The sequence below is a fragment of the Schistocerca gregaria genome, unplaced genomic scaffold (assembly GCF_023897955.1).
Source record: "Schistocerca gregaria isolate iqSchGreg1 unplaced genomic scaffold, iqSchGreg1.2 ptg000304l, whole genome shotgun sequence".
Taxonomy (NCBI): Eukaryota; Metazoa; Arthropoda; class Insecta; order Orthoptera; family Acrididae; genus Schistocerca; species Schistocerca gregaria.
Window position 1 is genome coordinate 1,250,021 of NW_026061786.1, and position 288,358 is coordinate 1,538,378.

The window sequence follows — 288,358 nt, forward strand, 5'->3', positions numbered from 1 at the left end:
TCTTTAAGCCCTCAGGTTTTGAAATCTAGTTCGTTGCAGTTCCCAACAATCAGTGTTTCCTTCCCATCCCATGCAGTAAGCCTCCAGTGACCCACAGTTCTGGGTGACTTTCCCAAAATGCACCTCTTTTTCTAGATCTCTCCTCTTCCTTCATTCCTCTTCCTCCCCCTTCAATCCTTCTGCCTGAACGAGGAGCCACTGGTCCAAAAGCTTGCCTAATTACAACCTTCTTGTAAGAGTGTGTTCTGCCGCCGCCTGGTCAGTAGGTTTATTGTTATGGCGTAAAGTCAGCGCCGACATGCCAGTCGGAAACTAAAGAGAAGAGGTGGCTCTGGGAAAAGATCAGCGAACAGTGTGCTGACAGGACCTCCCTCCAGGATGACAACGCGACAGCAACAGCCCCTGTGTGAAGAGGACGTAAGTGTCGTCGCGACCGACTGATGATGGGCCAGTTCAGTAGCAGCTTCAAGGTTAGCCACTTCAATACCAGTGTCAAGGTTAGGCACTCTGATAGCTGTTCAGCACGGACTTGTGTCAGTTAGAGATCAGCAGTCACTGCACAGACTGATTATTTTGTTTGTTTAGTGAACCGAGTATGCAGGCTTCCTAGACACAAAAAGATTGACGATGAGGGTGGATAGAAGACTGTCATCGAAGTGAACGAAAAGAAACATGACAACCTGTTCACGTTTTGCACCCAGAGCTGCTAGCTGCCACAATTTTGTTTTGTCATGGGCTTTGGTGTTTCCTGGCACCTTAATTCTACCTTGTCTTTCGTTAGCAGGTGAGTATTTACACGTGTTAACAGTTTCTTATAGTGTTTTTGCTATTCAGATTTCTCAAGTTGGCGTTGCAGATATTTTCTTTACTTGTGTGCTTATTTTTATTGCTTACAATGTCTATTTATTGCATTTGCCTATTCAGGAGCCTCGTTTGCAAGCGACAGATGCGACACAGCTGACACACGTGTTTCACTTTCGGACGCAGCAGACTGCAGCCCTTCTCAATACGGAACATCAGTTACTCGCAAACCAAACGAATGCAGCACAACATGCAATAACTGTAGCTCCGAGTGCCATACCGCATTTGCATCAGTTTAACAAAAAAAGAAGAGGACTGGCTCGAACGGTTGCAACCGTATGAAGCCCACATCATTGCTCTCAAAGTGTCTGCGACTGTGACACTACATTACTTTTCGTCAACGATAGAGAGTGCAGCCTTTTGCCTCATTCAATAATTGTTCCCTAACACCACTCTGAGTGAACTTTCCTATGCTCAGGTTGCAGATTCGCTAACTAACTATTATAACCAACAAGTGAATGTGGTGCCAGCTACGTGCCAATTTGTTTATTGCAAAAAAACGGTCAGAACAAACTTATTACAAGTGGGTAATAGATTTGCAGGGTATGACGAGGAAATGCAAATTCAAATGTGCTCGAGGTTCTTTATATTCAGATGTTATGTTGTGTGACGCGATCGTGTGAAATGTAACTGGTGTCAAACTCAGATTTTGAACCAGTCAGATCCATCATTCCGGCATGTACTGTAACTTCTGGGTCAGTACGATTCGTGTGCCGTAGCGGCCGATGAATGTGAGCAGCCACAAGTTTGTCGGCTTGAGCCGTCCCTCACTCACGGCCGGCCAGTGCGTAGCAGCGGCACGCGCGCGCCAGTTCTCTGAACAGGCGAATAGAATTAAGTCGTGCCCTCGCTGATATCCATGGCACAAACTCCAAGACTGCCCATCCAGACGAGCACAGTGTTACGCTTGTGGCAAGAAAGGTCACTAACAATGCGTATGTTTGCAACGGAACAAATGTAAGAATTCTGCTCACTCAAAAAAATCTAGTCACAAAGTCAACGTAATCAATGCAGTGTATTCAAAGCCTGCTACAGGCATTAGCACAACTATCAAACAAGCAGTTTTTCAGTGCTACGTCAGTCCAACAAACTTTTTGTTTGTTTGCTTATTAGTGGAAAATTTGTGAAATTTCAGTTGGACACAGGTACCTCTGTTACATTGCTGAATTGTAACACATATGAACTGTTAGGCTCCTCACGCCTGTCTAAAAGTAGCACACACCTGACGGCTTATAGTGGACAAGACATTCCCATTCTCAGAAAATGCATTTTGCCTGGCATTTATCACTTGCATACACGTACTGTAACCTACACTGTGCTACAATCACGTGATTGTACGTATTTGGCCTTGATTCGTTTGATTTATTTCTCTTTCAAATTCAGGACAATGTGTTGTCAGCGACTACATTCAATGCCAAAGACAGCTGAAAGAATTCCCTGAACTCTTTCGTGAAGGTTTAGGTTAGGCTAACAGTTTTGTTGCACATATTACCATGAAAGACAATGCTCTGCCCAAGTTTTGCCGGCCACAACTGTTCCCCTTGCATTATAGGACAAGGTGGCTGTTGAACTTAAAGAATTACAAATAACGGAGTTATTGCCGGCGTACAAAAGCTAGTCAATGGGCAAGTCCACTGGTTTTGCTCCGCAGACCTTCAGGTTGCATTTGCCTCTCTGTTGATTTCAAGTCTACAGTCAACCTACAAACTGTGATTGATAATTATCCATCGCCATGCCCAGAGGATCTCACGGACAGATTAGGCGCTGGTTCCTACTTTTCAAAAAGTGACTTGCGCAGCACATATCTTCAAATACCACCAGATGAAGAATGTCAAACTACGTGCCTTGTGAACAGTCATTTGGGCTTGTTTAAGTATTTGCGTTTGCCTTTTGACAGTGCTTCCGCACCCGCCATTTTCCAATGGAATTTAGAACAGCTGACTGTTCAAGAACCAAACTGTTCAAATTATTTGGACCATGTTGTCTTAGCAGGTTGTACACCTGAAGAATACATTGCAGATTTGCGTGCTTTGTTTCGAGTGTTTTCTGATGCCGGACATAAGTGTAGATTGGACAATATGTGATTTTTTAAAACCTGAATTGCAATATCTTGATCATATCATAAACAGTCAAGATGTACAGCTTCTCCAGTCACATTTGTTAGCCATACGTGACCTGCCAGTTTCTCGCAATGTCACAGAATTGGAGACAGTCTTAGGGAAAATTAACCATTATATTCGGTTCACACCGAATGCTGCACAAATTGCAGCTCCACTGCATCACTTGCGTCGCAAGAACATTTCATTTTCTTCGTACAGATGAGTACTAAGAAGCTTTCCAAAAACTTAAAGATGCATTGCTCAGTGATCGATGCTTGGTTCACTCTGGTTATGACAAACCAGTTGTGTTGCAAGTTGACGCTTCCTCTTACGGAATCGGTGGAATACTTTCACACAGATTTGGTGATAGACAGGCCCATTGCTTTCGCATCAAAAGTGTTGTCCAAAGCTCAGTGTAACTATTTGCAAATAGAGAAAGAGGAATTGGTTAATGTGTATGGTGTCACTCAGTTCCACCAATATTTGTATTGCAGAAAACTCTACTTACTAACAGACCACAAGCCACTGCACTCATTGTTTCATGCGATGAGGTCGGTTCCCGTACGAACTGCCCAAAAACTGCAAAGATGGGCTTTGTTGTTGTCTCAATACCAGTATGAGATTGTGTGTCGTCCGACAACTCAACATGGTAATGCTCTGATACAGATTCAAATGGTTAAAATGGCTCTGAGCACTATGGGACTTAACACCTGTAGTCATCAGTCCCCTAGAACTTAGAACTATCTAATCCTAACGAACCTAAGGACATCACACACAGCCATACCCGAGGCAGGATTCGAACCTGCGACCGTAGCAGTCGAGCGGTTCCGGACTCTGATACAGACTTTGACGCTTCTACTGCATATTGTTGTCACATCGATGCTCAGGATTCTGAATTGCTTCAATCATTTCCTCTGAACTATATGAAAATTTCACAGTCCGTGGAAACTGTTTCAGATTTGAAAATTTTTCTAAAGTACATTCGCACATCTTTGCCTAGCTCATTGCATAGCTTAAAGAACTCTGCCCTAATTCTTTGCACGTCACGTCAGCACAGCCTAGCTATACAGCAATGTGTAATTATTGTTCAAAATGACAGTGGACAGTCACATGTGTTGATCCCCAAAGCTTTGCAAAAAGTAGTGTTGCAGTTACTTCACCAAGGACACTGGGGGATTATTTGTACATAAGAGTTGAATGTAGTCAATTACAGTCATTGGAAAAGGAATTGACAAGGTACAGGGACACAGTACTAGAAGTGGCTAATGAATGTCTTTGGAACAGTAGTGTGTAAAAGTAGGATGAAGCAAACAGTTTGGTGGAATGACACAGTCAAGGCAGCCTGTAAAAGGAAAAAGAAGGCGTATCAAAAATGGCTACATACTAGAACTCAGGTAGACAGAGAAAGTTATGTTGAAGAAAGAAACAAAGCCAAACAGATAATTGCAGCATCCAAGAAGAAATCTTGGGAAGACTTTGGAAACAGGTTGGAGACTATGGGTCAAGCTGCTGGAAAACCATTCTGGAGTGTAATTAGCAGTATTCGAAAGGGAGGTAAGAAGGAAATGACAAGTATTTTGGACAGGTCAGGAAAACTGCTGGTGAATCCTGTGGATGCCTTGGGCAGATGGAGGGAATATTTTGAAGAGTTGCTCAATGTAGGTGAAAATACGATCAGTAATGTTTCAGATTTCGAGGTAGAATGGGATAGAAATGATGGTGGAACTAGGATCACATTTGAGGAAGTGGAGAAAATGGTCAATAGATTACAGTGCAATAAAGCAGCTGGGGTGGATTAAATTAAGTCGGAACTCATCAAATACAGTGGAATGTCAGGTCTTAAATGGCTACACAGGATAACTGAATTGGCCTGGGAGTCGGGACAGATTCCATCAGACTGGACAAAAGCAGTAATCACACCAATCTTTAAACATGGAAACAGAAAAGATTGTAACAACTACAGAGGTATCTCTTTAATCAGCGTTGTGGGTAAAATCTTCTCAGGTATTGTTGAAAGAGAAGTGCGAGTATTAGTTGAGGACCAATTGGATGAAAATCAGTGTGGGTTTAGGCCTTTTAGAGGTTGTCAGGACCAGATTTTAGCTTACGGCAAATAATGGAGAAGTGTTACGAGTGGAACAGGGAATTATATCTATTCTTTATGGATCTAGAAAAGGCATATGACCGGGTTCCTAGGAGGAAGTTATTGTCTGTTCTACGAGATTATGGAATAGGAAGCAAACTTTTGCAAGAAATTAAAGGACTTTACATGGATAGTCAGGCAGCAGTGAGAGTTGACGGTAAATTGAGTTCATGGTTCAGAGTAGTTTCAGGGATAAGACAAGGCTGCAACCTGTCTCCAGTGTTGTTCATATTATTTATGGATCATATGTTGAAAAAATAGACTGGCTGGGTGAGATTAGGACATGTGAACACAAAATAAGCAGTCTTGCATATCCGGATGACTTAGTTGTGATGGCAGATTCGATTGAAAGTTTGCAAAGTAATATTTCAGAGCTAGATCAGAAATGTAAGGACTATGATATGAAGATTAGCATCTCCAAAACGAAAGTAATGTCAGTGGGAAAGAAATATAAACGGATTGAGTGCCAAATAGGAGGAACAGGTGGACGGTTTCAAGTACTTAGGATGCATATTCTCACAGGATGGCAGCATAGTGAAAGAACTGGAAGCGAGGTGTAGCAAAACTAATGCAGTGAGCGCTCAGCTACGATCTACTCTCTTCTGCAAGAAGGAAGTCAGTACCAAGACTAAGTTATCTGTGCACCGTTCAATCTTTTGACCAACTTTGTTGTATGGGAGCGAAAGCTGGTTGGATTCAGGTTACCTTATCAACAAGGTTGAGGTTACGGATATGAAAGTAGCTAGGATGATTGCAGGTACTAGTAGATGGGAACAATGGCAGGAGGGTGTCGACAATGAAAAAATCAAAGAAAAACTGGGAATGAACTCTATAGATGCAGCAGTCAGGGCGAACAGGCTTAGATGGTGGGGTCATGTTACACGCATGGGACAAGCAAGGTTACCCAAGAGACTCATGGGTTCAGCAGTAGCGGGTAGGAGGAGTCGGGGCAGACCAAGGAGAAGGTACCTGGATTCGGTTAAGAATGATTTTGAAGTAATAGGCTTAACAGCAGAAGAGGCACCAATGTTAGCACTGAATAGGGGATCATGGAGGAATTTTATAAGGGGGGCTATGCTCCAGACTGAACACTGAAAGGCATAATTAGTCTTAAATGATGATGATGATGATGATGAAGAGTTGTTGCAGGGACACTGTACTTGTCGAAGTATGGATGCCCAAACAGAGACAGATGACGTCACAGTGTCATGCATGTGCAAAAAATCAGACCGCTCTGCTTGGACTAAGTCGCAATCACCGTGGCAATGTCTGCACATAGAGTTTGTGGGACCTTTTTGGAACTGTCATTGGTTGATTATGGTAGACTGGTGTAGCAAGTTTCCTTCTGCTGTCCCAATGAACTCGACAACATCACATAGGACAGTTCAGGCGTTGTCCTCTATTTTTTGCCTCGAAAGTTTGCCTGGAGCCATGGTGTCGGACAACAGCCCTCAGTTCACGTCAAATGAATTTTAAACATTCTGTAAACCCAATGGAATACAGCATCTAACTAGTGCACCATTCCATCCACAGTCAAACAGCGAAGCGGAATGTTTTGTCAGAACCTTCAAGTAGCAGATGGTCCAACTTTGCACCCCACACACCAGGTATCAAGCATTGCAACTGTTTCTCGCCTCATATCGTTCGCTTCCACGAGATGGACCATCGCCGGTGGAATTGCCATTGTCACGTGCGTGGTGATCCTTCTGTATCTCTTCCCCCGGATTCACGGATCCCGAGGGCAGCGTGGCCACAGCAGCTGCCACGGGGTGTCACCACGACGCCACAGGACGACCTCATGGAGACGGAGCCTTCACATCCTCCGCCTCCTCTCGTTCTACCGATAGAGCTGGACCCATCCATGCCACACCGGATGACACCTTCTACATCTTATGGGGCTCCAGGTGGACACGTACCCTTCTGGGCCTTTTCTGGGGGACGTCTCCACCAGAGCGAAGGTCAGATGATGGGGTACCCCTCTCCCTGCCTCATTGCCTCATTGTCTTATTTTGGAGGGGGGGGGGGGGGTAAAGGAACGTTATCACGTAAAGTCAGCACCGACACGTCAGTTGGGAACGAAAGAGAAGAAACGGCTGTGTGAAAAGATCAGCCAATCACTCGCTGATCGAACCACTCTCCAGGAACACAACACAACATCAGCAGCCTCTATGTGAAGAGGACGTAAGTGCTGCGATTGACTGGTGGTGGCCCAGTTCATTAGCATATTCAAGATTAACACTTAGATAGCAGTGTCAACGTTAGGCACTTCGGTAGCAGTTAAGACAGACTTACTTGTGTCAGTTAGAGATCAGCAGTCACTGTGAAGACTGATTATTTCGTATGTCGCACTTTGCTTGTGACAAATCTGTGTAGTTGCCAAAGTTAAGTATTGTATTTGATTTATTGAAGTAAAACTCATTAATACGAGTTGTTTGATTGTTTGCCTAGTGAACCGAGTGTGTAGGCTTCCTACACATGAGATTGACGATAAGGCTGGACAAAAGATCTACTATCTATCGAATTAAATTATTTTATCAAAAATTGATTGTTTTCATCGTTAAATTTTCATGGTATATTTGAGAAGTGGGTAGTTATAATTTAATTAGAAAATTAATAGTTCTGGGAAATGCAGAGGATGCACAACAAGACTCGAAACTGATAATGTTCGTCTTCTTACTCTACTTACCTTGTGTATAGCATGCCAGGAAACGGATTCATATTTATCATACGTAGGGATTTTGGAAAGGATGTGAGGCCAATGTAGGTAAATGAGAGAGTGTGTGTTGCACATGCAGTTTGATTTATCATTTTGTAAGTACTTGAGTAAAACAAAGAAAGACAGGAAAATGCATGTTGCATGTTGCAGAAATAGATGAGATTTTGGGCTATGACAAGGGATAATAGCAATTAAGTGCCAAAACTTCTTTTCTTTAGACAAAAGTATGATTGACGTGTTGGATAGCTGGACAAGAGAAAAAGACAGTGTCTGAATTTCTAGTATGTACTTGACTGACTTCATACATATAGACTTTTAATCTATTTAGATAAATTTGTCTTTCCTCATCACCTTGGCTTTGCCACTCTGTTACATATCTGTTTAGTCGTAAAGTATTTTCTCTTTGATGGTAATTTATTTCTTCATTGTAATTTACTCCACACCTCTTTCTTTTCCTCGCTGGTCTGTAGCTGTCCTTCACCTTAGCTTTATTTAGTTAGGTAGAACATTTGTTATGGCACTGACATGTCATTTGGGTGTAGTGGTTTTCAAATAACCTTCTGGCCATTACTTAAGACAAATGCTGAAGCTATTTCTTCGAAGAAAATACTCTTAACGCATCGGTCTGTTCTCTCTGCTGTGTGTCAGGATGGGTGGAGAAATGCTGAGGCTGGGAGCAGATTTATGATTGAGTGTATAGCAAAACAGTGATAGCATTTCTAGTAGCCTTATGCAGTGTGCCAACTGTCCCCTGGGACCACCCGTGCGCGTGCAAATGCAGCTGGTTGCAGAATGTGCTGAATCCCAATGGCACCTGTGATCTCTGTCGTCCTGATTCAAGGGGGGGGGGGGGGGGCAGCTGCTGCGGCGGTGCGTGAGCCACCAGTGGGTGGAGAACAAATGCTGTTCACCCAGGCCCTCTGGAGTTTTTCCAGCTACGCAGCCCCCCTCGTACTCGTGGTACCCATGTCGTGTTGACACTGGATGTTCAGTGCCGAGAAGCAATGGCCCGGTCACCCACCAGGGGTAGACAACACAGAGGCTGATGACATCTAAGAGGCTGCAAGGGCACGGCTCCTCCAGCCCGATCATTGACAGCTTGCAGTCCATCGGCAGAAGTTCCTCAGAGTTCCTGGCCACACACCAGCTAGCTGCATTCGTGAAGTTTCCCAAGTCCCACAGTCGCTATGCTACAGGTAAGGAACGTGTCATGCCAGAACTTGTTGAGTTAATCAGGCAGCCAGCAGACCTTCACCACCAAGGATTCGTTGTAGTTTCTCTGGAACTCGAAAGTCCACGGTTCTCTATGTTTTAAGAGGCATACAGACTGGCTGTGCAACTGAATGCCTCGAGACTCTGAGCTCTATTATTTATAACCTTATAGCTGTACTTCTGGTGAATGTATTCTCCAGAGCGAGTGTGGCGGTGGGAGTGGGCAGGGAGGAGCGGACAAGTGGGTTCGCTCTCAGTCACCAGTCCTGTCAACTTCTCCCAGCTCAGTCTGCACTAGGCCTAGCTAAATCTGCAGCGTGTGAGTTTATTTGTAGCATGCAAGAAGTCCCAAGTTACAAAATGTTTTTTCAGTCTTGATCAAACTGTGTTATGGTGTTAGTTGTTTGATATGCTTTCGCCGTGAATGGTGTCGGAAACCCTGTCTGGCTATGATGGTTTTGATGTGATGCCAACAGTATTGCCCAGTGGCTTACTTAATTAGCATTAATTGGCCCCTCTCGCTTGGCCATGGCTGGAATAATTCCTTAAAAAATTACAATTTGTGTTACTAACTTTTTGGAGTGCAGAAATACAGTCACCTTTCCTATATTTCTCCAGTCGAAGCTTATGATCAGTCTCTAATCTACATCTACATACGTATGCTGCAAACCACCAAATGGTACATGATGGATGGTACCTTGTATCGTTACACCATTCCCTATCCCATTCCACTCTCAAACAGAATGATGGAAAAATTGTCTTCACGCCACAGTACAAGCTCTAACTTCTCTTAACTTGTTTTGTGGTCACTAAACAAAATGTGTGCTGGCAAGAACGGTACTGCAGTCAGGTGAAAATGACGGCTTCCTAAAATTTCTCTATAGTTTTTCGTGAAAAGAACATTGTCTTCCCTCTAGGGATTTTTATTTGAGTTCACAAAAGGTATCACAGTACTGTCATGTCGACTGAACCAGTCGATTAAAAATCTGCCAGCATGCATTTGAATGCTCAAGTTTCTTCCTTTGATCTGATCTGGCTGGGACCACAACGTTTGAGCAGTACTCAAGAATGCAACATACCAATGTTGTACACATGGTCTCCTTTACAGATGAACTACATTTTCCTAGAAGACTCCCTGAGAGAGAGAGAGAGAGAGAGAGAGAGAGAGAGAGAGAGAGAGAGAGAGAGAGTCTTACCGTAAGTTTGTCTTACATCCGGTCTGCAGTGGCACTGTGTCAAACACTTTTTGCAGATCTGGGAATATGGAATCTTCCTGTTGCCATTCATTCATGGTTCGCAGGATATCATGTGAGAAAAGGGCAGCTTAATTTCACATGAGCGATTCTTTCTAAAACTGTGCAGATTTTCAGACAGAATATTTTCTCTCTCTATTGTATGTGAACTTAGAATATGCTCAAAAATTCTGCAGCAAACCAATATCAAGGATATTTGCCTCTAATTTTGTGGATACCTTCTTTTATGCAGGAGTTACTTGTGCTTTTTCCAGTCACTTGACACTTTGCACTGGGCAAGAAATTTGTGATGAATGCAAGCTAAGTAAGGAACCACTGTCGAAGAAGGGGTTCTTATCTAGGTCATTTGCCAAGGTGTGACAGAGAGTAGTTGTTGTTTGCTTCGTCCATCGTTATATTTATAGACCCACAAATTTCTACTAACTTTTGCCTACTGACATTTCCTTGTTCTTTTTTGAGCTGAGGGTTCAATAATCTCTGCTTTCTCAGCATTTTCTGAATTCTGTTATCACCTCACAAGTTGGATATTTGGGTTTAATCTTCACCTTCGCCTGTCCAGCAAAATTAAGAAACGATGTGTTCTCTTCTGTATTTGGTGCTGTGAACTGTCTGTCAATGGGAAAATAGGGCAGTGTACCTGCTTTTTGTTGTATTGTATTATATAAAAGTACTTTTAAAATCTCCATGGCACTTACATTTTTCTATCACCACTTTTACTTGTCTTTCATCTTCTATCAACGAGGAAGGTTCTCCTTCCTCCCTCACTTTCCTGTTTCGTTATGTTTGTATATTATTTCCTGATCAGTGGACTGTTATATATTATGTATATATAAATATCTTTGGAAACGTATCAAAGTTTAAAATTTCATCCAGTGTTTTATAATTCATTCTTCTTATATACGTAATGTCACGAACCATCTACACTCTTGTAATCCCCGGCCTGTCTCTCTCTCCCTTCAGAAAATTTCGTTCTTACTTGCATATGAATCATGCGATATGGTCTTGCAGATTAATAAATACCAACCTTTGGGTCCATTTCAATGCAGCTCAGTTGGTTTCTTCGTGTTTAGGTCACCAAACTCTCAGCTAATTGACTGGAACTGAAATTGGAAATTTTGTGACACAAAAATCACCTGTCTCTACTTAAAATGAACAGTTTGCCATCTTTGTAAAAATTAGATAATTAGAAACAGGTATTAATCCTTGTATGACTACTTTGTTCCAATGTATTAGCATGTGGCTTTAATTCGCACTATCAACTAGTACTTTTTTGTGGGTGGGCAGAAAACTATTTTAGCGTGGTATCTTGTTAGAATCTATCTAAGTTTTCCAGATAATGCGCCAGTATGTGGTACACAATGACTACAGTATTTAAAGGTTCATCTTCTGTTTCCCATGGCTGCACTAATGCTGTTAGGTGCAGTGTTCAATGAATTTGTTGTTGTGCATAGCTGTTCCTATGAAAAATGGTCTCAGAGTGTTCTAGTTCATTGCCAAGACACTCTGGCTCAGAAAGGTTGTATGCCTTGTTATACTAATGTTCAGAGCACTCCATTTCTCTGCATCAGTTGGTGAAAGCTGATGTCATGTTAATACAAGTCAGTGTGCTTTCTCAGTACCTTCCGTGACCCAGGGTGCCATCTGCTTTCCTTTTAACTAGGTCATCAAGAAAGGGGAGTCCTCCATCCGCTGCAACTTTTATGGTAAAGTTAATCCTGGAATGTATTGAGTTCGGTATGAAGAGCAACTGCAATTTTTCTCTTACAGCATATGTAACAAAAGAAACACATAATTAGAATTATATGTTAATACCTTCGGCTGTTGACGGGCGTTGATATATGTATCAACGGGGACGGGTGAAAATGTGTGCCCCGAGCGGGACTCGAACCCAGGATCTCCTGATTACATGGTAGACGCTCTATCCATCTTTTTTTTATTCCACAAAACAGTAACAAAATGGCTACAATGAAATAACATAAATAAGGTGACAGATAATTGCAGTAAAAAATTACAGCATTCTGAGCCATCAGGGTACAGAGGATAGTGTGACTGCAGGGACTATCCCGCGAGACCCACATTCTCACCTTGTATGTCCACACATTACATTCGTAGTATCCCTACGCAACACTCTCACTACTCGTCGAAGACATTCTTACCAAGTCCCATAAGAGTTCGGGTAATATGTGTGCATCTTCACAGAAGAAGAAGTTCATGGCCGGTACTGCCAGAATTATATACTTATATAGATATGGTCTCTCAGAAATTTATGCCTGTCATAGATTTAATTAGTGGAATATCAACAGCCAAAGAAGTACATCACTAAATCTGTTGCACTATTACTTGAAGAGAAAAGGCAGCCATTTACGAGTTAAGATCAGAAATCATCGTTCAGCCATCGAAAAAGACAATGGAATGGTGATGCTGGATGTACTTGAGACAACACTGAAGTCTCTGGCAACTCCTAACCACAGATTAAAAGTTATCTTATAAATGACTTGAGTACAGATCCAAGTTTACTGGAACATTTTCGCTTCTGTTATCATATACTTTCACACGTGTCAGTTTTAGTGATAGTAATCCACCCTATACATGTAACAACAAAATTTTTATTATAATGGGTTTAGATGGATAAACTGTCATGAGGCACATAGCTTGGTGCAAATATTTTTTATAATGACATTTTAGTGATTGGTGTGTCTGTTTACGTTGGTACTGTCTTTAGGAATCGAAACCAAGGCTAACGTATGAACACTACCATTCAGCTGCAGCTGTGGTAACACTGAAATTTTTCTGATTGAATATCATTAACATCAGAACATTATGAATGATAAGTTGCAGCTGCTCTGTGCAGCAGAATACTGTGTGTTTCATCAATGCTTAGGGATGAGCTTAATGTTTACAAACACAGAATGACGCTCCTCTCCTTTCCTACTGCATAGCCAGCAGTGATAGGAAGCTGTTAAGGTGTACAGCAAGTATTTAAAAAATGTTATAGCTACTCATTTTTCTGCAGGGAGAGCAGCTTACAACGGCGCGATAGACGAATAAGCAGACGCAGCTATGTCATAGGAAAGTAGCACCGCGTAGCGCGAACACTTTTTTGAAAAGGTAAAAAAAAATTAAACTCCCCTTTGACCGGCCAATTCTCAAAATTCCACAGGCCACTTCTGTGTAGATTCAACATCAACAGTGTACCTCTAGGGATACACCGCAAGCTACACGTCTGCTTTTGGTTCCTCAAAATGTCATCAAATTGAAAGCTGTGAAAATGGACGCACTAGTTCCTTGAAAAATCTTTTCCATAAATCCTCAGGTCAACAGCTTTCTCAGTATCCTGTCACACTTCTAACAGAAACACGCTCGTGTGAAACTTCTACGCACTCTTCAACATCATGACTTCCTTTACTTGATCTTAAACCCAGAACCACCAGCTCGAATGGTCCCTATGCCTCAAAAGTTGCAGAGCCGATATATCGTATATCTGCCCAGTGTGGTCGACAACCACTTCCCATCTTCTTCACCGACGACGGCGAATCTCGACGTGTGTCCCTCCATTGACACACCGCAGACTCACTGTTGCCACCTGCACAGAGTCCAAACTGTGTCTCGTTTCGTATACCTGATCTGCAGGCCCACTCCAGACACTTCTGGTGTTGAGTGCACGATAGTACTCACCATAGCTGATCAGAGGTCACTTCTCCCTCAACACTAACTGACATCTCTCCTCGATGGAACCTCAGTTTGGTGATTATATCCCACATATCACAGTGAATGCCTTTGGGAGAATGTCGTTGCAAACATCACAGATACACTATACGATCAAAAGTATCCCGACACTTGCTTAAAAATAACTTAGAAATTCGTGGCGCCCTCCATTGGTAATTCTGGAATTCAGTATGGTGTTGGCCCACCCTCAGCCTTGATGACACCTTCCACTCTCGCAGGCATACGTTCAACGAGGTGCTGGAAGATTCCTTGGGGAGTGGCAGCCAATCTTCACGGTGTGTTGCACTAAGGAGACGTATAGATGTCTGTCGGTGAGACCTGGCACGAAGTCGGCGTTCCACAAATTCCCAGAGGTGTTCTATAGGATTCATGTGAGGGCTCTGTGCAGGTCAGACCATTACAAAATGTTACTGTCGTGTAACCACTCCGCCCCAGGCCGTGCATTATGAACTGGTGCTCGATTGTGTTGAAAGATGCAATCGCCATCCCCGAATTGCCCTTCAACAGTGGAAAGCAAGAAGGTGCTTAAAGCATCAATGTCGACCTGTGCTGTGATAGTGAAACGCAAAACAAGGATTGTGCAAGCCCCCTCCATGAAAAACACGACCACAGCAAAACACCACTGTCTGCAGATTTTACTGTTGGCACTGCACACGCTGGCAGATGAAGTTCACCCGGCAGTCGCCATACCCACACCCTGCCATCGGATCGCCAAATTGTGTGCCGTGATTCGTCAATCCACATAACGTTTTTCCACTTGTTCAATTGTCCAATGTCTACGCTCCTTACACCATGCGAGGCTTCGTTTGCCATTTACTGCCGTGTTGTGTCTCTTATGAGCAGCCGCTCGACCATGAAATCCAAGTTTTCTCACCTCCTGCCTAACTGTCATAGTACTTCCACTGGATCCTGATGCAGTTTGAAATTCCTGTGCGATGGTCTGGATAGCTGTCTGCCTATTACACATTACGACCCTCTTCAACTGTCGGCGGTCTCTGTCAGTCAACAGATGAGGTCGGCTTGTACGCTTTTGTGCTGTACGTGTCCCTTCACGTTTCCACTTCACTATCACATCGGAAACAGTGGACCTAGAGGTAATTAGGGGCGTGGAAATATCGCGTACAGACGTATGACACAAGTGACACCCAATCACATGAGCACGTTCGAAGGTCAGTACCTGGCAGTAGGTGGCATAACAATGCAACTAATATGAAAAACGTACGTTTTTGGCAGTGCCCGGATACTTTACAAAACATAGTGTAGAAATCCCTGGGATTAGGTTGTGGAAAGGGGCCAAAATGTTCCTGTCAGTTGCACTCAACATACAAACTTTATTTATCGACACACAATATTGCAACAAGTATGCAAAACACTGAAAGCTTTATTCGACCTCCTTTGATTAACTTTGGATCGGCTGAAGGCCACATTCAAAATCCAAGACTACGGTTCCCGACAAAAGCTCCTAGAACCGCTCGGCCACAGCGGCCGCTGAAGGCCCCATTTAAAAGCATACCTATCTAATGCCTTAAGGGTAAGAGAAGAAGATTAATAGATATTAAAACTCGGCTGAAGGCCGCTCACCAACAAATGTTTAACGGCTTAAGGCCTAGAAAGAGTTTCAATCTAAAAGGCAGAAGGCCTTGTCTCAAAACCTCTCCAGTAAATTTCGACTGTAGGCCCCATATACAAATATAACAATCTCATGACTTAAGGGCAAGACAAGAACATTAATTTAAGAGATATTGATACTCGACTGAAAGACACACGTCAACCAAATAACTAAAATCCAAACAGGGAAATTACTTCATAACACACAAGGAACGGCGTTCAGAAGTTTCCAAGGGTCGGCCTGGTACTGTAACACTAACGCCCGTTTACGTGAGACAGGCAGCCAGGCTGTAGGCAACCCAACCGACAGACAGCCGACCGACCAATCAACCAAATCAGTTCCGCTCCACGCAACCAGCAAAACGACCATGAGATTTCAATAGACGACACACAGAATATTGGCGCCCACAATAACCACCAACACCTCAGCTGTCGGAACTACACGCCGCGTTGGACAGCAACAAGACGACGAGGAAAATACACTGCCTAAAATTACGTCAACGACCAGGGCAGGTAACCGGAACGTCAATGGCCACAAGGCAGAAGATACCGCTGGTGAACTTCCATAACAGGGAATAAACTAAGTTAACATTCACAGGAAGATGGCTGGAATTTTAGCCGACTTAAACAGACACACGTTATTGTTCGTGGGAATGTCTCAAAACCGACAACCAGGACCAAACGAAGAAATGTAAACAGTTGAGGCTCGATAGTAAGTTACGTGAGGACTCAACTTTCCTGTCCAAGATCGGTGGGCGACGAACCTCATAGCACTCACAAGCAGCACCTCACACTCCAAAGCTAGAAAAAATGTTCCTTAAGGCCATTGTACTAACATCTGTCGTCAAATGCTGAGTGCAAACTACTCACACAAACCTTGAAAATTTAGCTATCACTACAAATAGGTACTTATGACCTTCCCTAGATTATAGTAACAGACCCAGATAGTCTATAAACAATTTATTCATTAGAGCCTCTTCTCTGTTCGATGCTAGCAACACTGTGATCTATTATTAATTGCCTCACTGATTTAAAAACCTGGCACTGTCCCACTAACTTTCGTATATGCACGTCCATTCCTTTCCATTAAAGCGCTTCTTGATTTTCATCCAGGTATCGTACATACCTAAGTGGCCAACCACGATACAATGATGATAACACTCAAATTCTGGTGCCAATAACTTCTTAGGTAACACTATTTTCCTCCTGTCATCATTATGTGTTCGATAATACAACACATGATTCTTAAGAAAATATCCCTTTCCGTTTTGTTTTTTCCCAATTGCCTTTTGATAGCACTTAACTCATTATCATTATTCTGGAAAGCACATGAGTCTTGAAGAGTTCCGGTAAGTTCACGAATGATCATTTATCCTTCTAGCTCTTTCGTTCTCCTGTGATTCTGCCGTTTTCTCTTCTTCCTGATTGTCTACAGATTTCTCCTGGCACATTCGACTTAAGCTGACGACAATAATATTGTAACTTGCTCGTATGTGTTCAAGATCTAATTTAAGCGCAGACGAACGAACCACTCAGTGGGCAATTCTTCCAGTCTTACAAAAATGCACCAGCACCAAACTCATTGTCTAATGTCAGTTTCCAGCGTATAACTTTCGTGCTACAGATGAAAGTGGAACCCCTCTACTGCAAATAATACAGATAAAGCATCCAATTCGTACACTGAATAACGGGCTTCTGATTCAGAGAGGCGTATGCTAGCCATCTAGGTCACAGAAGCATCAGTCTTAGAGATAAAATGTTTTTCAAAATCCGGAACTGCCAGTATTGGAACAGTCGTAAGTGCCTTCTTTAATTCTTCACAGGTTGCTTGTGAATTCATTCAACGAAATTTCTGGCCGTTTCTCTGCATATCACTGAAGAGTGACGCTAACTGACCTAAATTTGGAATAAATTTCCTAAAAAAAATAATCATTTCTATGAATGTAGTGACATCTACAGAGAGATGCAGCTCTCCATGCTGCTCTGTCCTGTGCAAGCTTCTTCATCTCCCAGTACCTACTGCAACTACATCCTTCTCAATCTGCTTACTGTATTCATCTCTTGGTCTCCCTCTACGATTTTTACCCTCCACACTGCCCTCCAGTACTAAATTGGTGATCCCTTGATGCCTCAGATGTCCTACCAACCGATCCCTTCTTCTTGTCAAGTTCTGCCACAAGCTCCTCTTCTCCTCAATCCTATTCAATACCTCCTCATTAGTTATGTGATCTACCCATCTAATCTTCAGCATTCTTCTGTAGCACCACATTTCGAAAGCTTCTATTCTCTTCTTGTCTAAGCTATTTATCGTCCATGTTTCACTTCCATACATGGCTGCACTGCATACAAATATTTTCAGAAACGTCTTCCTGACACTTAAATCTATACTCGCTGTTAACAAATTTCTCTTCTTCAGAAACACTTTCCTTGCCATTGCCAGTCTACATTTTATATCCTCTCTACTTCGACCATCCGTTATTTTGCTCCCCAGGGAGCAAAACTCCTTTACTACTTTCTCATTTCCTCATCTAATTCCCTCAGCATCAACCGACTTAATTCGACTGCATTCCACTATCCTCGTTTTACTATTGTTGATGTTCATCTTATATCCTCCTTTCAAGACACTGTCCATTGCGTTCAACTGTTCTTCCAAGTCCTTTGCTGTCTCTGACAGAATTACAATGTCATCGGCGAACCTCAAAGTTTTTATTTCTTCTCCGTGGACTTTAATACCTACTCCGAATTTTTCTTTTGTTTCCTTTATTGCTTGCTCAATATACATATTGAATAACATCGAGGAGAGGCTACAACCCTGTCTCACTCCCTTCCCAACCACTGCTTCCCTTTCATGCCCCTCGAATCCTATAACTGCCATCTGGTTTCTGTACAAATTGTAAATAGCCTTTCCCTCCCTGTATTTTACCCCTGCCATCTTCAGAATTTGAAAGAGAGTATTCCAGTCAAGATTGTCAAAAGCTTTCTCTAAGTCTACAAATGCTAGAAACGTAGGTTTGCCTTTCCTTAATCTTTCTTCTAAGATAAGTCGTAGGGTCAGTATTGCCTCACGTGTTCCAATATTTCTATGGAATCCAAACTGATCTTCCCCAAGATCGGCTTCTACCAGTTTTTCCATTCGTCTGTAAAGAATTCGCGTTAGTATTTTGCAGCTGTGACTTACTAAACTGATAGTTTGGTAATTTTCCCATTTGTCAACACCTGCTTTCTTTGATATTGGAATTATTATATTCTTCTTGAAGACTGAGGGTGTTTCGCCTGTCTCACACATCTTTCTCACCAGTTATTAAAATTTTGTCAGAACTGGCTCTCCCAAGGCTATCAGTAGTTCTAATGGAATGTTGTCTACTCCTGGGGCCTTGTTTCGACTTCGATCTTTCAGTGCTCAGTCAAACTCTTTACGCAGTATCGTATCTCCCATTTCATCTTCATCTACATCCTCTTCAATTTCCATAATATTGTCCTCAAGTACATCGCCTTTGTATAGTCCCTCTATATACTCCTTCCACCTTTCTGCTTTCCATTCTTTGCTTAGAACTGGATTTCCATCTGAGCTCTTGATATTCATACTAGTGGTTCTCTTTTCTCCATGGGTCTCTTTAACTTTCCTGTAGGCAGTATCTATCTTACCCCTAGTGAGATAAGGCTCTACATCCTTACTTTGTCCTCTAGCCATCCCAACTTAGCTAATTTGCACTTCCTGTCGATATCATTTTTGAGACTTTGTTCTTCCTTTTTGCCTGCTTCATCAATTAAATTCAATGTTGCTTCTGTTATCCAAGGATTTCTACTAGACCTCATCTACCCCTCCATGAACCATGGTTGCTGTGGAGGCTTGCGTGACTGAGCGATACAGATAGCCGTACCGTAGGTGCAACCACAACGGAGGGGTATCTGCTGAGAGGCCAGACAAACATGTGGTTCCTGAAGGGGGCAGCAACCTTTTCTGTAGTTGCAGGGGCAGCAGTCTAGATGATTGACTGATCTGGCCTTGTAACACTAACCAAAATGGCCTTGCTGTTCTGGTACTGCGAACGGCTGAAAGCAAGGGGAAGCTACAGCCGTTATTTTTCCCGATGGCATGCAGCTTTACTGTATGATTAAATGATGATGGCGTCCTCTTGGGTAAAATATTCCGGAGGTAAAATAGTCCCCCAGTCGGATCTCCCGGCGGGGACTACTCAAGAGGACGTCGTTATCAGGAGAAAGAAAACTGGCGTTCTACTGATCGGAGCATGGAATGTCAGATCCCTTAATCGGGCAGGTAGGTTAGAAAATTTACAAAGGGGAATGGATAGGTTAAAGATAGATATAGTGGGAATTAGTGAAGTTCGGTGGTAGGAGGAACAAGACTTTTGGTCAGGTGGATTCAGGGTTATAAATACAAAATGAAATAGGGGTAATGCAGGAGTAGGTTTAATAATGAATAAAAATAGGAGTGCGGGTAAGCTATTACAAACAGCATAGTGAGTGCATTATTGTGTCCAAGATAGACACGAAGCCCACGCCTGCTACAATAGTACAAGTTTATATGCCAACTATCTCTGCAGATGATGAAGACATTGATGAAATGTATGATGAGATAAAAGAAATTATTCAGGTAGTGAAGGGAGACGAAAATATAATAGTCATGGGTGACTGGAATTCGACAGTAGGAAAAGGGAGAGAAGGAAACATAGTAGGTGAATATGGATTGGGGGTAAGAAATGAAGAAGGAAGCCACTTGGTAGAATTTTGCACAGAGCATAATTTAATCATAGCTAACACTTGGTTCATGAATCATAAAAGAAGGTTGTATACGTGGAAGAAGCCTGGAGATACTAGAAGGTATCAGATAGGTTATATAATGATAAGACAGAGATTCAGGAATCAGGTTTTAAATTGTAAGACATTTCCAGGGGCAGATGTGGACACTGACCACAATCTATTGGTTATGAACTGTAGATTAAAACTGAAGAAACTGCAAAAAGGTGGGAATTTAAGGAGATGGGACCTGGATAAACAGTATTTCATAAACATACTTTAAAAAACTTTTAAATTCAATAATTAAGCTCAACACTCTTTGACAATTTTTCAGAGATACAAATATGAAGCCTTCCTCTATCAGTGTAATGGTATTAATATTCAATCATAATGTCTGTTAACAACTTGTTTGCTGAGATTTTCCAAAAGTACAAAAATGTTAACCTTTTAAAATTACAAAAGAATTTAAACTGGCAGATTATAATTTAAGGAAAAATAGTCAAATAAGACATGTTTCATAGATAGAAAGACAAGTTAATGCTTGACAATTGTTCAACTGTGAGCTCTCGATAAACCTAATGAGTGGTCTCAAACTTTAGTTCCAAAAATACCTGCAAAGCGTCACGAAACCATCTTCTGACTGACACCATCCAAACACTGTGGGTTAAACCCCCCCATTAAGCCATAGGTGAACTCAGAGCGTTGCATCATTTGAAAAGAGGCAAAAGTGTGACTCTTTGGAGCACATTACATGCCTCCGGTTAGGTAATGTCCAGGTTCTGTACTGTTTGCCACAGTGCAGTCGTGCAGCATTATGCACTCCTGTGAGGAGTAGCCTTTTGTGAGGCACCCCATTCTAGCTGTCAGCTACACGCAATTCCTTTCGCACTGTTTGCTTGGAAACTGATTGAGAGGAACTTACATTGACTGACTGCAGGAATTCCAATTGGGTTTAGGGTTGTCACTGACAAGACGTGACACATGTATCCGGTCACCGTTGGTTATTACGACACGTTACATGGGCGCGAGTGGTGCGCTGTTCCTTATAGACACACTGGACAGCCCACACCAATAAACCAATAAAAACAACCAAATTCATCCATGGTGTGATCATGGGAGCATCCAAGTATGCCAGCGCTTTTCTGCCATTCTGTCATGACTCTACCTTCATCCACGTTACTGTGCTGATACGGTACAGCTAACGGCAAACATACACTATGAAATCAAAAGTATCGAGACACCTCCAAAAATATACGATTTTCATTTTAGGTGCATTGTGCTACCACCAACTGCCAGATACTCCATATCAGCGACCTCACTACTCATTAGACAATGTGAGAGAGCAGAATGGGGCGCTCCGCGTAACTCACGGACTTCGAATGTGGTCAGGTGATTGGGTGTCACTTGTGTCATACGTCTGCACGCGAGATTTCCACACTCCTAAACATCCCTAGGTCTACTGTCTCCAATGTGATAGTGAAGTGGAAACGTGAAGGGACACGTACAGCACAAAAGCTTACAGGCCGACCTCGTCTGTTGACTGACAGAGACCTCAGTCAGTTGAAGAGGGTCGTAATGTATAATAAGCAGACATCTATCCAGACCATCGGACAGGAATTCCAAACTACAACAGGATCCACTGCAAGTACTATGACAGCTAGGCAGGAGGTGAGAAAATTTGGATTTCATGGTAGAGCGGCATCTCATAAGCCACACATCACGCCGGTAAATGCCAAAGGAGGCCTCGCTTGGTATAAGGAGCGTAAACATTGGGCGATTGAACAGAGACGAGTCACAGTACACAATGTGGTGATCCGATAGCAGGGTGTGGGCATGGCGAATGCCCGGTGTGTAGTGCCAACCGTGAAATTCGGAGGGGGTGGTGTTATTGTGTGGAGTGGTCGTGTTTTTCCTGGACGTGGCTTGCACTCTTCGTTGTTTTGCTTGGCACTACCAAAGCACAGGCCTACATTGATGTTTTAAGCACCTTCTTGCTTCCCTCTGTTGAAGAGCAATTCGGGGATGGCGATTGCATCTTGCGACACGATGGAGCACCTGTTCCTAATGAACGGCCTGTGGCGCAGTGGTTACACGACAATAACATCCCTGTAATGGACTGGCCTGCACAGAGTACTGACATGAATCCTATAGAACACCTCTGGGAATTTTTGGAACGCCGACTTCATGCCAGGCCTCACCGACCTACATCGATACCTCTCCTGAGTGCAGCACTCCGTGAAGAATGGGCTGCCATTCCCCAAGAAACCTTCCAGCACCTGATCGAACTTACGCCTGCGAGAGTGGAAGCTGTCATCAAGGCTAACGGTGGACGAACCCCACATTGAATTCCAGCATTACTGCTGGAGTGTGCCAAGAACATGTAGTCATTTTTAGGCAGGTGTCCGGATACTTTTGATCACATAGTGTACATCACTTCACTGCCATGAAGTGTGGCAGCAGCGAAGGGTGACATGAGCACTTGGTACAACACCTAAAGCGCTCGAAACTGATCAGTGTGCTCATTTAAAGCGGTGTCCAATATTTTGTCCGGAGGGCTTACACAATACGCAGAACAGAAGAGGTCGGTGGAAGTTCATGGCGAACCTTCTCTAGAACCTTACCGAGAATATCAATGTGTAACGAGTAATTCCTATATCATTTCCTGTAGTTGAGGCTGAGTTTCCTTTGAAGTTTATTAAAAATAGCTAAAACTTAAAATCAGAGAATTGGCTGTAAGACTGTACGTGAATGTCAGTAGGGCGAGTTGGGCGCTGTGGCCCTGCTCTGCCCGATCGACCGATTGCTGTGTCATTCTCTGGCATTAGCGTTGCTGGACGCGGTATGGTGAGGCATGCGGCCAGGACGTCTCTATCCAAATCGTCGGCAAGTTTTTTGGCCTTGGAAGAGCTAATAATTGTCGAGGACCTCCTCAGTTGGCCTCAAGGGATTGAATGTAGCCCGTGCCAGAGTTCTCAGAAAGGAATAATCCTCGGCAGTACCGTGAATCGAACCCGGGTCTTCCGAATGGCAGACAGCCACACAGCCCATTCAGTCATGGAGGCAGACATTAATATGCAACAATCGCCGAGAAATACAGGAAGGCACCTGAGCAGAATGCCACGCGCGCACCCCGGAATGCATTTCGTATTCTCACAGTACTTGGTAACTCGCTTAATCACAAAGGATCGCCTAATACCGGCTTGAGAAATAGACAACGAAAAACTCCACCTCCGTCCCAAATGGCACAGCTTCTACACCAAACGAGGGCCGCCAGCCAACTATATGACTTCGCGAGCTCTTGACCGCTCCACGACACTGACTTGATGTTAGCCTTTTCAGCTAATGAGAATCAGCGGCTGCTTGCAGGCAGCTGTATTGGTCGTTCCCCTAACTCTTCTGCGAGGCGTTGCTTCCTACGTGGACTTTGGATCTGGCCGTTGCGGGAATTACTCGCCCTTGAGATGAGCGTATTTGTTTGCGATCTCCACTTGTCTAGGAGAGTAAGGGAAGTTCCGGGGCTCAACTTGAGGCCGAACAAAAACCGCCTTACCCTGCAAGCAGTAACTAGCTGATGCGACTACGAAGTGCGCAGGGCCAGCACACAGGAAATGATATGCTACGGACTGAACAAAAAGTGAATCGTACAAATTTGTGCTGTTTTTTAAGGACACATTGCCTGTTGTTGCTGAGGCAGAGGTCTGTCGGGGGAAGAAGGCGCTATGTCGTGGACAGTGTATTCTCTGTTTGTATACGCCTGATAGGCGAGATTTTGTGAGCTAATTGAGTTCATTGATTGTTATTCGTTGAGGACTGTGGGTTTAAGTTGAACATTTACGGTGCTACTAGGGGAGATAGCAAGAGTCCGATGCGTATTCATCAATTCCAGGGTTTTAAGTCAAATTTTTGCAATACGAGGGTAATTTAAGTATATTGAATCATATTCATTTATTTGATTTTGGACCTAGTACAAAGGCTGCGAATTAGAGGCTTCAGAATACCTATCTAATGGTAATGAAATAAAAATACTCCAAATACTACATGGGTGTCAACGAAAGCTGGCGAAATGTGAACGTATGGCGTTGTATCCTGAAATGAAGAAAAATCTGAGAGGTAAAGCTAAAGAGCCTCGAGAAACTTCTTATTGACGAACTATGTGTATAGAACGCTTTACGTATGAATTTGATGTTGATGTTGATGTTTTAGCGGATTCCTGATATACGCGGTACACATGTGAAATGGTCGTACGGGAAAATACCCACTTCATCACTAACTCGGAGATGCTCGTGCGCCGACTATAACAGCACGTTCAAACTCATTTAAATCTTGATCTAACAACTGCGCCAGACCGTTGTTGTCTTACATAGGCGTTGCCGACCGCAGCTCCATATACTGCCTGTTTATATATCTCAGTATTTGAATACGCATGCCTATACCAGTTTCTCTGGCGCTTCAGTGTACATCCAACGTGATGCCGAAATATCGAGTTGCGCGATCTGATCAAAAGTATCTGGCCCCTCCTGTTTGATGAGGTATTGGCCAGTATAAACCAAAAGAGTCGGCAGCGTAAAAGGAGGCAGAGAGTATTGTGTTGTGCGTACGAAATCAGTAACAGCAGAATGGCAGAATTAGCTGGTCAGGAGAGTTGAGTGACTTAGAATGTGGAGTGGTCACTGGATGTCACGCGCGTAAAAAATTGTTGAGGGTCATTTCGACGCTTCTGAAGCTCCTCGAGTCGAGTGTTGGTGGCAGGGTTGTGAAGTGGAAATGCGGAGGAACAGCCACGGCTGAATCCAGAGCAGGCAGGCCTCACGTACCGACAGACAGCGACCGTTAAGCGTTGCGGAGGATGAGTCTAGAAAATCGCACGAAATTAGCAGAGGAAATCAGCGACTGTGTGTTGGGAGTACAGTGGTGGAGCAGCTCCTAGTGAGCCACGAACTTCCGTAGTCAGTCGAGTTACGCTCGAGGCGGTGCAGAACGCGACGTCACTGAACAGTGGATGACTGGAAACGAGTGATGTGGAACGATGAACCAACATTATGCCGTATGGCAATTCAACGGAAGGATTTGTTGCATTTGGTAAATCCCTTGATTACTACCACCATTCTGTGTAATGCCAACAGAGAAATAGCGAGGAGGTGGCGTAATGGTACGAGGGTGTTTTTCGTGGTTAGGTTGTGGTCCCTTTATTACACTTAAGAAAACGCTAAAATGTGGAAGAATATGCACGTATGTTACAGAATTTTATGCTGTATACAGTAGAGAAACGGTCTGGAGACAGTGACTGTCTGTACCCTGATGTCAGTGCGACCGGTAATAAAGTAGCATCCGTGAGGCAATGGTTCTTCCCTACCTCAACACAGCGGAATGTCGACTTCCCTCCAGACACCAGCGCCCAACATCACTACCTTCTCTGGTTTCAGCTCTCGAGGAATAATAGGCTACCATTCCTCCATAGACATTCTGACACAAGTCTCCCCAAAAGAGATCAAGCCGTAATTAAGGCTTAGGTTGGACACACGTCCATTTTAACATCCACATACTTTTGATCAGACAGTGAATCTTGCCACACTGAATGATGTTGCCACGAATGACGACTGGTGCCGGTACAGCATGACGGGAACACTGTTCTGATAAGCTCGCTACTGCAGCTGCCTCTGGTGCCTATACCTATCCTGAGTCTTGAAACTGATCATAGATTTCCCATTTTGGGCTTTCCAGAGACAGAATAAATGGCATCTTTTTCTCAATAAAGCCGAGTAAAAGTATCATCCTGCTTTGTAAGGTAAAACGAAATTCTTAAAGACGTGAGACAGATGCCAGTGTGCTCTCAAAGAACCGTTAAACTGTGGACTGTAGCTGAAATATTTATCATAAAATAATTAAAAGCCACACCAAATCATCAGATTCTGGACTCTGTAACATATGAAAATATCCAAACCTTAATTCAAATGCCAGAGTTATATGCGTCTACTGATTCTACTAAAATTTATATTAATTATTTATTGGACTAACCCTTTTGAAGGACAGACAAATCAGTTTGGGGTTTGCTTCTCCTCTGTGTTTAATTTTCGTTGTTTCTAGACTTGCTTCATTCTTTTCTTTCTAGATCCACTTCCTTCCATTGGCAGACTTCTTTCTTTTTCTGAGCTCCTGCATTTTGAGCTGCTTCTTGGGACATATTCTGTTATCTATTATGTTTATTCTAGTTCCAGTGTGTGCTGTCGTGAAGCATCGACTGCACGCCGACCGGCGCGGCGTCACGAAATGGCATCAGAAGGCACAGTTCAGCGTGCACTGCCAGCACTGGCTCAACCGGCCGCCCACCGCTGCTAGGGTCGAGTTCGGCCGCAGACTTTGAGGACATCTCTCCTGACGAGTAGGAACATCACACTCAGCCTGCGTTTTGCGAGTAGTAAATGTAACTGCGCGCAGGGGGCGCAGCAAGGACATCACACCACCTCCCATCGACAACTTCAGTTATTCTTTCCTTTTTAGAAATAAAGTGTACTATTAATTTGAAGTGTTATGTACAGATGATTTTGGATTCCTGTCACTGGCGATTGCAGCTTCTCTTCTTCGTTGTTTGTGTCAGTGCTGACCTCACAGTAGCTGACAAAACAGTGTATATCACTTCTTTATCAATTTCAGTGAACCATATTGGCTTGAATTTGTAGCTCTTTAGTAAGTTGAAGATCTGTTTGGTTGGTCTGTATTGGTCGTATTGCTCTTTCGTATTGTTCGTTATCCATTCTCCTAGCTATTTACAACACGTTTTTCAGACATTGCGTTTTTATATTAGTTTTTAGCAAAATTACTCTATAATTATCTTGGATGGATCCAGAATGAGATTTTCACTCTGCAGCGGAGTGTGCGCTGATATGAAACTTCCTGGCAGATTAAAACTGTGTGCCCGACCGAGACTCGAACTCGGGACCTTTGCCTTTCGCGGACAAGTGCTCTACCAACTGAGCTACCGAAGCACGATTCACGCCCGGTATTCACAGCTGTACTTCTGCCAGTATCCGTCTCCTACCTTCCAAACTTCACAGAAGCTCTCCTGCGACCCTTGCAGAACTAGCACTCTTGAAAGAAAGGATACTGCGGAGACATGGCTTAGCCACAGCCTAGGGGATGTGTCCAGATTGAGATTTTCACTCTGCAGCGGAGTGGAAACGTCCCCTAGGCTGTGGCTAAGCCATGTCTCCGCAGTATCCTTTCTTTCAAGAGTGCTAGTTCTGCAAGTTTCGCAGGAGAGCTTCTGTAAAGTTTGGAAGGTAGGAGACGGATACTGGCAGAAGTAAAGCTGTGAATACCGGGCGTGAGTCGTGCTTCGGTAGGTCAGTTGGTAGAGCACTTTCCCGCGAAAGGCAAAGGTCGCGAGTTCGAGTCTCGGTCGGCCACACAGTTTTAATCTGCCAGGAAGTTTCATCTTGGATGGAGTCATCAGCTGGGCCCCAGGGAAGTTTGTTGAGATGATCGCTGTTCTTGCTGTATATTAATGACTTTGCAGACGATATTAACAGTAGTAACGTCACAATTTCTGGAGATGAGGCACTTATCTGTAAGAAAGTGCTGTCTGAAAAAAATTTGCACAAATATGAAGTCCAATCTTGATCCGATTGCGAAGTGGCGTACAGATTACCAACTTGTTTAAAATCTTTAGCAGTTTTGTTCTTTACGAAACGGAAAAAATGTAGTATCCTACCTATTACTAGAGTGTGAGTGAAGCAGGCCTGGTAGTCCAGCGGCGCCGGCACGGTGGCTCATCGTGTTCGATCGAAGGGCTGACTGCCCTGTGTAACTGAGTCAACTTGAAGGGGTGTCATGTGACGTCCTCACACACCTAAAGATGGGAACAATGACGAACAAAATGAATAAAGAAAAGCTGCAAAGCGCAGTTCTTAAAACCGACAGGTCGCGTTATCGAATCTCGGTCGCATCACGAATTTGTCAGTTTTAACTTAGCCTTCACTTCTCAACGATGTGAGCAGTTGCCGGAAACGACACCCCAATTACGGTTGGTTAGGGACACGCAATTCGCCGAAGTGGCGTCGAATTGGAAGATTTGCACCAGGCCATTTACACACAGGAGGTCGTTATTATTATTGTAATGAGTCACAATTGGAATCGGTTAACTTGTACTGAGAGAAACGTTTTGTACGGATATGAAATAGAACGATCACATAAACTCTGTCGGTAGTAAAGTAGGTGGCGGAATTGGATTTAGCGATAAAATACCAGGGAAATGCAATCAGTTTACAAAAGAGTTTGCTTAAAAACACTTCGGCCAACCCATCCTAGAATATTGCTCAAGTATGTTGGACCTGCGCCAGATAATGCTAACACTGGATGTTGAACATGTACAAAATAGGGCAGTACAAGTAGTTAAAGGTTTGTCTGACCCATGAGAGAGCATCACAGAGATGCTGAAAGAAGTGATCCGGCAGACGCTTGAAGACAGACGCCAGCCATACCGTGAAAGCGTATGTAGTAAGTTTCAAGAACCAACTGTAGGTGATGAATCCAGGAATATATTACAACATATCTCTCCCAGGGATAGTGAAGACAGTATTAGGGAAGTTTAAGCAATTATTCTTCCCGCGCTCCATATGTGAATGGAATGGGAAAAACTTAAGAATTGCCTTATGGGAAATACCCTCTGCCGTACGCTACACAATTGTTTGCAGAGAATGGATGTAGATCAGATACTGAAAGCAATGAAATATGAACCCAACGAAAACGTATTGTGCTTTGAATTAAAATTTTTTTGTCAAATTTGGATTTTTCAATCTTTATTTACTGCCACTTGGAAAAAAACTTCGAAAACCAAATAATAATTCCAAATTCTTCACGTCATTTTCTTAAAATTTTGCCATAAGTTACCGCTTTTTGCCCACCACAACTCAATGATGATGTTACAGTTAAACAATGATCGTTGGTGTCAAATTGTTGCATGAGGAACATGACGTTATGCAGCTATGATAGGGGTGGACGGCAACGGCACGAGGGAGCGCTTGCTCTCTTATTCGAGACCGAATACAGAGAGCCTTATAAATATCAGAGGGTTAGCCAGGGTTACCACATACTTGCTTCCCAACAACCGTAATTTTTTCTTGTTTTCGCAACTAAAATCAATGCCGAAAATATGCCGTTTTGACACTATATAAGACACTGATGAAAATTCGTCACCCACTCTGAAGAAATTTTCGAAAGAATCTTTCCAGAAGTGCATGGCGAAGTGAAAACACCATTTATGGTAATGTTCTTGAGCCACATCAATTCACAAGAGCAGTCACACAAAGAAATCTATATCTGTAGAAGTGAAATCATGAGTTCCTAATGAAATATTTGTAACAGCATGGATCAAATGCAATGACAGACAAATTAAATGAAGAACTACGGATGGATAAAAAATTGTGATACAGTTATCATCCTAGTCACATGCTTCGTTAGTCGCAGTACGAGCTTCTGTGAAATATAGCACGCAGATTTTCTTTTCCTGCAGCCCCGATCTTGTGCGGTGTGGTCTTGCACAGTGCTCAAAAAAATTAGGGGAACATGACTTTGGGCTTATGCCATAATGTTATTGAGCAATATGGTTCAAATGGCTCTAAACAGTATCGGACTTAACATATGAGGTTATCAGTCCCCTAGACTTAGAACTACAGTACTTAAACCTAACTAACCTAAGGACATCACACACATCCACGCGCGTGGCAGGATTCGAACCTGCGACCGCAGCAGCAGCGGAGTTCCGGACTGAGGCGCCGAGAATTGCTCGGCTACAGCGTACGGCTATTGAGCAATATTTGAGGACTGAGTATATTACCAAATTATACCTTTATCTTTCTCAATTTAAGTACACAATAAAATATCGTTATATCCTTAATCATTTACATCAAAAGAATTAAAATGTCTGACATTTGTCGAAAATAAAATGGAAACTACGATTCGTGCCGCCATCCTGACTGCTTTTCTCTAGACTTTGAGAGCTTCAATATAATGTATGCACTACGTGAGCATTTACACCTATGTAAATCCTTTCTGGTATCCGCTCCCATTCTTCAATGAAAGCCTATGAGAATTCTGGAGGGTCATGGTGGAACAAGACTACCATGAACACGCATGTGAAGCATGTCCCACATGTGCGCGATGGGGTTTAGGTCGGGATGCAGTGCCTCCCATTCCATTACTTCAGCATCCAGGCTTCGCAAGAAAGCCGTGCTGACGCCCGGAAATAAAAGGAATTTAGGAACATCACCACATGTAGCAGCCACCAAGTAGGCCAGCAGGATGTATTCGATGCACTGCATGGCGGTAGGTCGACCATGGACAACTTCGAGATCCATATGGCTCTCGACAATGAAGCTTTCCCGCAACATCACTCAATCCTAGAATTCTGTCGATTTTCTGGACAACGTCACGTGTCTCCACAGATGACCGCGGCCAGCATCTTGCGTTAGAGGATAATCTGGACTCGTCTGTGAATAACACGTTTCACCAATGACGAAGTTGGCAGTTGACATACGAATGGCAGAACTGGAAACGAGCTGCAACATGTCGTGTCAATCGGGGTACACGACAAGGACGTCTGGATCTTACAGTCCTCTTTGGTAAGCCGTTCATTCCAGTGTGATCGGACACGGCGGCTCCAGCGACTCTTCTGAGGTCGTCTTGCTGTACTCTGGCCGTAGCCTCAGGACGCTGCAACGCAAAGATGGCCGAGTGCTGGTCTACACGTGGGTTGTAACGCGTCGGCGTCCATGTACAACACGCCTTGTGTACTAACTGTCTCCCTGGAGTGTGTTTACTATCTACGGATGACGGATGGAGAGACATCAGCATCCGCAGCAACAAGAAGGAAAGTCCACCCTCTTGAATGACGACCCTTGCAACTTTCGCTGCACTGAGATGTCGCATCGCATGTGTTGAATACAACTTCCACAAATGACATCTGCGACCTGTATACGTCATTAGAAAACACTGGGATACCGGAACTCACTCCCTTCAGAGGGATCACCTGACACTGTAACGCACAGCACAGCCGGTACCTGGCGAATGATTTTAAGTGTTGCACACACTGAAAGCGAAGACCTCAGGCATGCAATAAGAGCACAGGTACCACTTGTATCAAAATAGATTTAACATACCGGACGTTGATACACGTGGTTGCATTATTATTTTGGACAGTGTATACAGGGGAAGGGAAAGGGGGGAGGGGTAGGGTGATAAAGAATTAGAATTGGCCACATCATTCTAAATGCTCTTTGGACGAAGTGTATGTACAGAACAAACAGGCTGGCAGCTAACACGAGATGATATATAAAAAGATCTGTCAAACAACATGTAATATAAATGCACACACCAGTATCACCTTCTATGCATTAAATAATCGTTTCATTTTTTCTTGTTTGTAATAATATGATTGTAATTAATTTTAAATATTTGTAAAAAAATATTTCATATTGTGAAGTTGTTTACTTTGAAAAATGTAATTGTGAATATTCTTCTTCAGGTTAGGCTGCATTACAAGACTGCCCTCATGTCACCAACGCTTTTGAAAATATAGACAGGTATTTGTCCCAGGAAATGTAAGAGAATGAGGTCAGAGGTTACATTTTGTAATTAATCTCTGAGATAGTAAACAGGCAGCGGAAGCACGTGTCTGAGGCGAAGATGACAAGATGCGACGAGCAGGTAGGTTGTGCAGAGGTTGTCAGACGGCAGCTACTGAACTGAGCAGATGTTTGTTGACGATACCACAGTTTTTATGGTGACACTGGTGGAATAACTAATTATTTAACCTCCTCAGATGCGCCTTAGTTATTAATATGTTGTCACTATAAAATCTCACGAATGTCAGCAACTATATCCGTGTGAACCAGTGTCAAATGCTATAAATACACCTCAGCGTTTGAGAAAAATTGCACCTGCCTGCCGTACATCATCGCACCAGTGTTACTGCGACTTCATTAGTATGGTAAGGGAACAGCGACAATTCATCAGTGCTAATATTAGTAATTTTAATAAATTTCAATAAATTCTTAACCTGAATTTTAGTACCTGTATGAGGTTTACCAATAACTGAGTTACACAATTGCAATTATTACTGTTATCAAATTGTTTGAAATACGTGTCTTTCTTCAGAAACGTTAGTAGGATTGATTCTTAGAGCATTTAAGAAATATATAAGAAACCTAACTAACTGAAGTTTCTTACCCGATACTTAAATGATCGGAGAATCAACCATATTAATGTTACCGATGGAAGATACACATTTCGAAACAATCTATTAACACGAAGTACTCCATCTCTAACAAATTGACACTCTGAGATACTGTTAGTATGTATTAACTAAGGGCTACTAGAAGGCTACCCCATGTTACCAGTGCTATTATATATTTATATATATATATATATATATATATATATATATATATATATATATATATATATATATATATATATATGTGTGTGTGTGTGTGTGTGTGTGTGTGTGTGTGTGTGTGTGTGTTTGCCTCAGAAAACGGTCTCATAAATGTGAGAGAAGGATCAGAGATTGCAGATGGAACATGTCTGCACTAGTGACTATTTTGTGAGAACAGGGCCATCACAGCAGAAGAGAGGGAGAATGCAAATTATATGTATAAAATGAGCTGGGAACGGAATATAAAACTTGGGGTTTTCAGATTGATTGTTAAAATACAGAATATCTTAGTAATGATCTGCACGAAATGTTATGGCGGAAACCGAAAAGGTGAACAACTTTTCTACCTGGGGTCCAATTAAGAAAAAAAGAGGGAAGTTCAAATATAGAAGTTGTATCATCGAGATTCTCAGTTCAATGTCATGGGGGAAGAATGAGATGAATAAAATTAAAATACTGATATTCCATTCGGTATAACAGAGAGAATTTCTGTATCGAGCAAGAATCTACATCTACATCTACGTGATTACTCTGCAATTCATATTTAAGTGCTTGGCAGAGGGTTCATCGAACCACAATCATACTATCTCTCTACCATTCCACTCCCTAACAGCGCGCGGGTAAAACGAACACCTAAACCTTTCGAGCTCTTTCTCTTATTTTATTTTGATGATCATTCCTACCTATGTAGATTGGGCTCAAAAAAATGTTTTCGCATTCGGAAGAGAAAGTTGGTGACTGAAATTTCGTAAATAGATCTCGCCGCGGCGAAAAACGTCTTTGCTTTAATGACTTCCATCCCAACTCGCCTATAATATCTGGCACACTCTCTCCCATATTACGTAATAATACAAAACGAGCTGCCCTTTTTGCACCCTTTCGATGTCCTCCGTCAATCCCACCTGGTAAGGATCCCACACCGCGCAGCAATATTCTAACAGAAGACGAACGAGTGTAGTGTAAGCTGTCTCTTAAGTGGACTTGTTGCATCTTCTAAGTGTCCTGCCCATGAAACGCAGCCTTTGGCTCGCCTTCCCCACAATATTATCTATGTGGTCTTTCCAACTGAAGTTGTTCGTAATTTTAACACCCAGGTACTTAGTTGAATTGACAGCCTTGAGAATTGCACTATTTATCGAGTAATCGCATTCCAACGGATTTCTTTTGGAACTCATGTGGATCACCTCACACTTTTCGTAATTTAGTGTCAACTGCCACCTGCCACACCATACATCAATCTTTTCTAAATCGCTTTGCAACTGATACTGGTCTTCGGATGACCTTACTAGACGGTAAATTACAGCATCATCTGCGAACAACCTAAGAGAATTGCTCATATTGTCATCCAGGTCATTTATATAGATCAAGAACAGCAGAGGTCCCAGGACGCTTCCCTGGGGAATACCTGATATCCAGTTTTACTCGATGATTTGCCGTCTATTACTACGAACTGCGACCTTCCTGACAGGAAATCACGAATCCAGTCGCACAACTGAGACGATACCCCAAAGGCCCGCAGCATGATTAGAAGCCGCTTGTGAGGAATGGTGTCAAAAGCTTTCTGGAAATCTGTCGATAGCCGCCATTACTTTGTGCGAATAAAGAGCTAGCTGCGTTGCACAACAACGATGTTTTCTGAAACCATGCTGATTACGTATCAATAGATCGTTCCCTTCGAGGTGATTCATAATGTTTGAACACAGCATATGCTCCAGAACCCTACTGCAAACCGACGCCAATGATATAGGTCTGTAGTTCGATGGATTACTCCTACTACCCTTCTTAAACACTGGATCTCGCCAACTAACCAAAGACATAAACACAAATTGAAAGTAGTATGAAATGGATTTCTAGAAAAGATCAACAGTAATTTTTAGTGTAAAGACGATGTAACAAGAACTGAAATAATCAAGATAATGGAAGTCGAAGAAGGAATATGTGATGTGATGGACTGGAGAAAATGGCAGTGGTATTGACATGTAAGAAGAACGGAAGAAACAAGAATACCAAAACTGATCTGTGGTAGGAAACTGAGGGTAAAAGAAGAAGAGGAGGACGATCAGTGAGTACCCAGTTCCTGACAATACAGATGACGATGAGATCTTGTGCGCAAGAAGAGGAGACACAGAATCGAAGAACATGAACTAACATGTTGTAAGAGTGGTGCGTACTTGTGTAATACTCATTATAATAAGTTCTGAGTGTGTTGTTATATTGAGAGAAACCTTTTTTTTTAGTGAAGTCCCAATATATCCTTATATATGTAAAACAGGACGTACATATGCCTTTATGTATGTACGAGGGCGTGCAGAAAATTAAAGCCTCCGACTCTTAAAGACTCTTAAAGATCTCTAAATAAAATAAACGTTATTAACGTTTTACATCTTTATTTTTTAAGGCTGTCAACCTTCTGTCAAGTGCTCCAAACTGCAGTGTGAAATACTGTGCACAAAATGTAATTTTGTTGGTGGGTGACAAACAGCACGCTGTAATCGAGTTTCTTATTCGAAGAGTTCGTCCACCTGTGGTGCACTCTTTCCTTTAGCATGTAAATGCTGGACCACACATGTACACTGCGACCTATGAAATAGTTCACCACCTTGGATTCACAGTCATTGATCATTTTCCATACAGTCCCAACTTGGTCCCATCCGATTTTAATCTGTTTCCAAAACATTTGTGGACAAGGCTCTGTCAACAGTCGGATATTATACAGTCAGAATATCAACAAACTGGTCTCTTGTTGGGAGAAACGCATTTGTCGCCAGATTGACTATGTTGAGAAATTAATATATAGACATGAAGAATGAGTATGTACAATGCTAATAAAGTTTATTTAATTTAAAAAGACTTATGAATTTTCTCACAAAATGTTTGGAGGCATTACTTCTCAGTACGCCCTTTTATGTATTTATGTATGTCCAGTATCTCCTCATAAACCACTGGATCAAATTCAGTCAAATTTGATACACATACTCCTTGTTATATGAGTATTAGCAATGTGAGGTTAGAACCTTATAGCTCAAATGTGAGCCGATAGGCAGGCAAAGAGGTGTTTCTACTCCTGCATGTGAGCTGCCATCTATGACAGGTGTGATGTTTGGATAGTACTGGGATGCCTAGCAGGAGCTACATGTGCAGTTGGGGGCAGCTGAACAGTGAGAGGACAGGAGGAGTTATGTAGTGAGAAGGGAAAGAGGAGGTGGACAGTTCAAATTGTTCAAATGGCTCTGAGCTCTATGGGATTTAACATCTGAGGTCATCAGTCCCCTAGAACTTAGAACTACTTAAACCAAACTCACTTAAGGACATCACACATATCCATGCCCGAGGCAGGATTCTAACCTGTGACCGTAGCAGCTGCGCGGTTCCGGACTGAAGCGCCTATAACCACTCGGCCACAATGGCCGGCTTGATGGAGGAGCAGGACATACAGAGAGGAGGAGAAGGAGATGCAGAGGCAGAGAGAGTTGGAGATGAGTAGATAGAGATGGCATGGTGAGATGGACAGACGGAGAGAGGGAGGAGAAGATCGATACAGAGGGAGTGGAAGGGGGAGAGGGACAGAAAGGAGGAGATGGGAGGAGGAGACTGGTGGATAGAATGGGGGAGAGGAGATGGGCACATAGTGGGGAAGGAGGAATTGTCAGAAAGAGGGGAAGGGGAAGGAGTAGCCAGACAGACAGTGAGAAGGAGACAGACAGGGAGGAGGACGAGTTGGACTGATAAAGAGTGGTGAGGAGGAGATGGACTGATAGGATAGGGAAGACGAAATAGGGGAAGAGAGGAATGACATGGTCTTAGAGAGTGGGATAATGAGATGGACAACAGAGACAGGGAAGATCGACACAGAGAGGAGCAGCACATAGAGAATGGAGGAGGGGGAGATGGAGTGAGAGATGACGGACAGATATGCTTTACATGTATTAAATGGACCATGGATGGATATACTATGGCAAGAAGATGCTTCAATTGTCGATACAGTGTAAGGGATGTTCTCATGATATGGAATGCTTCAGACAGCTTTGAACTGAAAGCCCTACTAACTTCAAAATTAAAACAATATCCGTCAACATGGAACCAGCAGCACCAGGGCGTTTCCATAGAAATGTCAACATAGCACGAGCTACACTGAGGGATACTACTTTCCTCAATGCGGATGATGTACCCATAGATGTGTTCTGCAGCTTGTGACATTGTGTCTGCAAATAGTCTGTAATTTCTCTGCTGCCGTCTTGAGTACACGAGAATAGTATTTTCTCCATGTGACGGAAGCCAAACACTAGTCTATCTGTATGGATGGCACCTTCCCTCAGACCACTATATTCACATCAAACAAAAATTGACAAGAATGAGCATTGTGAGGTTTATTATCTTCTAGCTCCAATAGGAGTATGGGCAGACTAGGGGTTTCTCAGCCCCTGCTTTATATACTGCGCTGCACAGCACACATTTTGTGTACATTGGGTTCAAATGTCTCTAAGCACTGTGTGACTTAACATCTGAGGTCATCAGTCACCTTGAACTTAGAACTACTTAAACCTAACTAACCTAAGGACATCACACACATCCATGCCCGAGGCAGGATTCGAACCTGCGACCGTAGCAGCAGCGCGGTTCTGAAGAGAAGCGCCTAGAACCGCTCGGCCACAGTGGCCGGCTGTACAGTGGGTATGATGTGTTGGGTTGAAATACTATCATCCTGCAGTCTACATGTCGGTAGATAAAAACAGTATTCAAGCTCTTGCCTGCACGACAATCATGTTGTGTGAGTAGCACTGGCCTGGTATATCAGAGTGTTTTTTAGGGGCCAATAGACACAACTGGAGAATGATCGGCAGAGAAGAGAGGGGGAAGGAGGAATGGAAGGGCAGAGCGAGGAGGAGGAGGAGGACATGAACAAGCAGAGGGGAGAGGAGGACATGGAGAGTAGGAGGAAGCAGACGAGATAAGCAGGAAGGGGGTGAGGGGGTTGAGTAAGGAGATGGGCAGAGAGGGAATTGAAGAGGAGGTGGCTAGAAAGGGGCAAGGAGCAGACGGACAGTGAAAAGGTGAGAAGTGTATGGACAGGAAGAGAAGGAGGAGAGGATGGTCCGGGAGAGGGGAACAGGAGATGGTCAAAGAGAAGAGAAGGAGGAGGCAGAGAGAGAGAGAAGATGGAGGAGGAGAGAGGGGAGAGAGGGAGATGGATAAAGAGAGCCACGCTAGAAGAGATGGTTTGGGAGTGGGTGCAGGAGCAGATGGATTGGGAGCAGAGGTCAGCATTATCTCCGATTCTGACCGGCGAGTCCCGCTCGCCCCTTTGGCTGTGGGCAGCCGATCGCCAGCGCTCGGGGAGGGCGCCAAACGCTCGTCCGGTCGCCACTAACCGGTGGACTCAGAGCTAGCGAGCGGCGCTCCGTCACACTCCTCGAGATCAGAGGCCACCGATTCACATTAACCACTCATTTCTTTTACGAACGTCTTTCGTCGTTCACTACCAGTTCTATGACCCAAATAATACACTTGTATTTGTTACAATTTGTTGTTTGTTAATATGTTGCAGACTACTGGAGTTTCGCCTCTGAGGTTATCATGTATTACAGTTATTGTAACGTTAAAAACTGTAATGTCTGTATTTAGTATTTTGTTCCGTTCGGTGGACAAACGGGAACACAGTAGTCTAATCACGGACTATGTGTAGCCTATCTCCAAACTCGGCTACTTATACGTTGTACTAATATTTAATGCAGGATCGGGAAGGAATGACGGAGTTAAAAGTAATACTCACGAAATTTTGTAGCACAAACGTTAATTTCTGAACAAATTATGACCTGTAAATAACGTTACAAGTGAATCGTCACTATGCAATTCGTTTTTCGCAATTGGTGCTCCCTGATACACGGGCGTCATTTGTGTTCCTGGAGCTATTACTACAGCTAGTGGTTTGAACTTCTTCCTGTGAAGTCAATGAAAGTAGAATCATACATTTATAGAGTTTGAGGAATGTTTCCTTCCTTGTGATTACGTGGTATGTTGTGAATACTTACGTAATTGTGATAGATCAATAAGAAGAGATCATGCACCTTGTCTGATTCCAGACAGGATCTTTTGCTGGAGAGCAGGTGACCGACCTGGCTAAAATTTCTCTCGATGGCAGCACTAGTGGCAGGAATATAGAGAACTCTTCTGGCTACTACCGACAGCCTTCGAAATAACCCCGCGTGCGTTTTCCACCACTGCAAAATTTGTCCTTCGGCACAGCTACAGTCGGATTTGGAGAGCGAAAGGTACCTCGCGAGTTTATTGGTAGTAACTGTGTCTCCATCTTAGTAGATATGTTTTGATCGTTCTGCATCAGCGGCTCCTTACCACAGTTTTCTATAAAATTCTAACGATACCAGCACCACTTAAGAAAAGAAAAAAGTATAACCTGAATCAAAAACATACAAGCCCAGCGAACCACGACCAATAACAAACGTACAGAAGCAGGCACTAAAGATGGCATGAAAAAGTGCACTATAATGAAATGAAGTTGCGTAAATATAACTACCACGAACAAGCAATTATATTACATGATGACAAAGAACAATTAAGTCCAGCTTTTATGGAATCACCCGTAAAAACATCAAACTACGTAATTACAACTTACATATAAAACTTTTCAGTTACCTTTTCATTCTCCAAGTCATAAATCAATGTTTTGTCGCCAAATAGGTTAATGTAACAGAACGTATTAGCAGGTATATTACTCGACAGTGTTTCGCAAAGTTTGATATAGTTTCTGAAGCTTTTCTCTTTATCTTTTACTTGCGTTGATCACAAAAATGGGACTTTTGTGAATAAATGTTTCAGGATCCAACATCATCTTCGTCCTTTGACGCACAATTCTCTGAAAAGCTGTATAGGCTTCATATGCAGTTAAATACATTTTCTTACTAATACCTAGATTCCAAAATTCAAGAGGAAAAACCTTACTGTTTTTCAAATACAAGCTTTCCAGGTTACAGTGATCAATAGACTAGAATCAGAGTTTTGATTTTCCTTTTGATTGGTTTGAAATACAACTAAAACAAAGTCAGACATGTCGAATTCTTTGGAGTTGAATTGTATAGTTAAATCCAGTTCAAATCCTGTATACTCAAAATATTAATTTATTCCAAATGTAATCGATGTTTTACGTTTATTTAACAACGTTCCTCTTATTTTATCTGCATAATTCGGTTGATAAACAACAATAGGCAATCTAACTGAAATGCTTTTTGTTGTGTTGCCAGAAGTACCAACACCGTGTTACTAGAGGAGGCCGAAATGCACGCGTTTAGCTCACGGAGGCTGGCGTGAGGAGGGAAGGGCTACAACGACGTGAGGTCTGGAACATGAGAAGGAATTAGAATTCAGAAAGCGGACGTAATTAGTTTGATTCTTAACTTTAATCCATTAATGATGAACGTCGATCTTGACATGAGTCACAATATTATCTGTTCAGAAGACATAGTTACTGAATATGTCGCCTTGCTAGGTCGTAGCAAATGACGTAACTGAAGGCTATGCTAAACTGTCGTCTCTGCAAATGAGAGCGGACCGCGGCCGATTTAAAGGCTACCACCTAGCAAGTGTGGTGTCTGGCGGTGACGCCACACTTTTAATTACAATTTTTCCTTCTTTAGGCGTTGTTGTGTTATCACCCCACCTGTATAAACAATTATCATCATTTGCGTTTCGTCTAAAGGAAATCTGTAAACCTCCTTTCCACATTATTGCTTAGTAATCCTGAATGAAACCAAATAACAATTTAAGTGGAAAGAGACTTTCATTTTCCTTTCTTTGAACTTTCTCACTAGTAAAGAAACTCATTTTTAGCTCTTTTTCGTCCTCTGTTGAATAATAGGATCTAACCATAACAGTTGAAACAATTCCAGGGTGATCAATTCTTTCAACAATTGTACGGTGGTTCCTAATCGTTATATCTTAAAACATGTGAGGAAAAAAGTTTTCAACAAGTTTAATGTTTGATGTATGAGTAGCAAAATCTGTTCACTCGTCTTTGTGAACAACTTCGAAGCGCATATAGCAATAACTGTGATGTGGATAACAAAAACCATCTCCAATATTTATGTCGAAATCAATGTTCTAGTTGTAAGAGTTAATATTTCCTTTTGTTCGGTCATTTGGTGGGAATGACTGGTATTCATAACTTTCTACTTTCTCCATTTATTATATGTCTTTTTTTAGTTTTTCATCATTCACTCTTCGGAATTAACAATAACAGTAGCATGAGGAATTAACTTGTATCCCGCTTTATAGCTTTTACCTTCCTTCACAGCAATATACAACTGATCATTTTCCTGGACATAAAATTTAGAAGGCGATAAATGATAAATATGTCTTTCCAATGTCTCAGGAGGTCTTTTTACATAAATGTATAAATCGTTTCTAGGAATATTTACCAATGTGCTTGTAATCCAACCGTTATACATTATTTCAAAAAACGGTAAACCAAGGATTTCAAATGTTCCATCATCTTTTAAAGTACCAATAAGTCCAAGACTACTTGTTATGTTCTTTTCAAAGTATTCTAAAGGAATTGGATCCTTTAAAGCCATTGCTTCAGGAAGTTCTGTCAATGGTGGTTTCTTCTCTATCATCTCTTTCAATTTATTTATTTCTCCATCTAGTTGCATCTTAATAAACACATCATCACTTAATTCACCTGTTCCTACTTTCCTTGACAATTTACATCTACATCTACATCTACATCTACATGACTACTCCGCAATTCACATTTAAGTGCTTGGCAGATGGTTCATCGAACCACAATTATACTATCTCTCTACCATTCCACTCCCTAACAGCGCGAGGGAAAAACGAACACCTAAACCTTTCTGTTCGAGCTCTGATTTCTCTTATTTTATTTTGACAATCATTCCTACCTATGTAGATTGGGCTCAAAAAAATATTTTCGCATTCGGAAGAGAAAGTTTATGACTGAAATTTCGTAAAAAGATCTCGCCGCGACGGAAAACGTCTTTGTTGTAATGACTTTCATCCCAATTCGCGTATCATATCTGCCACACTCTCTCCCCTATTACGTGATAATGCAAAACGAGCTGCCCTTTTTTGCACCCTTTCGATGTTCTCCGTCAATCCCACTTGGTAAGGATCCCACACTGCGCAGCAATATTCTAACAGGGGACGAACGAGTGTAGTGTAAGCTGTCTCTTTAGTGGACTTGTTGCATCTCCTAAGTGTCCTGCCAATGAAACGCAACCTTTGGCTCGCCTTCCCCACAATATTATTTATGTGATCTTTCCAGCTGAAGTTGTTCTTAAATTTTCCCTCAGGTACTTAGTTGAATTGACAGCCTTGAGAATTGTACTATTTATCGAGTAATCGAATTCCAACGGATTTCTTTTGGAACTCATGTGGATCACCTCACACTTTTCGTTATTTAGCGTCAACTGCCACCTGACACACCATACAGCAATCTTTTCTAAATCGCTTTGCAGCTGATACTGGTCTACGGATGACCTTATTAGACGGTAAATTACAGCATCATCTGCGAACAGTCTAAGAGAACTGCTCAGATTGTCACCCAGGTCATTTATATAGATCAGGAACAGTAGAGGTCCCAGGACGCCTCCCTGGGGAACTCCTGATATACAGTTTTACTCGATGATTTGCCGTCTATTACTACGAACTGCGACCTTCCTGACAGGAAATCACAAATCCAGTCGCACAACTGAGACGATACCCCATAGGCCCGCAGCTTTACTAGAAGTCGCTTGTGAGGAACGGTGTCAAAAGCTTTCCGGAAATCTAGAAATACGGAATCAACTTGAGATCCCCTGTCGATAGCAGCCATTACTTTGTCCGAATAAAGAGCTAGCTGCGTTGCACAAGAACGATGCTGATTACGTATCAACAGATCGTTCTCTTAGAGGTGATTCATAATGTTTTAATACAATATATGCTCCAAAACCCTACTGCAAACCGACGTCAATGATATAGGTCTGTAGGTCGATGGATTACTCCTACTACCCTTCTTAAACACTGGTTCGACCAGCGCAATTTTCCAATCTGTAGGTACAGATCTATCGGTGAGCGAGCGGTTGTATATGAGTGCTAAGTAGGCAGCTATTGTATCAGCGTAATCTGAAAGGAACCTAATCGGTATACAATCTGGACCTGAAGACTTGCCCGTATATCAAGCGATTTGAGTTGCTTCGCAACCCCTAAGGTATCTACTTCTAAGAAACTAATGCTAGCAGCTGTTCGTGTTTCAAATTCTTGAATATTCCATTCGTCTTCCCTGGTGAAGGAATTTCGTAAAACTGCATTCAATAACTCCGCTTTAGCGATACAGTCGTCGGTAACAGTACCATCGGCACTGCGCAGCGAAGGTATTGACTGCGTCTTGCTGCTTGTACACTTTACATACGACCAGAAAGTCATAATTTCCTGCTGATTCAAACTTTCTATGTCTTTTATGTGAGCATTCATTACATTTTCCATTTGTCTTTTAGTAACAGCGTCATATGGATCAGTACCATCACTTAAGTTAGTTAATCTGCATGCTATTACACTACTTTTTGTGGGTTAAAATTTAAATATGCATTCAATGTCCTACTCATTTTCGAAATTATATTGATCTTTTTAGTTAAATCACTTGACAGATTTTCTATATTTTTCTTCCACCTGTGAACTAAAGAATCTACATTTGATAAGTCAATTTTCTCAGAACATTCTTCTTCAGACTCATGCCCAAAAACACTTATATTCATTTATTACTAATTTTTATGATATATGACCATAAAAGATTCCATTCAAATCGACATATTTAACACTTCTTCAAAATCCTTACCATCAGAAAGCTCCTTCAAAATGAATAAACAGAAATGACCGCAAATAATTGTATTAAAACCTTGAGTCCATTTGTCATTGTAACATATTCTTGTATTCTTCAAATATGTAACTATCTCCAGAATGAGATTTTCACTCTGCAGCGGAGTGTGCGCTGATATGAAACTTCCTGGCAGATTAAAACTGTGTGCCTGACCGAGACACGAACTCGGGACCTTTGCCTTTCGCGGGCAAGTGCTCTACCATCTGAGCTACCGAAGCACGACTCACGCCCGGTAATTATAGCTTTACTTCTGCCAGTATCTCGTCTCCTACCTTCCAAACTGGCTTCGGTAACTCAGATGGTAGAGCACTTGCCCGCGAAAGGCATAGGTCCCGAGTTCGATTCTCGGTCGGGCACACAGTTTTAATCTGCCAGGAAGTTTCATATCAGCGCACACTCCGCTGCAGAGTGAAAATCTCATCCTGGAAACATCCCCCAGGCTGTGGCTAAGCCATGTCTCCGCTATATCCTTTCTTTCAGGAGTGCTAGTTCTGCAAGGTTCGCAGAAGAGCTTCTGTAAAGTTTGGAAGGTAGGAGACGAGATACTGGTAGAAGTAAAGTTGTGAGTACCGGGCGTGAGTCGTGCTTCGGTAGCTCAGATGGTAGAGCACTTGCCCGCGAAAGGCAAAGGTCCTGAGTTCGAGTCTCGGTCGGGCACACAGTTTTAATCTGCCAGGAAGTTTCATGTAACTATCTCTTTCGAAGGTCTTCCTCCATAAGAATCAAATATATATGAAACGTTTCCGTCTTTCCAATAACATACTCAGTGTGTTCCTTCGTTTCGCGATTCGTCCAAATTAACAACAGCACACTCCTTTGTTAGCGGATTATTAGGAAGTTCATCAGATATTAATACGCCTCTAAAATTCTTTATCTTAATTTTCTTAGCAATTTCTCCAATATCAAAATTTGACAACGGATTTAGTTTTTTGCTTTCAAGTTTTTGACTTCTTAACCCCTCTCTCTTTTTTCTCCACAGCCAAGTCGCGTCTTTTCATTTCTTCGAGTTCGTCTTTGTTTTTGTGAACGTCTGCAACTGTTTTGGCAATTGCAGCAGCTTCTCCAGCAAGACTTCCAATAGCACCAATAGCAGCAAGAATCGCAGAAACTGTAAAAATAAAACCACCAACATGTTTCTTTTCCTTCACAATTTTTTTCATTTGTGCAACACTTGAAGTTAAAGTCATACCCTAACCCTTTGATAAACACTTCTCTTTATCTCTTATTTGTTTCTTGGTTAAAATGTGATCAATATTCAACCCTCTCAACTCTTGCTCACTCAGCTTAAATGTAGCACCATTAACAGACATTTATATAAAGAAAAAATGTTTATGAACCATTATCCATAAAAGCGTTAACTTAATTTAACAACTAACTATTTACAATCCTCAAACCATTTTCCTTTCTGTGTACATAACACCAGCAACACCAGCCGATGCTAATTTTTCCATCCAGTCAGAATATTTGCTAAAAACATTAGAAAATTCTTTATCTTGTAGAGCTTTATCTGCTTCATGTCTTTTACTTAATTCTTTGTTCTCGTGATAAGCTAAATCACGTTCTTTACAAGCTTCATCCAATTGATTAATTCCTTTATCTCCTCTTTGTAATCGTTCTTCGAGCTATGTAAATGGTCCACAATAGTTATAACCAGGAATGTGAAGCTCAGGCGTTTTAAGATTATTTAAAGCCCATTTAACTATTCCTTTACCATATTTCTTATTTTCCCAGAGCGATGGTGGTAACATGTTTATGAATTTTATTATGTACGATGTGCCTTTATGATTATGAATCACAAAATCATTAAACTTCGACGCTAACATTTTCATTATAGAAACTTTCTCATTCCGAAAATTATAGTTCCCTGCTTTCTCTTCACCATCGATAACAGCCAGACGATCAATTAACTTTCTAACATCGTTCATCCAAATGTATCCGATTGGTAATTCATTATATTCTTTTACAAAACCTTCACCACTTTTTGATATTTGTGTTTTTTTGGGTGGTGTACTAGTTTCCAAACTTGATTCTTCTTCGATTGTTGAGCTGCTAACGTTTCTACAGTGCTTTCCTAGGACGTGTTTAATTATTGTTTTGTATTTTGCTCCTCTACTCGATCTTGGTTTCCTAATGCAAAAATTTTTCGTTTGATTCAAGTAAGATATCTGCATAATTTTGTAAATCAGTCAAGATCATCCAGAGTAATACCCTTTTGAGTAAGAAGATTCATTAATCCGTCAGTGGCTTCATACTCTTTTCATTGTATGCTTAACTGATCGTAGTGTCTTACACCAATCGATAATGTGTTAAATTTTACAAGTTCATCACCAATATATTTTTCAGCACCAATTGATTTTAGACCAAACATTTTGTCATTGCAGTTGTTCAGGTATCTCAGTATACGTGGTCCAAGAAAAGCTGGTTTTCGTTTTGGAGTTTCTAGTCCTTGTGATTCGTCATCTTGTTGATAATCATAAGCCATTTGTTTTGCTGTATATTTAATTTCTCTTTTCTTAGTTTCTTCATCATAATCACGAAGCACACCATCTATTTCCGATTCATGTAATATTCTTTTACTCCCAAATTTTCACTTGTATTAAATCAAAATGGAATAAGGTCTTTACTTTTATTTTCAAGAGATTTATCTAGTTATTTTTCAAGTCGTTCACCAAGGTTACCAATTGCGTCAATCATCGGTTGTTCTTGTTTTTTGTGTTTGTCATATTCATCAACTCTTTTGTTTGGAAAACCGCTAAATCTGTCCCTTAAATATTATCTCATTTTAATTGCTTCTCGCGCTTTATTCACATCATAAGGAGTCTTTATTTTACTCGCCATTTATTGTATACAAAATAACAAAAAACATCAACACAACGTAAACATAACAAGAAAAAACGTAACCATAACGTAAACGCAACGTAAACATGACGTGAAAAAACGTAAATATAACGTAAACGCAACATAAATGTAAAGTAAACATAACATAAACGTAAAATAAACGCAACATAAACCCATCTATGTGAAAAGAAAGTCTTTAATTTCGTTACGATATATCCCATCGTTTAATTTTCTCGTCATATCGATTGTTATAAAACCATAATCTTCAGCCCAACACTTACTACACATACTTCTAATTCACCGAAAGTAAAATCTCCACAAACAAAGTCATCATGAATGTGTTTTAAATTCGTGTTGTCTTGACGGATTACGCAAAGGAAGTCCACATTATCTCTTACATACTGTTTTGGTACTTTGGTGTATGTTTGAGCTATTAAACACGATTAATATTCTTATGCCTTCCACGTGTAAAGAAATCGCGAACATTATTTTGATTCACTAACATATAATCATCGTAAATTACTACAGAATTATTTTTACAGTCTTCAAGAGGAATGTCATCTCTCGAAAACGTTGCAATTGGTTATCCTATTTCTTTTTCAATAGAATTGTAATAGCCTTGTAATTGACAGTACTTTGGTTGATTTAAACTTGTTGAGATTATGTATAAATATTTGTTCTTCCAATCCAACCACCAAGGAGAAAGAAAAAAATTGTCAATCATTAAAGTGGATTTACCGCACCTGGACGGACCTTACGTTTTGTTGTATGTTTTTCAGGCAACCCAACATTAATATTCCAATGAACTTTCTTTCTTCTAGTCATTTATTATATACGAACTTTTATGGCAAACCACCCATAATAGGATTTTCATCAGTCAAGTCTTCTTCTTACAAACTCATGCAGAAAAGCACATATCAAGTGTCTAAAAGAAAAGAAACAATATTTACAATCACTGTCTCGTTCTCCCTCTTCTTTATCCATTTATTTTAAAACCGAACATTCAAAACAACAGTGACATTTGCTCCATCAAAATCAATAGGTCGTCTATTTTAATCAGTGAACCAAACACGCATTCTTTCTATTCTTTGGTTGAGAGGAAAGTATAAAAGATGCTTTGGCTGAAACGATAATAAACGACCCAATGGAACGTTTGAAATGTTGAAAATTGAAATTATGTTGGAAGTTGATTGTCTATACTCATAGTATTTACATATCATACCATCTGCCAAACCACAGTGAAAATTAATTGTGTTGAAAGGTAAAATCTTTGCAACTCGTTTTCCGATGCTTTTATTTTCGGTTTATAACGTCTAAAAACCTAGGATTTTTATTGTTATTTGTCATCATGTAATATTATTGCTGGTTCGTGGTAGTTATATTTACGCAACTTCATTTCATTATCGTGCACTTGTTCATGTGATCTTTAGTGCCTGCTTCTGTACGTTTGTTATTGGTCATGGTTCGCTGGGCTTGTAAGTTTTTGATTTAGGTTACGTATTTTTCTTTTCTTAAGTGGTGCTGCCCCCCCCTCCCCCCCCCCCCCCCCCCCCTCTCATGAAATACGGACCTTGCCGTTGGTGGGGAGGCTTGCGTGCCTCAACGATACAGACAGCCGTACCGTAGGTGCAACCAAAACGGAGGGGTATCTGTTGAGCGACCAGACAAACGTGTGGTTCCTGAAGAGGGGCAGCAGCCTTTTCAGTAGTTGCAGGGGCAACAGTCTGGATGATTGACTGATCTGGCCTTGTAACATTAACCAAAATGGCCTTGCTGTTCTGGTACCGCGAACGGCTGAAAGCAAGTGGAAACTATAGCCGTATATTTCCCGAGGGCATTCAGCTTTACTGTATGATTAAATTATGATGGCGTCCTCTTGGGTAAAATATTCCGGACGTAAAATAGTCCCCATTCGGATCTCCGGGTGGGGACTACTCAAGAGGACGTCGTTATCATGAGAAAGAAAACTGGCGTTCTACGGATCGGAGCGTGGAATGTCAGATCTGTAGGTCAGAAAATTTAAAAATGGAAATGGATAGGTTACAGTTGGATATAGTGGGAATTAGTGAAGTTCGGTGGCAGGAGGAACAAGACTTTTGGTCAGGTGAATACAGGGTTATAAATACAAAATCAAATAGGGGTAATGCAGGAGTCGGTTTAATAATGAATAAAAATATAGAAGTGGGGGTAAGCTACTACAAACAGCGTAGTGAACGCATTATTGTGGCCAAGATAGGCACGAATCGCACGCCTACTATAGTAGTACAAGTTTATATGCCAACTAGCTCTGCAGATGACGAAGAAATTGATGAAATGTATCATGAGATAAAAGAAATTATTCAGGCAGTGAAGCGAGACGAAAATTTAATAGTCATGGGTGACTGGAATTCAAGAGTAGGCAAAGGGAGATATGGAAACGTAGTAGGTGAATATGGATTGGGGCTAAGAAATAAAAGAGGAAGCCGCCTGGTAGAATTTTGCGCAGAGCATAACTTAATCATAGCTAACACTTTGTTTAAGAATCATGAAAGAAGGTTGTATACATGGAAGAACGTTGGAGATACTAAAAGGTATCAGATAGATTATATAATGGTAAGACAGATTTAGGAACCAGGTTTTAAATTGTAAGACATTTCCAGGGGCAGATGTGTACTCTGACCACAATCTATTGGTTATGAACTGTAGATTAAAACTGAAGAAACTGCAAAAAGGTGGGAAATTAAGGAGATGGGACCTGGATAAACTGAAAGAACAAGGTGTTGTACAGAGTTTCAGGGAGAGCATAAGGAAACAATTGACAGGAATGGGGGAAAGAAATACAGTAGAAGAAGAATGGGTATCTTTGAGGGACGAAATAGTGAAGGCAGCAGAGGATCAAGTAGGTAAAAAGACGAGGGCTAGTAGAAATCCTTGGGTAACAGAAGAAATATTGAATTTGATTGATGAAAAGAGAAATTATAAAAATGCAGTATATGAAGCAGGCAAAAATGAATACAAACGCCTCAAAAATGATATCGACAGGAAGTGCAAAATGGCTAAGCAGGGATGGCTAGAGGACAAATGTAAGGATGTAGAGGGTTAGCTCACTAGGAGTAAGATAGATACTGCCTACAGGAAAATTAAAGAGACCTTTGGAGAAAGGAGAACCACTTGCATGAATATCAAGAGCTCAGATGGAAACTCATTTCTAAGTAAAGAAGGGAAAGAGCACATGTGGAAGGAGTATATTGAGGGTCTATACAAGGGCGATGTACTTGAGGACAATATTATGGAAATGAAAGAGGATGTAGATGAAGATGAAATGAGAGATACGATACAGCGTGCAGAGTGTGACAGAGCACTGAAAGACCTGAGTCGAAACAAGGCCCCCGGAGTAGACAACATTCTAGTAGAACTACTGATAGCCTTGGGAGAGCCAGTCCTGACAAAACTCTACCATCTGGTGAGCAAGATGTATGAGACAGGCGAAGTACACTCAGACTTAAGGAAGATTATAATAATCCCAATCCCAAAGAAACCAGGTGTTGACAGATGTGAAAATTACCGAACTATCAGTTTAATATGTCACAGTTGCAAAATACTAACGCGAATTCTTTACCGACAAATGGAAAAACTGGTAGAAGCCAACCTCGGGGAAGATGAGTTTGGATTCCGTAGAAATGTTGGAACACGAGATGCAGTACTGACCTGACGAGTTATCTTAGAAGAAAGATTAAGTAAAGGCAAACCTACGTTTCTAGCATTTGTAGACTTAGAGAAAGCTTTTGATAATATTCACTGGAATACTCTATTTCAAATTCTGAAGACGGCAGGGGTAAAATACAGGAAGCGAAAAGCTATTTACATTTTGTACAGAAAGCAGATGGCAGTCATACGAGTCGAGGGGTATGATAGGGAAGCAGTGGTTGGGAAGGGGGTGAGAGAGGGTTGTAGCCTATTCCCGATGTTAGTCAATCTGTATATTGAGCAAGTAATAAAGGAAACAAAAGAAATTTCGGAGTATGTATTAAAATACATGGAGAAGAAATAAAAACATTATGGTTCGCCGATGACATTGTAATTTTGTCAGAGACAGCAAAGGACTTGGAAGAGCAGTTGAACGGAATGGATAGTGTCTTGAAAGGAGGGTATAAGATGAACATCAACAAAACCAAAACGAAGATAATGGAATGTAGTCGAATTAAGTTGGGTGATGCTGAGGGAATTAGATTAGGAAATGAGACACCTAAAGTAGTAGATGAGTTTTGCTATCTGGGGAGCAAAATAACTGATGATGGTCGAAATATAGAGGATATAAAATGTAGGTTGGCAATGGCAAGGAAAGCGTTTCTGAAGAAGAGAAATTTGTTAACATCGAGTATAGATTTAAATGTCAGGAAGTCGTTTCTGAAAGTATTTGTATGGAGTGTAGCCATGTATGGAAGCGAAACGTGGACGATAAATAGCTTAAACAAGAAGAGAATAGAATCTTTCGAAATGTGGTGCTACAGAAGAATGCTGAAGATTAGATGGGTAGATCACATAACTAATGTGGAGGTATTGAATAGAATTGGGGAGAAGAGGAGCTTGTGGCACAACTTGACTAGAAGAAGGGATCGGTTGGTAGGACATGTTCTGAGGCATCTAGGGATCACAAATTTAGCATTGGAGGGCAGCGTGGATGGTAAAAATCGTAGAGGGGGACCAAGAGATAAATACACTAAACAGATTGAGAAGGATGTAGGCTGAAGTAGGTTTTGGGAGATGAAGAAGCTTGCACAGTATAGAGTAGCATGGAGTGCTGCATCAAACCAGTATCGGGACTGAAGACCGCAACAACAACAAGTGGTGCTGGTATCGTTAGGTTTTTATAGGAAACTGTGGTAAGGAGCCGCTGGTGCAGAACCCCCAAAACATATCTACTCATCTTCGTCGTCCTCATTCTAACACCAGTCCATCCTGGACTTTTTCATGGGAAGAACTTGTTCACTGTTTGCTTGAATGGACTCTAAATATGAATGAAAATATCCGTAAGATATTCCTGTCACCTTCAAATATGTATACACTGTAGTTAGAATTACTGGTTACTAAACGATTATATTTACGGTGACATTTTATATATATATCGCCCAAATTACATCAAAACGCATTGTGGAACGTTTAAGCTGCGAAACCTTTGCCAAATATCACATTGTAGACGTAATAAATGTTGATCTAACGAAACATGGCAGATTAGACAAACAAACAGTCGTTTACTAATTAGTTTCAGTGAATGAACCTTACCATTTACGGGCACAATCGTCGAACTTCACGTCTGCTGTGACTTTCTTCAAATGACGCCGTGATGGCCACAGAACCGTGCCAACCTAATGGATAGCCTGAATTTTGCACTTCTCTGTGATGAAGAATGCTGCTCTCCTTCTGAAAAGGAAACGCAATAGAGCTTAGAACTACTTAAACCTAACTAACCTAAGGACATCACACACAACCATGCCCGAGGCAGGATTCGAACCTGCGACCGTAGCAGTCTCACGGTTCCGGACTGCGCGCCTAGAACCGCGAGACCACCGCGGCCGGCAAGCGTTTATAGCTGCCACTCATCAATCACATAATGCGACCTCACAGTCAAAAAATTTCTCTTCTTGTAGTTATCAGACCACAGATCAGCGTCTAAAGCGCACATTTTGTTCTTGGGCAGCATTGTCACTCGTATTTTGCCTGCCTTTTCTTTAATATGCCGCGATACAGTGGTAGGGTGCGGAAGAACACCTTCTATACTGACTTTGCCGTAAGTGGCGCCAACATTGATGAGCTCCTGCGAATTATTCTTGGAGCCAATCTTACTACAAGTATTTAACGGTAGCAAATCTATTCCACTCGTATCGACCAACCTATCCACAACAACTTTCTTTATGCTACTTGGTACTGCAAGTGGCCGGCGGACTTTTGCTCTGCACTCTGCATTTACCTTTGTAGTGCCGAATCACACCTGTTATGCTTGACTGGTACGAAAGTATGGTATCATATGTGGCATATTGCACGAAACTAGCAGAAGACTGCGTGACAGGATCCACTACAAGTGCAAACGATTTCCAAGCTTCACTTTTCGCCCCCTCTTCCGGCATGTCTTTCTTCTTCAGGACTAATGAGCCGCTCCTAATTCTCTCCATAATACTTCTCTCATTTTCATGAATGGAACGTTTACGACCTATACTTGGCTTATGCATAACGCTGTCTGCGCTGCTCAAAGCCAGGTCGTCAATTGCGTTTACCCCCGGTTTCTAATGCGATTCTGCACTGTAGAGATCGCGGCGGTTGTACTGCCACCGGCCGAGGTTGTGAGTACCCGCGAGCGCCCGGCAGTACTCGACAGTCCAACCGATAACCGACAGGTGGAGGACAACCGGCCACGTGGCGCATTAGGCGGCCACAGCCGTATCGCAGCGTGGCCCATCCCCACCCGTCGCGCAGCGGCACGAAATGGGAAATGCTCGAGCGGTTGTTTTCATCGAAATGCAGAGCTCTAATTGGGTGAGGGGGCAGGAGATATTCAGGAAGGAGGAGGAGAAATTGGCAGAGTGGGAAGGAAGAGATTGTATGTGATGTACACACACACACACACACACACACACACACACACACACACACACACACATACTCACAGTATGTATATACTAGGCCATATGTACATGCAGTGTGGTCCATTGACCATATTATTACATATTCGTGTAGTACGTAAAGAAATATAAATGTTTTTGGTCGCTTTGTGATAGATGGCGCTGTAATAGTCACAAACATATGGCTCACAATTTTAGACGAATAATTGGTAACAGGTAGATTCCCAGAAGAGATTTCCACTCTGCAGTGAAGTGTGCGCTGATATGAAACTTCCTGGCAGATTAAAACTGTGTGCCGGACCGAGACTCGAACACGGGACCTTTGCCGTTCGCGGGCAAGTGCTCTCCCAACTGAACTACCCAAGCACGACTCACGTCCCGTCCTCACAGCTTTACTTCTGCCAGTACCTCGTCTCCTACCTTCCGAACTTCACAGAAGCTCTCCTGCGAACCTTGCAGAACTAGCACTCCTGAAACAAAGGATACTGCGGAGACATAGCTTAGCTACAGCCTGGGGGATGTTTCCAGAATGAGATTTTCACTGTGCAGCGGAGTGTGCGGTCCGGCACACAGTTTTAATCTGCCAGGAAGTTTCAACAGGTAGGTTTTTTAAATTAAAATACAGAACGTAGGTACGTTTGAACATCTTATTTCGGTTGTTCCAATGTGATACTTGTACATTTGTGAACTTATCATTTCTGAGAACGCATGCTGTTACAGCGTGATTACCTGTAAATACCACATTAACGCAATAAATGCTCAAAATGATGTCCGGCAAGCTCAGTGCATTTGACATTCCTCTCAACAGTGAGTAGTTCGCCTTCCGTAATGTTCGCACATGAATTGGCAATGCGCTGATGGATGTTATCAGGTGTTGTCGCTGGATCACGATAGAAAATATCCTTCAACTTTCCCCACAGAAAGAAATCCGGGGACGTCATATCCGGTGAACGTGCGAGCCATGGTATGGTACTTCGACGACTAATCCACCTGTCATGAAATATGCTATTCAATACCGATTCAACCACACGCGAGCTATGTGGCGGACATCCATCACGTCGGGAGTACATCGCCATTCTGTCAGCAGTGAAACATCTTGTAGTAACATCTTTAGAACATTACGTAGGAAATCAGCATATATTGCACCATTTAGATGGCCATCGATAAAATGGGGGCCAATTATCCTTCGTCCCATAATGCCGCACCATACATTAATCCGCCAAGGTCCCTGATGTTCCACTTGTTGCAGCCATCGTGGATCTTTCGTTGCCCAGTAGTGCATATTACGTCGGTTTACGTTACCGCTGTTGGTGAATGACGCTTCGTCGCTAACTAGAACTAGTTCAAAAAATCTGTCATCGTCCCGTAACTTCTCTTGTGCCCAGTGGCAGAACTGTACACGACGTTCAAAGTCGTCGCCATGCAATTCCTGGTGCATAGAAATGTGGTAGGGGTGCAATCGATGTTGATGTAGAATTCTCAACATCGACGTTTTTGAGATGCCCAATTCTCGCGCATTTTTGTCTGCTACTGATGTGCGGAATAGCCGAGACAGTAGCTAAAACACCTAGTTGGGCATCATCATTTGTTACAGGTCGTGGTTACGTTTCACATGTGGCTGAACACTTCCTGTTTCCTTAAAAAACGTAAATATCAGGCGAACGGTCCGGACACTTGGATGATGTCGTCCAGGATACGGAGCAGCATACATATCACACGCCCGTTGGGCATAGCCATACATCAACAAGATATCTACCTTTTCCGCAATTGGTAAACGGTCCATTTAACACGGGTAATGTATCACGAACAAATACCGTCCGCACTGGCGGAACGTTACGTGATACCACGTACTTATACGTTTGTGACTATTAATGCGCCATCTATCAAAAACCGAAAAAAGTGGTCCAACTAAAACATTCATATTTTTCTACGTAGTACACGAATGTGTAATAAAAATGGGGGTTCCTATTTAAAAAGACGCAGTTGATATCCGATTGACCTATGGCAGCGCCATCTAGCGGGCCAATCATAGCGCCATCTGGTTTCCCCCTTAAAGCTAGACGAGTTTCGTTCTTTGTAGTTCTTTCGTTTGATGCTTATTTCGTGCGATATTTGGCCCAGTCACTATCAATGGACCACCCTGTATATGTATAAGGCTGAGCAAATGTATATTCATATATCTAGGATCTCCTCCCAAATGCCTGAAACAATTTCAACCAAAATTCACACGCAAACATCAAACTTTGTATCAGTATCATGGGCTTTATAACATCCTAGTTTCAGTGGGGGAGGAGATAAGGGAAAAATAGTTTTAATAACTCCCTGCTATATAGGCAGACATGCCCAATAGGCAGTGGGAATAATATTGGACTGCGTATTAACCTGGTTTGCCTATGCCTACACATCAGGTGCAAGAACTGCCCTGAGATGTAGGCTGCCCTGCCTGACAGGTATGTTAGTGTTGGAGTAGTGTTGGCCTTCTTTATCGACCTATTCTGCAGGGTATATATGTGTGGATGGGAAAGAATGAGATGGATATAGAAGGGGATGGAAAAAGAGAGAAGGAGTGGATAGAGAAAGAGGGGATGGATAGTGAGAGGGGCGGAAGGGCATGGTTCAAATGGCTCTGAGCACTATGGGACTCAACATCTTAGGTCATAAGTCCCCTAGAACTTAGAACTACTTAAACCTAACTAACCTAAGGACATCACACACACCCATGCCCGAGGCAGGATTCCAACCTGTGACCGTAGCAGCCCCGCGGTTCCGGACTGCAGCGCCAGAACCGCACGGCCACCGCGGCCGGCCAGAAGGGCATGGGTAGAGAGAGAGTGGGGAGGAGGGAATGCGCAGTGAGAAGGGGTGGAAGGTGTGAGGAGTTGGTGCATAGAGAATGCAGAGAGCGATCTTAATAGGGAGATGGAGGAGATGAAGAGGTGGGGAGGCAGAGATAAATAGGAAAAAGTGGGAGGGACGAATGGAGACGTGTCGTCTTCAGCGGTGAGAGTCGCTTCTGCCTTGGTGCCAATGATGGTCGTATGCGTGTTTGGCGCCGTGCAGGTGAGCGCCACAATCAGGACTGCATACGACCGAGGCACACAGGGTCAACACCCGGCATCATGGTGTGGGGAGCGATCTCCTACACTGGCCGTACACCTCTGGTGATCGTCGAGGGGACACTGAATAGTGCACGGTACATCCAAACCGTCATCGAACCCATCGTTCTACCATTCCTAGACCGGCAAGGGAACTTGCTGTTCCAACAGGACAATGCACGTCCGCATGTATCCCGTGCCACCCAACGTGCTCTAGAAGGTGAAAGTCAACTACCCAGGCCAGCAAGATCTCCGGATCTGTCCCCCATTGAGCATGTTTGGGACTGGATGAAGCGTCGTCTCACGCGGTCTGTACGTCCAGCACGAACGCTGGTCCAACTGAGGCGCCAGGTGGAAATGGCATGGCAAGCCGTTCCACAGGACTACATCCAGCATTTCTACGATCGTCTCCATGGGAGAATAGCAGCCTGCATTGCTGCGAAAGGTGGATATACACTGTACTAGTGCCGACATTGTGCATGCTCCGTTGCCTGTGTCTATGTGCCTGTGGTTCTGTCAGAGTGATCATGTGATGTATCTGACCCCAGGAATGTGTCAATAAAGCTTCCCCTTCCTGGGACAATGAATTCACGGTGTTCTTATTTCAATTTCCAGGAGTGTATTAACTACAGCAAAAAATATGTCGGCAGGAAACAAAAGTGGGATTATGAAATCGGCAGAACCGTAAGGTTTTCGCTCTGACATTAAGGGTTACTGTAAGTAGCAAGACGAATTTTGCTCGAGCTTTATCTTACGATTCCGTATTGAGTTCGTATCTACCTACTTGTAGCTCTACTACAAAAGAATTAAAAATCTGGCTTTCAGCGAGTCTAGAAAGGCGAACGACAGCAGCTTGCACCTGGTAGCCAAGCATGTTACCTGAGAAATGGTATTTTCCCAAAGTGGGAAGACATTCTTTTGTGGTTGAATTGTTGGCAAATATCAGTCAGACATGTACCGTTGGTCTAAGCGTTTCGGTGTGTCGTATTTGTACCAATGATTTTTCTACAGGTTTTTCTGTCCCAAATAGAGAGTTGAAGTCGCCCATTAGTATTTTCACGTCATTTCGGTGAATTTTGCTCATAGTATTTTCGGGTGTGTTCCAGAATCTTTCGACATTTTCTGTGTTTTTCTTATTTTCGATGTTGGTGGGGGCATGTGCATTGATGGGTGTATATTTTTTACTGGGGCCCTGAATGAGCATAGTCCTAAGTCGATTGTTGATGGCTGTGATTTCTTTGACAGAGTTGACGATAGATCTGTGTTCGAGAAAAGCAATGCCGAAGATTGGTATGCCTTTCGCTACATTTTGTTGTATTTTGCTCTTGAAGATGAAACGGTTTCCGAAATGCATGGTTTCACTGTCAGTTAGTCGTGGTTCGTGAAGACCAAGGATGAGAATTTTTCGTTGGTTGATTTCTTTTGTGAGATTATTTAGTTTTCGTGCTTGGATCAATGTATCGATGTTTAGTTATAAAAAAAAGTTCTTATGTGTGTGAATTCTTATGGGACTTAGCTGCGAAGGTCATCAGTCCCTATGCTTACACACTACTTAACCTAAATTATCCTAAGGACAAACACACACACACCCATGCCCGAGGGGAGACTCGAACCTCCGCCGGGACCAGCCCAACAGTCCATGACTGCTGCGCCCCAGACCGCTCGGCTAATCCAGCGCGGCGTGTAGTTTTCCAATGCATGTTTTCTGCTTGTAGGGAAATTTACATGAGATTTCCAATATTCTCTGCCGTGCTAGCCTGGACTCCCCAGAATCCGAAATTCCAACTGCCGCCTGTCGACAGCCGGACTGTGTACCACCTGGGGTAAAGTTGACTTTGCTTGCACAGTTCATGTTTGCTTGTGTTTCATTGGTTTGGCCTGAGTGATTCCAGCACCGGAAAGGACCAGAGGGTGTTGAAGCCATTGGAAGCAAATATTTTCAGCCGAGCTCATTCAGCTAACAGACGGTGACCAGAGTACCGGTGGTTTTCACTCAGATGTGTCTGGATTTTGAGTTCAACGGATTGAGCAGCCGTTCAGGATTGTGTTAGTATTTGGTTCACCCCAAGTATTTGATTTCCCCGGAACCACCCATATGGGGGACGGTTTCCCCTATCGGCCGCACGGGATTTTTATTATTATTATTATTATTATTGTCATTATGTCATGAGCAAATCCGATATGGTGCATCTTCCCACCACTGAAATAGATGTGCATTGTTCGATTCAGTATTTCCGTCACATAAATGTGGGTTATAATTATGTGACATTGCTGCTGGTAGACATATTTCTCACTTTTTCTTAGGCAGTTGCCACCTGTTACTCCATCATAGGAATTTATGTGCTCAGCATTGTTGCAATACAGACGTTCTAATCGGATGCAGCCAGTCAGGCTTAATGTGGATATCCGAATACGACGCTCATCATTTGATAGACTGGGTAAACCACATTCTTAATCGGACGGTTGAATCTAGATCACTAATTTATGACAGGGCCTGAATTCTTAAACACTGTGGAAAATAATAATACAAAGTGCTTATTACTAATATGTTATTTAAATATAAATATATGAACGAACGAGATAACAGTTTATTTACAGGAGCAGAGCCCCATCCATCATAGCAAAGCAGTGCGAGATAGGTTTCAGGGCCAAGAGAGGATAAAGCTGTTGCCGTTTGTTCCACGAACACTAACCAGATAGAGAATATGTGGGCAGAGGTAACAAGGTCATTGCCATGTGGACCCACAAATGCAAAAAAAACTTATGTTGGGAAGTAAACCATCACGCTACACTGTCGACGTCTTGATGAAATCAATGCCCCTACGCCTTCGAGAAATCTTACGTAAAGACCGTGGGTGGGTTGGTTACTAAAAGTATACTCGTTCACAAGACCCATGTGGACAATTATCTGATAGTCGGTCAAGCTTTGCTTTGTCGCAGTTCTTTAGATACAAGTCCATTTGCTCTGAGCCTCTTCCTTACAATTCTTGCAATGCAAGGTAATTGAAAAATCCCACCCAATCGACGCCAACTGAGTAATTGACTGGTGCATGTATTATTCTGTAGTAAGCTGAATTTAATCTGTATTAGTAAAATGAATATTTTATTTGCATTTTCCATTAGGTTTCTAAACGCAACAGTAATGATCAAAGAGAAAAAAATCAGCAGCTGAATTTTATTTCGATATATGTAAAACAATCGGACAATCTGACAATGCTACAGTTGTTTACAAATTCTACGCCCGTAGAAACCTATTTGTTTTAACGAGGTCGTTAAACCATAGTAGTTTTAAGGGTATTTTCGTCTAGAAACGAAATGCCTTGACGTTTGATCAATCAAGAGCGGGAAAGGTAATATTTTACGAATACATGACGAGAGGGACAAGTGCTTGAGAGAGGACTGCCCTAACAATACAATGTCTGAGAGTCGACTTTCCTATCAATCTTCTGGATAGTTTTGTTTCTCAAATCAACAGAGTGAGTTATCATGCAGTAGCAAAGGTGATGTAGCGACCTGACGATGTTCAATAACAGTCACTCCGTTGATTTTTGTTGTTTAGAATTAGAGCATGCAGTACTCCTACACCACACTTCTGAACTTTGCCTGTTGAATGCAGATGTCGCATGATGGTAAAATGGTAATCTGTCACATATATCAGTAGTCGAGACTTCCTTACAGTGGAAAATCATTCATGCCAGAACGATCTTTGTTGAAACAAGAATATCTTTTTCTGAGGTATTTTCCCCAAAAGCACTCGCTCCAAACACAGTTCAAATCTTTCCAGCTGCCTCCTCTACATTCAACCCTCTGTTATACCAAAGTAAATACTGTGTTGCAGATGTTACACCTTTTTCCACTTGCGACCCAATTTTACAATGCTTAGGCGTAGTTCATGATTTTCAGGTATGAAAAATCCAATGCTTAACTGCAAGATACTAACTAGAACTTCAAATTCGAAAATGGCATTGATACATACACTGACAGCGTGGCGCCGCTTTCAGATGGGTGGCGCCGTATTTCAGGCGGCGGGTGGCGTCTGGCCGGTGGCCGGTAGCCGCTGCAGCGCGAGGAAACGCCCGAGCGTAAGCTGTTGTGATCGCAACGCAGCCACGAGCTGTCCTGTGGAATTGTTTCTGGAATACTTGTTATTGCGGATGGGTAGAATGTTAAGCGAATTGTCTTCGATGTTCAATCAGACCGAAATGTGGTTAAAAAAAAATTGTTGGACGCGAACACGCGACTCTGAGTTTAGAATGCACTACGATTACCGCAAGACCACGGGCTCACTCCAACCGTATCATCTTGGAAGTAGAGAACACTTCCTCCTGGACGCTTCCTCCTGGACCTTTCCTCCGCATCTACCAGTGTTGCCAAATTGTGCATATGGCCGGACTTAGAGTTGTCAGGGGTGGTCAGTTTTTTGTCTAAGACTGTACATGCACCTGTTTTCATTATGTTATTACACATGTTGGGTATCTTTTACCGAAGTTAGAAATATATATATATATATATATATATATATATATATATATATATATATATATATATATATGGTGTTACAAAAAGTTACAGCCAAACTATCAGGAAACATTCCTCACACACAAATAAAGATGTTATGTAGACATGTGGCCGGAAACGCTTAATTTCCATGTTAGAGCTTATTGTAGTTTCGTCCATTTACGCTCAATGGAGCACGTTATCATGATTTCATACGGAATACTCTACCTGTGCTGCTAGAACATGTGCCTTTACGACACAACATGTGGTTCATGCACGATGGAGCTCCTGTACATTTCAGTCCAAGCGTACGTACGCTTCTCAACAACAGATTCGGTGACCGGTGGATTGGTAGAGGCAGACCAATCCCATGGCCTCCACGCTCTCCTGACCTCAACCCACTTTTATTTATGGGGGCTCTTGTCTACGCAACCCCAGTACCAAATGTAGAGACTTTTCGTGCGTGTATTGTGGACGGCTGTGATTCAATACCCCATTCTCCAGGGCTGCATCAGCCCATCAGGTATTCCATGTGACGGAGGGTGAATGCATTAATCCTCGCTAAAGGACATTTTGAACATTTCCTGTAACAAAATGTTTGAAGTCACGCTGGTACGTTCTGTTGCTGTGTGTTCCCATTCCACGAGTAATTTGATTTTAAGAGAACTAATAAAATTAGCTCTGACATGGAAAGTAAGCGTTTGCTGGACACATGTCCACATAACATATTTTCTTTCTTCGTGTGTGAGGAATTTTCCTGAAAGTTTGGCCGTACCTTTCTGTAACACCATATATATGATTTTGAGGTAAAATTTCAATTCTCGCAAGTACAAAAAATGAATCTCACAAAGACAGCATGTTCCGGAGAGTTTGTGTGGGGCACAAATCACAGTGCACTACTGAAGTGGGGGATGGGAGGAGGCCATTTGCGCTGCCCTACCCGCAAGAGGTTGGAGTCCTCCCTCGGGCCTGGGTGTGTGTGTGTTGTTCTTAGCACTGGGTAGTTCAAGTTAGTTTCAGAGTGTGTAAGTCTAGGCACCGATGACCTAAGCAGTTTGGTTCCTCAGGAATTCTCACGCATTTGAACTTTTTGAAGCAGGCCATTTAGGATCATAAATTATAACTGAGATTAGACTTGTATAAACGTTGGTGACCATTTTTGATCACAAATTATGGTAATTAAGACCATAGTTATGGGTTAGAAATTAGATCAGGCTAAAAGCATTTAGCTATAAAGTAACAATTGTGTAAACAGAATTAAAGAGCGTAAGAGAGAATTTTTCTTACATTGGGGTCACATGTTAAAACAGTTTGCTAGGCCAATTGGCTTCTTTGTATACATAATGAGAAAGATTCCCCCTTTGAATCAGGATTGGCACAGGCCTTCTATTACGGACGAACACTTATGATTTTCTCTTCGAGGAACTACCTTTTCTAGAATGCATCTCCCTGTTACCTACCATATATGTATGTGTCCTTTCATTTATGCTTACAAGTCTTCTAGTTCCTACACTGCCTTCCTTACTAACATTCCAAGTGCACGATAATTAGTTTTCTCTATTTTTGCCTGATAACTGGTCCATGTAGTCCTCACATTGATATCTGTAATGAAAGACAGTGAAAACAAGTACAACTGTTGTTTTTTACACCGTGGACTGGATGCGAACTTGACATTTATGGGTGAATGGTAAGTGTAATAATGGTCGTTGGAAGCAGTTGCATTGTGGTAACCATTATTTTCAGTATTACATGCCACTGTTAATATCACACTAATGCCACATGCACGAACTACGCCATTATTGGGCGCTGTGTTCTATTGGGAGGTTATTACCACTGGCAGTGCTTAAACTGAACTTAGAGTTAGTATTGATTCAAAGTACTCGCATGCAGTCCAACCATATTAACCGAGAGTAGGTCTCCTTAGTATGTAATTACTCGACAGTTTTAAGTGTCCTAAGTGAAATCTAGAGATACATAACCATGGTTACCGAAGTACCTTGCGCAGCAAAGTGCTGAAATTCCGAATTCTACTTCAGCGTCGTCTGTTCGACTAATGCACCGATGTTAAGGAGTATGGTGGTGTAGAAATACCCAAACGTTTACTCGTTAAACAGCTAAGGTGGACTGATGAAAGCAAAGTACAAAGGCGCAATGAATTTTGTTTTAAATTCAATAACGATTCTTCAATGGAGCCGCCGTTTATAGCCGTCAATTGTAGCAGATCATTCCAACACCGATACCTCCCATTTCATCGGAAACAGTCAAAGTTACTTCCGCTAACAAGAAGAGTACTGAGACTGCTTGAAAGAATCATATTCTAGTTTCAGATTTTGTAACATCGTTATGATTGATACGATTAATCTCATTGAGTGTAACTAATTACACTTTCTGAGTATTTTGGAAGCAACGATTCCACAAACCCCAATTAGCTCTCTTTGTGCGCGAGAACCAGAATACAGATCAGGTTAAACGCTATCCGTCGTTTTCGGAGGGCTGTTCATACACAGTAAGATCTCAACTGCCCGAGTTAACGCGGACCCTTGATCGCATGTATAAACGAAAAACACGAAAAATCCAAAATACACTAGTTTTTGCGGGAAACTACTATTGATAGTTTGTTTACAAAATTACATTTGAAACACACTGTATTTTGTTTTACTTGCCTTCAGTCACTTCAGCAATTTTTTTTGGTTTTGCATTTTTTTCTTCCTGACGACGTTATCGTTTTCCAGAGAGCCAAAACGTCGATACGGTCGAACTGATTTTGTCCTGCCACCCTGATAACAGATAAACGCATTACGCTGCCTCAGTGGGATTCGTGATGGCCTCCTCGGTCGCCTCGTCTTCGTTCTCTTCCGCTACATTTCTGACCACATCTGGATCACTTGACTGCCGAAATCTCGTTCCATTAGCGTCAGTATTTTAACCGTCCATGGATGTTTCCGTCATCTGCATCTTCATAGCAGAAATTTGTGCCGTAGAGAATATTTGTTCTAATTATAACAGAATATTTCAGGTTCCATTTTGTTTTTGAATTCCAGGAACTACTGATCTACGTACAATAGATCGAGAAGTTCTTACCAGGTAATGCTGACTGTTTTGTTCTGGACGGAGCTGCATGATCCAAGGCAAACGAAGCTACAAAGCCGCTATGAACACTTACGTAGTTGGCAAATCTCTCTCAGAAGCACAGGTTCCGGTGCTGCAGTGGGCTGTTCAGAGGTAATTTCTCGTAGGAACTGTCAATTATATGTGAGCAAGAGGCGATAGACTAGTGCTCGATGCGTCCACTGGCAGCTTTCTTAAATCACGGGGACTGAGTTAATCGTTCACTAACAGAAGACTCCGAGCGTGGAGGCTGACGGGAGTAGCTGTTTCGAGGAGGAGAGTTCAACGTCCCGATGACAACGAGGTCATTAGAGGCGGAGCACAAGCTCGGGTGAGGGAAGGATGGGTGGAAAGTCAGCTGCGCACTTTCAAAGGAACCACCTCGGCATTTGCCTGAAGCGATTTAGGGAAATCACGGAAAACCTAAATCAGGATTGCTGGACGTGGGTTTGAACCGTCGTCTTCACGAATGCGAGTCCAGCGTGCTAACCAATGCGCCGCCTCGCTCGGTCAGCAGTATCGAAAGGAAGTTGGAAGACGGTGCACAATTTCACCAGATATTCGCTTGTCTCCTGGCGCTACCAATCTGAGCTTTCAGTATTATCCACAAATATCTTTACTGTAAATATAAACAAATTTAACTAATAGGAAACTTTTCAGATTCAATTACATGCAACATTTCTGTGATCTTTTCTTCTACATGTTACATCTGTTTCCGCTTATAATTATGGAGACGCAGTGAGGGCAGCATGGTTTGCTAATGTTGAGCGAGTGATTAGTAAAAGTTTATCGTGAGTAACGTAAATCGCACAATTAATCGCGATGTCTCCGCACTTCTCATTAATTCGAGTGGTAAAAATGAGTTTTTAGAATGAACGACAAACGCCTTACTGCTACTTATTTGGATGGTGTTTGTGTAGGAAGTCGGTGACAAGAAACATTTTTAACGTTTTCCTTTAGTTTTCCTTTAGTTTTCCTTTAGTTTTTCTGACTGGTTTGACGCTGCCCGCCGCCACTTTGTCTCATGTAGCCACCTCTTCATCTCAGAGAAGCACTTACACCAAGCAGCCTCTCTCGTTTACTGAATATATTCGAATCTTTGTCTTCCCCCTCTGTGTTTACCCTCTACAACTGAACGTACTCCTCAATGTACTAAAACGTGTCCTACCATCCTATCCTTTCTTCTTGTCAGTGTTCTCCACATGTTCTGTTCGTTTCCCATTCTGCGAAAAACCTCATTTCTCATCTTATCAGTCCACCTAACTTTTAGCATTCTTCTACGCCACTGCCTCTCAGACGATTCGATCCTCTTCTTTTCCGGTTTTCCAGCAGTACACGATTCATGTCCATACAATGCTGTGGTTCAAAGGTAATTTCTTAGAAATTTCTTCCTCAGATTAAGGCCAGTGTTTGATACTATCTGACTTCTTTTGGCCCTCAATGCCCTCTTTACCTGTGCTAGTCTGGTTTTTATGATCTTACAGGTTCATCCGCCAAGGGTTGGTTCAAATGGCTCTGAGCACTATGGGACTTAACTGCTGTGGTCATCAGTCCCCTAGAACTTAGAACTACTTAAACCTAACTAACCTAAGGACATCACACACATCCATGCCCGAAGCATTATTCGAACCTGCGACCGAAGCGGTCACGCGGTTCCAGGCCGAAGCGCCTTTAACCGCACGGCCACTCCGGCCTGCGCCAAGGGTTATTTTGCTTCCAAGGTAGCAGAATTCCTTCACTTCATTTAATTCTTGGTTCCTTACCTGATGTTAAGTTTATCGCTGATCTCATTTCTGCTGCTCCTTATTATTTTCATCTTTCTTCAGTGTAGTCTTGTGTCAACAAATCTTATGAATGTGTCTTAATTTTTCCCATGTTTTAGTACCATTATAAAGTGCAACGACGGAAATGGCTCTCTCGTGCCTTTACATTTCTTGAAGCCAAACTAATCGTCATCTAACAGATGATCAGTTTTATTTTTCGTTTTTCTGCACATTATTCTCGTTAGGAGCTTTGGTGCAGTATATGTTAAGCTGATAGTACGATAGTTTTCGCACTTTCCTGCCCTTGCTATCTCCGAGATTGTGTGGATGATATTACTCCGAAGGACTGACGGTATATCCCTAGACACTCATAGGTTCTATAAGTAATGTGAAAAGGCGTTTATTTGCCATTTCCCCCATTGGTTTTAGAAATACCGAAGGATTGCCTTCCGCCAAATTTTATCTCACGTTTACCAAAGCTCTGTTGAACTCAGATTGTAATTGTGGGTGTCCTATAGATTACATATCGACTCCCAAATCTTCTTGTATGATGTCATCAGATGATTCCTCGCCCTCGTAGAGGCCTTTAATGTCCTCTTTCCATCCATCCGCTCTTTCCTCTGGACATAACAGTGAAATTTTCATTGCACTCTCCATGATGAAGCTCTTGCTTTAAGCTTCATAGAAGACTGTTTTGGCTTTTTTATGTGCCGAATCTGTTCTTCCGACGAAAATTTATTTTCGACTAATTATAGATGCATAATTGCGATTCATATTGTGTCGAACTGACCAAAAAAATTGTGACGTTACGTGCATTCACACCGCCTCCTATGAAGACAGATCTCTTTCCGCTTTGTTCGTGGCAATTTTTATGCGTTATTTTGCAACACTAGCGATTACGTTCGTTTGCGGGCTCTGTAATTAAGTGATATAATCGTAGAGCAGGAAACTCTGTGTAGTGGGCATAGAGAGCTGCGCATGTCGCTGACGTCAAACTGAGTCACCTGACGCTGGTGTGACGTTTACGTTTACCTCTAGTACCAAGACGGAAACTTTAGTATTGTGTGTATGTATTAAACCGGGGATCTAGAAACGACCCAGAGGCTCCGTCCCGCTGTAGTCCTCAGTGGTTCACAACCCCACAGCAGGCCACAGCAGTCCACCCACCCTACCGCCGCCCCACACCGAACCCACTGTTATGGTGCGGTTCGGCCCCCTTTAGACCTTCCTCCCTCCCCCCCTCCTGCGGAGACGTCTCATACCAAATGAGTGTAACCCCAAATGTTTGCGTGGTAGAGTAATTATGGTGTATGCGTACGTGGAGACAATGTTTGCGCAGCAATCGCCGACGTAACTGAGGCGGAATAAGGGCAACCAGCCCGCATTCGCCGAGGCAGATGGAAAACTTCTTTCAAAAAACTAGTATTACTTGTATTTGCACTTTTTTCGCACACTTATTTATTGGTAACAGCAATGGCGATGGGTTAATGCTACTACGTAAGCAAATTGAAATTCGTCAGCAAGGAGAAGCTTATTTTCGTGCCCCAGAGGTCTAATAATAATACTAGTAAAAGTTGCTTCACGTGTTGCTTTACATGTTGGTTTACGTGTTGGTTTACGTGTTGGTTTACGTGTTGTTTTACGTGTTGGTTTACGTGTTGGTTTACGTGTTGGTTTTCGTGTTGCTTTACGTGTTGCTTTACGTGTTGGTTTACGTGTTGCTTTACGTGTTGCTGTACGTGTTGCTTTACGTGTTGCTTTACATGTTGGTTTACATGTTGGTTTACGTGTTAGTTTACATGTTGGTTTATGTGTTGGTTTACGTGTTGCTTTACGTGTTGCTTTATGTGTTGCTTTACGTGTTGGTTTACGTGTTGGTTTACGTGTTGGTTTACGTGTTGCTTTACATGTTGCTTTACGTGTTGGTTTACGTGTTGGTTTACGTGTTGGTTTACAACGAGACATAGTGTAATGCAAGCACAAAGTTGTCGGAAAATTTATGTGATCGCATGGCCACATACTGTAGGTGCTGACTAAATTTGGTAAGTATGCCAGTAGATTGATAGCAAATACATGTCGAGCAATATTCGTCTACAGATGACAGTTTGAGTCATTTTGTCTATGTTGTATAGTTTTTCAAAGTGTAATAAATTGGTAATTCGCTGTCAGCCGTAATTCCAAACTCTTTGTTTTTCGTGACACTTGCACTTTGGTGTACTGGGAATCTGTTTCGAGATACCACCGTGGTGTAATTTATTTAAAATATAGATTCGAAAATGCTGTCAAACGTCTTACAAAACGTAAAAATTGTACGTGGCTGTACATTCTCTATCTATAAAAGAATAATATCGTGCATGCTGTGATACTTGTCGCAAACAAGCGAAATACTGTTTCTTTTATCTTTTCACAGCTTTAAACCAACTTTATTTCAGACTTGGACTAAAAGTTATTAAGATGACTCTGAAATGCGTGTACAATGGCTACTTAACTTTTGAGGGGAATCTGTCTTTATGAGCCATGAAACGAAATTCTAAATCTGCAGAGAGCTTACGCACAGAACTTGAATCTCGTAATAGTAATTTTTGAGAACTCTTTTCCTGCCTTGTGCTCGGCGTGTTAGTAGGAATGCAACCACTGCACTTCAACAGGAGCAATGATGTACTTAATCACAATACCAGAAGAAAAAAATTACATTCATCATGCCACATTAAGGCTGTATATGGCACAGCCAAGGGTTCTCAATGCTACAACCAGCACTTCTGATCACTTACCCACTGACATAAAATGCATGACACACAGCAAAGTGAAACTTGAAACTAAACTGAAAACTTTTCTCTCTGATAACTTCTCCTATTCCGTGGAAGATTATCTGCTAGTGTAATGTCTAAATGGTAATGTATAGGAATTACCGACTAACATCTTTCGGTTTCTGATTCAAACATGTAAAAAATGATCAGCACGCAAGCATATTTACAAAAAAATGTCAGTATATCATATGACTAATTCCATATAATTACGATTTATCGCGCAAATGGTGCATGGAACATGAAATTAAGTAACTAACTACAGGTATATCGCAAAGCATGGTATAGATATACTGAAGCGCCAAAGAAACTGGTATGGGCATCCATATTCAAATACAGAGATATGTAAGCAGGCAGATTACGGTGCTGCGGTCGGCAACAGCTATGTAAGATTAGTGTCTGGCACAGTTGTTAGACTGGTTACTGCTGCTACAATGTCAAGTTATCAAGACTGAAGTGAGTTTCAACGTGGTGTTATAGTCGGCGCACGAGCGATGGAACACAGCAACTCCGACGTAGCGATGAAATGGGGAATTTCCCGCACGACCACTTCGTGAGTATACCAGTGGAGACCACAAATCCGCTAAAACATCAAATCTCCGACATCGATGCTGCCGAAGAAATAATCTGGAAGAACGGAACCAACGACGACTTAAGAGAATCGTTCAAAGTGAGAGAAGTGCAACACTTTCACAGATTTCATCACTGAGCCATTAACCAGTGTCAGCGTGTGAATCATTCGACGAAACATCATGGACTTTCGGAGCCAAAGGCCCACGCGTGTACCCTTGATGACTTCACGACACAAAGCCTTTCGTCTCGCCTAGGCCCGTCAGCACCGACATTGGACGGTTGATAACTGGAGACATGTTGCCTCATCGGACGGGCCGCGTTTGAAATTGTATCGAGTGGATGGACATGTACGGGTATGAAGACAACCTCACGAATTCATGGACCCCGCGTGTCAGCAAGGGACTTTTTAAGCTGGTGGGAGGTCTATAATGGTGTGGGGCATACGCAGTTGGAGTGATATGGGACCCCTGATACGTCTAGGTAGTAATCTGACGGGTGACACGTACGTAAGCATCCTGTCTTATAACCTGCATCCATTCATGTCCAACCGACTAGGGCGATTCCAGCACGACAATGCGACACGCCACACATCCAGAACTGCTACAGAGTGGCTCTTCTGAGTTTAAACACGTCCGCTGGCCAGTAAACTCCCCAGACATGAGCATACCTGGGATGCCTTGCAACGTGCTGCTCAGAAGAGATCTCCACTCGCTTGCACTCTAATGGAGGATTCATGTTGTCAGTTCCCTTCAGACGTTTGTTGAGTCCATGTGACGTCGCGTTGCGGCACTTCTACATTCTCGCGGGGCCCTACACGATATTACGCATGAGTACCAGTTTCTTTGGCTCTTCAGTGTATATACTCCGAAAAACCTCAAGATGAAATTCAAAAGTAAAATCAAACAGATCAAATTAGACGTACATTCCAACTGTACTATGTTTGGTTATTCCTGAAAAACTGACAAACTTACTGCGAGAAATGTTCCGGGAAAAGAAGCAAACGGGATACTGTTGGAAAGGTAGGTCCACATCTTACACAGGTTAGGCTATCATAAACAAACATTGACTCACATACATCTCAAAGTAAAATATCCATTTTAAGGCGTCTTAAGCGTTTGAGACCACTGCCTTAGTCTCATTTATATCATTCCACAATCTGAAAGATGTTTAAAAAATTATATGGTTTTTTTTACTCTGCAAGTCACTATTATTGGCCACACACTGAATGTCGCACCATAGGTAAGATTTCAAAGTGAGAAGACGGGTAAATTACAGTGAGACTAATGCAGTGACAATCTAATAAAACAAGAAGTAAAACAAATAAGACATACGTTTGATCTTACATAAGGATCTGAAACAGACGTATAGTAAACATAAAAGTGTACACGATACACATATATGCGAACAAACCTGTTAGATTTACGTGCTGAATGAAGCCTCCATAAGTCAGTAACGTACGTACAGTACAGTGTCAAGAGTTATGAAGGAGTGTGGCGAAGTGTGAAAGGAGGTGTCACCCTTTGTGTGTGGTACATCAGATTGATAAAGGCACTGTACTGAAACAAAACAGTTACAGAGACAAAATAAAATCATGGCAGGTGTATGAAGGTATATCTAGAATGGAACAGAATCTCGTAGTTCGCACCTAATATTCTCTTCAGTATTGCATATGAGCGTGCCTCTTTTCCTGCGAGTATTCCACCAGAGGCTGTTGTTTTCAGTGGTTTGGGAATACATTAACAACCAGGACACGGCAAGTACTATAACCCGATTTTCCAGAAGCTTTGCTCAGTGGAAAAGGAACCAAAATAAGGGAACACGTGACTCGGCTTATCCGTAGATATTCGGTCGTTTCTGAGAAAACAACAATTTTCGAGGTACTTTTTGAGCTTTTTACAGACAGAAAATTTCAGGTGGTTACTGTCGCAGCTTCATGCTTTTGCTCCCCGTTTTCGAAAACCGATGACTTTCTTTTAATTTATCTACCCATGTCCGTACGAGATTACTTCACGATATATATTGAAACAACGTTGTACTTATTCGTCTACTAATTGTATTTCTGGTGAAAGAATTAAAAAAAGAAAACAATAAACGAAAGAGAAAATTGATCGACATGGTTTTTGGTGAAATTCATGTAGTGTGTCTTGACTCGTAATCAATTTCTGCGACAATTTCCAGTAAAGCGATCCGTTAGGTGTGGGCTGCCGCGAAGGCATTGCCTACACGTGAAATCTTCAGCAACATTCACAACATTTCTTTCCCGAGTAAGGTTCATACAAAGAAATGTCGCAGTGACGAACCTGCCTCTGTATGGTGCACGTGGTGTTCGGAATTTGTATGTTTCGAATGTTTCTGCTATCAGTCGTATCCAAGAAAATGCACTAAATCTTCCTGGGAATAAGCGTAAGAATAAAACATAAGAGTTAATATAATAATTGATGTAAGAATGAAATATAAGATATTCGAATTTTTAATGTATCTGTGACACTTTCTGTGAACCCCAGTTGTAATTGTACGATTAAATTAACGCCCTTGTATCCCCTAAGTTTATAAGAAACTTTCGTGCAGAGATCGGTAGATCAATGGAAAAAATAACAATAATCGGTTTCGAACTCGGGACAAAAAACGGACAGATAGCGATGCTAGCCAGCATTACAGCTCACATTATTGCACGATAAAAGGCATCTAAAGTACGTCTAAAAGTTTGGCCGTCGTTTTCTCAGAAAGGGTCGTGTATCGATGGATTAGCCAAAACACGTCTTCGTTTACTTTGGCTCCTCTTCCGCTGAGAGTAGTTTCTGGGAAATCTGGTTACGGCACTCGCCGTGTTCTCTGCGCGCGCCGCTCAGCTGCGCTGCGGGGCTCATCTCGTCTTCATTGTGCTGCTCGCATCGGCCGGTGAAAACGTCGTAGCAGAGTGACTGTTTCAGCGTGTATATGGCGGTGTGTCTGTACAAAGTTCAGGAGAACTGTGCATATATAAATCGTTTTGTAAGTTGAGTGATTCGGCTTGCTCCTAAGTTCCTCCAATATATCAAGGAAACGGCTCTTTGTGAATGTATGCAGTACTTCCATGTGCTGTATTTTATGCTTCATGCTTCGCACGGTTTGTGTACGTAGCGAATACAGTTTTATTATTGGCACCTGCGTGTTCGGGGAAATTGCACTCTGTCTATCCTGTGTAAATCTGGTCACATTGTGCACATTTTATTTTCTTTGTTTGCACCCATCATACACTGTACTCTCATTTTAATGGAATATTGTGCTACTATGACGATTTTAGGGAAACGTGTAGCTTTTTACTGTTCCGTACCTAAATCGGTGAAAACGAAACTCTTACAGGATCACTTTGTCTGTCTGTCTGTCTGTCTGTCCGTCCGTCTATCCGATTGTTAGAAACTTCGCTCCTCTGAACTGGGTGGGCTTGTGAAGCCGTTGGAAAGTTGTTAGTTTGTAGTCACATCACTAAAAATATTTTTTGTCATGCGTTATCCGACTGTTCGTCTGTCCTGTTAAAAAGCCTTTTCTCTCACGAATGAGACGTATCTTGCCTGTACCGAAATCGATAACAGGCAAAAGTCGTCGGGATTTTCGGTTCCCGTAATGGAAAAACTATCTATGTACGTAATTAAGTTTCTCCATCATTCATGTCTTCAGCTACCCTAAACACAAAAACCCATCAAATGGTTCTGTTATTACATTTGAAAAAATTGTAATTTCACGGTGGAAAAGACAGTTACCAGCATAGTCCGGTCTAGTACGCCGTAGTCTGATGAAATTTGTTAAAAGTCTACGCCTACTTCCCATCTGCGGATGACATCTTCAGACAATTACACTATGGTCGAATGAATTTCTTGTTCAAACCCTTTTTCGAGATGTTCTTTGCAGTGGGGATGAAGCGTTGGGTTTAAACAAGAAATCCATCCGACCACGACATAATGGCATGGTTACTGTATTGTTAAGTTTCACATTTTGTATTTAATATGTTCCTATACATTATTTCATATTTATTATAACTGATATGCAGACCCCTTTCACACCAGCTCCATATTATTACAGCTGTCTGGCCAAAGATCTTCTGCGGTAGATGCAAACAGTACAATGTCATTAGTAAACCGAAGCTGGTGTAAATTTGATGCTTTATAAAGATGTAGAAGCGTTGTTGACACGAAAAATATTGGTAGACTTGTTAAGTGACCCTCACACAATCAAGATTACTGACGCAGTAATATTGTGTCAATGGTAAGTGGAAGGCAAAGGACGGCAGAATATTAATGCTCAATATTTGCTTGGGACGCGCCTGTCAGAACTCCGCTTTGATAAGGAACAGGACGGCGCACGACGATGTGGATCTCGCATGTATTGCGGCTGAGTTGCTTGCCTTGCAAAACACAAGCACAAGCTGAGCCAGATCGCTGGTCGGTCATCAGCGATCGGCTTGTTACCTGTGGCGCGTCCCCGAGCCATGCATATGCCCGGGGACGCGCGGGATGGCGAGAGGCAGTCGGTGTGGGGAGGCCGGTGGGACTGGCGGAGCTGTGGCACACGTGGGACGTCTGTCACGCTGGGGCTGTTTGCTCATCGTGACTCCTGCGGCGGCATTTCATATAAACTGCGCCAAGCCCCGCTCTGATTGGGGAGTCCGGAGTTGGTGTTGGCCTAGGTGTTTCTACAAACTGAGCTGCCTGTGTGAGAAGCACGGAGTGGGCCCGTTGGGTGCTTCGTCCTTCTGGGAGCCACCGCAAGCGGATGTTAGGCCGGAATGTCTACAGTTTGTGGTGAGCATAGTGTGAACAAGTCCTCGTAGGATGTGCTCCTAGCCTGACTCTTAGTCTGTGTTATTTGTGGGTGCCGACCCCCTTGTCTGTTACTGCTTCCGGGTGTCCTGTAAGATTTCACAGCAAAATTGTGTTTTTATGGCATTTTGTGTTTCTCGCTCAGCCTTCGCCTAGAAAGCAGAAAGATTTGTGCCTCAAATGAAAGGGCGTGGGTGGGGGGTGTCGATTGTACGTCTTTTGGAGTTCCTTAATGGTGTAATTTAAACATATAAAAAATTCTTTCAGACTAAGCTCCTGTTTCTTTCGGACACTGCAGTTCAAACAGGAGTGGCGTAATGTTAATGAGTATTTGTTACTCGTCAAATGAAGTGTATTTAATGTCTTGGAGTTTTCTGGGGCACGCAGCTGTGCTATTCAACTCATTTTGAAGTGTTCTGTTGGGTGAATAACTGCGCCCCACTTAAGTGTATTCTTTTGAACAGTATTGTAAGGTTTTTTGGATATTTGTCAGTGGGGTGTATTGATTCAATTTTGTTTTTCCTCTTTTTTTTTGAATTAGGGAGAACTGTTTAGTTTGTGGTTATTGCCTTAACTCGCGCTACATGCACTGAATCAGCTGATATTGAAATTGTTTTTTTAATTCCTGTTTAATGTCAGACAGATTCAAATGTAACTTCATTTGTTATTTGAAATAAATGTGTTGGATTGACCTTAATGAATTATGTGCAATCGAAGTAAGGGACCCAGTCCTTCATTAGTGCTTAACAGCGGCCTGTGGTTCGGGTTGTGAGCCCCGTGCTCGGACCACAAATTATGCAGAGCGGGAAAAAACTTCAAGAAGCTATCTGAGAATTTTTCAGTGGTCCAGGAACTCTCTCATGGCAGCACATTTTTAAACCAAAACAACAAAGAATTACGAATTATGCAAGTGACTTGTGCTATTTGTCAAGTACACGTGCTGTTTTCTCTGCATTTCTTCACTGCAGCAACTGCTGCTAAGAAAATAACACCGTAATTCCGACTGAAAGGTTACATGGTGCTACATCTGTGCTATGCTGTGATAACTGTTGCAAGAAAAATAAACATGGACGCTTATTGGACAGCTAACATGATTTTATATGCCAGTTCAGACAACTGCTACTAGTAAAATAAACATTTATCTTTATTGTCTTGATTTTAGTTTCCTTCGTTATTGTGGAAACAATCAGGAACTTCATTTCTTCAAAATACCAAATGGCACCTTCGTTGCATTTGCCAGCCCACTTCCTGATCTTTCGTTATTTAATTTTTTCATCTCCTTGATGAAATTTGTTCGGATCGAATAGAATTTCTCTCGGCTTCGGCGTTAAACTGAGTATATTGCGCAATACCATCCTTACGTGAAACAATACACTGAACGACCATCAATATTTTAAGCACTGCAGTCTTCCTCAATATATTGCACAAACCGTCAATACTGATGTCAGTATTACTGCTCAATACTGATTACTGCGCAGTAAATGTTGAGCGTGCGAGGGTCCCTCGAGGTGGCGTTTGTTTGCGGCTGCAACTATGCGTCCTACAGTTTTAAATCTTATGTGTAATTTGCATGTGGTATTTAAAACTGTGTTGTTCTTCGTGTTATACTTTTGCTTCTGATAGTTGAGCAATGAGGGTTCATGGCGGAATGCATCTCAGATATGCAGAGTATTATTGTGTTTTGCTTTAATTCCTTTTAGCAATGTTATGTTAAGACACATTCACTTCTTTTGAGCTTCTTGATAGCAACTACCGGTACATACACTATGTGATCAAAAGTATACCGTCACCTGGCGTCCTCCAGTTGTAATGTTGAAATTCAGTATGGTGTTGCCCCACCCTTAGCCTTGATCACACTCTCGCAGGCATACGTTCAATCAGGTGCTGGAACGTTTCTTGAGGAATGGGAGCCCAGAGTGCTGCGTTGAGGAGAGGTATCGATGTCGGTCGGTGAGGCCTGGCACGAGTCGGGTTCTAAGACATCCAAAAGGTGTTTTATAGGATTCAGGTCAGGACTCTGTGCAGACCAGTCCTTTACAGGGCTCTTATTGTCGTGTAACCACTTCCCACACGCTGTACATTACCAACAGGTGCTCGATCGTGTTGAAAGATGAAACTGACATCCCCGAATTGCTCCTTCAACAGTGGGAAGTAGGTGCTTAAAACATCAGTGTAGGCCTGTGCTGTGATAGTGCCACGGAAAACAAGGGGTGCAAACCCACTTCACGAAAAACCTGACCACACCATAGCACCACCGCTTCCGAATTTTACTGTTGGCACTACACACACAGGCAGATGATGTTCACAGGACATTCACCATACCCACACCCTGCCATCGTATGACAACATCGTGTACCGTAATTGGCCACTCCACACTTACCACGGTTCAATCACCCAATGTTTACTCTCCTTATACAAAGCGAGGCGTCGTTTGACATTTACCGGCGTGATGTGTGGCTTATGAGCAGCCGCTCGTCCTTGAAATCAGTTTCCTCAACTCCTGCCTAACTGTCATAGTACTTGCAGTGGATCCTGATACAGTTTGGAATTCCTGTGTGATGGTCTGGATAGATGTCTGCCTATTACACATTACGACCCTGTTGAACTGTAGCGGTCTGTCAGTCAACAGACGAGGTCGGCATGTACGCTTTTGTGCTATACGTGTCCCTTCACGTTTCCACTTCACTACCAAATCGGAAACAGTGGACCTATGAATGTTTAGGAGTGTGGAAATCTCGCGTACAGACGTATGATACAAGTGACACCCAATCACCCGAGCACATTCGAAGTCAGTGAGTTCGGCGAAGCGCCCCATCCTGCTCTCTCACGATGTTTAATGACTAGTGAGGTCGCTGATATGGAGTACCTGGCGATGCGTGGCAGCATAATGCACCTAATACGAAAAACGTATGTTTTTGGGGTGTCATACTGTAGTTACAGAAGTGTTGCTTTTTCTTCACAGCTTTCCCCAAATTGAGTGAAGATCTGTACCATTCAAATCGAATACTATCACTTGGTTATCTCGTGAAATGGTGAGGTGTCCTTGAAAAACTGGACCTCTGCGCTGCGTGTGTAGCCTTTGATCGCTATACACGTAATACTGAGACAACCTGGCATCGATTAGACGTAACCTCTGTCGTTACGGAAAGCATCGTGCAACATCGAAAGGTGCTTTCCAAGTTTCGTAAGCATGTCTTCAAGGGAGAATCTTTTGTTACTAGCCTGCCAGCACCAGCTTTTCCTATGGACTTGATGACATAAAGATTTTTGGTTTGGTCATGAGGTCTATGGTAAGGTTCAGATCCCTCTCCATTCTCGTTGCATGGCAGCTATGTCCCTTTCAGCGTTACTATGGCAGCTTGCATCAGCAACCGTCTGCCTTATGCAATCATATCTGGGCAAGCCCCTGCCCTGTGATTCTTTCTTTCCACCATGCCTTCGACTCTACTTTTCACCCCCCCCCCCCCCGCCCCACGAGGTCCACAATTCTTTTGTGGATACGTGCGTAGCGAGCACGGGACCCCAAGCTAATATGGCCTTCCTTCCTTTCCAGGCTGCATACCTTCTCTTTCCCCATCCTTCCCCATCCCTCATCTTCGCCCCACCCCCTCACCTGCGCCTCTTTCCTTCCCTTTCTCCCCCTCTGGGAGTATGTTTTGTGCCTACGTGGACGCTCGAAACGGTAACGACTTCTTTGCTTTCTCCGCTTGCAAGTCTTCGTCCTTCCTTTGTCCTTCTCTTTTTCTTTTCTCTTTGCCCTTTTCTCCGCAGCGGCGCTTGAGACCTCTCTTCTTTCCTTTCCCTTTCCCTTTTTTTCTCCCTGTGCGTGTCTGAAGGCCGACCCACGCATTTCCATGCGTAGCCAGTGAGGGGGTAACGCGTAATTCCCCACCCCGGGTAGACAGGTAGGACACGTACATATCCCCCGGTAATGGCCAGGCCCAGGGAGGGGTGATTACCCGAGCTGATACCTTCCGAAAGTGCCGATTGGTCCCTGCGTCCGTTCGTCGGGAGGTGTGCTCTGAGGTGTGAACGATCACCTAAGGCGGGAGTGCCCTCAGAGAGGGCCCCCACAAGGAAGGAGCGCGCCATCGAAGACGCCGGTAATCATCTTCTACTGTGTCAGCTACCAAGCGTAAGTTCAATGAGTCTCAGCCACAGACAGTCCTTCCATCGTTGCCACAATTCCTTGTTGTTTCTCAGTCTGACAAAGGTCACGACTTGTCCACGGTGAACCCTTTCATTATTCAGAAAGGTGTCGACGCAATAGCAGGTCCTGTAAAGTCTTGTTCCAGATTACGAAATGGCACCTTGTTGTTAGAAACAGTGACCTCCAGGCACAAAAATTTCTGATTTCTACGCTGCTACACACCTTCCCTGACCGGGTGGAACCACACCGAACTATAAATTCATCACGTGGAGTCGTTTATACACGCTCCATCGGCGGATTGTCCGACGAGGAAATTCAGCACTACCTGTCTGACCAGGGTGTAACGGCTGTTCATAGTCATGAAAAGGGTTGCCACGAACATCATTCCAACCCGTACTGTCTTCTTGACATTTGACAAATTTCAACTCCCATCGAAAATCAAAGCAGGCTATGAGATAATTTCCGTTTGCTCTTACCTCCCAAACCCTACACGTTGCTATCGGTGTCAGCGGTGCAATCACACCAGCCAGTCCTATTCCAATCCTGCCAAATGTGTTACATGTGGCAAGGATGCCCATGAGGGTGCTTGTCCACCTCCATCCCCTAGTTGCATCAACTGTATGGGTGACCACGCTGCTTCCTCTCGGGATTGCCCCATTTTTAAAGACGAAAAGCTCATTCAGGAAATCAGAGTGAAGGAAAAGGTGTCGACCTCTGCTGCTCGAAAATTATTCGCCAGTCGACAGCCCACCGTGCCTCCGACAGGAAAATACAGCCCTGTCCTTGCCTCTCCTCGGCCAACAAAAGAATCGGCCACGCAGACTTGTGACCTCACATTTAGTGCCACGGTCGTCAGATCGGCCAGCGCAAAGATCGCCCGTTCAGCCTCCCCACTTTCGCCTGCCCACTCTATGGCTCATCCTTCATCGGGTTCTGCTAAATCTCGAGCCCACAAGTCAGACACCAAGACTTTTCAAAAAGAGCATACTAGTGGAGATTTTTTACGTACCCCAACTTCACAACCATCGGTTCCTCCTTCATCTAAACACCATGTTTCCAAGAACGCTAATAAGAAACCCAGTTCATCTCCATCTCCGCCAAGGCGTGTCTCATCTACAGCACCATCTGGCGGTAACCGCCCTCGGCCGTCTTCTGTGTCACCGAGGCGCACTGCTGGTGGCCGATCAACCGGCCGATCGCTGGTGGCAGGAGCTGCTCCTGAACAACTTATGGACCAGGATCTTTCTGCCTTCGGCTGAATGCCATTCCGTGCTGTCGGTCGCAAGCTCTGAGCAGTCGTTGAGTTGACAGCAACCTTGGTCACATTCCTCCATTTTCTGTTCTCCCTATGTCCATTATCCACTGGAACATCCGCAGCATTCGAGCCAGTCGGGATGAATTGTCGATCCTCTTAAGATCCTACTCGCCGGTCATCTTCTGTCTTCAGGAAACAAAGCTGCATCCTCAAGACCACTTTGTTCTCCCCTATTTTCAGTCTGTCCGATTTGATCTCCCCTCTGTTGAAGGCACTCCAGCACATGGAGGACTCATGATTCTTCTTCATGATACTCTCCATTATCACCCAATCCCCTTAAACACTTCCTTCCAAGGTATATCCCTTTCTGGATATACCTTTTCTCTTTGTACTGTATACATTCCATCGTCCACACCAATGGCACGAGCTGATCTCCTTCATCTTCTTGGTCAGCTTCCACCCCCCTATTTGCTGGTTGGGGACTTCAATGCCCACCACCAGCTTTGGGACCTCCACATCCTTGTCTGCGTGGCTGACTATTACTAGACATCTTCCACCAAGCGGATCTAGTTTTGCCTCAACACTGGGGACACCACAGTCTGCTTCCACGATAACTTTCTCTCATTTGGACCTTTCGGTCGGTACTGTTCCGCTAGCTCGGCGCTTCGAAGGGTTCGCCCTTGATGATACACACTCGAGTGACCACTTTCCGTGTGTCCTTAGACTGCAGCCTCAACTGCCATATATGCGCCCGCGACGCTGGAAGTTTGCCCAAGCCGATTGGACACTTTTTTCGTCTGTAGCGACATTCGACGATCGTCACTTTCCTAGCGTCGACGATTAGGTCACACATATTACAGACGTTATTCTTACAGCTGCGGAACGTTCAATACCACGCACCTCCGAATTGCCCCGGCGCCCTCCAGTTCCTTGGTGGAACGTGGCATGTTGTGACGCAATACATGAGTGGCGACGTGCCCTTCGCGTTTTCCGCCACCATCCTACTTTGGCCAACTGTATAAGCAGTTCCGTGCGCGATGCCGTCGCGTCATCCGCGATAGCAGGAAGGCAAGCTGGAAATTCTTTATTAGCTCATTTAACACCTTCACTCCCTCCTCGGAAGTTTGGAGTCGGATTCGACGGTTATCAGGCGCGCCTAGTTTCTCCCCGGTCTCTGGGCTCACTGTCGCGCATGATACATTAGTGGACCCCGTCGCAATTTCTAACTCATTGGGTCAACACTTTGCTGATATTTAGAGCTCATCAAATTACCCGCCAGCGTTTCTCCCGAAGAAACGTGCAGAGGAAGTGAAACCTCTTGCTTTCTCCTCTCAAAATCGCGAAAGCTATAATACTGTTTTCTCTATGCGGAAACTCAAAGATGCATTCTCTTCTTCTCGCTCTTCCGCCCCAGGACCGGATGGTATCCACATCCAAATGTCCTCCCTGCGGGTCTGGGGGTTAGAATAGGCCCGAGGTGTTCCTGCCTGTCGTAAGAGGCGAGTAAAACGAGTCCCTCCCCCTCAAGGGGGTAGTTAGCGCCTGCGTCCAGAGACGGACGGTTTCACGACCTATATTTGCGTTCATTTTGGTTTTTCACTTCTTCTGGTTTCTTCCTTCCTTTGGTTGGTTCCTTTATTTGTTCTTCTCCATCTCGCTGTCTTACTTACTCTTCTCCTTGCCTTCTTCTCCTTGCCTTCTTCTCCTTGCCTTCTTCTCCTTGCCTTCTTCTCCTTCTCTGGTCTGCGCTTCGGCGTTTGAGACAGTATGTCCTTTCTTTCCCTCTCTCCTTTCTTTTTCCTCCTCTTCCTTCCTCCCTGTGCGTGCCTGAAGGCCGACCCACGCGTTCGCACGCGTAGCCGGTGACGGGGTAACGCGTTATTCCCCGCCCTGGGTAGACAAGTAAGGCACGCACGTACCCCCTGGTAAAGGCCAGGCCCAGGGAGGGGTGATTGCCTGAGCTGACACCTTCCGACCATGCCAATTGGTCCCTCCGTCCGTTTCTCGGGTGGTGTGAACAATCACCTAAGGCGGGAGTGCCCTCTGAGAAGGTCCCCACAAGGAAGGAGCGCGCCATCGGAGATGCTGGCAATCATGGGGGATTCCTCCGCAATGAATTTCTCTTCTTCTTCTCTCTCGACTTCTGCCCACAAACGGAAACTTGACCAGCCACCAGTGACAAAAGTACTACCGCCTGCCCCACAGTTCCTCGTAGTTTCTCGATCTGAGGACGGAAAGGATTTTTCCTCTGTCAACCCTTTCGTTATCCAGAAGGGCGTAGATGCCATAGCCGGATCTGTCAAGTCTTGTACCAGGTTGCGTAATGGTACCTTGTTACTAGAAACTGAGAGCGCCTTTCAGGCACAAAAACTGCTTCGGGCCACACTCCTGTACACGTTCCCTGTCCGGGTTGAGGCTCACCGCACTTTGAATTCGTTTCGTGGAGTGGTCTATACTAGATCACTCGACGGATTGACTGACGAGGAGATTGTCTTTCCTCGCTGAGCAGGGTGTGACGGCTGTCCATAGGGTCATGAAAAAGGTCAACAATGACCTTATACCGACCCGGACACTTTTCTTGACCTTTGATAGTGTTTAGCTGCTGTCGCGCATCAAGGCGGGCTACGAGGTTATTTCTGTTCGCCCCTATGTCCCGACACCTACGCGCTGCTACCAGTGTCAGCGTTTCAGTCACACTCGCCAATCTTTTTCCAATGCGGCTACATGTGTGACTTGTGGCAGGGATACCCATGAGGGTGACTGTCCACCTCCGTCTCCTCGTTGTGTGAACTGTCGCGGTGACCATGCAGCGTCCTCCTGCGACTGTCCCGTATACAAAGAAGAACGCTGTATCCAAGAAGTTCGGGTCAAAGAGAAAGTCTCCACCTCGGCTGCTCGCAAGCTATTCGCTAGCAGGAAGCCCACGCTGCTCCCAGCGGGGAAGTACAGTACTGTCCTCGCCTCTCATCGGACTACCAGGGAGGTGGCGACGCAGACATGCGATCTGACCTTCAGCACTACGGTCGTCCGTTCGGCCAGTGCTAAGATCGCCCAGTCGACGTCTCCTCTTCCTCCCGTCGCCCCTCCGACACAAGCACTTTTATCAGCTTCTGCCAGGACGAAGACCCAGAAGTCAGAAGCATGGGCCTTCAAGAAAGAACCGTCTCGTGCAGACCTTCTACGTACCTCGAACCCTCAGCCATCGACCAATCCTTCCACAGAACTGCCTTCCAAGAAGGCTCATAGGAAGCACAGTTCTCCTTCCCCGCCACGGCGCATTTCTCCTCCTGCGCCCCCCAGCGGTTTCCGCCCCAGGCTGTCATCCGTTTCGCCTGGCCGCACCGCTGGTAGCCGAACATCTGGCCGTTGACCAGCGGAGGAAGCTCCCCCTTCTGGCCATCTTCACAAGAAGGCCGATGAACCTATAGAACCAATGGACGATGACTGTCCGCCTCCTGCTAGCGGCGGCAGTGCTCGCTCGAAGCCGGGCCCTCAGCGGCCTTCTCGATGACCCCTTCTTGCACCTTCTTCTCACGATGGCACTTATTCACTGGAATATTCGCAGCATTCGCTCCAACCGAGAGGACTTGAAATTGCTGCTCCGCTCGCACCGTCCTCTCATCGTAGCCCTCCAGGAAACGAAGCTACGCCCATGCGATCACATTGCCTTGGCACACTACACCTCTGAGCGTTTTGACTTACCCCCTGTGGCAGGTATTCCGGCTCATGGAGGGGTTATGTTGCTGGTACGGGATGATATCTACTATGATCCCATCCTATTGAACACCGGCCTGCAGGCAGTTGCCGTCCGCATTACTCTCCCCAATTTTACATTTTCCATCTGTAACGTTTACACTCCATCGTCGTCTGCCGTTACCAGGGCAGACATGCTGCAAATTATTGCTCAGTTCGCTGCACCATTTTTGTTAACTTGAGACTCCAATGCTCACCATCCTCTTTGAGGCTCTCCAGCATCCTGTCCGAGGGGCTCCCTGTTAGCAGACGTTTTCAACCAGCTCAGTCTTGTCTGCCTCAATACTGGCGCCCCTACTTTCCTTTCAGACACCTCTCACACCTATTCCCATTTAGACCTCTCTGTATGTACTACCCAACTTGCACGCCGGTTTGAGTGGTATGCGCTTTCTGATACATATTCGAGCGACCACTTCCCGTGTGTTATCCATCTCCTGCATCATACCCCCTCTCCGTACTCAACTAGTTGGAACATCTCCAAAGCAGACTGGGGCTCTTCACTTCCAGGGCGACCTTTCAGGATCAAACCTTCAGAAGCTGCGATAGTCAGGCCGCACACCTCACGGAAGTCATTCTCACTGCTGCTGAATATTCCATCCCTCACACTACTTCTTCTCCAAGCCGCGCACTGGTCCCCTGGTGGACCGCAGCATGTAGAGACGCCTTACGTGCTCGTCGACGTGCTTTACGCACCTTTAATCGCCACCCTACAGTGGCGAATTGTATCAATTACAAACGATTACGTGCGCAGTGTCGTCGTATTTTTAAAGAAAGCAAGAAAGCCAGCTGGGCTGCTTTCACAAGCACCTCCAACAGTTTTACTCCTTCTTCTGTTGTCTGGGGTAGCCTGCGCCGGCTATCTGGCGCTAAGGTCCACTCACCAGTTTCTGGCTTGACGGTCGCGAATGACGTCCTTGTGGCCCCTGAGGATGTCTCGAATGCCTTCGGCCGCTTTTTCGCAGAGGTTTCGAGCTCCACTCATTACCCCCCTGCCTTCCTCCCCCGAAAGCAGGCAGAGGAGGCTCGGCCACCTAATTTCCACTCCTCGAATCGTGAAAACTACAATGCCTTATTCACCATGCGGGAAGTCGAAAATGCACTTGCCCGATCACGGTCCTCCGCTCCGGGACCTGATTCTATTCATATTCAGATGCTGAAGAACCTTTCTCCTGCGGGTAAAGGTTTCCTTCTTCGTATTTACAATCGCATCTGGATTGAGGGACATGGTCCCGCATGCTGGCGCGAGTCTATTGTTGTACCGATTCCTAAGCCGGGGAAGGACAAGCACTTGCCTTCCAGTTATCGACCCATCTCGCTTACCAGCTGTGTCTGTAAGGTGATGGAGCGAATGGTTAACTCTCGGTTGGTTTGGCTGCTCGAATCTCGACGCCTACTTACCAATGTACAATGTGATTTCGTGGGCGCCGCTCTGCTGTTGACCATCTGGTTACCCTGTCGACGTTCATTATGAATAACTTCTTGCGGAAGCGCCCGACCGCGGCTGTGTTCTTTGATTTGGAGAAGGCTTACGACACCTGTTGGAGGGCGGGCATTCTCCGCACCATGCATACATGGGGCTTTCGCGGTCGCCTCCCTCTTTTTATTCGTTCCTTTTTAATGGATCGACAGTTCAGGGTACGTGTGGGTTCTGTCCTGTCAGACACCTTTCGCCAGGAAAATGGGGTGCCACAGGGCTCCGTTTTGAGCGTCGCTCTCTTCGCCATAGCGATCAATCCAATAATGGATTGCCTCCCAGATGATGTATCAGGCTCCCTTTTCGTAGACGATTTTACCATCTATTGTCTAAACATTCATGGTGGTGTCTGATTGTTCTATATCGTGTCTCCCTACCACTTTCGCGCAACGACGCTCTGAGTGAGGTTTTTAGGGAATTAACTAGTTTGAACCTGGGACCTGTTGCTGGTAAGGAGACGCCAGACCACACATGACATGTAGAATTCAGAAGAGTTCAGTGAGACGAGCAATGATATAACCAAATACTAAATGATCTCAGCGTCAGCTCCAATGCACTCCCTGTAAAAGAATCTTAATACTAACTAAATATAGTGGAAATGGTTCAAGGCTTTCCTATTTTTAGTTAGCTGGTAAAATAACGTCGAAAAATCAGTTAAGTTTACCATTGGAAATTTTATTCTACTCACAAAAAAACCTTTATAAATTGCACTATTGATAAAAGGAAATGTTTTAATACAGGATGGTAAAAACCAACTGCGTTCAACAAAAATGTGAACGAATATTCCCTGAATGGGTTTCCAAGTTCTACAATCGATCGAAGGATGATCTATGCCATATCACATCTATAATCTAGGTTTAATTTAAGTTTCACAAAAGAGAAAACTATCAAAATGATCTACAGTGACCCTCAATTATCTTAATTACTTATCTAACTTGTCGTAAATTACAGTGGCTGATGTGACTTCTCAATAACTATATAACAGAAAAATTATCGCGTTTCAGATTTTTACTTCAAGTGGCAAATGTGAACACCATGAGTTTTAATTAACGATCGACACTAGTATTACGCAAAAAGGGGGTGTAACAGATGAGACTTCTGCAGTTCTGAGTGAAGCCTTATGCGCTCAAAAATGCGGCATCGCGTGCGTTCATTACCTTGACGGTGTTTAAGCAGCGTCAGGGCGGCAGCGGCCGGCGCAGCAGCCATCCAGCTCGCCGTCTCGGAACCAACTCTCTCCTAACTTCTCCTTACTACAATTTACCGAAGTTCGTTAAAAAAAACTGTCTGACTGTGTTTACATCTGACCAGTCAGGGTCTCAATGTTAACCTTAAGCTCCGCCTACAAAAATTTTGTCTATCCAATGAGACACGTTATACTTTTCATGGTGGGGCAATGTTTTTAAAGTTTGCAACGTAACAGAGACGCTAAAAAGTCTCACGCTAAAACCTGCAGCTAGTGTGGTCCTTTTAGCGTTATCGTAAGATCTATACTGTTCTTCTGGAGGGCTCTATTTTTTAACATGGGCTGGGGGTGCTCCTTTACGTAACAGAGACGCGAAAAAGCCTCACGCTAAAACGTGCGGGTTGTGTAGGGAGAGCCGCACGCCACCTTGGCTCCAGGCTCAGGTTCGCGTTCACCTTGACCTCCGCTCGCTCCCAAAGGAGGTTACCCCCGGTTCAGTATACCACTCCCGTTTTGTCGAACTTCGTTCGAAGTTCATTAATATGACCTTCATTTATACGGATGGCTCTAATACCAGTGACGGGGTCGGGTGTTCTTTTATTGTCGGTGCACAAAGTTTCCAATACCGGCTACATGGCCATTGTTCGGTCTTCACAGCTGAGCTCTTTGCCCTCTATCAGGCTGTTCTTTACGTCTGCCGCCACCGACATTCTGCTTATGTCATCTGCTCCGATTCTCTGAGCGCCATCCAGAGCCTCAGTGATCCGTATCCGGTTCACCCTTTCGTGCACCGGATCCAACGCTCTCTTCAGCAGCTGGTGGACGACGGGTCTCCAGTTAGCTTTATGTGGGTTCCTGGCCATGTCGGTATCCCTGGGAACGAAGCTGCAGATGTCGCGGCCAAGGCTGCGGTCCTCCAGCCTCGGACGGCTTCTTGTTGTGTCCCTTCATCAGATTGTAGCACGATCATTTGTCGGCGCATTTTATCGCTGTGGCATGCCGATTGGGCTGCACTTAGGGACAACAAGCTTCGGACCTTGAAACCTCTTCCCGCGACTTGGACGTCCTCCTCACGTCCTTCTCGGCGGGAGGAGGTCGTTTTGGCCCGGCTACGAATTGGACACTGCCAGTTCAGCCATCGCCATCTGCTGACGGCAGCGCCGGCGCCGTTCTGTCCATGTGGGCAATTGCTGACGGTCCGCCACATTTTAACGTCCTGTCCGGATTTTACTACGCTGCGTCTTGATCTTGGCCTGCCATGTACTCTGGATGCCATTTTAGCGGATGACCCAGGAGCTGCTGCTCGCGTTCTTCGTTTTATCAACTTGACACACCTATCTAAGGACGTTTGATTATGCTGTAGTTTTTTAATCCTATGTCTCTTAATACGTCTTTTATAGTGTTGTCCCTTTTAGTTGCTGTTTTAACCTTGTGCCTCGCGGAACATTCCTAAATTAGTCAGGGCGCTAATGACCATTGTAGTTGTGCGCCCTAAAACCACAAAAAAACAACATCCAAATGTTGCTGCATTTATCATACCATAGTCTGCGCTACCTCCTTCGCCTTTATAATCGAATTTAGACCGACAGTACTTTTCCCAGACGATGGCGGGAAGCTATCGTCGTTCCTGTTCCGAAACCTGGAAAGGACAAACATCTTCCCTCTAGCTATCGCCCCATCTCTCTCACGAGTAGTGTATGTAAGGTTTTGGAGCGTAAGGTGAATTGCCGTTAAGCTTGGTGGCGGAAGTCCCGCAGTCTTTTAACGTCTGCCCATTGCTGTTCCCGAAAGCATCGTTCTGCAGTTGACCATCTTGTTGCTCTCTCCACTTATAGCATGAACAATTTTCTCCGGAAACGCCAAACGGTAGCAATATTTTTTGATCTGGATAGAGCATACGATACCTGTTGGAGGACAGGCATCCTCCGCACACTGTTCTCTTGGGGCTTTCGAGGTCGGCTGCCCCCTTTGTCGCGAATTTATGGCAGAGCGCACATTTAGAGTGCGGGTGAACACCACTCTCTCCCGTACTTTCTCCCAAGAAAACGGGGTACCCCAGTCTCGAAACCGGCTTCCGTTTTTCTCCCAGTAAGACCGTTTGTGTTAAGTTTTGGCTCCGTGACCTTTGTCAATTTCCCAAGGACAGTACCCCTTCACTTGTTTATAGTCGGACATTTGCTGCTCTCTGTGCACAAATGAAGGAATCCACATTTATTTACACTGATGGCTCGAAAACATCGTTAGGTGTAGGAAGTGCCTATATTGTTGGCGACACCCCAAATCTATTTCGGCTTCCCGACCAGTGTTCGGTTTATACTGCGGAGCTTTATGCTGTTCTCCAGGTTGTCCAATACATCCGCCGCCATCAGCGGATACAGTATGTTATCTGTTCAGATTCTCTCAGCTCTCTCCTCAGTCTCCAAGCTCTCTACCCTGTCCATCCTCTGGTCCATCCTCTGGTCCACCGGATTCAGGACTGCCTGAGCTTACTCCATTTGGGGAGCGTCTCGGTGGCGTTCCTCTGGCTCCCAGGACACGTTGGTATCTGTGGAAATAAGGCGGCCGATATAGCGGTCAAGGCTGCTGTCTCTCTTCTTCGGCCAGCTTTCGATCGATTCCCTTCACCGATCTACGGAGCGTTTTATGTCGTCATGTTGTTCTTTTATGGCACGCACATTGGTCGACACTTCCGCATAATAAATTGCGGGACGTGAAGGCTCTTCCTTGTGCTTGGACCTCTTCCTCCCGAACATGTCGTCGGGAGGAAGTAATTTAACTAGACTCCGGATAGGGCACTATCTTTTTAGCCATCGACATCTTTTAAGCGGCGATCTACTTTTCACCAACAGCACATGTCAAAATACAATGTCTGATCAAAAGTATCCGGACACCCCTATAAAATGCGGAACTGACCACTAGATGTTGCGAGAGACGGACGTACCGGTATTAAACGAGGCGGGCAGTATTGTGAGCAGAGAAGCAGTAACAGCAGCTTGGGTCAGTAGGAGATACCAGAGACTCGGATGACTTGGATGCCATCTGAATAACAGATCCATCAGGGACGTTTTGACCCTTCTAAAGCTGCGCAAGTCGACTGCTGGTGATGTGATTGGCTCAAATGGCTCTGAGCTCTATGAGACTTAACAGCTGAGGTCATCAGTCCCGTAGAACTTAGAACTACTTTAACCTAACGAACCTAAGAACATCACACACATCCATGCCCGAGGCAGGATTAGAACCTGCGACCGTAGCGGTCATGCGTTTCCAGACTAAAGCACCTAGAACCGCTCGGCCACTCTGGTCGGCCGGTGATGTGACTGTGAAGTGGGACCGTGCAAGCACAATCGCAGCTAAACAAAGACGAGACAGAGCTCCTGTGCCGATGGACAGGGACCGTGGAGCATAGTGGAGGGTGGGTCCAAAAAGTCGCATCACATTAACGGAAGGAACCACCCATGAGTTTCGAAGTGCTACCAGGAGTCCATCCAGCACAATGAGTGTACGTAAGGAATTAAAAAGTAAGAGCTACAATGGCCGAGTAGCTCGTCATGTACCACACATTCCTGCATCCTCGGTGAGCGACATTTTAGGTGGACTAAAGAGCAACGCCACAGGACAATGATCTGAAGTGAAGACTCACGCTGTACTCAGTAGAAACCCTGTGGTAGGGTATGGATCTGCCATCATTTTTAGTTCCATCAGTGAAGTACAGGAGGAGTCTCTATTAAGGTACAAGTGTGTTCATCGTGGTTAGGGTGTGATCCCTAACACGGAATGATTTGCGCACAGTTTACAGCATTGTGCACTGAGTATAGTAAGTGCGGAGACGATGCCTGTATCAGCATGACAATGCACCCTCCGCGAGACAATGGTTTTCGACAATAACATTCCTGAAATGAACTGCCCTGCCCAAAGTCCCTACCTGAGCCGAGTGAAACAACTTTGGGACGATTAGAAGCGTCGAATTCGCTCCAAAGCCAGGGTCAGGCACTACTACCTTTCCTGCTTACAGCCCTTGTGGAAGAATAGGCCGCCATTACTCCACAAATGACAGAAACCACATTGAAAGCATTGAAACTATCCCTAGCAGAGTTCAAGCATTCATAAAGGCGAATGATTGACACACGTCATACTAATATTCACCAATAGCTGTCCAAATACTTTTGATCAGATAGTGTAGAATGGGCAGATGAGTGGAAGCGTGAATACAACGACCAGGAGGCTGAAAGTTTCAGCTAAAGGTTGTTTGAGCACGATCCAAATTCAAATATAGTATCCTAGAAAGAGAAAAGCTGATTGTCCCTAAAATGATGGGATTTAGAGAGTACTGTGGGGCTTTACACAAACCTTAGGTGAAGGCCAACAGTCGTATTCTGTACTCTAAAATATCCGGAAAGTCCGTCATCTTAGCTGAGCGGTTAGCGTGTGTGACAGCCACCTGGAGGTCCCATGTTTAATTCCTGGTTCTGACAGCGATTTTTCTCTGGCGGGACGACTGGAACGGAGTCCAGTCAGCCTCGCGACAACTACTGAGGAGCCACTTCAATGAGGAGTAGTGGCTGCGAGGCCTGGAAAGTCGACAATGGGCGGGGAAGCGAGACCACTCCACACGGCATCTGGATGGTGCCACTGTCAGAGAAATGCTAAAACGCGTATTTATTTCTGACCTTCAAAATTGGCTTAATAGCGGCACATTTTAGAAAAAAACCTTTGATCCCCTATTTCATCCGCTTAGGGCCGGAATTTCAAAAAGTCATTTCTTAAACGACGCATGCAGTATAGCATCGACACATTTTTCAAATTTCACGTTTCTATCCTTACCAGTTTGGCCTGGGCGATGATGAGTCAGTGAGGATATATAGCCATGGCGGCTCATATCGATAGTGCCACTCTGGTGGTTTATCTTTCCTGTCACGGTGAGGGCGGTGAGTAGCGCTCTCTGGCGCCTACGCGAGGAGTAACGAGGCGAGGTGTGCTCCGAGAAGTGGTGGAAGACGGTTGTCGGGTTGACGTAGCGAGTGTGGGACCGGACCTATCGTATGGAGATATGAGTTGGCTCTGAACGGAAGGCGCCGTAGCAAGCAGCGGGAAGCGGGCGTCCTGTAACTTGTGTGAAGGAGTAACGATTTTTGAAATGGATGTCCCAGTGGTTCCCGAGAGTTGCGCTGGCTGCTTTCGGAGAAGAGAATTGGTAAGAGCTTGTGCCTACGCTCTTTTCCGTACGATGTTGCTGCCTGACGTTATAAACGGGTGAAAATCAGGCGCTTGTTTTGACTAGGCGGGAAGTAAAATTAGATTTATGATTCTCACTTGTACTGTGACAATTTAGACGCGAAAACTGTGGTGGTTTCATTAGGTCCGGTTCTTTGCTGTGCAACTAAGGAAGTCAGTTATTTGGGGTAACTGAGGGCCTCCATTATGTTGGTCTAAATGATACGTTCTCCACGTTTTGTCTATGGCTTTGCGAATCGAAATCGTGGGGGAGTAGACGTGTATTTTGCTATTGTATTGATGGTTATATTGTAAAGACTGTTCTCTGGTGTGTTAAATCACGCGCTGATTTGTAGCCAATGTACCATTGCTACATGCTTAAGTGCTACTGTCCTTACGATTGGCGTTATTTGTCTTTTGATTGTGGGTGTGCTCCCGTTTAAACAAATCGCGGCTACTATTCATAAGGGTTGTCTAGTAAGGTAATTGCTTAGGCTTTCATCATATGCTGGTCTGTTTGCCTATCACATTGGCTTTCTATGCAGTAACTGAAGGAATGTGTATTGTGGTTCAACATTGTAGGCTGACTAGTATTTGAACTGGTGTTGAGGTTAAGGGCGAGATCAGCATCCCGCAAACCCGCACGCTGCGTGATTAAATGTTCCGCTATTGGGGAGCCGGCTCTCTGTTATTGGATTTTGTAAGGATACGTGATGAGTACATCGTTGTAGTTTTTCGAGTGCTAAATTGCGGGATGTCGGTGCCGTCCTAGGTCTAGACTTGTATGTTATGTTGATAGGGAATTAACTGTACCTAACTTAAGAGAGCTTTTAGTTTGTTTTAGGTCTGTACATGGAATGATGTTGATATTTTGTCGATTGTGGCAATAACTTCCTGTATGGGGAGATGCTCTGAGTGTGGTGGGACGTGAAATTGAAGCGTCACCCATCCACCAGTGTCAGCCCAGTTTGCAGGTGAATGTAAGTTTGATTTAGTGTTTTGTTTAGGTATTTTGTAATATTTATAATTGTTGTGAATTATCTAAAGGTTTTGTTTTTACTTTTATGTTTCATGTACGGAGACGGTGGCGCAACGAACGGAGACAGTATCTTCGCTGCGGACCAGAGAGAAAATTGCTGGCCACTATACGTCGCGGGTCGACAGCCAAACAGCAACAGAAGATCCTGAAACCGAGTTGTTGCGTCGTGCTTCTAAAACCTGAAAAAATAAGAATTTGTAATGTTTCTACAACAACGACGTCATAGAAAGTTTAATCATGTTGTAAATGTTCAGTCCTATCTTGTCAAGGCTCAGGTTCACGTCTATACGTAGTATATAGGAAGATAATAAACTAGTGTATACTACAAAAGTTTAAATACGTGTTCCGAGAATTTCTTTATGAAGAATTATGTTAAGGAAGAGGTATTACTAATTTATTTGACAAGATTATTGATTTTTGACAACGTTCATCGCGAGTTTGTATCTTGAAAGTTTATTCAATGTGGTTCTAATATTTATTAAAGCAGATAACTTGCATTGATATAATTTCTGAGAAGAAACAAACGACATCTAAATTGAAAAAAAGTTTGCGCAAACCAATTGGACTGAGTGACGTAATTCTGCGCATACGACTCAAATGATGATGTTTTAATTATAGTTTCGTTCAAGGACCATTCAGCGACCACTTATAAAAAGAGTTTAAATAATTCCGAAGTGTTTTGTAACTGACGTTGGTGACGAAGTCTGCACATGGTCATATATCAAAGGAAAATCATTTATACAAAACTTACGTCGCTACAGTACATGAGGGACTTGTACTGAAACATGTTGATTAAAACTTGGGACTGCAGCTCTCTGATGTGATATATTACTGTTTGATCTTAAATGTCTTGGATGTAATATGGTTGTTGAGGATTATGTAATCAATTTTGATCGCTGGTTCCTTAAAGGAAGTATTTCGTTTTAAAATATGTGCTCGGTCATAGCCTATTTAAATATTAACTCATCATTCAAATTTTCTAGTCTTGCTTTCTTAAAAGGCTTTCAGTTAAATGATTGCTTTTTGCCTGTTTAAATGTTTGTGACTTAAAGGAAAAGCATATTATTTTGTAATTTGTACTGATTGTTCCTTTTGGGTAATACCTGACTTATGTGTTAAATAAATGAGTGTCTAGTCAATGGTGATGCTCTGCTCTACTGCTAGCCTACCCCTTCCAATCCACAGCCTATTGAGCTGCTTTGCGTCGAACTTGTATTGACCTGACACCTCATATATATGCGACTTGGATAATGTCGGAAGCTCCCTTAGCTCGTTCGCAGATGCTGTCTGTAGAAAGGTTGCGACAACAGACGACTGTAGTGGATAGCAGGAATGAGGACCGGTCATCGTTGCAGGGACTCTCAACGTAAATAAGTGTCATGTATTAAATTATCGGAAAAGTCCATTAATGTTAGGTTACGCTATTGGCAATAAATCACCAAAAAATGCAACAAACGTAAAACACGCAGGAGTAACGGTTCGGAAAGACTTGAAGTGGGATGACCACACAAAATGGATAGTAGGAAAAGCAGGTGCCAGGCTGAGACTCATAGAAGGGATTACCTTAAAAAAATCTTTGAGTATTTGACATCAGTTGGCACTACTCGTCACGGGATCGCTTTGCCAGTTTGAGCGTTGAACGGAGGTGCTGAACAGGCTGCAGTGACAGACGCTACAAAGTAAGTGTTGTGCAACGCCGAGAAGTGTACTGCTCGTTTCAGGAACAGTAGGAGTAGGGCAGCACGTTACTTCCTCCAAAGTACATTGACGGGAAAAGGCCACACTGCCAAGAGATAATTAATAGTAATGAAATTTCGAGAATACATTTGTCTAAGATATTTAAGTGATTAATGTTGCAAGATCATAGGCTAGCTTAAGCGCGAGAGAAGCCATTGCAAATGTGATATTTCTGGTACATTAATAACCGGTGTAACAGCCAGAATGCAAACGTGCATGCAATGTGTTGTACAGGTGGCGGATTTCAGTTTGTGGATAGAGTTGCATGCCTGTTGCACTCGATTGGTCAATACAGGGAAGGTTAATGTTGGTTGTAGGTGACGCTAAAGTTGTCATCCGATGACGTCCATCTCTGTTCGACTGGAGACTAGTGATAGAGCAGGTCAAGGAAACATGTCGACACTCTGTAGAGCACGTTGGATTACGACACTGGTTTACGGGCGAGCGTTATCCTGCTGGAAAGCAGTCCCTGGAATCGTGTTCACGAATAGCAGCACGTCGGTCTGGTAGTGTAAATTTGCAATCAGGGTACGTGGGACAACCACAAGAGTGCTCTTGCTGTCATATGAAATCGCATCCCACGCCATAACTCTATGTGTGCTTACCACGTATTGGTGCAGATCCTCAGCTGGCCTCTTTCTAACCGACACACGGCCATTACTAGCACCGAGACAAGAGTTTTCATCGGAAGATATAACTGACTTCCCTCGTTTTGGAATTAGTTTTGATCTGATGACTAGACGATAAACGACGACATCATCTGTAAACAACGTAAGACATCTGCTGAGATTGTCTCCTAAATCGTTTATATAGATGAGGAACAGCAGATGGCCTATATAATTGGCCTATATAATTGGGGAACGCCAGAAACGACTGTTTTCTCGATGACTTGCCGTAAGTTACTACCAAATGTAACCTCCCTGATAGGAAATCACGAATACAGTAGCATGACTGAAGCGATATTCCACAAGCACGCAACTGGATTACAAGCCACTTGCTAGCTACGGTGTCAAAAATCTTATTGAAATCTAGACATACGGAACCAATTTCAAATCTTTTATCGATAGCACTCAACACTTCGTGTGAGTAAAGAACGATGCTGTATACATCGGGAAAATTCGATCATAGCCGCTAATCATGAAAAGCATGAAGTGTATTCGCAGTGACAACCATGAGAGAATGACAATGTGAATTTTTGCTGGAGCGCAAATCGAACTCGGGTTTCCCATTCTGCGCAAGTGAACGCATTAAACATTTGCTTCAGCTATCTGTACACTACTCACGGCCAGACACAAACTCCAATATGTCGTCATTCCGGCGTCACGACATGTATTCGTATACACATTATGTGATTCCCTTACAGGGAAGCATATTTTAATTGAATGTCGACACCTGGATTTGGGAGATAAATACGATATAACAGTGCCTGTGTTAAGGAACTATGTTGTGCGAAGGAACATTGCATTGTTCTCAACAACACAGGCACTAAATTACCGTAATCATGAAAAATCAGTGAAAACACTGCACCAATGATGGCTTTGAGCACTATGGGCTTAATATCTGTGGTCATCAGTCCCCTAGAACTTAGAACTACTTAAACCTAACTAACCTAAGGACATCACACACATCCATGCCCGAGGCACGATTCGAACCTGCGACCGTAGCAGTCGCGCAGTTCCGGACTGCGCGCGTAGAACAGCTAGACCACCGTGGCCGGCTGCACCAATGATATATAGACGAAATTGTAATGGCACAAGAGCCAAAAGCGCAGAGAGACTGTGTATCCTTATCAGAACACAAACCGAAATGGCACAGTTGTTGCTGCCACAGGCATAATACGGTGGGGGGCTGGGGGTAACGCAGAAAAGACAGCATCGCCTCCTTCAGATCCAGTCACTCTTTTTCTGATCCGCGTGTAAGAACCCCGCTGTGCAGCCCTCTCGTCGGTCACGGTCACCTACCGACGACCCCGCCTCTCGTCAGACGGCAGCTCGCGACGTCCGCCGTCCGACTGGAGCGTCGCGGCCCAGACAGTTGGGTTCTGCCGTCTCACCGGCACCCCGCTAGATGTCTCTGGTGCAGCGCCGCGGACAGCGCCTCTAGCGGCCGTCGGGTGCCCTGGCCGCCGCGCATGCTAATACGGCATTTATTGATCACAAACAGCGCCGGACGACGCACAAAAAGTGTGTTGGAATGGATTCTGCGAGAGTAGGGTGGCGAGCGGGACGGCGGGGTGAGGGGGCAGCGGCGAGTAATCAATAGGGGGGCGCGGGAGGGGGCGAGGGCGCACACGCAGGCACATGCCCCGTGACGTCACGAGCGCGATGGCGGCGACGGGCAGCGGCGGCCGGTGCAGCAGACGCAGCGGCGCGCACTAGTCAGTAGTGGCGCGCCCGCTGCCGCGGCCGGCCGGGCGTCCGTGCAGTGCAGTGAGTGCAGCGGCAGCGGCACCGACCAGGAGCCGGCTGCAGGATTACCGCCTACGCCGCCGCCATGTCTTTGCTCAGCGTGACAGGTGAGTCGGGCAGCTCGGCACGGCGCGGCGCCGCCACACGGCACGCCGGTCGATCTGACGTCACCCGGCCGGCCGGTGCACCCGGCGTCCGCCACTGCCTCCGAGTATAGTATCCACTGCTGTCGCTTTACGGAACTACCTTCTGCCTGCACGTTATCGCAAAAGTGCGCGGTTCACTAACGCTAACTGCGCCCCAGTTGCAATGGTGAGGGAGCCTGCCATTCGCAACGTACTTACAGAGCAGTATCTTGACATTTCTGTTTCAATAGATGCGCCCATTGAGTCTTGTTCCATAACGCACCTGCTCGGCGCTACACCTGGGCAGCAGAGCACAATGCGAGATTACAGCTCAGGGATAAATCTTCCTCAGCAGTGCGTTCTGTAGGTTTGCCGTGTCGTTAGTGGCCGGGTTTGTTTCCCCGACGACACGGGGGACGGAAGCTTCCCGGAAAGCTCAGCTAGGTATGGCAGTTCAATTTTCCGGGAATATTATTGTAAAGAGATGGTTGTGTACTCACCACACGAAAGAGGCTGTCACCGTTGTCCGTAGTATGGTCTATACACACAGTATTTCAAGTAAAGTCAGAAAAAAATTCTTCAGAAGCAAATATTTTTCCTCTATAACCGGCGAAGTACACGCAGCGATTCTGTTCGTTGCTGACGAGTTCGAGGGGCGAAGCGCTGTGTGACAGGCGTAGCCGGCGTGTTTACACATGACGCAACGGGGCACGTGGGCTTTGCGGCTGGGCCCCTGGCGTAGTATGCTTCACGCCGCACACTCGCCACGCCGTGTTGCGTCGACCGGCTCCCTAGTACTACACGAAGATCATGGCCGCAGCTCAACTGTGACACAGCTTCACATGTGCATACGTATTCTGTAAACTTACTCGTTCCACGTCGTTTAGATAAAAGAATCATTCAAATGATCGAGGGAACACGTAAATAACTATCTGTGCTGCTGTGATGATGGGTTAGTTAAGGGAGGCACTATTATACTATAAAATGAGATCGTAAGCATAGTATCGTGTAAATAATGCAATACAAACAAGCCAGACGAGATATGGGTAGGTCGAAATTTCAGGGTTCTACCTTATGAGGTAGAACCCTGGTGTTACACAATGGGTCTGTCTGACAGATCTAGTACAAAAATTGTGATTATGACGACGATGAGTTTAATTTCTTGAAGATAAAAGCGTAGGTCCAACAGAATTGTAAAACTTCTTGTCAAAATTGAAAAAAAAAACCAGCGTCGACTAAAGGCCTCTTTCGATTTTTTACCCATTCCGAAGTGACACTTGCATATAGATGGATGTAGAGGACATTTTTGTACTGAACACTTTTTCTTTTTGGCATATCTGTACATCGACAGACACTATAGCGCACGTGGAATAGAACGAGGAATGATATTAGAAAACAATTGTATTTATAAATTTTGCTCTCACCAATCAACAGTAGTATTCTTGAATAGTTGACAATGTTTTCCAGTTTATTCCGATTAATATTCACAGGCCTGCTATACATGATGGAAATATATTTAATCAGAGAAAAATGGGTCGTTAAATCTGCCTGCATGTCACATACCCGTGGAGTAATGTTACTAATTTCTTCCCCATAAGTTAAAGTAGTAAAAAGGGTTATTAAATCTACTTAAAATATGCTTCAGAGTATAAAAACGATCAACGTCATTAAAGAAAAGTCAATTTTGACTAATAAAAATGGACTATAATATGTATTTGGCAGGAATTGTGTTCAGCTTTTGTAGAGTTGTGATTCCAGTTTATCCATGTTGCAGGCGTGTGTGTGATTTGGTATGAAGTCACATTCAGAAAAAACTCCTCCTGGTTCTCAAAATATTTAAAATCTTCTCGATTAAAACCACTAATTCTATTATCTCTTGTTACTCGTACTTCGTATCTGATGCTAAGTGTTGGGTTATATTTCACAAATGCAGCAAGAACGTCTCATCATGCTGAGCATCATTTGTTACAAAGCCTGCAAGGATTGTTACTCTGAATTCAAAACCTACTTCCCGTACTTTGAGTGCTGGAATCCCTTAGACTTTAGCACCTAACAACTTCATCTAAGGTCAGCTCTTGCTCAAAATTTCATTCTAAATGATATTTTGTGTTCTCTTGAAGGATGATGAACTGTTTTTTAAGCGTTTCTAGCGCAGAAGTTACTGAATTTACATCTTCTACATATTTTAAAACGTCCTTTATTGTATGTCCAGCTCCCCCTAATCGACTCGTCTTTTTCAAATTCTTTCCACCTGTAACATTGCGTTGAGAGTTTCATCATTAACAATATGGAATTTTAAGATTTGAGTTTAGCATTATAAGCAATTGCGTGCGTCGCTGCCATACAGTTATTATTCCGTTGGTCTATCCGTTTCGCGTTAAGTGAAAAAAAGAAAGAAAAACCATGTGGGCTCTACAACTACAGTTAAAGTAATTGAAAATATACAATGGTGAAGCTCAGTATGACGCTATCAATACGCAATGACTACATGAGAAAAAAGTAACAAGTGCAAATCCAATAAAGATTAACAGAAGACAAAAGACAAAAAGGACGGTAGTGCACAGCAAAATGTACTCCAGTATTAGCGCTACTCACTCAATCAATTAATGCAGTTGATGCAAAGAGGACACAACTGACCAGGATGTAACCGACAGAACTGAAACAAAATGGTCTATCCAGACTGTCTCTGTTGGATCAGTCCCACTGTCCCCTCTAGTGGCGGACATCAGCGTCAAGAAGAAATGTCTACACTGGCGGTCCATAACATCGTTAACCGAATGTACTGTGAATGAGCTGACAAGTGACCTAAATAAGACTTGTCATATTACGTGTCAACACTGGTGTTACTGTTGATGCAAATCTTGGCAATGGCTTCAAAGCTGAAACTGCTTGTAGGTTTTTAAATTTTGGTTAAAAGTTTACAGCCCCCTTGGAACCATGGTTTTAACCTTCAACAAATTTTAGGGGTTACGGAACCCAAGTGAATCAAATGGAAGTATAGTTCGTAGACGTTTTCCGTTTACATTCTCTACTCCAAAAAATGAGAAACGCTAACAACTGACACTCGATCATGGACCGCGGGTTTTATTCTTTTGTGATTCATTCTCCCTTACGTTTGTTGAGTGACCAGCCGAAGTTCATTCCATACCAAGTATCCCCGAATCTGATAATCCATTGTAAAATATGGCCCATTCTACATTCTTTCCAGTGAGCTGTGTTCGGCGTACGTTGTGGACAGTGTTATAGCTAATCTCACAGAACGCTATGAAGCTGTTCATGAACTGAAGGGCAAGTTGTGATTCTTCTGACAGTATGATACTTTATGCAGACCACAAACTGAAAATAGAACCACACAACTGTGTGAAACGTGTTGCAGTGTATTTCTGTTTCAGTTTTTATATGTAGCTCTTTGGAAAAAGCTGAGGATAATTTTCTCAGATTCCTACGTTGGTCTAAGACAGTTTGTCCCCTGCTAGTATCTACGGCTGATTCTTAAAGATAGTTAAGCTCACTGGAAAGAATGAAGAATGTTCCATATTTTACAGTGATCCAAAATGGATTATTAGATTCACGTCTACTTGGTATGGAATGAACTCAACAAAAAGTAAAAAAAGCTGTTTTAAGAGTTCAACGATGTATTAGTATCTCTACATTCATTTACACCTCTTTCAGTAAATAGTATATCATGTATCACAATGCACAAGAAACGGTGCTTTGCTCAATCACACGATGGAATGTAGTTTATGGGGTACAGCCTACACCCCTTTTCCAAAGTTTCAGTTGTGTGCTGCGCACGTGTTGTTAAACTCAAATGATATACTTTCTGGTAAACTAGAGCTCTTGTTGTCGAAATTGTTTCGTAACCTACCTACAGCCATACATCAGGATCCAGGCCTGATTATAAATACATTATTAGCTACCGGTATATATTTTCTTCACTCTTCTTCCAGAAGGAAATGCGGTAGGTGACAGAAATTTTGTAGGCGAATAATTCATAATTGGCGAGTTATTTAACTATCGCTCAATGACGAATCCACTTTCACATATGATGGCGATTAGTAAATTCTCGGTGAATGTTGCTAACTTGATCGAAGTATACGTGCCGCTTTTGTAAAAGATTCGTAACAGATCTTTCTATGTTAAATGAAATGTCACAACACTACGCTCGCAACGGTTTATACGCAATGCTGCTGACTACTTCGAAGGTCAGTACAACACGTATCTATTTTGTACGAGCTGTAAATAAATAGGTGCTAGTATTGAAGTTCCAACCCTCGTATATTTTGCGTATTTCAACTTAGAAATATCTTAAGGAGTAATCTTCTGGGATAACTCATCACTTACAAAGAAAGTAAGTATTGATTGAACAAAAGCGAGCATCAAGAATATGTGATATTCACTCGTGATCGTCACGTACTTGCCTAGGTGTAAGCGATTTTAACATTACCATTACAGTACACACGTTCGCTGATGAAATTAGTCATAATTAATCCATCACAACTGGAGAAGAGTTGTGATGTCGTCATCTACTACATTAGAGGAAAGAAATGACATGTATTACCGATTACTGAATCCGTCTGAAGCTCATAAAGCAGTTCAGTAGGTGGGTATAAATTTTTGATTATTTGTCGTGTAGCATAAAATGTCTGACAGGTAGCAAATCAGGTTTTAAAGCTAATCTTAACTCATATATCCTAGAAAACTTCTATTCCATGGACGAACTTTTATGTCAAACTGGTAACATGTAAAAAACCTAGTTTTTAAGTGTTGTTGCATTATTAGGACTAAAAAGTAAAACGCTCATCAATGTTAACACTGCTAATATATACATAACCTGTGAGCGGACTCCTTGCATATCATTGCGATAAAAGATTCGATCAAATAATCTATGGAACATATAACTAAAAAGCTAATTAGAAAACTCATAGATCCAACACTACCCTCTATGGACTACATTCACTACGCAGCGCTCCCTCTTGCATACCTGACGTCATCGCCACTCCACCGCGACGCTGACAGCGGACGCACAGCAACGATCAAAGTTGTTGACGATTGAAAAATGCACTATCCATGCCACCACTTCATTTATTACGCAGTTGTTCAGCAGGACATGTTCTTGGTGTCGCGTATCTCGTGAAAGCTGTCAGTCATTTAACGAAGGATTCTTTGTATCCGTATGCACGTGGCTGCAATCTTGCCATTTTCACGAGTGAATTGTATCTCATTTTTATAGTCACATTATGGTTTAAATTAGAATTGTGATTACAAAGAAAAGCACAAATTCAGAAATATTACTGAGGAATAGAAGTTGACTCGTAGAAATGATTTCAGTGGTTTCAGCTTGAATTTTTAACGATTTTTACGAATCATTTCTACTGATTTATCCGGTGGAGGGCACAAGTGGCGCAAATAATTTTTATTAGCAGTATTACGTCTTTTGCGTGACCGCTGATTGTTAATGAGAAACTCTGTCAGGCAGTCGACAAACTGTGAGACTGTTCAGTACTCCCAACTGGTTAGTCTTATACAAAAGCTTCGAATCGATCCCCAAATTTTGTTATCTTGCTCATTTTTATGCAATGTTTAAATTTATCAAGGCAAGTAAAATGCTGATGAGCAGGAAGGTGTACTGAAGTTAGCGGAAGGCCTATAAAAGATAATGTGATACTACTGGAAATTATTCCATCGTTCTAGAACTAAGGAACCATAAACCCCGGTGCACACTACACACTAGTCGAATTTCCTCTTCGCGATATGTGAGATGATACGAGTACGTAAGGGTTAACAGTATATTACTGGATTATGCACTTAAAGATGATTCTTGAAAATTTTTAAATATGCTTTGGCGTCCATCTTAAAGTGTCTGCCAGTTAAGTTTCCTGAGCAACTACGTTACGCTGTACAATGGACGAAACAAACTTGTCACCATTCGTGCTGCGTGCTGCTATTCTTTTTGTATGTTCAATATGTGCTCCTAGATATATTTTGTACGGATCCCATACAATTGTGTAATTTGTAGGATGGTTCGCTCGAGTGTTACGTAAGCGATCTCCTTAGGTTGATCGCATTTTCCCGGTATTCAACCAATGAACCGAAGACTGTCAGTTGCCTTGCCTGCGACTGAGCATATGTGATTGTTCCATTACATATACCTACAAACTGTTACACACAAATACTTATAAGACTTGACTGATTGCAATTATGACTCACTGATATTGTCGTCATAGGATACTACGCTAAACAGGTTTGCGTAGTGCCTAGTTCTTCATTTTTACTCATTTAAAGCAAGCTGTCAATATTTGCACAACTTTGTAATCTTATTAAGATCTGACTTCATCGTTTTTCCATATGTAATATTAGTGAACATAGTTACAACCGTAGGGAGCTGAAACTTAACATTATGTCGGCTACCAGGTCGTTATGGATGACGTCCAACAGTTCGCCTTTATTTTACTTAACTTGTATTTGATTGGAAATCTGTGTCGTAGTCTTGTCACATATAAAAAGATTATTAAAAGGAAATGAAATCGAGCAATACACGAAACTACAGGAATTTCGAATGAAAGTAACACTAAAAATTGTAACGATATAAACACGCAGTATAAGAATGTAGTTAATTTTGCCAGTTTCAGTTATGAGGAAGGAAGAGCCCATATCTTTCACGGCGTTTCCGAAAAATTCATGTCAATTTCTTACAAATTCGATGTATGATATCTTCCAGAATATTATAACTAGATCTTTCATGTACTTCTATGGACGCAAATTAGTCTTTTGGGCATAGTTTTGAAGGCTATTTATCGTAGAGTATAATGCATGAATTACAGAAAGAAACCATTGTATCTATTTGATACAGCAGCCAACTTGAAAACAACATTTAACTTGCTTTAAAATATTTTGTGATATACCCTTCAAACACATGGGTAAAGGTTTTAGTTTTCTTAATGGAAACTTTACTTTTTTATGAAGAGGTTAATATAAAGATAACTTTTATTTTACTGTGTTTTACTTATAAAACAGTGTATTATATTTATGAACCATGATTCACCATTGACAGGTTTCAGAACGTAAAACGTGTATTGTGAAGTATGATGGGCAACTCACAAGAGGTACTTACACCAATGCGCACGACAAATTTTTCGTTTCCGAGTTGGTTAGTGAAGAATGCCTTTAAGGCGACGAAGGCGCCATTATCAACGCCTTACTGAGGTTGAATGAGTTCGTCTAATAGGGCTAAGAGAATTTGGATGTTCTTTCCGCAATATTGCAGAAAGGCTTTGCAGGAATGTAGCCACTGTACACGACGGCTGGCAGCGGCGGTCACCAGAACGTACGGCTGCAACAAGACCGTGCTCCGGACGGCGACGGGGAAGGACCAACGTGTTCCGTGTATGGCTCTGCTGCATCTGCAACAGCAATACGAGCAGCAGTTGGCACCACAATGAACCAACCAATTGTTACAAACCGGTTGCTTGAAGCAGAGCTCCGCACCAGACGTCCGGTAGCGTACATTCCACTGATCCCAAACTTCCGCCCTCGGCGACTTGAGTGGTGTCACGCGAGAACTCACTGGAGGACAGGGAGGAGGTCTGTTGCGTTTTTCTGACGAAAGTTGGTTCTGCCTCGAAGCCACTCATGGCCGTGTGTTGCTTACGAGGAGGTCACTTGAGAGCGTGCAACCAACGTGCCTGCGTGCTAGATACACTGGACCTACACCTGGAGTTGTAGTCTTGGGCGCGATTTCGTATGAAGTTGGATCACTGTCGTCAGTGTTAGATATACAGGGATGAGATGATGGCAACACCGCAATTAGTCGTGAGCTAACGATGGACTCTGTTACCCCGCGCACCTTGCCTGCAAACTTGTGCGTCACTCTAGTGATTCGACCTGTTGTGCTGGCATTCCAGGGTGTTTTCCGACAGGACAACGCTCGCCCACATAGCGCTGTTGTAACCCAACATGCTCTTCGGGGTATCGACATGTTGCCTTGGCTTGCTCAATCATCGGATCTGTCTCCAATCGAGCACACATGGGATACCATCAGACGCCGACTTCAGCCGTCATCCACAGCCGGCATTAATCGTCCTTGTATTGATCGACCAACTGCAACAGACACGAAACTTAATTTCACAGGCTGGCATCCGGCCCCTGTACAACATAATGCACGCACGTTCGCCCGCTTCCATTCAACATTGTGGCTGTTACACCGGTTATTAATGTACCAGCATTTCGAATTTGCAATGGCTTATCTTGCGCTTACATTCACCTGTGATCTTGCATACGTTAATCACTTAAATGTGTTACCTGGAAAAATGGATTCCCGAAATTTTATTTATCCACTGGTTTTTGGTATTGAGGTTTTTTCCTGTCATTGTTCATTTATTATGTCACAACCGATCACTAACGATCGAAGGAGCATCATCAGGTTATTCTGCCAACAGTCTTCAGAATAGATTCTCACAGAGTTGTGGCAGTGTCGTTACTTAAGAAGGTTAGCTATCTCGTAACTTTAAAGGGAAATTCTGAAACGCGACTATCATACATTCTCTCCGTCGATCGCCTGGCAGAAGCACGGCGAACAGTGAGCGCGAATAACGTGCCAAACAGTGTACACAGCACAGTCCACACACACACACACACACACACACACTGCGCCATGTTATTTGCATTCACTGTTTGCACTGCTTCTTCCATGCGATCGATGGAGAGAAGAAATGATTTTCGTGCTTTAGGATTTGCCTTTAAAGTTACCAAAGATAAGTAGACCTCTTAGGGAGCGGTACTGGCGCAACTCTGCAGGGGTATCTTACGAAGATTGTTGGTAGCATAACCTGACGGCATTCTTTGTAACAAAACTGGTCGTGTCATAATAAGTGTGCATCGATACAGCTGTGGTGGTTATTTTATCAATACTAACAAGAATCAGATCTGGAACTAAGGGTAATCAAAACTTTCTCTACCATATGTGGAGGGAAAGGAAGTACTCTTACGACGGAGGATGGCTAAAGAGGAAAAAAACGCAGTTTCTTAAACTTTGGAGCAAGTCAGCACTAGATAAACCAACCAATATACCTAATTCTTCATTTATACGTACAGATGAATAGCTCTTTCAGATATTTCATGGGAACGATGCCTCAACAAGAGATTTAAGATTGTACTCATTTTTTTTCTTCAGAACAATTCTACAATGTTTCAGTGTTAAAACGAAATAGGTGTACCAAATGCTAGGCAGCTAAGAAAGGCAACACATCTTTGTGTTGGTCTGTATGAATACGGTAGAAATACAGAACTTACCCTGAACAAACTATTCCTGATACTAGAGGCATAAAGAAACCAAGACTCGTCAATATGGTGACTGTATTTTTCGACGACCAGATGGTCTGAGTAGAATTAAATCAGAAAATTAAGCTTATTTGTCTACAGCGAATGATCCCACAGTTATCATTATCTGAGTCCTTTGATTACTTTAAAGGTTTTGAGAAAAATATACGTTCTTTTTTGTCCTTAAGCAATCAAGTTTATAGAAACTCTATTTTTCTTTCAGGAACCTCGATTCGTCTAGGTTGCAAATTTATGAATACAGTCAATAGAAATGTTTTAGAAACATTGTTCCGAAGAAAACGAATTGTGGTCGTCTGCTGCCAAGATAAACCTTAATCAGCAGAGTTCGTTATTAAACCTGTGTTAAAATTTTCGACAGACGATAAATTAAGCCACCTTGTTAAGTGCGCGTTGTAACTAGATGCCAGGTTTTTAGCATATGTGCGTACTGTCATATGCTAGATTTCAGTGAATAAATTTTTTTTACAGATGTGCATTTAATGCACGATGCACAATATTGGCCTCGTTATCTGAATGAATGTAAAATGGGAGTGCGTTCATGGAAACAAAATAGCTGTAAGAACGCTTGCTGTAGTGACATACTTGTCCTGAAAATGGAATAAATCCCGTACTATTAGGGCCGAGTGTATAAATGTCACTGACTGGACGTCAGTTTTGACCTTAGTTTAGAAAATCTGCCCTGTTCAAGAATTCGAATATTCTGCGATTCTGTTAAATGACGTACAGCCAGAGTCAAAGACAATGCCACGAAACTCTCACAATTTCTCTGGAATGTCGCTACTGCTGCGCCTCCAAGTGGCTCTGGTGTATTAACACACTGTGAAATGACTGTCTGTTGTGTGTGTTAAGTGGAGACCCACATTCAGAATGCAAATGATTTCATATTTCCAACATTATTGTAGCGCTATAAGCTGTAATATCAATCAGAAATATAATCCGTTATTATCATTAGTAATAATAAAAAAAAACGTGGAGGCCCGGGAAAAGAATAGGCTTCCGGTATGTTCTGCCAGTCGTAAAAGGCGACTAAGACAACAAACCACTAATAGGGCTAACCGGCCCTTTTAGTGTGATTAGTTCAGGACAGAACTAATGAAGCCTCGGACAAGCGCTGTCATGGTCGGGGATGACGCTTGAACCCTATGCCCGTCTACAATGGTAACCACACGGAAAATGATTTAAATCCAAATAGAGGTGTTTTGCAGGATATGCTTCCTGCAACCACTCTAGAAGGAGAACAAAGACAGAGGATGAGATAGTCAGACGAAGTTAACCGACACCTCATGTTCTGTTATTACCAAGCAATAAACTTAGGAACCAACACAACTGGATAGAGATCACAAGTATATACAACATTTATTACCAGATACCCTGAATTAAAATTTTTACCAGAACGACTAGCTAATCAGATCCGTGTAATAATAAAAAATAACATGATACCTCAGTCAGAATTAGAAAACATCAAACAACAAATACTGCAACAAAATAATGTGCAGTCAGAAGAAGAAGAAAATACAGTAATGGACTCAAACATCCCAGAGCAAGCAAACAGAGAACAACACGCATCAACTGAACCATCAGAGGAAAACGAAATCTTAAGACAGCCACCAAACAAGCACAAATAGAACACGAAGTGACACACATGTTAGATATAGAAGAAAAATTTCAGCTGATATATATAGAATACAAAGACTCAAATATAGACATTAGACCATTCTTGCATAGACCACCAAATAATCCACAACTCGAAACAATAACAACTATAAACACAATCATACACAACAAAATAAATGAAAATACAACTATGGAAGAGTTACAACTACTGGTTTATATAGAAGCACTCACTACACTAAATATACACTCTAGGCAGAGATCAGAACCAACCAAAACACAGAAGAAACCCACAAAACCAGCATGGGAACACAGGCTACAGATCAGAATAGAAAAACTAAGAAAAGACATGGGACAGCTAACACAATTTATAAGAAGTGAAATATCAGACAAAAAACGAAAAAGGTTAGGTAATATCTCACAACAAGAAGCGATAGAGCAATTAGATGAAAGAAGCAGAAATTATAAGCATTGCCCAAACGACTTGGAAGATACAAAAAAAAAGTGAAAATAGAAGGAAACAAAACCAAACATCCAACATAAACCAAAAGAAATTTTACCAGACAATAGATAACACACACACACACACACACACACACACACACACACACACACACACACACACACACACACACATTAAAATAGACAATCCACTAAACATAACAGACATGGAACACTTCTGGAGCAACATATGGTCAAACCCTGTACAACATAAGACATGCACGGTTGATACAAGCAGAAACAGACACATACAAGATGATACAACAAATGCCTGAAGTGATAATTCTGCAACATGAAGTCTCCCGAGCAATTAATTCTACGCACAATTGGAAAGCCCCTGGAAAAGATAAAATAGCAAATTTGTGGCTAAAGACGTTCACATCAACACATTCACATCTAACTAAATTATTTAACAGTTACATTGCAGACCCATACACAGTCCCTGATACACTTACACGAGGAATAACTTATCTGAAACCTAAAGATCAAGCAGAGACAGCAAACCCAGCAAAATATCGCCCCATAACATGCCTACCAACAATATAAAAATATTAACTTCAGTCATTACACAGAAATTAATAGCACATACAACACAGAACAACGTTATAAATGAAGAACAAAAAGGCTCCTGCAAAGGAACACGAGGATGTAAAGAGCAACTGATAATAGATGCAGAGGTGACATATCATGCTAAAACTAAACAAAGGTCTCTACACTACGCATACATTGATTACCAAAAAGCTTTTGATAGTATACCCCACTTATGTTTACTACAAATATTGGAAATATACAAAGTAGTGCCTAAATTAATACAGTTCCCAAACATAGTAATGAAAAATTTTAAAACCACACTTAATATCCAAACAAATTCAAATAATATCACATCACAGCCAATAAAGATTAAGTGTGGAATATACCAAGGAGACTCATTAAGTCCTTTCTGGTTCTGCCTTTCTCTGAACCCACTATCCAACATGCTAAATAATACAAATTATGGATATAATATTACTGGAACATACCAACACAAAATCACACATTTGCTACACATGGATAATCTAAAACTACTGGAAGCAACAAATCAACAACTCAACCAATTACTAAAGATAACAGAAGTATTCAGCAATGATATAAATATGGCTTTTTGAACAGACAAATGTAAGAAAAATAGCATAGTCAAGAGAAAACACACAAGATTACATATTGGATAACCACAGCGACCGCATAGAAGCGATGGAAGAAACAGATGCCTATAAATATCTAGGATACAGACAAAAAATAGGAACAGATAATACAAATATTAAAGAACTAAAAGAAAAATATAGACAAAGACTAATAAAAATACTGAAAACAGAATTGACAGCAAGAAACAAGACAAAAGCTATAGATACTTATGCTATACCAATATTGACCTACTCATTTGGAGTAGTGAAATGGAGTAACACAGACCTAGAAGCACAAATATAGAATACATCAGCAACAGAAAGATTCACATTAAGCAGAAAGGAAGGAGGAAGGGGATTTATCGACATAAAAAAACCTACATATGGACAGGTAGACAATTTAAGAAAATTCTTTATACAACGAGCAGAAAATAGCAAAATACACAAAGCAATCACTCATATAAATACATCGGCTACACCATTGCAAATTCGTAACCACTTCTACAACCATTTAGATCACATAACATCAACAGATATGAAGAAAGTAAATTGGAAAAAGAAAACACTACATGACAAGCACCCGTATCATCCAACACATGGCTAAGAAAAGGCAATATATACAGTGAGACGGAAGGATTCATGATTGCAATACAGGATCAAACAATAAACACTAGATATTACAGCAAGCATATTATTAAAGATCCCAATACCACAACAGATAAATTCAGACTTTATAAATAACAAATAGAAATACTAGACCACATCACAAGCGGATGTACAATACTAGCAAATACAGAATACCCCAGAAGACATGACAATGTAACAAAAATAATACATCAATAACTTGCCATACAACATAAACTAATAAAACAACACATTCTGACATACAAGTATGCACCACAAAATGGACTGGAGAATGATGAATACAAATTATACTGGAACAGAACCATTATAACAGATAAAACAACACCACATAACAAACCTGACATCATACACACCAATAAAAAGAAGAAATTAACACAACTAATCGAAATATCCATACCCAATACAACAAATATACAGAAGAAAACAGGAGAAACAATTGAAAAATACATCCAACTAGCTGAAGAAGTCAAGGACATGTGGCATCAGGATAAAGTTGACATTATACCAACTATACTATCAACTACAGGAATCATACCACACAATATCCACCACTACATCAACGCAATACAGCTACATCCAAACGTATATTTACAACTACAGAAATCTGTAATTATTGATACATGTTCAATTACCTGAAAGTTCCTAAATGCAATGTAACATATAGCGTACAGTTAAAAGGAAGTCACGCTTGATCAAGGTCCGCGTCACTTTCCATTTTTAACCAGACGTAACGTCTGAGACAGGAAAGAATTAATAAGCATAATAGATACACTCAAGGACCAGAAGCAAGGGTATGACCAAAAAGGAGTTTATGGTAAGACCTGGTGACTGATTTCCAAGAATGTAAAAATCTTACCTAGTTTTTAATGTATCAAAATGAGTCTAAAACGGGCAAAGAAACTCGTGAAAAGAACTATAATTGGTGCAAAGCATCGGAAAGCTCTTGTCAAGCATGAGGATTCCGTTCTTTTGAACTTAAAGACATCGAGTTACCATTCATTTTTTGTCTTACAGGATTTTCGATGGTTAAATTAGGACTGTGTTAGTATGAACTGTCTGCATTACATTCGACTCAGATTTTATGATCATATGTTAGATATTAGTTTCATCACATTTCACTATTTGTATTGGAAAAATCACTGCTACGTTTAGTGACTGGGGAAATGTGGAAGTAACAGCATTAGAAATATCAATTTCTCACTTGAGATCATGCCATTCTTCTGTTGCTACATGCCTGCTGCTTAGAGCGCTAGCGTAGCTGCAGCTGTCAAAAGGTTGTAGTATTTAGTCGTATTGAGTTCCACGACTGTTTGTTGTAGACTGTGGTTCAGTGTTGATCTAAATTAGCATGAGAGGCACGCTTAGAATCACCGCTAAACCAGCTACCTGAACGGTTACCGCGCTTCGACCGAAGATATTAACCGTATATCGCAAATACATAGTATTTACTATGGAAGGTCTGGTGTTGTGAAGATGCAGAGAAATAAGCGGAAGAAACCTCTCAGACTTCGTCAAAACAGTCAGATATTCACAAAGCATCGGGGAAAGGATGAGCTGGTGAAGTGCTACAGCGCATCATTATCAGTGACCAAACTTTTTCTACACTACTTCTGATGACGTTCATGGGAGAGTTATGGCGACACTCTGCAAATATTTTGGAGCCACACCTGTGTGTTGGAAGCTGAGGGGGTGTGACTTGAGGTCGCCGCTGGCGTCGGTTGAAGGAACTCTGACGGCACACCAGTACGGTACGAGCAACTTCATCTCGTAATCACGATGACGGCGGGTCAAATCCCAGACCGGCCGATCGGTAAAAAGTTTGCATGATTCTCCTAAGTGATTCAAGACGAATACCAGGATGGTTCCTTTGAAACGGCGCGATCGATGTCCTTCCCATCCTTTCCGAATCAGAGCTTCCGACAGCTCTGCAAAGACTTGGTTATCGACGGGACGCTAAACCAAAACCTTCCTCCCTCCGTCTACATATGTTACTTCTCTAGGGACAGAATTTTGGCTGCATTTTTGAACATTTTTTGGCACATGGCAATGTTTCTCTGAACCATCTGAATGTTGTTACACTACCTGTGCCGCCAGAACGTATGACTCTACATGTACAGACATGCTTTGCTGATCTGAAAAAGTGAGTGGCTGATGGTATGTAGCATGGTTTATAATGTCAGGATTTCTTCCCGTTCCAACCGTGTGTCGAGAGCAGGATAAGACTACACGTATTTAAATGCCTCTCAGGACATTGTTGTTAATGTAATTTTCCCTTCGGTCAGATTTCAGCTCCATACTAGGGTGAATAGTCAGAATATTGAGGGCCAGTACAAACGGTTTTAATCAGTGCATTCATTCAATCGCAGGAGGGTGTTGAATCCTGTGGCTGTACACCATTTAGTGTGCTTGTACTGCCACTTTTGTGGTTCATTGATTCTATAATCACTGACATAAAATCATCGCATCAAGTTCACTACACTTCCTTCTGTCCTTCCAGAAGCTTAGCTTTTTTTCATAAGAATGTAGATGTATGGAGCTGAAGAATACTACATTTAAGACGTCTTTCTATATCAGCTGAAGTTAAGATTTTCGGCACAAAGTATTCAACACAACAGTTTATATAATATACATTTTTCACGAAAATCCTAACTACCCTTGTCCATCAGTTTTATCACGTATTTTGTTTTCTAACGCTGCCAACCTCAGCATGAGTTTTAAAATATTTTTAATAGCATTCCACTAACACACTGATCTGAAGATGATCATTACTGACAGAAACGAATGTCTGTGGACTAAATATCACATAGAACATTCAGTTCGCTTTGGAGCTTTGTAGATGGGTAGAACTGGTGCCAAGCGGTTACTGATCCTCCAAAGGTGACGTAAGTCATGGTAATAAAGTGGTGCGTTTGTATCAGTCGACTGTGTGGAATCAGTGCGGTGAGGTGCGTGATGGGTTGCCGTGGAGATTTGACGGAATGGCAGAGAGCAGCTATGCGTTTGAACGTGCCATAATCACACCGTGGATGCAGTTTCACTCTTTCTTGGTGCATCAACGTGTACTGTTCGATGTTTGTACCACTTGCAGCCATTGAAAATGGCGTAATGAGACTGTTGGTAAAGATATCCTAAGAGACGGTGAATGCAGGTCCATGTCAACCGATTCCCGAGAGAACTTTTGGAAGGGAGCCGTGTTTAACGGAAATTCGGCTCATGGCCGCAGAGAACGCTTCACGCATTCCGTGAGATAAACAAACGGCAACTGGGCAGTACTGAACGCAGACGTGTAATGTGGTCCGAAGAGTCGCTATTTTCTCAATGTTCAGATGATAGAAGGCGTCGAGGTCTGCAACGACACAATGTGGCTTGTAACGAAGAGTGTGTGGTGTGTGTAGTTGACGCCGGAGGTGATTCTGTAATGTTTTGATGGTGTTCCTTATACAGTGACTCGGGTCCACTCGTTCAGGTTACCTGAACATCAAACAGAATGTCTATTTCAGTATTCTCCATGACGAAGTGTTGCCATTTTTTTCTTGATATTCGTGATGGACACTGTGGACACTCCCTTCTTCCCGAACAACAGCCATCTTCACAGGGCTGTACGCAAATGTTTTTGGTTTGACGAATATTTCGGCGCCCTGTCGGAACTAGACGGTCAGATCACTGTATCTTAATTTCACAGAAAATGTTTGAGATTGTTTGGAACAGCGGCTGAAACATAGCTGTCAACATCACCGCAGTTTGGTAGCTCTGTGAGATCCGATCAACAGTGAGTGGCTTCAGCTCAATATGGCGTAACTGACGGTCTCCTGGAAGCTGTTCCTCGCGGAATTGATGCCATTATCAAGTCTTGAGGCGTATCACACGTTAGTACCATATTATTTTCTGTGGCTGACAAATTCTTTTGTCTCACGTAGGTGTTTAAAAAGTGAGATATACAGCGCGCTCTAAAATTTCCCTTACAAACTTCTAGCACTTGTAGAGGGGCCTGCGTAGATAATATTCTGAACTGGAATCTATGTCCAGGAACGTGTCCTTTTCTGTGTTAGCCCGCATCTCGTGGTTGTGGGGTAGCATTCTCGCTTCCCACGCCCGGGTTCCCGGGTGCGATTCCCGGTGGGGTCAGGGATTTTCTCTGCCTCGTGATGGCTGGCTATTGTGTGATGTCCTTAGGTTAGTTAGGTTCAAGTAGTTCTACGTTCTAGGGGACTGATGACCATAATTGTTAAGTCCCATAGTGCTCAGAGGCATTTGAACCATTTTTTCTGTGTTACAACTATTTCAAAATATGTGGGTAACGCGCCCACTTACAGAAGTAATTTATTTGCATGACATGGTACATGACTTCTTTTCCACTTGTTAATAACCAAAGAAGAAAACGAAACCTAATCAGTTTTCACAGACACTGCCCTTTCCGAAGGAGAGGTAGCATTCTGATCCACTAGAAGTAAGATTCGATGTGGCGAATGCAAAGTTCGTTGCACACATTCTACCTACGAATGATGATGTGTCACACACGCTCTGTCACACCTGGTGTGGATGTAGTAGTCGGTTATGCAGAAATACGAGACGATGCTGGGAGCAGCATCCATTGGACGCGCAATTGCTTTAGTACTCGATGACGGGTTCTCTTCAACGTGATGGAGTACTGCCTCTTCCAATTAGGGTGTGCGACTTCTCCTCGGAGCAGCACAGCAACGCCTGCTGACGGTGAAGGTACCTCTGCCTCAGGAACGTTTCGTAATTGCGGCGAAAAGGGTATGTGATGGAGTTGGACGTTGTGGATAACTATGCTGATATAGGCACGAGTAGCTCTTCCATTACCGTGAGCTTTGCCTCAGCGAAGGATCGTGTCGGCGTATTCTGCAAACGCGTACACAACTATGTTGACCCCACACTCACAGACAGGCGAATGAAGCTCGAGCCAGGTCAGAGAGGTAGCGCAGGTGTCAAATGACATCAGGCAGTGCGACGTTTGCATACCTACCTAGGAAACCCGTTTCCAAAAGCTGTTGCACGGAAAAGGTACGTTTCCAGACATGGATTCGAATCAAAAATACTGTCTACTCGGTCCTAGAAGTTTCTAACGGGACTTTTAGAGCATTATGAATAAAAATAAGCTCTTGCTAGCAAATGCTGTTACAAATGCTAAAGTGTGAAATATTTTTTTTGATACGATCACCATAAAATAGAAAAGTAAACATGCGCTGGAGTACTTTGCGTCACAGCATATAAGACGTCGTACTACCTCAGTGCTCCGTTCAGAGATCACGTCGGCTCTGCGTTAGGGTGCAGGTAGAGAGAAGCTGCATTACTTTTTAGCAAATCGAATTTTTCGACGGTGAACTGAACTTCACAAACTTGATAGGAGCGCTCGGCTTCCCCCGCCAGAGGCGACAAAGGAGGAGCGGATTTCGAACGTTTCCAAACACTTTCAATTTTCGTGAGGTGCGATACCGGAACGATTGGGCGTGCGGCGCGCAGAAAATTGCTCTGCAGGCTTAGGCTAGGCGGTGCGTCGCGTCGCATCGACCAGTGCCTTATAAGCAGAGGCGAGCTGGCGCAACCGGCCCGTGGCATCTCGCCGGCGACAGTTCGCGAGCGCACGGCTGCCCGTGTTCGCTCTTATGGGTCGCGCACCGCCCACCCCGGCAGAGGTCCGGCACTCCTACAGACATACAGGAAGAGAGAGAGGCAGAGGGCACTGCTATTTTAGGGGCTCTGACCCGACGGTGCCTACAGCTGTATGCACTGGAACTTTACTTCGGTAACTGAACAGTTTCTTTTGGTAAGCTTTTGATGCACGTCGGCGGTGTGAGACATACAGAGCGTCCCAAGCCTTTAAGGTCAGGATTATGGAAACGGTACACGATTCTACACGGAGTATTTGAGATGAAGGTCCAATGGTCGGAAATGAATATCTGAGAAAGAAAAGTGAACGCGTTAGATTTTATGATCAGTGTAGATTCTTTTGTATTTTAAAGCGACACGTTGGGTTAAACAGATAGTTCGAAGCAGAAGCTTGCTTGCATTCTTTTCCCAGACATCGCAATAACGAGGCAATGCAATTGTTTGGTATCTGTTACTCAGCGAGCGATTTCGGTTTACATTGGACCATCTTCAATTTGCCTGCAAACACAAAGGAAGTACAGGGGTTGAACAAAAAAAAAAGGAAATACCGTGAGAAATATATGGATTAACATAGTTGCAAACGCTAGCCAATTGTGGAGGTTACGCTGAGGTATTCGATCACTAACGGCGCTTGTGCAATGTTCACAATAGCCAGCCGTTGTGGCGGAGCGCTTCTAGGCGCTTCAGTCCGTAACCACGCTGCTGCTACGATCGCAGGTTCGAGTCCTGCCTCGGGCACGGATGTGTGTCACGTCCTTAGATCAGTTAGGTTTAAGTAGTTCTAAGTTTTAGGGGACTGATGCCCTCCGGTGTTAAGTCCTATAGTGCTCAGAGGGATTTGAAACTCTTGTGCTCAATAGGTCGAAAGTATCAATAGTGGTGAGAACAGTGTCCTGTGTAGCTCTGAGTGCGCTATGTCGGAGCTAAGTGAATTCGGTGTGAGCAAAATGTTTGAGCTCAAACAGTTCACCGCGGCGTCTCGTGTCCCAAGAGGCAGCGTATTGGCGAATTAAACCGCATACAGAGAGAATGTATTAACATCCTCCCCTCACCCGGATAGGTCAGCGGCTGTAGCAATTCCTCGCGAAAGACAAGTTTTCGTTTGAATCTCCTGGTGTCGCATACAGCCAGAGAGTTTCAAAACAGCGCACTCGCCGCTACACAGTGTTGATCAATTCTGGAGATGGCAGATTTATTATGATCGTGCACTAAAAAGAAGTGTTCCTATGCACCTGAAAATTTCCTAAGGCCGAAAATTGTGCGGTACTACAAAAAATGAACGTAAAAGTTTACGATAGGAGGCAGTATGGATTAATTAAAAAAAATTGAGCGTATCAGTGACACCTGAACTCCACTAAAAATACTTGACTGGTAGTGTGGAGCGCCCCTAGCACCTAAACTGCACTATGAAGTAGGAAGCGAGCGACTGTAGTGCCGCGTGCAGGCGGCTCCCCGTGGCCAAACTGTGGCAGCAAGTTTAAATTAGCCCGCCGCTCGCCACCGGCAGAAAGTAAGGCCGGGCTCGCCTTCCTCTGCCACTGGCCCAGGCCGGCTACCTTTAACACAGTTAATTGAGGAGCCGGCCGGCCAGATCCAATCTGCGCAGCTGCTTGCCGTCGCGTCGTCGTCGCCGCCGCCGCCGCCCCTGCAGCCGTGTCGGCAAACACCTGAGGCTTTCACAGCGGCTCCGCAGCGTCGCACACGGCAGGCCGCCAAGTTGTGCATATTGCACTAATGGCGATGTACTAGGAAATTACCGTCGGTGCCTTCTATTGCATCCTTCAGACAGAGAGGAGTATGGGAATAGCTATTACGGACGCTATTATAATAGTAAAATAGCCACAGGTATTTTTGTGACCACTCTTTTTAACGACGCGTTTCGAAAATATCACCATTAGTGTGATGTGGGACAGACGCTCGAAAATACTTCAACGCAATTAAAAAAATGATTCAAATGGCTCTGAGCACTATGGGACTTAACATCTGAGGTCATCTGTCCCATACAACTTAGAACTACTTAAACCTAACTAACCTAAGGACATCACACACATCCATGCCCGAGGCAGGATTCGGACCTGCGACCGTAGTGGTCGCGCGGTTCCAGACTGAAGTGCCTAGAACCGCTCGGCCACTCAGTTCAATAAAGACGAGACAATAATTAACAACCAAACACAAACTCTGGCCCGTAATTTGCAACGGATTTTACTTAACAGTCTCGCACGACGACAGCAAACTGCTATTACCCCAGAATAATATAAATAAGTGTCCTAGAATTTGAAACATCACTAAACAGACAAAATGCCTAAGGGTGTCAAAGCCCACCCCAAACAAAAAAAAAAATTCTGAAACCCTATTTACATAAATCTTAAGAACCGTACAAACAATAAATGTTTTACTGAGGTAAACTCTCACAGAAGCAGGGCACCTTATAAGATATACAAGCAGGAACAACTCAGAATTTGTCTTTCTGAATGAGATATTAAAAACCCAGGAGAATGAAATGCGTCTTTCAGGTATAACAAAATTTCAGTGACGAGCAACGGCACTTAGAGGTGCGCTGAAATTGCAACTTAGATCGAACCTGGATGAAAGCTGAAAGGAACGGTGAAGAAGGAAAGACGGACGCCTCGGCGCCACCGGAGACAAATAATAAAATAAATTCGCCGAAAAACAATTGCAGACTGGTACATTGCAGAGCCATTTTGAGATCGTTTAGTAGCACAGACGAGAGCACCGCCCTCTCACTAGACGCCGCACACAGCCGCCGGACCCGCGCACCTCTCCGACGGCGACCGCAGCCCCACCGGCCACGTGACAGGAGGAGGCGGAGCGACGGATGACAACCAGACTGCGCGCCGGAGCGCCAACCAGCCGACCGACCGACCAACCAACCCACCACAGCCACACCTCTCCCCACAGAGCCGTGCGCTCAAATATCGGAAAACCAACCGAAGGCCGGCCGCTGTGGCCCAGCGGTTCTAGGCGCTGCTGCTACGGTCGCAGGTTTGAATCCTGCCTTGGGCATGCCTCTTTATTAGTTAGGTTTACGTGTCAATTTGACACTTAGCCAACTGCCATTCAGGCAAGATGGTATACTCAGTGATAAAACAAAGCAGTAGGCTTTTACCAGAAATATTGACCCTTAGACAATGGGTCTAATAGCATATTTTAAATACGACAGTATGCCATCTTAGGCACTGTATAACGTTAAAACACTCGATAATGGCACTTTAAAGCCGAAATCATGATCGTGTAAATGTAACACTGCAAACAAAAATCAGTCTAATGGCAGAAGTGACTTTAAAGAAATAGTTTTATATCTTGTAGTAAAAATTACAGTCGACTTAATAAAGAAATTCATAAAGTGCATGGGTAGGAGTAGGGGCAATCAGAAACGTGTATTGGTTCACGGACTAGGTCATGGGAAGGCACGAAACATGACAGCAATATTGGACGTACATATTATTATACAACAATATGACACCAGAAATAACGCGTACCTATGGAAATACCATAACGTATATAAAAAGACAAAACGAACTTCCAAGTTCCATTCCCCTATCATACAACTGTGTTCAGGCCAAAGGAAAATGAAACATAAGAAACGAAGAGCACAACTGATAGATATATATACATGAAATAAATTCTCGAACTGGCCTGTTGTATAGTGGCCTTTTGCTGTAGTAATTAAATAAAAAGTATTGTGCAACATGAAGCCTTGCACGAAAGTGCTGATTATGAAGTATAATGTGAAGCAATATTCAATCTATCGTTCATATGAAAATTTTGTACAGCTGAAAATGACACACACCACATTCGCGATTTTACATCGCAAATTCGACGTATCCTTCAACTTGAGATTATATTTCTAAACGGCTAAAACGATCACCCATTTGCAGGTTGACTACCTCGCGGTTTTCAGGAACAAGAACAACTAGATTTTAGTATTTCATATAATTATAGACTGAATTAACAAATTTAATATGCTGTCATAATCGACTAATTAAGAAGTATAATCTTACACTGTTTTAAAACGAGAGAAGTATTAACATAAAAAACTGTGTATAGGCTATATCTGGAGGCAGTGTAACTCATGGGGCACATGTTTCCCAAACTATATTTATCCATGATTCGAGAATGAGGGCAGATACTGACTTCCAACTAACATTGCACATAATTTCAAACCTTTTCGAAAGTTTTCCTTGCTGATATCTAAAAAAAAGGGAAATAAAGTTTATCATTTACTTCATTTTCGCTTTTCGTGCTGCGAAGTTCAGCATCAAGCATAATGTTTTTATTTATTACCTGTTAATGCCTCTTCTACCATAAAAGTTTCATATGCTTGAACTCAAATTTTTGACACATTGGATCGTTAGTAAAGCAATGAAGCTCTTTCATACGCGGGAACTCGATTGTTTAAAGAGTCTGAGGGGTAAGTGTGTGTGCAGGGGGTGGGATGGGAGTGTTCGCTGGTTGTGTCGTAAGCAGTGACCACTTCTTAGCACATCAGATGATGTATTTAAAAAGAAGTTAAAACGGGGATGGTAAAAGTTACCCAACTTCTGCACACAACTACATGCACTTGAATACTTCACATAGTAGTCCTTTTAAGTACAGCCGGACGCGGTGGCCGAGCGGTCTAGGCGCTTCAGTCCAGAACCACGCGACTGCTACGGTCGCAGGTTCGAATCCTGCCTCGGGCATGGATGTGTGTGATGTCCTTAGGTTGGTTAGGTTAAGTAGTTCTAAGTTCTAGGGGACTGATGACCTCATATGTTAAGTCCCATAGTGCTCAGAGCCATTTTGAGATTCGCCATTTTCCAGATACGCGTTCACAGGCTCTGCGCAATAATAATGTGCCTTTTGGCTTATATCAGAGGATTTCCCCATTTGCAGCCGATATCTTCGCTAGGGTGATCCCCTGTCCGTGTCTGGTCCGCTCGCATACTTGGTTAGCTCGTCATGTGCCCGCAACGTCACAGGCCGCAACACACGTCGCGATGGGCAGTGGTCACAGTGTTTTGGCTGGTGAGCATATACTGCCGGGACTGACGTTCCTCTAGCAACTCCGGCGCGTAAATGTGCGTTTTCACATTTCTACTTAATATCTGAGTCGTGCTCCGCCCTGTGGTGTAGCGTTTCCTGTTGCTGTCCTGATGTTCCTTGTGTGTGACTGAATCTATTGCTATTAACAGCCCCTCCCCCATCCTACACTCAAGGCTTGAGAAAACGTGTGAATTAGCAGCTATTAACCATGTTGTCACTGTTCTGTTAACAGTGCATTACCCCTTGCCCTCCCCTTCCTGTTACATGGTGAAGCAGCTGATGATGAAACGGTAGTATCCGAAACTAATCATCGTAATGAAACACCGTTTACTCCCGAAGTAGATCTCCTAGTCTGATCAATACGATTCTCAGTTGTGATCGTTCACCAAATCGCACATTGCCATTTCTAGGAACGGAAATGAGCACCTTCTTCCTTACGTGCGTATCTGCACAAGAGAGAGTCTCTCTGTGTGTTGCCTGTATATTCTCACAACGAGGGCTTTAGCGGTAAGCATTCCGTACGACCTATCCAACGTTGACTCAGGTTGACGTCTAGAAGCGGAGCTTTGTTGTTCTGTGGGGGGAGGGGCGAGAGCGCTCCCTCTCGATAAAACTGGCCACCAGAGCCCTCATTGAGTTACCGCAGAAGGCAATCCCCCTGCAGTGCCAGATGAAGTCCTCCTCCCTTCCCTAGAGAAACAGACAGCATCAAAGTTTTAAATGAGGAAGCCGTCATAAACGCGATCACTCTGTAGGATTCTCAGCCGTGCTTCGCATCTGCAGAAGGGAGTCACTTGCCCTGGACGCACACACTGCATCAGTTCGCGTTTACGACACAGGTGGAGTGTTATGAAATACTTAAACGCCATCCTAATGTCGGCCACGTGACAGAAGGTGCGCACATACCTGCTGAACATTCTCTACTTGTTTGTATTACATTAATTTGTCAGCTGACAAAAAGTATTCTTTGGAATACTTCCGTAATTACATTTTGCAAATTGGTTGAGAATTTTAAATGCCTCTCTCTTTTCTATTTGGAAATGTGTCTTGACGTTATAATATGAACGTCAGCAACAGTTCAATAAAGGTAATTGAGCTTAATCGAACTAAATCGTGGGATGCGTAGGAAATTACACAGGGTAGCCCATGAAATCTCACACACAGAATTTTTTTTTTACGTTAACCATAAGAATGTGTAAGTTCATCAAGGGTACAGTACATGTTTAGTGTGTCCATCACGTTGACGTACCACGAAATGTGATGTTTCCAACCACTCTACTACACAAGTCTTCGGTGATGCCCCGGAAACACTGTGATAGCCGTCTACTCTGCGTTGGATTATGTGGTTTGTTGTGGTAGACTGTCTTCAAATGTCCACGTAAGACATAATCGCAGTGGTTAATATCCAGGCTACGTGGTGGCCATATTGAACCGCCTCGGAAACCTTCTGGATATCGGTGGGACATGTCCGTGCAAGAAATGCAGAACAATGTTGCCTTCTTGAGGATAAGCTCTGTCTTGCATGAACCGTTGTCTTTGCATTGGTAGCCCTCTTGCGTAACATTGCGAAAGAAAGTTGTTCTGCACGTCCATGTAGCGCTCACTGTTAACCGTGGTGTTGAAAAAGACTGGCTCAATTATTCCACGGCTGCAAATGGTGCCCGATACAACCATTTCTTCTCCATAATTTTCAGTTTAGTGTAAATCGTGACGAGATTCTTCCATTGGGTATCCAGTACCTTTGAGGCTTGCTAACAGTAGCTGGGATCCTGCAAGCAACAAACGGATATACTCGCTCATGGCTATTAATTTAGTGACATGATGCTTAGGAGGAAGAATCGTGGTGTGCTTCTGACTGAAAGAAACTTTTGATTGTTCCAATCTGCCGCCCATCCTTAACAACTGTTCCTCGTCCAGAAAGGGATGAAATGAGTACAGTTTCCTTTTCTTGGGGATTGGTCGGCCATGTTGTAGTTCTTCAATTTCCTTGTAGTAATCCTGCTGCCGCATCTCACTAATGACTGCCTTGGATGCCGTGAGAAGTTCTCCTGCTGCTCCCTTTATTCTGATTGTCGCTGTAGGATTCTCTCTAAGTGTTGCATGTAGCATTATTTACGGAATCTCCCAGTCCTGCCTGACTATCTTTCACTGGTAGTTTCAACACGAATCTACCATTTGTACTCCTCTGAATGGTTTTCGCAAAATGCTCCTCACATAATCGCTCTTCTTTTGTGTGCACAGAAACAGACTTCATTTCTTTTTGCTGCAGAACCTTTCGACCTGAATGTTAAGGTTGGTACTGAGTGCAAGACATGATAGTACTCTTCGAGCATTGGACTTAACTGAATGAGGAGGTATCTCTCATGACACAATGCAGCCAAATGATGTTAACTGTACGGTTGGGTGGTTATCTCTTTCAGTTGACTAGGCTGCAACACATCAAAAAAGATCGATGCTCCAAGCAGAAGATCAATCTCGCCAGGTTTGTTAAATGATGGGTCTGGTAACGTTACGTGCTTAGGAAGCTGCCACGTGGAGGTTTCAAGGGCTGCTGTTGGGGGTGGCCCTGTTATACGCGGCTGTAATGCGCAGACAGCATGTGTGCCGTAGTCAGCAACTCTTGAGGAAATGTACACAGTGCGAGCGTGCGACGATTCTACCATTTGAACACCGCTGATGCCACTTACTGGTATCGGATGCCGACTGAGCTGTAGTCCCATCCGATTTGCTAAGCTCCTAGACATAAAGTTCACTTGTGACCTACTGTCAAGAAGTGCCCTGCATTTGTACACCTTTCCATTTTTGTCGGTGCTGTTCACAAGTGCAGTAGATAATAATACTTCTGCGCGTTGGTGGTCCCTTTTCACTGTGCAGTATGTTTTCTGCTGTTGTACATCCGTTTCCCGGTTTCTACAGTCACTATTATTGGCTTGTGAAATAATGTGTTGTAGTGCTTGTTACAAATGCAGTTGTTGCCAGCACGGCATTCTTTTTGCTCACGATTCGAGCCCAGACACTCGAAACAAAGTTTTTGTCTCTTCGCGAAGTCTATTATGCTAGCAGTGTCACTCTCTTTGAACTCAGGACACCTGCTTAGCTTACGAGTCGAGTTGCAGAACGCACAGTCGTGAGCAGTCGCGAGAAATGCTCGTCGAGAACTGTACGCTTCTGCTTGAGTATGCTTCGTGGTCAGATGCTGGAACTGGGTGAGCATTCTGTCTGGACGAGTGAGCTCTAAAGTCTGACAGCTGGTTCCTAGAAATGCCACCAGATCTTTCAGACGCGGAAGGGTGGTGTCAGCTGTTTTACATTCCCACAGTTTCCTCAGAGTCACACTAATACGATCCAACAAAATGTGCGAGGGCAATATTTCGTTGCAATGGAATGACGACCAGCATTGTCTCAATCGCGTTCAGATTTCCCATTAGCTGATTAATTAACATCCGCAAGTCATTAGCAGATTCAACTTTGACGTTGGGAAAATTCAGAGGTTCTTTTACCTGTAAATCGACAGTTAACTTGGCTTTATTATACCTCTGAACGATCAATCCCACGCAGTCTTAAAGATTCTTTCAGTAACCGGTTAGTTTTCAACCAGCTTACGAGGTTCACCAGACACACTCGACAATAAATAGTAATATCGCTGGCCATCAGTTAAGGCTTCATTGCTAATAACTAGTGCCTTAAAGGTATCGAGGAAATGTATGAATTCTGCTATGTTACTATTGAATTTTGGTAATGAAGTTTCTGGGAGCTTTATTTCACGTGCACTGCATGAAGTTTCAGACTTTGGTTGTAACACAACATTTGACTGGAGCAGCGTCGCTATCTTTGATTCTAAATCTAAACGCAAGTCTTCAAATGAATCCCTGTCTGCATCATGAGATTCTTGTACACCGTTCATCTCTGGGTTTGGATGTCGTCGTATTCATCTTTACTTGTATTTAGCGGTGACTCGGATGTCGTTGAGATTGGATCCTTCATGAAAGCTGTTGACAACATGAGTCCAGTCACCCGTCACTCGACTGCTCTTTTCGTAGTTAAATTACGTTTCTCGATAGGATCCATGTTTCAGGAGAATAGCACAAAGGATAATGGATTAAGGAAATAGAGCCAGGCTGCTCACTGAGCGCTGACCGGGCTGCAGCTGCTGGCGCAGTCGGCGGCGGACCGCGCCGGTGCCGCGATGTCCGAGCTGCCTGGCCGTGTTACGGCGTTTGCTGCCTCGAGCAGCACTCCACGGCACGATTTTCGCGGCGTTGGTGCCCCGAGTCCCGCCGCGGTCAGAAAAATGCTACCGAATCCTCCCAAGTCCGACAGGGTCTGGAAAACGATGGGACGGAATCCAGGCAGCAGTTCTAAACGCTATGAATACGCCGAACAGGCATAGGAAAGCATATGAAGTTACAGTGGAAGCAGAGTTATAGCAGTTTTACCAGAAGACCGTGCGCGGATGTGATTGTCGTAGCTAGGGGTTGGCCAGAGAGTCGGCACTTGGCGTGAAACTGATTTTACGTACTGAAATCTGGAAATTTTATCAGCTTCGAAATTTGCCACTTGCTGTTCCATAAATTTCAAGTGTGGGCAATTTCTTTCCTCTTTCTTCATTTTCGACGAATTTTTTGCAATTTCAGATTCGAGCTGAATTTGTTTCAGCACTTCAAATAATCGGTAAATTTCAGGACTGGAGGAGTAGAGGTGACTGTTATATTTGCTATGGAAACTTTCGCAAGAATTAGTTGGTCGCTCTCTGTTACATCTTAGTTCTGCCCTCATTGATGGAGGAAAGAGTCCATTCTCTTCATTGCAAGTTTCTACTAAATAGTCACAAAAGGCTTGCAGTTTTTCCGATGCAGGTATCTCTGCCACGAAATCGTCAACAAAACAGTCGCCAACCATATCAGGAGCCAGCATGGGCAAACCAAATATGTACGACAGAAACTTTCCAAATTCATTTTTTGCGTAATAGCCATGTGCGAGCCCAATGTTTGTATTTTTCGTCACCAGCTCTGTGTTAAATGAAATTTACTTCCTCGAATGCGAATATCAGGCCAGACCTCACTTCCAGCTTTCATTATGCTCTCTTCAAAGTTGATGGCGAAAAATTCAAACCTGTATCACTCTGTCTCCTCGAAGTGCGAAGTGGCCGCAGGCGGCTGTGGTGATTAGCGCGCACAGTGCTCTGTCCCACCGTGTCAGCCTCGCAGGATTCGGTCCCGTTTCCTGCTTACGCATGTGGTTTCCGCCCGTGCGGGCGTCTGTCACTGCTGATGCTTCAGAGAAATGCTGAGCGTATGCTAATACCGGAGAATCACACCGAAAGCCGCGATAGCCGGATACGCGGTACATGCAAATCAAAGCACATATTTTGTGCTGATAAATGTCGGAATAGTTGTATCCGGCCCGGAGGACCAAAGTGTTGGCAGCCGCAAAACGCGCGGTAATTGCGCACTGCCTCGCTCTTTCCTCAGTCCGAACGAATGCATACATTTCTTGCAAAGGAAAGGCGGTTGGAAATGGAAGTGGGCTGTATTTAGGCACCACAATGCGAGAGACAACTAGAGATGCGCGCGCGCTACTTGGCGGTCACGGCCCGTCTCCCCCGTCCCGGCCAGTTCCGGCCGTGCATTGTGTGGACTCGCCGGTAGAAAGAACTCTTCAACTGCAGCGAGTGTCCGGTCGCTGCTGCGCCCTTGTGGCACGCTGCACCAATGAAGAGATGAGTAATGAGACAATTTCTGAACCACAACTTGGAGAAGACATTTTCTTCAGATACTTAATACTGCTACGTATATGTCTCACTTTTATCGTCAGCGCTGTACGGGACAAAGCATAACCTATGTGAATAGTGGGTGGACTATATGAGGAACCTGTAGCTCCACCGCATTAATGCTACTAATTGAGAAAAAGCACTTATTGATAACTTATTAGTGTATAATGAATATTATACTGTTACAAAATTGTGGTAATGGTAATGATCTTTTTGAAAACAATTTACTTACGTGACCGAAACAGAATCGAATCGTTTAGTTTTTACCCCTCAGAAAATTTCATTTTCACCTCAGGGGGTAGTTACCCTCAGGCTGGGAACCACTGCTGTAGCGGAAGCGAAGGTGTTGTGGTGGGTCTCGATCATGTCGTTCGATGACGAGGAATGGGAGGGGTTGGAATTCGGTAGCAGACTCCACCAAGGACGCCACAGAGCTTAGCGTACCGTAGGATCACCACGTCGCTGCCGCATGGCCTCACTTTAGCAAATAGTGCGGAGAGATTTGGAATTTAATCCGCGACAACGGGTCTGGTGATCAGGATCTGGACGTCAGTGCTCCTGCTTCCGTTTACTGGAAAGGCAAAACGAAAATGGCTAACAGCGCGTAACGTACCGCGGACAATCCGAGAGCCGGCGGCGCCCGGCGTTGCTTAATTTAGGTGGTCTGACGGGAACCGGTGGTTTCGAGACAACGCCGTTGGCTAAAAATTCTCGAGTCCCAGAGAGCGAGGAAACGGTCAGAATGCACATTAAGAAACAAATAACGCACGTTAGCAACCAGATGCCGTCAGCAAACAAGAAAGGTGTTACTGGAATGAATTACACATTTTTCTTACTCTTATTAATCGTCAGTGAAACACTCGCTAGGTGCTGAATCTTTCTCTACTGTTTCCAGTGTGCTCTAGCGGCTCATTTATAAACTTGCCTTACCTTCGCTATATGGGGTAGAATTGGATTGCCAGAAACGAAACAGCACCTTTAACACAGCCAAAATATTAATATTGAATGTCGGTTGGTAACGCATACAAAGAATAACTGACAGATACAGAGACGGGGATTGGAGAATGAAGGTTGAACCATTCTTTTGATTCCCCTTCTTCGTAAGCAAGAAAATGTAAAAGTGATGTGGAGGCTGGTGTGACACCGTGGTACGGTTCTCTCTGAGGCGGTAGGGTATACGGTTCGACATGTTGCGATCAAGGTTACGCGATGCGACGTTATCCGTGTGACACTCGTGCTCCCAGGGGAATGGTGCGACAAGCAATAAGGCACAGCAAGTGGCAATAGCCTCGCGTGTGGAGCTCCGCTGCCAGCCTTGTACACGAATTCCAAACGTGTCACGTGTTTACTCGACACTAGAAAGAGGTATGGTCCTCCACCCGGTGTTAGAAACAGTTTCAATGTGCTAGCTACATTGGTACGTAATACTGTATGAACTAAAATGCATCAAACGAAAACATCTTTTTGCTACAAGGTTTTCAAAATTTGAGCTTTGTACTACGTAATTTCGAAGTATCGCAATAATTATGAGCATTAGTGAAAAGAAAACAAGTGTACTATCAGGCTGTGATATCATACTGTAAAATGAAAAACAAAGTTTTTACCGAATAGTTTCCTCAAAATCGAACTGGAAAGACTACTTAGTGGACAACACACGCAAATCCCAAAACAGTGCTCTTTAATTTTTTTTTTTTACATTTGAAGTAAAAGTTTTACTAACGAACTAACTACAGAGATCGATGTAGGATTACTTCGTTTCCATAAGACAATTTTTTTGAGGCACACCAAATGACTTGAAATTTACATCCACGTGTATCGTATGATACAGTTGCTTAGAGGAACCAACACTCCATGTTCCAGCGGGCGATATGATAAAAAATCGTATCGATGTTGTACCGCTGTCGTCCCACTTCGAGCCAGTTAAGTCGCTTCATCTACACTTGTACTCGAACCCCCAAAGCAGGTTGCTTCTGCGTCGCATTGCATCAAGTATCGTCTCATCTCTGTAAGAACCACGCCTTAGGCACAGCTCGCTGAGCCGGCTAGAAGCCCATAAGCGATGTATTCCGTACAAACCACACCGCAAAACCTCAGCTACGCGGAGATTACCGTCGTTTCTAGGCACAGCCTTAAGACTAGCCACTATATGTTTGAAAAATATCACTCGACAGAAAACATTCTAGAAATGTTGACTATCATCATTTAAATTCGCGAGGGCAACATTCGAAATGTCTTGCGACAGTTTAAATTCTGTAATAGACGATTAAAATTGTTTTTAATCGACCTTCAGGTACTGTCTCTGTCCAGCGGTTTTAACTAGGACTCGCGCCTGCTCCTTTTATGTAGGGCATCTGGCACCCAGCACCGTCAGATGTAGGCCACGCCTTGCGGCCCACTGTAGCGGGGCTGGAGCGGAATGGAGAGAGAGGCGGCGAGGGAGCGCCGCGCGTCGCACGGCGTCAGCGGGGCTGCGGCTGCGGCCGCGGCCGGAAGCGGGCGCGCTCTTTGTCTGCGGCTGACTCACCTGATAGCGGCTATCGCGCTGTTTATCCCCCGCCCCCGCCGCCGCCCCCGCCGTTGCCGTCGCACAATGCGCCATTGTCGCCCGCCTCTCCAAAGGCTACGTTATGTTGCCTGCCACCCGGTCACTCCCAAACAGCTCGCCTCCATTTGTTTCGTCTCGCTTCTATTTCTTTATGTTTTGCGAAAAACTGACAGATGTCCAGGGGACAGTAACTCACTATTTTGTTTGTAAATTTAATGTCCATATCACTAAAGGGCTAAAACAGTAACCTAACTAGCTAACGGCAAAGGACAAAAAAATTTCGATTTTCAGTATCTTATATTATTGTTGATCGAATTTAAAAATTCGAAATGCTGACATAATCTACTCATTAAGAGTAATTATCTTACGTTAATAGCTGAAATCAGTAAGTCAGCTATTAGAAACTGTGTTTATGTCTGGAGACCGCGTAATTCATGCCACGCAAACTATCCAGTATTTGAAAATGAGGTTATAAGCGACTTCCAATAACCTTTACACTCAATTTCAAATCTTTACGAAAAGTTTCCTCACTGAAACTGCACAGAAAATTAAGTTAAGAAAAAAAAATTCATCGTTTACTACATTTGCGTTGTTCGTGTAGTCAAACTTCAGCATCAGGCACGGGGTTTTAAGCGTCGTCTATTACGGTGGGTTGTATGCGACTCAGTTCAAAGCGTCACTCGTGGGGAACCCTCGAGCAGATCACAACGATAAGGTATGTACACGTCTTCACTTGTTCCCCCTTTGGTCGGATTCGACCCAACAGTAGTATATGTGTGATCTGAAACCAGCGTAGTAGAGGAGGATTAATTTACTAATTATTTACTACTAATTTTATTCGCAACAAATTTTGTAGACAGCACTCAGATATACTGTACCACTGAACGTGCCTGCAGAATTGTATCATTGTATGATACACTGTTCTGCAGATATGAAGCGATAAACTTTGACAAGTGTGAAAAATCGGTTTTTATTAAAACAGAACGTAAATTACCTAGACTTTACTCATGCGTTGTATTATTTACAGGAGTTCGACTCTTCAAAGAATCGGGGGTGCGAAGGTAGCACTTGTAAGTGAAGCAGTCACATGACAGTTTTATACTGTTAACTGGTATCGGCCACAACTTCCCATCATCAGAACTACAAAATAAGAACAGAGTAATAAGTACTGCAAGTTGTCATCTTGGTGCATACAGGAGACTGCAGAAAGATAAAAAAAATTACTTTCTGTACCAATCTACATCACTATGAGCTTAAAGTAAAGCTTTGTCAGACTGGATAAAAAGTAAGGAGCTGGTGTTATATAGGGAATGCTACCCCACTTCATTTGCTCAGGTGCTCCACGTCAGTTTACAGCAAGAGCATAGCTGAAATTTGTTATAACTTTTCTCTAAAAAAATTATATTCTGGCAACAATAGTGCACAGCGTAAACGTAAATAAAGAAAGCCCGTCACGAAACCACCAACAGTATCTGCAACGTTTGGTTATAAAGAGTGGCCAAATAAAACTGACCTAGCAGATATTTCTGTAAGGTGTCAGGCAAATCCAACACCTTCCATGAAAACCCTGACATAATAAGAAAAATCTAGTAGTATGTCACATAGCTCCGAATAAATCGTGACATTAAATTAACCAAAGTAATACGAGTGACGAGTGAGCAAATGAAATACCACAGACTAACACAAGAATGCCTAAAAGCATGTTGTACCTTCCAACCGTGAGGCAGACGCAGTTCCGAGGGGAGAAACGAGAACAGAAGCCGAGAGCAGAACCGTGTTAACCTAGAAGGCCCTACGATAAGGGACGGACTGGACACCCACGCTGCCAGCCTACCTGTAAGACTACCACCCGCACATTTTAGCGTGAGACTTTTTCGCAACTCTGTTACGTCAAGGACCACCCCCCAGCCTATGTTAAAAGGTAGAGCTCTCCAGAAAAACAGTAGAGATCTTACGATAACACAAAAAGGGCCACTACCACCCGCAAGTTTTAGCGTGAGCCTTTTCGCGTGTCTGTTACATTAGGACCACTCCCCAGCCCATGTTAAAAGATAGAGCCCTCCAGAAGAACAGTATAGATCTTCCGATATCGCTAAAAGGACCACACCAGCTGCAGGTTTTAGCGTGAGAGTTTTTCGCGTCTCTGTTACGTTGCAAACTTTAAAAACATTGCCCCACCACGAAAAGTATAACGTTTCTCATTGGGTAGACAGAATTTTTGTAGGCGGACCTTAAGGTTAACATTGAGATCCTGTTTGGTCAGATGAAAACACAGTCAAATAGTTTTTTAACCAACTTCGGTAAATTGTAGTAAGAAGAAGTTAGGAGAGAGTTAGTTCCGAGATGGCGAGGTGAGCGGAGCTGTGCTGCCCGCCGCTGCCCTGACGCTGCCTAAACACCGACAAGGTAATGAACGCACGCGATGCCGCATTTTTGAGCGCATAAGGCTTCACTCAGAACTGCAGAAGTCTCATCTGTTACACCCCTTTTTGCGTAATACTAGTGTCGATCGTTAATTAAAACTCATGGTGTTCACATTTGCCGCTTGAAGTAAAGATCTGAAAAGCGATGATTTTTCTGTTATATACTTATTGAGAAGCCACATCAGCCACTGTAATTTAATACAAGTTAGATAAATAATTGAAGATAATTGAGGATCACTGTAGACCATTTTGATAGTTTTCTCTTTTGCGAAACTTAAATTAAACCGAGATTATAGATGTGATATGGCATAGGTCATCCTTCGATCGATTGTAGAACTTGGAAACCCATTCAGGGAATATTCGTTCACATTTTTCTTGAACGCAGTTGGTTTTTACCATCCTGTATTAAAACATTTCCTTTTATCAATAGTGCAATTTATAAACGATGTTTTGTGAGTAGAATAAAATTTCCAATGGTAAACTTAACTGCTTTTTCGACGTTATTTTACCAGCTAACTAAAAATAGGAAAGCCTTGAACCCTTTCCACTATATTTAGTTAGTATTAAGATTCTTTTACAGGGAGTGCAGTGGAGCTGACGCTGAGATCATTTAGTATTTGGTTATATCATCGCTAGTCTCACTGAACTCTTCTGAATTCTACATGTCATGTGTGATCTGGCGTCTCCTTACCATCAACAGGTCCCAGGTTCAAACTAGTCAATTCCCTAAAAAACACGCTCAGAGCGTCGTTGCGCGAAAGTGGTAGGGAGACACGATATAGAACAAACAGACACCACCATGAATGTTTAGAACAAATAAAACTGACCTAACAGATATTTCATCTACCTTAAGATAGCAACCCATCTTACATCATTCGTTCGGAATACGTATGATGTAAGTCGGGTAGCCTATGAACGTTTTGCTGATTTTGTAATAACATTTTGTAAATCAATTTTTTAAAATTTTCTTTTAGGTAAATATATTTTTGATTTTTAGGGGCCGGCCGCGGAGGTCTTGCGGTTCTAGGCGCTGCAGTCCGGAACCGCGGGACTGCTACGGTCGCAGGTTCGAATCCTGCCTCGGGCATGGATGTGTGTGATGTCCTTAGGTTAGTTAGGTTTAAGTAGTTCTAAGTTCTAGGGGACTGATGACCTAAGATGTTAAGTCCCATAGTGCTCAGAGCCATTTGAACCATTTTTTTAATTTTTAGGGTTCCGTGCCTCGGTCTGTAAAAACGGAAACCTTTTAGGATCACTTTGTTGTCCGTCCTTCTGTTTGTCCACCCAGCTGTTAAAAATCATTTTCTGACGGACAGTTTGACGCATTGGATTGATATTTGTCATATACTAAGATCTGTGGTCTCTTGATGCTGTAAAGAAACTCAAGTGACTAAGTCAGGGCAATCGAAACATACAGGCATTTAGATAACGCTTCTTGACACTCGTAACTCACTCATCAAAACCTGTACGGTACTTTCCGTTACCCTGGAATTATGAAATCTGATAAGAAGGAAGGTTTCACAGTAAAACTAAAGGAAAAATCTCATAGCTATTAATGGGTAATTATATCACACGAAAAATATTTTTTGCCATATGTTGTCCGACTGTTCCTGTCCGCATGTTTAAGACCCCTTTCTTTCAGGAACGGGTAGATGCATCAAGCTGAATTATACCAAGGTCCGTGGCCCCTTTCCAAATGGTTCAAATGGCTCTGAGCAGTATGGGACTTAACATCTGAGGTCATCAGTGCCCTAGAATTTAGAACTACTTAAACCTAACTGACCCAACGACGTCACACATATCCATGCCCGAGGCAGGATTCGAACCTGCGGTTGCGCGGTTCCAGACTGAAGCGCCTAGAACCGCTCGGCCACACCGGCCGGTGGTCCCTTTTCGATGTGAAAAATTTAAGTTTCTGTATGAATGCAGTCAAAAGATATAGCCTTTTGTGTCACATATTTTGATATTCCCGAATTCACTCATCAAAAGCTATATGGTTCTTTCCGTTGGTCTATTATCATGAAATTTCGCAGGAAGGAATATTTCACAGTATAAGTAAGGTAAAAAATCCGAAAATTGTTAATTTGTAATTATATGACATAAAAATATATTTTTGATCATTTGTTATCCGACTGTCTATGTGTCCGTCTGTTAAGAGCTATTTTTGTCAGGAGCAGTTGGACATACCAAGTTGAAATTTCTCTCTCACTACGGCTCCGTGACGATGTAAAATCTTCTACATAAATACAGTCAAAAACTACGGCCATTCACGTCACATATTTTGTTATCTTGCCACTATTGATATCGATAACAGGCCAAATTCGTCGAAATTGTAGATTACTGGGATGAATGCACTATGTACATACATAATTTTGTACTGAACCCTGTTGGCGCACGTCTTACTCGCAAATTACGGAAGAAAGCACAATTGTTGAAATTTAAAGAACCAGCATTTGAGACTGACTGCACAACGATTCTACTTTCCGCGTAAGGACCACGAAGATAAGATACGAGATATTAGGTCTCACTCGGAGTCATTTGGACAGCCGTTTTCCCTAGTTCTATTTGCGAGTGGAAAAGGAAAGGAAATGGTAGAGGGTACTCCCCGCCACGCACCTTACGGTGGCTTGCGGAGTATATACGTAGATGTAGGGCGTCAATGCTAAGGACACAGCCGGTAACTTTGCCCATCTTTCCTCAGTTCGAGAATGCGCTTCGCCTCCAATCACAACGTTGTTAATCTCCTTTTCGTACGTCGACGAGTCAAAATATTTTGACCACTGTCCATTGCGAGAGTTGTCGGCATTTTGTGAGGTTGCGGGCACGTCATGCGACAATCAAAGTATACACGATGAACTGAAATTCGTTCACTCGTACACTACAAAACGGTTCCTCGCATACTAACAGTATAAAAATGTCTGCAACATAATTTCATCCCGTACATATTTTCGATACAAAAAGGAACTAGAGAAAGGCAACATGGCAATACTGTGATCACCGATCGCAGATGAGACAAGTATCTTGATTTAGCACCGTGTAAGTGTGCTGTCCAGTAATGCAGTGGGTAGAGTGCAGCATTAAAATACTTCAGTTCTTGAGTTATATAGCAGATCTAGAGGTATTCTTTCGAATTTTAGGCCATTTGATGTGGTATCAGGCTTATTAAGCATTATACACCACTTACAGCAAGGCATTTACAAAACACATATTTGGTACCAACACAGAGATAATAATACAATCGTTTTTATTATTCCCTTTTTAGAGACGTATTTTGCCTTTAAACTGCAAGAGGCGACTGTTGGGAGGGCGGAAGTAGAGATGCTTTTGTGTCAAGAGACACTCTTCCAATTTGCTCCTGGCCAGTTTTCCTCGGAAGGATGTTGTCGCCAGTAGGCACAGTGAAAGGTGATTCAGAATTAATTATTTATTTCCATAAGTTACAATCGGTTTCTTGACTTGCTGTCGACATCGGCTGTCGGCGCCCGTCTAGGCATCGCGTACCCAGCGGCCTTCAGCCCGCTGAGAGTCGCTGCCGTGGCGGTTGCTCCGGCGCTGGCTGTGCGGCGGTGCCGCAGTAGCGGGTGAAGGCAGCGCGTGTGTTTGGGAGGCGCTCTGCCCCACTCCCTTCACCGTGGTCCTTCTTCATGTGTCGGACCGACCGCGATGAAGGTTGTCGTGAGCCGTGTGGGTCAACGAGCCGGCCATTGCTCCGAAGTGTCAGGAACGCTGGTGGCCGGGGCGATAAGGGTTCGCCCGTCTGCGAGAGAGGCGGACTACGGCGTTGAACTCTCAGACTGGTGATTATGGCGAGCTACAAGTAGCGTCTGTCGTTGCTCGGCGGCGTGCAAGAAACCTACAACAGACTGGTACCAGGCAACACTGCACTGTAATCAGGGAAACGAATGCGAACTTTATGTACGCTTTCGATTCGTCTGACCGACTGCCTTAGGAGCTAAAATGCTGCAGCATTTATGGAGCGAAATGGTGGCTAATGTTTACCCGACGTCTTTTGGGGTGAGAGCATACCTCTGGCTGTTAAGAAGGTGTCTGCGGTTATCGCTCTGTCGTGCTTGCTTGACGAGTTTGTTATGGTATAGGCCAGCTTTGTGAAAGCTCTTAGCATGCGTTGTTGCATTAGCAATAGAGTTTCTTCAATCGTGTAAGGAAGGTGACGTGATCCTCTCTACTTATTCATTCTAGTGCATTCCTGCTGGAGTCTGCTGTCTGTCTCGCCAAAAGCGGCGATGTATTTTTCCCTGGCCCATTCTCGGTCGTGAAATGTTATTCTTCACACCCGCCTCGTGTTGACACCGTCGTAATGTATGCGAAATAGCTTCTCTCTGAGACTTAAAAAATTTTAATCGTTTGATGCCTTGTGCGCTGTTGACACGAAACAAAACGACTTCTCTTTCACTCGCTACGCCACTCTGTTTTCCGTTTATTGTCTGCATTGATTGCCTTTCTTATATACTACTTCCCCGGAAGAAAAAAAGAAGGCTCCGCTTATCTCCTTCTTGGTGTATTCCTGCTTCTTTTGACCTAGGTACGTCTCCTGCAACCGTGCAAATCGTGTAGCCTGTAGACGCATTGTCTAAGCCTATTGTAACGCACTACTTCATGAACTATGGTGTAACCGGGTATCTAATGTTCTCCTCTGCAATTGGTTCTGTCAGTTGGTACGAATTAGAATCCTGACAACTTCAATTCCCGTTATATTTCTGCAGGACACTGCCTCATAAGTAGGGTTAGCAACCCAGCAAAGGTAATTCGCAAATTCTGTTAACGTTTATTCTTGTCCGCTGTTGAATGTGGGAGCACAGGTAGCTCGCTTCCATGCCTCTCTTGCAACTAAAGATGCAGCTACCCTGCAAAGAGATCAAAAGAGAATGATCCAGTGAGTGCTATATGATTTGAGATATAGGATGGTCGGAGCATCTTCTCTGATGTTTGCTGTCACTGAGAGTGTATTTAAAATAGGACAACTGACCGCTCTTACTGAATCTAGTATGTGCAGGGAGTGGACCAAAAACACAACACACTACCCACCTTAATACTGTGTAGGAAAACACTTGGCTTTCGAAATAGCTTTCAGGGGTCTCGGAATTGATAAATACAGGTCCTGAAGACGGAATCTTATACCATTAGTCCTTCAAAACATTAGCTACCACAAAGACTCAGTACTGTTGATATCTAGTGACTCTGGTGGGCAGGGGAGACGCGACACTTGAGCCTTGTGTTCACAAGACGTATCCTGAATTGGCGCCCTGTCGTAATCCTCCGCTGTAAATCGACCCTGCAGTGTAACCTTGGGGCTTCCCAATTCGTCAGGGAACCCCTTCTGTCTTTCACTCTTGGGATTTAAACTCGCCCAGACGTCGTAAACAGGGTCAAATAAGACTATTCCGACCAAGTGACTCTCTTCCGTTGCTCCACTGTCAAAGTTTTATAGCTTCAGCCTCACGTTTTCTTCTTACAGGCATTTGGGTCGCTGATGAGTGACTTGGGAATTGCAGAGCACACTGCAAGTTCCTGCTTATGGAGCATGCTTCGTGCTGTCAAGGGTCGTCAGCGCGATTTGCCCACGTTAGAATTCACTTAGCACCGACATACTGCACTCACAAGTACACGAAACGATGTTCCGATCGCGACTGACGCTTGCAACGTATTGAAGACAGCACACGTGCCATTCGTGGTCAAATACAATACAGCAACCTGCACTATTGGCTGGCATCTTCAATTATGGTCAAAAATTCTTTATTCGCCAAGTTTTGTCCAATATCTGTACGTTTAACATCTCCACGTTGATTTGTTTTGTAATTATTTCTGCCCTCAGACAGGAAGTTGCTCACTCTTCATGAATAATTCTGACACTTGTGACCAGTACCTCTTATATATAGCGTTAATAGAAACTGTAGTTTTAGGATGTATCTTTAAAGAAACATTCTGCTGCAGATTATTGGGCAGATCAGAAATAGGAAAATGAAACCCTCCGACTCGAGTATTAACGCAAAACGCTAATTATACTAGCAACTGAGCAGCAGATTGAAACAATATTGATGGAGTTGATTGTCGTACATGTGATTACGTATTGCTAAATTACCTTTGTTTGACGTCCTTTTACTAATGAAAATGTGCAAGGAATGAAACTTTGTTACACACAGCTGCAAACTAGCAACAATGCAGCAAGCTGTCACGACTCTTGGTTCGTCGTTTCGTGGACCTCGGACAACGTATCGCTTTAGACGGAAAGTCAAAGCCATCGACACCAGACCCGACAGAGCCCTATCCCAGTACAGTACCAAGAACCAGCTGCGGCGCCTCTAACCGACACCACGTTGTTTACCTCAATTGACGTCTCATGAACGTCCAGGCCTCCCAGTGCTCCTCCAACGAACAGCAGGAATGTTGTTGTTGTTGTTGTTATTACAGTGCACCCACTGCATGTGAATAAGTATGTAAATAGTGTGTCAGTCTATCGTCTCCAAATTCATTCTGCCCCACATAATGAATCAGGAGCTGTCTTGTCTCTATAAAATTCCAGTTGTCTCTGTTTCCTAGTTTCACCCTCAAGAGTTCTTACTATGCCACTTACACGCTGGTAAATATTAATTCTTTTCTGTATACCCATATCTTCTGAGAACCTGTAGCGTACTCTCGGTGAAATTTAAATCTGTTTCTTTGTGATCAGGCTGTCTAGCAAATGACCACTCACAAAGTAGCATGCAGTGCGTGTATCCACCTATATTTTCTGCTGATGGACAGCGTAATTAAGGTACCTAACACAGTCGACGCCACAATTCTGTATTGGGGTGACCTCTTGGAATCCATAATCTAATGTCACTGCAGATTCAATGTCTCTGAATAGTTTACACGGATAGAATTTGATGTCATTGCATCTTCATTAGCTACTCCTGGACCATCTATCCTGCACACCTCATCGAAACCATAAGGTTTAATAATGTTAGCTAGAACATTGTCTGGAAGCCGTACCGTAGACCTTAGTACGTGACATAAATTTTAACTTGATACGTTTCCCCGTTCCTGAGAAAAAGGGATCTCAACAGGCTGACAGACAGCCGGATAACGAATTTTTCTTATGTGATACAATTGCAGATAAAAAAGTTTTGGGTTCTTCCAATTACTTGTACTGTGAAACCTTGCTTCTTGCAAGATATGATTTTAGGTCAGTGGGAAGCACCCTTCAGATTTTAATGAGTGAGTTAGCGAGTATCAAAATATGTCACATAAATGGCTGTATCTTTCGATTCCATTGACTGAGAAGCCTAAAGCTGTTACACCGAAGGGTGTCCACAGATCTTGGTATGAAACATCGATTTCACTACGTACGTCCACTCATTCTTGCTAAAAAGGGGGCCTTAATTGACGGACAGACAGACAACAAAGTTGTCCTGTAAGCGGTCCATTTTTACCCATAAAGGTACTGAGCCCCAAAAATGCACTCTAATTAATCCAGTCACAGATCATTAGTGTCCGAAATCATGTTATTATTCGATAGACAGAAGACTAAATCTAGATGTTATCCCTAAATCTCTATCAAGAAAGGAAGTTATAATGTCTGTTTCATATGTAACACTTAATGTTTACATAGTTGGGGTTGAGTCAATTTCAACGAGTTCTAATTTTTCACTTTAAGAGGTTTGCTGTTTCTTATTAGCTGTCTTATTAGATTGTAATTGTTGCTCGCTAGGGTTGATATTCTTTACAATAATGTTAAACTCCACAAGAGAACGCAGATTGCAGCAGCAAATGTATGTTTATAGTAATGACTGAGTTATGCTCAGCATACTAGCCACCGTGGTTAAGAGAACTTTACAAATAAGCAACAATAGGTTCTTTCTTGTATGGCGACTGATCATCTACGTATCCACATAAATCTGAATCTGTTGTGGTCCGCAGAAAAAGTAGACTTTTGTGTCTGCCTTTCGAGATCAGTACGATAAGAACTTACGTAACGACATAAAAGTCTACAATTCAGCCTTCTGCTGCATTTTAGAGGTTCTCTAAGCTCTGAAGTATGCAATATACTAATAACAATGAAATAAAATGAATCATACCTAACACTTTGTTCAACAATCATGAAAGAAGGTTGTATACATGGAAGAAGATACTAGAAGGTATCAGAAAGATTATATAATTGTAAGACAGAGATTTAGGAACCATGTTTTAAATTGTAAGACAGGTGCATATATGGACTCTGACCACAATCCATTGGTTATGAACTGTGGATTAAAACTGAAGAAAGGTGGGAATTTAAGAACATGGGGCCTGGATAAACTGACTGAAGCAGACGTTATACAGGGTTTCAGGGAGAGCACAAAGGAAAAATTGACAGGAACGGGGGAAAGAAACACAGTAGGAGAAGAATTGATAGCTTTGAGGAATGATGTACTGAAGCCACCAGAGGATCAAGTAGGTAAAAAGACGAGGGGCTAATAGAAATCCTTGGATAACAGAAGAAATATTGAATTTAATTGAGGAAAAGAGAAAACATACAAATGCAGTAAATGAAGCAAGCAAAAAGAAAGACAAAGTCTCAAAAATGAGATCGACAGGAAGTGAAAAGAGGCTAAGCAGGGATGGCTAGAGGACAAATGTAAGGATGTAGAGGGTTATCTCACTAGGGTTAAGATAGACACTGTCAACAGGAAAATTAAAGAGAGATTTGGAGAAAAGAGAACCACTTGCATAAATATCAAGAGCTCAGATGCAAACCCAGTTCTAAGCAAAGAAGGGATAGCAGAAAGGTGGAAGGAGTATATAGAGGGTCTATACAAGGGCGATGTACTTGAGGACAATATTATGGAAATGGAAGAGGATGTAGATGAAGATGAAATGGGAGATACGATACTGCGTGAAGTGTTTGACAGAGCACTCAAAGACCGGTGTCGAAACAAGGCCCCGAGAGTAGACAACATTCCATTAGAACTACTGACAGCCTCTGGAGAGCCAGTCCTGACAAAACTCTACCATCTGGAGAGCAACATGTATGAGTCAGGCGAAATACTCTCAGACTTCAAGAAGAATATAATAATTCCAATTCCAAAGAAAGCAGCTGTTGACAGATGTGAAAATTACCGAACTATCAGTTTAATAAGCCGCTGCTGCAAAATACTAACAGGAATTCTGTACAGACGAATGGAAAAACTTGTAGAAGCCGACCTCGGGGAAGATCAGTTTGGATTCCGTAGAAATGTTGAAACACGTCAGGCAATACTGACCCTACGACTTATTTTAGCAAACTGATTAAGGAAAGGCAAACCTACGTTGCTAGCATTTGTAGACTTAGAGAAAGCTTTTGACAATATTGCCTGGAATACTCTCTATCAAATTCTGAAGACGGCAGGGGTAAAATACAGGGAGTGAAATGCTATTTACAATTTGTAGAGAAACCAGATGGACATGAAAGGAAAGCAGTGGTTGAGACAGGGTTGTAGCCTCTCCCCGATGTTATTCAATCTGTATATTGAGCAAGCAGTAAAGGAAACAAAAGAGAAATTCGAAGTGGGTATTAAAATCCAAGGAGAAGAAATAAAAACTTTGAGGTTTGCCGATGACATTGTAATTCTGTCAGAGACAGCAAAGGACTTGGAAGAGCAGTTGTACGGAATGGACAGTGTCTTGAAAGGAGGGTATAAGATGAACATCAACAAAAGCAAAACGAGGGTAATGGAATGTAGTCGAATTAAGTCGGGTGATGCTGAGGGAGTTAGATTAGGAAATGAGACACTTAAAGTAGTAAAAGAGTGTTGCTATTTGGGGAGCAAAATAACTGATGGTCGAAGCAGAGAGAAATATAAAATGTAGGCTGGCAATGGCAAGGAAAGCGTTTCTGAAGAACTTGTTAACATCAAGTATAGATTTAAGTGTCAGGAAGTCGTTTCTGAACGTATTTGTATGGAGTGTAGCCATGTATGGAAGTGAAGCATGGACGATAAATAGTTTGGACAAGAAGAGAATAGAAGCTTTCGAAATGTATTGCTACAGAAGAATGCTGAAGATTAGATGGGTAGATCATACAACTAATGAGGAGGTACTGAATAGGATTGGGGAGAAGAGAAGTTTGTGGCACAACTGGACTAGAAGAAGGGAGCGGTTGGTAGGACATGTTCTGAGGCATCAAGGGATCACCAATTTAGTATCGGAGGGCAGCGTGGAGGGTAAAATCGTAGAGGGAGACCAAGAGATGAATAAATTTAGCAAATACAGAAGTATTTAGGTTGCAGTAAATACTTGGAGATGAAGAAGCTTGCACATGAAAGCATGAATAACTGCATCAAACCAATGTTAGGACTGAAGACCACAACAACAGTAGCAGCATATAGTGCTTATTTTCTCAACGCAACCACTATTTGTCATTTGTTAATGGTTGTGTTACTGTAAAGAAAATTCTGTTTTAAACACACATTATTAGAAATGACAAATTTCCCAAGTTGTTGTTACTTCCATTACGGTGAGTGCCATAAAACAATGCATGTGCTGTACTTCATATGAAGTTGATTAACAGCACAAAAGTTTTATCGCAAGCTCTGCAACCCAGGTTGCCTAAGATTTAACCTGATTTCTGCCCTACAGAGTTTCATTTAATTAATCTGTTTCAGCTTTAGTAATTTACGGCCATATCTACTTTTGTCTTTTGACCTTTGTCATATTGCACATCTGAAATAAGGGCTAATGTCCTTATTGCATTTGTCACTACGTCGTGGTAAGGCTAACATTTTTGTTATTTTGGACAAATCATGAGATTAACGTTCCTTTTTTTTTGCTTCAGGAAATAGACATCTTTCCCACTGATAAAAATATTACAGTGAAATGGAGGCACTAAAGTTTTTGGGAGAGCTGGGAGATTTTCTGCGTGTGCTTGCACGAAAATACTGTGTTAACAAATTAGACTCCTCCCAACTGGCCTCAGCAGTAAGCACCAGTAACAATGCACTACAAAATGTGTGTCAAGATTCGGTAGAACATTCTGACGCAGGCAGTGGAACCACGAACGCGAGGCGGAGTAACGGAAGTCATTGTGAGAGCAAAAAGCAGCGCCAGACACTGCTGCCCCTATATCACGGCTGACGAATAGTTTAAATTATTATACTACAGAGATGAGAAGAGAAATAGCTTTGCCCTACATTGTAAAATGTAGAAACCCAAAATTTCTATCAATGAATGTTGGTTCTCAGTTAAAGTGGTGTGTACATACAAAGGTACTTGAAAACAAGATATCGTTACCATGTTGTATTCTTAGACTCTTGTCATTGTGTAATAACCAGCGTGTTTTAGTTATATACTATTCGTATGTTCACTCAGTTCTTGGCTACGTAATTCTTCTCTAGGGAACAAATGCACTAAATATTACCACAGTTTCAAACCGTAAAAAGGGGCGTAGGAATAATAATAAAAACATTAATCGGATTCATTGTAAAGATCTGCTATAAATATTGAGGATTGACATTTACCAGTCAGTTATTCATATCAAAAATAATGTTGATAACTGCAACACAAATAACTTTGTAGATGACTATGGGAGAAGATATGGACCGAACTTGTTTACAAAGAAAGAATAATCATAAAACTCAAACAAGAATTGTCTAGTAAGAAATAAAACTGTACAATAAATTGCCCAGAGAGATTAAAGAAATTATTGAAACGAACTTACTTATTTGGCAAGCAATATATATATATATATATATATATATATATATATATATATATATATACGTTGAATTATTTCTTAAATAACAGAGTAGGTCTTTGGTAAAAATATAACACAAACAACAATAACAGTAATAATAAAAATGATGATGATGATGGTGCTAAGACATCTGTAATTTCATTTAATACTTTCATATCATGCTTTTTTTTCTTTTCTGGAGAACCTTTTCCAAAAAACCTCTGTAATATGAATTAATATCACATTATTGTTTTATTGATCTCACTTATCGCAGAGCTATATTCACTCCGTTTCTGAGACAAGCAAATGGGACATTTCAGTGTATCCATTATGGATGACAAACTGCAACTGGATTTAAATGGGCGATTTGCGTGAGGGTAAGTATGCAACAAGTTGATTTTTTGGATTTTTAGATAAAATCTATTGTACCATTAACTACTTTTGGAGCCACTGTAGGCTAATCATCAAATGGAGGCCTTCCGGACCAAGTGCAGCTAGACACTGTGGCTTTGGGGCTGGCGAAAATGATGGAAATTTAGTAATCGGTAACGAAACGTTTACGAAACGGAAATGTAATTATGGTTTGGATACATACAGTGCACAGCATTGTGGTATACGTTGCAAATTCATTTCATAACGTACATTATCAGATGTATACACAAATATACACAACAATTAGCTGCTATTGGTCTCAGACGTACTTGCAAACTGTAAACACTGGATGTAAATACAAAGAATATGTATACAATAGTTACAATCCTTCGCTACATGTTGATCTTTTGCCTGAGATGCAGTGTATAACAAAGTAAATATTTACCAGTACAGATAATATATTAATGTGAAATTTGCTAGCAGCAGATGTTTTCTTGCACTGACAACATACAAATACAATGGATTTAAAAAGGTACATAAAATACGGAAAAGAGTGAACTACACTCCTGGAAGTTGAAATAAGAACACCGTGAATTCATTGTCCCAGGAAGGGGAAACTTTATTGACACATTCCTGGGGTCAGATACATCACATGATCACACTGACACAACCACAGGCACATAGAAACAGGCAACAGAGCATGCACAATGTCGGCACTAGTACAGTGTATATCCACCTTTCGCAGCAATGCAGGCTGGTATTCTCCCATGGAGACGATCGTAGAGATGCTGGATGTAGTCCTGTGGAACGGCTTGCCATGCCATTTCCACCTGGCGCCTCAGTTGGACCAGCGTTCGTGCTGGACGTGCAGACCGCGTGAGACGACACTTCATCCAGTCCCAAACAAGCTCAATGGGGGACAGATCCGGAGATCTTGCTGGCCAGGGTAGTTGACTTACACCTTGTAGAGCACGTTGGGTGGCACGGGATACATGCGGACGTGCATTGTCCTGTTGGAACAGCAAGTTCCCTTGCCGGTCTAGGAATGGTAGAACGATGGGTTCGATGACGGTTTGGATGTACCGTGCACTATTCAGTGTCCCCTCGACGATCACCAGAGGTGTACGGCCTGTGTAGGAGATCGCTCCCCACATCATGATGCCGGGTGTTGGCCCTGCGTGCCTCGGTCGTATGCAGTCCTGATTGTGGCGCTCACCTGCACGGCGCCAAACACGCATACGACCATCATTGGCACCAAGGCAGAAGCGACTCTCATCGTTGAAGACGACACGTCTCCATTCGTCCCTCCATTCACGCCTGTCGCGACACCACTGGAGGCGGGCTGCACGATGTTGGGGCGTGATCGGAAGACGGCCTAATGGTGTGCGGGACCGTAGCCCAGCTTCATGGAGACGGTTGCAAATGGTCCTCGCCGATACCCCAGGAGCAACAGTGTCCCTAATTTGCTGGGAAGTGGTGGTGCGGTCCCCTACGGCACTGCGTAGGATCCTACGGTCTTGGCGTGCATCCGTGCGTCGCTGCGGTCCGGTCCCAGGTCGACGGGCACGTGCACCTTCCGCCGACCACTGGCGACACATCGATGTACTGTGGAGACCTCACGCCCCACGTGTTGAGCAATTCGGCGGTACGTCCACCCGGCCTCCCGCATGACCACTATACGCCCTCGCTCAAAGTCCGTCAACTGCACATACGGTTCACGTCCACGCTGTCGCGGCATGCTACCAGTGTTAAAGACTGCGATGGAGCTCCGTATGCCACGGCAAACTGGCTGACACTGACGGCGGCGGTGCACAAATGCTGCGCAGCTAGCGCCATTCGATGGACAACACCGCGGTTCCTGGTGTGTCCGCTGTGCCGTGCGTGTGATCATTGCTTGTACAGCCCTCTCGCAGTGTCCGGAGCAAGTATGGTGGGTCTGACACACCGGTGTCAATGTGTTCTTTTTTCCATTTCCAGGAGTGTATAATTGCATATAGAAACCAGGATCACAGTCTAACACAAGAACACGAGACAAATGCTTTGTTGACTGAACCTGTGACCAAGAGGTATTGTTATATAGAACATTAAAAATAAAAAATTTTCTTTACCTTCATATATATTGACGAGAAATACATTTTGATCATTACAACATCCCCAATCGAATAACATATGGTGTCTTGCCCAACAGAACAACCATTACTCTATCGACGACTCAACAAGTACAGAGCACGCCTACCTCAGAACTACTACTGGCCTCAGCAACTTCTCAGAGGCAACTGCCAGTGGAGGCGGCTGAATAATACTCTCTGGCGCAATCTCTGGCTCTGTGACTCAGTGCAGCCACCTTTCACAGGCCGGAGGTTGATATACCGCGATGTGGTAGAGCAGTGTTTGACGGGAAGCCCGCAACCAGTGAAAACACTTTTATGGCAGCACTCCGCCATCTGCCTGAAAATTCCGAGGCGGTTATGACGGGGAAATATACGTTTCTTCGTTTGAAACATGGCTTGATGTTTTCCTGTGCCTACTTTTTTATGCTTCTCATAAATCCACAATATTTTTTATTACTTTTTCCTTGTATCACACGAAATCACTGCATTTCCCAGGAGGATGATGAACAGTCGCGAGGTAATGATGGAATCCCATTTCACTTTTAAAGAGTACTCCGAGGCAATGGCCCCTTACTTAGCTTGCATTTACCGCTAATCTCTCGTCAGCGCAAAGTCCCAAGCCACTGGAAAGAAGCGCAATTGACTTCTGCATACAAGAAGGGTAAAAGAACTGAACCGCAAAATTACAGACCAACGTCCTTAACATCGTTTTGCTGCAGAATTCTTGAACATAGTCCCGTTTCGAATATAATCAATTTCCTGACGGGACAAAACTTGTGTCCACAGATCACCACGGTGCTAGTGCGAAATCACGCTTGCCTTTCCTTACATGATATCATGCGAACCGTGGTTGAGGATTCGATATTCCGAGATTTCCGTTAGCGAAGACGCAAGCGTATTGAATATGCCGCCAGATATGCGCCTCCAACACTTCTTAAGTATGAGAAGCCAGTATGTCGACTCGACGACGGTATCGTCAAGAGCGTGAAAGGACTGCTGCTATTTTCCGTATACATGACAGGTCTGTAGGGCAGGGTGAGCAGCAGCCTGCGGCCCTTTGCTGATGAGCACCGTGGTGTGCAGGGCGTGTCGTCGCTGAGTCACTGCAGCACGATACGAAGAGAACCACACAAAATTTGTGGTTAGTGTGACAGCCAGGTAGAAATGTAGGAACATGTTGGTTAATGCAGGCGAGCGAGAATCGGCGAATATAGTATTAGTGTGGTGCGTGAGACATTCACGTTGATTTAATATCTGGATGTAACGTTGCAAAGCGATATGAGATGGAATCACCACAGAAGGATTGAAGTAGCAAAGGCGAATGGTCGACTTCGGTTTACAGGGGGAATTTTGGGAAAGTACGGTTCATTTGTAAAGGAGGTCGCATCTAGGATCCTTGTGTGATTGGATTGGATTGTTTGGAGGAAGAGACCAAACAGCAAGGTCACCGGTCTGATCGGATTAGGGAAGGACGGGGAAGGAAATTGTCCGAATCCTTTCAAAGGAACCATCCCGGCATTTACCTGGAGTGATTTAGGGAAATCACGGACCCTTGTGTGACCCAATGTTGAGTACTGTTCGAGTGTTTGGGATCCCCACCGTATCGGAGTAAAGGAATACGTCGAAACAATTCAGAGAGGGACTGCTAGATTTGTTACCGGTAGATTCGAAGAAAATGCAAGTATTATGGGAATGCTTTGGGAACTGAAATGGGAATCACTCGAGGGAAGGCGACGTTCTTTTCGAGGAACACATTTTAGAAAATTTAGAGAACCGGCGTTTGAAGCTGACTGCAAAATTATTCTACCGGCGCCGAACTACCTTTTGCGTAATGACCGCATTGATAGGAGAGATTAGCGGTCGGACGGAGGCATGTAGTGGTACACGGTAACGCCCCCTCCCCCCCCCCCCCCCCCGCCCGACCATACAACGACTTTTGGTTTATGGATGTCGACGTAGATGCAGATTGTATACTTTGGACCGCAAGGAAGATGATGTTATTATGGGTGGCCGGTATTCTCTGTCTACAGCAGAAATCCACACGTGGATTAATACGTTTTTTTATTTACATTAACTGGAAATACTTACTTAACTTCAATAGAATCCATGTTTGGTGATACAATCTTGCAGACTGATGTAATTTCAAGCTTGTAAAGTACAATTCTGGTTGAGGTAACTAGTCCCGCTACACTCGCTAATCTGATCGCTGTGTACTGTCGTAGCCTGCGACGAACTAAACGCATTCTGTAAGTAAGCCGACAAAAGCCGAACTGGATGGTGAGTGTGTAGCGGCAGCCTAAGTACCTGCTGTCGAGAGGACGTTGGCGCGTGTTGATTGTGGGCATGTCTCTGGCTACTCTCGTGATAGGCGCGCTCGACCCGGCGCCTACTAATCGATCTTTACATCTTTGCCGACCGGTGCGCTGGCGACAGCTTACGCCAGCACACAGATAAACGAAAAATAGAGTTTAACCTGTGAGCTCCCACTCCCATTCCTCAAAGAACCGAACTCATATGCATGAAACACCTTCAAATATCAGATTACTTTACAAATGAGTTTGTGTCAGGTCGTTAGGTGCTGTCATTATGAAATGCACAATCTGTATTATCTTGGTAATCTGGGACCAGTTTGAAGAATAGAAGGTCTTTCACAAATTCAGTGTTTAAAACGTCATATCTTCTCAATTATGTTTCGCACAGTGATATAATTTTCCAAGCATATTCAGCGGTATATGTGGAAACTGTTTGCAAATTGTGCTACGAATAGAGTTAGTAGTAAAGAAGCAACAGCCTGATTCTGAAGTTTTGCTCCTTGAAAACCGATTCATTAGAGTGCTCAGCGAGGAAAGTTTGAAAGAGTTGTAAATTATGCGTATCGTTTGTTTGAAGTTGGGAAGTGCATTCTCAAATACCATATGAGCGTAGTTTGCGCTCTTTGAGCTACATAGCTTCAATATGTACAGCTTCTAACTTTAATACCTCACCTACTGCGTTAAACGTTAGGGTACTATTTATTATACCTGTTTATGAGTGGATTGCGACCACACTTCAGATTTTTAAATTCGGTCAATAACTATGTCAAGTACTGAAAATCAAATTGTTGTTTCCCCTGCAGTCCGCTAAATAGGCAACCTGCAACGAACGTCGTGTCACAGTTTTAGGCGTTTAGTGATACAGGCAGTATTTCCATATTTGCAGATAGCTTTCGACAATGTTGATTGGAAAATATCTTTCGTATTCTGAAGTTAGCAGGAAAACATTGAGGTGACAAAAGTCTGGGTATAGCGATATGCACATTTACAGATGGAGGCAGTATCGCGTACACAAGTTATAAAAGGGTAGTGTACTGGCGGAGCTGTAATTTGTACTCAGGTGACTCACGTGAAAAGGTTTCCGGCGAGATTATCGGCGCACGACTAGAGTTACCAGACACAGAATGGCGGTGCTGAGAGTAGGCTGCCACATTTTAGTCGCCTCTTGCAGCAGACAACGCAGGAGCCGACGACCCTCACTTAACGACGAATTATCAAAACTAACACACAAGCAGCATAAGCACAGAAATGAATGTGCGGCGTGAGTGCCTTTTTTAATACCACAACATTGCCTGCGGCTCCTCTCCTGGGCTCGTGATCATATCGGTCGGACCTAACATCAGTCTTCTGACCAGTCTCACGCAGCTCACCACAAATTCCTCTCCTTTTCCCCATCTTTTCTTCTCAAAGTAGCACTTGCAACGTACATCCTAAATTATTTACTGGATGTATTCCGGTCTCCGTGTTCCTCTATAGTTTTTACCCTGTACGGCTCTCTCTAGTGCCATGGAAGATATTCCGCGATGTCTTAACAGGTGTTTTACAATCCTATCCTTTCTTCTTGTCAGTGTTTTCCACGCACTACTTTCCTCGCCGACTCTACGGGAAACCACCTCATTCCTCACCGTATCAGTCCACTCGATTTTCAACATTCTTCTGTAACAGCACATCTCAAATGTTTCTATTTTTTTCTGTTCTAGTTTTCCCAAAGTTCATGTTCCACATGCTGTGCTCTCAACGTACATTCTCAAAAATGTCTTCCCTAAATAAAGTCCTAGGTCTGATACTAGGAGACAGGAATGCCCTTTCTGCCAGTGACAGTCTGCTGTTTAAGTCGTCTTCGCTCCTTCCATCATGGGCCATTCTGCTGCCTAACTAGCAGAATTCCTTAACTTAGTCTACCTCGTGATCACCAATCCTGAATTTAAGTTTCTCGCTTCTCTCATTTCTCATTTTTGCTGCTCGGAGTGATTTGAAGGGCAACTGCCAAGTAAAATTAATCGCGGGAAAGGCAGGTGCCAGACTCAGATCCATTGCAAGAATTCTCAGAAAATGTAGTCCGTCAACAAAGGAAGTAGTTTACAGAACACTCGTTCGACCAGTACTTGAGTATCGTCATTCTGGAATCCATACGAGACAGGATTCATAGAGGCAACAGAGGAGAGCCAAAGAGCAGCCTCGCCGTTTCGTGGCGGGTTCTTTAGTAAGCACGAAAGCGTCACGGAGATGCTCAGTCAACTGCAAGAGAGGCTTTCTGCATCACGCAAAGTACTCTCCACCACACACCACGAAATGGCTTATTGAGTAAATGGGTAGATGCAATTGTTTGCGTAGTACTTGCTCGACATTATTTTTCGTGGCTAGAATTTTAGTAATGAATTCTGTCAGCATACAGTCTGTAAGTATTTACAAGAACAACAGTGTAGCGAAACCAGTAACCCAAGGTGTAAATAGAGAATATTAGTGTTTTGCACCGGAGTAGAAGCAAGATGCATCTAGTGTGTTTCCTGTCACTCCTAGATAACTTTCTTTGAATTTGACATTCCCGGAAATGTTGTCTCATTTATGATGCGTGTTTTATATGCTGTTCTGCTTTCAGTTCTCGTGTAAACGAAATTTTCAGAAAACATCATGCAACTTTGGGTGGAGAATAGATCTTGAGGTCTCACGATCGACAAGTTTGTTTCACCTGCAGAATGCGTTACATAGTTTCTCCGAGTAAGTAATTAACGTAAAAGTTTTCGAAATACATTTGAGTCTTAAGCCTTTCGATTTAAAAGTTTCTTAGAAATATTTCTCATTCTAACGCTACAAAAACTTCTCGTATTTTTGTGTAAACGTCGTTTGCTTCTCAAAATATTCATTATACTTATTTCAGTGCAAGAATAACCACTTCTGTTTTTAAATTATTAATGCTTCTCTACATAATACATTCAAGGATTTCAACCACTGCGCAGTAAAAAGCTCTCAACACGGCGCATTTAACTGAGTATTCAGTAACAGTCTTCTTCCATTATTAGATATAGTTTATTTGAGAAAGTGTTATCACAATTTTGTGGAGCACGTAGCACTGGTCCTCTGGGAACGAGAAACATTTATTTATGGATTTATCATTGACATGGTGTTTAAATGAACTTTTATTCTATGTGCAACGGAGTACGAAAAAATATTAATTATGTCACTGTGATGCATATGAAAAGCAGTATAGATATTGCAGGATGCTCTATGTTTAGAGAATAATGAAAACAATTGAAATAGATTTTCATAATTATTTTCTCTGCTTTGAATCTTTATATGAGAAAGATGTGGATGGAGACGCATGTAACTTAAGGTATTTCTAGTAAACATATGCTGCCATTTTTAAACTAAATCACTTACTTCAGTAGCGGTAGCATCCCTGCAAATGTTAAAATTTCATTGTACGTTCTTTCAGAGAATAATATCGTGCGGTACAGCGCGAATTGTAATTTGTATTGTTAGCCACCATTTGCAAGACGACAGATTCTTGTCCAAATTACTCCAGTATTAATTGGCGTTAAGCAAAATGGACAGGGTTTACAATTAATTCTTGGGTAAACATAGTACAGTCATGTTGATTTCATTCATTCTGCAAAGAGCTGTACCGATAGTAAAACGTTCTTGTGGTTGCCGCTTGACGGCGTCAAGTGATAAGTTTTTCACTATTAAGAAAGTCATCAACTTTGAGCTAATAATAAATATACCATGCAAAAGGTGTTTCTCCACGCGAATCCACGAAAGTATTAATTATTTTTCATGAGAAAAGACATTAAAATACAGCCCTCAGGTAATTCTATATGTAAAGAATCAAGAGGTTTCACACTGAGCTGTTCCTAATTTCTTTTAGGCGTATACGGATATTTCGAAGTGAGTTATTTAGACGGCACTTGAATATAGAAAGCCTTAACAAGATTAAAAATAATAATACCCTCCCATGATAAAAAATGTGTATCTTTATTGATCTTACGGTGTATTATTAACAGCGTAAGAAAGGAATCCTTTCTGTTTGAACCGTCTACTCGAGACTTTTCTCGTATTTTGCCAAGTACAAGTACAAATACTTCTACTACTACTACTACCACCACTACCACCAGTAGCAGAAGTAGTAGTAGTAGCTGCTTTCTTTATCTGTAAGTCACTTTTAAAAAGATATTGAACATATCAAGCACGGAGCAGGTCGTCGGGCATGGTCTTATAGTAGGAACAGTTCTGGCATTAGCTCGCAGTAATTTAAAAAAAAAATCTTAAAAGGTAAATCAGGAGGGCTGAATGGGGACTGGAGTCTCCACTCTTTTGAATACAAGGCCAGTCTTTTTAAAAGAAGCGCAATCCCATTCAATTTATCCCTAGTGTATAACACTGTTTTACAAAGAAGTTATTTAGTAATGCAAAAAGTTGGGGCTACAATGATAATTTATTTCTCACTACTAGTCAGCGCGTACACTACACACATCATACACATATTATATTACACACACAGTGGACTGGCATCCAGACCACAATCACGATGCTGCACTTCTATTTTGTGAGCAGTAGGTTACCAATCGCCCATTTATGTGGGCATAAATGTGCAGTCAGTTGCTTTTCTTGATTTTAGGTACGATTCATTGTACCATTAAGTATTTTTCGAGCCACTGCAGGGTAATCATCAGATGGAAGTGTTACAGGAACATTATTCCGTGGACCAAGTGTAGCTAGACGCTGTGGTTATTAGGCTGGCGGAAATGACGGAAATTTAGTAATCGGTAAAGAGATGTTTATTAACTGGAAATTTGTTACGTCTTGAGTACAATGCACTGCATCCTGGTATCTGCAGCAAATCCATTAACTTAATGTCCACTATCAGGCTTCCGCAAAAATACACAGTATTTAGCTGTTCTTGGTTTCAAAAGTATCACATAAAGTAAACACTGGATGCAAATACAAAGAATATGTATATAATACATATAACTTTTTGATACGTCATGATCTTTGGGCACAGATGTATTGTATTACAAAATAAATATTTACAAGTAGATATTCAAGTGAATCTTGCTAGCTGCAGCTGTGTTCTGTATTGACAATACAGAAGTAAAATGTATTAAAAAGATACACAGAAGGTACAAAAATATAGTGAAATATTTACTATGTAATTTAAGAGTGAATGAGTGGCAGAATTCTATACTTGTTCCCAGACTGAGAGAATATAATTTGTATAGGAGGATGAATATTTCCGATTATTGTCTTTTTTTTTGGTATTTTGGTGCCAAAGTGTCTTGGGAATTCTGGAAGGAAAATTTCTGCATTGATTCATTTAGTTCGTTAAGTATTTTCTGACAGAACTTGGAAAAATCTGAATTTGGTCGTTCTCATGTGAAATTTCTTGGTCATATTATTTCTACAGAAGGTATTCTTCCTGATCCAGAGAAACTAGACGTTATTCGTAATTATGCTGTTCCTACTACAAAACGTGATGTTCGTAGTTTCCTTGGTGTCTGTAATTTTCTTAGACGCTTTGTTAGATTGGACAATTTGGCCACACCTCGTTTATGTGAACTATCTGGAAAGAATTCTAATTGGTGTTGGGATGAGGAAGCTCAATCAGAATTTGAACAACTTTGTGATGCTTTAGTTGCTGCTCCAATTCTTTCACATCAGGATTTATCTAAAGATTTTTGTTTGGCGACGGACTCATCATACAAATGCCTAGGTGCACACTTATTTCAAGAGATCGAAGAAAACGGCGTTGTAGTACAGAAAACTTTGCATTTGGAAGTCGTGTTCTCTCTAAACCAGAAAAGAATTATTCGATTAAGGAACTTGAAGCTTTGGCTGTTGTTTGGGCCTTCACAAAATTTCGCATCTTTTTGTATGGTAGACATACTAAGGTTTACACCGATCATCGAGCTCTGGAATTTCTTATGTCAACAAAATTAACACATGGAAGATTGTCACGATGGGCGCTGTATCTACAGGAATTTGATTTTAGTATTGTTTACATACAGGATTCTTCAAATATTATTGCTGATGCTTTATCACGTGCACCTATGGGTTCGAAATAAAGTGCTGAGGAGGACTGCAAAGAAAACAATTATTGTTTGATGTATATTCAAGGTATTGCGTTTGAAAATTTTATTTCGTCTTCGCTCCAGGACATCGCTGAGGAGCAAAACAAGGATCCAATTTGGAAGGACATTAAGGAGAAGTGGAGGAGGAAGGAAAGCGTAGGGATTAGACAGTATTATTTAGTTCGCAATGATATTCTTTTTAAATGAAAATCGCTCGACAACTCTGTTTGGTTAGTTTGCATTCCTGATGAGTGGGTTAATAAATTTAGTATACGCATTTCAGTTATGCACACTTTGGTCCCTGAAAATGCTTTCATAAATTACGAGAAAATTGCTACTTCAGTAATATGGAAAAACGTATTCGATCTGTTCTTGCCAAATGCAAATTATGTCAAAAGGCTAAGCCGCCAACTATTTCTCACAGAGCACCGTTGTTTCCTATCATTCCAGCGAAATTAGAGGAGATGGCTGCAGTCGATTTGTTCGGTCCAGTGGTTCATTCTACTAATGGTTTTGCGTACATTTTGGTAGCAGTGGAATTGACATCAAAATATGTGTGTTTTACACCTTTACGCAAAGCAACAGCTCGTTCAGTATCTAATGCCTTCATAAAACATTTTCTTAAAGAAGTGGGTCACGTTGATAAGGTTATATCAGATAACGGATCACAGTTTCGTTCCAAAATTTGGCTTCGTACTCTACGGCGTCGTAAGATTAAACCAATTTTCATTTCACCCTCAATCTAACGCTTCAGAGAGATGGATGAAGGAAATCAATAAACTGTGTCGACTTTGTCATCAGAATCACAAAACGTGGGATCAGTATCTTCATATTTTTCAAAACATTCTGAATGAACTCCCTAATGATTCAATTTCTTTACCGCCTATATTGATATTAAAAAACAAAGCACCGACAAATCGCATTTCTAAAATCGTTCCTTTTCCGCCTTCACGGAAACTGCGGCATTCTGAAGTTGTCAATCTGGCTCTACAAAATATTGCATTTGCGGCTGCTAGAAGAGAGAAATCAGCTAAACGTCCTGGTCGTTTAAAAACCTTGTCTGTTGGTCAAAAGGTGTTAATTAAGTCTCATCGTTTGTTTCACAAAGGAAAAGGCTTGTGCCTCAAATTTTTTCTGCTTTATAACGGTCCATATAGGGTTCGCAAAATTATTCATGATAACACTGTCGAAATAGAAACTCTTAAATCTCGGCGCTCTAAGGGAATACATCATATATCGAACGTTAAAATTTTTGTGGAATGACATACTTTTGAGAAACTAACAGTTATACGTAAACACACGGAGAGTACAAGGATAGCGCGCCGTGTTCCGGCGGCGGCACATACTCAAAGCAACAGTCAAGAGTGCGCGCCGCACAAGGCAGTCGTTGACCGCAAACAATTACTTCCTACGTCACGCGTACCTACAGCTGATCGAGCGCTCAGTGCGAATGCACTGACAGCCGTAAACAAATACACAGTCTAATTTCTCTGATTAAATTCAGTATAAAACTATAGTGATTTGATAAATTATGTTATTAACGTTCAGTATTTTTAGGATACAGTTGTATAAAATATTTAAGAACTTCAGGTAAATTCTGTGTGTGTTCGATGTTAAGAGGACTTGCGATCGAGAAAATTTCAGGAAGAATGTCATTTTGAAGAAGAAAGTAATAAACTAAAAAGGTAACTATTAATTGAGTTTATTTTTCAGGTAACATATTTCCACTTGGGTACGTACTTTAGACGTAATTTGCTGCTCGCGATTACCTGATTTATACTTTGTGTTAACTGATTTTGACAATGATTGATTAATGAACAGGGTTGTTAATTATGTATATTATGCATCGCTTGGCTGCACTGCTTTTCACAGATGTCACATTTTTTTATTGTGTGCCTGCTGTGTTTATTTATTTAAATTATAATTGTCACCTGATTAATTGTGCTGATATGGCTATGTATGTAAGTTATACTTGTCATTTATCGGCTTGTGCCTTCATGTTTACTTATTAAGATTACATATGAACATTTATTTGCTTATGCTGATATGATGCTAATGACCTGTTTATTATGCAAGATATATATTTGCTGCTTTGCGTATGGATTGAATATTGACACATTTCTGTTGTGTTGTCATAACTACTCTTTACCTTGGTATATAGAAATGCTCATGTACGGTGTACGAACATGGAGTTTAGGTCACACTATGGTATTAATTATAGATTGTTCGCTTGGCAGAGCCTCGTTATAGGGATTGTGCTACAACCACTGTTCTCTACTGGTATATTTACTCGCTATTGCGAGTTTTGCTTACGCTCAGTGCTTTATATTTTAAGAAAAGAAAATGAACTGCTGTAATTCTACGAACGATATTAGTACAAGAAACTTCATTGAAGTCACATGAGGTGGAGGTTTTATGGAAGCTGTATAAATTTATGCTAATAGGAAGGAAGCTAACGATATGACATACCAACACTAGGTTTAGACCATTGACAGTTATTACACTGCATTCTTCGTGAGCAATTGAAATTGCAAGTGACACTTGACACAAGAAATACTCCACATGTTTGATTCTGTTTTGTCATGATTCTTGAAGTAGTGTACACACTGTGAATTATTACGATCATTTACACTCCGTACTCGTACTTACATACTAAAAGTTATTCAAACTAAAGGCTGTTGGAGGTCATGTATGCATTTCTTTTGTTTAATAATGGCCAAGGTAACTAAAATATATTTTATAATTCATAATGAGTAGAAGATTTGGGTCAGTTGGATTACACAGAGGTTGTGTGTGGACATTGTGTCTTCGGATTGTATGGGATGATGAATTGAAGTTTGCACTAGGATTTTATCTGTACTTGTTCGAGGAGACTGACTAGAGAAATGAGTTGTTATGGAAGTGAAATGATATTGGTGATAAGGTTTAAATGTATCGACGTATTGAAGAGGTATTATTGAAGTATTAAGATATGTGATGCTGATGATTAACGGAGTTTTGGTCGATAAGAGGTAAAGTAAGTGTGGTGCATTTTTTTTTTTTTTTTTTTTTTTTGTTGGTTTATATGGAACAAGGAGGATGAAGATGGCAGACTAGAACACTCAAGTGGAAAGAAGATTGTCTACACACACACTTTGTTAAATCAATAAGCAGTATATGTATATTTTTTTGAGAGAGGAAGTAATTGCATATCTTGGCACACTGACAGTTCTTCAGCTTCCGTACATTTTGATTTGGCTTAGCAAACATTGGTCTTGACATGATGACTATGACGTTGACTAGCTATTATTGACTGTTATACACTGTACCACTACTGCTTGATACACATATTGAGCATCAAATTTTGACAGAATTGCATTTGCACAGTTAACGCTATTCAGTTACACACTAGTACTTAATATGTGGATGAGAGATGAGTGAGTGTGTTTTGTGTGTTTTCCTTTCCTAATCCCAGATAATTGGTACCGACCTATGTCCTAAATATTATTTTACTTGTTTGTTGTGGCTTGCACTGACACCCATAAAAATTATAGGTTTACTGATATTTGTGTATTTGTAGTAGTTAATATGACAATTATCTGATATCATTTGTGTGTTTGCTATAATTTGTATGTTTAGTGTAAGAACATTGATGATGATTTTGTAAAAGCAATTGTGTGTGCATTCAAACTGTTGTTCGTGCTTATACATATTAACATTGATTGGTGCCACTTGGAAATGTTTAATTACTGCTGATGAACTCTGATGAACTGTCTAATTAGTGATAGTGAATATTATGGACTGTTACGTGCACCTGCTCAACATTACTGGGTGCCACTGAAGGAACTGATTCTACTGAAATGATGTCACTTGTTGGTGTCTGCACCTGTTCAATATTGCTGGGGGCCACTGATGGACTGCTTCTACTGGAATGATGTCACTTGGTGTCTGCACTTGTTCAACATTGCTGGGTGCCACTGATAGACTGATTCTACTGGAATTATGTCACTTGTTGGTTTTTGCACCTGTTCAACATTGCTGGGTGCCACTGATGGAACTGCTTTTACTGGAATGATGTCACTTGTTGGTGTCTGCACCTGTTCAACATTGATGGGTGCCACTGATGGAACTGCTTCTACTGGAATGATGTCACTTGTTGGTGTTTGCACCTGTTCAACATTGCTAGGTGCCACTGATGGAACTGCTTCTACTCAGATGTTGTCCCTTGTTGGTGTCTGCACCTGTTCAACATTGCTAGGTGCCACTGATGGAACTGCTTCTACTGGAATGATGTCACTTGTTGGTGTCTGCACCTGCTCAACATTGCTGGGTGCCACTGATGGAACTTCTTCTACTGAGATGATGTCACTTGTTGTTGTCTGCACCAGTTCAACATTGCTGGGTGCCACTGATGGAACTGCTTCTACTCAGATGTTGTCCCTTGTTGGTGTCTGCACCTGTTCAACATTGCTAGGTGCCACTGATGGAACTGCTTCTACTGGAATGATGTCACTTGTTGGTGTCTGCACCTGCTCAACATTGCTGGGTGCCACTGATGGAACTTCTTCTACTGAGATGATGTCACTTGTTGTTGTCTGCACCAGTTCAACATTGCTAGGTGCCACTGATGGAACTGCTTCTACTCAGATGTTGTCCCTTGTTGGTGTCTGCACCTGTTCAACATTGCTAGGTGCCACTGATGGAACTGCTTCTACTGGAATGATGTCACTTGGTGTCTGCACTTGTTCAACATTGCTGGGTGCCACTGATAGACTGATTCTACTGGAATTATGTCACTTGTTGGTTTTTGCACCTGTTCAACATTGCTGGGTGCCACTGATGGAACTGCTTTTACTGGAATGATGTCACTTGTTGGTGTCTGCACCTGTTCAACATTGCTGGGTGCCACTGATGGAACTGCTTCTACTGGAATGATGTCACTTGTTGGTGTCTGCACCTGCTCAACATTGCTGGGTGCCACTGATGGAACTTCTTCTACTGAGATGATGTCACTTGTTGTTGTCTGCACCAGTTCAACATTGCTGGGTGCCACTGATGGAACTGCTTCTACTGAAATGATGTCATTGTTGGTGTCTGCACCTGTTCAATATTACTGGGTGCCACTGATGGACTGCTTCTACTGGAATGATGTCACTTGTTGGTGTCTGCACCTGTTCAACATTGCTGGGTGTCACTGATGGACTGCTTCTACTGGAATGATGTCACTTGTTGGTGTCTGCACCTGTTAAACATTGCTGGGTGCCACTGATGGACTGCTTCTACTGGAATGATGTCACTTGTTGGTGTTTGCACCTGTTCAACATTGCTGGGTGCCACTGATGGACTGCTTCTACTGGCATGATGTCACTTGTTGGTGTCTGCACCTGTTCAACATTGCTGGGTGCCACTGATGGACTGCTTCTACTGGAATGATGTCACTTGTTGGTGTCTGCACCTGTTCAACATTGCTAGGTGCCACTGATGGAACTTCTCAGATGATGTCCCTTGTTGGTGTCTGCACCTGTTCAACATTGCTAGGTGCCACTGATGGAACTGCTTCTACTCAGATGTTGTCCCTTGTTGGTGTCTGCACCTGTTCAACATTGCTGGGTGCCACTGATGGAACTGCTTCTACTCAGATGATGTCACTTGTTGGTGTCTGCACCTGTTCAATATTGCTGGGGGCCACTGATGGACTGCTTCTACTGGAATGATGTCACTTGGTGTCTGCACTTGTTCAACATTGCTGGGTGCCACTGATAGACTGATTCTACTGGAATTATGTCACTTGTTGGTTTTTGCACCTGTTCAACATTGCTGGGTGCCACTGATGGAACTGCTTTTACTGGAATGATGTCACTTGTTGGTGTCTGCACCTGTTCAACATTGATGGGTGCCACTGATGGAACTGCTTCTACTGGAATGATGTCACTTGTTGGTGTTTGCACCTGTTCAACATTGCTAGGTGCCACTGATGGAACTGCTTCTACTCAGATGTTGTCCCTTGTTGGTGTCTGCACCTGTTCAACATTGCTAGGTGCCACTGATGGAACTGCTTCTACTGGAATGATGTCACTTGTTGGTGTCTGCACCTGCTCAACATTGCTGGGTGCCACTGATGGAACTTCTTCTACTGAGATGATGTCACTTGTTGTTGTCTGCACCAGTTCAACATTGCTGGGTGCCACTGATGGAACTGCTTCTACTCAGATGTTGTCCCTTGTTGGTGTCTGCACCTGTTCAACATTGCTAGGTGCCACTGATGGAACTGCTTCTACTGGAATGATGTCACTTGTTGGTGTCTGCACCTGCTCAACATTGCTGGGTGCCACTGATGGAACTTCTTCTACTGAGATGATGTCACTTGTTGTTGTCTGCACCAGTTCAACATTGCTAGGTGCCACTGATGGAACTGCTTCTACTCAGATGTTGTCCCTTGTTGGTGTCTGCACCTGTTCAACATTGCTAGGTGCCACTGATGGAACTGCTTCTACTGGAATGATGTCACTTGGTGTCTGCACTTGTTCAACATTGCTGGGTGCCACTGATAGACTGATTCTACTGGAATTATGTCACTTGTTGGTTTTTGCACCTGTTCAACATTGCTGGGTGCCACTGATGGAACTGCTTTTACTGGAATGATGTCACTTGTTGGTGTCTGCACCTGTTCAACATTGCTGGGTGCCACTGATGGAACTGCTTCTACTGGAATGATGTCACTTGTTGGTGTCTGCACCTGCTCAACATTGCTGGGTGCCACTGATGGAACTTCTTCTACTGAGATGATGTCACTTGTTGTTGTCTGCACCAGTTCAACATTGCTGGGTGCCACTGATGGAACTGCTTCTACTGAAATGATGTCATTGTTGGTGTCTGCACCTGTTCAATATTACTGGGTGCCACTGATGGACTGCTTCTACTGGAATGATGTCACTTGTTGGTGTCTGCACCTGTTCAACATTGCTGGGTGTCACTGATGGACTGCTTCTACTGGAATGATGTCACTTGTTGGTGTCTGCACCTGTTAAACATTGCTGGGTGCCACTGATGGACTGCTTCTACTGGAATGATGTCACTTGTTGGTGTTTGCACCTGTTCAACATTGCTGGGTGCCACTGATGGACTGCTTCTACTGGCATGATGTCACTTGTTGGTGTCTGCACCTGTTCAACATTGCTGGGTGCCACTGATGGACTGCTTCTACTGGAATGATGTCACTTGTTGGTGTCTGCACCTGTTCAACATTGCTAGGTGCCACTGATGGAACTTCTCAGATGATGTCCCTTGTTGGTGTCTGCACCTGTTCAACATTGCTAGGTGCCACTGATGGAACTGCTTCTACTCAGATGTTGTCCCTTGTTGGTGTCTGCACCTGTTCAACATTGCTGGGTGCCACTGATGGAACTGCTTCTACTCAGATGATGTCACTTGTTGGTGTCTGCACCTGTTCAACATTGCTGGGTGCCACTGATGGACTGCTTCTACTGGAATGATGTCACTTGTTGGTATCTGCACCTGTTCAACATTGCTAGGTGCCACTGATGGAACTTCTTCTAGTCAGATGATGTCCCTTGTTGGTGTCTGCACCTGTTCAACATTGCTAGGTGCCACTGATGGAACTGCTTCTACTCAGATGATGTCCCTTGTTGGTGTCTGCACCTGTTCAACATTGCTAGGTGCCACTGATGGAACTGCTTCTACTGAGATAATGTTAATTGGTCCTGTCTGCACCTGCTCAACGTTATTGGGTGCCACTGTTGGAGCTGTTTAAATACTGCTGATGAAATGTTATGAGACTGCTATTTGCACCTGTTGACCATTGCTGGGTGCTACTGCTGGAACTGTCAACTACTCTGAGGAGTCCTACTTGTTTATTGAACTATTGAAAGGATTTTATGTGAATATTTGTATAAACTGATTTTTTGTGTTTACTGTTTATGAAATGTTATGAGACTGCTATTTGCACCTATTCGTCATTGCTGACGCTATTGATTGAATTGTTTAACCACATGATACTTGTGTAAACTATTATGTAAAATCACATGTATGCAATCATTTGTATTCCTTACTGTATTTTTATATATTAGGTTATTGAAGGGTCAGTGCAAAGCCAAAATTTATTTATTTATTTAATATTATCTTTTATTTTTGTCTGTCTTTTTTTGGACGAATTTGGTGGTATTTTCACCACCAATGCTGGCAAAAATACCGTTAAATTCTAGCCCGTGGAGAAGGGGCATATGAAAGGTGGCTGCACTGAGTCACAGAGCCAGAGATTGCGCCAAAGAGCATTATTCAGTCGCCTCCACTGGCAGTTGCCTCTGAGAAGTTGCTGAGGCCAGTAGTAGTTCTGAGGTAGGCGTGATCTGTACTTGTTGAGACGTCGATAGAGTACTGGTTGTTCTGTTGGGCAAGACACCCTATGTTATTCGATTGGGGATATTGTAATGATGAAAGTGTATTTCTCGTCAATATATATGAAGGTAAAGAATTTTTTTTTTATTTTTAATATTCTATATAACAATACCTCTTGGTCACAGGTTCAGTCAATAAAGCATCTGGCTCGTGTTCTTGTGTTAGACTGTGATCCTGGTTTCTATATGCAATTATAGTATTTCTAGTTTTTTTAATTACTTCAGTGTAAATCGTGTTTAAAATATCTTGTCTTATTGAGGTACAACCATGCCAGATGTGTACGTTGAATCACACTTCCACACACAGAACAGTTACACTTATGCTTTCTTGTTTCGTAGCTTTCATAGTTGTTGGGGACTTAATTAATTAATTGTGTTAACGCAAATTTTCTTTCATTCTTTGTTGTAATTCTATGCAGTCAGATTGCGTACTAATATTATTCAGAGCCAACCGATTACGAGATTGCGTAACCGCACAAACAGCGATTAAAATTAAAATTATGTGCATTATATTTAATTAAGCCCCCATGCAACTGTTAACCGCTGCGACATTCCTATGCTGTTAGCTCGCCTATCTTTGCCCGTAACAGCTATCAGGAAATGGGAGCTCGCTAATGGCCTATTAATTAACACAGCGAACATCTCGTGTTTAGCATTAAGAGCGCTCAGCAAGTTACTGTATTTTACATCAAAATACGCCTTTTTTTCCTGTACACGTGTATACGAAGGGAGTCCAACAAGTGAGGTGTATTTTGTAATTTCGCTTATAGCACTGTTCTGATTCATGAGACTTTTTTTTGTTGTTGTGTTGGTAAACTTGTTTGAAAAGTACCTGTATGGTTCTAACCACATGGGAGACTTGGTCGGTTGATTTGGGGGAAGGGACCCAACATTGCGGTCGTCGGTCAGATCGGATTAGGGAAGGATGGGGAAGAAAGTCGGCCGTGCCCTTTCAAAGGAACCATCCCGGCATTTTCCTCAAGCAAACCCTTATGAGACGGGGGGAGGCGAACTTGAACCGACGTCATCCCGAATGAGAGTCCAGTGTGATAACCACTACGCCACCTCGCTCGATGGGATGTTAGCTGTTGTCACATGACAAAAAGGTTATATGTGTTTAGGTTGTATCGGAGATTATTTTGTATAGAAACAGATTAGAGGGTTTTGTTAAATTTTGCTATGAGAACAGAATAAAGTGCATAAAAGCTTCAGAAAAGTTAAATATTGCTTTTGTCGAGTGTCATTAGAGTAAAAGAAGGGTCTACTGGTGCTACAAGCGTTTCGGAGAAGGGAGGCCATCTGGACGTTGAAGATTACGAACGTCAACCGATGAAATCGTGGAAAAGAGAAAGAAGTGATTGTAAACTATCGCCATATCACAGGCGTCGCTGGTAATGCTGACATGTCTGCTATTTCAGATCACGAAATGTTTTCGGGTGCTTTGGGCGTGAAACCTGTGATAGAAAAATTTGTAAAAATTGTTGCAGAACTATTGAAACGTGTCATGACAGTTGATTATGATAATACATGAGTTTATGGATGTGACGTCGAAGCTAACTCCCAGTCTCTCATTGAAATCAGTTTGGATTGTCAAGAAACTTGACAAGTGCAGTCAAATGAGAGAGGCTATACTCACACTGCTTCCTACACTGGTGTTCAAAATTTTAGGAAGAAAGTAACTTTGGCACGATGTCACTGCCAAGTACCGTAGCTCGATGAAACTTGGACCATACATAGAAAGAAGTGCTAGAGTTTATCAAAGATAGTAACTGACAGAAATATGCAATGAGAGAGAGAGAAAAGATACTTGTATTCAAAGGCAAAAATTAGCCTGAAGTGACTGTGAAATAAGAAGCTCCCCCGGATAATACAGGAGGCGGGACACGAGTTTTAATAGGGTGTAGGCCCAGCGCAGACGGCCCTGTTTGATTTTAGACGTGCTGCTGCGCCGCCTGCAAGGTTGTGGCAGAGCTCCTTTGACAGTCCGAACCACGACTGCAGCTGCGCGGCTCACAGCTGCTCGACGTCGTTGGCCTGTTCGGACGTGCTGCTAAACGTGGCCACACGTGCTGCGCGGCGTTTAAGCCAGGGGAAAGGGGGCTGGTCCATTCGCGGAATATCCTCTCCTGCACCTGCGGCCCCGCACTGCCGTCCAGGCCAGAGTGCACTGAAGAAAGCCCGAACGTGGCGGAGGGCTACCGTGCCACAGTAGAGTTGATGCTGAGTGTGCCATAGGTCAGCACACCAAGGGAAAACGTGAGTTCTTGCCACTAGGTCGAACGACCAATAAGGAGTAGTATTTACAAATTCAAACACCGTTTGTGTGAAACTGTCTCGAAAGAAATACAAAAAGTGTAAGGATTTGTGGGGTAACAATTCATGGATTTTTCACAATGATAACTCATCTGTTCACACCACCTGGCTTGTTCGTGATTTTTGTCGTAAAATAATTTTGTAAAGACACTCCAGCCTCCATTTTCGCTGGAAATCGCCCCATGAAGCTTTCTCATGTTCCAGAAAATAGAGGAAATTTTAAAGGGAGGTTTTACATAATCGAGTTACAGGAATGTTATGAGGATTGGAGAACTCGCTGCCGTAAGTATATAATACCTAACCGGGACTATTTTGCAGAGGATAACATTGTTGTAAAATTTCAAATGGCTCTGAGCACTATGGGACTTAACATCTGGGGTCATCAGTCCCCTATAACTTAGAACTACTTAAACCTAACTGACCTAAGGACATCACACACATCCATGCCCGAGGCAGGATTCGAACCTGCGACCGTAGCAGTCGCGAGGTTCCTAAATGAAGCGCCTAGAACATTTTTGTAGATGAAATTCGAACAGATCCAATGACAGAGAAAAGTGATTGTCTGATATTGCAATGCAATGATTAGTCATATAGACGTGAAATTTTGAGGAATTTCTCATGGTGAAACGTAGACATTCTCGAAGACTGAATTTTTCAAAATTCAGTGACTGTTGTGGGCGTAAAAGTCTTTTGCCGAATTAACGCCCTGCTTACGCTATTGGTCCTACAAGTATGAAATTTGGTCGAAATATTTAATACTGTTCGTGTGTTAAAAAAAAGATACGATTTTGTAAAACTCAATTGCTAAGGGGCTGAAATGAGTATTTGTATAATTTTGGGATGTGGCCCGCTATAGAGAATTTTTTGGGCAAGGTGTGCTTCCATTGTTGCTTTTTGCTTCAGAATAATATACGCAGTTATGAAATTATGAGAAATGTTTTTAGACTGTCATTTACAGCTAAAAATCCTTACTAGTTGTGGACGACAAACTTCACATAAATGTCAGTCGTGATGAAGGCGAAAGACGGGTACGTGAACATCACCATGTGCAGTTAAACTATGTATTTTATTGAAATTTTATTAATATAATGACCGTATTCCCAAATATGTATAAGTTATCTGGCAATTCTTACCTGTTATTCGACAGAAATGAAAATAAATCCACTTACTGGAGTGAAACTACACCGAAAAACGTATGAGTGAAATACTATGAAATTGTGTTTGCTCAAAGCAAAGCCTTTTTAAAACCTTTGTATTTGAAAGGAAAAACTAAAAAAAAAGAGAACTTCAACCTCAAATTACATATTTCATTCTTTAATGTTGTTGCAGTTAAGACTGTATTTATAATGCTTAGTTAGCACCGTCTGCAGGCATTTAAATGAAGGAAATGCTTGTTTTTATAGGTGCGTTTCGCTTGGTTTATCGAGGCATCATTAATAGCCTGAAATACATACTTATTTTCATTTGTGTGCGGTACTTTGGTCTCACATATTCTGCTATTGCTCACATAGATTTTGATGTCTCATTGCATTGGGAACCGTGTGCACTATGACCGGCAGCATCGCCCTAAAGCCTCAAATCCTTCATTCTACAGATCGATGTCGGTCACTGTGTAACCATGTTCAGTACTAAAATACATAGTAACCATCAGACATGAACATCTCAACATAAATGTGGTATATTTATAACCACTATCAAAATATACTGAAACAGCAAAACACATAAAAATATACAGTTTGTCGTACGGACCAAAGTATTCGCAGATCGTAGGCCCATATCATAACAATATATTCTATGAGGTGTAACATGTGCTGTGATGATTGCTTTCAACAGATATCTTCACTTTTACTGCATACAATAATTCTGGAATTACAGAAGAGCCTATCTTGTTACCTTATCAGTTCCCGATCCAGCATACAGTGAAGCTAGTTAAAGCGTAATTTTATTGTATTTTTTGTTGTGCCTGTGCTTTCGTTTTTGGAATTTTTGTTATGACTTCTGGCGGTAAAAATTCCTCATGTGATTTTGAAGGTTATTGTTATATAGGCTTTGGTTTTTCTGTTAATGGTATTTGTTGTATTTGATGTCTGCATGTTGAACTCTTTGGAATGTAGAGGGCAGTATGATGCTTGTTTGTGCTATACAGACCTTGGCTAGTTGGCTGTGTAAGGTGCAACCTCACCGTATGTTAGGTCGGCAACTGCTAACTTCAAAATTATTGTATGCAGTAAAATTGAACTAATCATCGCAATACACCACATAGAAAATATTGTATTGTTATGATATGGGCCTACAAGGTTCGAATAGTTTGATATGTATGAGAATCTGTATATTTGTATATATTTTGCTGTTTCTGTATTTTTTGATGATGGTCAAAAATAGAGCCACATTTGTATTAAGATCATGATGTTTGATGGTTATTATATATTTTTAGCACTGAAGGTGGTCATACAGTGACCGAAATCGATCAGTAAAATGAAGGATTTCAATATTTGCTCAATGTCTGTTTTATTAGTTACTGCATATATTCATATTACTATATATGTGGTTTCACTGCACTGTTGGTGGAGCTGCTGTTCTTCATGTAGCACAATTTCCACCACAGGACACACATTGCGTACACACTCATCCACTATGTTAATCTGTTTAGTGTTATGTAAAGTTACCAACTTTCGGACGTATTTTGTAACGCGTTTGGCGAAGCGCAGTAGTGCAGACTGTTAAAGAAGGTCCGAACGCATGGAGTAGGTTCTCAGATATGTGAGTGGCTCGAAGACTTCTTAAGTAATAGAATCTAGTAATTTGTCCTGGCAGGTGAGTGTTCATCAGAGACCAGGGACAACGTTATCAAGGGTGTCTTACCGGAAGTGTAACAAAGGCTCTTGTTCTGTGTTGACGCTGTAGTTGACGCGAAAGTGTCGTTGAGTGACTCCAGGAGAATAGGGAATAAGTTGGACAGAATTACTATTCGTTGTTATGCATGCCAGCTTGCTCGAAATGTAGAAAAAGTTCGCTAATTTAAATGACTAGGAAAAAACAATCGTGTGATGTTCAAATACCGTATAACTGGATTGCTATTTGGCACGGTTTAACATCGATTAAATGTCTAGACGTAATGTTACAAAGGGATACGAAATTGTAGGAGCAGATAAAGGTCGGTAAGAAAATGGTTCAAATGGCTCTGAGCACTATGGGACTTAACATCTGTGGTCATCAGTCCCCTAGAACTTAGAACTACCTAAACCTAACTAACCTAAGGACATCACACACATCCATGCCCGAGGCAGGATTCGAACCTGCGACCGTAGCAGTCGCGGGTCGGTAAGAGGCATTGCGGATGGTTGACATAGGTTTATTGGTAGAATGCTAGAAACGTACAGCTCATCTGTGAAGGAGACCGCCTACGTGAATCTAGTGCGACCCGTTGTTGAGTAGTGTTCAGACGTTTAGGATCCCCCTCGGGTCGCTCGAAAGGAAGACGTCGGAGGAATTGAGAGGCGCACTGCTAGATTTGTTACCCGTAGATTCCTTCAGTACACGAATATCGTGGAAATGCTACGCTAATTCAAATGGGAATCCCTAGAGGAAGACGACGTTCTTTTCGCGAATCCCTACTGAGAAAATTTAGATAACCGATATTTGCGGCTGACCGCAGAACGATTCTACTGCCGCCAACATGCGTTTCACTTAAGAATGGCTAAGATAAGGTAAGAGAAATTAGGGCAAATACGGAGACATACAAACAGTCCCTTGCTGGAAAATGAAAGGAAAAAACTGGTAGTGGTACGCGGTACCCTCCGCCATGCACTGTGTGGTGATGTGTAGTTTCCCACGATGAGGTGTGTGTGTGTGTGTGTGTGTGTGTGTGTGTGTGTGTGACAGAGAGAGAAAGACAGGCAGGCAGGCTTCCTCCTGTGTGTGGACGCCACGTGTGTGTACCCAGGTGTACGTTACACGTGACGCACCAGCTACGGTACAAAGCGCCCTCGTTAACAGCTTAATAGTTCGCAGCGGGATGACATGAGCAACAGCTGGTCTAATCGCTTGACACCGCGTGTGTGGGCGTGAAACTTTTCGCTGTTTCGCCGGAGAGTAGAAAATTGTGTAACGAGGGATACACCCTGCCTCCACACGATATCGACGAGTCTGCAATAAAAAATAATTAACTAAAAAGGTCAAATATTATGACCGGATTCATTGCGGAATTGGTGGAGTCAATAGCACACTTTGGTCGTACATGTGCGGTCCACAATTTGATTCCGAGAAATCCAAGAACTACTGTCGTCTATGTGGATCGGTGTCATCCGAACGCCATATTATTTCCGGAGTTTCTACTAGGTTATTCTCTGAGTATTTTGGTATAAGGAGGCCGTAGCATCAGGTGGCTCGTTACAGAGAAATTGCATTTCGTGTGGCTTCTTAATCCCATTACCTGCAGGGTTTCTCACTATTGTAGGTACAAACTGCGATTAGAGAGCAATGAAACAAGCGAATAATCCTAATAAACGTAAGGAATGGTTTACCCGGTACTAAACACGGGGTCGAGTCACAGTGGTGTTCGTCTGTCGAAACCATGAATGAGCAGCTTTTGCAGCGCAGAAGCGCAGGAGTCGCTGAGGCTCTGGGAGGCGGCGAAGATCCCAGCTGGTCCCACAGATTCTGTGCCGGGTTTAAATCTGTTGAGACTGGTTGCCAGGGCTGCAGGGTACTCGGAAACACACGCTCGTACTGCGTGCTGTGTGGCACGTTGCAGTCGATGCCATTGTGCCGAGGAAATACAAACTGCATGTAGGAGTGGGCACGGTACCCAAAGAGACACGTGTTTGTGCCGATCTACTGTGACGAGATCAACAGAGGAATCCCACGAAAACATTTCGCACGCCATAACGCTCCAGCCTGCACCCTTCCGCCGGTTTAGTTAAGTGATGCCGTCTTCCGTAGATAATTTTCACGATTATTTTATCGATATGATGTTGAACAAGTCGGATTACAAAATATATATACAAACATGAATAGTGGTAATTAATATTACTGAAATATTTAGTTCTACACGTCAAGTATATTTAGCGGTACTTTTTTTACCAATTTTGAAACATAATCTCGACCATGTAATAGAAAGGGAGTTGTCCAAAAGAAATGATTTTAAGATAGATTTAAAACTTGATCTGCTACTTGCCAGACACATCATGTTGTTGAGCAAATAATCAAAGATTTACGTTGCTGAATAATATACTCCTTTTTGAGCAACTGACAGCAATGGATAGGAAAAGTCATTTTTTATCTAGTGTTGTACGTATGAACATCAATGGTCTTCGCCAATTGAGATGGATTATTTATAACAAATTTCATTAGCGAATATATGTACTTCAAACGGCTCTGAGCACTATGGGACTTACATCTGAGGTCCTCAGTCTCCTAGAACTTAGGTTTAAGTAGTTTTAACTAAGCTGAGGACACCACACACACAGGATTCAAACCTGCGACCGTAACGGTCACGCGGTTCCAGACTGAAGCGCCTACAAACGCTCGCCCACCGCGGCCGGCAATATATGTACTCTGATGGTGCAGTTAAAATACCGAACTCCTTGAATAGGTGTGTACGTAACGTCCTTGGCAGAACACCAGTAATTATTTTCACTGCTCTCTTTTGTGCAATCTATACTTTATGTCTAATTGGTGAGCTACCCCAGAAAACTAATCCATATGACATTATTGAGAGGAAATATGCAAAGTACGTTAGGGGGCTGATCTGTTTATTACCAAGACTAGCGATTATACGAAGAGGGAAAGAAACTGAACTTCATTGTTTGAGAAGCTCAGTAATATGCTTCTTCCAGTTAAAGTTCTCATCAATGTGAACACCCAATAATTTGGAGAAATCTACCCTGTTAACGGAGTCCTGTTCATATGCTACACCAATTGTCGGTATGACACTATTCGGTGTACAGAACTGGATATAGTAAGTTTTTTCAAAATTAAGAGTATCAATTTACTTAGAACAGCTTAATAATTTTTTGAAAGACATCATTAACAATATCTTCAGCTGCTTTTTCTGGAATGTGATTTATTATATCACTCATCTGCAAAAAGTACATGTTCTGCTTGCTGGACATTGAGAGGTCATTCACATGAATAAGCAACAGCAGAGGACCCAAAATTGAACTCTGTGCGACTCCCTTTGTGATAACGCCCCATTCACTAGAATTTACCACACTCCCAACATTATTTGTACTATTCAGCACAACTTTTTGCTTTCTATTCATTAAGTATGATTCAAACCAGCTGTGTGTATAGCCTTCACTTGCATAAAAGCAGAGTTTTTCTAAGAGTGTGACATGATTTACACAGTCAAATGCCTTGGAGAAATTACAAAAAATACCGACCGGTAATAATTTGTTACTTAGGGCTTGTACTATGCGGTAGATAGCATTCTCACTCGAGTAACCTTTCTGGAATTCGAACTGTGACATGTTGAGTAAATTATTTTCCATGTGAGACTACTCTTGAATAAATAACTTTCATATACACTCCTGGAAATGGAAAAAAGAACACATTGACACCGGTGTGTCAGACCCACCATACTTGCTCCGGACACTGCGAGAGGGCTGTACAAGCAATGATCACACGCACGGCACAGCGGACACACCAGGAACCGCGGTGTTGGCCGTCGAATGGCGCTAGCTGCGCAGCATATGTGCACCGCCGCCGTCAGTGTCAGCCAGTTTGCCGTGGCATACGGAGCTCCATCGCAGTCTTTAAAACTGGTAGCATGCCGCGACAGCGTGGACGTGAACCGTATGTGCAGTTGACGGACTTTGAGCGAGGGCGTATAGTGGTCATGCGGGAGGCCGGGTGGACGTACCGCCGAATTGCTCAACACGTGGGGCGTGAGGTCTCCACAGTACATCGATGTTGTCGCCAGTGGTCGGCGGAAGGTGCACGTGCCCGTCGACCTGGGACCGGACCGCAGCGACGCACGGATGCACGCCAAGACCATAGGATCCTACGCAGTACCGTAGGGGACCGCACCGCCACTTCCCAGCAAATTAGGGACACTGTTGCTCCTGGGGTATCGGCGAGGACCATTCGCAACCGTCTCCATGAAGCTGGGCTACGGTCCCGCACACCATTAGGCCGTCTTCCGATCACGCCCCAACATCGTGCAGCCCGCCTCCAGTGGTGTCGCGACAGGCGTGAATGGAGGGACGAATGGAGACGTGTCGTCTTCAGCGATGAGAGTCGCTTCTGCCTTGGTGCCAATGATGGTCGTATGCGTGTTTGGCGCCGTGCAGGTGAGCGCCACAATCAGGACTGCATACGACCGAGGCACACAGGGCCAACACCCGGCATCATGGTGTGGGGAGCGATCTCCTACACTGGCCGTACACCTCTGGTGATCGTCGAGGGGACACTGAATAGTGCACGGTACATCCAACCGTCATCGAACCCATCGTTCTACCATTCCTAGACCGGCAAGGGAACTTGCTTTTCCAACCGGACAATGCACGTCCGCATGTATCCCGTGCCACCCAACGTGCTCTAGAAGGTGTAAGTCAACTACCCTGGCCAGCAAGATCTCCGAATCTGTCCCCCATTGAGCATGTTTGGGACTGGATGAAGCGTCGTCTGACGCGGTCTGCACGTCCAGCACGAAAGCTGGTCCAACTGAGGCGCCAGGTGGAAATGGCATGGCAAGCCGTTCCACAGGACTACATCCAGCATCTCTACGATCGTCTCCATGGGAGAATAGCAGCCTGCATTGCTGCGAAAGGTGGATATACACTGTACTAGTGATGACATTGTGCATGCTCTGTTGCCTGTGTCTATGTGCCTGTGGTTCTGTCAGTGTGATCATGTGATGTATCTGACCCCAGGAATGTGTCAATAAAGTTTCCCCTTCGTGGGACAATGAATTCACGGTGTTCTTATTTCAATTTCCAGGAGTGTATTTTAGAAAATGAAGTCAGCAATTACATTGCTCTATAATTATTTAAGTTATTCTTGTCCCCTTTCTTATGAAGAGGTTTGACAATTGCGTATTTGAATCTGTCTGGAAAAAATCTCTGTGACAGCGAAGCATTACATGTATCACTAAGGACTCATTAAATTAGATCAACACGTCAATATTCTGTTAGAGTCTCCAACAACACCACGTGAGCTCTCGTTTTTCAGTATATTTTTGTAATTCCCTTAATTTCAGTGGGGGATGTTGGTGCTATTTCTCAATTCCTATTGTCCTGGGGAATGATATTTTTAACATACATTTTTTGCTTCTTCAACTAAACCCTTTAACCATATTTTTGCTGCTACATTCAGAAAGCGGTTATTAAAAATACTTGTAAATTGTGAATTATCACTCAGAGCGTCATGATTTCGCTTTGCTGCTATGCTGTGGTGTGCACCGTGTCTGCCCCGTCTCCCATTTGACAATATTCCGTATAGTTTTAACCTTATTATCCGCATTATTAATTTCTGTCAGAACACATAAGCTTCTCGACTTCTTAATGACTTTCCTTAAAACATTACAGTATCTTTTGTAGTACGGAAGTAACATCGGATCCTGACTCATTCTGGCCTGTCCGTATATTTCCCTTTTTCTCTTACACGATATCTTAATTCCCTTAGTATCCATGGCTTACTTGACTTTCTTTCAATATTTTTGAGTTTGTGTCAAGTTTTTGTATAAGTTGCCATGTTGACTCTACACTAATAAGATGCGATCTATAATCTCTTAAATTTAACTTTTCCATCCCTGCGGATACATGGTGTTGAGAGAGACAAAAAAAATGGTTCAAATGGCTCTGAGCACTATGGGACTCAACTGCTGTGGTCATTAGTCCCCTAGAACTTAGAACTACTTAAACCTAACTAACCTAAGGACATCACACACATCCATGCCCGAGGCAGGATTCAAACCTGCGACCGTAGCAGTCGCACGGTTCCGGACTGCGCGCCTAGAACCGCGAGACCACTGTGGCCGGCTTGAGAGAGACAGAAAACATCTATACCTTCAGAATTTACCCCATTTTCTAGGCATACAGGAAGCTCGTCTGTCTTATTTTTCAATCCTCTAATGTTCGGATGAAACACACAAATTTTATTTCTTTGGATACTGCTACAGCTATTATGGCATTCTTCTGTTTTATTCTCTTTCATTACTCTGTAAAAAATTTTACAATTCTTTCAAAAAAAAAAAAAATAGGACACAAGCAGTTACATAAATCTTCTAGAAAAAGTAGAGAATAGAACAGGTCTCAACGTTCACCTGGAAAAAAACCCAACAAAAAACAAAGTTCATGATAAATATAAAAATGCACCAAAATTTGTATAAACAAAAATACGTAAAATAGAGTAAGCTTGTATATTTAAATACGTCGGAGAAACTATACAGGAGAGTAGACTAATACAAATTTGCAGTAGATGTATTATTTACCAAAATGAAAAGACATGATTTAACAAAGAAATATGCAAAAGGGAAAGCATAATTCGAAAAATATAACTAAAACGCAGCATGGATTACAAAAATAAGAAAAGAACCAGAAGGAAACAACATCACTGAACCGATGATAATAGAAAGAGACCTTTTCAAGCATTAAGTACTAAAGTCAGAGGGTGGCGAGAAGGACGGACAAGCATCACCAGGGAAGGATAAGGAGAACTGTCAAAATTGTAAACTACAAACAAAGAAGAGGAGCTGAAATACGAGTTATCTGAGCTAGTTGGGCAATATCAAGACAAAAAGTTAAGTGGGTACGAAGGAATGGAGTCAAAAGTTTCAGACAGCTGAAGCATAATAATTGGACGATGATACCAGAACTATACAAAGACATCAGTCACAGTATCTCCTAATAGTGTGAGGCAATAATATCCCTGTCAGTTCTTAAAGAACGCCTATCACAATTTTCATAAAAATTAATTCGAATAATGTGATTTTGTGTACGAAGGTGTAGTTACTCGAACAATGGTGATAAATTGTGATACCACGATAGTAGCCCGGGTAGCATTGTTTACAGACCTCTTCGGTACTTTGATGGCGCTGACTCACCAACGACCTGCAGTGTAGGGAGGCGTTGTTATTCTGGCCTACGTAGGGTAGCGTAGGCGTGTGGCCCGATGCAGACCATGTTTATTCATGAATTACCAGGCACTCGAGAGGCGGTATGCGGCCCCGCGAATCACAATACGGTTAGCTGGCCACGTGAAACACGGGAGCCGTAATATCGGGTGCCGTGTTCCGGAGTTGCTGGCCACGTTAGCGGATGCTGTGGAGGCGACCGGTCCATCAGTCGCGGCGGTATCTCGCGGCATTACAAGGCAGTAGACGGCACGCTAGGGACCTTGCAAGTTTCAGGACAAAGGCGTGTTTATTATGGTGGTTGCTGCAAGACGAAGCACATAATTTGGGGCCGACCTGTGACAGGGAAGCTTCTTGCCGAATCGCAGCTGCAATGGCGGGGATCGCGCCTTCTGTTGATGTGACTGAAGACTGTTTTCCCAGAGAGACTTTCTGGTGAAAATCGGATACTTGTGGTGATGGCGTATCCCGTGACTGCTTGTAAATCAGAGGCCAATCACGTCGCGAGTCCGTCAGAGACAGCGCCGAGGACCTGAGTATCGTGCGGACTGGCCGTGAGCTGGCATTGGCGTCCCCTGCTAGCTTCACCAGTTGGGCTATTTTCGCCTCGTGTACTTACAGTAATGGATAGTTTGCATTCGTGATAACCGACACAAAATACGCTGCAGAGCCAAAGAAACTGGTACACGTGCCTAATGTCGTGTAGAGCCTCCTCGGGAGAATATGGTGGTCAATCAACGCCCGTGCCAGGGGCCTCTGGGTACCATAGAGGCAGAATGAGGTGCCCAAAGTGCTCCTCCAGGACATAAAATACTCCCCTGCTTCGATGGGACCGAGCTCCCTCTTGCATGAAAGATATCTTGTCGAAATTAGGGTCACATTGGATAATGGGGATGAAATCATCTTCAACAACATACCGTTTGATAGTCACCGTGCCATGAAGGAAAATCGCACAGATTATTCCATGACTGGACATTGCACACCACACAGTCACACATGGGGTATGAAAAAGCTTCTCGATCGCGAAATGCGGATTCTGTCTCCCAAATGTAGCCAGTTTTGCCTATTGAGGAACTCATCCAAATGAAAGTTGGCTTCTTCGCTAAACCAAACCATACAGCGCATACTAATTCCCATCATGCCCTGCAGTTTGAACGTCTTAAGCAAAACGTTCAGACGTTATGACAGATTTACTTCATATAGTTCAATAATTGTTACCCCGAATGTGTGTAGAGCTGTCAGTGGCGCACGGATGCGGTTTTCAAGCATAACTTGCTAACTGTTCGTCTACAAATTATGTCGGCAGGGGTGCGCACTCTCTAGGTGTGGGAAGGGAAACTGTCCCGTTCCAGGAGTCGACACACTTTCAGCTATCGAATAACTTATTATTATGACAAAAAATACCAGAAACCTGTAGTTTGTAGATGTCCTGACATGGTTGTAGGGACGTATCTTAGTTGGAAGACGTAAACAAAAGTAGCGAAGCTAATGTGGTAAACAATAAGAGCATATACTCCTGGGGAAAAGTATCAGAGCATCAGCAGAAATCAACTCTGTACACATGTCAACTCCCTGTTGCAGATTCCTACACAGTAAAATGGAAGTCTGATAAACGTGTAGAACTGTGCCAGACCTAAGAGTTTACACCCAGTGCGTGGCTGCATCAGACGGCATACAAACTCTCTGATATGTCGTAGCAGTACACGGATTTGTTTCCAGACTACAAGTTTCCTGTCGGTACCATTCGTTGAGTTTCATTTAGGTACGAGGAGAGTGTTACTATATTTTTCATTATTTCCCTACCCAAAATACATGGATATTAATCATCGGGAAGAGAAGAATTCTTAATATCTTTTCAGTAGGCTGGTACATAGGACACGCAAATATCCTCACATAAAATCAAACAACGCATGGGTGTGCCAACAATATGAGCATAAACATATAGAAAAATATCCTAAAAGTATCAAAAATGGCATAAAATCGGTAAGAAATAGAGGAAATCTGGTATAATTACGAAAAATGGATAGGAAATACGTAAAATAGAGGGAAATAAGACGAAATATGTAAAATCGCGAAAAAACTTGAAAAATTACTTAAGCTGATTGAGAACATACAACATTAGAACAATAGTACCCCGAATTACGGGGAATTGAGGTGGGTTGGGGGTACCCGAACACTCAAGACCGAGAAAATCTCTGGCTCCTTTCTTTTTAACCCTCCCCCTCCTCCTCTGAACTATGTGGGTATTCGTAACATACTCCAACAATCGCGATGTAAGTATTACACAGTAGTGCCAAATTAATACACCCAAGACATGATTCCAAATCCATAACTGTGTTCTCACACATGTAGTAGAATATAGATATTACAGAATTACCGTTGGTTCTCACAAAATGTTATTGCTGAAGTATTAAGGAGAAGAATCAATGAGTTTATCAGACTTTAGCCATTCCCTAGTGTGTTCTTTAGGACGGTGGACTGATGTCACATATATCACCTTCAATAGTGTGAGGCAGGGGTATCCAAGAGACGTGGTGTTAAGACGAAAGTGCTACACACATAAGAAACTCCCGAACGTCGGACCCGTACTTCTTTTTGCAAGAGGAATGCTACCAGAGCTATGGTGATGCTACTGTAAACAGCAGTAAGACTCTTACACCTCCTTTGAGTACTGATCGTGGTGCTTAATCCCTTGTAAGAAGTTGCTGCTTCTTTTTGTGCATTTTAGTGCTGCAGGATATGGGTGGCAGCTCAATTCATCAGCTATCCAAAATATTCAAGTCAGTTTTTCTTTGCTCTATTTCCTAGTGAGACATAGCCACATCCGTCAAAACCGAAACTACTACTGCTACTACTGATGATCACAATTGACACGGGAAGTGTGATTGATGATACATACGTTTTAGACATGTTGTTGTTGTTGTTGTCTTCAGTCCTGAGACTGGTTTGATGCAGCTCTCCATGCTACTCTATCCTGTGCAAGCTGCTTCATCTCCCAGTACCTACTGCAACCTACATCCTTCTGAATCTGCTTAGTGTACTCATCTCTCGGTCTCCCTCTACGATTTTTACCCTCCACGCTGCCCTCCAATGCTAAATTTGTGATCCCTTGATGCCTCAAAACATGTCCTACCAACCGATCCCTTCTTCTAGTCAAGTTGTGCCACAAACTTCTCTTCTCCCCAATCCTATTCAATACCTCCTCATTAGTTACGTGATCTATCCACCTTATCTTCAGTATTCTTCTGTAGCACCACATTTCGAAAGCTTCTATTCTCTTCTTGTCTAAACTAGTTATCGTCCATGTTTCACTTCCATACATGGCTACACTCCAAACAAATACTTTCAGAAACGACTTCCTGATACATAAATCTATATTCGATGTTAACAAATTTCTCTTCTTCAGAAACGCTTTCCTTGCCATTGCCAGTCTACATTTTATATCCTCTCTACTTCGACCATCATCAGTTATTTTACTTCCTAAATAGCAAAACTCCTTTACTACTTTAAGTGTCTCATTTCCTAATCTAATTCCCTCAGCATCACCCGATTTAATTTGACTACGTTCCATTATCCTCGTTTTGCTTTTGTTAATGTTCGTCTTATATCCTCCTTTCAAGACACTGTCCATTCCGTTCAACTGCTCTTCCAAGTCCTTTGCCGTCTCTGACAGAATTACAATGTCATCGGCGAACCTCAAAGTTTTTACTTCGTCTCCATGAATTTTAATACCTACTCCAAATTTTTCTTTTGTTTCCTTTACTGCTTGCTCAATATACAGATTGAATAACATCGGGGAGAGGCTACAACCCTGTCTCACTCCTTTCCCAACCACTGCTTCCCTTTCATGCCCCTCGACTCTTATGACTGCCATCTGGTTTCTGTACAAATTATAAATAGCCTTTCGCTCCCTGTATTTTACCCCTGCCACCTTTAGAATTTGAAAAAGAGTATTCCAGTCAACGTTGTCAAAAGCTTTCTCTAAGTCTACAAATGCTAGAAACGTAGGTTTGCCTTTTCTTAATCTTTCTTCTAAGATAAGTCGTAAGGTCAGTATTGCCTCACGTGTTCCAACATTTCGACGGAATCCAAACTGATCCTCCCCGAGGTCTGCATCTACCAGTTTTTCCATTCGTCTGTAAAGAATTCGTGTTAGTATTTTGCAGCCGTGGCTTATTAAACTGATAGTTCGGTAATTTTCACATCTGTCAGCACCTGCTTTCTTTGGGATTGGAATTATTATATTCTTCTTGAGTTTTAGACATAAAAAGACATTTAAAGTCCATTAATTTCCTAAGAGAAAGAACTGCTGTCTCCAGGTTTCGTTCTGGTTGGTGTATGAGCAGCTCGAGCGATGGATATACACTAAAGATGCCTTCCTAGGAAACCAGAATAGTGTAGAAGGAAGTAATTTTATCGTTTTAAAGTAGTGATTGGTGCAGTAAACTTGCGGGGTAGTTCTACATCTGGTGTTAGACGAATATATCCTGCATTAGAATATTAAGAGTGTAGCATTGGAATGTGTGTTTATGCTCTTGAACATTTCTCTCCTGCCGGTACCTTCCTGACACTCCAGGCAATGGAATAATACTCCAGCGTTGATAGCATCGTTGATTTGCATGAAATGTTTCAAACTTAATCCATCGGGGCTCCATCATGTATAAATCACACGTTTCATCGTAACCATCTGTTACATCATCACAATACTCTCATATCTACTATACACCAATGAGACTTGCCACCCTCATTGACATGAATGCATCTGGAGAGATATAGTGCATTTGGATTGGGGCTGTGGGTAAGACTGGTTAGGCAGGGAGGATTGGATTGAACAATGTGGGAGGGATCTGTCAATATTCAACTTTATCGTACAAAAGCGAGAATACTCTGTGGCGCAGATCCACAAATGGAAAGATGGCAAGTCGTAATCATAAATTCATCACTATGATTCATGCGATGGAAATACGCCGATAACCTAATTGCATCATTATAGGACGCTGTCTGGCATATTTTGGTGTATGTAGTCGAATGGATGTACTGCACACTCATCTAGCTGCATTGGTACTTGCAAAGTAATGGAGGGGTGATTTTGCGATGATACAGAAATTGGAAAGGATTCGGCCATGTCATTGGCTAGCATTGAAATTGCGGAACAGTTGCTAAAATTGCTAAAACGACTCGTACTATTAACTGTTGTGTGTATTACAGTACATCGTCCTATATGAGTGGTGTCTTTCCCATCCCGTCCATCCACTGGTATGCTGATGATTAGCACATAATGATTGCCTGAAACCACTTGGTTGCGATTGAGAGAGCCCCAGTGGAACACTGGATGTCTGCTACTTGTGACTATGGAGCATGAGTTTAAATGTAGAGATATCTTTAGACAGTTTAGAAGCGTTCCTCAACGATGCAGACTCGTTCTATTTCCATATGCTGTAATATCCTGCACATGTCTTTCATTTTCGTCTTTAAGATAACAGTCCCCCCCCCATGAACCATGGACCTTGCCGTTGGTGGGGAGGCTTGCGTGCCTCAACAATAAAGATAGCCGTACCGTAGGTGCAACCACAACGGAGGGGTATCTGTTGAGAGGCCAGACAAACGTGTGGTTCCTGATGAGGGGCAGCAGCCTTTTCAGTAGTTGCAGGGGCAACAGTCTGGATGATTGACTGATCTGAGCCTGTAACACTAACGAAAACAGCCTTGCTGTTTTTGAACTGCGAACGGCTGAAAGCTAGCGGAAACTACAGCCGTAATTTATCCCGAGGGCATGCAGCTTTACTGTATGATTAAATGATGATGGCGTCCTCTTGGGTAAAATATTCCGGAGGTAAAATAGTCCCCCATTCGAATCTCCGGGCGGGGACTACTCAAGAGGACATCGTTAACAGGAGAAAGAAAACTGGCGTTCTACTGATAGGAGCGTGGAATGTCAGATCCCTTAACCGGGCAGGTAGGTTAGAAAATTTACAAAGGGGAATGGATAGGTTAAAGATAGATATAGTGGGAATTAATGAAGTTCGGTGCAGGAGGAACAAGACTTTTGGTCAGGTGAATAAAAGGTTATAAATACAAAATCAAATAAATACAAAATAAGATAGGGGTAATGAATAAAAATATAGGGGTGCGGGTAAGCTACTACAAACAGCATAGTGAACGCATTATTGTGGCCAAAATAGACACGAAGCCAACGCCTACTATAGTAGTACAAGTTTATATGCCAACTAGCTCGCAGATGATGATGAAATTGATGAAATGTATGATGAGATAAAGGAAATTATTCAGGTAGCGAAGAGAGATGAAAATTTAATTGACATGGGTGACTGGAATTCGACAGAAGGAAAAGGAAGAGAAGGATCTCAAAAATGAGATCTACAGGAAGTGCAAAATGGCTAAGCAGGGATGGCTAGAGGACAAATGTAAGGATGTAGAGGCTTATCTCACTAGGGGTAAGAAGATACTGCCTACAGGAAAATTAAAGAGACCTTTGGAGAAAAGAGAACCACTTGCATGAATATCAAGAGCTCAGATGGAAACACAGTTCTAAGCAAAGAGGGGAAAGCAGAAAGGTGGAAGGAGTACATACAGGGTCTATACAAGGGCGATGTACTTGAGGACAATATTAGGGAAGAGGAGGTAGATGAAGATGAAATGGGAGATACGATACTGCATGAAGAGTTTGACAGAGCACTGAAAGACCTAAGTCGAAATAAGGCCCCTGGAGTAGACAACATTTCATTAGAACTACTGACGGCCTTGGGGAAGCCAGTCCTGACAAAACTCTACCATCTGATGAGCAAGATGTATGAGACAGGCGAAATTCCCTCAGACTTCAAGAAGAATATAATAAATCCAATCCCAAAGAAAGCAGGTGTTGACAGATGTGAAAATTACCGAACTATCAGGTTAATAAGTCACAGCTGCAAAATACTAACGCGAATTCTTTACAGACGAATGGGAAAACTGGTAGAAGCCGACCTCGGGGAAGATCAGTGTGGATTCCGTAGAAATGTTGGAACACGTGAGGCAATACTGACCCTACGACTTATCTTAGAAGAAAGATTAAGGAAAGGCAAACCTCCGTTTATAGCATTTGTAGACTTAGACGAAGCTTTTGACAATGTTGCGTGGAATACTCTCTATCAAATTCTGAAGGTGTCAGAGGTAATATAAAGGGAGCGAAAGGCTATTTACATTTTGTACAGAAAGCAGATGACATAAGAGTCGAGGGACATGAAAGGGAAGAAGTGGTTGGGAAGGGAGTGCGACAGGGTGGTACCCTCTCCCCGATGTTTTTCAATCTCTATATTTAGCAAGCAGTGGAGGAAACGAAAGAAAAGTTCGGAGTAGGTATTAAAATCAATGGAGAAGAAATAAAAACTTTGAGGTTCGCCGATGAAATTGTAATTCTGTCAGAGACAGCAAAAGATTTGGAAGAGCTGTTGAGCGGAATAGACAGTGTCTTGAAAGGAGGGTATAAGATGAATATCAACAAAATCAAAAGGAGGGTAATGGAATGTAGTCGTATTAAGTCGGGTGATGCTGAGGGAGTTAGATTAGGAAATGAGACACTTAAAGTAGTAAAGGAGTTTGCTATTTGGGGAGCAAAATAACTGATGATGGTCGAAGTAGAGAGGATATAAAATGTAGACTGGAGATGGCAAGGAAAGCGTTTCTGAAGAAGAGAAATTTGTTAACATCGAGTATAGATTTAAGTGTCAGGAAGTTGTTTCTGAAAGTATTTGTATGGAGAGCAGCCATGTATGGAAGTGAAGCATGGACGATAAATAGTTTAGACAAGAAGAGAATAGAAGCTTTCGAAATGTGGTGCTACAGAAGAATGCTGAAGATTAGATGGGTAGATCACATATCCAATGAGGAGGTATTAAATAGAATTGGGGAAAACAGGAGTTTGTGGCACAACTTGACTAGAAGAAGGTAGGACATGTTCTAAGGCATCAAGGGATCACCAATTTAGTACTGGAGGGCAGCAAGGATGGTAAAAATCGTAGAGGGAGGCCAAGAGATGAATACACCAAGCAGATTCAGAAGGATGTAGGCTGCAGTAGGTACTGGGAGACGAAGAGGCTTGCACAGGATAGAGTGGCATGGAGAGCTGCTTCAAACCAGTCTCAGGACTGAAGACCACAACAACAAGAACAAGATAACAGTACCTCTTTTTATTTCTACTGCACGTTGCAAATAGCACCTTCCATCGATGGCCAAGACCGAAACGGTAATCATGTATATGACTGCAAGATGAGAAAACAATGCTCTTGGAAATGGAACACCATGACATTGATTGCCCCATCGCTGTTGAAGATGGTATTAACTGTATAGGTCAACGCATTTGGAAAAGCTCGACAATGCAGCACATTATTCCAGTTTCCATATGCTATGATATCTTCCACATTTTTGTCAATGAGGAACATCGCCTCTGTGTGCAAACGTGTGTGTTGTGGGACCTGCAAAGTTTACACCATGAGCCGTTCAGCTTTCTGTGAGGGCCAGTGGATTGAAACATGGTGATGGCGGTTCAGCACCTGAGACAGACCCTGAGGTCGTTGCAGAAGAACAGACTATATGGCGGTGTACAAAGCTGTAGTCATACGCTGCTTGGATGTGTTGCAGCCAAAAAAAGCAATGTATTAAACTGCTTATGAAGGACCAATACATGAACCCTATCTCGTTATTGTTGGATATTTTCTTCTTCCAGTACAGTCGAAAAAATTTTGTGCACATATCTACAAGGTACTTAGAGCACTGGCCTCCAGTTCCAGAGAAGCGATATATGTAATACGTGTGATGTCAATTAGCAGACGGTATTTGGTTTTCCGATATTGCAAAAGAGAGACAGCCACAGTAAATTGTTATAGGAGGTTCTATTACAAGGAGTGGTATAACTCTGGACGCATATAGTTCTATCAAAACTATACCGATTTTGCTCATAAAACTATAAGAAATTGCCTGTATCTATTCTCATGGAAGCATGACTTTTTTGTAATTATTGACATGATTGGGTGTTCAAAAATAGGTGTTACCACAAGTCCTGTGTTATTTCACACTTCATACATTCTAATTATAGTCACCAGTTGAATTGTTGCGGAATTTCGAAATGATAGTGTTTCTCCTAGCAGGTGAGTAGATTGCATAAAACAGGTTGTGATGACGAAATAGCTTAAAAAACTAGAATGAACGAATTTGCTGCTTTTGAAGTACCAGAAGAGAGAGACATGGTAAGATAATAGGAAGTGCTATTACAACACAGGTACTCATGATTTGTTTCGTAAATGCCAGTGTGATACAGCATTGCCTTGGTAAAGCAGGTTCTGCCATAGTATGAAAAACTGCCTCTTGAATTATAGCTTGTTGTTATTGAACATAAAATGATTGTGTTTTTTTCCGAGATGTGAGCAAACGGCATGTAAAGTTGTGTTTTATAATTTTATCTCACATGTTTGAAATGTTTGTAATACATACATCCATGACAGTTTATTTACGAAAACTACTGATTTGAATGGGAGACACGTTCTCAGGCTGTGTAATTTGCCCAAAAGGGCGAAAGATATTGCTTAACGTAGATTTTTTCGTCAGAGTTTAAATTCTTCCTTTTTTGCTCCAATGACGGTTGCGAAATAATGGGGAAATTGTGTGTTGGTCGGTAGTTTTCACAGCAAAATAGTGGAATCTTTTTTTCCTAATAACCGGCGGCAGTGCACTTAGTTGGATGTCGTAAAATAATGAGATGCGAATTGCATCCTGCAGTTGAGCCCCAAAACTATACCGATTTTGCTCATAAAACTAAAAGAAAATAGAGTGCACCTATTTTCGTGAAAAGAGGACATTTATAATTGTCGCAGTTGTTTTTTCCCTTTCAGTAGATTCTTGATTATAAGAGATGCATTGATGTTGAATAAAATTCTTATAGTGCAGTGGCTTTCCCCGTCGGGTTGGCGTGCTCGTGCTGGCGAGGCTACTGGAGGTGTGCTTGGCGAGTTACGTAGGAGTTGGCAGTGGTCAGGATAGCCGTCAGTCCTCTCGGTTTTTTTTTTATGAGGGCTGCCGGCATCGTGCTCTGTTGTACACGTAGCTTTTGTCGGCGTCGGTAACGCTTACCACCCAACCATGTGCTTGTCAAGGACGCATTGTACTGAAGAGTCTGGAGCCAGTTTGGTGGGAGGCTGCTCCAGGGTCTGTGATCACTCTAGGTGGAGGACTCCCTGTTTTACAAGCAGTGCACATTTGAAAGAGCGATCTGCAGAGTTGTTGTTCCAGGGGGGGCCTTTCTTTCCAAGAAAGAGAATGCATGAAGCGTCTTGTTCTTGTCTTTTGTGTATTTGTGACTGATTTCTGCAGTCTGGAGGCAGTATATGAATGCCACCAGAAGGATCTCTCTGTGGACTACCAGTGGCAAGACAAAACAGGCCCTTATGCCTGTCTATGGTGAGATAAGGGAGGGATGAGGGGTAGTAGGGATGGTGGGTAAGTTGGTTAGTTCGTGAGCGTCCATCGAGGACGGTCGGTTTGTGCAGTAGTTATGTTACTACGATTTGTTTTACCTGCCCTCAGTACATGTGTTGCATTATGACCTGCTGATTACGAGTGGTGTTGTTTCGACGATAGTTTCGGTGTGTAAATGAAACAGTGATGCATTTTCCATCAATTGACGGATTATTTGGACTTGGAGGGTGACTGTCGAGTAGGTGACACTAGCAATTTCTGACGTCAAACAGCAACAGGTACAGTCTTCAGCTGTTTGCTTACAGGTAATGCACTTATTGAACTCCTGTCGGTTCAAAACCAACACCTTGGCAATTGAAAATATTTCCCACAAAGAAAAGGAAAAGATCGACCTCAGAGTACGTCTGCCACGTCTCGAACGGTAATGTGAATTTTTTCACAGCAGATTAACACCAGTTCTGTAGTATCGTCAATTTTTGAGCTGTATTGCGATTTTAGGCAGCCCTTTTGTAGCGCTGTGGATGTAGTTGTGTAATTAGGCCCAATGTTTATTAGTAATTACGCAATTAGGACTGCTCTCTACTCCAGTTTCCCAACCAAAATAAATAAAGTACACTAGCCTAACCTTCCTTCGACAGTTTCCGTGTGTCGGGGAGTGCACTTGGGCTTTCCATTAAGGAGGACCAAGATTGGAGTCCCGGAAGCGGCACTGCCATTTTTAATTTCCCGCCAGTTCCTAGGTGGAAGGTGGGATTGGGCGACAGCACAGACCTAGAGCAAAGAAATTCCCGCCAAAATTCGAAATTCCGACCAATAGCGTGGTGGGGCAGGGGTGCGGGGACGCACGTGCAGGCTGAGGAAGTCACGTGACATCATCTCGGAGTGAGTTGAGTGGGAGTGGCGTGGCCAGGAGGCTAATTAGTTGTTAAAGTTAATTAATTTGCACATCAGATTGGGGAAATGCTACCCTTACCCTACTACTAACACAAAGGCAATTTGAACATCTGTGAGATGAAAGAAACATCGGCAGAAACAGTCTCATGTTGTGGCAAGCTCTTGTGCGCAGTTCTTGAAGTGTCTTCTGTCTGTTGTTTGTATGTTCACGAATATTAGATATCTGTATAAATAGCAGCACTCTGGAATATTTGATGTTTGTATAAATAGTGCTCTCTCTCTGCCTGGGATGTCAGTTCATTCGTAATGAACGGGGTGCACTCAACATCGTAATGCTAACTGAGGAGCTGCCTGATGGAGAGGTGGTGGCTGTAAGGTCGGAAGTGCAGTGAGCTGAGCCCGTACCCATCCGTACGGCATCCGGTAACGAACGACTGACAATGCCCTGGCCGTGGCGGTTGGTCGACTAACGCGTGGTCTTCGGAGCCTGCTGATCACGCGGTTTCCTTCTTCCCTTTGTCCTCGCCGTCTTGTCGCAAACTCGGGCGCACGATTGCGAGAGTAGGGGAAGAGCGAGAGCCTGCGTGAGCGTGTGTGGTGCCGTGTAACACAGTAGTTTCGGCGATTAAGGCGGCCGGCGGCGACAGAGTGTGCGGCTATCGCGAAATCTCCTCTCGCCGCCTGCCGACCACATTAATTAGAACCACATTTCAGCGGCACATCCGGCTTTAATAACCGACGTCGGGCAGAGAACTCCTTCAGAAATTAAACTCGCTAAGGCGCAGATTGTGGCGCGTCCCGCGATGTAGCCAGATCAATGGCAGCCGCTGCCGACGCAGGGATTAATGCCTTCTTCCCAGCAGAAGCAGAACGGGTCCGTAGCGCGGAGCTGCGGCGAGGGTGCAGAGCAGAGGCAGGCGGCCGCGGCGGCGTCTGCTACCGTTGCTCCTGTGCCACTATAAAACATAAAAATGTAAGCTGACCGGAAAACTTGGTGTCTGTCCTCTTACAAGCGCACGCTGGTCGGTGTGGATGGCTGCGGTACGAGGCGCTCGTGTACCCTCGTGCACCGGCGTGACTGCTGGCAGTGAAGCGGTACGTGCAGCCGGAGACGTGACACAATCGGGAAGTCGCCACCGTGCTCCGGCGTGCCCACGACCACACAAGTGCTGGCGGCGTGTACCACTTGTACTCAAATAACACGACGCAGGAACAGCCGTCGTACAAATACCTCAGCAGGCAGGCACCAGGGACGAATCCCACGTCTTATCAGAGGCAATTGGTGGGAATTGCTGCTTCATTGAAAAGCAGTGTTAGAAAACTGCTGCGTAAACAAAGAGAGCTCCATCACAGATTCGAGAGAGGCCAAAACCTAGCATGCAGACAGAAGTAGAACTGAGCGAAAATGAGCGTAATGAGAGCAATGAGAGAAGCGTGCTCTGACTTTCAAATTAAAATTTTATCAACAGATCTGACAAAAACCGTTAGAGGCTTTGATGTTACATAATGTAACTAAGCGGAAGATGGTAACTCGGTACCTCCTTTACATTATAGTACAAACGTCGAAATATATTATTATTTATCGTGTCAGAAGCAAACTAAAAAAAACAATATTAGATACATTACTACATACATACATATATACATTATGGTTTATAAATTAAACTAGTCAAGAATGAAATAAATGATTAGACACAGATTGTGTTGTCAAACATAAGGTAATTTTAATCTATACAGTGGATGCCAAAAATTTGCAACGTCCAGTGCACTTTGTGTAGCGTTTACGAGGTCCTCCATGGTGCACACAGTTGGAGATAATGTGCATTGTAGTAGATGTGTTGATGTCTGCACGGCAGCTCCGCAGTCACACTGGAGAGAGTCCACCTGGAAGCCCCACCTCTCCAGATTACTCTTGGATCTTGTGACAGAAGAACGCAGGCGGTTGAGTGATTTCCATGTGGACCATTTCTCTGTGTGGCCTGGGGGAAGAACTTCTTGCGGGATCAGCCACTCCTCCAGATGCTGGCATCTCACCTGCCATCTCTTCTCCCGGTGTTGATGTGTAGTGTCAGCGAGTGGTCCTGTGCTCTGAAGGAAGCTCTTTCTAGGCACAAGTCTTTGCTGTACCGGTTGGTGGCCATGTAGTGGGTGGGCTTCGGATGTTAATGCCTTCTTCATTTCATTCCTTGCTGCTGTATCTCTTCGGATGTCCGGGGGGGGGGGGGGGCGGCTATGCCGGATAAGCAGTACAGGTTTTCCGCAGGTGTGGCTCTTAGACAACCCGTAGTGATACGACATGTCTCATTGAGAGCAACATCAACTTTCTTTGTATGTGTAGATCTGCACCATACTGGGCAAGCGTACTCAGCTGCAGAGTAGCAGAGGGCTAATGCGGATGTGCGCACTGTGTCTGGCTGTGCTCCCCATGTTGTTCCAGTCAGCTTCCTAACCACATTGTTCCTGGCAGCCACTTTTTGCTTTGTTTTTAAGCAGTGTTCCTTATATGTAAGAGCACGGTCCAGAGTGACTCCGAGGTATTTTGGAGTCTTGCAGACTCTGCAAGGTTCTACTAGCTTGTCTGTTCCGGAGGTGGAAAGCACAGGTCTGGGTCTTAGAAGGATTTGGTTTCAATTGATTGTCCCTGTAATAGGCAGTTAATTCTTTCAGAGCATTAGTTACCTTCCGCTCCACCCTCTCGAAGCTGCGATCTTGTGCTGTGATTGCTCGGTCATCTACATATATGAAGCTTTGTGTTCCTTCTGGTAACGGCTGGTCGTTAGTGTATATATTGTAGAGGGTGGGTGCCAGTGCACTGCCCTGTGGCAACCCATTTTTCTGCTGCCTCCATCTGCTTCTTTGTCCTTGATATTCCAGAAAGTATCTTCGGTTCTGCAGAAGATTTCTAATTAGACAGGTTAGTTTGTAACCCTTGGTGAGGTTGTATAGCTTCAGCAACAAGAGTTTGTGGTTGACAGTATCGTAGGCGGCTGAAAGATGTATAAACACTGCTCCTGTTATCTGCCACCTTTGGAAGCCGTCCTCTGTATGCTGTGTCAAATTCAACACCTGTGCTGTGCAGCTCTTTCCTTGTCTGAATCCCGCCTGTTGAGGGATACGTAATGGTTCTTCCATATCTGTAATTCTTTGGAGGATCAACCTTTCCATTACCTTATACAGGTGGCATAGGAGGGAGATTGGCCTACAGCTTTTGGGGTCATCCCGGTCTTTCCCTGTTTATGTATAGCTATAATTTTTGCTTTCCGCCAAGATTTTGGTATCTTGCCGCTCTAGCCAGCACTTTGCTCCTGGACCAAAGTTCTTGATCTGTTCACTTCTTATGTCATCTACCCCTGCTCGTGCTTTTCCGACTTTGCACTTATTGAGAGCTGAGTCCTCTTGTTCGGGCTCCCTTTCCAGGGTTCGTCTCCCGATTTTACTGGTATGGTCAGGTTCACCACTTTTCATACGCTGGTGTGCGATCTGGCCTGCGAAACGTCGGAATGACAGATACTGGAGAGAAGCGATCGCGGAGCAGAAAAGCAAGTACAGTCGCTTAGTAGAGAAAAGACATCAGAACCAGATCAGATACGTTGTAGCATTCTACAAAGATCATGCGGAAGCAGCTTCCTCTCCTTCTGCAGTTTGTCGTAGTTGATTGGAGCGACGAAGGGTGCCTAGCGACTGGAATAAACCGCAGGATACTATTGTTCTCAAGTACGGTCGCAGTGCGACCGCACGGTCTCATTCCGCTGTGTATCAAGTTACACCCAGGTTGCGGTCGATCTCTTCTCAAATGCACGCCTCCTTCAGCTTACTCAAATACAGTTCTTAGTCGGAAAAAGCTGTACACCTAGTAACTACAAGTCACACTAAAAATTGTGTCATGTAACAAAAGGTTCACGTCCGCGAGTAACACGCCACGGGAAATTTAGTTATTTAAAAGTCACCAAAAGTTCTCAATGTCACACCGTGCATTGAATTGAACTCTCTTCCATATTTTACGGCCCTTCTCAAACATTTTGGTACGAAATATTACAATATTAATAATTTGCATAGGAGCACCTATCAAGAGGTCTGATCACAGTGAAATCCAAGCCCCGACTCTGCTCATCTCTCTACACAAAAGAAATTTCTAGTTCCCAAAATACGCGCGAATTTGCTGATTTGGCAGAGAAACATCACAACCAATCGGAAAGCTCCATCAAACCCGCGCTTATATACAGAACGAATGAAAATTTGTCAGTGAATCGGAACAGCAAATTACCATACATAAATTTTGAAAACCCACAAATATAAAATTAACTTCCACGTAACAAAATTATTTTACCGAAATCATAATCTTATTTCTCCAGTACCATAAACTGAGGAAATAATTTATAACAAATTTCCCATTGCGAATGACTAACACCCACGTCAGTCTCGAGAACTCCGCACGAGACCAGCTACTGCAGTGTATAGTACATTGAAGCGCCAGTGAAACTGCTATCGTCATGCACATTCAAACACAGAGATATGTCAACAGGCAGACACGGAGCTCCGGTCGGCAGCGGCTATGTAAGGCAAAAAATTTCTGTCGCAGTTTTTAGATCCATTACTGCTGCCATAAAGGCAGGTTGTCAAGATTTACGTGAGTCTGAACGTGGTGTTACAGTCGGCGCACGAGCGTCTGGACACAGCTTCTCCGAGGTAGCGATGAAGCGGGGATTTTCCCTTACGACCATTTCCCGAGAGTACCGTTAATATCAGGAATCCGGTAAAACATAAAATCTCCGACGTCACTGCGGCCGGAAAAAGATCTTGCAAGAACGGGACCAACGACGACCGAAGGGAATCGTTCATCGTGACGGAAGTGCAACCCTTCAGCAAATTGGTGCAGATTTCAGTGCTGGGCTATCAAAAAGAATCACTGTACGAACTATTCAACGACTCATCATCGATATGGGCTTTCGGAGCGGAAGCCCGCTCGCGCATGCTTGACGACTGCACGACACAAAGTTTTACGCCTCGCTTGGGCCCGTCAACACCGACATTGGACTGTTGATGACTGTTGCCTAGTCGGACGAATCTCGTCTCAAATTGTATCGAGCAGTGGACGTGTATGGGTATGGGAACAACGTAATTAATCCATGAACCGTGCATGTCATCAGGAGACTGTGCAAGTTGGTGGAGGCTCTAGAACGTTGCGGGGCTTGTGCAGTTGGAGTGATATGAGACCCCTCATACCTCCGGATATGACTGACAGGTGACACGTACGTAATCATTCTATCCGATCATCTGCATCCGTTGATGTCAATTGTACATTCCGATTGACTTGGACAATTCCAGCAGGAGAATGCGACACCCCAAACGACCAGAATTGCTACAGAGTAGCTCCAGGAACACTCTTCCGAGTTTAAATACTTCCGCTGACCACCACACTCCCCAGACATGAACAGTATTGGGCATATTTGCACCTTGCTGTTCAGAAGAATCTCCAACCCCTCGCACTCTTACGGATTTACCGACAGCTCTGCAGAATTAGTGGTGTCAATTCCCTCCAGCACTGCTTCAAACATTAGTCTTGTCCATGCCTCGTCATGTTGCGGCACTTTGGCGTGCTCGTGGGCGCCGTAGACTATGTTAGGCAGATGTACCAGTTTCTTTGGCTCTTCAGTGTGTAAAAACTTCACGTAAAACGTTATTCCACATTCACACCTTCATCCTATTTCATAGATAAGCACAGTTACAATAGTAATTGATAAACAATTAGAAAATTAAACAGGCTGAACTGCAAGTAAAAATAACAGTATTTTGACTGCAGCCCAGCAACAGCCAGCTAGTGACCTCTACCAGATCGTTCAGAAACTACATAGACTCGAGTATCCGACTCCACCTGCGTTGCGCGTGACTCATACTGCACTCCTGTTCACGTATGTCCGCTCTCAATAGGCACGATGTAAGGCGCTACACCTAATAGGACAAATACACATAACTATAGGCGTATATGGGTGACGTCAATCTACTGCAGAATTGTAGCATATGTTTTCTGCTCAAGATTTATGACTTTTTGGAGAAAGAAAATCTCCCTTATAATAATCACCACTGGTTCTGCAATCACAGATCTTGCGAAACTCAGTTCGCTCTGTTCTTTCATGAGAGCCGTAGCTCTGTAGACAGTGGCGCTCTGGTTGACGTCGTGTTCTTTGACTTCAGGAAGACATTTGACGCCGTACACCACTGTCGTTTGGTGGGAAAAAAACAAAAAAAACAAAAACAAAAAAAAACGAGCTTACCGAGTATCGGGGGCCAGATTTGCGACTGCATTCGAGATTTTCTTGCATGATACAGAACTCGACAAGTCGCTCTTAACGGAACAGTATCGACAGATGTAAATGTAATTTCCGGAATACTCGGCGGAAGTGTGACAGGACCGTTTCTGTGCACTATATGTATAGATGACCAGCAGAAAACGTCGAATGTTCTTTTACCACTGATCGCGGATAGTGCGGATGTCTGTAACGAAGTCGCAACGCCAGAAGACAGTATGGATTTGCAGAATGACATGCAGAGGATTGGTGAATGATGTGGACTCTGGCAGAGAAACATGGACGTAAGTGAATATATCGTATTTCGCATACACAGGGAAAGAAATCCACTACAGCACAAGTACATTATTGATGAGAAATTGCTGGAAACAGTATCTACCGTAAAATATCTATGAGTGACTATCCAGTGCGGCCTTATGTGCAATGACCACATAAAATAAAGAGTAGGAAAATCTGGGATTCACAGGAAAATTTTTAAGGAAATGTAGCTTATCCAGGAAGGAAGTGGCTTACAAGATGCTTGTTCGAACGATTCTTGAGTGTTGTTCATCACTATTGGATCCTTACCAGATAGGACTGATAGAGGAGATGGAGGAGACCAAAGGAAGAACGAAGTTTCGTCACGGGATCGTGCAGTCCGCGCGAGAGCGTTCTCGAGATGCTCAACAAACTCCAACGGCAGACGCTACATGAGAGGCGTTGCGCATCACTGGGGCACTTACTACTGAAAGACTCGGGAAACATATTAGCTCCACCCTCAACATCTGAAGAAATGACCACAACGAGAAATTTCGACAATTAGAGCTAAATCAGAGGGTTACCGACAACCATTTCCCCACGCGCCATTCGCAAGTGGGACGGGGTAGGAGGGATAAGCTGATGGCGCCAGGGGTGGTTCGCGCAGCACCGATGCAGACGTGTAGGCCGCGAGACGGGTGGTTGGTGCTGACAGCTCCGGCGGGCAGACGGCGCCGTTGCCGAGCGTGGCTCGCAGCACGCGGCGCCCTGTCTGCTGCACGCATTCTCCAGCAGCACAAATAAAAGCGAGACAAAATACAAGTCGTGAATTTATTTAAAGTTGATGCTTGAAATATATTAACTCGAAAACTGATAAGAGCTATTTAGTACAAGTATCTAAGATGCTGAAACATAATAAAGTTATTTGTTAAACTTCACAACTGAAATGAAAACTGTTTTCGCAAGTTGTTGAACATTAGCAGTTTTGGTTTCCATTGTTAAGTATTAGCATTATTAATTTGTTCTACTACAAGCTACAGAATAATTGGTCAGTGTATTAAGAGTTATAATCTGAAGAAAGTACTCACAATATGATGATCTGGTTGTAGATCGATAGCAAACTCCCTCCTTACATTCCTGAATACGTTGTAGTTACTGTAATGGAAAAACACCATTCACATCACTATCAGAATCTGATTTGACATTGTCTTCCTCAGCACTACTCTAACTATCACTGCTCTCTCCCAGATGTATAATTAAATTTTCGATGCATTCTTCCACAACCCCTTCGGTTTTGGCCGCCTCTCTGATGGCACTTGCAGTGCTGTTTACAATTTTAGCCCACGTCTCGCTTGTCACTTTATTGATAGCTGCTGGAAGGAGAGTTTCCACTTCAGAGATCGTGAAGTTTTTATTGTTTGCAGCAATGTAATTTTTTATCTGCTCCCACACTCCTTCAATTGCATTGAAGTGACAGTGGTATGGAGGAAGCCGAACGATTTCATGCCCGTGCCTTTTAGCAATCTCGTCAGTTACATATGTTGGAAATTGGGGTTTCTTTTGTGCCACAATTTTGAGCAGTTCCGCCTTCCTTAAATCTTCTCTGAAATCTACTTTTCGCCGTTTCAACCACTGAATGATATCGTCTTTTTTTGTTGCCAAGGTTGGTGCCTTATCGTGAACAACTGAATGATAAAGCGCATTGTCCGTAACAATCACTGATGGACTTGTCAGATTCGTCATAAGCGATGTCTCGAACCATTCTTGAAATACTACACTGTTCATTTCTTCATGGTAATCTCCCGTCTTTTTTGACCGAAACATTTTCAAGCAGTTTAGCACAAAACCTTTCGATGTTCGTGCATGTAAGACAATAATACGTCCTCCTTTGCCAACAGGCACTGCCATTGTCCCCTCGGGATTTCCATCATTCCAGCCTCTACGTAAAGAATGGCTGGCATTGACCCAAGTTTCATCTAACCACAGTATACTTTCGAATTCCACACCCATGAGCCTGCGCAGGAATCTGCACCGCTATGCAACTACATCTGTCCTTTCCATTAATATTTTGCGTCTGTTAAACAGTGAATAGCTGAAGCCTATTATGTCTTTCAACACTGTACGCAATGAAAATTTGCTCCCTTTAAAAAGATCGTATTTCTGAAGCGACACCAGTAATTTAGATAGAGTGGGATGTTCCCTTCTCTTATAATAGCTGTATATATGACGAAGAATAGCGTCTTTCTGAAAATCGTCCAAAGCTGTCACCTGCTTATTTCTCGGTCACTTCTTTCCTGGTGTATGCAGCTTTGTTGTGCCACTCTCGTCACAATCTACACTATACTGTTCTTTCCCTATCTTTACAACAGTGTCCTTACTTATTTTCAATGCTGCTGCAGTTCTCTTCACAAACTGAACAACAGGAATTAAGGGCCCACCTTTGTCCTTTTCTTTCTCAAAGTAATCCCTCACAGAGCACACGAATTCATGGGCCTGGGTGTGTAGCACACTTTTTTCCTCCGTTTCACTTCTTGTGTTGGGCTGGTTCTACCCGCCGCACTAGACATTGTTTACAACGAAACATAAACAAAGAAACACTAAAAACAACAAAAACGAAATAAACTGCGAATTCAACTTCAGACAAACGACGAACGACCGCACCGCCTGCACGCGAGACACTGGTAACTTTCATAAGCGCGCGCGACCGGGTTTCAGAGCGGCAACGTGGCCCTTGCTACCCGCTCAAAGTCAGGCCGTCATTGGCTGCCTGCCTGCGGTCGCTAGGCAACGGAAAGACGCTACCGAGCTGTCAATACCAAAGACTCGTCTCCCAGACTATAGATGCAGGTGTCCTTCACGAAGGGCACTGCGTGCAACGTACGTTAGGAGCATTCGGAGACGGGTACATTGCTGCGACACATATGCCTGCGCGTTTAAAACGGGCCAGGCAACACAGATTGGGTAGTAGGTGGTTGGAGGCGCTGAGTGTGGTCCACTAACTGACGGCTTTCGCTCTTTTCAAATCATGCAAGGCGTCGATGCATCATCGTCCGAATGAGGGTTGAAACCGGCAGTGCGCGAAGAGTGTAGTTAAAGACGGATGGGGGTTCTATGATGTTTTTGAGTTTTCTTTTCGTTCCGTGACTTAGTCCCACGAATTCAGGTTACCGAAAACATGAAGCAGGACGTTGTTACAAGATTGTTGCCTTTCGTCTCCATCCCCGTGATGAGTATGCTGCGAAGACAGCAAATTCCGAGTTGACACGTCTGCTGGTTTAACGAACACACGGCCGCGATGTCGCTCGCTAAATCAGTCTGCGTCAGTTCCACGCAGAGCGGAACTACTCGGAAAGGCAGGCGAGACTCAGCAGGTAAAAAGCCTACCATTAGCTATATGGAATCACCGATGAATGGCTTCAGCTGGATCCGGCACAGTTCGAGAAACGTATGTACTCTCCTCCTCGCCAAACCGAGGCTGTCATTAGATCGAGAGACGGCATCGTGCGTCATTATCGAGATGTTTCCTCGGACTGACAAACTTACTGAGTGTAGGTCACTACCGTTAGCGGAAAATACATCAGCGAGAAGAAAACTCACGAATTCAATTAATTTAATACCACAGGTTAGGTATATGACAAGAAACAAATGATTACCTTTTCAAATCTGAGCCCTCATATTCAGTATGTCGTCTGGAGACCATGCTCTGCAATTAGAACTGCTATACCTCGTAGCACTGAATCAATAAGGTTCCGAATGCGTTCCCGAGCCCGCAAGTCCGTGACAACAGTTATTGGAAGACCTTGACGCACCAGGTTCCGACCAGCCATATCCCGGACGTGTTCGATGGGGACATGTCTGGCGAACGTGCAGGCCAGGGAAGCAATGGTACCCGTCGCTCTTCGAAGGAGGTCTTTAATACTAGTCGCAGTATGTGCTCGGGCGTTGTCCTGTTGGCACCGGTTGCTGTTCAAAGTGCCTGCAATACGTACGAGGCGAGATCGGTTGATGTAACCAATGGCGCCCCAAACCATCACACCTGGGTGTTTGTCCGCTATGCCGCTCCAGGTTGCGCTCACCACGGTACCGCCGGACACGTATTCGACCATTACTGTAGGACCCGTTGAAGCGAAACTCATCCAAAAACTTTACATGTTGCGACTCAGCACCCCAGTGACGGTGTTCACGTATCCATTGCAGTCGGAGCTTGTGGTTTCTGGACAATAGAAACCGACGCAATGGCATGCGTGCAACCAGTCCAACCTGTAACAGAAGGCGATGAACCGTCGATGGAGAGTTCACACCTGTTGCAGCGTTCCAGCGACGACCCGACACAGCAGATGACGCTGTACGGCCCGTAATCACCACACGTACAAGACGACGGTCATCCCGTGCTGTGGTCGTGTTCCGTGGTCCAGTTCCCGCTCGTCGTTGCATTCGGCCTTCTTCTATCGACTGCTTCCACACACGCATCACTGTAATAGCAGCATGCCCTTTCTGAGCTGAAATGTCACGGTTTGAAAACCCCGTTTCCCGGCGACCGATCATTTTGCCCCGCTCGAACTCGCTCACATGCCGATATGGTTCCCTCTGAAGTCGACGAGGCATACTGGCGCTCGCTGTATTGTTCCCACCTTGTGTGACAGCTCTGCACCGACTACACCAGCCGCAACACCGGCCCTGTCGCATCGACAAGAGAGGGCTGTGCTCGGCTTACGTGTACCCAATCTCGCTGCAAAACATATCACGCATTGCTTGCACACCCGTCGCCACTTCCACCAAGTGTGGCGCTTCTCGGTGCTGCACTTTTCACGCACGGTGTTGTATTTGTGATTGAAGATAGTTACAATGTATCTTAAGAACAGCCCCAGGTTCGAGTGAAGGTGGTAGATGGTTATTTGCACCGGACGTGAAAGTTGTGCGTCATCACTCTGCGAGTACGACCTCGACGTTTTTTTATACAGGGTGTCGCAGCTGTCTTGTCCAGCCAAAATATCTCTGGAACAATAACAGCTATTGGAAAACGACTTTCACCGGTATCGATGTAGGGCTGGGGCCCATGAATGTACATATTTGGAAACATTCTAAAATGAAAGCATATGTGTGTTTTAACATAAACTTATGTTTTCTGAATGGACCTCCTATATTTTTTTCTTCAGCAATCCATAGCATGACAAAGCACATACACAATGGCGTTGATTGCATCGCAATATTCCCATTACATCCCGAGACATTAAGACGCGAAGTTGACGCTTGAAACACCCGACATGCGCTGCTAGCGCACGTCCTGAGGCTCAGGCGTGAACCCCATGCTGCCCGTAATCGCGATGTGATTGACATGCGTAATCACACTTCCATACTTATCAAGAGGTCCGAAACGAATAATACGGTCTGCTGCCATCCTGCATTAACGTCGTACATTTCAGCAGGTATTTATCCCATAGGCTAGGGGTGATGCGGTACTGTAACATATGTGTACAGTAACGTTAGTCACAAACTGAACTTCGCTTATAGTTAATCCGTTACTAAAAAGGTAATGCCGTTCACCGTTAAAACTTTACTTTACTGTAGATCTAGCGCAAGTGACAGTTAATCATTAACTCGTAGTAGTAATGAAACGAACAAGTGGACTAAAAGTTTTACTGTTCTTTAGGTAAAAATGACCGGCCGCGGTGGTCTAGCGCTTCTAGGCGCGCAGTCCGGAACCGCGCGACTGCTACGGTCGCAGGTTCGAATCCTGCCTCGGGCATGGTTGTGTGTGATGTCCTTAGGTTAGTTAGGTTTAAGTAGTTCTAAGTTCTAGGGGACTGATGACCACAGATGTTAAGTCCAGTAGTGCTCAGAGCCATTTTTTGAACCAGATAAAAATGTTTTGATTTGGGAAGTTCAGGTAGGATATAGTGGATGAATGTAAACATGTTTAAGCAATTAGTTTTATTATCACATAATTATCAATGTTATGTTTATCTAATGCGTTAAATGACAAATTGTTGCAAACAAATGTTTCTTAACATCACTTGGTAAAATGGCCCTTTGTAGAAACTTCCACTGTGATACCAGCACTACATACTAAACATAACGTTCACATCTCATGCTCAAAGTGATGCCCATTGGCTTGCATACATAGGGTCACTCTGCGGATGAAGGATGCCCTACTTCGTGCTACTGTTTCCTCTTTGATGGCTGTACAAGCATCAATAACGCGTTGCTTCATGTCCTCTGGTATTGTTGGTTCATGTTGCTAAACAGCATCCTTCACTGCTCCCCAAATAATCCAGCGGGTAAGGTCCGGAGATCGGGCAGGCCACCTAACTAGGCCACCTCGTCCAATCCACCTACCAGGGAACTTACGGTTCAGAAGTCGTCGTACTCCTAAGGCGTTATGTGCAGGGCATCCGTCATGCTGATACCACATGACCATTCTCCGGTTCAGAGGTACGGTGTCCAAGAGAACAGGAAGATTGTGTCGTATAAATCTGGAGTATTGTCTGCCATTTTGGATGCCATTTATAAAGAAAGGTCCGATAATGATATCTCCAATAATCCCACACCAAACATTAACTTTCCACGGACGTTGATGCTCTACCTGACGGAGTTATTTAGGATTGTCTGCGGACCAATAATGCATATTCCTCATATTGACAATTCCTTTGTTGGAGAATGATGCCTCGTCGGTAAAGAGAGCATCTGAAAAAAAAAAAAAAAAAAAAATTGGGTTAGTCAGAAGTTTTTGCTGAGCCCACCGAAAAAGTAATACCCTATTGCGGAAGTCATTTCCATGAAGATCCTGGTGTAAATGAACATGGTAAGGATGAAATTTATGACGTTTAAGAGTACGCTGTGAACTTGATTTCGACACACCAACTTCACGTTCAATTTGACGTGTGCTGATTTGAGGATTCACAGCTGTGGTAGCGAGCACAGCAACTTCAGCACGTTCATCTGTGCGTGTTCTAGGACGATGTCGAGGTCTTGGATTTAAGCTTCCCGTTTCAAGTAGACGACATGTGAAACGAACAAACATCCGGCGCGAAGGCGATGGCTTGTCAGGGAATCGTCTTCTGTACAGTCGTTCTGTCTGAACAGCATTTCGTCCACCTACAACAGGGTACAGTACAGGTATGTAGAGTAGGGTAGAAAACATATTAACTTAATAATCATAATGTTCGCTACCAGTACTATCAACAAACAAGCAATCTCATAACGTATTTCCCGTCAACGTACATTCTCCATAGATCAGCAGCACTTCTACCATGTCTTCATGTGTGTACATTATACTGTACAGTATAAGTTCCACAACACGTTTATTCACAATGTGTACTACCTCCGTGCTGTCACTAGATTACTCTGATGCACGACTATACTGGCAAGCGGTGTACTGCACGCCAAAGCAACAACAAATGGGATGCTCGGTGGGTGGTGAAGTACAGGAGTTGGCATGGGTCGCAAATCATAAACAGGGCGAAGTGGTAACTGTGGCAGTAGTGGGATCTACGTTGGACACTTGACTAGGTAGAGCCAGGCCCTGCGCGACAGGCACAATGGGTCATATAACGCATTAGATAAACCTTATTTTGGGTGTGCAGGATAAATAAGACGACCTGACGGGTGTACATCGATCGGTACTGTGTCATATTGTGTACGTAGATACGTAAAACGTGTAAGAGGGAAACCATTATGTGCTGATGAGAGTTGATGGCAGCAGGCCGTATTATTCGTTTCGGACCTCTTGATAAGTATGGAAGTGTGATTACGCATGTCAATCACATCGCGATTACGGGCAGCATGGGGTTCACGCCTGAGCCTCAGGACGTGCGCTAGCAGCGCATGTCGGGTGTTTCAAGCGTCAACTTCGCGTCTTAATGTCTCGGTATGTAATGGGAATATTGCGATGCAATCAACGCCATTGTGTATGTGCTTTGTCATGCTATGGATTGCTGAAGAAAAAATATAGGAGGTCCATTGAAAAAAAAACATAAGTTTGTGTTACAAAAATATGCTTTCGTTTTAGAATGTTTCCAAATATGTACATTCATGGGCCCAAGCCCTACATTGATACCGGTGAAAGTCGTTTTCCAATAGCTATTATTGTCCAGTGATATTTTGGGTGGACAAGATAGCTGGGACACCCTGAATATAACGAACAAGCAGTCCACGCTTACAGTGCTGCCTGTGTCTGTGTTTTTAAGACATCACTCTATATTTTCTATAATTCCTGAGGAATTTAAAACAAACACTGCAGTAATATAGTTGATGACACATAATTAATAGCATTGGTCTCTTATGTTAACCGGCAGATTTGTAAGCAGTCAAAATACACCACACGCACACGCATATATACACGCTAGAGCGCATACACACATACACACATACACACACACACACACACACACACACACACACACTCACACTCTCTCTCTCTCTCTCTCTCTCTCTCTCTCTCTCTCTCTGTCGCGTTCCAGCACAGTTTTGTAGTGCAATATGAACGTTGACGAGAATCTGAAGCTTGTTGGGGTTTCCGTCTTTGTTGTCGGAGATGAGAGGGAGAAAGCTCTCTAAGGTACAACTGTGGTTATTGGTTGCAGTGATAATCTGTTATGATTAATGGCAGGATGGGTATGCTGAAGAGTTCAGTATTTAAGTAATTCATTTATCATCTCTTTGATAACTTATAAGAGAAGTGCCATTTCCTAACCCCTTCTTTAATAAACGTCAGACTCAATTTATTCTTATCAACAGGCGACTCGGTTAAGCTTACAAGAGACAATAACTATTGCGTAAATTGTTCTTGTTAATTACGAAACTACAAATGCTATCTATTCCTTGTGACAAAGACAGATCATCTATGTTCAAAGCTGTTCCGCAGAATAGATAATGATTCCTTATTTTGCAGTTGATGTGCGTGTCACCAGATCTGATCACTGACTTCTCGCTGAGAATATTACTTCTGTATCCTTCTGCTGCTGCTGCCTGGTGTAGCTACACGGTGGCTCCTCAAAGTGGCCACTCGCTAGTCGATCATACTATTGCTCTCTGAATCCTCTCTCAGAATCTCGTGCTTATATACCGTTCTAAGTCGAGGATGACCTTCTACAATAGCCGTTCGGGATATTTCCATCAGCTGGCTCCTTCGACACGAAAACACTTTAATGTTCGTTTTCTCTTAAAGGTTTCCACTCGATGTTACGTATACTACAAAGCTTCCTTCAGCGTCAGGGTTTGTGCCTCTTAGTGAAGTCTCCTTTCATTGTTCTGACAAATATTGCTTATTAGTTTTTTTTACTGGGACTGGAAAATAAACAAATCTAAATTGAACGGTTACAACTTAATCCAAACCATTAACACAAAACTTTCGAGGGAACTACTTGATTCACGTGGACGAGGTCCATAAGCAGCCAGTCCAATTTTGTTCCGTATCCAGGGCAGCCAAAGTAGATCGATCTGACATACTGCATTTCCCCACAGTCACATTGTGGTCAAGGTATTACGTGAAGTCTATACAGGTGATTCAAACTAGCAATGATCTGTACAAACTGGCTCTTGTTTCCTATGCTAGTTAAGTTAAATGTCATGTTCCACTTTTCACCCTACCATTGTGCCTTCGGTTAGCGCAGATGAATTTGTTTGTACGGAGTGCCCTCTTCAGTCTCGCACGTCTTATTGCATTCGCTTTTGTTTGGTCATGTCTATGCCTACAGCAATTAGATCATACGCTGGAATGCATCGGTCTTGTGATTTATTATTTGCTGCGATCTTTACCAATTGGTGGGGTTTCTCGTTCCCCACAATCCCATCATGTTCCTCGATCCGCAGTGGGGAGCCGATTTCGTTATTATTACGATACGGTTAGACATGACGGTCCGGCTGAATGTTAGTGCCTTTACAATGGCTGTGAGTTTCACCCTGTAAGGTGACGATGCTTTCTATAGGCGGTATAGTCTACTCTTATTTTTAATACCTATTCTGGTACAGGTGCCGGCCGGTGTGGCCGTGCGTTTCTAGGCGCTTCAGTCTGGAACCGCGTGACCGCTACGGTCGCAAATTCGAATCCTGCCTCGGGCATGGATGTGTGTGATGTCCTTAGGTTAGTTAGGTTTAAGTAGTTCTAAGTTCTAGGGGACTGATGGCCACAGATGTTAAGTCCCATAGTGCTCAGAGCCTGGTACAGGCGGCGAAGACATCGTATTTGGACCCACCGGTGTAGATTAAAGCAGTGCTCGCCTTTGTATTCGAGAAGGCTCTCTAGACTGCTGTTAGTGCGTCCGCCAGGCAGCACAGTGAGGAGGGGGAGAGATAAGGCGGCGGCAGCAGCGCGGCTATCGATTAGCAGAGTCGACCCGAACAGCGAGCAGCTCGTGTTTTCCGCCTGAGCTACTGCCAGCGGCGGCGCCGGCACGCGTCGCATTATGCCTGGTGGCATCTGCGGCAGGCGCAAACCGAGCGCTCCGGCCCGGATATCGCAGGCCCGACCGGTTGTCCGTGAAGGGCGCTCGGTATTTCCTGCGTCTACTTCTACACTCTCCAAGGCGCTGTCAAGTGCATCATGGATGGTACTTCCCTTTAAAATTTTGTGCAGATGTTCTTAGTGTGTTAACAGGGGGACTGGCTCAGGAGGTTGCCGGTCACTTCCCCCTGCACCGTTATTTTAGCTCCTATGCCGTTTTACTCACGTTTTAATCCCAGGTATAGCACCTTTCACACTCATCAAATTAGAGCGAATGGGACTGATGTGAGTCAACAGGAGTGACATGGGAGTGAGTGATTGTGAGTGTCAGTTTGTAGCTTTACTACTCTCTGCGCGATAACATCTTCAGCCATTTGATCCATATTAATATTTTTAAATATTTGTAAGAGCGCTGATAATCTCCCGTTGTAGCACGTATTAACCGTTCTTCCTTTCCCATCTGTTGATGGAAGAAGGGGCAGCGACTGCTTAGGGCCAGTTTCCAGGTCCCTGTTACTACACTGCAACAGAACACGGAGTTCAGCAAACTACCTAAACTCGTTACGTTCGCCCTGGTGCTGCATGTTGCATCGAACTAAAGGCAGGTCTACATTGAAGCGCCAAACAAACTGGTCAGGCGTGCTTTTTCAAATACAGAGATATGTACAGGTAGAATACGGCGCCGCGGTCGGAAACGCCTAAATAAGACAACAAGTGTGTGGCGCAGTTGTTAGATCGGTCCCTCCTCCTATAATGGCAGGTTATCACGACTGAACGTAGTGCTATAGTCGGCGCACGAGCGTTGGAACATAGCACATCCAACGTAGAGATGAAGTGAGGATTTACCTGAACGACAATTTCATGAGTGTAACAGAATGGTTCATCGTGATAGAAGTGCAACCCCTCAGAAAATTTATACAGATTTTAATGCTGGGCCATCAACAAGTGTCATCATGCGAACCATTCAACAAAACATCTATATAAGCATTCGGAGCAGAAGACCCACTCGTATACCCTTGATGGCTGCACAACACATCTTCATGACTACTCTGCAATTCACATTTAAGTGCTTGGCAGAGGGTTCATCGAACCACAATCATACTATCTCTCTACTATTCCACTCCCGAACAGCGAGCGGGAAAAACGAACACCTAAACCTTTCTGTTCGAGCTCTGATTTCTCTTATTCTATTTTGATGATCATTCCTACCTTTGTAGGTTGGGCTCAACAAAATATTTTCGCATTCGGAAGAGAAAGTTGGTGACTGAAATTTCGTAAAAAGGTCTCGCCGCGACGAAAAACGTCTATGCTGTAATGACTTCCATCCCAACTCGTGTATCATATCTGCCACACTCTCTCCCCTATTACGTGATAATACAAAACGAGCTGCCCTTTTTTGCACCCTTTCGATGTCCACCGTCAATCCCACCTGATAAGGATCCCACACCGCGCAGCAATATTCTAACAGAGGACGAACGAGTGTAGTGTAAGCTGTCTCTTTAGTGGACTTCTTGCATCTTCTAAGTGTCCTGCCAATGAAATGCAACCTTTGGCTCGCCTTCCCGACAATATTATCTATTTGGTCCTTCCAACTGAAGTTGTTCGTAATTTTAACACCCAGGTACTTAGTTGAATTGACAGCATTGAGAATTGTACTATTTATCGAGTAATCGAATTCCAACGGATTTCTTTTGGAACTCATGTGGATCATCTCACACTTTTCGTTATTTAGCGTCAACTGCCAACTGACACACCATACAGCAATCTTTTCTAAATCGCTTTGCAACTGATACTGGTCTTCTGATGACCTTACTAGACGGTAAATTACAGCATCATCTGCGAACAATCTAAGAGAACTGCTCAGATTGTCACCCAGGTCATTTATATAGATCAGGAACAGCAGAGGTCCCAGGACGCTTCCCTGGGGAACACCTGATATCACTTCAGTTTTACTCGATGATTTGCCGTCTATTACTACGAACTGCGACCTTCCTGACAGAAAATCACGAATCCAGTCGCACAACTGAGACGATACCCCATAGCTCCGCAGCTTGATTAGAAGTCGCTTATGAGGAACGGTGTCAAAAGCTTTCTGGAAATCTAGAAATACGGAATCAACTTGAGATCCCCTGTCGATAGCGGCCATTACTTCGTGCGAATAAAGAGCTAGCTGCGTTGCACAAGAGCGATGTTTTCTGAAGCCATGCTGATTACGTGTCAATAGATCGTTCCCTTCGAGGTGATTCATAATGTTTGAATACAGTATATGCTCCAAAACCCTACTGCAAACCGACGTCAATGATATAGGTCTGTAGTTAAATGGATTACTCCTACTACCCTTCTTGAACGCTGGTGCGACCTGCGCAATTTTCCAATCTGTAGGTACAGATCTATCGGTGAGCGAGCGGTTGTATATGAGTGCTAAGTAGGGAGCTATAGTATCAGCGTAATCTGAAAGGTACATAATCGGTATACAATCTGGACCTGAAGACTTGCCCGTATCAAGCGATTTGAGTTGCTTCGCAACCCCTAAGGTATCTACTTCTAAGAAACTCATGCTAGCAGATGTTCGTGTTTCAAATTCTGGAATATTCCATTCGTCTTCCCTGGTGAAGAAATTTCGGCAAACTGTGTTCAATAACTCCGCTTTAGCGGCACAGTCGTCGATAACAGTACCATCGGCACTGCGCAACGAAGGTACTGACTGCGTCTTGCCGCTTGTGTACTTTACATACGACCAGAATTTCTTCGGATTTTCTACCAAATTTCGAGACAATGTTTCGTTGTGGAACCTATTAAAGGCATCTCGCATCGAAGTACGTGCCAAATTTCGCGCGTCTGTAAATTTTAGCCCATCTTCGGGATTTCGCGTTCTTCTGAACTTCGCATGCTTTTTCCGTTGCCTCTGCAACAGCGTTCGGACCTTTTCTGTGTACCACGGGGGATCCGTTCCATCTCTTACCAATTTATGAGGTATGAATTTCTCAATTGCTGTTGCTACTATATCTTTGAATTTGAGCCACATCTCGTCTACATTCGCATAGTCAGTTCGGAAGGAATGGAAATTGTCTTTTAGGAAGGCTTCTAGTGACACTTTATCCGCTTTTTTAAATAAAATTATTTTGCGTTTGTTTCTGATGGATTTGGAAGAAATGGTATTGAGCCTAGCTACAACGACCTTGTGATCACTAATCCCTGTATCAGTCATGATGCTCTCGATCAGCTCTGGATTGTTTGTGGCTAAGAGGTCAAGTGTGTTTTCGCAACCATTTACAATTCGCGTGGGTTCGTGGACTAACTGCTCGAAATAATTTTCGGAGAAAGCATTTAGGACAATCTCGGAAGACGTTTTCTGCCTACCACCGGTTTTGAACAAGTATTTTTGCCAACATACCGAGGGTAGGTTGAAGTCCCCACCAACAATAACCGTATGAGTGGGGTATTTATTTGTTACGAGACTCAAACTTTCTCTGAACTGTTCCGCAACTGTATCATCGGAGTCTGGGGGTCGGTACAAGGAGCCAATTATTAACTTAATTCGGCTGTTAAGTATAACCTCCACCCACACCAATTTGCACGGAGTATCTACTTCGACTTCACTACAAGATAAACCACTACTGACACACACAAACACTCCACCACCAATTCTGCCTAATCTCTCTTTCCTGAACACCGTCTGAGACTTCGTAAAATTTCTGCAGAACTTATTTCAGGCTTTAGCCAGCTTTCTGTACCTATAACGATATCAGCTTCTGTGCTTTCTATTAGCGCTTGAAGCTCAGGTACTTTTCCAGCGCAACTACAACAATTTACAACTATAATTCCGACTGTTTCTTGATCCAAGCACGTCCTGTAATTGCCAAGCACCCTTTGACATTGCAGCCCATCCCGCACTTTCCCGAGGCCTTCTAACCTAAAAAACCGCCCAGTCCACGCCACACAGCCTCCGCTACCCGTGTAGCCGCCAGCTGAGTGTAGTGAACTCCTGACCTATTCAGCGGAACCCGAAACCCCACCACCCTATGGCGCAAGTCAAGGAATCTGCAGCCAATACGGTCGCAAAACCGTCTGAGCCTCTGATTCAGACCCTCCACCCGACTCTGCACCAAAGGTCCGCAGTCGGTTCTGTCAACGATGCTGCAGATGGTGAGCTCTGCCTTCATCTCGTAAGCAAGACCGGCAGCCTTCACCAAATCAGATAGCCGCTGGAATCCAGAGAGAATTTCCTCAGATCCAAAGCGACACACGTCATTAGTGCCGACATGTGCCACCATCTGCAGCTGGCTGCACCCTGTGCTCTTCATGGCATCCGGAAGGACCCTTTCCACATCAGGAATGACTCCTCCCGGAATGCACACGGAGTGCACACTGGATTTCTTCCCCTCCTTAGCCGCCGTATCCCTAAGGGGCACCATTACGCGCCTAGCATTGGAGCTCCCAACTACCAGTAAGCCCACTTTCTGCGATTGCCCGGACCTTGAAGGCTGAGAATGATTCTCTGAAACAGGACAGGCAGCTGCATCTGGCTCAGCCAGAGACAGTGCCTGAAACCGGTTTGTCAGACGCACCGGGGAGGCTTTCTGATCAGCCTCCGGGGACGCCTTTCGCTGTCTGCCACGCCTTGGAACGACCTCCCAATCAACCACAGGCGAGGGCTCAGCCCCACTGCGGGCAGCAACCGGGGCAACCACAGCGGCAGACCGATCTGGGGACAGACGGGACGAGGTTGACATCCCCGTGATACCCGAGTCCGGCTCCCCACAGTGGTGCCCATTGGCAACAGCCTCAAGCTGCGCGACCGAAGTCAGCGCCGATTGCAGCTGTGAGCGAAGGGATGCCAAGTCAGCCCTCATCCGAACACAGCAATCGCAGTCCCTGTCCATTCTAATCGATGTTGAACAACAGTTACCGAAACACGAGTCCGTGCCTAGATAACGCAAGCGAAACACGCAAAGAATGTATCAACTAACCTGTACAAATGCCTAACGACTGCGCTACAATCTGCTGAATTTACGATTGCAGTAACTAAAACTCGAAATTGCACCTCCTATACGAAACTCACACGCAATTTAAATAAGAATCTACGAAGTAAACACTAAAGCGCGATGCTACAACTGTCAAATACTATAATACGCCCGAAATATATGAATTAAACAATGCAAGTACCCATAAACACGCAAAGAAATTAATTAAACTATCTAACAAATAAGTAAGCTAGGGTTATACGACTTGCTGCTGCAGCTGCTTATCCAACGGCGGCAGGGAGCACAATCTTACACAAGCTTTACGCCTCGCCTGGTCCCGTCAACACCGTTATTGGACTGTTGATGGCTGGAATCATGTTTCCCGGTCGGACGAATCTAGTTACAAATTGTACCGAGCGGATGGACATGTACGCTTAAGGAAACAACCTCATGAATCCATGGACCCTGCATGTCCGCAGAGGACTGTTCAAGTTGGTGGAGGCTCTGTAGTGGTGTGGATCGCGTGTAGTTGGAGTGACATGGAACTCCTGTTACGACTGTGACAGCTGACACGTACGTAAGCATGCGGTCTGGTCACCTACTTCCATTCGTGTCCTTTGTGCATTCCGACGGACTTGGGCAATTCCAGCAGGACAATGCGACACCCCACACATTCAGAATTGCTACAGAGTGGCTACAGGAAAACTCTTCACACTTTAAACACTTCCGCTGGACACCAAACTCCCCAGACATGAACGTAATTGAGCATATATAGGACGCCTTGCACGGTGCTGTTCAGAAGAGATTTCCATCCCCTCGTACTCCTACGGATTTATGGACAGTCCTGCAGGATTCATGGTGTTAATTCCGTCCAGAACTACTTCAGACATTTGTCAAGTCCATGCCACGTCTTTGTTGCGGCTCTTCTGTCTGCTCGAGAGGATCTTACACGATATTGGACAGGTGTACCAGTTTTTTCGGCTCTTCAGTGTAAATTCGTGCTTGAAAGCATATCCGATGATACACGAATATTGTTGACAGTAGCCAGATCGTGCGCTCACTGGTGTGCCTCTCAATCACTGTGCCATTACAATGAAATGAATTTCGTTTTCAAAACAATACGTGCTACTCGTGTAATCACCTCGTGGTGATGCAGTTCTTCTTGCTATGTCTGTGCTTGCTACGAAAATAGGATGAGAAATTCCGCAGTATGCAAGACACCTTTATTTTTGTTTCATCCATAAATGTTTCAGCACTTTTTGTGCCATCTTCAGTGGGTTATTTTTATTTTCTAACTTACATGATGCTATTGGATATTTATTTTGGTAGCTATTCTGCTACACAATCTACAGCTTCTCATGGTTCTGATATTGTGAAAATTTCTCCTATGTTATCGGCAAAGTGAACAGGCTTATTTCGTGACCTATGGTCGCTACACTTTCTCAGATTTGTGCCCTCGTCCTTGATAGTGATATTGCGCACCATACAATAACTTTTGCACTAGGTAGATGGCGTTCATGAATGTGACTGGGTACTGCACAGTCCATAGTTTCATAATCTGTGATTGGATAACACGTAGTGTGGTTCCTCAGTCATTATGAGCCTCTCTTCAAAATACTGACTGGCTAAGTTAAATTTAATCATAGCGTTATATAGCTCCCAAGATTGTGAAAGCAGTTGGTTTGTGCTTATGGGTTGAGGTTCTGTTTCTCTATTGATACTAATTTATAGTGACAGCCTACTTGCACATTTTTTAGGGTTGTTTCTGTTTTCAGCTCTACCGATTTCGTCACTAAGTGCAGATCTATTGCTATCCGTACGTCCAGCATCAGTGATCCCTTCATTAGTTCTGTGGACTTAACACGCGCCTTTAGAGAAGGACATGCACGCCCGCCAAACGGAGAAAGTTATCTTCTCTGAGGAGAGCCAACAGAGTAATTTCTTGCAAAATAAAGTATTATTGCTGCTTGTTGTTTCCTTACACCTCTAAATTTTGCAAATGAAGTTCTTATCTTCACCTAAAAAGAACTAAAAAAGAGATAGTACCACAAAATATTGAATGTATATGTAGTCATAAATTAATTGCAATCCTGTATTTTCACATTAGTGCACGTCCGAAAAGATCTGGTCAGATACCGTAGCCCTCTGCATTCTGGAGCCGGTGCAGGAGACCGACACAAGAGCGGCAGCGTCATTACGTGGTCAGCACAACACAGGGCTAAACGTAGGACAAACAGATTAACTGTGACGCTGTCCATTACGAGTCTGAATCTAATGATGTTTGCCGCCCGGCGTGGTCGAGCGGTTCTAGGCGCTTCAGTCTGGAACCACGCGACCGCTATGGTTGCAGGTTCGAATCCTGCCTTGGGCATGGATCAGTGAGATGTCCTTAGGTTAGTTAGGTTTAGGTAGTTCTAAGTTCTAGGGGACTGATGATATCAGCAGTTAAGTCCCATAGTGCTCAGAGCCATCTCAACCATTTGAACACCTGACTGAAAATGACGTGGCGCCCTCCATCGGTAATGCTGGAATTTATTGTGGTGTTGACCCACCTTTAGCCTTGATGACAACTACCTGCCTCGCAGGTGCTGGAAGGTTTCTTGGGGAATGGCACTCCGTTCTTCACCGAGAGCAACATTGAGGAGAGGTATCGATGTCAGTCGGTGAGGCCTGGCACACCCCAAACGTGTTCTGTAGGATTCAAGTCAGGACTCTGTGCAGGCCAGTCCATTACAGAGATGTTATTGCCATGTTCGAAGTCCATGAATTCCGCGCAGCGCCGCATTCTGCACTCTTAGGATGTCTTATGACTACTGAGGTCGCCGATATGGAGTACGTGTAGTAAGCAGCACAGTGTATCTAATATGAAAAACCTATGTTTTTGTTGGTGTCTGGCTACTTTTGATCACATAGTGTACATCTTGGCATATCTATAGTGAAAAAGCAGCAGCTGACAATGTTAGACTGTATGAAAGAGGTGTATTTTGTGTACTTCGGCATAAAGGTTAGATATCAGGACAAGTCATGTTTCCCACGTCGCGTGTGTTCAAGTTGTGAGAGAGGACCCCTGCCTCCTAGACAAATGCGAAGTCTTTCAGAAAACAAGTACTGGCGCCAAATAATCTGAATAATTAGAATACCAAAAGTTGGAGAGAAAAATGCACTGTACGTATCCAATGCGGCCGCAAAAACAAATTCTGCCTCCACTTGACATAAATTTCGGCATTATGAAAAAACGAAATTATGGTGACACTTTCAAAAATTTAGCAAAAAGTTACCGTGCGGGTTCCATCAGTCCTGACATTCAGAATCTAATGAAGGACGAAACATTTGAAAACAAAATGAATGAAATTTTAAGGGCACCCTGTGTATCCATTGAACACCAACTGTCACAAGTTTCTTGGGAACTGCAAAGATCCTGATTACGAGAATTAGCGAGAAACGTGCTGGATAAATTCAAAGTATTGGGTGCCTCAGCCGGCGTGCTGTTCTTTCTGAACTCCAGCTCGAGCTGTTTTCTCCAGAAACAAGGTACTGTAAGTCGGGGAAGAGGGCGAAAAGTTCCACCAAAACACTGAACAAGTGGAACTTTGTAGCAGGACGGATGGGATGTCAGCGTGATGGTTGACTGCTGCTGGATGCTGCACCGGCAGTGTCCTCATTCAGTGCATACGAGAAAACAACGTAGATTTTAGGGGGAAAAAGAAGGGACTTAAGATTTATGCTTGTTATTCGACCTGAAGATCATGCTTCATTAGTTTTAGGAGTTTCTCATGTTATCACCGTTTGTTTTAAAAAATTCTCTTGATCATACGTGTTTTGTATGAATTTTCTGTATCTTCAGCATTACTTTGTGAAAAAAACCTAATGTGATGGCGGGATGCGGTTATTATAAACGTAGCGAATGAAAAACATTATAAGCACTGAAAACGAATAAAAATTGCGAAGTAGAAATGTGTAGATCATCTCTTGGGCTGTCGCTGTCTCTGTTTTGTAAACCTTTGACTCAGCCCCTGCCTTGGCAAAACTTACACGCTAGCGTTGCCAACCTTTGCCTGTCTGCCTCACTCTAACCTTTCTTTCTGTGCCACACACCGTAAAGCTCGGGGAAACACTGCAGTGTGGTGTGACAGTAGAGGTGGGGCGGAGGGCGGCAGAACACCGGAAAGCCATTCAGCCGGCCGGACAAGCGCCCTCACTCAGCGGCAGCGGCGCCTTTCTTCTCACTCCGGCATCCGGCTGATGGGTTTCCGCTGTGCCTTCGGTACAAAGGGCCGCGTATCCCACATGTTGCCATGCATTAGGCTGTGTCGCTGACACGCTGTTCAAGTGCTCACGGAGTGTTTCGATAAATAAAGTCGATATTAAACTTCCTGGCAGATTAAAACTGTGTGCCCGACCGAGACTCGAACTCGGGACCTTTGCCTTTCGCGGGCAAGTGCTCTACCAACTTTTTTTATTTTTTTATTTTTTTTTTATTTTTCGCGGACAAGTGCTCTACCAACTTTTTTTTTTTATATATATGTTAGGCACTAATGCAAATAACATGTACAGAAATATGTCAATGAATACTTAAAGAAAATGGTGTTTCTACACACACTAATTATTAAGCTCAACAAAAATATAATCACAGCCTACAATGCTTATTTCACAAACTACTAACTACATTTTTTTTTGAGAATGCATAAAAAAAACAAGGCAGCCATGCGCAAAAAGTTGCCAATAAAGTGAACTAAAAAGGGCCATCTTGCTCGCCGCGGTCACATTGCTAGGCGGGCGGCCAGGAACGGGCGGTCGTCATTGCATTGGACATCACCAGCCACCAATCGTTGGAGCGCCCGGGGCCGCTGCACACAGTCAGAGACTGTTTCTGTTACCATAGGGGAATCGTGGAACGATCACATCTACAAGTTAATGTCTTCTCACACCCGGCACACCCCAGCTGGGTGGTGGGTCCATGAATGACGAACCCAAATAGTTCGCAAAAAGGTTCCGGTAATCCTGTCTGTTCGTTAAGACCAGAAACTCGTCGATCATATAGTACCATAAATCGAGGACGTCTTTGTCTCCATCGCGGTATATGTAGTGTATCGCCATTCCTCGTACCCAATTAACCGCATTCATCCGGGTCATAGGGAAATAGACAGCGTCGGGATGAAAGAGTTCTTGGGGTAAAATCGAAACGTAGGGGCGGCGGAGCAGGAAAGCCAGGATCTGGCGGATCAGTTTCCAGCACTCACGCGCGGGGCCACAGTTCAGTCTATGTTCGTCCGTGTCTAACGTCGTGCAACGGGGGCACACAGGGTCGTCAATTAGGTGAATGGCATGCAGCCGTTGTCGGGTTGGAAGTTTCTCGTTAACGACCACATACCACGTCGACCGCACGAAAGTAGACAGGAACGGCGCGTGGATGGCTCGCCATACTCGTGGCCAGTCGACCGTAGGGTGGCGCCGTACAATGTCGTTATCCGGAGTCCAGTGCTGGAGAGCACTATAATAAGTCTTCGCTGTCGGATTCCGTGTCTCCGATATAACCCGCAACACATAGCTATGCTCTACGAAAAACGTTCTAATGTGTGACAGCGAGGGCGATAAATGTCCAACTGGTACCGGTGGGTACAGCGTACGTGGGGCCACTTCTTCAATCAGTAGGCCTGGGAGACTGGCTGTTGGTGAAAGCCAGAGTCGCCTCATGGAACGGAGATACAGTGCCAGCGCTCTGTGCTTGACGTGAGTGAGTCCAACACCGCCTTTGTCGAAGGGTAAAGTAAGCGTAACAAAACGGATCTTGAAAACAGCACCATCGTTCACCACGTGTCCAAACACTGCCATCGTGTCCGTTATCGGCAGTACATGGGCGTAATGGTTAAGGTGAGAAGCCATGTACACATTAACGTATTGGGCGCGTTGCAAAATGTTCAATGATCTGAATTTATTGAGACGAGCCTCTAAACGGAGTCGTCGTAAGACCATACGATACGTAAAGGCCGCCGTGCGTTGTATTTGTCGATGGAGTGATATCCCTAAACACTTGAGCATCGGGACCTTTGTCAGAGGTACGGCCAGACCTGCAGGCATTCCTCGTCCTACCTCCATGTAGCGTGATTTCCGAAGGTTGAGCACACTGCCTGCCACCGCCCCATACTGGTGGAGCCAGGAAAACGCCGTGTGTATTTCGTCACCAGACCGTGCTAAGAACATCACATCGTCGGCGTATGCACCACATCGAAAGGTTACGGAACGGAGGGTAAGTCCTTCTAAGCGTCGCCGTAGTCCGTGAAGAGCTGGTTCGAGGGCAACGGCGAAGAGCATGGCAGAAAGAGGACAACCCTGCCGGACGGACCTGTTGACACGGACGGGGGCGGACCGACAGCCGTTGATCATAATCCTCGTGACAGCCCCATGGATCAATCGAAGCACAACAGACGTCGTCAGACGCGGGACACCGATGTGTTCCATAACAGCACGCAGGAAACCATGGTTAACGCGGTCGAAAGCATGGTCGAAGTCCAGCGCAACAAGAGCGCCTTGGAGGCGGCAAGTTTGCATGAGCGCCACCACGTCTCTATAGGTGCTTAAAGTCGTAAACACATTAGTGTCGCCCCCGAGGCAGGTTTGATCAGTGTGAATGGCCGCCATTACCGTAGGTTTGAGCCTCTCACGGAGCATGCGTGTCAACAGCTTATAGTCAGTGTTTAGCATTGTCAACGGGCGAAAATCAAGAGGGCGACGGCCTCCGCCGGGTTTGGGCACAGGGATCAAGAGACCCTCAGTAAAGTCAGATGGTACCTGAAAATCGGCGTCCAGGAGTTCACTGTACATCCTGACCCACATTGGGCCCATGAGATCAAAGAATCGCTTGTAAAATTCAAGAGGGAGGCCGTCAGGGCCAGGCGTTTTGTTGGGAGAGCCACGCAACAGAGCCTCTCGCAGTTCTTCCAAAGTCACCGCCGACAAGAGCGTAGCATCATCTTGTAGGTTCCGAGAGACTGGTAGGTCAGATAGGACTTCCCTGACCCCTACATTCATGTGGGACTCCCTCTCGTAAAGAAGTTTATATGACTGTGTGAACACTCGGACGATATCCATTTGTGCGTCAACGCGTCGCCCGTCCTCCGTCTCAACCTCGGTAATGAGCTGCCTCTTGCGTCTTCGGCGTTCTTGAATGATATGGTGGAGGGAAGGTCGTTCACCACGAACATCATCAGTCGTCCTCGCTCGCACCCGCACACCCGCAAGACGTACGGCGTTGATACGAAGCAATTGTGCCTTGACGCGTTGTACTGCTGATTGTCGCTCTGGCGACGGCGGTTGTACAGCCAGTTCGCGGAGCGCAGTATAGTAAAAATCAGTAGTCGCAGTATACCAGCGCGCTCGGTCGCGTCCATAGCTGACTAATGTTCGGCACAGTGCGGGTTTTGCACACCGTAACCACCATTGAAGTACAGAACGGTAGGCGGGTAAACGCCGGTGGCAAGTGCTCCATGTGGACTCGACTGCGCGTCTGCAATTTATCTCACCAAGAAGGGCCACATTGAGGCGCCACGGACCCCTACTTCGGCGGACGCGCTGGCGGGGAAGGGTGAGAGTACACACATATGCGAGGTGATCCGTGAACGCTGCCGGCCACATCTCAGCGTCGACAACGGCCGATCGTAGGCCGCGGGTGACGTAGACTCGATCCAAACGGCTCGCGGAGTGACTTGTAAAGTAGGTGTGTGCTCGACGGTCGCCGTGTTGGATGATCCAGGTGTCCAACAAGGCCAAGTCCTGTACAAGTGCCTGGAGTGCCGGGCATGTGGTATAGTGTGGCTCCTGGTCGGATGGGCGGAGCACACAATTAAAATCGCCGCCTACTACCAAGTGGTCGGTATTGCCCTGGAAGAGCGGGGCTATATCTTCGGCAAAAAAGGTGCGCCGTTCTCTCCTTTTGCCGGTGCCTGAAGGAGCATATAAGTTCACCAGACGTACTGTACCAATCGTGAGTGCGACCCCCCGGGCCGACGGTAAATAGGAGACATCAGTGGCCATTATCCCTTCCCGCAGTAGAATCGCCGTACCTCCGCCGCCCACATCTGCAGGCATAGTGTAGGCGTCATATACGTAGGCATCGAGACAGAGTCCTGATCGGACTTCTTGAAGGAAAACAACGTCCAGATCCGCAGCGCGTAACGTATCCTTCAGCATACGGGTTTTGACATCAGATGTAATGCCATTGACGTTGATCGTGGCGAGGCGGTATGCCTGGTCCATCAAGTCTCGGGAGGTGACCATGGTATGACAGGAGGGCAGTAGTCGTGACGTGGAGCGCCGGTCTTGCGAAGTGCTAGGCAGCGACGAGAGGTGCTCATGCCGTCCTAGGCGTCTGTCGCCGGCCGCGTAGACGCTGCCATCGGCATCGGTGCATCGTCTTGGTACTGAAACGCATCCTGCAACTCCATCTCCTGCGCCCAGTCGCCCAGGGACGTTGACACCACTGGATCTCGAGAGGCAGACGGAGGCAAGGGTGCATCCCCGGTGTCGGAGCTGCGGTGATCTCCCGCATCCCCATGTGGTCCAGACCCAGCGGTAGTGGGAGAAGACGTCGAACCATGTGAGACGGTAGGGTCGCCTGTGTCGGCGCGGTGGAGCGGTTGAGGCACCTCGTCATCCAGCGGTGTCGCGTCGGGCTGTTCTACGTCGTCGGTTGTCTTGCGCCGCTTCTTATGACGCTTGGGTGATTTCTGCTTACGCTGCCGCGCCTTTGTTTCCGACGTAGGGCAAGGGGAGGACGCTGCATCCTGTGCTTCAACTTCCATCGCACCGTCGACGAGCCGTTGTGACGGTGCGCCGGGGTCCGACGAAAGGACATCAGTAGCATCAGCACTGAAAGACGCTTGGGGCTCCGTGGAAGCTACTGCAGGGTCCTCCAAAGCTCGCACCAATACAGTGGGGTCGTCATATACAGCTGGCGTCTCCCGTCTCGCCGCCGCAACATACGTAATCGGCAGAGAGGTCGGTGTCGACGGACGAATCTGGTCGGTCGAGGGTGTCTGCGCGAGACGGCGTTGCAGGCATTCGGTACGCATGTGTCCCGTCTGGCCACAACCGGAGCAGGTTCTCGGCTGACCGTCGTAAATAATTATTGCCCTGCAACCAGCGATCGTGAGATACGAAGGAATATGGCGACGCAGGTCAATACGGACTTGTCGCACCCCGTTAAGGACAGGGTAGGTGTCGAAGGTCTTCCATTTTTCGGCCGTGTGGCCGAGAACTGTTTCATAGGGTCGAAGAGCAAGGGTGACCAAATCCGCCGGAACTTCAAAAGGGAGCTCAAACACGCGCACATTTTGGATTCCCAATCCAGCACGTTCAAGCGTCACCACACCCACGTTTCCGTCTGAGTGGCAGAACCGATAACCTGCCGTCGAGCGTCTGAGAAGTTTGTCACATGCTTCGTCGTCAGTGAACTTAAGATATACGACGCTGGAGACAATAGATAAGTGGATACCGATCAGCTCGTTAGGATCAACATGTACCACATCGCGTAAAAAACGCTCTACTTCGTGGGCCTTGGGTCTAGAGTACGTAGTGTCGAACTGCAGCTCGATCGTGGCTTTCCGATACGAAAGAGCCATCGTGTGTCAGGAACGTGACGGCAATACGTAACACTAGCGCGCCGGCGCGGTAAACAACAACACACCCGGAAACGCGACACGGAGCGGCCGGGACGTACCGCACCGCTCCACAGCCAAAGGCCGACTGACCAACTGAGCTACCGAATCACGACTCTCGTCCGGTACTCACAGCATTACTTCTGCCAGTATCCGTCTCCTACCTTCCAAACTTTACAGAAGCTCTTCTGCGAACCTTGCAGAACTAGCACTCCTGAAAGAAAGGATATTGCGGAGACTTGGCTTAGCCACAGCCTGGGAAATATCCTTTCTTTCAGGAGTGCTAGTTCTGCAAGGTTCGCAGAAGAGCTTCTGTAAAGTTTGGAAGGTAGGAGACGGATACTGGCAGAAGTAATGCTGTGAGTACCGGACGTGAGTCGTGCTTCGGTAGCTCAGTTGGTAGAGCACTTGCCCGCGAAAGGCAAAGGTCCCGAGTTCGAGTCTTGGTCGGGCACACTGTTTTAATCTTCCAGAAAGTTTCATATCAGCGAACACTCCGCTGCAGAGTGAAATTCTCATTCTGTGAAAGTCGATATTATCAACTTTCCCTTAACTCTCCAAGTTGTAGCTTCTGCGCGTATAGGAAAAAGAGTTCAATATCATATCACATTAGGTTCCATTTCGTAAAACACACACACACACAGTCGCAAAACTTACTCCTCAATTATGTGGCTGATGTCGGAATCGGGAGTCACCCTCGTTCTTCCAATGGCCTAGTCAAAGAGGGACGTCATAATCCCCTTGAGTAGGAAACTACCCCTAAAAGAGGGAAGAATCAGCGATGATTAACGGCATGAGGATGGAGGAGGTAATGGAAAGCATACAATGTGCATCCATAGGATATGGGGCTTGTAATTGAAAAAAAGAAAAGCATAAATATTCTCATCACCAGAGAGTATGGGTTGAGAGCAAACCAACTAAAGACAACAGAAATGAGGAGTTTCAGAAATGAGATTAGCTGTAAAACTGGCATCAAAATTGTGGACACCAAATATACAAAATCAAAGAATTCCGATATTTTAGAAGCCAAATAACACACGATGGGTGAAGCGAGAAGGCTCGTAAAAGGAAGATTAGCAGACGCAAAGAGGCCATTCCTGCCCAAGAGAAATCTGCTAGTATTAAAGAGCAGCCGTAAGAGGAAGAAATTTCCGACAATGTACGTTTTGAGAGTAAGTTGGTAGTGAATCATGGATTGTCTGAAAAGCAGAAAAGAAGAGAATCGAACAATTTGAGATGAGATGCTACAGAAGGATGTGGAAAATTAATTGCTCTGATATGACAAGGAATGAGGTTCTCTGCAGAATCGACGAAGGAACAAACAAGAGCGAACACTAACAAGAAGGAGGAACAGGATGATCGAATGTGTGTTATGTCATCATCAATAACTTCTGTTGTTACAGAAGGAGCTGTAGAAGATAAAAGGTGGAGGGGGAAACAAATATTGGAATACATGCAGCAAATAACTGAGGACGTTCAGTGCAAATGCTACTCTTAGATACTGAAATGGGTACAGGGGAACAATTCGTCGTGGACGACATCAAACCAGTAGATTGATGACTCCCTGAAAACAAGCTTACGTTCATCGTACCCTTTCACAATCCGAAACCAAAAGATAGCAGCATTAGAACATTTTTGCAAGGTTGAGACGTGGTAAACGGGAGGTTGAAGAGTACAACCAACCTTGACAGAACCCAGTATCTGACTAAACAAATAACTAATCTAGCAATATATAACAGAAATGAAAAGTTAAAAGTAGTACAAAGTATGTTAACGGACGTTAAGGCCAGTAAAGCAAGATGTGAGGATATGTTGGAGAGCAAGTTCTCGTCTCCGGATTACAGGATGACTGGTACAGGTCGACAGCACGCGGCAGTAGCAGGAGGCAGGCACTCTGTCTGCTCCCTCGGTACTTGCTGTAGAGTGAGCTCAGCAGCTACGTACTGCGCCTTTCAACAGCCGCCATGACTGTTACAATTATTATTCTTGTAAAATCTGCTGTTGCAATTTCGACATTTAGCGGTTTGAAACTGCACAACGTGAAAGTTCCGTGCCTTAGCACAAGTCAAAATTTAAACTATCGGATTTTCACATATGTAAAATACACATCATCTCTTTTGTTTGAGTCTTCGACGTTTGTGGAATCTTTTTTATAAATGATATCTGACTGCCGCACATGTTAACATTTTGATAGGATCTAAAATTGAACAAAAGCCGAAATTTCAATAGTGGGTTCAAAAAACAAAAAATTCTAACTGGCGAAGGAGATCACAGTGTCTTTTAAAAATATTTGTTCGATTGCGCCGGCCGGTGTGGCCGAACGGTTCTAGGCGCTACAGTCTGGAGCCACGCGACCGCTACGCTCGCAGGTTCGAATCCTGCCTCGGGCGTGGATGTGTGTGATGTCCTTAGGTTAGTTAGGTTTAAGTAGTTCTAAGTTCTAGGGGACTGATGACCTCAGAAGTTAAGTCCCACAGTGCTCAGAGCCATTTGAACCATTTTTGTTCGATGGCAAACTCCAGCCAGGAAAAATTAGTCACGTGTACAGGCTGGCCACGAGCCGGGCGGCTACTCTACAGTGTGGGCAAAACAAAAATTGCCCAGAAGATATTTCAAGCACGAGTGTGGGCAAAGTGAGTTGGTTTTCCTATGTTAAGGTCCACGAATTATTTTCTAGACCTATTGTATTTTGTCCTCCCTGTGTGTTCGTCAATTTAGGTAGAAGACCAGACACGATACAAAATCTTAAACTATCAACCACATTATCTCACGGTTACTTAAAATGAAGCGCTGGTTCGCTAATTAATTGTCTTCAGCCCCCTCATCATGAAATACACTCAGTTGAAATGTAGTAAACTGTAATCCGTATGTCGCAAGCACCAGAAACTTGCGAGTCTATGTCTGAGAAGGAAGTCATCTATTGGCGGTCTGTCCAACAGCATCTCCATTGTCTGAGATAACGGGGTCAGGGAGAGACTTAAGTCAGTCAGACGCAGCGAGGTTTTCAGTGTGTATTTCACTGTAGCGTGAGTGGCGAAATGGTTTTTAGTTTAAAAAAAAGTGGCTCTGCGTAAACTCGCTACATGTTGTAGTTTGCTCGTTTCCTTTGGCTTCGAAGGGACCGAAATGAAAGAAGTAAATGAATTCAGCCTGTCACCGTCTTCCTTCTCATCAGATTAGAAGACCTCACCTGATGATATGCTGCTCTCCGGACTGTGACGGTGCCGGTTTCTTCTACACATACTGCAGGGACATCGATTGCTGACTGATATCGATTGGTTAATGGAGAGAACAGGGAAATACTACAGACTGGTAACAGACTGCTAAAAGAAAGCAGATAAATCTCATAAACATATTGAAGTGAGAGGCACTTTAGATGCACGTTGGTAACTAACCAGTCGACAATTTCGCTCTACACAGGCGATCCGCAGGGTTGCGTGAGCCACGCTACAGTTGCATGGAAAGCCACAAAATACGAACAAGGATAACGATAACTATTGCAGTCACTGGAGGGAAGTGTGATGCAGCTTAACAAAGATGAACTCCAGTATTCGAATCACAACTTATGCTAAAGAGCCATGAAGGGAAACACGTTGCGCGCAGGGCAACAAGGACTATCGAAATATCGTTGATTAAACCGGAAGGCTCATCTCTCTCGCTTCTAACCAAATATTTACATCTTAAGCACAGGCGGCTTTTCTACGATCACTCTGCCGCGAGTGACTTGATCCAAACTGAGCGTAATGGTTCCTGGTTGCTTCCACGGCGGTGGAAACGAACACATGCAGCTGCAAAATGGCGTACAGTGCCGCACGACTGCTGGCCACGAACTGACTCTGCCAAGGACTGCGGGAGAGTGATTCAGTGCTGCCAACATGAGCGAGGAAGGAAATTTCCACGGTCGCTTAGGCTCTCAGCAGATGGGCTGTTCGGCCCGCCCACTGACAGGTTGGCGTTACTTGGGGCGGCGCCGGGCGTCCGGCCGTTGGAGAGGAACCGTCGCCTTGGCGTAGGTTTTTGAAACTAACGGCTGTTGGCTTTCCTAAAGTTCCACGCCATTTTGAGGGATTTATGAATTAAATAATTTCTCCATCCCCACCATTTGATAGTTTCATACTCAGGCAAGCTATCTGTAATTACAGATTGTTTGAGAAAATTACTTTTGACGCATAATTAAAGCAATTAAATTCATCGTCTTTTTAATAAACGGATGTGAAGCTCCTTGCCTACTACCGTTGAACTCTTAATTGCATAAGCTGCTCGAATCTGTGATTTAAACAAAAGTTTTAATTTTATTTTATACGCTCTCTTTTATAAGAATGGACTTCGGCACGCGCTTTGTTATAAAGCTGACGTCTATTTTCTGGCTTTCTTTAGATTCATATTAAACTGATATATCTTTATAGGAAAGGATGCAATTTGCGAAGATTCTTGTTTGTAGTAATTAGAGAGCGGGTAGGGGGCAGTTTGCTCTCTTACCTCTCACTGGGTACACGCTTGGAGCTGTGCCATTTTCGGAGACGTGTTATGCAGATCTCGTCAGGTGTAAATGTCCAAAGGACGAGTGACGCGGTCATATTGTTGGTTTTATTTGCCGCAACTTTTTATCGATGACACTGAGTCACTCTTCAGCTCATAGATATTTTACCTAACTTCGTAGCAGTTATATTATGGCACGGAGAGGAACAGCAGATAAGAGTGTTAGCTTCGGCATCAGTTGCATTATTCTCACGGGCAGAGCCAGGCTACGATTGCTAACATCGCAGCCTCAGACTTCGATGTTACAACCTGTACCGAAGCAGCCACGTGCAGACGCCTTGCTTCCGTAGAGGCGGTGTGTATTCACGGCGAGCCTGTAGCAGCCCGTGGGGCAGGAGCGAGGAGAAGGGAAGGCAGGAGCGAGGAGACGGGAAGGCAGGAGCGAGGAGAAGGGAAGCCAGGGGCCAGTCGCTGGGCCTGCCTGCTGCTCGCTGCTTCACGTTCGCGGTCGTCCAACAGTTGGCAACACGAGTGTCGCGTCTAGTTGCTCACAACTCGGTGAATCTGAGTCTGTATGCTGATAATCACTTTGAATGGTGTGGCAGCGGGTACGGTTTCATTGTTATGTATACAGGGGGTCCCAAAAGTAACGACCAACTTCAGTCACATTAATGCGACCACAACCTATGTACGATGTGAACGTGGAGGAACCATTCACAGAGGGCAGACGGCAACACTAGCAGTGAACGGTATACAAAGTGTGTCGGGGGGGGGGGGGGGGGAGGACACGGCTAACAGAGAAGGACGACATAGTAGAGAAAGGAGTGAGTAGAGTCGTAAAAGATGGCAGAAAGCAGAGACAGGGAAAGAGAGAGAGAGAGAGAGAGAGGGAGACGGGGAGAAAAGGGGATCGTTGGAGAGAGGTTGAGAAAGATATGGACACAGAGAGAGAAAGATATGGACAGAGAGGGTGAGAAGGAGGAGATGGAAAGAGAGAGGAGCAGAAGGAGGCGGTAGAGACATGGAGGGGAGTAGGTGATGGGCGGAGACACGGAGGTGAGGAGGGGATGTGTGTACTTTATGTGCCGTAGGTGTACATGTGCGATGACGGGGGTAGAAGGATAGGGTCCAGTATATCGTATGAAAATACAAAATTGCGACTGGATCCATACTACACCCACATAAATCGCCTATTTGAGTCACTGCAGCAGTTCGTCATGCACAATGGAGGTAATGAAGTTGTCTGCCTTACTTCGAACTGATAATAACGTTGTTATTCTCCACCCTGTACAGGTGAAAATTAGAACTGCTTCAATCGAACTCTTTGTGCGTCGCGCTAAAACGGCTCGGTTATTCGTAACGAATCCGCGAACAATTGCGTGGCTCGAGGTTAAACGCTGTTGTGTGGTTTCGGCGAGCTGCGCCGGCCCGGCACTTTGGAGAGTTCTCGGGAAGGAGGCGCGGCCGCCAGCCAGCCACTTCCGGCCTCGGCCGCTTGTGGCGCAGATTGGCCGCCGGAAAACTCTGCGCCGCCCGCCGCCCCGTCCTTCACAGCTGCGGAGCCGACTGCGGGGGTGTAGGAGGAGGAGAGGGGGCATGTCAGCGGCGTAAGCCGGCCGTGGCGCGGCGCGGCGCGGCGGGGCTGTAATCGCATTACGCGCTCCCCTCATTACTGCCGGATGAGGAAGGTAAACCCCTCCCCGCCCGCCGTCTGTTCTCATCAGGGCCTGCCCTGGCTGCTACGAGTACTGGCTATCAGCTGGCGGATCATCCGCTTGTAATTTTCCTTCTCCTCTGCTCACTGCGAAAGAAATGACTCCTTCCGCGTCGCGGGTGATGCACGAGGTACGCATTGCAATTAAAAATCCTTTTTGTGCCGCTCTCGAGAGCATCGATATACTTGGACAAATGCACGATACACACCGTGCTCTCTTACACGCTCTATTTCCTAGTGATATACAGCCGCATCCATAAAAACTGCTACTGCTACTAATTATAAGCACGACAGGTGCGAGGTACGTGATTGATGGTTCGTACGTTTCCGACAGAAGAAGACGTGCAAAATTCATCAGTTTTCTAACAGACAGAACAGCAGTCTCCATACTTTGTTATAGTTGGTTTGTTAAGCAGCACAAGTGGTGGATATACACTGTAGAAGCCATCATAGGACACCAGAATATTGTAAAAGAAAGTAGTTTCACCATTTTAAAGTTTGTCACCATAGTGAGTGGTGTAGGAAACTTGTGGGGTGATTGTATGTCTGATGCTGGAAAAATAGATCCTGCATTAGAGCATTAAGAGCGTCACGTTATCCACGACAAATACTTTGGAAACTCTATGGCATTAACAATATAGAATTTCTTAGCTGCGGTACCGTGTATCTATAGAAGTGCGTATTTGCAACGAAGTGGGCCGCGCGGTCTGGGGCGTCTTGTCGGAGTTAGATTCCTCCCTCGGGCATGAGTGTGTTGTGTGTTGTCCATAGCATACGTTAGTTTAAGTTAGATTAAGTAGTGTGTAAGCTTAGGGACCGGTGACCTAAGCACATTGGTCCCATAAGATCTTACCGCGAATTTACATTTATTTTTTATTTTTTTTGGCAAATAAGTAGAGGGATGATTTAGAAATGATGAAGAAATTGGGAAGCATTCTGTTGTCAATGGCCGGCATTGAAATACCGAATAACTGTAAAGTCGCTAAAATTGATTGCGCTATCAACTGCGTTGTGTGTACAGTACACCATCGCATATCAACAGTGTCTTTCTCATCCAGTCTGTTCATTGGTATGCTGTTGATTACCACATAATGACTGACTGGCACCACTTGGTTGAGGTCGAGTGAGGCTTGTGGTGGCCGAGCGGTTCTAGGCGCAATGTTTTTTTCCCAATCCCCAGTTCATGTGTTGCATTATGACCCATTTATTACGTGTGCTGTTCTTTTTTCACGACAGTTTCGAAGTGTAATTACAACAGTGACGCATTTTTTCATCAGTTGTGGTAGCGTGTAATGGCTTTGATTACCTGGACTCCAGGGTGATTGTCTAACTGGTGTCTGTAGTGTGCTCTTGACTTCAGAGATAGATATAGTTCTTAGCTGTGAGCCTACAGGTAATACACTTACTAACCTCCTCTCTGTTGAACACAAGCATCTCATCACTTGAATACATTTACCACAAAAAAGAAAAAGAAAAGAAGGTGGCACCTGACACCCCCAGCCCTTTCCCACCAGCTTATAGATAAAGGGTGGAGCGCTTCTGGTGGTATGATGATGTTGGAGGGGGGGAGGTTGCACTTGGGCGGTCTGTCCACGAGGACCAATGTTTGAATCTAAGAAAAGGAACTGCCATTTTTAATTGTCCACCATCTCCTGGGTGGGATGGATGTCAGCACAGCCCTGGGACAAAACAATTACCACCAAAATGTGAAATTTCCGCCAAAAATTCGAAATTTCTTCCAATATGGAAGTTGGGGGACGGGTGGGGAGGGGTGAGGGTGGGACCCACGTGCAGGCTGAGAAAAAAACATGACGTTATCAAGGGGTGAGGGTGGGCGTGGTGAAATCGGGTGTAATTAATTTAATTATTTTGCATATCAATTTGATATCATAATTGCACTCGTACCACTGTTCCTTATTACTGCCATGAAAGCCTACTTACAAGGGGAATGTCGCCGACATGGCCGACCGATCTGGCCCGTACTTGGCAGGTCGCTTGAGTGCAACCTAAGGTGAAAGCCTAAGATCTTTGCTTCAGCATCCCTCTGGTTTTGAGAAAAGCATCAATAAAGTGCATGGCCTATAATCGACTCAAATTTGATGGTATCGATAAATAATATATGGGACCCACAACCGCAAGTTTTCGTAGATACCAAAAAACGTTATTAACTTTATTTATCTATAAGGTAAACACTGTTCACTGAAATCGCCGCTGGTGCATCGACCAAGGTATTTGTTTGGGGAGCAGACAACCCGTGTTACAGTTTGTTTTATTTGACTTTTTTCAGATCTGTAATAGGTAGCAATATGAGAGTTGATAAAATCAATAAGGAATAGTAATAAGACAAGGAAACAGAATCTTCAAACGACTTGAATCAGTTAAGAATTAAGATTTAAAGCTTCGTTATACGATAACAATACAGAGTAAGAATGCGTAAAAGACGAGCACTTGACGCAATTTGTGGCATAGGGAATAAAAATACCGTAAAATACGGATTTGTACATTGCACAATATTCCTTCACATCGCCTGCAAAAACGTTAACTAAAGTTCTTCTGGGCTTATAAGGAACAAATTAGATCCTCGAAGAACAGATGTCGTTGCATATGTTTATGTTCCTTGCTCCAATCCAAGTAAACTGACAAACTGTTGTTGTTGTCTTCAGTCCTGAGACTAGTTTGATGGAGCTGTCCATGCGACTCTATCCTGTGCAAGCTTCTTCATCTCCCAGTACCTACTGCAACCTAAATCCTTCTGAATCTGCATAGTGTATTAATCTCTTTGTCTCCCTCTAACATTTTTACCCTCCACGCTGCCCTCCAGTGCTAAATTTGCGACCCCTTGATGCCTCAGAACATGTCCAACCAACCGATCCCTCCTCTTCTCCCTAATTCTATTCAGTACCTCCTCATTAGTTATATGATCTGCCCATCTAATCTTCAGCATTTCTCTGTAACACCACATTTCGAAAGCTGCTATTCTCTTCTTGACCAAACTATTTATCGTCCATGTTTTACTTCCATACATGGCTACACTCCATACAAATACTTTCAGAAATGACTTCCTGACAAATCTATACTCGATGTTAACAAATTTCTCTTCTTAAGAAACACTTTCCTTGCCATTGCAGGTCTACATTTTATATCTTCTATACTTCGATCATCAGTTATTTTGCTCCCCAAATAGCAAAACTCCTTTACTACTTTAAGTATCTCATTCCCTAATCTAGTTCCCACAGCAACACCCGAGTTAACTCGACTACATTTCATTATCCTCGTTTTCCTTTTGTTGATGTTCATCTTATATTCTCTTTGCAAGACACTGTCCATTCTATTCAACTAGTCTTCCAAGTCCTTTGCTGTCTCGGACAGAATTACATTGTCATCGGCGAACCTCAAAGTTTTTATTTCTTCTCCGTGGATTTTAATACCTACTCCGAATTTTTCTTTTGTTTCCTTTACTGCTTGCTCAATATACAGATTGAATAACATCGGGGATAGGCTACAACCCTGCCTCACTCCCTTCCCAATCACTGCTTCCCTTTCATGTCCCTCGACTCTTATAACTGCCATCTGGTTTCAGTACAAATTGTAAATAGCCTTTCGCTCCCTGTATGTTACCCCTGCCACCTTCAGAATTTGAAAGATAGTATTCCAGTCAACATTGTCAAAAGCTTTCTCTATATCTACAAATGCTATAAACGTAGGTTTACCTTTGCTTAATCTATTTTCTAAGATAAGTCGTAGGGTCAGTATTGCCTCAGGTTTTCCAGTATTTCTACGGAATCCAAACTGATCTTCCCCGGCTTGTACCAGTTTTTACATTCGTCTGCAAAGAATTCGCGTTAGTATTTTGCAGCCGTGGCTTATTAAACTGATAGGCAATTTTCACATCTGTTAATATCTGCTTTCTCTGGATTGGAATTATTGTATTCTTCTTAATGTCTGACGGTATTTCGCCTGTCTCATACATCATGCTCACCAGATGGTAGAGTTTTGTTAGGCCTGGCTCTCCCAATGCTGTCAGTAGTTTTAATGGAATGTTGTCTACTCCCGGGGCCTTGTGTCGACTCAGGTCTTTCAGTGCTGTGTCAAACTCTTCACGCAGTATCACATCTCCCATTTCATATTCATCTACATCCTCTTCAATTTCCATAATATTGTCCTCAAGTACATCGGCCGTGTATAGACCATCTATATACTCCTTCCACCTTTCTGCTTTCTCTTCTTTGCTTAGAACTGGGTTTCCATCTGAGCTCTTGATATCCGTACTAGTGGGTCTCTTTTCTCCAAGGGTCTCTTTAATTTTCTGTAGGCAGTATCTATCTTACCCCTAGTGAGATAAGCCTCTATATCCTAATATTTGTCCTCTAGCCATCAGTGTTTAGCCATTTTGCACTTCCTGTCGATATCATTTTTGAGACGTTTGTATTCCTTTTTGCCCGATTCATTTACTGCGTTTTTATATTTTCTCCTTTCATAAAAAAAATGGTTCAAATGGCTCTGAGCACTATGGGACTCAACATCTTAGGGCATAAGTCCCCTAGAACTTAGAACTACTTAAACCTAACTAACCTAAGGACATCACACAGACCCATGCCCGAGGCAGGATTCGAACCTGCGACCGTAGTAGCCCCGCGGTTCCGGACTGCAGCGCCAGAACCGCATGGCCTCCTTTCATCAATGAAATTCAATATATCTACTAGCCCTCGTCTTTTTACCTACTTGATTCTTTGCTGCCTTCACTACTTCATACCTCAGAGCTACCCATTCTTCTTCTACTGTATTTCTTTCCCCTGTTCTTGTCAATCGTTCCCTAACGCTCTCTTTGAAACTCTCTACAACCTCCCCTTCTTTCAGTTTATGCAGGTCCCATCTTCTTAAATTCCTAGCTTTTTGCAGTTTCTTCAGTTTTCACCTGAAGTTCATAACCAACAAATTGTTGTCAGAGTCCACATCTGCCCAAGGAAATGTCTTACAGTTTCTTATTGTAACTGTTGTGCTGAGGGAGAGAAAGAGGAACGCCAAAGATTACTTAATGTACAGTAATGAAATTTTCTAGAATATGTTTGTCTAGGTAGCATATTTAAGTAAATTAGCCGAGCGGTCCAAGGTGCTACAGTCATGAACCGTGAGGCTGGTCCCGGCGGAGGTGCGAGTCCTCCGTCGGGCATGGGTGTGTGTATTTGCGTGTAAGCGTAGGGACTTATGAGCTTAGCAGTTAAGTCCCATAAGATTTCGCTCACATATTTAAGTAATTAATATTGGAAAATAACTATTGACTGTAACTGCGAGAAAAGCCATTGCAAAAATGTGAAATGCTGGCATATTAATAACCCGTGTAAAAGAATGTTGAATACAAGCATGCAGACGTTCATGTATTGTGTTGTACAGGTGCCGGATGTCAGTTTGTGGGATGGAGTTACATGCCTGTTAGTCGGTTGATACAGGGACGGTTGTGGATGACGCTGAAGTTGTCGTCCGATGATGTCTTATAGGTGCTCAATTGGAGACAGATCTGGTGATAGAGTAGGCAAAGGCAACATGTCGACTCTTTGCGGAGTTTGTTGGGACACAACGGTATGTGAGCGTGTGTTACCCTGATGGAAAACACCCTTTGGATTGCTGTTCGTGAATGGCCGCACAACAGGTCGAATCGTTAGGTTGACGTGCAAATTTGCAGAGAGGGTGCGTGGGATAAGCACGGTAGTGCTCCTGCTGTCACATGAAATTGCAACCCACTCCATAACTCCAGGTGTAGGTCTAGCGTGTCTAGGAGGCACGTGGGTTGGTTGCAGTTCCTCAGCTGGCCGCCTCATAACCAATAAGCGGCCATCACTGGCACGTGGGTTGGTTGCAGGCCCTTAGCTGGCCGCCTCCTAACCAATATGGGGCCATCACTGGCAGTGAGGCAGAGCCAGCTTTCATTAGAAGACACGACAGGCCTCCAATGAGCTATCGCGTGACACCACTCAAGTCGCACATGTCAGGGGTCGGTGGAATGCACGCTACAGGGCGTCTGGCTCGGAGCTGTTCTTGCAGTAACCTATATGCAACTGTTCATTGTGTCACTGTGCTGTTAACTGTTGCTCAGATTGCTGCTGCAGAAGGTACATGATGCACCAGAGCCGATTCGGCATAAATACCGCGACTGCACCTGGGCTCTCAAGTAGTTGTGTACTCACCTGATGATGGTCGGACGCCTCTGGGTAGAAATATCGTGGCAGAATGTCGACGGGATCCGGCTGCATACCCGGAAATTATTAGAAGAACAAATACGCAGGGAAAATTTCAGAAGTCACAGTGTATCCCTTATTGATTTACGTATCTTATCAACCTTACTACTCTTACCAATTTGGAAACTAAAAAAATACAAATGGAAAAAAATGAATGCTCTATGGAACCCAAGACAAATTCTCTGCTCCCCAGCGAAAAGCATTGGTGGATACATTAGCGTTTACCTGATGGGTAAATTAGTGACAGTCAAAACAGTCTCATTCCTCAATTTACAGGAAAGTACGCGATTCGGATCCTCTATGTTAGGACGAAAAGTGCTCAGGTTTCAATGTTCTACCGATCTTGTCAATTTTGAATCGACTGCGCATCATGAACTTTAGGAATGAGGGTTGTCTTTCTCAAACTTGGGAGTGTAGTGGGTGAGAATATCTTACGATTTTCCATTTGAGGTTTTACATAAGCGACCTGCCGATTATGAAACGAATCGGTAGGCCATGTCCAGGCCTTCTGCTTATTAGAAACATCCAAAAATCAACTTTGATGAACCTAGGAATATAGTGCAATACAATAAACATCGCTTCCATAAGGGCCGTGACGACAAGATGAGACTAATTACAGAGTGCTTTGAAGCGTTTGAGCAATCATTCTCCGCCGAGTCATACATGAACGAACGAAAAAAATAACTCCTAAAACGGAAAGTGCTCGCTGCCACGTACCTCACAGCGGTTTGCAGAGCGTGGATGTAGACGCAGTGATTGTAATGAAACTACGAAAACAACAGTCTGTTACTGTTCACAACGGAGTTAAATTGCTTTAACTCGGCTGATGATAGCTTCCGTGATGCGTTTTATCAACAGTGAATGACATGAGAAGGGAAATGGGATGTATGGTCTCATTAAAATGACAGAGTTTACTTCGGTTTAAGTCTAAGGGTGGTCTTACGAAGGACAAGCGGATTCCGAGCGGCCCATTATGTGTTGCAACATGCTGTCAACTTCGTTACCTCCGGCATATGCACTCATTTCAGTAATGTGAGCACCAGCAATACGATTCAGATTGAGTTGCCAAATCAATGGCCGTACCTAATTGGCTGCTCGGTCCAAACTTCTGCTCCATAAAGCCAGCAACAGAAGCGACAGGGATGGAATAGCAGTGTTCAGTTGTGACACAATAACCGCTCCAATGGAAAAGGTAAAACAACGTTAAACAGAATTGTAAAATGTAGCGCCACGTGAATTTAAGATCATCATATAAAATGGCAAAATAAAATAGGCGGAGTGTTTAATAATAGATTTCCTAAAACGAAGCGCAATAATGAAGGCATAATGTTGCCAGTTAGGCTGATTCACTGCACAGCCAGTTTCCGCCTTTGATGCCGTTTTCGTATTTTTATCTGCATAACAAACTTACCAAGTTACCGCCACTAAACGGTAAGTCAATAGAATGAACGTAACAGGTGTCACATTACCCACGTCTGCGTTAAAATAACAAAAAAATTGGTCTGAGCACTATGGGACACAACTGATGAGGTCATACGTCCCCTAGAACTTAGAACTACTTAAACCTAATTAACCTAAGGACATCACACACATCCATGCCCGGGGCAGGATTCGAACCCTTCGACCGTAGCGGTCGTGCGGTTCCACACTGAAGCGCCTAGAACCGCTCGGTCACACCGGCCGGCCTTTAAAATAACAGCATACACACACATACAATGGGCTATCATTCGTGACGGTTTGCAGATTATGCTGTTTTTAGCGAATTGACAGCTACTCGCAGCACTGTACGCGGGAAAATATGCACAAGCGTCGACCAAAGACTAACGCTTAGCCCAGTCTAAGAATTTCAGAGATCTATACACGTACATTATCTGCTGAAAGGCACTGGGACACCGGTAGTGGTGTATCCACCCTTCGCCCTTATGCCAGTTTGAACTATGCTGGGAACCCTTCCAAGGCGTGTCTGAGTGTGTGTGGAGGAGGAGTCGAAGCAAGAGATGATGGTTACTGGAGCGAAGTCGGCGTTATAGCTCAACCTAGAGGTGTTCCATTGGTTTGAGATCGGCACTGCGGGCACACCAGACTCTTTCAGAAACGTTGTTATCAAAAAAACATTGTCTCATAGCTGCTGCTTTGTGCACGGTGTATTTTCTCGTTGATACCAACAATCATGGTATCCGAATAGTTTCCCCACTGCAGGCAGTGCACAACGCTGTAACATGTGTCCGTGCTCTTTCGCATTTAGTGTTCTTATGTGCAGTTAGAGGCCCACACGACTACCACGAGAAACACCTCCATACCGTAACACCGCCTCCACCATACTTCACTGTTATCACTACACATGACGGTAGGTAGCGTTCTCCACAAATTCGCGAAACCCAAACTGTACCACAGGATTCCAGTAGGGTATAGCATCACTTAAAATCATTCGTTTCCGGTCGGACATTGTCCGGCGACATTGCTCTCTACGCCACCTCAGGTGTCCCAGTACTGGCCACAGAAACGTGTCTCTCATGACGAACTGCTCAAGCTTTGCACCGAGTTTTTTTAACTCCCTGCGAATAGTCGTTGCGCCAGCTGCACTGGTGCAACTCCCACGTGGTTTCTTGCGCTGATTTCATTCCACTTTCTTATGACCACCTTTCATAATGACCAGTGCATGAGATCTTCCTGACATGGTTTAGCCGTGTTTCTTCCTTCGTGTTTCCATTTTAATCATATCACCAGCTGCCGCCAGCTTTAGAGGGGCTGATGAACGTATCACTCATGAGACATCCAATCACTAACCTACGATAAAAGCCACTCAGCTTCCCTGGCACCACCACTCTACTGTTGCTGCTTTTGTATTGACAGACCCGTACTCCCTGCCTATTTATGCACTGGCGGGACCGTGTTCGTGGCATCTAGTGGTCAGTTCCGCATTATACACCACTGGCCGGATACTTCTGATCAAATAGTCTCTGTAATGTAATAAGAGATGGATAAGGAAGGATTTCGTCTTGTCATCTACCAGTACCTCCCACGGAATGGTTCCTTCATCACGGGAAAGTTCGCAAAACCACTGTATTCTATCACAGAAAAATACAGGGGATGAGGCAAAATTTGTTGGAGAAAAAAATAAAAAAAACACAACTTCTCACACCGGTTCGTCTTGCCGTAACCTCGCAAGAACATTTCGCTTCGCCTTGAAAGCTTGCCGCAGCCTCGAAAGAACATTTCGGTAGCATGCTCCTGCGATGGCGTGCCCATTACTAGCATAATCTGTTGGCGTTACTCCAGGACGCTGCCAAAAGCACTCACCAAAACTTCTCGATGACGCCTGGATGTTCGCGTTTTATGGCGGTGGTAAATCCACATGTTTCAACTGCTCGCTTTGTTCCTTCTTTTTTGGTGTCATACTGATGCATCTGGGTCCGAACTATAGTTACTATGCGATGGGGAAGACATCTGAATTGGAGTGACGGTTGCAACATTTCCGCTGCTACCCGGTTCGGCGTGTTTTTTGAATGGGTGTGGGCAGTCACAGAATCTGCTAGGCAACGACCTTCTCCGTGTTGAAAATATCGTGCAAGCTGTTTAAAAGTGATCCAAGGACGCCTTTCACTTTCTGCAGCATCGCCTCGTCTTACAAGGAACACCTTGACTGCGAGGTCGCAAACGAGAAACGATGATTACGGCTGTCGACCCTCCACATATTGTCTACTGTGCAACCACAATATTGGTTGCTAATAACAACAGGGGGCGGGATGGAGGTACCGGATGGTGAGCACAGCTTGAGGCTGCGGAGTGCAGGTGAGTAACTCACAACAGTGCTACAGTCCTAGTGGTATTGATACAAAGCAGAGCAATGGAAAGGTAAACAAAGCAAACATTGCATCATATCTAGAACAACAGTTGCCGAAGTTCACATTTCGACACAAAGGAACCCAAGAAATTTCGCATAGTGAGAGAGAAAAGGTAAATGAAATATTAGCGTTTGTGCAAGATGAGTGAATGGAATGTGTGCTGTCGTACACACTCGTCTGTTCGGACAATGAATACGAAAAGTACAATGATGACCATATGTGCTTGACAAGTGAAAGTGATATTGAAAGCTGCGCAGAGACGCCGAGCAGTTTGAGGCGCCATGCCACGGACAGCGCGGTTCCTCTCTCGGGCATGGGTATGTGCGTTGTTCTTAGTGTAAGCTAGTTTAAGTAGTGTGTAAGTATAGGGACTGATGATCTCAGCAGTGAGGTCCCTTAGGAATTCACACACATTTGAACATTTTTTGATATTGAAACAGACGTTGAGCCATGTAGTTCATAATTCCTATTGGATAATGAGCAAAAATCCCCTAGAGTCGTGCACAGCTCGTTTTATTGTTCCATTTACTGGCGACACTAACTTCATGCCTTACTTGCCTGTGAGTGGCATCAGCAGCGCATATCGGTAAGTGCAGTGTTGTATCATCTCTGGAGCGACCGATAGTATTTCTGGGTCATCGTGTGTCTGGCAGTCAGTTCGGAACAGACTAGCAGTGCAGTCGGGACGCAGCAGGAGTGAAGCCGGGGACGGGGTGCCGGTGAGGCGCCGACAGCCAAAGCTCGCCGACAGTTGGCGACACACATGAACTGTCCAATTGAAGGAGCGGGACGACCATTGATTGATCATTCGGTTGGTCGTCTCATCGGCCGACGTATATTTGGTCCTTTCACCGCTTCAGGGCCTGGGCAGTTGGTCGGTTGGCGTGGAGCAGCGAGGAAATCTCCGCAGCGCGCAATTTGGCCGGGCCCGCTGGTGGCCTCTATGCTGTGTCGCAGTGTGTGATGCTGTTCCCATTGCTGAGAGGTTTGTGGACACCGACCCTGGACATGGAAGTTGAGTTTTGACTTAATCTACCAGCAAGTCGACTGTTCACATTGTAGGTCGTTGTTGGCTGTTGGGATATTCCCGCAAGCAACAACATGTGTTTTCAAGTTGGCAAATTTTAGGCACCCTCCAATGGAGTTTAACTGTTCTTGGTTACTTGAATTGAAGTGCACCAGCGGAATCTTCTGCCTTGTGGCCGTTAATGTTCCGGTTACGTGCCCTGGCCGTTGACATAAATTTAGGCAGTGTATTTTCCTCATCAGGTCGTTGCTGTCCATCACGGTGTGCTGTTTGACAGCTCAATGTATACTTGGTTGTGAGCGCCAATACCTCCTAAGTTGTTCCATTGAACTCCCTGTTGTGTGGTGGTCGGGTGAAGCGGAGGTTAGCTAGTCGGTGGGTCCGTTGACTGTCTGTCAATTGTGTTGTCGTTGGATTGAGAATGGTTGGGCCGATTGCCTGTCTCACCTACGCGAGCGTTAGTGTTTGAATTACAGGCCAACCCTCGGAACTTCTGAGCGCCCTTGGGTGTACTGCGTTTCCTTGTTTGAATTTAAGTTGTTTTACTCTTACTTTAAAGTGTCAGATTCATGGGGCCTTCCTCCTATTCTGAATTAAAGTTGTTCATCTCTTAAGGTGTTACGTGATTTAGGCCTTCAGCCTAATTTAAGAACTGGTTACGTAAAGGCTTTGGCATTTTTAAAATTAATGTTATTCAGTCTTAAGTGTTGGGCCTTCTGCCGATTTTGAATTTAAGTTGTTTGCTCTGAAACTGTCAGAGTCTTTGGGCATCCGCCTAATTAAGGAACTGTTTTAAGATAAGGCTTTGCCTTTTAAATTTCTGATTTTGATTGAACTTTAAGTTATTGGATTTCAGACGTTCTTAAATTAAAGCTGTCTTGCTCTTAAGGTGTTCAGCTGCTAATTAAGTTCCAAAACTAGAGTTGCGTTTTTTAAAATTTTTCTTGGCTCTTTTAATGTTGATCAAATAAAAGGTTGTATGTTCGAGTGTAACTGACAGCTGCTTATTTTGGCCCCTTTCCACAACTTAGCCCGCATCTCGTGGTCGTGCGATATCGTTCTCGCTTCCCACGCCCGGGTTCGATTCCCGGTGGGGTCAGTGATATTCTCTGCCTCGTGATGGCTGGGTGTTGTGTGATGTCCTTATGTTAGTTACGTTTAAGTAGTTCTAAGTTCTAGGGGACTGATGACCTAAGATGTTAAGTCCCATAGTGCTCAGAGCCATTTGAACCATTTTTTCCACAACTTAAACTACTGTCCTGTCCTGAGGGTTTAACAGGATGTCCCACCCCTTTCCAGTGAAACGCAACAATCGTTTGCAAACGAGCGGGTACTAAACGTGTTTACGTACATGGAAGACCTCTCGGGGTGCGGCAAGAAAGTGTTACGGACAGATCTCCAACAAGTGGTGATGGTGGTAAGTTCCTATGGGACCAAAGTGCTGAGATCATAGTTCCCTAGGCTTACACACTACTTAATCCAACTTAAATAACTTACGTAAGGACAATATACACACACCCATGCCTGAAAGAGTGAGTCGAAACTGTCTCTGAGTTTCAATGTCACTGAAGGAAGCTGCAAATTGATATTGGCCTACCTCAGTTCGGCGTCTGCTCAGTGTCCCTTCAGTCTGCAAAGTAGATATTTACAAGGTAATGAAAAAGCAGCGTTGATGAAAACAGCACCTAATATCTGAAATTACGAGGCCGAGTAAATCTCATTATGATTGTTCCTGTAAATATTAATAATAAATTTTCGGGTGGAAAATGGAGCCCTGATCTTCATTGAAAGTTCGGAAATCTGGTAAAAGAAGGTTCATTTTCTTTGCTTAAACATGTCATGAGCCCACATTTGGTATGCAAAACTGCTGTTACAAAGTTCCCAGTTTACGTCACACGTAAAACAGCCAGAATTCTCCTAAATCAATTCCGAGAATAATCACGCGAATATACAGTCACTTTCTAAGCATAACGTTGATTCCTTACATAAGTCATTCAGTGGATTTCTTTCACAAAGATTGCTCGCCAAACATGTTCTGTAGTAGAACACACAACACGTCACACGCGTATATCTCCCGAACAAAATATCCCACAACTCTCAAACTTTTACAAAATGTTCGTAGCAAAAAAAGCTACCACACAAATCCATCAGACACGAAGGACCGAACATTTCTTCATTTAACATGATCTTCACCTCTCAAAAGATAGTCCACGACTCTCTCAATGTCGTTGCTCACAGCGCATGTACTACTTGATAGAATGCGCGAAAGACTTCTGATTGGCTGATGAAGTGAAGAGCCAATTAGATCATTCTTTCAAGATCGTATTGGCGTCACTTCTAGAAGCAAATTATTACTATAATGTTTATTAACTAAACGAAACGAAAATTAATATTGCGACAGCTTTAGGAGAACATTACTCTACAAATAACTATTCTGGCTGCCTTCTAACACAAACATGTACGCTTGGATATACGTCATCAGCAATGTGGGTACAGACATCTTTCCCACGCTATGATGGCATAATGCATTTCATAAAATTAATATTGAAATTTAACGTATGTCCCTCATACACACACTCACTCACTCTCATTTAATAATTTTGTCTGAATTTTATATTACGAAAATGAAAATTAAAGTTTTTATTATGAAAATCTCAATTAATTCAAAAAATGGCTCTGAGCACTAGTGGACTTAACATCTGAGATCATCAGTCCCCTAGAACTTAGAACTACTTAAACCTAACTAACCTAAGGACATCACACACATCCATGCCCGAGGCAGGATTCGAACCTGCGACCGTAGCAGTCGCGTGGTTCCGGACTGAGCGCCTAGAACCGCGAGACCACCGCGGCCGGCGAAGACGTAAGGTAACGAAATTTCAAACAAAGCGTCAAATGGACGATGCCCAGTAATCTGAATGATCGAGCCGGGCATTGTGCCCGTGCGGCTCTAGGCGCTACAGTCTGGAACCGAGCGACCGCTACGGTCGCAGGTTCGAATCCTGCCTCGGGCATAGATGTGTGTGATGTCCTTAGGTTAGTTAGGTTTAATTAGTTCTTAAATTCTAGGCGACTGATGACCTCACAAAAGTCGCATAGTGTTCAGAGCCATTTGAAACATTTTTTGCATAATCGATCCAAAAATTTGTAGACGAGACAAACAAACTTGTCCCATCTTTCAGTAAGGAATTCATTTTCAACTTCGACCAATCGGGATTTGAAGAGGAAATGGATGTGAAAGGAACCCTAGAAATTAGAGGTACGGAGAGAATTGTATCGAGATCATCTAACATGAATGTCTTAACACGTTCGTATACAATTATGCCGAGTGTTAATCTGGATTATAAATTGGCTGGAAATTTATTTATTGTGCTACGAGAAGTTGGAGGCGTCTGCCAGCTACGATTCTTCCTCGCGTGCGTGATCTTGCAAGGGCAGTACGGAATATTTACGTCACAACAAACATGAGTGGGAAAATGTACGTAAGAGCTTGTTCGCCCACTGCTTGAATACTGCTCAGCAGTGTGGGATCCGTACAAGATAGGGCTGATAGAAAAGATAGAGAAGATCCAACGGAGAGCAGCGCGCTTCGTTACAGGATCATTTAGTAATCGCGAAAGCGTTACGGACATGATAGATAAACTCCAGTGGAAGACTTTGTTAAAGTTTCGAGAACATACCTTCACCGAAGAGTCAAGCAGTATATTGCTGCCTCCTACGTATATCTCGCGAAGAGATCATGAAGATAATATCAGAGAGGTTAGAGCCCATACAAAAGCATACCGACAATCCTTCTTTCCACGAACAATACGAGACTGGAATAGAAGGGAGAACCGATAGAGGTACTCAGGGTACCCTCTGCCACACACCGTCAGGTGGCTTGCGGAGTATGGATGTAGATGTAGATGTACATCTATGGTTTGAGCACTGCTTTTGCCAAAAAACTAGTCCAAATAGTTTTTGCTCGATTCCTGGTCTGCGTATAAAAGTCACAATTCTCCAGAGCAATCTCCCCCTCCTGAAAAGTGTGTTACACTGCAGTCCATATCAATCGGAGCCACTGCACTTATTCACCCTCTGGATGTTTGTTTTTTCCGTGTTTATAAAAATATCGCAGTATCTACAGCTAGGTCTTAACGGATAGCCAGTTTCGCTCTAAGTTCCATGATAAACTGTTTAGAATTCGGCTACATCAAATCACACTACATCAGTTCTCATTGCCTCGTTACGCAATACGATTCTGTATGCATTCCTTGAGAGTGTATCCGCAGCTGGAAGTCGTGCACGGTTTGTGACTCCCAAGAAGCCCGCCACAGCCTCGGCTCGATGCTGGGAGCCTTTGACTCACTGTGGCCACCAGCCTTCACTCGGTGTTTATGGACAAAGTTAATGGTTTGTTCTGAACATTGACGATACCCGTTTTGTAAAGTGTCATACATACATCCCATACAAGATGGGTCGCCGCAACTCCCGGACACTCATTTTCCGTCGCCCTCCTGGTGCGCGTGATCACTCATTAGCAGCTAATATTTTTCCCGTCATACTTCAACAGAACACTTCCAAATATATCGTGCTAAAGATTGAACTTGTGACGTCGTCCTCAAAGAAGTTCCTTGTTAGAACTTAAGGCTCCCAACTCTCTTACGATTATTGGTCCTTCGGAGAGAGATGGCCTGCCACTTCGATCTCCATCATTAAGACCTTTGTGAGTACCCTGGAAGCGCCTGTGCCAGCTAAAGGCTCTGTCGTGTGACGCTGCATTCTTGCCGTACACTTTAATCAGCAGAGTGATAGGTCAGGAGTCCACTACACACAGGAGGCGGCTACACGGGTAGCGGCGACTTGTTGGAAGGGACTGGGCGGTTTTTTAGGTTAGAAGGGCCTCAGGGAACCACAGAAGGGACGTCCGTCTAAAGGTGGGCAGGTAAGGTAGTTGTAGAAACGATTGGTACTGTAAAATGTCGTAGCTGTGTTGGGAAAGAACCAGACCTCCAAGCCCTAATAGAAAGCATTCAAGTTGTAGGTACAGAGAGCTGGCTAAAGCCGGAAATAAGTTCAGCTGATTTTTTTTTTTTTCAAACTATCTAACAGTGTTCAGAAAGGATAGATTAAATATAGTTGGTGGTGGACTGTTGCTGTCAGAGGTAGTTTGCCTTGTAGCGAAATCGAAATAGATAGTTCGTGTGAAATAGTATGGGTAGAGGTTACACCTGACAGTCGGACTAAACTATTAATTGGATCGTTTTACCGACTCCCCGACTCAGAAGATATAGTTGCTGAACAGTGCAAAGAAAACTTGAGACTCATTTCAAATAAGTACCCCATTCATACAATTACAGTCGGTGGTGACTTTAATCTACACTCGATATGCTGGAAAAGTTATACGTTTAAAGCCAGCGGTAGGCATAAAACGTCATCCGAAATTGTACTGAATGCTTTCTGAGAAAATTATTTTGAACAGCCGCGCGGGATTAGCCAAGCGGTCTGTGCGCTGCAGTCACGGACTGTGCGGCTGGTCCCGGCGGAGGTTCGAGTCCTCCCTCGGGCATGGGTGTGTGTGTGTGTTTGTCCTAAGGATAATGTAGCTTAAGTTGTGTGTAAGCTTAGCGACTGATGACCTCAGCAGTTAAGTCCCATAAGATTTCACACACATTTGAACATTTTTATGTTGAACAATCAGTTCATGAGCCCACTCGAAGCATAAATGGTTGCGAAAGCATACTTGACCTCTTAGCAACAAATAATCCTGGACAAATAGGGAGTATTGTGACTACAGGGATTAGCGACCACAGGGCAGTTGCTGCTAGGCTGAATACCGTAACACGTACAACCATCAAAAAGAAACGCAAAGTATATCTATTTTTAAAAATCTGATAAAAATACTCTTAACGCCTTTTTAAGAGACAGTCTTCACTCCTTCCGATCTGATCATGTAAGTGTAGAAAAGTTGTGGGATGTTTTCAAAGAAATAGTATCGACATCAATTGAGAGATATATACCACATAAATTAATAAGTGATGGTACTGATCCCCCATGGTACACAAAACGGGTCTCATCGTTGTTGCAGAAGCAACGAAAAAGCATGCCAAATTTAAAAGAACGCAAAATCCCCAAGATTGGCAAAGTTTTACAGAAGTTCGAAATATGGCGCGTACTTCAATGAGAGATGCTTTTAATAATTTCCACAGCGAAATTCTGTCTCGAAAGCTGGCAGAAAACCCAAAGAGATTCTGGTCATACATAAAGCACACCAGTGGTAAGACGCAATCAATACCTTCTCCGCGCGATAACAACGGTGAAGTCACTGATGACAGTGCCGCTAAAGCAGAGTTATTAAACACTGTTTTCCGAAACACCTTCACCAAAGAACAACTGAAATGAGAAACATAGAAGTAGATATACTCGGAGTAACGAAGCAGCTTAAATTACTTAAGGCAAGGCCTCCGGTTCAGATTATATACCAGTAAGGTCCTCTCAGAGTATGCTGATAAAATAGCTCCATATTTAGAAATTATATACAACCGCTCGCTCACAGAAAGATCCGTACCTAAAGACCGGAAAATTGCTCAGATCACACCAATACCCAAAAAGGGAAGTAGGAGTAATCCGCTGAATTACAGGCCTATATCACTAACGTCAATCTGCAGTAGGGTATTGGAACATATACTGTATTCGAACATTATGAAGTACCTCGAAAAAAAAACCATTTATTGACACATAGTCAGCACTGTTTCAGAAAATATCATTTTTGTGAAACACAACTACCTCTTCATACTCATTAAGTAATAAGTGGCATCGACAAGGGATGTCAAATTGATTCCAAATTTTTAGATTTCCAGAAGGCTTTAGACACCGTTCCTCACAAGCGTCTTCTAACCAAACTGCGTGCCTTAGTTGTGCGACTGGATTCGTGATTTCCTGTCAGAAAGCTCACAGTTCGTAGTAATAGACGGAAAGTCATTGAGTAAAACAGAAGTAATATTCGGCCTTCCCCAAGGAAATGTTGTTGTTGTTTTTGTTGTGGTCTTCAGTCCTGAGACTGGTTTGATTCAGCTCTCCTTGCTACCCTATCCTGGGCAAGCTTCTTCATCTTCTAGTACTTACTGCAACCTACGTCCTTCTCAATCCGCTTAGTGTATTGATCTCTTGGTCTCCCTCTAAGATTTTTACCCTCCAGCTGCCCTCCAGTGCTAAATTTGTGATCACTTGATGCCTCAGAACATGTCCTACCAACCTGTCCCTTCTTCTAGTCAAGTTGTGCCACAAACTTCTCCCCAATCCTATTCAATACTTCCTTATTAGTTATGTGATCTACCCATCTAATCTTCAGCATTTTTCTGTAACACCACATTTCGAAAGCTGCTATTCTCTTCTTGTCTAAACTATTTATCGTCCATGTTTTACTTCCATACATGGCTACACTCCATACGAATACTTTCAGAAACGACTTCCTGGCATTTAAATCTAACTCGATGTTAACAAATTTCTCTTCTTCAGAAACGCTTTCCTTGCCATTGCCAGCCTACATTTTATATCTTCTACTTCGATAATCATCAGTTATTTTGCTCCCCAAGAAGCAAAACTCCCTTACTACTTTAAGTGTCTCATTTCCTAATCTAATTCCCTCAGCATCACCCTACTTAATTCGACTACATTCCATTATCCTCGTTTTGCTTTTGTTGATGTTCATCTTATATTCTCTTTTCAAGACACTGTCCATTCCGTTTAACTGCTCTTCCAAGTCCTTTGCTGTCTCCGACAGAATTACAATGTCATTGCAAACCTGAAAGTTTTTATCTCTTCTCCGTGGATTTTAATACCTACTCCGAATTTTTCTTTTGTTTCCTTTACTGCTTGCTCAATATACAGGTTGAATAACATCGGGGAGAGGCTACAACCCTGTCTTACTCCCTTCCCAACCACTGCTTCCCTTTCATGTCCCTCGACCCTTATAACTGCCATCTGGTTTCTGTACAAAATGTAAATAGCCTTTCGCCCCCTGTATTTTACCCCTGCCACCTTCAGAATTTGAAAGAGAGTATTCGAGTCAACATTGTCAAAAGCTTTCTTTAAGTCTACAAATGCTAGAAACGTAGGTTTGCCTTTCCTTAATCATTCTTCTAAGATAAGTCGTAAGGTCAGTATTGCCTCACGTGTTCCAGTATTTCTACGGAATCCAAACCGATCTTCCCCGAGGTCAGCTTCTACTCGTTTTTCCATTCGTCTGTAAAGAATTCGTGTTAGTATTTTGCAGCTGTGGCTTATTAAACTGATTGTTCGGTAATTTTCACATCTGTCAACACCTGCTTTCTTTGGGATTGTAATTATTATATTCTTCTTGAAGTCTGAGGGTATTTCGCCTGCCTCATACATCTCACCAGATAGTAGAGTTTTGTCAGGACTGGCTCTCCCAAGGCCGTCAGTAGTTCTAATGGAATGTTGTCTACTCCCAGGGCCTTGTTTCGACTTAGGTCTTTCAGTGTTCTCTCAAAGTCTTCACGCAGTATCGTATCTCCCATTTCATCTTCAACTACATCCTCTTCCATTTCCATAATATTGTCCTCAAGTAAATGTTTCTTGCCTTACGTTTAAATTGGTCAGTTATTACTTGGAGCACAGGTGTGTATGGAAAGAACAGATTTGAGATGTACAGCTGGAGTGGTTTCGCTCAGTGAGAGCGTCCAGTTTAAAGATGTTTATTATGTGAATATTGTAACTCATCCTAGTAGGTACCGAGCGAGGTGGCGCAGTGGCTAGCACACTGGACTCGCATTCGGGAGGACGACGGTTGAATCCCGCGTCCGGCCATCCTGATTTAGGTTTTCCGTGATTTCCCTAAATCGCTCCAGGCGAAAGCCGGGATGGTTCCTTTGAAAGGGCATGGCCGACTTCCTTCCCCATCCTTCCCCAATCCGATAAGACCGATGACCTCGCTGTCTGGTCTCCTTCCCCAAACAACCCAACCCCAAGGTCTACTAAAGAGACTGCTTACACCTCGCTTGTCCGCTCTATTCTCGAGGATTGCTGTACAGTGTGGGATCTGCACCAGGAGGGACTGACGGATGATATCGAAAAAGTTCTAAGAAGGATGGCTCGTTTTGTACTAACGCCAAATAAGGGAGATAACGCCACAGACGTGAATTGGAGTGTCAATCATTAAAACAAAGGCGGTTTTCGTTTCAAGGGGATGTTCTCGTGAAATTTCAATCATCAGGTTTCTCCTCCGATTGCGAAAACAATCTGTTGGCACCCACCTACATAGGGAGAAAAGATCATCACAATAAAATTAAAAAAAAGCAGGGCTCGCACAGAAAAATGTAAGTGCTCGTTTTCCCCGCGTGCCGTTCGAGAGTGGAACGGTAGAGAGACAGCTTGAAGATGGTTAATTGAACCCTCTGTCAGGCATTTTATTGTGAATATCAGAGTAATCACGTAGATGTAGATGTTTCACTTCAAGCGCAGAAAAAAACTTACAGAACGGTACACTTACATCAATGGACTGAGCCATTTTGTATCGGTACCTCTGATCCAAGTGTTTCAGCACTCTGGCGCAAGTATTTCAGTGTGTACTAAAGCTGTAGACGTGTATCTGCAGAAACGAATTATGACATGACAGTGACATATCAATGTGTCATATGTGATTATTTTTCTGCTTATTTCATGGCTGTTGTTGATGAGTGTACTCGACTTGCTGACTCAGGAAAAAGACTTCGTATTTTCTTGTTAGTGTTCACGCCCAGGTGTTCTGGCTTCATGCAAGGATGAGGTTTCAGAGAAGGGACATACGTCCCCAGGGCACTGACTTTTGCTAAGTAGGTTGTGGTAAACCCCCGAGAACTTTGCCGGCAAATGCGGTTTTCTGCTCTGAAGGCAGTCTGTTGCTAAGCCAGTGCATTTCACTAGTGTATGACTGAGAGTGATGAGTTCAGCCCTAAGAATGGACCGCAGTGAGAAGATTCGTAACCTTACTCTCCAATCAAATGCATCTTGCACTCCACAATGCCTTAGTGTGACGTGATTGACGAGTGAGTGGAATATGGTTAGCAACGAATAGCAATCATTTGCATGTTTAGATGCGTTCCATAAGACTAAAATTTCTGCACGGTACCCCTGTATACATGCAAATAAAGCAACATTGCGGGGGTCACTTTGGCAGTTGCATTGACTCCTGCCCCCCCTCCCCCACATAGAATTTTTCAAAATGTTTTGAGTCAAATTTAAAAGAGAACAATTTCGGATGCTTGTAGTCCTTCCACGGGATGAGAGAGAAGTGTGGTCATGGTGCTTAGTGGGGCACAAGCTTACTCACATCGATTAGTGTGAGACTTACCCCGTGGCATGATTTCTGAGTTTTGAGTAAGTGGCGTATTTCGCATTATCGCTTTCCACTTTCTGATCAGCTCACAACTGGCGTTATTTGCTTCACAACTTGTGTTGCCTGGTTAATTGCATTGTTTCTTGGGTACTGGATTCGTCTACTTCGCATTTGCGAGCTGCACAGATTAGGAAAGATTGTATCGTTTCTCAAGCAGTCTTCTACGTAAATGACATTATTGAGTAAACTGAGCTTCTAGGGAGCTTTGTGTTTCAACAATATAGGTGACTTTTTGCTCATTGTGTTGAATGAATTTCTTAGTTTTACGGTGTTAAGTTCGTTCCGTTTCAAACTTATTCTGTCACTTTAATATGATAGGTCTTAGACTAAGTAAATGACTTATTAATCATCCGACAGGTACGCCTAATGTTGTTAGAGAAGCAGAGGCACGTTGTAAAATTTAAAACGTGGAGTACAGTGACGAAATCATCTGATCATTCAATTTGTATGCAGATATTGTTAATAGTTGTTTAACTGAAAGGTTGTAAGTATTGCACTCGCTCGTTTAGCACGATTTTCATGCTGTAAGTAAAGTTGGACTGCATATCTCGTGCAACAGAATGAAACAAACAACACACACATTTCGCGTCGACCCTGACCCATGGTATCGAAACGCTCCCATCTCAAAATAACTAATTACGTTTCTTCTCGTATATAATTAAGACTTTGTATCCCACGTACATCGGTCATACTGGTCGGCACTATCATCTGAGAATTTAGACGAGTCCACTTTGCGTGCCATTTTCTGCGCGAGCAGAGAACATCGGGAGAGAACTGCGACAGAGAGGTGTGCGGTAGGACGAGACCTCGGCGCGCGCCTTAGCACCTGTCGGCGAGTGTGTCGCCGGCCGCAGCGGTGCAAGTCCGAGCCAGTGGGGCTTCGGCAAGGCGCGCCATCGATATCGAGGCGAGCCCTCGAGAAACGCAATAACGCCCGCGTCTCGCCGAATGATAGGCGCACCGGCCAATATTTTCCTCCATTCACTGTCCGTCCCGGCTGCAGTTTGCTTATTTGGCAGCAGGACTGCCGAGCGATGTTTACCGCGCGCCGTCTCGCGGCAGCACCTCGGGAAGTTACGTGGGCGCCGCGCTTTATTGAACGCGCGCACCTCCCAGCCATGAGCGCGGCAGGTCCGCCGGCCACTCATTTATTTGGAGACACGTCTCGACTCGTCTCGGGTTGGTGGGAAGCTGTTGTGTGAGGGCTCTTCGGAAAGTAAGGAACGATCGGTCACGAAATGGAAACCCCAGTGAAAATTCGATGAAGCTTTGCACAGATGTGTTGGGCAGTGTATGTAGTATGCCCTTCGATCGCGTCACGTCGCTCTTCCCAGTTCTGAGCTCACAGTGAAGGCGTGAAGACGCCCAGAAGACAGTGTCTCCCGCCAAGTATGGGTGCCTGCCGAGAAATGTGGCCTGACTTCACGCACCCCCACATAAAGTAACTTCTTCGCGACAGTTCTCGGCCGCACACTGCACGGCAATGAGGACGCTCCTGCTGCGTTTTCGATGTGACGTGTGCCATCACCCACCATACAGCCCGAGTTTGGCTCCCTCAGATTTTCGTCTGCGCTCACACGAGCCGTATGACAACGTTTTGGCACAGACAATGTATGAAGATATGGTATGGGAATTCTGTTTGTGGTCTACGTTTCAGGGGTAGTGCTTGTCTGTGGGGGCGTTTGTGAGACTGGGCAAGGACATTCTTGTCACTGCAGATACATTGTCCAACACGTAGCCAGACTATTGGGGAGTAGTTTTTTGGTGTGGGAGTGGTGACAACCAGCAAAACGCAAGTACTGTTGGTGGATAGTGGGTTTGGGGGATGCTATGAATGTTTCCTCTAGATGGCCCATAAATGGTTAGGCATAGGAGGGTGACATGCAGCTTCCCATGACAGCCATAGATTTGTTTATGTACCTGCCCCTCAAAGGATAATAAGTTGTATAGGGATATAGTTGTTAAGGTGTCCAATGAATGAGATATTGGATTTGGAGTTGGAAGGACACTGGAAGAGGTAGTGTGTGATAGAGGCATAGCATGGGTGTGAGGTCAGTTGGTATACAGTTTCAGGTAGGAATATATGTGGAAATGGGGCGGGTGTTGTCAAGAGTCAGTGAAGAAAGTGGTTTGTATCTCATTGATATGAGAAGATAGGATTTGGGCAATTGGTTGGAGGTGTTGGTCAACAAGATCAGATATTCTTTCAGCGGAAGCACACTAACTTGATACAATCGGGCAGTCAGGATGACTGAGTTTCTAGATTTTGAGAAGCATGTAAAAGACGGGTGTGCCGGGGGTGACTGGGGGGAGGAGGGAGACAGGCTGAGGGGAGAGATTACGGAATGAGCCTAAGGAATTGTAGGCTATGTTGGACTTCTGGGATGGCAGAGCTTGTAGCTTGAGGAGTCAGACAGTTGGCAGAAGCCTTCTGTCAGGTAGTCTCTGCAGTAGTCTCTGAGTGTGGTGGAGTCTTTGTCCACAGAGAGAATGTTTAAATCAGGCTCTGTTTTGAACAAGACTGTCCTTTCTTCTGTTGAGAGGTTCGTGCTATTGGAAAGAGACTTGGGCAAGCATAGTAAGGCCAAGCTGGAGTTAAGGAATTCCTGGAAGTTGACCAGGGGGTAGTTACAAGGGAAGGGGGAAGGTCATGGGTGGATGGTGGTATGAACTGGAAGAGGCAAGGTTCAATGTTCGGATTAGATCGGCTTTGGCTGGAAGGGACTGCTATCAAAAAACTGTTTCCAGTGCAGGGACTGGCAGAGTCCAATATGGCACAACTGGGGTGGGCCTGAAGGTGAAACCTATGAATAGGACTGAAACTTCTGAAGAATTCAGGTTTTTGGTGGAAAGGTTAACAACAGTGTTTTGGGTTTGTTTGACTTCTGGATTTCGTGGAGTATTGGGAGGGAATTTTGGAGAATGTATGAAACTGGAAAGATCAACAAGGCAGGGTCTGGTCAGGTTTTAGAGAGTGTTCATTGTGGGTAGGAAAGGTGTTCATGGATAATGCTGTTCTACAATGGGAGTAGAATGTCAACAAGTTCGATAATTTCCAGAGGTTGTGTCTGGTGGACATTTCGAGGTGTTGGAGGGTAATGGTTTCAATTGTGAACATGTGCGTGTAGTTAGGATTTGCTTAGTAACAATATCTTGGAGAGCGATCAGAGGTGGGTCTGGGATGCCTACAACATGAAGATGTGTTTGTCAATTACCAGATTTACGAGGGATAGGGCTAGTGGAAACTGAAAACATGAAGATCTTTGTGAAAGGACGGGTGGAATCTAGAGAATGGAATTTTATAGTAAGGTCAGTGAGGGGCTCCAAGGCTTACACAGCATTTAAGGATCAGGATGTGGGATTGTGTTTTAGCAAGGGACAGGGATACTTTTCTGAAATGATGCAGGTAGATGGAGCAGAGGTCTGTTCTGGATGGGAAGTCACTATGAAAATGGGAAAGGTCTTGGGAAAGCTTTAGATAGCTGTGAGGAAACTACAAACAACAATGTATGAGTTTGGGGAGTGGAAAAACTGGACGTAATTATGCTGAAAGCAGTAGGATAGTTTTGTGATGTGAGGATATTCTGATCGAGTGTAAGTTATTGTTGTGCACAGAAATGATACAGAAAAGATGCATTGTGTGAGTAGGGGTGGATTGATTTGGAGGTGAAATGTAGTGGTTAGTTGCTAATTGTGGTTTGGCTGATGGGTCGTTCATAGGATGGCATGCAATGTAGTTGAAACAGCAATGACCAATACCACATAATGTTGTAAAAGTCATGTGTGACCATGCTGATTTGAGTTGAGCCGCAGTCCAGCGTAGAAAATTACCGGAAAGCACAGGAGGTGGCCTTCTATGGCGAGGGTATTGAATGGTCGGCACAAAGCTACGCAGATATCCGAGTCGGAGCCGTGGCTATGCGGAGAAGCAGCTGGAAGCCGTAGCTAACTGCTACAAAATAACTATTTTTATTTTCATCGTGGTTTCCATTTCGCGACCTATCGTTTCTTACTTCCGAACAGTCCTCGTATTTCTGTACTTAACTGTAAAACGAGTGCGTAAGTTCTGATGTTGATAAAAACATTAATAATGGAAGACAGTAGGACTTTGTAGAGGTCAGAGACGATGTATATCCACTCAAAAAAAAAAAAATTACGTAGATCACACTGTATTAGATCTGATTATTCATTTCGACACGTCGCCAGCCCCAGATGTATCGCAACACAAAAAGTATAAAAATAGGATACTCGTTATTTCACATATTACAGGAAATATTTGTAAGATGAAAAAAAGGATAAACATTAGATAAACATCATTTCAACTTATTACAAGAAATAAGGTGGAAGATAAATACATCATACAAATATGAATAATAAATACCAAAACATAAAAAATGAGTACAAGTTGTTAACTGCAATAGCATTCGATCGTACTACCAGGTGTGGCGTCGCAACTAGTGCGCGATCGCCCATTTGTCTATTAAAAGCTTTACTTCAGAATGTATGTGGGCTGCAGTGTAAGCCGGTAGAGTATTATACGGTCAGTAACGGACGAGTTGCGTCCTGCAGACTGACGTCATGACCATCTGTTGCAGCTGCGCTTGTGAAAGCAGTGGAGTAGCTTTGGTAGGCCACTTACATTATACGAAACTAAAAATATTAATAGCTAATAAAGGAATAACCTGAGTAACGTCATAATTGATGTACAACCTTCTGTTGTGAAAACAAACAATATGCCAAAGTCTGAGATCAAAAATAGTTGTATTTTGGAAGTTAGTAAAATTAAAAAAAAGTAATTTTCCGACAGTCAAGAATTTAAATAAATACAGTGATGTAACAGTTCACCTTCAGTGACTATGTACGATGATCTGATAACACTGTCAGTGTTCATATATAAATTTGGAAAGTTTTTAGTTTCAGAAAACCTCTGTAACTTTTCTATAATAATAATTTCAAGAATTCTAAGTAAATATGGTATTGTGTGTTAGGGTGCGTGTGAATGAGAATGCGTGCGTGAGAGTATGTGGGACGTTCGGCATTATTAGAAATCATTCATGTAATTCTCTAGAGGAACTGGCAAGTGTTCCAACTCTGTAACGTGGGAACGAATCCACTAGTGGTTCCCCTGCTAGTGAATGTCGGATGTCCAAGTATGTATGCTTGTGTATAAGACAGCCAGAACATTTGCGACTACATAATAAATTTCCACATGTAGAGTAAAGCTTATAGTTCATTTTGTTTTGTTTATTTAATTAGAGAGTTGTGTGTTACTTTATTTGATGGCGTCAATGAGCCTAGAGAAGTGGTTGGTGCTAGCTGGATTTTGGCGCGAGCCGCGCCCTAAAAGTGAGTTCTCATTGGTCGTAAGTGCTGACAGCCAATGAGAAGCGAGACGGTTGGCCGCCTAGTGAGGAGATATAGTTTTGAGTGTGGGAGAGCGAGAGGGGAGTCGCGAGCTAGCTTTGATTGGAGGCGGTTATGCTGGGTGTCACTTTTCGCATTATGTGTAAGATGAAGTCTTCGGATGACTTCTGCGTTGTGGTCCAGGGTTAATGGTATCTGGTAGTGACCAGAAACTGTTTATGAAAACTTTAGAGTGTTACGATAATTCGTTCCGACGAAAATCGCGTGAACTTTGAATTATATAGCTTGGCGGTACTGAGTATATTCTTACTGAGTATTTTATGGCGAGCATAAACTTTTACTAAAGACAACCACTGAATATCGTGTGCAGAAGTAATTGGCCGATCATTGCGTTACAAGTAATTGGTTTCGGAATTTGGGAAGGTAAAAGTTCTGTCTGTTTTAGGTATGGTGATATCTGTGAGCAGAAAAATTAGTAATTTTCGTAAATGTGGTCTGCTGATCTTGCTTAACGGCAATAAAGATCTATTGAAGGTTTAAATTTGAGCTTCATGTTTAAAGTACGAGGGACATCCCCTTTCCAAATCATTTCTTTAAAGTACATAAACAATTTTCAGCAAATTTTACTTATAGCGGCCTCCGGCGTGTAGCTATGAGGTTACAGTTTCCTCAACACCGCTTTTCTGTGGTCTCGTAAGTAGCTGCAGTCAGGAGTTCCGTGCGAAGATCTACCGCAGTAAAGAGGTAGATGAACAAAAATTACACTCCTGGAAATGGAAAAAAGAACACATTGACACCGGTGTGTCAGACCCACCATACTTGCTCCGGACACTGCGAGAGGGCTGTACAAGCAATGATCACACGCACGGCACAGCGGACACACCAGGAACCGCGGTGTTGGCCGTCGAATGGCGCTAGCTGCGCAGCATTTGTGCACCGCCGCCGTCAGTGTCAGCCAGTTTGCCGTGGCATACGGGGCTCCATCGCAGTCTTTAACACTGGTAGCATGCCGCGACAGCGTGGACGTGAAGCGTATGTGCAGTTGACGGACTTTGAGCGAGGGCATATAGTGGGCATGCGGGAGGCCGGGTGGACGTACCGCCGAATTGCTCAACACGTGAGGCGTGAGGTCTCCACAGTACATCGATGTTGTCGCCAGTGGTCGGCGGAAGGTGCACGTGCCCGTCGACCTGGGACCGGACCGCAGCGACGCACGGATGCACGCCAAGACCGAAGGATCCTACCCAGTGCCGTAGGGGACTGCACCGCCACTTCCCAGCAAATTAGGGACACTGTTGCTCCTGGGGTATCGGCGAGGACCATTCGCAACCGTCTCCATGAAGCTGGGCTATGGTCCCGCTCACCGTTAGGCCGTCTTCCGCTCACGCCCCAACATCGTGCAGCCCGCCTCCAGTGGTGTCGCGACAGGCGTGAATGGAGGGACGAATGGAGACGTGTCGTCTTCAGCGATGAGAGTCGCTTCTGCCTTGTTGCCAATGATGGTCGTATGCGTGTTTGGCGCCGTGCAGGTGAGCGCCACAATCAGGACTGCATACGACCGAGGCACACAGGGCCAACACCAGGAATCATGGTGTGGGGAGCGATCTCCTACACTGGCCGTACACCTCTGGTGATCGTCGAGGTGACACTGAATAGTGCACGGTACATCCAAACCGTCATCGAACCCATCGTTCTACCATTCCTAGACCGGCAAGGGAACTTGCTTTTCCAACAGGACAATGCACGTCCGCATGTATCCCGTGCCACCCAACGTGCTCTAGAAGGTGTAAGTCAACTACCCTGGCCAGCAAGATCTCCGGATCTGTCCCCCATTGAGCATGTTTGGGACTGGATGAAGCGTCGTCTCACGCGGTCTGCACGTCCAGCACGAACGCTGGTCCAACTGAGGCGCCAGGTGGAAATGGCATGGCAAGCCGTTCCACAGGACTACATCCAGCATCTCTACGATCGTCTCCATGGGAGAATAGCAGCCTGCATTTCTGCGAAAGGTGGATATACACTGTACTAGTGCCGACATTGTGCATGCTCTGTTGCCTGTGTCTATGTGCCTGTGGTTCTGTCAGTGTGATCATGTGATGTATCTGACCCCAGGAATGTGTCAATAAAGTTTCCCCTTCGTGGGACAATGAATTCACGGTGTTCTTATTTCAATTTCCAGGAGTGTATAAAAGAAATTGCATTGCAGCAGCAACGTATAATCCGTCGCAATTGGTGCATCGCAAGCACGCACGTAACAAATCCGTCGCACAGGGTCAGTGAAAAACTAATGCCTCCTATTTTGCTGTTTGTCAAGAATTTGAAATGCAGCTAAGTAGCTTGAAAACCGCAACATTGACGATTAATTAATGAATTTGTAATATAATGTCCGTCCACTTCCACAGTTTTGGCCTGTCTTTTAACAAGAGTATGTATTCCAGTGTGGAAAACGCACGGACTTGCTCCCGACGCAGTGTTTGCCGTTCATCTTCGTTACGACGACGAACCCATGCCTGTAACGACTCTTCCATCACCATACATATTTTCCAGTCTTTCGCGAATGCAGATTGGCTTTTCGCTTCTTGCATTAGAGGATTCTATGACACGACGTGGTTTAATACGAACATAGATGTCGACCATTTTGCAAGCGACTGCAGTACTGGCATCTGTCGACGCAGAAAGTTACTAACGCAGTTGATTGGAGAAGGATCACTGGAGAATAGTGCTAAATTCAAATTTTTCACTTACGAAACTTTACTTAAGAAGAAAATATAGGAGGAGTAGCTTTTTGAGTGGCCCTCGAAAGTATAAGTGCTTGTACTCGATACGGTCATGTACTATTGTATTTTATACACTAAATAGATTATATTTTTGGTATGTATTGTTCATTTTTATATACTGTATTTGCCTTTCATCTATTTGTGAACACATCCTAGTTCTTCTAACTAGATGAAATAACGTGAATCCTATGTTTATTCTCTGTTTTCCTTCCGACAATCTTTCTTGTAACATATGAAATAATGAGTATCTCATGTCTACACATTTAGTCTTACGATTGATCTAAGGACGGCTGAATGTCGGAATGCTTTATCGTAAATAATAAAGTGCACAAAAATGGTGTATAAGTATTCACGCATTGTTGTTGTTGTCATGGTCTTCTGGCTGAGGAGAATTTGTATTTAGCATTCCAGACTAGTCTATCCTGTGCAGTCGTCTTCGTCTCTGTTAACTATTGCAACGTATATCCATTTGATCATGCTCATTATAGTCATGATCTCTCTATACAGTTTTTAACGCCAGTAAATTCTTTCCATTGTTAAACTAATGATTCTTTCATGCCTCTCATTTGTCCTATGAACCGATCCCTTGTTTTCGTCAAGTTGCGTTACAAAATTTCTTTTACGCCAGTCCGATTCAAAACTTATTATTTACCCGATATAACCTAATGTTAGATACTTGAGCGTACCTGACATACAGTCAGTGGCGGCGCGTGAGTATACATTCTGGGTGTTCACAAATGTTTGATTCAGATCAATCGGAGAGTGCGAAATTAATAGCATCTTCTGGATAACAGTTACGCTTACCAACAAGTTCAAGGAACTTCAGCGTGCTTCCGTAGCATAGCGCTTCATAAGCTAGAATTTTTGTGTGAACTGTTTATCGTCCACATTGCACTTCCGTACAGGGCTAACTTCATACAAATTCCATTAGGAAACACATTGTGACAGTTAAATTCTTATTCTCTGTTCACAAATATTTCCTATTTAGAAACGTTTATCTTACTACTGATACGCAGAATTTGATATCCTCTCTACTTAGTCCATCAAGAGTTATTTTCCAGTACAAATACGAAAACTAACCCACTACTTTCAGTATTTCGTATCCTAATGTAATTCCCTCAACATTGCCTGATTTAATTCGACTACTTCCACTAACCTTGTTTTACTTCTCTAGATATTCATACACTACTGGCCATTAAAATTGCTACACCCCAAAGATCACGTGCTACAGAAGCGAAATTTAACCGACATGAAGACGATGCTGTGATATGCAAACGATAAGCTTTTCAGAGCATTCACACAAGGTTGGTGCCGGTGGCGACACCTACAACGTGCTGCCATGAGAGAAGTGTACAACCGATTTCTCATACACAAACAGCAGGTGACCTGCGTTGCCTGGTGGAACGTTGTTGTGATGCCTCGTGTAAGGAGGAGAAATGCGTACCACCGCGTTTCCGACTTTGATAATGGTCGGATTGTAGCCTATCGCGATTGCGGTTTATCGTATCGCGACACTGCTGCTCGCGTTGGTCGGGACCCAATGACTGTTAGCAGAATATGGAATCGGTGGGTTCCGGAGGGCAATACGGAGCGCCATGCTGGATCCCAACGGCCTCGTATCACTAGCAGTCGAGATGACAGGCATCTTATCCGCATGGCTGTAACGGGTCGTGCAGCCACGTCTCGATCCCTGAGTCAACAGATGGGGACGTTGCAAGACAACAACTATCTGCACGAACAGTTCGACGACGTTTGCAGCAGCACGGACTATCAGCTCGGAGACCATAGCTGCGGTTACCCTTGACGCTGCATCACAGACAGGAACGCCTGCGATGGTGTACTCAAAGACGAAGCTGGGTACACGAATAGCAAAACGTCATTTTTTCGGATGAATCCAGGTTCTGTTTACAGAATAATGATGGTCGCATCCGTGTTTGGTGACATCGCGGTGAACGCACATTGGAAGCGTGTATTCGTCATCTCCATACTGGCGTATCATCCAGCGTGATGGTATGGGGTGCCATTGGTTACACGTCTCGGTCACCTCTTGTTCGCATTGACGGCACTTTGAATAATGGACGTTACATTTCAGATGTGTCACGACCCATGGCTCTACCCTTCATTCGATCCCTGCGAAACCCTACATTTCAGCAGGACAATGCACGACCGCGTGTTGCAGGTCCTGCTGCCCTTTCCAGCACATTCTCCAGATCTCTCACCAACTGAAAAGTCTGGTCAATGGTGGCCGAGCAACTGGCTTGTCACAATACGCCAGTCACTACTGTTGATGAACTGTGGTATCGTGTTGAAGCTGCATGAGCAGCTGTACCTGTGCACGCCATCCATGCTCTGTTTGACTCAATGCCCAGGCGTATTAAGGCCGTTATTACAGCCAGAGGTAGTTGTTCTGGATACTGATTTCTCAGGATCTACGCACCCAAATTGCGTGAAAATGTAACCACAGGTCAGTTCTAGTATAATATATGTGTCCAATCAATACCCGTTTATCATCTGCATTTCTTCTTTGTGTAGCAATTTAAATGGGCAGTAGTGTATTATAACGACCGAAAAAGTTGACTATAAATTCGGGACCTGTGCTTAGACATCTGGTCCCACATGCCTCCGGAAATCTGCTGCTGTATTAAGTAACAAATGCGGACCAACTCGCTGCTAATCAGGTACTCCTAGTGTTCTCCTTCATCTGTGTTTTTTTTCGTATTTATGTCGTCGTGGTCCACAGTTACAGTGGAAACAGCTGTGTTTTTCTTGATGTTGAAGCCAACACCACGGCTTTCGGCCGATTCCTAGTGGCTAATGAACATTAAAAGTCACCAGTCGGTCACGAATGGTGCATATGTTAACAGTTTATATTCCCTTATCTAACGTTTCTGCTGTCTGAAGTTAGGTTTTCAGGTTTAACGTGTTATGAACAATCTAATGTCAAGTACTTGAGCGTACCTGACATAGTCAGTGGCCTCTCGTGAGTATACATTCTGGGTGTTCACAAATGTTTGATTCAGATCAATTGGAGAGTGTGAAATTAATAGTTATGCTTACCAACAAGCTCATACAACTACCGGAACTGGTAATAACAACAAAAACAGTAATAATAATAATAAGATGCTTAAATTATCCGACAAAAGAACGAATTTTTTGTGGAATTTTGTTTTGTACGTAATTAAATTGTTTTGTAGATAATTAAGCACAGTTTAGGACAATAATGATATAATGTGTAACCTTTCGCAACTCTCTGTTTTGCATTTTTGTGTAAGTGGGTGTTTTCGTGCTTTTCCATTTATTTAAGATGAGATCTCTAACAGATGTATTAGTTCACGAATTTACTTCTGGGCAGAAAATGCTATATTCCTACTCTGCACCCACAGAATAACTTGTGCTAACTGTATCCTTCATTGTTAAATGATCGCTTGTTTAGTCACGCTGATTTGATTTCGTCACACTCTCAATCTGTTCTCGAAGGCCCTAGTTCCTTTGCACCTAGCTGTTCCTGCTAATTTGCTTTTCTGTCGGCTGAGTGAGATTTTCACTCTGAGGGAGAGTGTGCACAGATGTGACACTTCCTGGCAGATTAAAGCTGTGTGCCGGACCGAGACTTGAACTTGGGACTTTTGCCTTTCGCGGGCAAGTGCTCTGCCGACTGAGCTACCTGAGCACGATTCACGACCCGTTCTCACAGCTTTACTTTCCTGTTAGCACGTAAAATAATTTGACGTATTTCATGTTTAAACTGCAGATTCCCACGTAGTAAAGAACGAAATTCAAACATAAACTGCCTTTTATGGGAATGATAAAATCGCAGTATTAGTGTCTACTAACATGATCACTTTGCCAGAATACAAACGAGATGGTGAGTTTCACAGCGGCCTAAAGCACACTGCTGTCGACCCCAGATTTAAGGGCATACCAGACAAACCAGTGATACAGCTTTTCACGAATTTTCAAATATAGAATTTGGGCTTACAGTACAGGTAAATCTGACTCACCATAAGATCAATAGATTTCAGAAGCATGCATAAAAACTAGAATCCCACAATAGACGGTCCTTATCATACTCAGCGCCCTAAATTGATTACTGTACGATGAAATTCATAACTTGATATACTGTAACTGACTCATAAATCCACAACTTTAATATATACTGACGTAGAATCTAATTTTTACTATACAGTGAGTGAATCAGCATATGTGAGGAGTTTGCTATCACCTAGCAGGATTTATGCCGAACGAACGGGGGGTAAAAGTCTGTCGCAGTGTGCTACCGTTTGGTGGCCCTGAAATAAACTTCTAGTTGAGTGGAAAGATGCTAACTGTGCACATAGTTTATCAAATGCGTATGTATTTGGCCCGTAAGGCAATTACGTCACTCGAGATGCGCATGCGCAAAAGCTCCTTAGGACGTGCACAACAGAAGGTGTGCTCAGGACCCTGTTGCGCTGTAGGAAAACCGCAAGGTGTCGTCTTTTCGCCTCGCCTCGCCTCGCCTGTACGGACCGCGTGTTGCAGTCAGCGCCACCGGCTGTGAGACGCCGCCCGTGCAGCGCGCTGCGTCGTTCGTCATGGCGGCTGACAGGCAGCTGCTGTGGCCCGCCGCACCGGCAGACAGCGGCTGTTCCTATGCCTGCACTATCTGGCGCGCTCCTCTGTCCTCCGCCGCAACCGCAAAAACAATCGACGGCAAAAACAAGCGCTTTGAGCAGCAAGACGAGCAAATTTCTGACGCTGCCGCTTCTTCGTCCCCATTTGTGCGACAGCAAACGACTCTGGAATACGGAATAAGACCACTCACTACTCTGCGTAGAGCAACCAGTCTGAGGCGAGTGCTGTACATCACTCCGCTTTGTACCTTCCCAGTTCATCTATTAACGTATACTCTTTTTAACGCAGTTTTAACACGATCAGTTTCTGCTCGTCTTCTCTCACGACGTTATCAAAGTTCAAAAACGTTGACAGTGCGTCCAAAAATTCCTGAGATTCAGTTTGTTACTGGTATGTAAGCGACGGTCGCAGATTTAGGTTACAGCTGCAAACAACAGCTAGCAGATGTGTGCAGGCTGTGTTCAGTAGCGGACATGTGACCGTAGTGGGACAACGTTGTCACGTCACAAATCGCAGTGGAGTAACATCTTCAAATAAAATGTTCAAGATATTCTCCAGGATGTTTGACTCCCGAACAAAAACGAGTGGACAGCCGCCGCAAGCTAATGTGGACAGTTTTTCTGGGAAAAAATCATCACGGGTGATGGGCTTGGAGTTATCAATACCAACGTACCACAAAATGACAAAATGCAGAAATTCACATGAAGGATCAATGCTTCTATAGCACCAATGCGACGCTCGAGTTGAACAACATCTTAAAGCAGGATTTTCTTGAATATTTCAAATGGTTGTATGAAAGTTCTGTGCATAGTGATCAAGTGTGGGGGGGGGGGGGGGGGAATATTATGTTAGAACACACAAAACACTGGTATCTTAATGTTACTCTATTCTTTATTAGCCCAGTCTAGAAATTTTTTGCACTGACTGGGTACACTTAAGTACTTAAGTACTCTACCTATTGATGGCATCCTTTTCGTGATAGGACATACGACTTGCAAGACGAGAATGTTTGCTATGATTCCTCGATTACGACTATATCTAAATCTCTATCATAAATATGTGTAAAATACTTCCATTTTGTGGTCATCAGATTTCTGAGTCGTTTGATGCAACCTACCACGATTACCTCCTCTGTTCGCCTTACGTAGTAATTACACACAGTCGACAATTTGAAGGATACGAGGGTTGGAACTTAAATAATAGCAACTATTTACTTACAACCGATAAAAAAGTATTACATGTTTGTACCTGTTCCTGTCCTTCAAAGCAGTCACCAGCGTTGTGTAAAACCCCTTGCCAGCGATGTGGAAGGCGTAGTATACCGTTCGCAGAGCCTGCTCTGTTGATGATGCGAATGGACCGGTCTGCTGCTTGTCGAATCTCTGGAACAGTTATGAAGCGAATGCCGCCGTCAGTGCACAGTATTAGTGTTCGTTTTTGGAGCATCAACTGCGAAAGAAGCGGCGACGGTTTCTGCGCAACCCACCCATCATTTTGTATGACGAATGCGCGGGCGCATACAGCCAAGCTGTGGCTACTCTGTTCGGTAGATGGGACTGGGAAATACTGTACCATCCACCATAGTCCCCGGACTTAAGTACTTGTGACTTTGATTTTATTCCGAAGATGAAGGAACCACTTCGTGGCATTCGCTTCAGAACTATGCCAGAAATTCTACAGGCAGTAGACCGCTCCATTCGCACCATCAACAGAACAGGCTCTGCTAACGGTATACTACTCCTTCCACATCGCAGGCAACAGGTTCTACACAACACTGGTGACTACTTTGAAGGACAGCAACAGGTGCAAACATGTAACTCCTTTGTATCGGTTGTGAATAAATAGCTGGCACTATTTAAGTTCCAACCCTCGCATATAGTATTCCAATCTCTGCCTTAAATTGCGTCTTACCCTGCACATAATGAAAGTTATTAGCTGATATCTTAACACACGTTTAGTCATCATGTCACCGTTTTAGACATTTATCCTAGTATTCCTTCCTCCATCAGGTCTGTGGAGAACCCCCGTCATTTACTGTACCATTATACCGAATTTTCAGTATTCTTTTGATAGGGATTTCCTTCATGATTTACTTGCACACAGCGCTGGATTCCAAAGGAATCTTACCAAAAATTTCTTTCTGAAGTTAAGGCTTATGTTTGACTTAGAGTTCTTTTAGGGAGAAACGACCTATTCACCCACTTCTTATCCCTTCCTTTCCTCGTCTGCCATGCGGTGTTTCGCCTCCTAGGTAGTACTTCTTGCTTCCCTGTTGTGAAGTTGAGTTCCTCGCTAATCTTAGTTGTTACTGTTGTGGTCTTCAGTTCGAAGTCTGATTTGAAGCAGCTCTCCATGCTACTCCATCCTCTGCAAGTCTCTTGATCTCCGAATAACTACTGCAACCTATACTGTTCTGAATCTGCTTACTGTATTCATCTCTTTTTTGTGGTTGGCAGGAGAGCCAACACCGTGTTACTAGAGGAGAACGAAAGGCACGCGATTTAGCTCACGCAGGCTGGCGTGAGGTCTGGAACAGGACAAGGAAATTAGAATTTAGAGACAACGGACGTAGCTGGTGGAATACTTAACTTTAATCCATTAAGGATGAACGTCGGTCTTGACGGTACATGATTTACAGTATCAATAGTAACTGATAATGGCGCCTTGCTAGGTCGTAGCAACTAACGTAGCTGAAGGCTATGCTAACAATCGTCTCGGCAAATGAGAGCGTATTTTGTCAGTGAACCATCGCTAGCAAAGTCAGCTGTACAACTGGGGCGAGTGCTAGGAAGTCTCTCTAGACCTGCCGTGTGGCGGCGCTCGGTTTGCAATCACTGATAGTGGCGACACGCGGGTCCGACGTATACTACCGGACCGTGGCCGATTTAAATGCTACCACATAGCAAGTGTGTTGTCTGGCGGTGACACCACACTCTTGGTTCGTTTTACGCATCACACTTCGCTCCAGCACTGAATTGGTGATCCATCGATGTTTCAAAATGTGTCCTATCAACCTATCTCTTCTTCTAGTCAGGGTGTACCACACATTTCTTTTCTTCCTAATTCTCTTCATCACCTCCTCAGTAGTTAACTGATCTACTAGTATAATCTGCAGCATTCTTGTGTAGCACCATGTTTCAAAATCTTCTAGTCTCTTCTTGTCTAAACTGTTTATCCTCTATGTTTGACTGCCATACATGCATATACTTCATACAAATACTTTCAGAAAATCCTTCCCGACATTTATACTCGATGTTACCAAATTTCTCTTCTTCATAAACGCTTTTCTTGTCATAGCCAGTCTATATTATATATCCTCTCTACTTTGGCCATCAGTTATTTTGATATTCAAATAGCAAAACACATGTACTATTTTAAGTACCTCTTTTCCTAATCTGATTCCCTCAGCATCACGTTATTTGATTCAACTACATTCCATTATCCTCGTTTTGCTTTTTTTTGTGTTCGTCTTGTATCATCCTTTCAAGATGCTGTCCATTCAACCGCTCTTCCAAGTCCTTTGCTGGTTGTGCTACTTTTAAAATTTCCACAGTTATTTGGTTTGCTTTCAATTCATATTCTGTGCTCTGTAGAGGTTTTATTCTATTCTGCGAGTCCTGCAATTCTATCTCGCAAGCACAGGTGAGAGAAATGTCATCAGCGAATTTCATCCGAGACATCCTTATACCCTGGATTACAACCCCACTCCTGAACCTTTCTCCCCTGTCTTCTGAGCTTTGTAGAATCCGATCACTTGTGTCTTACTCTTCCATTCATATTTATCCATCTTTACAACTTGTATCAGTCTTTCATTGAAGCCTGATGTCTTGAAGATTTGAAGTATCTTGTTCCCTTTACAGTGCCAACTATCCTACGAATCATCAAGTACAACGTCAGAATTGCTTTCTAAATTTATCACACCTAATCCCAAACTGTTGGCAGAATACTAGACAGTTTTATATTCACTGGGGTAAGAGTCAGTACCGAACATGGCACAGACCTCTATCTCGTCACGCTCATTTTGGTTTTATATGGTTCTTCCAAATTACTTCAGACCAATCTCCATACGTAGAGTGTTAATGCACTTCTCCCATTCAATCGCAGCAAAACGCCCGGTATAGCTGCAATGACAGTGACACCAGCAGGGGAGTAAGGTCATATTCATCTTTCTTCATACCTTTGTTTGAGACATGATTGGTGTCTTCAGTTTTCATCGCACTTCTGATTTAGTCATGCAGGTATCCTGAGTATAGCACTTCTATATTCTTTCCATAACCGTGCCATATGCGTGATTAGGTATCTGCGTAAATCGTGGTGAATATTGTTGAATGAGAATAACTACTCTCTTGTAGAAATTAGTGAGAAATATACAAGATGATAACCGTGTACAATAATCGTATTTGGATTTACTTATTGTAGTATTCGGGATTCACTGAACCTTTGATCAGTACACTACACCTATGTAAACTTCTCAGTAATACTGTACCAGGTAAGTTTTTTTACAACAAATATATTTTAATTTCATTACAGAGACAGATATAGTCAACATTATTATTCTTTGAATACTCCGGCAGTTTAGTTTATGAAGATAGTCTGCTTAGTTGCAGCCCATTGTGGAACTTTTGATTCCCAATGTGCTGGGACTGGAGCAGAAGGGATCCCAGGTGGAAATATTTGAGACGGCTTTTCGAAATTCGTTGTTCGGCATACTATCGAGAGAACCTTGGCAGAAACCGTAAGTTAAAGCTATGTTAAATTTACTAGTATTTTTGAGACTGCTCCCGACTAAACCAGTATTCAAAGTACAATTTCTCTTTTACGAGCATACATATTTTATGAAATTTCATTATTTTTAAACATTGTTAAATCTTTACAGTATATACATCATAAACTTACACTTTCCTTCTAACAAATCAAACATCTTAACTGGTACAGAACAGTCAGTTCATAGTTAAACACACATATAACACTGTATAAACTACTTACAATCGATAATGGAATACACCCTCCCCACGACTTTGTACATCAGTTTTTGTAATAGGAACCCATGTCTGGAAACTTCATCCAACAGCGATGCAGAGCGTCAAAGTTACCGCTGGCGCCTATAAATGTACGTATATACAGGGTAATTCCGAGATGATGTTACAAACATTTTAGGATAACGGGGAAGGATAAATGTGTCAGTTTTGAGTAAGGATCCCTTCACCGGAAACGAACGAGTCGAAAGCTAGAAGCGAAGTCCGTCTTGATACCTCGGGAGTGGAATGCATTTACTGGCACTGTTGTCGCAAAGATTGTAGGGTACGCAAGTTTCAGAGGTCGTAGTGTGGGCCAAAACAAGGAGAAACTGTCCAGTAAATATGGGCTCTAAAAAGCATCCCTTGAGACCTAGGAGAGCTGGTTCAACAGAGGTGTGTTCCACAGTAGTGAGGATAACAAGTGCCCATAGCTCCTCAGGTATGAATTTTTTTGCTTTTTTGTCCATGTTACCAACTCAGCAGTATCAGTACACGAATTCCACTGTTAGTGGTATGAGAACGGTGTTTGCTTGTAACTTTCGACTCTGTGGTTTCCATTACAGGAACACTTACCGCAAATTGAATCATTGATCCTTCTCCATCATTCTATAAAGTTTGTAACATCACAATGGAATCACCTTGTATGTACATACATTTATAGGTGCCGGCACTTATCACTTGGATGCTCTGTAGGTTGTTGAACGACGTCCCCGTATGTAATTTCCCATGCGATGCGAAACATGATCTAAGTCGTTTCTACAGAAGTGTGTGACATGGATTGTGAAATACCCTGTGTGTTGTGTATGTGTGTGGGAGGGGGGGATGGTGTGGTGTAAGTGTGAAGTCGATGCCCTTTGCGTTTCATTTGTTAGATCATTTCGTAAGTTACACATGTGAAATGAACTTTTAACGTTGTAACATTCCTTTTTGTGCCTTGTAATGTATTTTTAAATTACTGCGTAATAATTATTTCATCTTCTCAGACATTCTTTCCCCAATTTTATTACTTTCTGTTGTTGAATTCTTTTACTATCATAAGCTAATCTGCCAACATTCTTCTATAGATTTTTACATTGGTTTCGATATGATAACTTTCGTGTAGCTGTGCATACTTTGGTACTCTCAAGAAAATGCGCTGCTTTCTTTATCTTAAATAGCAGCACCACGAAAGACAGGATTTTTAATGACTCAGCATTTAATTGTACAACTTGCGACGTGCTACAGTTCGTAACGATATTTTATATGTTCTTTGGCACTAGATTTTCTTCTTATATTGTCATATTATTGGTAAATAGAACTTTTTATGAGTAATATTTTTCTGGCTATTTTAAATCTGAAGAGATTTACTCAGACAATCGAAACCGGCCATACCATTTCATGAACTCGCTATCAAGACAAACAAAAGTTATAGACTTGCTAGACGGGTGGAAAGGATATATATACCTATATGAAACGTCCTCTTAGAAAAATTGTACATCACTGTACTTAAACTGACACACAATATTTTTTAGCGCAATGCAATCTGACTTTCAAAAATCCCTACAAATGAATGGCCCTGATTAACATTAACCTATACCTTTCACAAATCACTTACCTCACAAAAATCTTCGTTACTCGAACTACTGCAATACAGCGAGCGCCACTACTGCCAGCTAAATAAAAGATTCAAACTATGGAAGGCACTGACTACTGATAGGTATAGTTAGCAAATGAAAGATTTTAATAGAGAACAAACAGTGTATTTACCTTAATAGTCAAAATATATATGGTAGTTCATGACATCCAGTCTTACAAATTACAAAACTCCGCCATCTCTCTCCCCCCGTCCACCACTGCTGGCGGCTCACCTCCAACTGCGCAACGCTACGCCCTGTTAGCATCCAGCTGCCGCTGCCCAACACTACAATGGCAGACAACAATGCAAACCAGCCACAGACTGCACACGGCACAGCCAGTGATTTTCATACAGAGCGCTACGTGGCGGCGGCATTACCAATAAAAAAACCTAAACAGCCTACTTACATAGCCCCATGCTCCCCACAAAAAAATTTACAAATTGTTTTGGGCAGTGGCCAATACAGATTTGAAAATTTTTTTATATTTACAATAACAAAGAAATGAAATGCACACACTTATCGATACAAAGTTGGTCAAAAGCTAAAATTTTCTCACAGTCCATAAAGACAGTCCTGATCGTTCATCACAGTAAAATAGCAGTGTTTTTTTTTTTCTCAAAGTCTGAGCAGCAAAAGGAAGTGCACACGGAAGTAGTGGATTTCCATGCAGTCTTGAAGAAGTAGTGTTGTCCTTCCAACGAGAAGACAGTGCTGACTCTTGACATGCTGACAGGTAATGGGCAACAACAGAGCAAACCCACAGCATAGTTAGTCGAAGTTTTGAAGAATATTGGTAGGTAGGTCAACACAGAGTAGACCCATTGTAGTCCTGGTAGAGATTACGGTATTGGTGGGCCACCAGAGGTGCAGACCCACTGCAGTCCTTGTAGAAATAATGGTATTGGTTGGTCATCAAAAGTGCAGACCCACTGCAGAAATTATGGTATTGGTGGGTCATTAAAGGTGCAGACCCACTGCAGAAATAATTGTATTGGTGGGCCGTCAAAGATGCAGATCCACTGTAGTCCATGTAGAGAGGGCCAGCAGCCATCTTTTGCGACTGTGCAGGTGCACAATCACCATCGAAGAGTCTTGCGCAGAATATAGCAAGTCCATAAATCACCACTTGTGCACTCACAAAAATTGTTTTTGAAATGTCCTTAGAACCAGCAATGCTGTTATCCAGTCCCTTACTGAATTATTAACACACGTGCAAACACTATCAGTCCCTGCTTCTCACATATTGACCATATACTATGACCAACAGAAACGTGTGCAGTGAAATGTAATTTACAACTTACTTAATTTGATGAACTGGTGTCAATTACAATTTTATAACATGAGAATACAATAACAAAGGTACAAAATATATCATTAAAGAACATAACAAAACAGATACAGACTTTACAAAAGAATCGAAATAACAAATACATCAGTGTTACAGGAATTATGACATAAGTACATACATAAATGATCAGAATAATTATTGAAATATCAACTTCACACATTAGAATTAAAATACAAGAGAATAAATGTCTAAACATCAGAAAAATTCTACAATGTAAATATTATGAGCTAAACACATAAAGACAGGAAGAACACCAATATACAAGAGTACACAAACACATAGCGGAATAATAGAAAGGGAAAGGACAGGGTTTGTTTTACTGCAGTATCTTGCAAACAAAACTTTCATTACTTCTTGGAGATCTCCCTTCGTTCTTCATTATTTCCAAAAAGTCCTATCTATACCTGCTTTCTGTACTTTTCTCATATAACCTCTCAGTGCATTTCTTCAAATTCATCGCAACTCATTCTCTTATATAGGCTACCCCCCTCTTAAGCTAACTTAAATCTACTGAGCTCAGATGCTTAAGGGACGAGGCAATGCAGCAGCACAAAACAATTAATACAAACAGAAATGACAAAAAAATGCAAGTAAGCATAGCGAGCAGCAATAAATGTAATAATTTATATCTAAACATGACAAAGCTGAAGCAGAAAAAATATTACAGTAAAACTGTTTAATACCTATGTCACATCTTAACACTAGAGTGATGCGTCACGAGAACATACGCTAGCAGATAAGTTACCAAATCGTAAAAAAATTATTTTTGCAATTCCTGTGAAGGGAAATGTCTATTTGTGCTCTCTTTTCCAAGAAAGTACATCATAAAATGATTCTTTACTGGGTCTGTAGACAGAAAATAGTGATATTAGTACATCTATTAAATTTTATTTTAACCAATGCTGCAGTGCAGATAGAAACTGGATATTAAACAAAATGAGCAATCTCTCAGCTAGAAAGGCAATAGATATAAAATGTTTCTCATCATTTCATTTCAGTAAATATCATAAATTAAGAACTCTACAGTGTAATCATGTTTTCAAGTTTGAGGGTGTCGTATTTACGATGCTTTCTACAAAGGAATGTCAATAGCGAGGATAATGGCCTCTTTTTTTTTTCTCCACCTGTGCCTCTGACAGACACACTAATGGCTTTCTTTTGTCAGGTGGTTGTCACGCAGCTGGGTGCCCACGTGCAGGTGGTCACTTACCTTTCTTACTGAAAAATTTACGACAGCAGTTTCCGCTACAGTGACAGTCTCATATAAAAATATTTTCACAGGTTGAAAATTTGGGTTAGAAATCTGTAGAAACAAAAATCCTTTAAATATAGTAGTGTCCAAAAACTTGTCACTAGCATAGTGAAACATTCACACATATACACACATTTCATAACACTTAAAGTACGATTCTCGGTTTCCAACATCCTTTTTCACAAACCAGAGTCCCTAACCACTACTCGTTATTCCTTACCTTATTACATATACACATATTCGTAGACACTTCTTCAATATCTCATCGTAATAAATATGTAGCATAATCAAATTCCTCATATAGGATCAGCTTATTGATCATAAACATACCGCAACAGCGTAATACACATCGTCATCATAACATCATAAAACCTCAGCCAAATATTAAAATCGTCGTAGCTTCCTCCAATAATTTCAAAACCTAAAAAAAATTCTGTGCTCATGTCAAAAGTGTCATCTACCTCAAACATACTTTAAAAATCATGATCTCATACTAAATATGTCATTCAAAGCTCTCATAGTATCACAATGGTTCCGAAAAAATATGAACAGTTCACAAAGTACAGATAAAATACAATTTCGTAAGTGTGAAGTTATCCAGCTGTGTAATTACGTAAACATCTGTCACTGATGTAGTAAAATGAATGTTTGTCTCTCCCAGTTAAATGATCAGATAGCTGTGTAATTAATGTGTTAGAGAAATATGGTACCGATGTGTAAAGTTGTATAAGCAAATACCATATTAGCTAGGGCTCCTTGTGCTTGCCATACACATGGTACACAAAGTAAGCGTGTACCCCCCTGAGGATTAATGTAATTATATCCTCAGATGTTACAGATTACAGCAATGGAATGAAATGTATCAAGGGAAACCTTTGTATCATTGTATTTCAAATATCTTTAAAAATAAATGTTTTAAGTACAAAATTAGTCATTCAAATACGCGTACTGTAGCGCTAAACTGTGCGTCGTGTTGTAAGATAATCTCTGTGGAAGTGTCGTAGTTATCGTCCTCCGAAAGCTAAATTCTACAGAAGTCAATGTACTTACCTCATGATAAACAAAAGTGAAATGCTTTGCGTATAGATATCGTAGTTACTACGCTTATTGCCGTGATGAAGTAAGTACTGTACTGTAACGTATTGTTGTGCTACAGCAAAGGCTGTCTCATTGTAGCTATACCACAAAGTTACTACTTAAACATGTTTTACTTTCCAGAATAATACAGAAAAACTGTGCAGATATAAAACAGATACAGTGCAAAAGCAACATTGTGAATTGTCACTCATTAGTAGCGTTGTGATAAAATCGTGTAGCTGTCACATAAACTAACCACTGAGTCATCTGGTATCTCACAGAAAGTACTTTAAATCCAGAATTTATTTTCAAGTAAACCAAAAATGTTGCATTAAAATCACATTAACAGTACTGGTAACTGTATAAGTATGTAAGCCTTATAGTCGTTACGTAATCGTGACACTAACAAGCAAGAATGTACAAATAACAACACTGTGTCGTCTGTTCGCTATAACAATCCATTCGTAATTTCTGTTTAAATAAGTTCTCTTGGTTCTTGACTGGATGTTTAACTTTAAACATGGTTGCATGTTAACAGATTCTAAGTCTGACAAATTGTACTAGTAGCGTGAAGTGAAAACTTTTATGGCAAAGACAAAGTTAAAAAGCAGATTATCTTTCAATAAACGGTTTTACATGTGAAATGTGGTGTAAACCTTTACTCTTCCTAGTACACAGAGTTTCAACTTCAACGCAATTATCATGTGGTATACGTCGAATTCTGTAAGGTCCATTGTAAACTAGAAAGAATTTGTGACTCAAGTGTTTCTTCTTATGTTACAATGAATGAGCTTTAATGAGAACTTTCTGACCAATATATAATTTCTTTGCATTTGCTTTACCGTGTAATTTTCTCCTTTTGTCTGCAGCAGAATTTATATTTTTAATAGCCAAAATAATTATGTCTTTGTGTCGAAGTTTACGTGTATTCGGAAAAGGTACAAGCTCTCTGATTCTGTTCGGTGGTTCTTTATACTCCAGTACAAGAACAGGTGGTAAAGCAGTGGAGTCATGAGGCATTTAATTCAGCACGTTTTGAAATAAGTGTAAATATCTGTCCCAATGCTGATGCTTTCTGTGACAATAAAGTCTGCAAAGCTTATTGATTTCTTTCATAATCCGTTCAGACGGTTTACAATGTGGTGAGTACAATGAAATAAAAACAGATTTGATTTTATGGTTACGAAGCATGCGTGACCAAACAGCAGATCTGAATTGCGGTCCGTTATCTGAAATTACTTTACTAACGTGTCCAACTTCACGTAAGAAATTTTTAACAAAGGCGTTGGATATAGACCGTCTAGTGGCTTTACGTAACGGAGTGAAAGAAACAAATTCTGAAGTAAGTTCAACAGCGACTAGAACGTACGAAAATCCATTAGATGTTCTAACAAGCGGTCCCAAGAGATCAACAGCAGCTAATTCTTTTAATTTAGAAGGAATGATAGGAAACAATGGAGCACGATGCGAGACAGTAGATGGTTTCGCCTTCTGACAAAGTTTACAAATAGACAAGACTCTTCGAATTCTCTTTTCCATATTGGTAAAATAGCAAGTCGTTCGAAGAATATGATAACATTTTCGTGGACCAAAATGTGCATAGCTGAAATGAATGTACCAAATGAGCTTATTAAAGAAAGCGTCTGGAATGCAAAGTACCCATAGTTTGTCATCAACAATGCAGCGTTTGAACAGTATGTTGTTCCTAACCAGATAATAATGCCGAATCTGTGTGTGTGTCTTTTCATGCCATTTACTTTTGATGTCTTTCCAAATCGGATCTTTATCTTGTTCATGAGCAATGTCCTTTAAAGATGTGGTGATGAAGTTTTCAAAGGCGACTTTCTGAATGTAAAGAACACTGAAATTTTTATCGAGGTTGCTTTCTGTGTTACTTTTCTCGAGCCCAGCCGGTGCGCGTGACAGTGCGTCCGCAAAAATGTTCTCCTTGCCGGGAATATAGACTATTGTGAAGTGGAATTCTAGCAGAAACAATGCCCAACGTTTTAACCTGTCATGATTTAATTTTTAAGACATAAGAAATTGTAATGAACGATGGTCACTGTATACTTTTACGTACTTACCATAAAGAAAGAAACGGAATTTTTTAAATGCCCAAACGATAGCTAAAGCTTCTAATTCAGTAACGGAATAATTTTTTTTCAGATTTTGTTAGCACTCGGCTAGCAAAAGCAATGGTTTTCTGAACAGTAATGTCATTCTCTGTGGCTTCTTGAAATAAATGGGCACCAAGACCGACTTTAGAAGAATCCGTGCTAAGGCAAAAACCTTGTGAGAGATCTGGATGAGCTAGTATTGGCGCGTTAAGTAGCGATTCGTTCAAAGAAATGAATTCCAACTGTGCTTGTTCGTCCCAGTTCCAAATAGTATTTTTTTCCAGTGAGAGAACAAAGTTTTGGTGTTACTAGAATTTGCATATTCAGAAAACGACGGTAAAAATTTACGAGGCCTAGAAAACTGCGGACTTGTTTTTTTGTGGATGGAACTGTAATGGCTCTGATTGCTTCTAACTTTTCAGGATCCGGCTGAATGCCTTCAGAAGAAATAATATGTCCCAAAAACTTCACCTTTGTCCTACCGAATTCAGACTTTTCCAAGTTAACTGTAATTCCAGATTTTGCAAAAATATGTAACACGCTATTAAGGATGCGATTATGTTGTTCCCATGAGGCTTCTGCTATCAGAATATCGTCCACATATAAGGTGATGTGACGTTTTAAGAACTCAGGTAATATGGAATTTAGCCCGCGAATGAATGCTGCCGAAGAAATGTTCAAACCAAAAGGAAGTTTCCGAAACTGATAACAAACGCCGAAACAAAGGAAAGCTGTGTATTTTCTACATTCTGGGTGAAGTTCGATCTGATAAAAGCTGGATCTGAGATCAATGGAAGACAGCACTTTTACACCATTAAAATTTTGAAGTAGTTCTTCCAACGTTTGCTGCCTGTCTGTTTCAGGAATAATGATAGTATTGATTTGTCTCGAATCTAAGACAAGCCTGATCGATCCATTTTTCTTCTCAACAACGTGTAATGGATTGTTGTATGAGCTTACTGCAGGCTCAATAATGCCCTCGTCAAGCATAGACTGTATTTCTGTTCTAACACGGTCCCTATAATGTGCTGGAATTACGTATGGTCTAACACAAAATTTAGTATGCTCACGAACACGAAATTGGTATTGAAATCTCTTGATTGTTCCTGTTTTGTGAGTAAAAATTGTGGAATGTGCTTGTAAAATCTCAAAAAGGTCCTGCCTATCAGTGTCATTACAATTCTCAATTTTTTGAATTTTATTCTGAATTAACTCATTAGTTTCAAATATGCCGTCGATATCATCCCTGTCAGTACTTGCAGAGTGATTGTTAGTGTCTAGTTCCGTAGAAAACTCCGAACTGTTGTCTAACAGAAGGTAAAGCCGATTAATTTCCTCGTCATGGTTTGTGAGCCAATCATCAAATTTCAAAGCTATTGACTTACCTTCTTTCTCTAAACTTATTTCAGCATCGTGAAAGTTTAAGATTGCTTTGTATTCATTCAAAAAGTCTACTCCCAGTATAATTTCCGTCGACAATAATGGAACAATAAGAAAGTTCATAGAGAAGGTGTGGCTTTGACAAAAGAATTCTAAATTGGTTTGTTGGCGTACATCTACACTGTTTCCAATGACTGCACCTTGTAATTTAATCTTGCGTAACGGAAGTGTGGGGCAATCCTTCGATTTGCTGCATTTGCTAAAAGCTGTTTCACTAATTACTGAAATGGGACTGTCTGAGTCAAGTACTGCAGTAAATTTTACATTTACAGTAATGTGAATCACAGGATATACAATGTTGTTATGTTTTACGTCGTGTTCCTGGAGTAAGATGTCCCTAATGTCTTCCATTTTTACGTAATTACTAGCTGCGTCGTCAGTTTCATGCGTACGTTTTGTGGTTGCCAGCGGTATGAGTCATTGCCTATTGTGTCTTTGTTGGCGCGCGTCGTTATTGGGATTTGGAGACCTAACTTCTACAAATTCACGTTGTCGAGAGGGTCCTGCTCTGTTTGAATCCCGGCAGTTCTGCTGCAATTCAGGTCTGTCGTTACGATCATATCGTCTGTCGTCATGTCGGTAAATTCCATAGTTTCTTTCTTGTCGGTCACGTGGTGGAGAATTTCTCCCTGAATCGTAACTGCGCGCTGGACCGTTGCGTCTTAAGTTATTCTGTCTCCCTTGATAATAATTATTTTGGTTTCCATATTGTCTGTTTCTCTGACTGTCTCTGTGATAGTCATTACTACGGAAATGCGATCTTTCTCTGTAACTATTATTACTCCGCCAGTGGTTGTCATATGGGTGGTGTCTGTTTTGGTCACGATTTGCGTTATAAGAATAGACTTGTCGTGTCCAGTTATTGTTTCTGTCGTCACGGAATTGTGACGGATGTGACATGTAGTGATTGTTTTCCTGTTTTCGCATCGCGCGACTGTCTGTGTCAATTTCTAATTCTTGTAAGAGTCCCTGAAAAGCTTCAATGTCGTCTTTGCAACGCCCTGCCAAAATAATATTCCTTAAATATTCAGGCAATTTCATTATGCAAATGCGGATGAGTTCTGAAGGGCTATATGGGTTTGAAAGATATTGATTCTTATGCAACATGTCTTCAAAATATTTGACGAGACTGGAAAATTCATATTGTTCAAAGTGTTTCATCATCATGATGTTATGTTTTACTCGGTCTTGTGTAGCTTGAGACCAATATGCTGAGAGGAAGGCATGATAAAATTCTCCTTCACTGTGACAATCGTGAATGACCGATCGCATTCTTACAGCTGGTTCATTCTCCAAGTAGCCACAAATAAATTCTAATCTGTGCTCTAATGACCAGTTGGGAGGAAAACAATGAGAGAATTGATGGAGCCACGCTTGTGGATGAATGTCGTTGCCAGAATTCTTAAATTTTTTGAATTTACGTGCAGTAATGAACAGCTTATAGTCAAAATCATAGTGTCGGCGAGTAGCATATCGGTCATTGTTACGTCGTGTCGGCGGTTCCATCTCAAAATTCGGTGCACCTTGCCAATATCTTTCATGATTTCCGAAATGCCCTGTGTTATTATTTTGTGGCTTTTCCGTATTTCTAAGTTCCTCTTCCCGTGTTGGAGCGCGAGTGTCCCCTGAGATATGTAATTTTTGTGTTACCTGCGTCAACTAATCTTGTACTTCCCGGATTTCTCTTTTGTATTGCGTATTAATTTGATTCTGATTTTGTTTGAATTTCTTAATTTGTTCATACTCTTCTGTGTCAGTGATGGCTACAGGTCTTGTGTCATTCAGATCATCATCTACCTTTGCAGATAAATTAGTGAACTGATCCGAAAGTTCGGCTACTTTCTCCGATAGTGAACACATTTCCTCATTGTGTTTTTCTGAACCAAGTTTCAGAGTGTCCATTTGTGTTGAAATCGAATCTACTGTGTCCTTTAAGTTTTCCTGAGTTCTTGCAAGTTGTGTAACCGCATCGGTGGATGCAACTGAGTCCATTTTAGCTTGCAAGGTGTCGTGATTTTCACGAACAATAGTTTGCAATTCTTTTATGGCTGCTTCGTGATTCTTTAATGCGTTTTCATGCCGTGAAAAAATAGGTTGAAAATGCTCACAAATTTGTGTTTTTACGTCATTACAGATTTTTCGGCATTTCGATTCAATGTTATGTAACACATTAGTTAAATCTTCACGTGTTTGTTCAAGTGTGGTGTCTAACTTCCGAAGATTTTGTTCCATTGTGTCTAACGTTTGAAGATTATGTTCCATTGTGTCCAACTGTTGCTGTGTTTGTCTCTGGTGTTGTTCCATTTTGTCTAACTTTGGAAGATTTTGTTCCATTGTGTCTAACTTTTGAAGCTTTTGCTGTGTTTGTCTCTGATTTTGTTCCATTGTGTCTAACTTTTGAAGCTTTTGTCCCATTTGTTGCATTAATTACAATAACAGTGCACTGGTGTCTGAAACATGTTCCTTAGTGCTATTCGGCAATGCATTTGAACCGGCAATATTCGCAGTTTGAAAAACAGAAAATGTGTCTTGACTTATTTGAGAAAACGGTGAGGACGCAAAACCTGAATCTACAGTATTTGCAAGAATGTGTCCTGTCATTTCGGAATCCTGAGGTGAGCTGTTGCCGACCGAGCGATCGATAATGCTTCCCTGTTCACTAATTGTTTCACTGTCTACACCATTATTTGCAGCCCGCTCCATTTCCCTATGTACAATTACCAAATTACTACTTTGAACATTAGTTAATTCATTACGTGGTGGCGCTAACACACTGCTTTCGTCTTCACTGTCATATCTCAGTTTACTTTGAAGCCCAGTATTACGTTTTTCACACTCCATTATAGTCACAATATTTCACACGACAACACAGAAAAGCACAATTTGAAGAGCAAAATAAGAAAACACATTAACATAGCACTGAAAATAATAACTAGTTAATTGCAAGCGCAGCTGCGAAATACTTGGTGCATATTTTCATGTGTGCCACACCTGTTTTACTGTACAACAATGAAAGACTGCAACTACAAATGAGATTCTCTCTACAATTACACGCTAGCAATAAACAAAATCTACACTAATTACACAAACTACAAGAAAAAATCAGAAGATTCCAGTGAGGTATCCTCGGCTAAGGGTCGACATATGAAACATCCCCTTAGAAAAATTGTACATCACTGTACTTAAACTGACACACAATATTTTTTAGCGCAACGCAATCTGACTTTCAAAAATCCCTACAAAAGAATGGCCCTGACTAACATTAACCTATACCTTTCACAACTCACTCACCTCACAAAAATCTTCGTTACTCGAACTACTGCAATACAGCGAGCGCCACTACTGCCAGCTAAATGAAAGATTCAAACTACGGAAGGCACTAAGTACTGATAGGTATAGTTAGCAAATGAAAGATTTTAATAGAGAACAAACAGTGTATTTACGTTAATAGTCAAAATACATATGGTAGTTCATGACATCCAGTCTTACAAATTACAAAACTCCGCCATCTCTCTCCCCACGTCCACCACTGCTGGCGGCTCACCTCCAACTGCGCAACGCTACGCCCTGTTAGCATCCAGCTGCCGCTGCCCAACACTACAATGGCAGACAACAATGCAAACCAGCCACAGACTGCACACGGCACAGCCAGTGATTTTCATACAGAGCGCTACGTGGCGGCGGCGCTACCAATAAAATAACCTAAACAGCCTACTTACATACCTAGTACTTGTAGAAGACTATGTGTAATTCCTTTTATGAAAACCACAGGCTGTCCTTTCATGCGTCTTCTGCCACGGTAACTACTCCTATCGTTGCTGTAACAAAATAAAACGAAAACGCTGACTAGGAACGGAGTAAAGAGGCGGACGTTCCTAGCTTGTTGTCGCAGATTCTCTCTCTCTCTCTCTCTCTCTCTCTCTCTCTCTCTCTCTCTCCCTCCCTCTCTCCATTCTCCATTCATTAATTTTTTTCATTCATTCACACATCATGTTTCGTAAATGCCATCGTGATGCAGAGCCTTCAGGGATAGGAAAAGAATCAAATTTTGCATATATTTGCAGAAGCAGTCAATGCTAGCGATTTCTGTGAACTATACTAACAGCAAATTAAAGGACTAGTGTTAATGAACTTTCAGAGACAAATGTGTAAATTACTTGGAGAAAATGGCTTCTGCACCAGTGTATTCAAACCCTACATTCATAGTCCATATTGATATTATTTCTACAGGTATTTCTGTGTTATAAATAAATTATAAATGCTGAAAAGATGTATTATGTGCTCCCCCTCCCCTACCTGTCACCCATGAAGCATGTGTCTGTATGATGCGTAATTGGTTTCGTAAAATGCTGGATGCTGTGGTATGCACGAGTGTACTATTGTCCTGTTCCCCTTATTTTAATATGTTATTTGTAAGGAATTTTGATTTTTCACAACTCGTGATTCATCAGGTTCATTTAAAAGAAAATATTTTAAATATTGTCAACCTGTGTTGTCCGCCCCCTCAGGCAAAATTAAAAAAAAGAAATTAATCATTTTCAGCCTGACCTACAGAAACATATATTCATGAATTTTTTAGTTCTGTATCTGAAAGTGACATTAAACGTGTTCGAAACTACTTATCAAGTGTGACTATTTGTAACTGATGATATAATAGATATTTGATGATATAATAGATATTTGAAAATATTAATAAAGTACAAAAATAATGTAGCATCTCTTAATCTAAATTAGACTTACGAAGTGTGATGGATGACACTGGAAGATTGTGTGAGTAAGATTATATTTCTGGGATCAGCTCCTTAATGAACGGATGATGAGTGAGTTTCTTAGACACACATACAGGGAAATGTATAGAGAATGCAATGGAGGTACGGGGCTATGATCAAGGTCAGGATACCTGTACTCCCTGCATCGAGTATAATGTGCGTAGTAATTCGTGGTAATGAGATGTAAGTAAGCAGTGTAACATTAATTTGGAACTAAATGCACCAGCAAGTGATTGTGTACCCGAGCGTAAACTTTTAACTGTATTTTGTTGTTTCATTATCCTAATATGTGTAACATCATTGAAAAGTACTCTGTGAACGAATAAACAGCTGTATAAATAACTAATAGCTTAAGTGACGCAAACTGAGGCTATTTTAGAGGCGGTGTCACAGAAGCAGCAAAGCAACCCGTATTGGAGCTTTGAAGACTGAGACAACAGGTCTCCCTGCCGCAGAACCCATAGAATGAAAACGAGTCTTCGCCTAGCGGTGGAGACAGATAAAAGCGTCAAAAGAAGCCCCGGTTACGAACGAGAAGCGGCAGACAGCGCCGCAGAGGGGACACCAGGACTGTATTGGATGTATCAGCAGCGCCAATTTCAAAACTTCCGCCGAAACGACGTCTGGACACAGCGCTCGGTGAGACAGCACCTTGAGATCGCGTTCCACTGCATTCGTCTCTGTAAGCTGGGTGACTTTCCCCTTGACATAGGACAGTAGTAGATGCTGTTATGGTACAGGCACCTGAGAGGAGTGGCTGTACGAAATTAAAGAAGACGTGATAAGTAGTATTGTCGAATACTTCATTGTATATATGCTCGACTTGGTTCACGTAACTGTGTTAAATTTGTGGATATCTGAATCAAAGCAGTCACTTGTTCCATAGTGTTAAACACGTGCACGAAAAAAGGTTCAAATGTGTGTGAAATCTCATGGGACTTAACTGCTAAGGTTATCAGTCCCTAAGCTTACACACTACTTAACCTAAATTATTCTAAGGACAAACGCAAGCACCCATGTCCGAGGGAGGACTCGAACCTCCGCCGGGACCAGCCGCACAGTCCATGACTGCAGCGCGCGGCCCACGTGCTCGACTGCAGACAAGTGCGGCACACGTGCTGACGAGGGCAACTGCTGCACGTGCAGTTTCACGGGTGGTGCGGGAGCGATCAGTGTCCTTCTGGACAACGGACCACCTTCCTTTCGCTAGAACATCGGAATTCGCCGACCAACATGGTGACAGACCGAGCGCTGTTCAGTGTTCCACGAAATACTTAAGGTGGCAGAGTTCTAGGCTATAGCACTGACGAGGCCTAGGGTGAAGTTAGTGTATTTCCGACGAATGCACTCCCAGAGAAATGCTCACCAGGTCTGTGTCTTCGAGCGACAATCACTTTCACTCAGACAGAATCTGCGTTCATCGCCGAAGAGGGCAGTGCGCCATTCCTTTACAGAGCTCCTCTGACGGCAGCAGTTGAACCGTGCACGTGGAAGCTGCCGTGTGGGTGGGAAATAGGCAAAAGGTGTGCATTTCCATAGTGGTACTGCGGGTAACGGGCTCTCGACAGTTCGTGATGGCACTTCTGGTGTTGTACTTACTCACATCTGTGATGTGGACTGTGGACGATCTGACATGCCGGCCTTACCGTACGACGATCTTCGAGGTCGCCTATGTTGCTCGGACTCCCAGCATCTCGTCTAAGAGTGTGTCATGTTCACGTAATCACTGCTGTCAGCATCAGTGCAGAGCTGACGTGGTATGTCTGAGTTGTGTAGCCATTCTCAGAAAGTACCATCCCTCCACAATTACTCCGCTCCCAAACTAGCTCAATTGGCCGCAGGAAGCAGAGTCCTTGCGCGTCATATGGTGTCTGCTTGCTCTACACGGTTTCTCCGTGACGTCTAATTGTATTTCATTGTTTTGGGCATAAAACGCAAGCAGCAGCAGTTTCTCAAATCCACAACTCTCTTGGATAAGTATATATTTATCTTTATTTATTTTTTCCAGTGATCCAGGTTCACAGCTTCTAATGACTGATGTAATCTGAAGTTGTTGGGAAACCAACAGCAGCTTTGTGTAATGTTTATTTATTATCATTTAGCGCAAGACAAAAACGTGTGACTCCGCTTCAACGTGGTTTCATCACCATCACCACTGTACTATTAATCTGAATCGAATCGAATAAAACATGCTATCGTCGCTCAACTGGAAAATCCGTAACTCACTGAAAAACCTCCAGAACTGCCAACAACAGCTCACAGCTCTCCTTCATTATGATAGCTTGTAAGATCAGTTTTGTGGCCACAAACAAGCGTTACAGATGATCATTTATGCAATTTCTAGTGACACTGGATGCTAATGTGCAGCATGTTTTAGTAAATCATAAAAAAGAAATTGGGAACCCTCACAGATCATCGGTTCTGTTTGCTTGGAAATTATGAATGAACCATGTTAACATGGGATTGGTGGAGGGGTTTAGGAGGAGCTTTTTATCGTTGACTTTGGCCGTATGTGCACTTGTCACGTACATTTCACATATTTAACTAGTTTCATACATAGTTGTACATACATTCACAATGCTTTCGTTTAACGCAGCTCAGTGCTTGTACATCATATATCTTGTAATTTGTCATACAATAGTATGATTTTCTAACTAAATATAGTGGTATATGTGAATACTGTCTGCAAAATGTGTTGCAAATACAGTTAGTAGGAAAAGAATAATAAATAAAATGCAGTTTCACTGTTTGAACAGTGGAAGTGTAGGAAGCAATGAACCTTTTTCCTTTCGTTATTTTGTGAGTTGTGCGAGGTAGAAAAAGTTTCGTAAAGGTTTGAAATTATGAGCAAAGTTGTTTACAACCCAGTAAGTACTGTCGTTCTCAAATACTGCATGAATACAACCTGGCTATTTGCGGGCAGTGAGCTACGCTTTCTTTTCACCCCCCCCCCTTCCCACCTCTCCGCCCCCCCCCCCCCCCACCATGCTTCCTCCTCACACTTGCAGAGGGAGGCAGTTCTTAGTGGTTCTTCCCAGGCAGTAAGTGTGCGCAAAGTTGTCCAGAAATCGATCCAGTTGTTTAAAAGAACGTGTGGACAACACACACATTTTATAAGATTACAAATATCGAATTTTCAGGGCAAATTATTTTGTATGTTATAGATGCAAATATTTATGTTGAGGTTTTAACTATGGACGTTAATTTAAACATCCTGTTTTAGATTAACAATTGTTTGTATAGAGCAATTTCGATGTTGTACGTAACTGTGGTACTTCAATTGCTTCAGGATTCCGCTGGAAGAAAGTATCGAAAATTAGGTTGATCAGTGCTGTAACGGCAGGTTTAGCTGATGAAAGCTATACCCCACAAAACTTATTATATCACTGGAAAGAGCAAATAGTTCTGGCTTTCAATAAATGTTTGTGATACTGGTAATAGCTTCGACAAGAGAAGCCGAATAGGAAAACTTCAGTTACACGAAGAAATACAAGTAAAAGGGTCGAAATGAAAAAGAGACGGATAATACAAAAGAATATTATGTGGCAGACGAAAGTATCTGTTATGTTAAAGCAGAAGCAACCTATATTACATAAGAATTTTGACTATGATGGAGAAAGACGCGCTAGATTGAGTGTAATCGAACGTTCGTAACTGATCTTTGATTTATGAAAAGAATAAATAATTCAGTAGGATTATAGCACAAGCGCTGTACTGTTATGGTTCCTGTCATTCCATTTTACAGTGTACATGTACGCAGTGCTGTGGTAGGTATGACGATACAGCGACTGCTGGCGGAGTTCATTCAAATCTTTATCAGTAACTCTACAGTCCCCCAGGTGGGATGTGTTGTCGTTGCATTCTATTTTTTCTGTAGCGCATTTTTGACGCAAGAGCGCAAATTTTCAGCCAGACTAGATTTATGGTATGCCAATCAGCAGTAGTAGACACCAAACCTAGGGCAGCAACGGTACCAACATTTTAGCTGATATTTCTCGTGTGGAGTGGCATAAACCGCTGTGTGCGCTTGCAATCTTATAAAATTACGACAGCTATGACGTACTGTGTCATCTTTTTCGGAGCATAAAATGTCATTCAATACATCGTACTGGCTATGAACAGCCCTGACAGTTGCTGGTTTCATTGATATGTCTCTGGAGGAAATGGATGTCAACATATTGAAAATAAAAAATAATAATCCGTCGATTTGTTTGGTTCACATCCATGTTCATACGCGTAATTAAAGGACGGAATATCATCAGTTTTTGTGAATACACTACTACTCTATATCTTCAGCATTATTCACGCATCATGTAACAATTTCAGTTTAGAGAACAATAATTGTGATGTGATCTGAAATTATTTTTGGGTTATGAACGTTTTTTTCCTCTCTATTAGTTGTCGATTAAACAAAGTTATTTCCTGAGCCAAAGTTGCCATCACGGCTAACTATTTGGGGGTCAGATAAAAATTTAATGAAGATCGATTTTGTGCTTCGTGTGTTAGACGAAAATTTCATATAATTCTGGCTACATTTCATGTAGCTAACTTGGTTTATACGTTCATCAAAGAGCTATAGACGTATTGATGGTACTCCAATATAATCAATGTTTCATGGAAAAAGCTCTAAAAACCACTATTTCCGATCTCATCGTGCAATAAAGCATACCTGGGGGAAGAGGATGATTGCTGTAAGGAGGCTGCGAAATCACTGATGCCTGTCAACATTACCCCACATCCGTGATGAAGGGGGTATTGAATGATTTAGATAAGAACGTCATTGACAGATAAGAAGGCTATTGCATACGACCCATAATGCACCACAAGTGGAAGTTACACTCGACGAACCGCCATTTTGGTACGTTTTAACATACTGATTGGGAAACATTCATAGGTATCTTATGCAAAGTGATTTCGATGATGGTCTTTATGTTCAAAGGCCACTTGGACTAGTTTCCGAAAAATTTCGTGATTTAACGTCGGTCGGTGTTTCTGTATATGCCTACACTGGTTTTCTTCTTTCACCTGAGGCAAAACTTGGATGTATCGTAATTACGTCTTCCTTCCCTGCTAGTTATCTGATCCATTTACTTTTTTTTCCTCGTACACGTACTAAAACGTTTACGCTTAGCTCCTTTTGCTAAAAAGTTATTGCCAACTTTGGGGATACGGAAGTCAGTAAATTAACATATTTTACGTATTTTCATTCACTAATGCCATATGATACTGATTACAGGAAAATTAAAGACACCTTTGGAGATAAGGGAACCACTTGTATGAACATCAAGAGCTCAGATGGAAACAAAGTTCTAAGCAAAGAAGGGATAGCAGAAAGGTGAAAGGAGTATATAGAGGGTCTATACACGGCCGATGTACTTGAGGACAATGTTATGGAAATGGAAGAGGATGTAGATGAAGATGAATTGGGAGATACGATACTGCTTGAAGAGTTTGACAGAGCACTGAAAGACCTGAGTCGAAACAAGGCCCCCGGAGTAGACAACATTCCATTGGAACTACTGACAGCCTTGGGAGAGCCAGTCCTGACAAAACTCTACCATCTGGTGAGCTAGATGTATGAAACAGGCGAAATACCCTCAGACTTCAAGAAGAATATAATAATTACAATCCCAAAGAAAGCAGCTGTTGACAGGTGTGAAAATTACCGAACAATCAGTTTAATAAGCCACAGCTGCAAAATACTAACACGAATTCTTTACAGCCGAATGGAAAAACTAGTGGAAGCCGACCTCGGGGAAGATCAGTTTGGATTCCGTAGAAATACTGGAACACGTGAGGCAATACTGACCTTACGACTTATCTTAGAAGAAAGATTAAGGAAAGGCAAACCTACGTTTCTAGCATTTGTAGACTTAGAGAAAGCTTTTGACAATGCTGACTGGAATACTCTCTTTCAAATTCTAAAGGTGGCAGGGGTAAAATACAGGGAGCAAAAGGCTATTTACAATTTATACAGAAACCAGATAGCAGTTATAAGAGTCGAGGGACATGAAAGGGAAGCAGTGGTTGGGAAGGGAGTAAGACAGGGTTGTAGCCTCTCCCCGATGTTATTCAGTCTTGATAGGAGGATGTAAGATGAACATCAACAAAAGCAAAACGACGATACTGGAATGTAGTCGAATTAAGTCGGGTGATGCTGAGGGAATAGATTAGGAAATGAGACACTTAAAGTAGTAAAGGAGTTTTGTAATTTGGGGAGCAAAATAACTGATGATGGTCGAAGTAGAGAGGATATAAAATGTAGACTGACAATGGAAAGAAAAGCCTTTCTGAAGTAGAGAAATTTGTTAATATCGAGTATAGATTTAAGTGTCAGGAAGTCATTTCTGAAAGTATTTGTATTGAGTGTAGCCATGTATGGAAGTGAAACATGGACGATAAATAGTTTGGACAAGAAGAGAATATAAGCTTTCAATATGTGGTGCTACAGAAAAATGCTGAAGATTAGATGGGTAGATCACGTAACTAATGACGAAGTGTTGAATAGGATTGAGGAGAAGAGAAGTTTGTGGCACAACTTGACCAGAAGAAGGAATCGGTTGGTAGGACATGTTCTGAGGCATCAAGGGATCAGCAATTTAGTATTGGAGGGCAGCGTGGAGGGTAAAAATCATAGAGGGAGAGCAAGGTATGAATACACTAAGCAGATTCAGATGGATGTAGGTTGCAGTAGGTACTGGGAGATGAAGAAGCTTGCACAGGATACAGTAGCATGGAGAGATGCATCTAACCAGTCTCAGGACTGAAGACCACAACAACAACAATGCCATATGAGGTAATATTACGTAAGTAACTCCTCACATAGTGAGAAAGTATTCATCGCCCAATAAAAGCAGTCAGAATTATGGTCCGCTCATCATAAGCAGCTAGGAATACTAATCACGGCCGAATTAAATTTGTTATCAACAATCCATGTGAGTCTGAATGACGAAGATACTCGCAAGTACAATACTAGAAGGAAAAATTATCTGCATTAGCCTTTAAGAATCTAACTTTGACACAAAAAGGGTAAAATATGTAGCTATAAAACTTTTAGGGAATTTACCTACGGAAATAAAAAGTCTGACAGACAGGAGAAATGTTTTCAGATTTAAAGTTGTTTCTCCATAACAACTCCTGTACCATAGAGGAATTCTTGGCAAGAAATTTTTACAGACGAAACCTGTCAATGGGTAACTTGTACCCACATAAATATTATTTTCATCTCTTTTTAATGTAAACTTTTGATGAAACGAAACACATAATAACGTTTATGCTGAGTGTTATTTGTGGGACAAATAGCTGACTGCCCATCACATGTCTCTCTCATGCTGCTCATCCACCCTCAGTTTCTGACTGGATTTTTCACTGCAACTCCGCGTCTCATTGCCACGAGTTAAAACTGGCACGACAGAGTCGTTGTAAACTTTCCGGTAGCTTTGTTTTGGAAATGGAAAATTTGTGGTAAGTTCTTATAAGACAAAACTGCTGAGGTCATCGGTCCATAAGCTTACACACTACTTAACCTAACTTAAACCAACTTATGCTAAGGAGACACACACACACCCATGCCCGAGTGAGGACTCGAACATCCGACGGGGGAAGCCGCACGGGCCGTGACAAGACACCTAGAACTCACCGCTACCCCGCGCGACCTTCATTTTGAAAATCATCATCCTTTAGCCCTACTTGAGTAAGTGCTCCCAAAGGTTATTTTTTGGCAGCTGTTTGTAGTACCCAGATTCTAAAATTCCAAACAGCTGCACTTGACACACCTTCTACAAATACCTTAAGATTCTAAAGCCAGACCAAAAATAACAAAATGAGAAATAATTTGTAAGCCTTGACAGAGTTGTGATCTTTTTGTTGCAGGTACGTGCTGACAGGAGCAGCCCGCGAGGCACTACATCGACTTCTTCGTCGATCTCAGAAACAGCTTGTCACGACCACTGCTATACGTGAGTCGGCAGAGAAAGGTTGTATATCCACCAACCACTTAACCATATCTGGTCTTCTAGCTTCTCCTGTTTTATAGTGACGTTCATTTGATGACTGCCTTCGCTACGTGGTTACTTAAACCTGAGGGACAAAAGACGGGGACGTCCTCTGAACTGTCATTTACTACACAGAGCTTTGAGATTTTTAGTACTGACGTTTTATGTGTGTATTGAGAAAATGAGCAAAGAATTTAAACTACAAAAGGTAGAACAAGCTCGCATCAGAAAACACAACAGACCTCCACCCTGCCCTCACATGAGCTTTCGCTTAACACCACTGAAGTCATAAATGGAGGCGGCTTGGGGTCGGTGGAAAGCTCGCTCCAGGGCGTCTGGCTTGCAGCCTTCCACGATGTAACCGGTTTGTAACAGGTCGTTGTGTCGCTGTGGTGCTGACTGCTGCTCAGATTGCTGCTACAGACGCTGTGCGATGTGACGGAGCGAGAAGCCGGACACGACTGTCTTCCACCCAGGTAGAGCCAGGTGTCCCTCCCTAGCCCAGTCTTCTCTCTGACCGCACGCTCTCTCCACTACCGCTGCCAGCAATCCAGTGCACTGGCTGTGAGCCTGCTTAGCCCCTGTGCAGTATTGTAGAAGGGACATCCAGCTTCCCGTAGCTTCGTTCAAATTCTGTGAGGGGTTGACAATGGCGTCTACGTAATCTTGGAGACATTCTTGACTGATACCAACTCACCACGTTCATTCTCAAAGGTAATTTACCACAGTTACAGCGGACAGTTACAGCGGTTATTTAAAGCAAACCTGGCTTGCTTCCTCATAGTGGCCCTGCTTTCGCTTATGTCGCACAACTCTTTCTTCGTGTTGAGGTTTTTTTCCGTCAGTGTATTTCACTCGGATTGTTGAACTGCTATGAAGGTCTCACTCTGCGCAACTCATCGGATTCGACCAAAGACAAATACGAAGTGCACCAAAAAGCGTAACTACACAGACGAACTTCAGTTGAACTCACAACTTAAATATAGTGGGATTTTGCAGACTTTCGTCCAAAGTCTGAATTGCTGCAGGGCTCTTCACCTTTGTATAACAACTACTGTTACCTACATCCACTTGAGCCTGCTTGCTGTGGTCAAACCTCGATTTTGCTCAGTAATTTTTATACGCCCCCTCTCGTACTTTCCTCCATATCACACGGACAATTCGCGATCCCCCACAGTTAGTGATGTCAACTGATAACTTCCTGAAATCGAGTTGCGCCATCCCACTTCGGTCCAATTCCTTTTCATTAGTTATCCAGTGTACCTATCTAATTTGATTTCTGACTTCTGTAAGTTAAAATTTTTCTCCTAAAAGGAAATTTTTCTGCTGTGACCATCTGTCACACCCTACAAGCATACATTTGAGTAACTTGTAGTTATTTGTACTAGTGGTGCGATGGAAGAGTGATAGCAGAAGTAGAAGCGGTAACAGATGTCAGAAGCCAATTTGAGCGGAAACGGAAGCGCATGTGGACATATTAAGAAACAAGTAACAATTCTTTATGAAGCGCAATTTTTTTATGGTATTGATACTCAAAATTTGTCAATGGCAGATTATGTTTACTAAAAATTACCCTGCAGCCTATTTCGATGTTGTCCGTATATGAGGCTACCCTACCTCCACGGACTACACTACTGGGAGGAGCTGACAAATATTGGCGAGTTAGCGGCAGCAGAGGTGGCACTTGTGTCCATTTAACACCAGAATGGCGTAGGAAGTGTTTCCTTCCGTTTTGTAATCCAGTAATTTTGACCGTGGCATTAAAGCAGACTGTCGTTTTTGTTAGTAGTAGTCGTGTCTTGCTGATCTTCGTTCATATTTAACACGAATTCCAACGTTTGTAGCGATGTTTCTCATTGAGATTCTGTGATAAAGCCACAACTTGTTGAAGGCTGTTTTTGAGTTTCAAATCGGCATCTTATAGAGCTAGTAAGTATGAATTCACCTTGAGATGAGTCTGGAAATCTGGTTATCATAATTATGAAATTAAGTATTTTGAACCTGTACCGCGTATCTAAATACGGCACAATTGTATGCTTATCGTTTTTGGTCAGTTCTCCAAAGCTAGTGCTTGAATTAAATTCCTTACATAATTTTCTTGTACAATTTTGAAATTGTTTGAAGTATTAGTTTTTGTCTGCTTGCTGTAAGTAGTCACAAGAACTTGAATTAGCGGTATGATTGATGAAACACTCGAGGACTGCTCCAGTTTCTAGTAATTTCTTCGAATGGTTTCATTACTTTTACAAATATCTGAACATTTCTCCACTCTTTAGTGCATATCACCGTGATTGGATATGAACATACGGACAAAATTAGCGAATCCTTAAGCTTTGAAAATCGTTCCCTCATATAGAACGTGCTGGAAGTAGTTGGAAAAAGAAGACATTAAATTAACAGAGAGGATTTTCATAAAAACAAAACAGACGCAATACTTACACTAAAGATATACCATAAAATTAAAATTCATTAATATGTATTTAACAATAATATATTTATGAATAGTATCCAGCTACTCTGCTATGTAAGTTGTTCATATTTTATCTCATTCACAGTGAGCCCATTTCGGCAAATTTCCATCGTCAGGTGCTCTATAAATACATACATAAGCGATGGTCTTAATATAATGATTTTGTAACTATGATCTGAAAATTTATAATATATCATTAGGTGTTTTACCTTACACGTAACATCGTTGCTGTTATGCCCTCTGTTCTGGAATTATTATTTTCTGCCAGGTGTAGAGTGAAGATGTAGATCAGATGTTACTTGTTTTCCAAATATGCTACTTTTCTGACAGTTGGATGACAGTGGGTCAGCGATTTTAAATGTTTACATAGTTACCATTGTAAATAAGTGATGTGTGAAATTCAGTAGTTTATTATTATTATTTTCATATAGGTTTATTTTTAATTATGTTTTTGCCCAAAGATAATTTTAGTTTCATCAAATTGTCAGAAAAGTAGCATGTTTGGAAAACAACTAACATCTGATATACATCTCCACTCTACACCTGGGGGAAAGTGATAATTCCCAAGCAGACAGGACATGAAAGCAACGATATTACGTGTAATGTAAAGCAGCTAATGATGTATTATATATCTTCAGTTCATAGTTACAAAACCATTTTGAACAGCGCCATTTTGCTGTGCACGGTACACTTTAAACTACGGCTGCGCGCGAACAGTTTCAATCTTAGCCGTTTAGGAAATGCTTCCACGCTTGGCCCGAAAGCCAATGATCGTGATTCTTTTGACGTTAGGTGAATCGTTCCATTTCTGCATTGCGACATTTGTATTGTACCCCCCCCCCTCTCTCTCTCTCTCTCTCTCTCTCTCTCTCTCTCTCTCTCTCCCGAAACGCTTTATGTACGCTCTACTACCAACTCCTATCTGTGGGGGGGGGGGGGTTATTGCACGCTGGTGCCCTTCATACTGGGCGGTGGTCAGATTAATGTGACCGAACAGTGTAAAAGTTTGTAACTACTTATAAAATGACTAAGTCGACATGAGCGTTCACTGCTATAAGTCAGTCACTCTGAACCATGCTTCGCACCAAAAAACTTTCGTTCTTATATTGGATAACCATTTATTTCTCTTTAGATCAAGCGCCACTAATTATATTAGCATTACATGTCCGTAGCTCATTACATGCAACAGCGACCAGAAAGTGCAACGATTTAGGTCATAACACCCATTGGAGCCTTTTGCGCCCAAAGCTGTTTTTCTGCGCCACGTGTCAGCCCGCTGCAAGCTCTGCTGCTTTGCACTTCAGTTGGTGATTCCTCGCCAACGATTTGGACTTTTTTCTGTCTCTCTAAGCACCAAAGTAAGACGATTGTAGCAGACAGGAAGCCACTAATGACTCGGTGACGACATTTGTCAAACGCTGAACTTTATTTGGGGGTAAAAAAGGGGTGTCATCGCACTCATGAGAAATTGCTTTCTTTTTAGTGTTTTTTGAAGTTGAGGATATCTTTCAAAATTCTGGGCTCATAAACTACAGAAGTTGGCAAACAGCGACGTATCAGTAGGATTTTATTATGCGTGCTATTCTTTGATTCATTTTTTACTGATAGAAACCAGTGCGTTATAACTGACTGCAAGTATGCTACAGAAACAAAAGTAGCATTGGGAGCGCTGCAAGAGAGCGCGGTAATACCTGTAGTATTCGCAATATACGTAAACAGTTTATCAGATACGGCAACAACACTATCAGTTTCTTCGCTCAGGATGCTATTGACT